Source organism: Daktulosphaira vitifoliae, unplaced genomic scaffold (genome assembly GCF_025091365.1).
Source record: "Daktulosphaira vitifoliae isolate Bord-2020 unplaced genomic scaffold, ASM2509136v1 Scaffold_3, whole genome shotgun sequence".
Classification (NCBI taxonomy): domain Eukaryota; kingdom Metazoa; phylum Arthropoda; class Insecta; order Hemiptera; family Phylloxeridae; genus Daktulosphaira; species Daktulosphaira vitifoliae.
Window position 1 is genome coordinate 1,944,195 of NW_026099574.1, and position 288,358 is coordinate 2,232,552.

Sequence of the window (288,358 nt, forward strand, 5' to 3'; positions counted from 1 at the left end):
TTTGTTTAAGTCTTTGTATTCTTAATTATTACATGAATTCATCAACCGGAAAAATAAGCAATGAGTCCATATAATAAATAATACGACACTGTATTAAAGAAAACCCGTTGTTTTCTTTAAAATTCTTTGCATACTTCCGCTTGGTGTATTTTCCAAAAGATGACATGTTCGTGGGAATCGTTTCAGAATTTATAAATGATTTGTAATTTTTCGTTGAATTATTATTTTTTGTAGAACCAACTGTATTGTTCTTTCGTCTGTCAACTCTTATTAAAAAAATTCTCGACGACAGTGTTTACTATTCGTATACGATTACTATAATATTTATTTGACATACCCATTCTTTGCAATAAATATAATAAACTTTAATTAAAGGTTTTCGATGTCGAAGTATTCTATTAAAAATATATAATACACAATTGCCTCACACTAAACTTATCCATTATAATTAAAATGCAATCGTCATAATCAATTGGTTAACAAACCACCCAGAACGAATGTTTATATAAATGTATTGCTTCGTGGTTTAAAATTAATTCGGATTTACTCTTGAAAACAATTTATGCATGTTGTTTCTTCAGGATAAAATTATATTTTATCATTCTTGATTTATCCTTTTGGCACTGAACAAGTCAGGTTCTACCGCCCACTGATAAATGTGTCCGATTTAAACCAAGTTGTTCATTGTTGACGTACATCATTGTGCAATGATTGTTATTCACACAACACCCGTATGCAATAAACTAATATTTGTGGATTACAGCAGACATAAGGCGCATCTTAAAGGTTCGATTAATTAAATGTTTTATGTGTATTGAGTTATAAAAAATAAAACGTTACATTGAAAACACAGAAGTTAATTAGTTGTGAAAAAATTGTCTGTAATTCTCCTAAAAACCAACTGGTTTAGATTAAACATTTTTGAAATGGTCAAAAAATGTTTTGCACGTGTGTTCTCTTCTTCAAGAAAAATGTCAAGTGTTTTTGTTCTATTCATTGGCGTATCGGTGTAAATCAGACGGCAATGTTCTAAGAATCGAAATGACAAACAATGGATTACAGGGGAAATATTATGCGTTTCAATTCTTAAGTAGGTATATGTAGAATCCTAACCGACAAGTTTTTGATGTCCAACCATGTAATGAGCGCGTTATTTTGAAATACTGGTTTTCATGATCACCGTCTCTATAAGCATTACTAATAACAATGTACTAGTAGAAGTTATTATTGCCGCCACCGATATCTTCACCTGTGATATAATCTCGGTGCCATAGAGGCGCTGAAACCATTCCCGGTCGCCACACGATTTTCCAGTCCTCTTCAAATCGTTATCTCCATCCTTTAGACTACAGCAAATAAGCTTTTGATGGATGACTTATTGGTGTATAAAAAAAATAATGATACATTCAGAAAAACAAATATTATTGAAAATGCATTTCCTAATTTGTTTTTATACAAAAATCTGAGTCCAATGGTATTGATTGTAACTCGACAAATCAAACATTTTTTAAGTGTTTCTGATAACATTTTTATGGACGTTATCAATAGACAGCCGCTTTCATTTTTTTATACAAAATAACCACGTCTGTGATCATGTATAACTAAACGATTATGTATATTATAAAGCACAACCTCTGTCCTCTCAGCTTGTATATTTTGATAATATCAAGTATTAAATTTAACGTTCCTTTAAATGTATTAAAATATTGTAAAAGTAAATAAAGAAACTGTCAATACATTGTCAACTATAGAAAGTATTGTCATATTTTTGGCACATTGAAATTGTTTGTAAATTGATGAAAAAAAAAATCGTTTCGTTTTTTGTATAGCAACGAGGCGAACCATAAAGATAATTTTCTTTGGGTTTTAATATTAAAATACTTAAACGTTTTATCTTACATTGATATTGAAAATAAATGTTGGATATTTACTTTATTTACTTAAAATAAATAAGAATTGTAATGTGTTGTTGATCTTCTTTGTATATATGTAATATTTAAATAAATAAATCAAATAAAAATGTTTATATAGATTTATGTAATTTTTAACACACAACAGCCGATGTTGTTATTTAATAAAATATTTTTCAATATTAAGTTATTTAAAAAATCATTAATTTTTAATGCTTATACATGTAAATATTATAAATGTACGTTGCGTAAAAGAATTTTGAAGTTTGATTTAACTTATTTAATTTAATGAAAATAATTATTAAGAATTCTTCTTAAACTTGAATATATTACAAGTAGCAGTAGTTATTTCCTTATATATATATATATAAGTCAAACATTAAAATTAGAAAAAAATAATCTCTATTATTATATTGATAACTCCAAAGCTGAATAATATACTTGTAAATTGTTGAAATTAGTACCTTTTATTAGGTTTTTAATTTTAATTATCTTATAAAAAAATTATTATAAAACATTTTTTCCTTAAATATTAGGTTATCTTAAGAAACACTCTAGGACTGAAAGTCAGAGATGAAACTGTGAACTTTTTTTCTACGAGATTTGAGTTGGCAAGAGAATAAACCATAAGCCGTATAACTGTCGAGTCTTGATACTTAAAATCTGAGATGGGGTCTGTTAGGTTTATGTAATAAATAAAATTTCAAAATTTCTTCGCCATACTTTTCTAAATAATATATGCAAATATTAATTATATCATGTTAAGTTTGCATTAATCTTAGAAAAAGATTAACTAAACATAGTAGTAGTCTATATTACTTTTAGAAACTTAATGATCTAATAATAAAATCGTTATAACTAAAATAAACTTAGCTGAGTCGATTTAGTTATGGTCTGGTCCACAGTCATAAACACTATATTGTTTATGATTTGACAGTTGCTGTGTTGCAATGTTATAATTACAATATTTACAATTTTTTATACTAGAATACTTTTATTTTTGTTTTAATATAAGAAAAACACGTGTTAAGGGGTGGTGTTATTTGAGTTTTTTCGCGATACTTAAATTGAGATATGTTTTATTTATTGATTGTATCTAATAAAGTATTTAAATCATGAATAATATAACATAAGTGATAAAACTATCCTTTAACGTGATGTTTTCTCACATGTCGTCTTATTGTTAATGTGTGATGTTACTTTATTCAATCTCTAAATGAGCGTACATTGTTGACTGACAGCAAATACATTGTCGTATTAACTGAGTTCTCGGCATTGTTGTATGATTTGGATTTATTGATTTTTTTATTTATTATCATTAATTTACACCAGTAGCTGATATGATCAATTGTAAGGTCATCGGTAGGGACATGTTCGTTAATTAACCGTAGTGGATGGATAGGATAACAAGTATAAGATGCTGTACAGCACCTACAGGAACTATAATAAGTACAATGCATTTTATAATACTATACCATCCAATTTCAGTGTACCGTCAATTATTTTTGTCGATTCTCATGATCCGGAAATTCTAATTGTATGTCTAAGTAACTACCAATTAAATTTAGTAGATTTAATTAAATCCAAATGTGATTAATGTATTTCATATACAATCAATAATAACTCCTTTCAATACGATAATACTACAAGTCTTTTAATTCGTTTTTAATAGTCTTATGGCTCTCATCATCATAACGACGATTGTTATGCAAGTAATAAGCCCAACTGTACGTTTTAAGCGGATTTTAACCTATCAATTGATAATAGTATCATAAAAAACAGTAACATAATCAAAAAAAACAAACAAATATAATAAACGTGATGTTAATTTTGTTGAGAGTGGCCAATATTCGTCATGCCACTGTTAATATTTTATAGTTATGTGTATAAACTGCACTTCTATGTCAATAAAAAACATGGTTTAAGAACCGTAACAGCAAAAAATACCATCACGGATAATCTTAGACTTATAGAGTGTACTTATAAAACTCTTGATAGCTAAGTGTTTATTTAATATATTTATTGTTATTGTTGTTTAATCAAATTTTCTAGAAAATGATATTTATATTCTTAAGCTTTATCGAAGCGATGCTAATCTTGCAAATCCAGAGCCTGGAGAAATAAAAGCTATTAAGACCTGAAAGTTAATTGTTTGGAATTTTAAAGCCTAATGAGTTTATTTATGTTTGCTATGTATCTTAACCCATCTTGCATAATCAAGTTGACATTTTCAATGACGTTAATCGCATCAATAAATTTGTTAGGCCAACGTAAAATATGTTGTTTAAACGCTCATAATTCTTACTCAATAATTTTATCAAAATGTATTTCTGGTTGTTCAACAAATAACTTAACATGACATCAGAACACATCGAAAATTGTATAATCAAATTGTTGCATAGGCGTTGATGATTTTACAATGCTTCTATGTGATAAATTTGCATACAAAAAATTATAAGAGGTCAAAAATTCAATTTTATATGATGTTCTTTTTTTACAGCTTAAGCATGGCGGCCCAAATGATGACACCAGACACGCAGGTGATTTGGGTAACATAGTAGCAGATAACACAGGAATCGCTCAATTCTCATACCAAGACAGCCGGATCTCGCTAGTGGGCGCCCACAACATTTTGGGACGTGCTGTTGTCGTACATGCTGACACTGACGATTTGGGACGTGGTGGATTCCAAGACAGTTTGACCACCGGACACGCCGGCTCTCGATTAGCCTGTGGAGTCATTGGCATCTTGTAGGCACATATACTTAAATAATTAATTAAAAATATTGCTCAGTGGATGTTTTGCTTATTTTTCTTCTATAGTATTACTATTTTTGGTATTTTTGTACTCTTATTACTTGTGTCATTTTCACCTTTTTTTTTCATTTGGCTTAACGACATATTCCGTCAACATAATGTTCCATTCAAACACTTATAATTTTTTAAGTCGTATTAAGTATGATATTATACATTTTTTTTATTTATTTAAATTAAATTTACATTAAAAACAATAAACGCTTGGTTTATTTTCAAAACTTGCTTCATAGTTTATTTATATTTATATAACACTAAGCGTATCCAGCATCCTCAAACTGTATACTTAAATAGTATTGAAAGTGTAATCAAATTTAGTCTTCCTGGTAGCTATCATAATTTAAATGCTTTTCTATGCTAAATTTTATATTGCAATACATTTTTGTTATATTTTTACAAATGTAAATATTTAGTAGTACACGAGTTAAATATGTAAAAGAGACTGTGCAAGAAAAAAAGAAACTGAATTTTGAAATTGATTGAACTGTTGAGGAAACATGTTACTACACATAGCACTTAAACTTTATTGAGTAAAAACATGCATGTTTAACCGGAAATAAAAGAAGGGTTGGTTTTGTAAATAGGTTACATATTATATGAATAACACGCTAGAGTGTCGAAGACGGCAGTTATATTTTTCTGTGATATGTATTTTAGTTTAACATTGTTTAAACAATATAACACATTTTTTTTCTCAACATTGAACCACATGACTAATGCCTTTATTTGTTCATACATTAAACGTGACCTTATACAGAGTAAAAATGAGACAGCTACTAATAATGGAAGAAATAAATATAATCAATACTAAAAAAATATTTATTATTTTAATGGGTTAATATTATTCTATCTAAATAATAAAATGCAGAACCCTATTTGTCACTCAAACGGTTATAAGGATAAGAAGGCATGAAAATATTTGTTTTATTTATCGTTAGTTGTTAAAATAAAATGGTAATTTAATGTTCCCATAATAAAAAGTTATTGATTTTTCGTTATGAAATTTATATATTTAAACCATATTTTATTTATTGATGTACTATAAAAAATTTAAATTTCACAAAAAAAATAATATTATAAACTAGAAATACTAATTATACAGCTTTTATTTGGCCCAATTAACTGATGAAATTTATTTTACAAAATACATTTTCTAAGCTGTAATATATATTTTATTTAATAATTCAGAAAATTAAGAAAAAATAGATTACTAGCACTATTATCATACTTTTTGTTTCATAATTTTTCATACAAAGTATAATGTATTTAAGTGCCTTTAAATTTTTCCAGGTACAGTGCAAAATTATAATAGATAACCTTTTTTCTGATGTAAGTGTAATAATACTTGTGTTCTCATTTTATTTATACTTAGCAAATGTTCATAGAAATTTTAAATATTCTACAATTATTAAATTTTCACGATAGCCCCATATTGTTGAAGATAACAGTGTTAATTTTTATTAATGAGTAACGTTTTCTTATATAATCCAAGAAGGAACATATCTGAAATTAAAAATAATATATGTATTTATAAAATTAAGAAATTAAACATATATTTAGTTCCCTAGGAGCCATAAATCATTTTTCTAACCTCAAAAATTACACCAGAAATATCAAAAAATGAACGAAGATAATTTTTAAAGAAATCAAATTGTGTTAAAAACTGTTGCAGTAAATACCATAGTGAAAATTAGCCAATAGATATCAATTATCATAAAGAAGAGTTGTTTATATAAAACGAAGTAAATTATTTAAAAAAAGAAGATAACTAAATGGCCTTGACCTAATAAAATAAAATAATCCATAACACTTGAATTAATAAAAAACAATGAATAAGAATTTCGAAAATTGCATAAAAAACAATATACAAGGTTTTGTTTGACATTTTGTAGTTGACTAAAACGTTTTATTGATTATTTATTGTTCCACTTTTTGATATAAATAATATAAAGTTATGTTATTGTTATAATTTATACTTTTGGACTATTATCGTTCAATGGATTATGAACACATAATTTCAGCAGATGTCTGATAAGTGTGTAAATTATAGAACCTCCATTGAGATTTACTAATAAACATTTATCTAGAGTGTTGCTAAGTAAAGAATATTTCTAATTTTTTATCAGTGCGATACTTAGTCTTTGTAGATATTTTTATGTATCTTTTTTTATTTACAACATATTGCCAACACTTAAGCGAATTCCAGACAAAATATTAATAATGTCTTACAATTGTTAAGTTAATTGTCATTTTGTTAAAAATTATGACATCTATACTAACAAGATGCCAACCATTTATGCAAGTCATAGTGTATTTTTTTCATTCTAATTATAGTAGTAATACAGATCATAAAGTTCTGCAGACGTTGATAATTTAAATAATAAACATTTTGCAACTTCCATTGATAAATTACTTTTTGCACAATATATTTTTTTGACAAAAAAGAGTTTTTGCTTTTAAAGTTCTAAAAGTAAATGCGGTTATAAAAAAAGACTAAGTATGAACTGAACATTGTTATTGTTTCAAAATCATATAGTGGTACAATATAACTATAAAGTATAATGCAGTTTTTAAAAATAACAACCAGAAGAGAGCACAAAACCAATTTAAAACAGTTCCTACCCTTTAACCACAATATAGTCAAAACGTCAAAGATTTAACATTAATCATACTCGACGTCCCCTAATCTCACAGACACGTAACCACCTTTCTCTATTCCACATCAAAGGTCTAGATTGGTCTCATTAGAGTGAGCCGTTTTCCTCTGTTATATTCTTAGTGTAATCGCTTACATTAGACTATACTACTACTTTAATCTAATGTACACAATAAGGTTGCATAATAGCGTGAATAAAGTTCCTGTAGTGAAACTTTGATAATTATCATCTAACAATAGATGGCATTATACTTAACACTGTTGACCCAAAATTTAGAGAAATTATAAAGTTTCATAGTTTTGACACTTTAAATGGTCTTAAAGTCATTGAAAATAAAAACGATAACTATAAATTATAACAAATGTAAAATCAACTTAAATTTGTTTTATACCATTCGCTTATAAATATATTCTAAATTTACCAAATTCCGTTTTTAATTAAGCTTTTATAAATACTAATTATTTACCTAATTGTTACCTTTATTTAATATTATGAATTTAGTTAGTAAGGATAATTAAAATGTTAACATTTTTTTTTTTAATGTGCTAGTTAAATATTTAAGAATAACTTTTTCCCGTAAAAATGAATATTAAATTAATGAAAAAAGTTGACCACAAGCCCCATAGCGATTAAATTTTCCTTATTTACGAAGATGGATTTCATTACATTTACATTTTTATTAAAGCCTGATTATTTTTTAGCAAAACTAAGTCAGTCATATTTCATAATACCGAAAATGTATAGCAACGTGTATTAATAGCCACTTAGCCAACCAGCTGTGCATGACAGACGCTTAAAATAAAGTTTGTGAAATCAATCAAGGTTTCAAAATAACCGAAAAAAAATATTAAACAAATCTATTTGATTTTTTCCTAAAACGTTTTATTTTATTAAAAATAATCTAATCTAAAATAGTAAATCTGAATATTAAATCTAATATTTAGTGATAAATTAAAATTTAAAACTATCATCGAATCTTTTTGTTAAGCAATTAGATTTTATTAACAATAATAACCAAGAAAGTAGTATTTCTTGATTAAATATTAAAAAAGAAATTGATGTTATATTCGATAGTAAATTTATTTTAGTTGAGTAATTTTTCTCTTTGCCTCAGTCAGAAGTTACACCTAAGCATATTATAACAACTGGTTTAGTTTTAACATTTTACATTTCTCACAATTTATTCAACTTTATTGAGATAGACTTATAATATTATGTTGATATAAAATAAACATAAGCTGTATACTGTTAGTTCATTTATGGTACAAAACCTTAGTGAAAGAAACCTTTAACAGAGTACTTAATTTATTATTTTCACCTTCTTTGAGTGTTCAGATCAAAAGAACCTCATCAACAAAAATAGCTTTTAAATATTATATGCTTATAAAGGCTATTTAATTTTAAAAAGTAGTATAAATTATTATACTCAACTCGTATTTATCTATAAAATGTATCGTACTTTTTTCCTTATTTATATTACTTGCATACGTTTTATAATACAAATACCTTTTAGAATACGCTTGATAAATAAATTAAGTAGCCAAGAGTCAAATTATTGCTGCATTTTTTTAAAAATGAAACATTAGTTTTATACATAATTACATATATAATGTGTTATAATTTATCAAACTGTGTATTATATAGTATAATATTTTACGTTTCTTACTAATACTATTTTAATTAATATTTTATGCGGACTCCTATTTACTAAAATTTTCTCAAGGAAAAACTTAATTTCTTTGTATTGAAACTCTTATTTTTTTTTTTTTATCATATCATTCCAACCTAACCTAAATGTTTGACGACGGTAGTTGTTTTTTTACACTATCCCTTAAATATGAGTCTAGTTTTTTCATTTAATCAATTTTCAGCATATATTTAGTAATGCACTCAATTAAATTTACAGGGAGCCTGTAACACCCTGGGATAAGTCGCAAGGACATAAAAGTTCATCTTCACATATTTTGATATTGACCACAATTGCTGCTGCTACATCTTACACTATGTCATTGACAAACTTCTAAGAACTTTTAAGGTAAACAATATCAGTATCAATCGGCTATGATACTCACTACAATTTTAAAATTTCGAATGACAATTCAACTACAAATAAATTCTAAGTATAATACATAAATAATATTATTTTAAATAGATTAATTGAAAATATCAGGTGCCACTAAATATATCAAAATCTTACTTACCTCTATTAACATTTTTGAAATCTTATAACTTTAAAACAAACAAATATAAATATATAAGAGTAATATTAAGTTTTTAGTCAACATTATTTTTAATTTTATATTCATTTATATGTGATAAATTTATTAGTTTGTAAAATTATTACCTATTACGTATTAACTAATGTAAATAATATACATAATTAAATATTTAAGTATTATATTGTAATTTTAATTTAGCATAGTATTTACTATTTATTTCATTATAATTTATTATATTTGACGATACTCTCAGGACTATTTCATATATGAAATTGATAATTTTTTATGAATTATTTATTTATTTATTTTTTGGATTAATTGTTAGATGTTATACTTTTGATAATTTGTAATGTCTAATGTTAATAATGTCACTTTGTGCGAATTTTACATATAATAATATTAGTATAAGAATGTTTATAAATACGAGGTTTTAACCTAAATACCAAAATTATTGTTAATTATAACTTACTTTTTATTGAATTATTTGTTTAAAGTTTAATTAATTGATTGTGATTTATATATGTCTTTATACTGTGATCATAATTTATAAGTCATATATAATTCATAGTCAATCTTAATAAATACTTAACTTACTTAACATAAACAGATTTAATTATATAATTATCCTGATGCGTATGAAGCAAATATTATGGGGGTATAAAGGGGCGGCAGGAGTTATTTACCACCCCAAGTCTTAAATTAGTCTCCTAATCACTTGAAGCTTTACTAAATATCAAAAATAGTAACTTTGCCATGATAAAAATGAGTTTATTCCATATTATATTTATATAATATACAAATAATTAGATTAAATATTATTTAATTTGCACAATAAGAAATTTTACAAGTATTATATGTTCATTAAGCCCAGCACTTTTTGTAATCGTAACTAAAATATTAGAATAATCATTTCAGATTTAAAACCAAATCTAAATATTTACAAACGCCGTCTTGGGATCAGATTTGAATGTTTCATTGATTTTTGCAATTTGAGTGTAATAATTTTTTTTACATTTTTATCGTTTCTCAACGTTTTTAATTTCTTAAATTATATATATTTCTATGACTCCTATTATTTTTGTTTTTGCAATACTATGCCATCATAATATTAGCTTTAATGCAAAGCTGAGAAGTTAATTAATTTTACTATAATGTCTTTTAGCTTGTGAGAAGAAATTTCTTATTCATATTAAAATTATTTTATGATATGGTTTTTTTTGTGACTATCATTTATTTTCTCAGCTCTGACTTTACTATGATGTGATTTTTTTTTTGTCTGTTCCACTTTTTGTCAGCTCTCAATGAACCGATTTCTTTCAACGATACGTCAAAACACGTAAGTAATACAATATAAATTTGTAACAAAACAATCTCGTAATTGCCAACGACCATACCACGTTGAATACACCAGTTCTCGTCCGATCACTGAAGTTAAGCAACGTCGGGCGTAGTTAGTACTTGGATGGGTGACCGCTTGGGAACACTACGTGCCGTTTGCAATTTTTTAATTATTCGAAAAATGATACTCCTTTTACACTATTTAAGAGATTTAAGTTTAAATCGTGAAATTTAATTCACCAGATATTTAAATTGTTTTTTTTAATTAGGATTTAATATAAATTATTGTGTTCGTAAAAAATATATACTATATTTCAAATCCCTATCTAACTTACTGCATTTTTGAAATTAAGATTCTTTAAAAATTCGATCTAAAAAATAATACCATAATACATTTAACTAATGAATATCTTAGAAAAATTAAGTTTAAATTATTTTTTAAGTTATTAAGAAATAGAAGCAAAAAGTGAAAAAAAAATTTTAAAAATTGCAAACGGCACGTAGTGTTCCCAAGCGGTCACCCATCCAAGTACTAACTACGCCCGACGTTGCTTAACTTCAGTGATCGGACGAGAACTGGTGTATTCAACGTGGTATGGTCGTTGGCAGTTACGAGTTTGTTTTGTTACAAATTTATATTGTATTACTTACGTGATGTATTTACCGTCTCCCTATGAAAAATTTCTATACTGCTAGGGATGTAGGGGTAATTTTCTATTAGGTTGGTTTATGATTTAATTATCTATAAAATAACTTAAGTTTGACCTAAGAGACAAAGAAAATTTTTAGAAAAAACTTATATATTTACACATATGTAAATTTATTATGATAATATAATATTTATATTGCATATTAATACATAACTTATATTATAGAGTGTAAATCTCTTGAACAGTGTTTTTTTCTTCATAAATCTACTAAAAATTTTAATTCTCTATTCATTTCATATTCCGAAATTTGTTTGAATATAAAATATACGAAATGATAAGTAAAGACATCGTGCATCTATAAAAAAAATTTATATTGATTTGATCATTTTCAAAAGTTATGACAGTTTTAAGAAAAAAAATTTTAAAAAACCCAGCACAGGGGGGTCGCGGCACAGTGGTGACGTGGCATAGTTGGATCAAGTATAATGATATCTGACAGTGATTAAAATCACTGTAAAAAAAAAAACGCTTCGATGCAAATCTTTAGATAGTGTTTTATTTTAAAAAATTGGTGGATTATTCCAAAAGCTACATAATCTGCTAGTTCCTTATTTATATCCTGATTAAGATAAAGTATGTCAAATGAAAGATGTATATAAATACTACTTCTCATGAAAAAATTGTATTGATCCATACATTTTTCAAAAAGTTATAGCATAATAAAGTTAAATATGTTAAATACAAAATCGAAAATTTTCACACAAAAATAGCATTAGGTAGCCATTTTCACCGTGAAGGCAAAATAAAGTCCGAAATTTTCTTTTTACATAATAAAGTAGATTACATTAGCTTTAATTTAAGATATATATAAAAGTGTCAGACTTTCCGGAACACTATCAAAAGTCAAATTGAAAAAATTAATTTTTTGTGAAAAAGTTGTCATTTTAAATTCCCCCCTGTGGGCAGGTAAAAGGTCAGATATAAAAAAAAAATATACCAAATGAAAGATAATGATATCATGCATCTATATAAAAAAGTTATAGCAATTTTAAGTAAAAAAAATTGAAAAAATGTTGAAAATTAGCGATTTTTAAATTTGTAATTTTTTGGAGATTTCCCCCATTTACGGGAAAAGAGGGAAATTTTTTCAATTTTTGAGGGTAGTGACTTCGACTAGATACAATTTGTGATCTTTAGACGTATCATTGAAAGAAATCAGTTCGGTGAGAGCTGACAAAAAGTGGTAACAGACACAAAAAAATACACATCATAGTAAAAGCAATACCTTCTCAGCTTCGCATCGAAGCTAAAAGGAATATTTTCAAAATTATTATTAGTTATAAGTTAGTCAAATTTATGTTACCTTTAAAAAAATTTAATTTAATACCATTACAAAATTATGGATGGTTCTAAAAATAGTTTTAAGTTCATAAATCAAGATTTATATATTAATTATGTACAACTAAAAAAAATGAATATATTTGTTATTAATGTCAATATTAAGGAATACCTAAAAAAATGGTAAAACACTGGATTTCAAATCATTAAGTTAAAGGTGTAAGTAATATGTATCCCTCTTATTATTCTTTAACGAAAGGAACATAAGAAGAACTATTTTGAGATACTAATTACTTTTTTTTTACTAGTTTATGTGGCGCATTTATTAACCATTAAGGAACAATATTTACTAGATAGTATTATATCACTTGAAAAATTATTTGCTTTGCAAAAATAATGAGTCACTTATGATACTAGATATACTATATTAAAATTAAATTAAAAATATTAATATGTTAATGACACAAAGAAATTTGAAAAAGTATTGTCATAACAAGCTTGTGTTATTGAAAAATCTTTTTATTACAAAACAAAGCACATATAAATTTTAAAAATTATCACATTAAAAAAAACTTGATTATTAAACAATAATTTACAAACATTTTTCATTTATCTATTAATTTTTTTAAATAATTTACTAGTCATACATTACTAAGCAATTATATGTATAAATGATTATGCAATACACTATAAATAAAAGATATTAGGGAAACAATTCATATAATCTTATTAAGTAATCAGATAAATCTGTTGTTTAGTCTATGAATAATATATACAACAGCTTACACAATGTTTTATTCAATTTAACAATATTTATTTGAATTTTTATAAATCATTCTTCAAAGATAAACTATTTTTAAAAGTACTTATAATGCTGTTATTTGATTGAGTATCTGACCACTGACTTGAACACGAACAGTGGCAACTACTGTTGGAACTTGACGTTGCTTCTATTAATTCATTTTCTTGAATCGATTTATTTGCTCTAGTATCTAACAACATCACATTCATAGTTTCTTCTAAAATACGTGTTTCAGGAAAATCAACCTAAAATCCAAGCAGATTAGAAATAGGTACAATATTTAAAAGTATTTTACCGACTTTTGTATGTTTCTTATCAGTTGCATAAACTATTGAAGTACAACAGACTTCTGCTACTTTTTTCACAGCACCTCCTGGGCCATAAAAAGTCCAGCAACAAATTTCATTAGATCCAATCACGTCCTTAATAAATAAACCACGTTCTCTATGCTTCTCGGCTAATTTATCAAAAAGTTCAATGTTTTTCAATAGGTTATCATCAGAAGCTCTATAATGTTAGTTTAAATAACAGTTAACATTTAACATCTCTAACAATAACAATATATTATATCATAAAATAAAATATTTACCCAGTATAAGAATATTTATTGTTATGTCGATTAATAGCAAATTTCACTACGGGCTGAAACAGAAAAAAACTATTTTCATCTGTCAAATATTTTTAAATAAAGTAATAGCAGTAAGGTAAATGCATATAAAATATAAATTTATAATAACACATATAAATAGGATTATACTAAACTAATTGACTATTATTATATATTAATGTAGTAACATGACTTTTCAGGTATAAATTACAAAAAATATTAATATTCATACATTTTTTACTTTTTAATTTTATGACTCTAAGAATAATCAATATTTTCAATGTAAAAACTAAAAAGTTAGTTAAAATAATTTGTAATTTTTTTGAATGATAAATGCACACAAATATAAAAGAAAGATTTTGAAAAGATATCAACTATCAACATAAGATAATGAATTGTAGAGTTAACTTATATGTAACAATATTCAAAAGTTAATTATATCATTTTTTTAGAAACAAAACATATTTCAGTTTTTTTGTCATAATTATTAAATAAAAAAATATATATATATATCATATTGACAGTTATAGTTAATTTATTTGATTCACATAAAATTCAAATTAATGACAAGAACTCATATAATTGAAATTGACCTATTTCAAATTAAATCAAATATAGTTGAAATACAAATTTGAATACAGTATGAAATATATCAAAAATATTATGCAATCTATTTATATTGTAAGTTATAGCAAAACCTCATAACTCAAAATTTTTATTTACTTATATATTTATTTTAATAAATATATATCATATTTTTATGTCTACTGACCTCTCAAGAAAAAATATTTCATTGTAAATTTATCGTATAAACACTCAAATCTTTTTTGTTATTTACAAAAGCAAATGCATATGCAAAATCAAAAAGATTTTTGCTTCTTCTTTAAAATTCAAAGTTACTTAAAAGGTTTTATTATGTACCTGACAATATATAACTGTAATTGTAAATGTTTTAGTATAGTTAAACTTTTATTAATATTACCTTCGAACTAACAGATATCAATTTTTGAGTTTCATTTTGAGATGTCGTCAACGTAACCCATGTAATATTTGTATTTTTGTTTCTCTTTTTTTGTAAGGCTTGTTCACACGCTTCAGATAGTTCAACTACTCCATAGTATTTTGCTTCAGCTAGTATTTCTGATATTTCAACACAAGATGCTGGAAGAGGAACTGAACCATCTCTCAAGAAATTCAAAATAGTACCAAAATGTTTACCACAACGATCAATGAAAGTCCAACCTAACATTAAAAGTGTAAAGTTTCATTTTTGATTAAATTCTTTAAGAAAATAATGAATATTACCCATCATAAATAAACTTACCTTCTGATTCAGATGATTGTGAAACATTTCCAGAATCTGTTAAAACAAGTTCTCGAAGTTTGGAGTCTAATTTTGTAAGTGTAGTTACAGTTGTATAAAATAGAGAACCACCAATATTTAACTTGACATAATTAGAAACTTCTTGTTTAGTTTCATTTAGTAGACCCATCGAAAAAATAAAATAAGTAAAAAACGTAAATTATAAATCAAATATCAATTTAAAAACATCTCATAATGAAAACTTTTACGTCGCAGTCATAAACATAGAAATACTATAAACATCACAATTTTTACAAATTTATTATCACAAATATATGTTATCATTTATTTATATCATTTCGTTTAAATAACGTAACAAATAGCGTAATATTATTATTCAGTATACCATCTGTACTGAGTAATAGTATTCATTAATATTTAGGTCCAGTCACGTTTTTACTATTACTTAAGAGTATGTTAATAAAAAATAAATGTTTGAAAATATAAGCGAATTAAAATTTTTTTTCAAACATTTGAAGAAGATAAAAAGCTTTGAGGGAAAGTTTAAAAATCAACTACTTGTCAGAACGATTAGAATAGTTTTTAGAGTTGTAATATTTTATTTATCTCTTTGAAGTACTATTAGTAAATACTGGCTTAACTATATTTAATTTTTAGATAAATTTTTACGAAATTAATGTTATTTAAATAATGATGTCAGAAGTATAGAGGTATAAATTATTCATGTGGGGTTATGAAAATAAAAAACACCATTCACTTTTCTGTATAAATTGATTACAAGTGAAAATGTTTAAAGAAAATAATTTTAAATTATAAAAAAAAATAACATTCCCATTTTTAATACAATTGCTCATTAAATTAGAGAATAATACATTCTATAAATAAGTTATTTATATGACAAACACAAATTATCTAATAACTCAGACAAGAATTTTTTATTACTTAAAATGTAGTCCAAATAATAAACTAATCCAATAGAAAATAGGTTAGCAATTTAATGTAAAGATAATAAAATTCCACAAATATTAAAAAACATAATAATTGAACAATATTTTTTTTATAATAATAAAGTATAATTACTTTATATCCAAAATATGAATAATTACATTTTTCTCATTTAAACTTAATTATTTAACAAATATTAAATGTAAAATAAAAAACACTTTTAACAATTTAATAAAAATGAGTAAAGTACTTAAAAATTATTTATATAGATTACATGAAAAATAATACACAGTGGTCCATAATATTTTGACAAATTTAATAATTTTGCTCCAATAAATATGCAATATTTTTTTTTATTGATAATTTTCAGTTTTGAACTATATTAAAATCATATTTTTAATTATGAAATATAAATAATAAAAAATTTAATTTATTTGTAAGTTATTAGATTTGTCAAAATATTCTCGACCACCTGTATATTAGGCATAAAAAAAAAAACACATTCCAATATCACAATATCAATGGACATTTTTTGTTCAATAAAAATTGGTAAAAATTTTTTCAATTAATAATTATTTAAATAAGATAGTAAATTGGTCAAAAATTCTATCAGTATTTTAAGTATTAGATTTATACAAATACATTAGAAGGCTAAATACTATATATTATAAATAATGTAATATAACAAATTAAATAATATAATATTTAAATTAATTATTTATTATTTATAATAATAATAATATTAAAAATATATTAATTGTACTGTTTATAGTAAATTGAGAATTAAGAATAGTTAAATCACCAAATTATGAAAATTCGCAACAAAAGAAAGTATTATTATACTTTTAAGACAACATTTAAAAGAATACAATAATATTCATAATAATTTGCATAAAAAATATCTTTCTTCCAATCACATATAATTTATTAAATGGGTGAAATAAAAAATAAATAATCCTTTGTTTTTATTAAAATCTTGGTAAAGATAATACAGATAATAGTACAATAAAAGAAAAGCATTTAAGTTCAAGAGAAATATAGCTGTGTAATAATAGTTGGACAAATTTAAATTATTTTTATTTACAACTCTTCTTTTAGCAAAGTATATCGATTTTTAGAAGGTGCCAATTTCTTAAATGTTGATTCAGGAGGCCATGTCTTTTGTTCAATTGGTTGATCATTATTTACTAACTCAGTAATTATTATATCTTGAGGACCTAAATGATATTCTCTATGCAATTTGCCAGAATAGAGATCATCAATAAACTGTTTTAAACGGTCATGTTGTGTGTAATCCACATCTTTTGGTAGTTGATACATATGTTTGAAACTATCAATTACTATTACTGGTAAGTCAGATTCTTGTTTTCCTAAATGTTGTAATGGATGAGCAAACTTTAAACCATCAGCTGTCAAAAAATTGACTCTCTCTGAAAATTATGAATGAAACATTTCCTATTAATTAAATATTTTTATGGTAATAATCAAGCTTGTTAAAAAATTTGGACTATTTACGTTTTTCTTCTAAGAGATGAGTGCTTACGATTTCCTTAAATTTTTTAACCGATTCAAGATTATTAGGGTTGTAAAAAAATATAAAGAATGGTAAGCCTTCTTCAGTGATTTCTTCAGCATTTTCAAATGTTATTTCACGAACCATTGGTACACAATTAGAAGTAGCCCAAATATTCAAAGCATCGTAATCTGAGGGTTCACCTTCAAATTTTAAGTGTTCTGATTCTGGAGAAGAATGATCTGGCCTAAATACAACTATAGTGTCATTTGATGTGAGACCATGAGATGCCCCAAATGATACACTAACAAAAGAGATAAATGTACTGAATTATATATCATCATATTTTAAATAAAAATCATTTTAATTGTAAAACATAATTTTTAATTACCCAATCCCAACATAAAAGCCACAATCATCTTTGAGATTTTTAGCAACTTTTTTAAACACATGATAATCCTTGGATTCTTTATTATGAATATAACCAACAATAACCCTTTTTTTTTCCTGTATAATCAAAAAAAAGTTATTTTTTCAACATTTATTCTAATAAATAACTAATACATTATCCGCTACTGAAATTTAATTGGGAGTAATGATTATAATAAATACCGTATTTAAATAAACCAGTTCAGAAATACATCCTATAATACAAATACCAAATACATAAATAAAAATAAATTTTGATGGACATATAATAATGTCATAACCTGTTTTCAATGCTAGATAGCCATAAACATCAAACTTAAAAAAAGTTCTTATAAAGAAAAGACTTTGTGCTTTTCACAGTGCTTTATGGTGGAATAATTCTTTTAAATTACTAAATTAAACATTTTTTTTCCAAAAATAAGCAATCTTCTTACATCGATAGTATCTTTAGAAACAACTAAATTTGATACGTCTTGAACTGGGTCTTCGAGTTGGTTTTGTACATAAGATACAAATGCATCAACTGATCTCTTACCCCTGTATTCTCGTTTAGCAGGTTGACCATTTATCAATACTTTTATAGTAGGATATTTAGTTATTTGAAATCTGGAAGCTACAGCAGCTGAAATACAAATAAAAAATGAATTATAAAACCAATTACTAACACTAAAAGTGTAACTTACTTTCAGTATCACAGTCTACTTTTCCTAGGACAACTTTGCCAGGTTGCTTGTATAATTCAGCAATTTTATTAGCAGCTTCATTAAATATTGGAGTAAGCATACCACTAAATCGACACCAGTCTGCATAAAAGTTAATTATAACAAGCTCATTGGATGCTACAACAAATAACCATAAATCAAATAAGCATTCAAAGAAACTCATAGTACCTAGGTATTCCTATAATTTTTCAATATGTAAGCAGTTAAAAAATAATATTACCATTTAAAAACTTTTAAAATTTATAATACTTAGGAAATTGTAAAATATTTGTAGATATTACATCAAGTCTAGTTAAAGAATCACACTGTATATAATTATTTTACTACAGTTACAATATTTGAAAAATGTTTCTATAATGTGTACATTTTAAAATGCATTTATTTATTTATTTTCTACAAAGAATGAAGAAAACTTTTTTTTAAGATATAATTTCAATTAATGCCATTATTATTTTAGTTCAAATCCAATAAAATCTAATATTTTTATATGAATATATCAAGAAATTAGGTAGAAGAGAAGATTTAACCACATATTTTAATAAAGTGTATAAACTTAAATTATATAACATTTTTTCCTGAGCTGATAAAAAATAAAGTAATAAAAATTATAATATTTATATATTTACTAACAATAAAACTTATATTAATAGACTTTGAATTCAATTTAAATAGATTATTTACTTAACTTTTGAGTATGAAATACTTTTGTAGTGCTTCTCTATATAAATAATATCACAAACATTAATAACTTTAATGACTATTATTTTTAGATAGGTATTTCTTGTAACATAATATTGATACATTAAACAAAATTTTTGGCTCTTTGAATTTTTCCATAACTAATAACCATTTCACTAATATGTTAGAATTAAGAGAAATATTGTAAGCTATGAATTATATATATACAATATAAAACAAAAAAAATAATTATCAAGAAAATTTTTTATAAAAATGATAAAATTACTAAGTAATTAATGTATAATTAAAACTGGATATTAACTTATGTTGATAACAAATTAAAAATTTCTAGTTAATTACACAAAATTGAACTAAAATGTTATTAAGAATAATTTACTATATCAATTCATACCCAAATAGAATTTTTTTTTAATAATATAATATAATGTTGTTTTTATATATATTTTTAACATTATTTTTTAAAAATTAACCCAATTTTGTACATTTATTGGTGGGGTAAAATTTACTATAAGACTTAAAAAATCACCTTTGCCTATGTATATAGTAAAATGTATTACATAAATAATATGTACTATCTAAATACCAATATTTGTTTTTCTATAACCTAATAGCACAATAAAACTATTTAGTAATAATTTTTTAGAATAAAAATTACCTAATGTCATATCAATATTTTTACTATTAAGAGGTAGAGCACCATCCACAATTTTGGTTTCAAGTTGCACATCTTCATCAAAATGTATACTGTTACTTTGTATACTATGGTCTAACCTACTTTTACATTGTATTGAATTTAAATGCAATAAAGCCTATTAGGAAACATATATAATTTATACATATTTAGATTTTAGTAAAAATAACATATTAAACTTACACAAGAGATCAATAATATAAACAGTATATTAATAAACGAAGTCCAGGAATTAAAAATCATGTTTTATAAGTATAATGTAGAAAACATTGGCACGAAAAAAATTCCAATGATATTAATTTATAAATAAATAATTGTCATTCAAATAAATTATAGCACTAACTTTCCGTTTAAAATTTGTAACTATTCATTAACAATTTAGACGTCATCCGGTAAAACGTAACGATGTTAATATCGACTGATAAGGCTAATTAGTACCCCTGAGGATTTCTTAAAAATTTGATAAGAGATATTTGTTATATTTAATTAGGAGTTGACCTTTAATGACGGTGATAAAAATTTATGATTTATAAAAATCAGAACACTAATCTTTTTTAGAAGGGGTGTTGTATACAAATTTGACATTGTAATTGTTCAATACAAGAATGAATTAAGTCAAAAAATATATTATTCTTTTGACTAGTAGACTGTAGCTTACTCAACTGATATAGAATGAAATTATTACCAGATAAAAGAATTTTATCAGTAAAAGTGTCTTGATTATAAAAATTAATTTTTTTTTTTTTTAATAATTAGGTTAATTATTCACTTTATATTTTTTTCAAAAATTAAATTATTATCTAACTTTAAAAGGTATTAAATCCATTTTTCAAGACGGTGTCAATTAAAAAAAGGTCCATAACTGTCTAATCTAAATGACATTAGTTCTTATGGAATAATAAAGGTGCAAATAACTATTTTTTGATTATTTTGTAAAAAACATAATTTAAACAACAAAAATTTAAAAATTGGTAACTATCTAATACAAATTCTGATAGCGAAATTCAAAATTTATTAACATTTGTATCGATTAAAACTGTATTTTATCAGATTTAAACCTGTATTTTTTCTTAAGCCAATAACTGAAACCTTTACCCTATACTGTAATTTTTTTTTTTTTTGGTTTTTTACAGTAGAGTATAAAAAAAATAAAGGCCTTGGTTATAAAAAATTCTGACCTTAAACTGTTCGCTAAAAAAAATGGTTAAACTACATCTGTGTGGAAGCTCCTATTGTAAAATTTAAGAATTCATGAACATATAAGTTCAAATAGTTAAGTTGGTAGCCTTATAAGCAATTAAAGAAACTTCTTTCAAATATTTTTTTTTAATTTAGCAATTAAGTACAAGTTATTTGAGTACACGATATACAGAATGACACTCGCTGACAACTTAAATAACTTTTGATACAATTAATATTTTTTTTAATATTTAATATACTTATGGGCTATAATAATGATGTAATAAATATCATTTTTATAATTAAATAAAAAAAAATATATAATTTTAAAAATTTACGAGAAATGTTTAAAAAAAAATTCAAAATAGCCATTTTTTAGAATCAATTTTAAGAAATAATTTGGGGAAAACATTTCTCGTTAATGTTTTGTAGTTAATTTTCTGTAACATTTTAAATTTGATAAAAATTCGGATTTTTCTTTATTTATTCTACGATATAAAACGCTGGCGGGAGAGCACCTTTGCCACGAATTGATGATGCTCCGACATTTACATACTTCGACATTTGACAAAGTAGTAATTGTTACGAACATCTGGTACTCCGACCATCTGATATCATAGGTTACCAAAATTACGACGGATTTTACTCCGACATTAAATTTAAAAAATGAGACAGTAAAAACTCCGACATTATCGATAGTTTGATTATGCATCGAAAGTTATATTATATTTCGATTGTATTGTTAGTAATAGGGCGCATTGATCGTATATGTTGCAACGTCAGGGTCACGTGGCTACAGAAACACTACATTATTAAATTAATTATATTATTATTAATAATATTGTAAAATTTAAATGTTCTATTCAATTAGCATTTATTTGCTACTATAGTTATTATACAATAATATACATTTTGCTTATTATTTTCTGGTACAATTTCTCACATTTGACATATGTTATTAATGGAACAAATGCATTTTACAGCCCCATCGAGTTTTTTCATTTTTTTTTTGTTTTAAACGTGTATTTTTCAATGCTTTTTTCAAAAGTGTTTGAAAAAATTGTCGGAAAAAATTGGTTCAAAAGTTATAGCTTTTTAAAGTTGAAACGTCAAAAACTAAAAATAGCTCAAAAATTTTTTTTTTTTTTGTTAATTTTTGGGATTTTTTCTCATGATACTATTGTGAAACTATAATGACGTAATTATTACATAATATCCTCATTCTAAAAATCCTAAAACCAAAATTATCTTTAAAAATAAGGATTTTCCAAATTTTTTTTTCAAAACTACGCACATCAAATTTACGCAATACGAAATAAAAATAACAAGAAACTCAATTAATTCAATTTGAGCAAAAAAAAAAAAGACCACGATGTGGTGTTTTACATAGAATTGTTAATTCAACAAAATAAAAATTTTTACTGTTTATTATGTACACCAATTAACACTTGTTGTAAACAAAAAAAAATACTATTACATTAGATATTGTTGATATTAGTTAAGTTGTTGAGGTATCAAAATATACTTACTAATATCTTAATGTTATAATGTTGAGTTATACAAACCCATTTAAATATAAGTTGTGGTCACCTACGCCTGCCGGCTCCGGTGACCGATTCGAGCCCCTTCGGGACTCTCATGGGATGGGGGCTCACGCCCCCAAACCCAACCTATTTAAAACCATTCGACTGAAATTCTCAGTGACCCAACAAGTATAAAACCTTGATGTTAAAATGGTGATATAATATTGAAAAAATAGATCAAAAAAAATTAAATTTATTTACTTCAACACTACCTTAACACGTTTAATGTACTCATAAATACTCTTAAATTTACTATTCCTCGGTAACTACATCATCGAGAATACTTTTTATAGTTAATTAATGAAAATTATCAAAAAAAAACAGCAGTATATAACAAAATTTGTATATGATTATTGAAATCTTTGAAAGCTCATAACTTTTAAACTAGACTTCGCCGACAAAAAATTTTTATATATTCTTAGTCGGTATGAAAAACTAAATTGATTTAAAAAAAAAAATTTGAAAAATCTCGATGGGGTGGTAAAATGCATTTAAGCCGTTATTAATACTCGAATGATAATAGTCATTCATTAAGTTACATAAAATTAATAGTGTTTAATACAAATGTACATTTTTGAAAAAGTTTTCTCTATTGTTAGAATATATATTTATCTTTGAGAATTTTATTTTTTAATTATCCAATAATTACAAAATATTTTCATCAAATCAAAAAACTGTTAGTTAACTGTTTTTTCAGTCGATCCACAAAATTTTATCTAATAGTAACTTATTTTTTAACATCTAAGAGATCCATTTGAAAACTAATTTTACTATAACAAATATGTGTTGTAAAAATTGTCTTGTGCAATTTTATTAGTGATTAATTCCTAAGTGTGTAATATTAAAAAATAATAACTAATATAACACATAAAATTGTTTGTACAATATAAAATCATTCTTGGGTATGTCTGGATTTTTTCCTGTGCTGCATTAGGATATCTAAGTATAAAATAACACAGTATATCCAACTTCAATGCAGTAATTGTTGAACACATTTTTTTTAGTCTTATTACTTTCTGGAAGTTTCTTCCAATAGGTTTTTATAGACTCAGAAGAGTATGATTAATTTTTCTTTCAGCAATTTTAATTGAAAATTAATTACTAAAATTATTTTTAACTTATATTAAAAAAAATTAAAATAGTATTAAACTGTGTAAGTTTTGCTACAAGTCTAATATGAGTTATGCTAAGAATTAGTAAGTTTTGGTTATATATAAGTAGAATTAATTTTTTCTTATTTAAAAATTCTGTGTGTCATCTAAAATTAAAAATATATTAACTCATCGTTAAAAAAATTTAATTTTGTGACATGAGTTTTATAATCAATGTTAAATTATAAGTAAAACCATTATAATCTCCAGTGGTGGTGCTCAAAGAAAAGTTAAAAATATTAAGGAGTAAAAAATTATTTATTTAAAGTTCTTTTTGTTTAAAATCTAATATACATTTATTGAAATCAGTTTAATATTTCCTTGAAAAAAATATCTGAATAGCCTTTCCTTTTTTTAATAATAATTAAATTTGTTGGACAATTTTCTCAGTGGTCCAGTGAGAAAAAAAATCTTAAATTTAATGAGGGCCTTCTGAGCCAGGCCGACACTGCGAAAAGATGATTATTTTGCCAATGTTTTCATCTCGTTAGCTTAACACGTATCCTGCAAATACAAATGTATTGTTTTATAAATACAAAATGAAGTTTTTTTTAAAATTTGAATTAATTTTATATGTACTTTTTAGAATATGAAAGCATATTCCAAAAAAAATAAAAATTAATTTTCAAAATAAAATCACGTAATGTAATGTATTATGTTTTGTAAAAATGTAATTATATATATATATATGTCCTATAAAAAAAGTTGTACAGTTTCAATATTACATTATTATATTTGATTTCCATTTAATGAGAAAAAATGAATAATTGTTTGATTATCAATCATGCTTATAAATTAAAATATTTCACTCTATACGTGTATTTGACAAAACTTCAAATAATCATAATGCAAATGAAAAAAATTGAACTATTATTTAATGAATTAACTGCATATTTTTAATCGAGTTAGTTAAGTTTAAAACCAATTTACTTAACAGAAGATTTTTGTAAGTTTATGATAAATCATAAACTATTGTTCACTATTAACTTATAACTGCCTTGTGTTTACTTAATTTGACTAGAGCGTAGGAGTATTGCAACAAAATATTTGGGAACTCTAATTACATAATTTTTTACCTAATCTAAAAAAATATTTCTATACAACAAGAAATACAAATTAATTCATTTTCGGTATAATCTATGGCAGAATTTTAGGAGACAAAGCCCCCTCAAGTCTCTCCAGATTGCGGTCAAATCCAAACTGGACTAAATTAATTTCGTTACCCACCTTTGAACAATGAAATGATATTAAATCATATTTTTGTTTGATTTCATATGACACTAATTGTAATGACAGTTTTAGAGAATGGGATACCGAATATCTTTATAAACGCATCTGTTTAATAACGAATACTATCATCATAAAAACGTACCTCTATATTTTTTAACTAAACTAATTGAATGTTATAATATTAATGTGCTTACAATGTTATAATAAGCACTAATAAGGAGAGGTAAAAAAGATTTTACGTCTGAAAATTGGAATCGCTCTTCTTTCCCCTCCAAAAAAAAATTTAAGGGCTCACACCAGTTATGTTACCTTTATGTACCTATTTTATCAAAAGTCGGATACATTTCGGGGATCTTTATTGTAATAATTATTCGTTAATAGACAGTAATCAATTATAACGCTATTTTATTATATTAATTAATATTTATTAATTAGTGATAAGGGTTATATTTTTCCATCAGATAATATATTGCTACGATATTCATCTACTCCGAAATTTGATAATTTTTTAATCGATTTCGCGAATAATCGATATTCGGAGCTAATTTCATTCGGAGCAATCAATTAATAGTCCTATTCGGAGTATTCGTCGTCGTAGTAACATCCAAATTTTTGTAACCAGGTATTCGTAGTAATTGTTGTCGGAGTAAATGTATTCGGAGAATTTTTTTACAGTGTCGGAGTAAATGAATGTCGGGGTATCATCAGTTCGTGGCAATCTCCGTAAGCCATCTTTTCACACTAAATTTAATATGTGTATGCATTTTTCCATGAAAATTGTTAACGTCGTAATGACCGGCATTAATTCAAATAAATACACGAACAATACCTATAACTTAATAAGTAGTTTTATCTTTTCAGAGTATGTCTTTAGTAAATAAATCTACTTATATTAACTAAAATTAGAATTTATTTATAACGAGTCAAGATTTATATTATACTAAATATAAGGTCTATTATATTTACAAACTAGGTATTAATACGATGATAAGAAATTTGATAAGGCAATTATTACTAATCACTTCATTCAAAAGCGTAAGTAATTTTCATAGAAAATGTTACACACCTCCTAATTATAGTAATCATGAAAAGATAGTGTTTCTTCTGTCCTTTTCTCAACACGTATTCAATGTTTAATATCGTAAAATAATACATAAAAATTAAAATTTTAAAATGCTACTGAATATTAATAAGATATTTTTTTACCAAAATTTTTCTTAAAATCTACTCTATGAAATAGCTATCTTAAATTTTTTCTTTACATTTCATTTAAAATGTGTAAAATAATTTATATTTTTAATAATATGTAAAAAAATTAATTATAAAGATATAATTATAGACCTAACGTATAACTAATATTTAAAAAAAAATCAGCTAAAAATATTAATTGGATCAAAAGTTATTTAAGTTGTCAGTGAGTGCTGAACCAACCTGTATCTTCTTCTTCTTCCTCGCCTTAATCCCAACTACTTGGGGTTGGCCAACCTTATCTTAAATTTCTACTTGACACGATCTCCCACATCCTCTATGCTCACATCAGATGTCCTCATATCGCATTCAATAACATCTCTCCATCTATTTTTTGGTCTTCCTCTACCTCCTCTTCCTTCAACATTCATTTCTACAACTGTTCTTACGCTTCCGATTCTTCTCTTCTCATAACATGACCAAACCATTTAAGTCTATTTTCTTTCATCTTATCCACGATTGACGCTACACCTATACTCCCTCTTATGTGCTCATTTCTCATCTTATCTTCTCTAGTCACTCCACTCATCCATCTAAGCATTCTCATCTCTGCTACACTCATTTTCTGCTCTACTTTCTTATCAACACTCTGAACCATACATCATAGCTGGTCTCACTACAGTCTTGTAGAATTTACCTTTCAGACTCATTGGAATTCTTTTATCACATAAGACACCAGATGCTTCTCTCCATTACAACCACCCGGACTTAATCCTATGTCTTACATTCTCGTCAATTCCACCACTTTTTTGCACAACTGACCCTAAATACTTAAAACTTTCCACCTCTCTAATCACGTCCTCGCTGAACCAACTTGTATATTAAATAAATTAAATTATCCTTATAAACAATATATACAATATTTGTATTATTTTGAAAATTAAAAAAATTTTTAAATGTTTAATAGAATGCAAAGTTTATTTAAAAATCAAATTCTAAACTTTAATGTTACATCACAATATTTTACTAGTAACAAAACTTATAAACAGTACTATAACGTTTTTACACATAAAAGCGTTTCCAATAGCAGATAGTGTTTAAATCTAAATACAAGATAAGTGAATATATTATTTTAAGTGATACAAGTCTTCAGGTCATTATTCCATTGAAAGAAAAAACATAAAGACATTATTTTTGTTTTGAAAATAAAATAACGACTTAAGATCGCCAAACTTAACTTAAACAATTTCAGGATATATTCTTGTTACATTTTACATTAGTTTCAATTAATAATTTGTTATATACATATATTGTTTTTATAAGCACTTTAAGAAGTTTTTATAATAATAATAATAATTAAACTTACAATTAATAAAGAAAGAAAATATAATATTGCAAGGTGAATAATGGGAAGTATTTTTAAAAATATGAAGATATTTATATAACATAATCTAGTATTATCACCAGATGAAATAAACAAAAATTCAACAAGTTACTTGATGTTTTCTTTTAACAATTATGTAAATACTAATTAATTATTCAATAGTTAAAACAATTATAATTTCTCCAATAGAATAAAATATCGTGTATGAATGATAATATGATCATTACAAATATAACAAAAAGATATGTTATAATACAAAAAAAAGTTTAAGTTATGCCTGTAGCCCTTAAAAGACTAATTTAATAATATATTATTTAAATTTGATATATAAATTAATTCAGTTAATTTTAGCTAAACAAAACATTTATTAAAAAAATAATGTCAAGTTTAGGCTTTTAATACTTAATTAAATAAAATGATTATTAATTACATTATAATATTTTTGCTCTAGTTAGCTATTTATTAATAACAAAATTAATTTGAATAATATTGTAGTATATAAAACAAGTTTATTTATTTTACAACAAATTAAAAATTTGTAGACATTATCAAATATTGTCAATTAATCAATGATTTTACATAAATAAATCTATATTAATTTTCTAAAGTTGATTTAATAAAGCTAAATGAAATTATAAATAAATTAGATAAATATATAATTCACAAAAACATGAATCAAGTGATATATTAAAGATAAAAATGTTTTTGTAAAAAAATACTTATGTTTCAATACAATTCTGATAAACTGATATCACATAATTCTATTTAAAACATAAAAATAAATATAAAAAATATGATTTTCTACAAACTTTTTATGGTAAATTCTTTGGGAGACTAGGTTAAAGATTTTAAGTTTAGTGGCCATAGCTACAATTTGGAAAAACATATATAATACTATCTAATTTATTTATCAGTCTATGATACATTTTATTGTGTGCTATGTGAAATTAACTATAACTCTTCTTTTAATAAAGTATATCGGTTTTTTGATGGAGCTAGTTTCTTAAATGTTGATTCAGGAGGTAATGTCTGTTCAATTAGTTGATTATCATTGATCAGTTCTGTCATTATTATATCTTGAGGACCTAAGTGATACTCTTTATGCAATTTGCCAGAATAGAGATCATCAATAAATTGTTTTAAACGACCAGGTTGAGTGAAATCAGCATCTTTAGGAAATTGATACATATGTTTGAAACTATCAATTACTATAACTGGTAAGTCAGATTCTCGTTTTCCCAAATGTTGTAATGGATGAGCAAATTTTAAACCATCAGCAGTTAAAAAATTAACTCGCTCTATAAAAAATAATTATAATAAGTTATTAAATAGTGCTATATAAAACTGAATATTTTAAAATAAACCTCAAGGATTTTACTTACGTTTTTCTTCTATTAGATATAAACTCACAATATCTTTAAACAATTTAACAGATTCAAGATTTTTAGGATTATAAAAAAATATTAAGAAAGGTAAACCTTCTTCAGTGATTTCTTCAGCATTCTCAAAAGTAATTTCACGTACTAGAGGGACACATTTAGATGTTGTCCATATATTTAGAGCATCATAATCTGATGGTAAATTTTTGAATGTTTGATGTTCAGATTCAGGTGATGAACGATCTGGTCTAAAAACAACTATAGACTCATTGGCTGGATGCATTGCACGGAATTTTTCACTAGAAAAAAATTGAAATAATTATGTCATTCAAATTACATTAGTGTAATAATTACCCAACTCCAGCAAAAAAAGAACAGTCATCTTTGAGATTTGTGGCTACTTTACGGAATACTTCATAATCTTTAGAATCTTTGCTATCGAAGTATCCAATAACAACCCTCATTTTTTCCTAAATTTATACCATATTTAATTTTTATTAAAATATATCTATATCTCATAAATAAATAAATCCATACATCTATAGCATGATTTGAATCAACTAAATTTGATACTTCTTGTACAGGATCTTCAAGTTGCTTTTGTACAAAAGAAACAAATGCTTCAACTGATCGTTTACCCCTATATTCCCGTTTAGCTGGTTGACCATTGATCAATACTTTAATAGTAGGATATTTTGTAATTTGAAATCTGGAAGCCACAGCAGCTAAAGTATAAAAAATTTAATTATTTTTACAATATATCTAAAATAATACTTAATTAAATAAAGTAACTTAATATACTTTTTTTATCAAACATTATCTCAAAATAATTTAAAATGAATAAAAATGCCAGATCATAATGATACTTTAAATTATTTAATATGTAAAACATTTATTTTTTTTAACTCATATAACTTGCTGGCCAAAATTGTTTACTAAATTATTACTTTTAAGTGAATCTATTCTATTCCATAACATGCACATGCCCACATAGTAAAATTTGTAGCATTAATTATGTAAAGAAATGCCAAGAATTTGTTATTATTTACAAATACAGAATGATTAATCAACGACAAGACACTCTTTTTTTCAGAAACTATTGATTAATACAAAAATATCAACAATAATATATAGTGCTTTTTGTTTTCATCCCTCCAGAAAAAAAACTTATTTTCAATATACTTTAATAGTAACCCCTATTTTTGGTTTGGAGTTATATAATAGAAAATAAAGATTCCAAACAATTTTGTTCTTATGTTTTTTTCTATCTGATAAACTATTTTAGATTTAAATATGAATTTAAAATAAAAATTCATTATTAATTTGGTTTACATTATACCAAAGTAAAAAATAATTTGTTTTTTATAAATTATTGTCAGTATTTATTCTTGTTATAGTAAATAACAGACATGATAACAAAAATTGTCAATAAAAACTTGTATATATGACATCATGAAAGAATGACAACTATTGTATGCTAAACAGCAAATTATCAATAGATAGTTGGTCAAAAAATGCTAAACTTTTTCAAGCAATAATAAAATAATGGTTTATTGAATAAAAACTATAAGAAAAATATTGTTTGAAATTTTTTTTTCTATCATATTTTTAAATTAAAAAATGAGTCTCCATAAAAGAAAATTTAAGTTTAGGTTTTTTAATCTTAAATGGACGAAAAAAAAAACTTAATTATATGTTATTGTAGAGTTTCTCAAATCAAACAATTCTTTCCTTTATAAACATTTTAAAATTTTAATAGTTTTTTTTTTTATCTTATCTTTAATTGATCACCCTAGGTATATTTTTATAAATAAAAGTGTTCTACCAAGTTTTAATACCTTTAATAACTTCTAACCCAGCTAATATTTTGGGTTAATTTTATTAAATATAAATGTAACAGTTGGGCTAAGTTAAAAAATATTTTTTATTATTTGTTTCTATAACGACAATATAAAAAATAATTTTTTTTTGTAATTTCTAAATAGAAATTTGTTGTCTTTTATGCAAAACTGAGAAGGTATTAATTTTATTATAATGTATTTATTTTTTTCACAAAAAATTTAGGAGAAGTGCTTAGTGAATTACAAGCATATTAATACATAAAGTGGATATCTAGATAGGTACAGATCAAATTGGTTCATATTTATAATGCATATTTCACTCGCACTGCATACTAACTTCAAAATTTGATGAGACAACCATATATATAGTATGATTCATTCATCATGAGAATTTTAATTAATCAAAAAATAAAAATAATATCGAGATTTTTTTTTGGTTTTTTTAAGTACATGTTTTTGCCAATTTATCAATCATAAACAATCTTCCACTTAATTTATACACACACCAACAGTCTTCATATCCCCACTCTCCAATTACATGCAACCACCTCTTTTTCGGTCTGCTTCTTCCTTCAACATTTATTTCCATAAATGATCTTAATCTCTTCCCTCATGAGTTTACCTCGACATCTTAAGCCTTTGATTAACTTCCTTCCTATTTTCTCTTATTAACACTAATCATGAGTAAACAACATGCACCACAGTACCTTTGTCTTTCCTTGGTAATTTGATCCATTACTACAGAAAATACATAAGGACTTAAAGCAGAACCTTCACACACATCTACTTTTACTTTAAAATCTTCTGTTTTTCCACACACACTGTTTACCCTAGTACAAGTGCCTTCACACATACTCTCTATTACACCAATATATATATTTTTTATTCCTATATTGACTCCTATATTTGATAAAGAACTTAAATAATATTAATACATTCTTTATATATTTATTTTCTAAGGACTTGTCAAACTGTTTAAAATTTCAAATTAATTTATGTTATAATTAATGCTCAGAAGATGATGAACTTTGCATTTTGTTTTTTAAAGGACAAGAAATGAACTAAAGGGTGTTTTAAAAAGAACGCCGAATATGAAAACGTCGCCATTTTATTTGTTTGTTGTTGGCAGCATTGTTTTTGCAATTTTTGATATCTATTATTATTGAGGTTTTGTGTTGTCAAGGAATTTATTTGTTCTTAGTAATTGTGTTACCATAGAAAAGTACACTACAAAACAACAAATTTTGTTCATTCAAACTTATTATAGAATTGGTGAAAATTTTGCAGCCACCATTAGCTGACTACATGCAATGTTTGGCTATCATAATGCTCCAAAAGAATTAACTGTTCGTTGTTTAGTTACAAAATTCGAATCAAGTGGTTCAGTTGAAGATATCAAAAGCCCACAATGTCCTCGAAGTGGTCGGAATGAGGCAAATGTGACTCTTGTGTGTGATTCAGTTGAGTTCGGTACCAAGCAATGCTCACTGATTTCCTATGGTCTCAATTGGATCAAATGAACATCGATAACATTTGATTCCAACAGGATGGTGTAACGTGCCACACTTCAGCAAAAACAATTGTACTCCTTCGTGCGAGATTTTCAGACCGACTAATCTTGTTGCGAGGAGACCAAGTCTATCCACCTCGATCATGTGACTTATTTTTGTGGGGTTACACTAAATCACAAGTCTATGAAAACAAACCTAAAAATGTGACGGAACTGAAGTGTGTAATTTAATGTGTTCTTGGCAAAATCGATGCAGATCTGTGTGATCGGGTGATGGTGAAATTCACGGACAGAGTTATTGTGTGCAGGGCTAGTATGGGAGGGCAGCATATGCCCGATATTGTTTTTCATGTTTAAACCTCAAGATCTTCTGAATCGAATAGTATGATTTTTTTATGAAAATAAATTAATTTTATAGCACTTTCAAATCTGGCGTTCTTTTTGAAACACCCTTAATATCACATATAAATATATATATATATATATTATAATTTAAAAATGGAGTTCAAAATTTTAATTTTTGAACATTTTTTCTTTTATGTTATGATTGCTTTTAATCTTTTCTATTTCACAATTTTTTAGTAGGTCATTAGACAAAATATATATAATCTTTTTGTATTTAAAAATTATGTTTAATCAAAATAGATTTTGAGAAATAATTCTTTGAAATAAAAAAAAATATTTAAACTATTTTTTAATAATTGTAAAAGTTTTTATTTTTTGTTTTTTGAGTCATTTTTGTAACTTTTAGAAGTCATCTTTTAAAGCTTTCACTTTCGAGTTCTAGTTATTAAAAATTATACAACATCCTCAACTAATTTTTCATGATTTCTTGTTCCAGATATAATTTATTGAATCATAAAAATTATGTTGAAACTTGAAAAAAATATGTATTTTTTTAAATGTTTTAAACATGAAGAAAACACATTTTAAACATATTGTTTCATTTGAATTATGTTAACTTTGAGTAATTTAAACAAAATTAAATTAGTAGTTAAAAAATCAAACATTTAAAACTGCAAACTCTGATTGTAATTAATTTGTCGTAACATAACTGAAAACTAATATTTTACCACACTACACCCCATATGTTATAAAATAATATATGTACATATTATTAATATATTTGCTGTATATAGATACTAATTTTTTTTTTCAGTATCTATAATCATAGATAAGAGTAAATAAAAAAATTACAAAACTACACAGTAATAATTAAATAGAGTATTACATTTAAAAAGTATATAATTTACAATAAGGCATCTACTCTGAGGTTAAAAAACTTACTTTCAGAATCGCAGTCTATTTTTCCCATTATAACCTTACCAGGTTGCTTGTATAATTCAGCTACTTTATTGGCAGCTTCATTAAATATTGGTGCAAGCATACCGCTAAATCGACACCAGTCTGCATAAAAGTTAATTATAACCAACTCATTTGATGCTAAAAAAAATTTATTATTACGATTAAAAAAAGATAATAATTGTAATTTTATAATATTAATCATATATCTTGTTACCCTAGTAAAGGAAAACATATAGGAAATAATAAAAAAATTTCAGACTACATTATCAACATTTTTCTTTATTTTTACAATTAATTTTAATACTTTATAATTTTAATTGGTTTGTACAAATTAAAAATTAATTTATTTCTATCAAAATTTAGCAAATTAAAATTTTATGATAAGTAGAATACAAAAGAAAAAACAATTTATTTAAATATAAAAGGCTTATATGTCTTTCTTTATTAATACAGTATTAGGTATATCTATAATGCATTTTTAATTAATACATAAAAATGTAATACCTAATTTTACTGAAAAATATTTTTTGATTCACTGATTTAATCTATAATAATATTGCTACTTATCTTAATCTAAACTTATATAAATGTTAATCTGCGTTGAAATAAAAATTGTATGCTATAACTTCCATATATTTGTTTGTATTAAATAATGTTTTAATATAAATAATATGAATATGAAACAAAGGATGTAAAGAATTAAATGTAAAATGATTTTTAATTTTTAATATTTTTTAAAACATACATTCTTTTAGTAATAGCTCAGTTTCAACTCAATTACCTAAAGTCATGTCAATATTTTTACTATTTAGAGGAACAGCTCCATTCACTTTTTTATCAAATTGTACGGCTCCATTAAAATTAAATGTATCAGCTTGTAAAGCGATATCGCCTGCTATCGGTTCATTAAAAAATAACACCTAAAAAAAATATTACATTTATAACTATTTAAATTTATATATTATTAATACTAATATTCTTACATAATAAAAAAGTAAAATATATAATTTGAAAGTAAATGGTTTCCAATATATGTAAATCATGTTCTAGAACCTAAGAAACAGATACCATTGGTAAGAAATGAATAATAATGTATAATAAAATATATATTAGACCTAAAAGTTGTCGTAGTAATAACGACAACTCATGAGGTTTAAATATATTAACTCTACTGAATTAGTAAATACTCAAATAGGTTTCAAATTAGACCGTCACATTACAAAATATTTACACATAGACGTCATCCGGCAAAATTATTGTGATAACAAGTTACACGATTGAAATAGTGTACGTCATTAAAGTGATAATATGATTATGAGAATAACATGCTTAAAACGATAACAAGTTAAATACATGTTAAAAGTTAATATCAAGCGAAAACTTGTTGAAAAATGAATTTTGTATTGTGATTAGTGCAATTTATTTTTTTTATATTGTCTCATTTGAAATTTATAATATAGAAATAACATCTTTTGATTTTTTTCCCTTGCATACATGGAAACTAATGTGTTATAACCCACATCCACATGGGCAAATTATTACTGTTAATAATAATAAAGCTAAAAAACTCCATAGCCCCCAAGTAAAATCTGGGCTACGCTACTGCCTACTTAAATAAGCATTATACGTGCAATTATCTGGAGAGACACGCTAATTATAGGTCCATATAGCAAACTCCTTTCAAAAATATAAGAAATTAAATATATTGCCGTAGAAATTATTATTAGAAGGAAAACGAGTTATGTGAGTATGTGTCTAGCGTTGATAATGGTCCTGAAATACGAAATCCGCTATGTTTTAGTATTTTTGTAGCTTTTGAGTTAAATATTGTTTATATTTTTAATTTTAAACAGAATTTTACCTTCCAAATATTGTGTTTTAATTGCACTTATGATCCTAACCCAGCTTAATTTCAATTGTTTATATTATACGTATAACGGAGACATTGATTAAGTCTGTAATTGATATAAATTTTATTTTATTTATTCTTAAAATAATTATAAATACTTAATAAAGATTATTTTTACTTAATTTACAAATAATGAATAAATAATTCCAAATTAAAAACTTTTTTATATGAATACTATTTTAATCAATTCTATAGCATAATAGAATATTTATGTTTACCTATCACCTCACACAGGTTCTCACAATTATACATTTAAATTTAAACACAACTTTAGATAATGTAGAACAGATACTAAATGAATAATTATAAAGAGAAAAACAGTAGTAGCAAAATGTGGTCTATCTATAATTAAAAAGTAAACATATTCAACTAGGTATATAACAATTTCAGTTTAGTTAAAATTCTACATTACGAAATTTATTGATAATTCCATCAGTTATTTTTCGATAAAATTATGTTTTTTGCGTCTGGGCGGTAGCGATACACCTGAAATAATATTTAGATTGGAATTAATACTACAAACATTTATACTTATTGAACATCATATTTAATGACAAATAAAAACCAATTGACCAATACATGTTGGAATATTATTTCAAAAGCACAAGTTTAATTAGGATTAAATAACATTTTCGTTACTTTTTTATGGCTCATTAGGGCTTTAACAGCCTTTTGAATAGGTTTCTTAATTATGATTACTCTGGGATGGGTAATTATTCTGTCTCCAGAAAAACTTTCATAACATTTTTAAATAAGTTACTTTCCAAACTAGCTATGAAATAGATATCAATAGATTATAATCTAACTATTGAGGTGTACTTATCTACTAGTAAGATATTACTGTAATTCTACTGTTAATTCAATTGGTCAAATGAATTATATGATACTAGTTTATTTTGTGTTATAAATCTTTATTGTCATTTGTTTAAATAGTATTCAAAGATTTCGATTTGGATACAATTTGTAGGTTAATTGTAAAAAATTAGTAAAATATATAGAAACATATCATGTTTCCTTACATTTTACCAATAACATGATTTGTATAATTGCTTGTATACGATCATTTATACAAATCAAGTTATTGTTTCTGCGCAAAAACAATATACCGCTAATACGATTCTCAAACAATATTCATAAAGCTACAAAACAATGTTATCTCAAAATAAAATATTAATTACATATTATTATAATAAAACTATTTCAAATTCACTTCATAAAATTAATAAAAATACATTTTAATGCTGATAGAATTTTTCAACAACATTGTTACTAAAACTTGAATTTTGTCCTGTTATTTAAAATTATGGACGAGTGCGCAGTAGTGCATCTAGAACTTATTTTACTTTCAAATCATAACTGCACAAACATAAAGTTTGTTTAGTCGGAATTAATGAAGTTAAGAAATATTTATTACATAAGTTTGAAGTAAGAATTCTAATGATATTAATCATAAATCAAATATAGTTATTAGAAACCCAACCCAATCTAACCATCAATTAACTTTTCTGGTGCCCTATAGATTTTACCAAATATCATTTCATTAGAGAGGTTCATTTTTGCAATAACAAGGCAAATTTTTTTAGGTTATTTGAAAAAAATATCTGGAAATACTACACTTGATTATATTAGATATGATTTATAAAAACTTCACATAAAGATAATATATAATTAATACAATAATAATCAATATAGTTTAACATGTTACAAAACCTTTTAAAATAATTTTACATTTTTAATAAAAATAATTTATATTTAAGGCAACCTTAGATATAATAATATAAAATTATTTACATTAAACTTGTGATGCTTACAAAATCTGAAGTCGATAAAAAGATAAATTTTTTAAAACAATATTTTTATACAATAAAAATTGATCACTTGTGGCTAATTATTTAAAATTAAAATTATATTAAAAATATTAACTTAAAACTGAAAAAAAAATTAAATTCAAATAGCCAAAAAAAAAAAAAATTACTAAAATATCACAGATAAGTATTCACATACAATGCTACTATCATCAACGCTAAACACACACTACTGTTAAGCGTTTAACTTTTATAAGGTCCCGCTGAGTTGTACAGGTTTTCTCATTCTCTCTAAATACACTAATAGAAGATTAAAAGAGAAAATAATAAATAGAAATTAAAAAAAAGATGAACTGTGTTAATTTTATTTTAGTATTGTCAAAAAGAAATTAATTATAAACCAATTTTATTTTAACAATCGAGGTAAAAATATAACACCTCAGTTTCTCATCGAAGCTGAAAGCTAAAACTACGGTAATGTCCAAATATAAATATTTAATTAGAGGATAGAGAATGTGGATTATCACCCTTAAAGTTACATAAATACGTAAAAACGTTCAACATAAAAACAAAACATAAAGGTTTGGAAAAATATTATTAGCAGTATAACTAAATAAATATTTATTTATTTTTTATTTAACATCTTTTAAAGCTTTGATAACTAAATATTTTGAAGCTCCCTTAAGTTTTTGTGAAATTGATAACATTTCTATTCTAAATCTTTCTAAATCAATAGCCCCAACAACGAATACTAAAAAAGATGCGAAATCGCGGTTGGTTGAATGATCTAAAGCCGCCGTTTTACATAAAGTAACAAGCTTTTCGCCATCGCTTGAATCCAAGTCTTTCTGACAATTTTTGACTAAAAGTACCAAAACAGGGATTTTATACTGTTCTAAGTGGGTTTGACAACCTTTTATATATTCACTAAAAAAAAACATAAAGTTTTAATTAACTCCTTAACGTTTTAAAAATTTAATTTACTTGCTTTAAAAGAATACGCCAGTACTTTTTATCTAAAGGTTTCATAATTTCAGTGAGCCAATCTAAATATTTTACAAGTAATGAATATTTATTCATTAGTAGTTCAACGAGAAATGACTTGCAAGCGTATTCAGGAAAGTAAACTATTAATTTAGATAAACTTTGGACAAAACCAGTCAAATTGGTTTCACAAGTTTTGAACTGTAAAATGTAAATGTATATTAATATTTTCATCAAACCAATAAAATAATCAATTTTAAGCAAAGAAGTCTCCCTAATCATAATTATGTTACATTAAAACAAGAATTGAAGGGAAAAGGAAGTAGTTTGAATATCGAAATAAATTATGATTTTTTTTCTAGAAATAAAATGGTTGACGCGGTATTGACATGTGAATAATAAGTTCGTAATGGCATTATGCTCAGATTTGTTGTTATAACAATGTGTGGCGGATTTTAATTTCGTATCCTTCATTAGATTTTCGCGCGATTTGTAATGTATTTTCGATGTTAAAACTTTAATTCCAAGTGGCTACGTTAGGGTACATACCCAAGGAATGTAAGCTTTCTGACATATCACTTCAGGCAATTCTTTAATTTTTACTAAAACTTCACAAAATCTGTGACGATTAGTATCAGTAACCATTTCCGGCCAGACCTCATCTAATAAGTCTAATATGTCATTCCTACGGTTTCTCTCGGAGATTAAAAGTTCAGCTAACTCTTCTAAATTCCATTTACCAGCAGTTATCATTTCGATAACTAATTGTGTAGTATTTTTAAAATTTTCTTCTGTAACACAAAAAACTAATTTAGTAAATGAAATTGAACATGCAAACGCCATAAATATAACAAAAATACTATTTCGCATATTGTTTACTCAACAAATATTTATTTTCATGTGCAAATACCCAGATTTTACTAATTAATAATTTTTTAAAATATAAGAGAAGTTGGAAAAAATTGAATTATAAGTTTTAAATAAGTACAAAAATTTGATATAGAAAAGTTTATTTTTACATTTGATAAAATTTTCTTTTAAGATCAGTGTAGTTTTTACTTCTGATAATGATATCGAGAAAAATAATTTAAAAAATATAGTTAGCAATATATTAAAATTAGTATAGGCTAAATAGAATAATAAGCATTTAAAAAATAAATTTATAACGATCTCTTTCAAATATTTTTTCAGATGCATTCCTGGATGTAGTCCAGGTATTATTAATTTTTATTTTATAATACAACTAACACTAATTATCAAAATTTCGTTTTCAAAAATAATTTATCATGTAAAAATCTTCATTGATAACAGTGGTTCCCAAACTTTTTTCTTTTACTGCCCAACTAAAAGAAAAAATATTATAGAAGTTCCTGATTGATATAACTAGAGTAAAAATATCTCAAACAAAATTTATAATTGTATATAACTTTGCACGTTAATCATCAAGAACGGTTTAATTTACATGCAAATAGGCAATTTAAAAAGAAATTCATTTCATTTAACAGCAAATAAAAATTTTTAATTTTATAATTAATAATTAAATTTATTTTAGCTTTTCAAACTTTTTTTAAAATTTATTTTATTAATAGTTTTTTTTTCAAAATAATATTTATTACGACTGTCAATTTTTATACTATTGGTCAACAAAAAAAAAAAAATTATTTATTTCAATGATTTTCATCATAAAATAACACTAGAAATATTTTCTAAACCATAATTTAGTGTTTTAAGTGCATATTTAGTTTTTTTAGAGCTATAAATACTTTACTTAGATATAATATATTGATAATAAAAAAAAATATCCGATACCCTTGGTTATAAAATAGTTAATAATTATTAATGATCTATAAACGAAACATATTTATAACTTTTAAAGTGTATTTAGATAATAATAATAATGGTTTACCTAGGACTACTGTTTGGTCGAACAAAAGGAAATCATTGTTGGAAACATTCTTATTAACTAATAAATTATCAGGTAAACTTGCATCACATATATTATTATCAGGATTTTCTAAACTTGATTCATTAACTGACTCGGTTTTGGTAAACTTGCAAGTTTGTATGGCAGAAAAATCTTTGTCGAGATCAAATTCATCGTCACTACTGGTAAAATTGTCATCTTCGATTTTGTAATTCTATATTAACGATTCTTTTATTAAAAGTTTACTTATAATTATCCATAACAAGCCATGGTTTTAAAAAAGTTAGAGGGTTTGGGACACCCCTTTTCGAAAATGTTAAAAACTATATTATAGCTGTGAGGGTAAACTTGATAGGGCTCTGTAAAGAGGGTAAATTTTTGTTTAGTCTCCCTTAAATTAATTCAAGATAACGTACCTGTAAATAATAGTGTTAGGCAAAAATATCGATTTGGCATTAATATCATGACATAATTATATACTGATTTTGAAATTTAATGGTTTAATACATCATAACATAAAAATTATAATAATATTTTTTTATAATTATTTAAAAGTACAAACTCTGAATGTAAAAAACAAAAATTACTGGTAGTTAACACTTAAAAAAAAAATACATTTTTGGAATAACGATATAGTTATAAAACTATATCGATCACTAAATATGATTTGCAATATTTTTTTAAGTACCTTTGAAGAATCAATAATAGTTGCTAAAGAGAAAAATAAATCGTTACATGATGATGATAAATTATGTTCTTCAGATTTGAATTTTTTTACAACTTCTAATAAAAGCTTTTTATTTTCTTTATTGAATGACCAGCTACTCCAATTTTCCATACCACGATACAAATCTAATTAAAATAAATCACAAAATTAAGAAAGTTCAAACATTTTAAAATGTAACAAAATAATATTTATTGTGAGACAACGTAACTTAGCCTATGAAAATAAGATTACACGGCGTTGTCTACAATAATTAGACAAATTAAAATATTTGATCGGCTAAATATTTCATGTTTTTTTTTTCGTTATTATTTTACTTAAGAGCTATGGAAATATCACGAGAAATAATATTTTTTTTAAATTTATGAAAAAAACCAATATAGCACCTTTTTATAATAGATTTTAAGGAAAAAAATATCTTATTAATGTTCAGTAGTAAATTTTCTACTGTATTTTAAGCTTTGAGAAAATTAAAAAATTTGTTTTAGGGTTTCAAATATTATAATAAATATTGCGAAAGGACAGAAGCATACGTATTCGTTTCGCACTTACAGGTCGGACTATTGATATGTATATTTTTCCATGAAAATTATTATTATTTCAAATATAAAAGCCTTTAAGCTAATATATTTAAACTATAACAATTTTTATTTTCATTGTATTTAATGTGAAAATATGGTTTACTTCAATCCTTTTTATACGTATGTATACTGACTTTTGATACCGTGAAATAAACATAAAAATAAATATTCTAATTTTTACAAAATTTAAATGATAAAAAAATTTCACTGCAAAACATTAAAAGATGATTTTTCAACTAATTTTTTTCTTAAAATTTACTTTGAAATAAGACTATCTTGATCTTTTTTTTAAAATTTTTCAAAAATTAAAAAAAAAATGTTTTTTTTTCTATTAATTTAAGAAATACAAAGATATGATTTAATTAAATTTTAAGATATTTTGATTTGACTCTTATAAATTATCAACATAAAAAGTAATTAATAAGAGTTAATAAGAACTCTCTTATGTAGAAATTCATAGTAGACAAATAAATTATTCCACTTTAAAAATACATGATATTACTTATAATTTTTTTTGTAAGTAATACCCTCATCTCAGCCAAATACTACCTTCACCCTCTCAAAATAGTAACATTGTGACCAAGTTTGCGCTTTTGATCGTTGATAAAATTTAATCTCACTTTTATTAGAAACATTGGCTGTGGTGGCTATGTTTTTAATTGTTGCGCGAGGTTTTCAAAAAAACGTGATTCTCTATCTGAGGACCCCGATCACCCCCTTCAATATTGGGTCTGTTGAGCAGATGGTAAAACCAAATATCTAAAAAAAATTGTGCCCACCACACCTACTATAAAAAATTTCTGCAATCATTTTTGACGACTATATAGTATATTCAAAATTTGATATAGGTAGTTGGTCTCATTTAAACCCTTCTTGTAGTTAAGTTTTCTATTGGATTTTTATTAATTGCATATTAAAATAACGAATGATGTCTTAGGAATACCTAAATACTTCTTTTTCTATTTTCTAAGGTTGTTTAATTTTGCTAGAGATATTTTATATTAATATATGATATATTAATATATCAGTGTAGATAATGTTTAATTCTAAGAAATCGATGAATAATTACAAAAACAACATCAACTATTTCCTAAATTATATCCAGATTAGTAATTCTTAGATTAAATAATATAAAAAACCCAGCACAGGGGGGTCGCGGCACAGTGGTGACGTGGTATAGATGGATCAAGTATAATGATATCTGACAGTGATTAAAATCACTATCAAAAAAAAACGCTTCGATGCAAATCTTTAGATAGTGTTTAATTTTAAAAAATTGGTGGATTATTCCAAAAGCTTCATAAACTGCTAGTTCCTTATTAATATCCTGATTAAGACAAAGTATGTAGAATAAAAAAGAGATTATTAGAAAATAGTATTTCCCATAAAAAAATTATATTGATCAATACACTTTTAAATAAGTCATAGCATTATAATGTTAAAAATGTAAAAAATAAAATTGAGAATTTTCACACAATAATAGCATTTGGTAGCCATTTTCACCTTGAAGATAAAATAAAGTCCGAAATTTTTTTTTTCCATGATAAAGTATATTACATTAGCTTTAATTTAAGATATATATAAAAGTGTCAGACTTTCCGGAACACTTTCAAAATTTAAGTTGAAAAAGTCAATTTTTTGTGAAAAAGTTGTCATTTTGAATCCCCCCCTGTAGGCAGGTAAAAAGTCAGATTTATAAAAAAAATATACCAAATGATAGGTAAAGACATCATGCATCTACAAAAAAAAGAATTATATTGATCCATACATCTTTCGAGAAGTTATAGCATTATAAAGTTAAAAATATAAAAAAGAATTTTTTTACAAAAATCGTATTTTTTTTATTAAGTTTAATGTCTGGGTAGCCATTGAAGATAAAATAAAGTCCGAAATTTTTTTTTTCTATGATAAAGTATATTACATTATGTCGAATGAAAGGTCTATATAAATACTACTTCTCATAAAAAAAATGTAATGATACATACATTTTTCAAAAAGTTATAGCACAATAAAGTTAAAAATGTAAAATACAAAATTGAAAATTTTCACACAAAAATAGCATTCGGTAGCCATTTTCACCATGAAGATAAGATAAAGTCCGAAATTTTTTTTTTTCATGATAAAGCATATTACATTAGCTTTAATTTAAGATATATATAAAAGTGTCAGACCTTCCGGAACATTTTCAAAATTTAAGTTAAAAAAATTAATTTTTTGTGAAAAAGTTGTCATTTTAAATCCCCCCTTGTGGGCAGGTTAAGGGTTAAATTTATGAAAAAAATATACCAAATGAAAGGTAATGATATTATGCATCTATATAAAAAAGAATTATATTGATATGTTTATTTTTGAAAAAGTTATGGCACTTTTAAGTAAAAAAAATTGAAAAAATTTCGAAAATTAGCAATTTTTAAATTTGTAATTTTTTTGGAGGTTTCCCCCTTTTACGGGGAACGAGGGAATTTTTTTCAATTTTTAAGGGTAATGTCTTCNTTTTACGGGGAACGAGGGAATTTTTTTCAATTTTGAAGGGTAATGTCTTCGACTAGATACGATTTGTGATTTTTTGACGTATCATTGAAAGAAATCGGTTCGGTGAGAGCTGAGAAAAAGTGGTAACAGACACAAAAAAAAAAAACACATCTTAGTAAAACCAATACCTTCTCAGCTTCGCATCGAAGCTAAAAATTAATAAATTACAAAGTAAAATTATTTACTTTTGAAGTTGAATACTTTATCATATCAAATCTAATTCGACAATAAATACTTTAAAAATATTAGAAATTAATGATTTTAATTGTTTGTATGGAAAAAGCTCGTTAAGCTACTTTTTAACTGAATAAGGATTTTGTTAAGGGTAATATCTTCAACTAAATACGAATTGTAATCATTAGACGTATTGTTGAAAAAATTAGGTCGAATGAGGGTTGGCAAAATGAATCGTAGCCACAAAAAAAACCACATAATAAAATAATATTAACTTGAATAAGAAATTTCTTCTCACGAGGGTAAACTAAAGTGATGGGATCCTTGATATTTATTGAATCTTAATGAGATAAAAATCAAATGATTTGAAAATATTTTTCTAACTCAAAAAAAATGCAAAATATATATTGCCACAGGAGGATTTGAACCTCGTATTCTAAGCGTGAAAGACACAAGTGTTACCGACACGGCAATTTTTAAGTTGAAAATTTTAACACTAAAATAGCGTTTATTTAACTACGGCAGTCGTTTTTTATATTACATAAAATAATCTTTAATTTGATATATGTTTAAAGGACGCAGTATTTCCGGAACATTTTCAAAAAATGATATCAAATGAAAAGAAAATATCTAAGGTTATAGTACAAAAAAAAACTATGTTGATTTGTTGATTTTTGAAAAAGTTATGGAAGTTTTAAGAAAATGACACAATTTAACAATTTTAAAAATTGTAATTTTTTTGGAGATTTGATGCTTCGCATCAAAGCTAAAACTATGTGTCAAAAAAAAAAAAAAAGAATTTTTTTTTTGAATTTTGAGTGTATTATTTTCAATTGAAACAAATTCAGGTTTTTTGGTATATAATTGGCTAATATTGGTCCAATGGGCCAGCGTACACGAGACAATAAACATAAAACATAGTTTTTACTATATTACGGAACTAAGAAGGTATTATTTTTATAATATGCGTAAAAGCGTATTTTACAATACTTAAGGACGCATCGAAGTTAAAAATAACCAAATCATATAAAGAACAAACATTGATAATATTATATAAATTGATCATTTGTTAATAAAATTGATAACCTTAAATTGATTTGACTATCTTCTTACTAAAACTATCAAAATGAAATGACTCAATTGTGTCAACGCTGTATTGTACTAATTTTTTCAGTTTATTAAAAGTAAGATTATATTATTAGAAAATACGACCAATTATAATATAATAATATAATAAGATATATATTATGTACAAGGGATTGTTACCATACATCCAATAACATTGTACGTTAATGTTTACTACATATTTATTAGTTGTGACCTCCTCAGAAATAAGCAATCAAAACTGCTATGAACAAACAATAAAAAAGTAGAAAATTTTTCAACTATACATAAGCAAGGAAGTTACTTTAATTTTATTGATTATAATTTATATAACAAGGTTCTTTTTTGAATGAATCATATAAAATATTTGATAATATAATTTAATACTAAAATGTTCATATTCGTCATAAAGTTACTTTTAAGTCAAATAAATGCATTTCTATTTTATTAACAGTTTACTTTCACTAATAATAAAAAAGTTAATAAAAATTTAGCAATTACATAATTAATAAATTAACTTAATATAATAAAAGTATTATTAAAAAATTAATTTACATTATTTTTTAGTTTTTTACTTGATACATGTTAACATGATTTATGCCAAGGAGTAATAAAATAATTACACTTTTTATTTTAAAAATTATTTAAATGTTAATACAATCAATTAATAATTATAATTAAATGGATCACTAATAACTATGGAATATGATTTTGAAGTTTTAAAAGATTAGATTTTAAATGTTCTTCAGGATTTAAGTTATTTAAAACAAAACCAATATAAATTTTTAAAAATGTAGCATTAATCACATTACCACGACAATAAATAGCATTTAGAAGTACAGTCCAAAGATCTGATGAAGTAGGATACATATGGATTCCTCTTGAAACATTTTTCAAACACATTTTTAAGTTTCCTTCAAATAGATTACAAATGCTAGTTAATAATAATGCTTGACTAAGTTCCCATTGTTTATTGCTAACAATTGTAGCACATTCAAATAAATGAGGTCCCAAACCTCTTTTATACTTAGATTTATTTGCCATATAATAATATATTAAAATATAACCCAAATTTACCATCAAATGTGGATTATCAGGATAGCTGTGGACATAACGACTGATTATGCGTAGTGAGACAGTTGGTTGTCGATTCATGTAATAGAAATATGCCATAAAGCGAATTATATCTTTCATGTATACAGAATCATCTTTGTATGTATGCAATTCTTGTAAAACAATTTTTGATAAGTTTATATCACGTATTACAATACCAAGAGCAAAAGTTGCAAGAAGAGCTTGTACATTTGCTTTATTATTTTGTATACTTTTCAAAAATAATATTTTAGCTTTTTCAAAGTCTTGATTTATACTAAAAGTAATTGAAGCCATTGCTAAGTATGCAGATGATACAATACCAATATCAATTTTACTATCTGTTAAAGACTCATAAATAGCATATGCCTCTTGAAATTTATTGGTCTTATAAAGTGAAAGAGCCATTCCAGATCTATCATTTACATTCAATTCATCTATTTCATTGTATTTCTGAATAGCTTCTTGATAATAACCAGCTTTAAGAAGACTGAATGCTAAATTCCTTTGAATAATTACTTTATTTTCTGAATCACAACATTCTTCAGCTTTCTTGGCATATTTAATAGCATTTTTATAAAGACCACAATGTTTGAATAACATGGATAATGCATTAAGGCCCCAGCTGTGTTTGGGATTTTTTGATGTAAGCCAAGTTAGTACATCTATACTGTGCAATGTTTGGTAAGATGGTTTCAGTACTTTAGAATTAATATCTATATTTTTGAAGTTTAATTGTATGAAATTACATATGCTCTCTTCATGAATTCCTAAAGTGGTGGAATGATATAATAAATCCAATGATTTTTCTGGGTCATCATATTGGGTAAGTAATCCTTGTAAAATCCAACTATTAATTAAAGTTGGATCAATACATTGACTCAAATTGTATGCCTCTTGTGCTAAATCTACATTATTATGAATAGCACATTTAACAGCTAAATTATTGTAAGCAATAGCATTCAAATCACATTCAAGGGACTTAACAAAGCAAATATAACTAAAGTATTCATTATCAGACTCTTCGATTGTCTCAATTAACCCCAAAGTATTCCAAAAGTCTTTATTTTTACTATCCAATGATAAACATTTCTTAATAGCTTGTTTCGCTTTTAACTTAAATTCCATTTGTTGTAGTTGTTCACTAAATGAGTTCTGTGCATGTTTTAAATAACATTTAGCTAAATCGTACCAAATATACTTTTGGGCTGAATTCAATGAAGATTTTTTAATAGTTATATTTAAAGCCTGAGTATAACACCTACGTGAGTAGGTATATAATTGTAAATCTTTTATTTCATACATTTTTTGACTATTATCAAATACATTCCAAGGTAAAGTTAAGCATGATAATTTTTCTGGCATTGTAACAACTAGCATACATAAATCTCCAAATAGTTTCCAAGTTAATACATGTCGGTTATCTATATGTAATGCTCTATGTAAGTATAAACTTACATTTTTACACAGGTCATAACTTCTATTTACTTGATTATTTGAAATATGTTTAGCATGTTCTAAAAATATTTTAGAAGTTTCTAATAATGCAATTAACTCATTAGGGTATACATTAATAATACTATTGTAAAGTTGAATACTTGAGTCTAATAGTCCAATTTGATATTCAATTTTAGCAACTTGTAATTTTGGGTATAAAAGAGTCGGATTAAGTTCTAAACATTTATTGTAAGTATGTTTTGCAGCAATAAATGATTTACGCCCAAAAAGGGCATCTCCAAGACATTCATAATTAAGTGCATTTTTTGGATCATACTTTGTAGAAAGTTGAAAATTATCCACAGCTTTTTCATAATTTTTCAATTTTAAATAATATAAACCTAATCTAAAAGAAGCCCATTTTACATTAATTGAAGTTTTCAAAAAATGTAATAAATTTTCATGTTCTTCATTTTTAGAAAAAGAAATATAAAGATCAGATAGTGAAATTCCTGTTTCTTCATCATCCGGATTTAACATAATAGATCTTTCATAGCAAGCTATAGCAATAGAAAAATTTTGTATTTGTTTATAAAAATTTCCTAGTTTAGTAATAAGATCACACCTAAATGGTGCACTGTGTGAAGCTTCTAGATAAAGTTTACCAGCTTCTGCAAAACAACCCTTTTCCCAAAATATATTTCCTAATAACAACTTCATGTCAACTGAAGAACTTTCAATAATTTTTAAAGTATTTAAAGCATCATCAAGTTGCCCAAATCGGCTAAAGTAATATCCTTCTAATAATAAATAATAATCATTATTATCACAATTATTTTTTAATATATTTAAATACTTTTTGGCAGTTTCTTGATCTTTAAGATTACAACTGGCAATAATTATACACTTATTTAAATTAATAGAATATTTTTCGGACAACAAATGAATAGCTAGTTGGCGACCATGTAGAAATTGTAAGCAAAAACAATAAGCTTCTATTTCCCATATTACCATTGTTTCATAACAAGAAAAAGTAGGTTTTATAATTTTTTTTGCTTGTTGCACACACCGAACTACATCTTTGTAGAAGTGAATATTGACTTGAATTTCTGTAAGTAAAAACCACGCCTGCCAAGAGCGATTAGTTACTTGTAAAACTTTTTGTAACATTTTTCGACTTTCTTCATATTTTTTTTGAAGAGTCAAAACAATACTTTTAGCTATTAATGAATTTGGATTAGTTGGTTGTGCTAGAAGCAAAACTTCACACCTTTCCCAAACTTTAGTACTCATTTTGTCCACTAATTTTATTAAACTTTCCTCAGGATCTATTACAGTCTTAATGTAATTACTAATGAAAGAATCACAAAAAAAATTAATTGCTATTGCATTATTATTATATAGTGATAACATTTTTTCACAAGTATCAACTATTTCTTGTCTTTTTCCTTTTGATTTTAAAACTGGAATAAGTTTACAGTAGACTTCAAATCTATCATTATAGTTATTATCTTCACACAATGCAGTATAAATTTTTTCTAGGTGTTTATCTAAGGTATTAGTTTCTTCAGTAAATGGAAATTCTGCAAGAACTCTACAAATTGCTAAAATTTGAGGAGTCATTTCTTCAGTTTCTATTTTGGACAATACCATATTAATAAAAAGATTCATGTCCAACTTTGTCTTATAATTTTTCCACAAATCTATAGCTTTTTTTGCTCTAGTAATACACTTGGTTTCATCAGTTTCTAAACATAACAAATTTGCATATGTATAGAAAAGTTGAGGAGATACAACTAGCCTATCGCACTTTTCATAGTATTGTTCAACACCTTGCCAAGCAAACAAATTATTGGGATTTATTTCAATTACTTTTTGAAAATATTGTATGGATTCATCTTTTTTTGATGGTATTTCTAATAAGGTAGCACCATACAAAATCAAGCCAGAAATATTGTTTGGTTCTGAAGCCAACACAGTTTTACATATTTTAGCTACTTCAATAAAATCTTTTTTAATGAACTCTTCTTTAGCACGTTTCAATTGTTGTTTTACATTAATTTTATCCATCTTGTTATATTTTATGTTGATTATATCTAAAAACACATATAATTTAAGTAAAAACGTATACCCATCTAACATTAAATTAAGTGTGTATAAACATATAAAAATATATATTTTTACCAAGGCTTAATTTTTATGTTTTATTTATTTTTTATTATTTGTCAAGTTTTATTTATTAATTTATTTTTTATATTACTACATAAATGTGTTTTAAATTGTATAATGAATTGTTAAAAATAAACAAATATTAAATAAAAATAAATCCTAATATTTTCATGTTATAATAACATTTAATTTAAAGAAATTAATGTTACTATAAATTTTATTACAATGTTTTTTTAATATTATATTACATTTAAAAATAGAAATAATTTAAACATTTAACATTATGCGAAGTGCAATGGCAAAATTTTTATTAATCTGATTTACATTTAACGGTATTTTCTGCTTTTTGATACAATTTTTTTGTTTTTACTGTTAATACTTCAATTTTTATAAAAATTTCAGTACATCATTAGTAAATTTTATACAGTATTGAAGCTAGGACTTTTTCTGAGGAGGACTTTTTGCTTTTACATATAAGTCAGTACCAAGGCAAGGAATTAAATGCATTTATAAATTTTGTTAAGTTATTCTGAACACACCATCAGCCAGTACAAACTTTTATTAATTAGCTTGAAAAATTGATAATTTGTTGTTACTGAAGTTATATCTTTGGTCATGATTAGGTCACCCCCTCTAAAACGAAAAATATTTTTACATTACTATATAATCCCATAACAAAGTTGCACAAACTTGGAACCCATCATAGTGGCTTAAACAAAATTTATAAATGTATTCTTAGTTCTAATTATCATTATATGATATGTAATACACAAAGTGATCAGTTTATTATAAACCATTCGATACTCAAAAGAAATACAATATTGGAAAAATTAATTTTTGATCTCTTCTATATACATACAATTATTGATTGATTAGCTAATAATTATTTTTTAGAATCATCCTTTGTAATGTATTGGGATGTAAAATTATTTTTTTAAATAGCAATATACTTAATTAACTAACTTATTTAATAGATAATGATGTAATTATGAATATAACTGATCAATAAGAACTTTTAGACATGTATTTCAGAAGTTATTAACAATTTAAAATAATGACTGGAGGTGACGATTGGATGCTGCTATTTTTATCACTAGTTATTTTTCAGCGGTACTATTCGTTCTACCTAGGTTAAAAAAGAAGAATAACATCCAATGTACTGGTCCAAAAGATGTTATTGACCAGTCATTTTTTTAATTGAATAATTTCTAATTTTATAAGTTAATTAAATATTAAATATTCTATTTAATAAAATAAAGATGATACTCCAATACATTATAAGGGATGATTCTAAAAAGTAATTATTAGCTGATAAATCAAGAATTATATGTAACTAAAAGTAATCAAAAATTATTTTTCCAATATTGTATTTATTTTGTGATATTAAGCTCTCACAAAATAATCAACTCAATTTTTTGAACCTGGTTGACAAATTATTAAGTTTCATGATAACATATGATCTAATCACAGGTTTTTATGCCAGTTTTGTTTTATTCATACACATTTTTTCACAGTATTACTTTTAAAATAATCTGTTAATAATTGCTGTTAAATGTATTGAAACATTTACTAGACAATAAATTGATACAAATATATCAAACTATATATTGAAATTATAAATTAAAACTTCACAACATATTTTTAATTTTGTAACTAATTTATCCCAGAGAATAACTTTTGAGAGTTTTTTCTACCAACTACAATTTAGAATGGTCTACCATGATTTTGTCGTTGTCTAGCCTGTTAAATCCAGATTTATTTAAAAACAAAGAGTGAGAAGTAGAAGAGCAATCACCTACAAATCTACTTAAAATAAAATCTATTTACAATATCCCCTTTTAAATAGTAATGCAACTAGAGCAAATATCTTAGGTGTTAAAATTATGTAAGACTTGTTGTTATGGTAGCCTAGAAAATGTAATATTTATAATGCTACACTCTACAACTAATAATAATTAATTTTTTAAAAATCCATAGTTAAAACAATATGTATATATTTAAAATACAGAATTACTTTTAGAGTTTTGGGTACCAAAGCACCTTTTAATACCTCCTAAGTTCAGCCACTCGCCCTAAAATTTTTTTTTTTGATATTACATTATTAAAAGATTAATGATCACTTCATTGTTACTTGAATAATACTTTTGTTAATAATGACAGTAGGCATAATAAACATTATAACCATGTTCTAATGAAAATTAATAAAATTATTTTTGTTTGTTTAATTAAGTGCATTTTTAATCTAGGTGACACAATAAAATACAAATATTGCCCAGTAAAATTATTTTATCACCTAGTTAATTACTTTACATTTAATGTTTTTTAATCTACTAGATAGATATATTAACTATAATAATTTTATAATTTGAAATATATATAAATTGTTTCTTTTTACTTAATTACTCTAATACAATAAATACACGAATTACTATATGTAATTTTCATCAAATTGAAAATTATTTTATGTAATTGTAGATTGAGTACTTACCAAAAAATATTTATGAGCGATTCAAGAATTTGTTTCACTTGCATTGAACTAATTTTTAAAGTGTGGTTAATTAAAAATTTTATTGATAATTAATTCCAAAATATCATCAATCTTATGCTTAGAAAAAATATTACAAGTAAAATAACAGAAAACAGAGCTTGGTTACTTAATTTTGTTTTAAATTTAACTAGATATAATAAAATTTGAATTTTTCAAAAAAAAATATTATTTATATAATTTTTTAGGTCCAATTTACTAAAAACATTATGTTAATCAATAACAGAATTATGGTTCATTTATTACTATCACATATGATAACAATGATGGATAATAAGTGTCCAGCTATGCTGAAGTCATTGATCTCTTATGATTTATAAACATTAATTATTTATAAATCTAAATATTTATAAGATCTATGGTTAAAGAACTCTTAATCTAAGATTATGACTTCACTTAAGTACCTTTAGAGATAGGAACATGATAAGATTTAAATTATTAAATTAATAATTTTTTTTTCATAACTTAACCAACTAACCTAGTAAATTTGTTTTTTTCCATTGGTTCTACAGGTAGTGTTTAGCCCTGTTATATAAACCGAAAAGTATAACATTTACTTCCTTTGTAACTGGAGCTCTAAGGGGAGTGATGACATGCCTTTAAAAAAAATAAAAAATTATTCATATATTTTAAATAATCATTTAAATAAATTTTAATAATTAAAGGGACGTAATATTATACCTGAGAAAAATTTTAGCACAGGTTTCAAAATTATAATAAAATAGTAATAATAAAGATAAATTGATTTAACATATAAAACATCAAATTATTTTGCAATAACTTTTTTTAAAATTACTGATCTAAATAAAATTTTAATGAAGTAAATTAAAGACAATAAAGCTTTTTTCTGAAAATCCAATGGAAGGCCGAAGTACAGGAAGGGATTAAAATAAAACACCCACACATGTCAAATTTTAGTTCAAACTCGATTTTTGAAAATATTTTGGAATGCTGGGTTGACAACTTCTAACCTATATCAAACTAAAGCTTTTGAAGTATACTATAATATTAAAAAATTGGAAGGATGAGAAAAATTGGGAAATGAAAATATTAGTATCCACTTCTATAGTAATTATTTTAAATTGTTAATAGCTTATAAAATACTGGTCAAAAAGTTATCGACTAGTTATTTACTTAATTACATTGTTATAAAATAAGCTTGTTAATTACGAATATTGTTATATTAAAAAAATAAAATGACACCCCTATTTATTATAAGGGATCATAAAATTTATTAATCAAAAAATACCAAAGCTTTTTATTAATACTGTACTTATTTTGTGAGTAATCAAGTGTTAATGATAAATTAATCATTCTGTTTATTATAGTTTCAAAAAAAAAAAACAAGGTAAGATGCAAATATATACTTTTTTGGTGATTTAATGATTACTACTTTTTTAAATTCACTAATAAAAAAGCTATACTGTTTCAATAGTTAATAAATAAAACACTTTTTACTTCACTCTCTTATCTTACTACAAAATTAATTTAAAAAATAAATATACAAAAAATCAGTTAATATTCAACTCAGTTATAATGAACTAATTAATAGACCAATAGTAATTAAAATTTACATAAAAGTTTCAGAATAAAAGACAAATATGATAGTATTAGATTTTCATGTTCACCATTTCATATTTCTATAATTTTTATACTAAAACAAGAAAATATAAAATAATTATGCATACCTGTCTAATGATAATTGTCCAACCACATAAAAAAAATATTTACTTTAATTTTTATTACGTTTCCTAATACTAATACCTATGTGTTATGTTAACAAAAGAAAAAATTCATTATAATTACTTTCAAAAAATAAATTACTTCAAATAACAATATAAAAGTTTAATTAAACAATATTTTCTAAACATTGAAATTACAATTTTCTCTCAATTGATGAAACATAACATTTTTAACACACTAAAGAAGATATTTACACATAATATTGTAAATTCATTTTTAAGTAAACTGGTTTCAATCAGAAATCTAAAAAGGAATGGTTTCCTTACAGTCAATTATACACAATTTTTTATACAAAATTAATAATAAATAAAGAATGTACATTACATACTTAGAAATTAGGAGTTGTATGAATCTATAATTTTTATTTTACAAAGTATTAATTAAAACATAAACGATTCTTTAAGATTTCATAACACACTCTGTGTCTTAATTTAGGCATATCTTCTTGAGTGAAATCCAGTTTAGCATCACGAGCTAAAAATTCTGCATTAATACATGCAAACACTCCACAATCATATCCATTACGTTGTTTTGGGCAATCATCAGCATCCATTAGTCGCCAATTACTACAGTCAAGTTCTACATTTTTTTTATTTTTATGTTCTTCTTTTAAATAATATAACATAACATTTAAGCATTTAGGATTTTTTCCTCCTAAACTATCATAGTATTTAATGGTTTTTTCAACAAAATTGATACATATTAGACACCAATGATTGCCTAAATGAATCGGACTGAACATTTTCTTACAAGCAAAAATGTCTTTCCTTCTTGACCAGCGTCTAACAGATTCATAACCTTGTGAACTGAAACAAAAATTATTTATGTTTAAAATAATTAATACAAGGTGTTCTTTAGCAAAACTATCACTATAAACAACATATGACTAACATATTTTCTAAAATTTGTTATTGCCAGTTGGTCAGTTAGTTATCAATTTACAATCTCTTTTAATATAACTTATAACCAGTTGGCAATTTTTTCTCTACAAGGAGAAAATAATTCTCTATGTCTATATCTTACACAAGAAAAATCTTGAGCATATCAAAGACAGTTTTTTTATGAAAGTATATAAACATTATCATTTTGATTCCTTTTTAACAATTTTTTTTATTGTTTAATTTATTGGAAATTTACAAAATAATCACTACTAAGCAATAGACATAAATTATAATTTTTATTTTAATTCATAGAAAAACAGTAAATGATAACTGTCTTTTACAAAACCAAATAACTGCTACCAAAATAGATAACTAATTTAATGTATAACTCATTGTGGTAAATTAACCTGTTATTTTCTTATTTTTATAGTATTTCTTATTGTATGCTGTCATTAAAAAAATTTAATAAATTGTAAAATTCTGAAAACAATAAAAACTTTAATAAAATATTTTTGTAAATATTATAACAAAGTCAAGATATTATGAGGTCTAAGATTCAAAATTTAACGAAGTACTCATATCAAAGACATTACATAAATATTATATTTTATGCTGTGCTAAAAAAAAATTCTGAGACACCTAAACTTTATAGTCCAGGTACCATGGCTCCCTTTCTCAATCTACATCAAGATATAAAATATTTGATTTACATTAAATAATCAATCAGTAAATATTTAATATATTATGAATTTTCAAATCTTTTTAGGATATTTAAAATTAAAACTGCATTAAAAATATTATTAATTTAAAACTAAAAATTATTTAACTCAAAAAACTACAAAAAATGACTAAACATATACTATCAGTGTATGTTTACCGTTAATAATGGTAACATTGTGTTTCGAAATACGTATCTGTGATTTTTTAGAAATTTTTTGTTACTTTTTGTGCTATATATATTTAATTTTAAGTTAATAATATTTTTAATATAGTTTAAATTTAAAAATTATATTAGCCCCAAGTGATCAATATTTATTATATCTTTTAGGATGACTTTGAAAATTAAATTGTTATTACTTTTTATATTTTACTTTATTAGTTATCTTCAAACTTACGATAATTTTGTATAAAAGAAAGTATCAAATGAATGCAATGAATTAGGATCACGTTCCACAATCATATTCATGTAATGGTTAATAACTTCATCATTCAACCATGCTGTTGGAGAATAGATTGTTCTTAAATCACTTTTTTTTATATTTTTGCCTTTAATAATGTATTCATTTTGTGGGCCTGCCATTTTTTGCGCAAGAAAATCTATAACTTCTTTTCCATAACCAGGAAAAATATCACTTTTTTTCTTTGGTTCGACTTTTTCAATCAGTTTATTCATAGATTGTAGTTTTTCTAAAAATACATCATCAGATGTTTTCTTTTTTATATCATTTTGTATGGCAGCAGCTGCTTGCTTTTCTTTAAACTTTCTCATTACACGACTATAGAAATTTTCTTTTTCTAGTATTTTATTTTTATAAAAACTCAGTTCTGGAAAATTTAAATTTTCTTTGCCACAAATTTGAGATGTAACAGGTTGATTTAAAACAGTTTGTTTCCTTGAAATAAGTGGAGATCTTTGACTTGATGCTGATAACACAGAGATTTCTGACTTCGATTTTGGAATAACATAACTGTTTAAAATCATACCTAAAATACGTTCATCACTATTCTTTGAATGGATTCTATCAATGTGCATTGTAGACATACTAGATTCCATACAGCAATTGTTTAATTCTATAAAATGAAATTATCATACTTTAAAAATTAAATTTAAAAAATGATAAATAAATAAACTCTTAAATCATATAATTATTAAAGTTTGAATAATTAAATACATCATTTTAAAACGCAACAATTAAACTTTTACTATAAATGTAAAATAAAAAAATATCAAGTATAGTTGAATCTACATGCGTATACGCTTGAAGATATACGGGTGTATAGTTTAACATCATAAATTATTATTTTTAACTCAAGTGGCTGATTAATGTACATTATATAAGTTTTAATATTATATAGATTTAAAGGATGCAAGTTTGCCACTAATTTTATGTAGGTTTAAAGAAATAAATTTTTTTAGAACATAATTAAATATTGAAAAAAACTATACTTCATACATAGTTATCAAATCAAATCTTAAAAGTATAAAACATACTATAGTATTTTCTTTCAGTAGTTAATAGTATTCTATGTTCTATAATTTTCAAAAAAAAATATTCTCTTCAGTTTAAATTAGTTCAATTTCAGTTTTTTAAATGGAAAAATATATGTTTAATTACCTTGAAAATATAAAATTACTGGTCGATAACTTTGAATCAATATTTTAAAAAATATCAGCACTTTTAAATTAGAGTGGGAGGAGTAGTGTCATTTATATATGTATAGAAATAATAGTAAATAGACCAGCTTTACTCTTCTCACTCTAGTATAATAGTGCTAATGTTTTTAAAAAATAAGTATAATTAAACCATTAGGTCAGAAAAAGCTGCCTCGTTATTTCTTATTAATTGGCAAAAAAATAAGATGTATAATTAATTGCTTATTATAATAGTTTCATTGTTTTTTTATAAATTCTAACATAAATAAAATGGCTTGATAATTATCAGTCCACTATACATTGAGTAAACAGGCTATATCATTTTACCCCATGTTCTTCTTTACTGATTAATAATTTCAGGATAAATCAAAATTAATAATTAGTATAAACCATAGACGTAGCTAAGAAATACAATTTTTTTTATACAAAATTTAGTTTCCTTAGGTTTATTTATCTATTGTTTTGTCATTAATATAATAAGAAAACTAAGTTATATAAAAAAGTTTATACTAATGATCATTAGTATAATTTATACAATAAAAGCAAAGGTATATTTTGTAATTTTTTGAAAAGGCAAATGATATAATTTAATATTTTCCCTTAAAATATGTTTTTATAAAACAATACAAATAGTTTTTTTACGTTTTTGGGGAGTTAACTCTCCAAAACCCCCATCATTTTTTACAAATGACTTAAATTACAACTTCAAATATTTACTTTTACCTTTAACTGATGAAGAAGAAGATAGTAAATATTTATCTTCTATATTAGATTTATTATTAGTATTTGCCATCAATTTATCTTCCCTACTAGATAATCTAGAAGGATTTGATAGACTGTATGATCTTACAACTTTAACTTTCTTTTCCTCATCACTGCTACTGGTAAGATCTATTGTAGTAATGGGTGATAATGTTCTTCTTTGATATCGTACAGTATCAAGATAAACTGGTGGACTAGCTCTTAGGGGTACAGTGGAAGGTCCAGGTTCCATGATTTCAACCTCTTCCGTTTCAGATAGAGACTCATCACTAATTTCAACTATTTCTACAAGGCTGTCATCCATTCGAGCTCTTTTGCTAGCTAATGATTCACGTTCATCATATTTCCGTTTGTTATTTTCTCTTGAGTCAGACAATCCAGTTTTAGTAGCAAACCAATTTTTTATATTTAATAATGAGTTTAAGAGACCCATTACCCAATTTTAACATAGAGAATGATATAAAAAATGACCTGATTATTTACAATTTCTGAAAAAAAAAAAAGAACAATTAATATTTTAAATAAATTTTATTTGTTATATAGTAATAGATTTTTTTTTTAAGCTCAAGTTTTAAAAATATAAATAAATATGTTAGACATCTATAACATACATATAATATATAATCACATATTTTTTAAACACTTAACATATCTTGAGAGTTTCACATTACAAAATAACTAAAGAACAAAGAAAAAACAAATATTTAACATATTAATAATGAAATAATTTATAGATATAACTAGGTAAGTATAATATAAGTGGTTTAACACAAAACAGAAATTAGGGATATTAAATAATATATGGTCAAAATATAAGTGGGTATGCTCTAAAAGTAGAACACTGAATCCTTCTTTATAATTTAATGACAAATAATTAATTACAAAAGTTTAAAATTTTATAATATTTTAAAATTACTTTTTAAAATATTAATAAAAAAATAAACTTTTAATTGAAGCTCCTCAAAATTCTTGACTTTTGTTATATTATTATTTTTATTTAACTTATAGGCAATAGATTAAGAGTATTTTTTATTTTCTCATATTATTGAACACATAAATAAAGTAAAAATGTTTTCTCATTCAATAAAAATAGTGTATTTAACAAAAAAAGGAGTGGATAGGAAAAACCTAAATAGTTTATATAAGTAACTATTTAAAACAATTATAAATTTACATTATAGTGAATTAATGATTTATCATATTATATATATAATAAAGACTTATAAATTAACAAATCGAGAGAAAATTGTATTAAAAATATTGTTAGATTAACTATCATGGAATGATTTCATAGGGAGTTGTGATAATGTCACACTTCCTAAACATTTATTAAAATGATTAGTAGTTGGCATTTTTAGAATATATTGTGAACTTTCTTTACTCAATAAGGTTCATTATTCAGCAAATGTATAACAAACAGTCATCAAAATTCACATCACAAACTCCTAGACATTAACTCTATGATTGATCATTTAATGATACTCAAATTGTTAAAACAAGTATAGTTTAAAAAAAACATTGAACCTTCACAATTTTTAAATGAATTTTATCTCAGTTACTACTTAACAAATTTCAAAAATATATTATTTTTCTCTTACTCAATATTTTGACACGCAAAAAATGTTCGAACAAAATACTATAAAAACAGAATTTAAATGTATACAAATTTTTAATTAGTTTATGATATTATCATAATCTTAATTTTTCAAGTCAACAGTTGTTGGTGGACAAAATTAAGACTAGTAATATCAATATGATATCATCTTCTTTTATAAAAAATTGAAAATAAACAAATCAGTGTAGACAACATATTTCTTATTATCCGTCTACAAAAAAAATTATTAATCTTATTAGTGATAAAAATTTAAATTTAAGTCGAAAATCTTAAATTCTACAATTGTCGACTTATATTGACTTCTACAATTTTCTTGGTTTTCTGAAATTTTCTAAAAAATTACTTCAATACCTAGCCTATCATTTCAAATGTTTGCAATTGTCTTTTTAATATTTTAAGGAGCAAAATACAAGTTTTTCTTGAAAGTATCATTTTTGTAATCTTTTTCCAACTATGGGACAAGATGACAAAAGCGATTCTAAAAGAAATGTGTCTTTGTGACTTATTAGGTATTAAATAGTATTTTTAGAAAATTTAGGTAAGAAATTTGAAAAGTTTTCTTTAATGTTTTGATATTTAAATAATTACATAAAAAAACACGCTAAATATAAATTCTAATCACCACTAAAATTAACATACGTGCATGTATGTTAATAACAAAGTGTACCGTAAGAGGCTTTTTGCTACCTAGAATGTGCTGCTATAAGTAATTGATGTTGAGAAATACTTAATTCGTCATTATACCCTATAGTGTTTTTAGAGTAGGAAGTAGGGAAAAAACAATTATAATTGTACTTTTTATAGTATCCTTAAAGACGTTATTCTAATAGACGCCTATTATTGAAAGCAAATATAATACTATAATATAATACATAATTGTATAATTTGTTTAAATAATAAAGGTAACGCAAAAATATTTGCTAAATCAAAAGTTATTAAAGATGTCAGAACATGGTGAGATAATGTATTATTATTATACAGACCATTAAGAGCCATTCAGGCTCCTTCAAAAGATTATTAACTTTAAATTTACTGTGACAGGTGGTTGTCCCATCACTGAAATTATGGCAACTTAATTACTCTTGTACAATATACAATGTTGCCCTTGACTCAATCTTGAATCTGTCAAATTATGCATAAGTATAGAGTCCAGACAAACTCTTACGAGAATTTGTTCTCTTTTTGTAGAAGTTATGTTATGTCAAAAAGTCTTCATTTTTATACTTAATTTATCAGTTCATATTTCTAATACAATAGTAAACTAATAACAATTTTTATGTATAACAATGTGAAGTAAATTAACAATACAAAGTTTTAAAATGATACTTTATAAATATATCTATCTTTAACTAAGATTAACTGATAAATCTAATTAACTGTTTGCAGGCTAATTGGTCATAAACAAATTTTTTTAATTACTAAATCAATTTTTAAACCCAACCTACCTTTTTCTAAAAATATTTTTTATATTGTATTAACTTAATTTTCATTTTTTTTGGGGGGGTTCTTAACCCTCAAACATTTCTTAACTCTATGCCTATATTTACTAATAACTAGAAAAAATTTCTCTTATTTCATTTTAGACATTTGGTTGCCATATGCATAAGACATTGCTACATTGCTTGTCAGCTACAAAACCCTTATATATAATTACAAAAGATTAATTAGGACATTTTTTATAATTTATAAATTTTTTATTATAATATTTTCTTAGCTAAATATAACTATTTCAAGTTTATGTTTTTGGAACAGGGGGTTGGTAATATTCCTTGATGTTTTCAGGTAATGATTTTATTTCAAAAGCACCAACCTCTTTCAATAGTTGATTTTTTTCATAAAAATATTGTCTAAACCAATTAATATGATCTCTCTTTTCTTCGACAGAAAGATATGGATTTTTAGATAAACCAACACAAACTAATTCCATAAAATGTCGAATCGGGCCTTTATTAGGGCACCAATCTTCAATCAAGGGCTCTAAAAATACATGATCAGCAAAAAATACTTCATTTTCATTTTCCATTCCTTGTTCATTATTTATGGGAAATTTCCATAATTTTCCTTCTTCTGTCCACATTATCATTTGTTCATAAATATTTTTAGGGGGATGTGTTATAGCTAATTTTAATGACTTTTTATGTAAATGATCCCAAGTAGAAAGTGTTATACCATTTTTGTCCAATGTAAGAGGATCCTTGAAAATATTTAAAGGTTCACCTCCAAATATGTCTAAAGGAGTGTAATCTTGCATAGGCTTTCTATAATATTTAAATTTTTCAAAAGATTTTTGGGATTTAGTAAAACGATTTAAAGATTCTCGAACTCGTTGAGCTTTATCAACTTCAGGATACTTATTAGTAGCAGGCTTAGAACAATCAATTTTCATTCCAGAAATAAGTTCACTTAGGTGAACTGATGATTTTGGTTTCTTTTCATTATCAACAATGGTTTCATCACTGTATATCTTTAATAAATTCAATAATTCAGATTCTGTTTGTTTGATATCTCCTCCTATTGATTCAGCAACAGAGTGTGCTGCTTCTACTAACTGATCTTCTAATTGTTTTTCTTCAACCTTAATTTTTTTTTTACCTAATTCTGCTTGTTTTGCTATTTGCCTAGGTTTTGCAAGATCGATTGGTATGGCACTTTTAGGTACATCATTTCCTTTAGCCATAGATTTTAATAGATCATTTAATTTATTTACAGCTTGTGTTTTTTTATTTTTTTCGTCATCTGGAGGTATATTATTGGACTTAAATCTATGAGTGAAGTAATAAATCCTATTTGTTCTTAAATATTTATCACTCTTGATATATGATATACACTTCATAGAAAAGTTTGAATACATATCTAATAGTTAGACATGAACAATTTACCTATGAATAAATGCAATATTAAAAAAATAATTGTTAAATGAAATGACAATAATATTTTGGACAACTTACTTAATAAATATAGGAAGATGAGGGAAAGTTTACTAAAAAAGAGTTTTAATACCTTTTTTGTTACATAAAGTGTAATCAATAAAATCTTTAACCAAAAGTTATTAAGCAATACTATTCTATTGCAAAGAAAAAAGAAACTGTTGTCATTAGTATTAAATTGTATATTCTCTACGCACATGCGCCAATGAAGTATCAATCACTGATATATAATAAAACTAGATAGCCGTCTTCGATATTATCACCATAAAACAGACCACTATATGTTAAGTTGACAACTCAGAAAATAAACATTATCAATCTCTACCTATATACTAATATGTAATTATAATCAATAATCATTGAAAAATTTGTGGATTATTAAAAATTATTTAAAACGAAAATTTATTTGTTGTATTTGTATTTGTTGGATAGAAACAAATCGAACTGGTTTATGAATCATTTAATTTAATAATGTTTTGGATTTGCTTGGGTGTTGTACAACTTGTAAAAAAAAATGTTAAATACAAAATTAGTATAATATTAGTATTAAAGAAATCACAAAGTATAAGTCTGAGTTAATAAACATGTTATTGGTTATAAAAAAAAAAATTGTTATAGTTTTTTTTTGGCGTTTTCATGCTGGATTTAAAAAATCTGATGAAAATTGTTTCTTGTATAAATGTAAACGAATACTTCAATTCTTTTCAAAATTGATGTTAGTAACATTTACTTATGTGGCTTCTCTAAAGTTTCTATATTGTTACATCTTAATTTTTAGAATATTTAAGTATCCAGTGCATTTTTTTAAATATATTATATTTTTATCTAAATTTAGAATATTAATATTACTAAAATAGTTAGTAAAATGTAATAAACTAATTTCTGTTTCTGTAATAATATTGCACACATGATTAGATGTTGTGATTAAACCTCTGATTTTTGGAGTATAAAAATGTTGTGTGTTGAAGTAGTCTGTAATCATGTTCACTTCTTATTTCTGCTAATGATGACAACCAGTAATTGCTATCTATGATTTTACAGACTTTTTAATAACATTTTGTGAAATATAATATGGTATATTTTCCTTAAATATTAAATTATGTATTTTTTAATTTCACACATAAGTAATTGGGGTAAAGTAATCTATGTATATTTTCGAATTTCACATAATATTATCTATGAATAGCAATTTTTATAATTATGAGATTAACCAAAAAATAGTTATAGTAAACAGTTTAGATTATTTTTAGCAGCATTTTATAAAATGCCCATCAAACTAAAACTTAATGATGAATCATAAGTCATTTGATTTTTAAAACAAGATTTATCTATTTTAGCTTCGATGCGAAGCTGAATAGGTATTGGATTTACTATGTGTTTTTTTTTACATTTTTTTTGTGTATCTGTTACCATTTATTCTCAGCTCTCATCGAACGAATTTCTTTCAATGATACGTCAAAAGATCACAAATCGTATCTAGTCGAAGACATTATCCTCAAAAATTGAAAAAATTTCCCTTGTTCCTCGTAAAAAGGGAAATCTCCAAAAAAATTACAATTTTAAAAATCGCTAATTTTCAACATCTTTTCAATTGTTTTTACTTAAGACTGTCATAACTTTTTCAAAAATAACCAAATCAATATTATTTTTATTGTTGCACGATGTCTTTACCTATCATTTGATATATTTTTTTTATAAATCTGACCCTTAACCAGCCCACCCACATGAGGGGATTCAAAATGATAACATTTTCATAAATAATTAACGTAAGGGGAAATACTGACACTTTTATATTACTTTGAATTAAATGTTATGTAATATACTTTTTTATGGAAAAAAAAATTCGGACTTCATTTTGTCTTTACAGTGAAAATGGCTACCGTATGCTATTTTTGTGTTAAAATTCTCGATTTTATATTTTACATTTTTAACTTTAAAATACTATAAATTTTTGAAAAATGTATGGATCAATACAATTTTTTTATGATAAATACTATATAGGATATAAATAAGGAAATAGGAGATCATATAGCTTTTGGAATAATCCATAATTTTTTTTAAATTAAATACTATCTATAGATTTGCATCGAAGCGTTTTTTATGATGGTGATTTTAATCACTGTGAGATATCACTATATTTGACCCAATTATGCCACGTCCCCCACTATGCTTGGTTTTTTTTTAATTTTTCATTATTTATTATTTTAAATTTAAAACTAGCTTTTGAGCCATAATTGTAGAGTAGAAAAACTGACATAGAATTATTAAAGAATTTGAGAGATCGTTTTATACAAATAAAAAACATTTTAAGTGGAAAATATTTTATAATGAAATCTTTTAAGTACTTTTTTGAAAGAAATTTGATTCAAGTGAAATAGGGTAAATGTAAACAAGTTTGGTAATAGTAAATTCATTATTTTTCTTAAAATACTATTTTGAATAAATGGTTATATAATTTATTATAATTAATAATTCAAAATATAAGGATTATTTTCAGTAGATGTATCCACAATTATCATTTTTTTTTATGTTTACCTTACTTGACATTAATTACTTGTGTGAAATTAAAAAATATATGTAAAACTCAAAAATTAAATAAAAAACTACAACATTTATTGAAGTATTTTTTGGTGAGTTTGAAAAAAAAATTCAAGATCCTTGTTCTTTGATGCTGAAAACTGGTATAATTACACGTGGCGAATAACACTATTACTTAATTAATCAACTAATTGTAAAGATAGTCACAAATATTTTGCAAATAATGAATAGTCACACTGTTTGAATGTAAAAAACCAACAAAAATAATTCAATAATTGTCTTACTCCAAATATAATTACACCATTATATACAGCATCAAAAAACACATATGTCTGTTTTGTTTTCAAACTGTAAAATTGAAGTTTTTAAAATTTTTAAGCTTTACATATAAAATTTTAATTTTATACTCAGTTTTTATTAGATTAACCGGGAAATAGTTACAGTATAGTTGGCTTTCGTTTTACCAAAAAAGCCTATCAATTTCAAAATTAAAGGCCTACAAACACGGTTATATTTGACGGATATGGCCCAAATTTTAAACAAATCTTATTTAATATCATCAAATTACATTACAGAATTAAAAAAAGTAAGACAAGTAAAATAAAATGTGAAACATATTAATTTTATTTCTCTCATAAGATAATAACAGATTGTCACAATATAAAACAGCTAACATAAAAAAAACAACTTAGAATCATTCAGTTATATATATATATAAACTAAAATGACAAGATAAATTTAACACTACAAAAAAAATAAAATAAAAATTGACATGAGGAAGTAGTTAAAATATTACCAACTTTGAAAACTGTATTTTAAACTAAATAGAGAACAGTTATTTTTAAAAATAATTTTTACAATGAGTACAAAAAATAGATTAAATTAATTATTATTAAATCTTATAATTTGAAGCAAAAATGTATCTTTTTATTTGTTTAATAAAATAAATAAATGACAACTTCTTCAAATAAAAATTTATTTAATTAGAATTATATTAATACATATGTTTGAAGACTATTCAACTCAATTATCAACATTTTGTAAGTAAGAAAATTAAATTAATGTACTAGAAACTAAAGAGAAATGCAAATATATTATATTACTTTTTAAATACGAGAAATTAAAAAGAAAAAAAATCATTTTATATAAATTGAGAAACATTTTAAATGTTTGTTAAATATAATTTTCATTTATAAAAGATGCCTTGATTAACAAAATATCAAAACATAAAAATATACTAACTTATTATAATAGTATGTATTACTAAACAAACTACTATAATTAGTTAATTTATTAATGAAGTACATTTTTTGTTTTAATTTTATGTAAAAACAATTCAAGTAATGTGGATATATGAACACATTTAACAAAATATTATATTGGTTGAAAAAGCCTCCATTACTAAAATAAAACTTAAATAATTTATTTTTAATCTAAAACTGTAAATGATGCACAATTAAATTAATAAAAAAGATAACAACTACAATAAAAATATAAATAGGCATTATGATGAAGAGATAATTTATCAAGCTGCTAATAACATAAATAGACAGCAAAACTTAAAAAAAAGTGTTAATATCACTAACAAATTCCAAAAATTCACAGTTTCACCTTCGCAATCTTTTTTTTTTTTTATAAAAAAAAAATAATAATAATAATTTGTGTATGTAAAAAAAAAAAAAAAAAAAGTATTAAAATTATCATCACAGAGTTCATCTAATTCATATTTACATTAAGGAGACAGTAAATAGTAAGTTATAACTTTTTTCTTCAAAAGGAAGAATAACGTTGAGATTTATGTCCAACTAACCTCCTTTTATGCAATGTATTTAGCGCAACAGGGGCTCGTTTTGGAATTAGTCCAATTTTTTTAATTGGAGAACATTGAGTAGATTTTGTTGTTGAACAACTAGCTAAATAGTCTCTTTTGTATTGTATTGTTGATAATTCAGCTAGTTCTGTAGCTTTAAAGGTAACATTCTTGAAAACATCAATTGCATTAGGTCGATTTAAGGGTAGTGGATCTATCATATTTGCTAATAACAAACTTAATCTGAAACCATCTATATCAGGAACAAAACCATCTCTCAAATAATGCCATTCGGGTCCATCACTTGGTAATCTAGATCCTGAGATGGCTTCATAGGCTGTCATCCCCAATGAGAAAATATCAACTTTAGTAATTGTTGAACTATCATATTTACCACTGAGCATTTCTTTAGGTAAATACCTTGCATCACCATCTTCGACATCACATAAACTATCTAAATGTGCTACATGGCCTAGATCTCCAATCTTGTATATAATATCTCTATCAACTTTTTCTTCATCTTCTTTCGAATGAGGAAAGTGACTAATCATAATGTTTGCTGGTTTTATGTCTAAATGAACCATTTTTGACATATGCATATAATGAAGACCACTGGCTAAATGAGAAAGTAGTCGCTCTAAAGCGCCATCATTAAATTTGTGGTTTTTGGTGAAAATTAAATCTTCCAAATTACCTCCATCACAATATTCAAATTGAATAAAAACTGAATTACTCTCATTCCAAGCTGAATGATAAGCAACTATATTTGGATGGCTAAACAAAGCTGCATTTGCATATACTTCTTTACGGGCATAATTTTCACGTCTAGTACCAACAACTTTTTTGAGAGTTTTTTTTATAGCATAAGGCATCCCTTCTAATATATTAATACATTTATAGACTTCTCCAAAGTCACCTTTGCCTATAAGCTTGTCAATTTTAAATTCTTTGAAGTATCTTGAAACTTCAAGATCAGAAAGCTCAATATTAGTTAAATCTTTAGCCCAACTATCGGATAGTGATGGCTCATTATTATTATTATAGTTGTTTTTACTACAGTTATTATTGTTCATCCATTTTGAACGCAAATCAGTAGCAGCAGGAGAAAATGGATTTATACTAAACTGTTTTACTTTCGGTAATCCAGAATCATTGAATGAATTGTGAGCAGTTTTGTGTTCATAGATCCTAGAACATTTTAATGAAGTATGAGATCTTTCATAAATTCCTTCTTCCAATTTAAGTAAACAAATTCGTTTAATAGGAGGAGAATATGAGATTTCATCTTTTTGTGGAGAATCAGCTTTAGAAGGAGAAGCTAAATGTTCAGCAAACCTTAATGGAATAGAGGGACGATGTTTTCGGCAAGCAGGTGTCATAGGCGGTATAAGTTGTCCATGATTTGGAGGTGTTTTAGGGGATTCTGGCAAATTTGTATTATTGTGACTTGGAGAGGATTCATTAGAGTCATTAAAATTCAAGCGTCTAGGTAATAATGAAATTTGAATACTTGAACGTTGAATAGCTTCGTCCATGATTTATCAGTGAATTAATTAATTTACAGATAATCAAGTTGTTATCATTCAAAATCAGCATTGTAAATACTTTTCTATCTAATTAAGATCTGTAAAAAAAAAAACATTAATTAAATAAAAATTTAAGAACTGTGAAATAATAATATATAATTAACTCATCAACTTATTTAATATGATAATGATGTAATTAAGAAAATAACTAATCGATAAGAAATTTTTGGGTCAGAATTTCAGAAGTTAGTAACAATTTAAAGTAATGATTAGAAGTAAGGAGTGGTAACTACTCTTCTCCCTCCCCTAATATAAAAATTATAATAACTACCAAAGTATGGGTCCAAAAATTGTTGTTGACCAATCATTTTGTCTTTTATAAGCTAGTTAAATAAATACATATCCATTTAATAATATGGAACAAGGGAAAAATTTTCTTAATTAGATAATTTTTTATTTTATAAGTCAATTAAATATGTGTTGTTATTTAAAAAAAATAAAGCTGACAACTCCTATAAATTATAAGAGATGATTCTAAAAAATAATTATTAGCTGATAAAATAAGAAACAAATTCTTCTTCTTCCTCGCATTAATCCCAATTACTTGGGGTCGGCTACCCTTATCCTAAACTTCCACTTGACACGATCTCCCACATCCTCTACGTTCACATCATATGTCCTCATATCGCATTCAATAACATCTTTTTTTTGGTCTTCCTCTACCTCTTCTTCCTTCAACATTCATTTCTACAACTGTTCTTACGCTTCCGATTCTTCTGTTTTCATAACATGACCAAACCATTTAAGTCTATTTTCTTTCATTTTATCTTCTCTAATCACTCCACTCATACATCTAAGCATTTTCATCTCTGCTACACTCATTTTTTGCTCTACTTTCTCATCAACCGCCCAACATTCTGAACCATACATCATAGCTGGTCTCACTACAGTCTTGTAGAATTTATCTTTCAGCCTCATTGGAATTCTTTTATCGCATAAGACACCAGATGCTTCTCTCCATTTCAACCACCTGGACTTAATCTTATGTCTTACATTCTCGTCAATGCCACCACTTTTTTGCACAACTGACCCTAAATACTTAAAACTTTCCACCTCTCCAATCACGTCCTTCCCTATTGTCACTGGTCTCCTTATTTCACCTACCTCGTGTTCTCCTTTATCAAAACTCGTACTCTATATACTGTCTTTCTCCTACTTATTCTTAAACCCTTTTTTTCAAGAGCTGATCTCCACACCTGTAGCCTTTAAAAACAAATATAAATAAATAAAAAAAAAATACAATTTTTTTCAACAGTATTTATTTTGCATGTAATCGAGTGGCTTATGATAAACCAATAACTCTGTATATATATATATATATAAATATAATACAGACATGATCTTCCTTGAGCAGTTTGTTAAAGTACTCGATAGTGAATTTAAGCTTATTGTATGGACTTAGTACTCATGAAAAAATATATTTTAACATAAGTGACAAGAAAAAAAATCATTAAAATAAATTTGTAGATCCTAGGCACTATACTTTTAATAAATAATATGGTAGCGAGTGATTCACTCAATTTACAAATGATATTTAGATTATTATTTTAATTATGTTTTAAGATTTGTAATGACTGAAAAAAATCTATTAATTATATGGAACTATAAATATTAGAAAAATTCATTATTACTAGCAAACCATCTAAATTCTAAAATATTTATAGAACATGTTTTGATTTCAATTATAAAAGTAAAATTTGATATTGATATTTTTATTTTCATATAGAAAAAATATTTTATGTACATTGTTTAGCAACAAATAAAAATAAAATATACTTATACTCTACATAATGGCAATACTTATTTACATTCAATAGTTGTTTATCTTCATTATATAAATAATAATGATAAAAAACAAAGAAATTGTACCTAAATAATTTTTAGAATGGTATAAGTTGAATAATTTATATTCTGTCATTTCATAATTAAATTAGTCATATAAAATAATTAAAAAATATATAATACATTAAAACTGATACATTTTTCTCTAATCATTTTTCATGAGTCATTATTTTACTATAGTATAGTGAATTAAACTGATTTCTTTATGTCACATTATGTGTCATATTTATTGTTAATTTATGTTAGCAAATTTTTTTTGTTAGTGATGTTGATAAATCGAATTTAAAATTGAATAAAATTAAACTGAACTTTTTCCTAGTAAGTCACAATTTTATACCCTATTTAATTAGATGTTCGTTTTTAATTTAAAATGTAAAGTATAACATATCCAAGATGAATAAGAATCGTAATTGACCTAAATGGGTGGTAATGCACCGACTAAAAAGATTTGGCTTGTTAATAATAATCGAATCTACTAGACGAATACGTAAAACTATTATAAAGGACAAGACTCAAAATATAGAAGGAATCTACTTACGCGGCTCAGAAAACATTCTTAAGAAATTCAACACAAATAATTCACGAAGTATCCAAAAATAAAGTCTTGAGTTATCAACACAAAATTGTTTGGTAAGTAAAACAGATAGACTACAAAATTGAAATAATTAATAAAAAACACTGTTAATAAAAGAACCGCACTAACAATTAACCAGTCTTAACATGAACGTAATGAGTCATACCACGATTATTCAGATCTGCAATCACATGAATCATGATACCTATAAGAAAAATGTATAATAGTATTTGGTATGTTTTCATCTAAATATTTTTGCGATTTCATTGGTCACAAATGATCACATGACTCTAGGTATACCATTGCTTATACAATGTTGCCAACATAAATTTGTTAAGTTGTGTTGTCTTTTTAGAAAGCGCGGGAAAACTATGATACAGAGTTCACCCCTCCACACTACCGCAAATCAAACCAAATAAATCTACAGGCACTCGACAGCTGCAAGTATTATGTGGGTGTCTGTGATTTTTTATTAAATTAAAAAATAAACGCAAAGGGTACTATTTTTATTAATCTTAATGCAAACATATTAATTATTGTTAGGTTGCTTAATAACAAAAATGTATTCCAATTTTTATGAAATATAAATAGTACAGTTTAAGTTTTTATTAGTATTATATTCATTACAATCCCTTAGAGGTGTATTAAAAAAAAAATTGTATGAGGACGATCCTGATAAATAAGAAATGGAGAGATATTGTGAGTTATGGAGAGATTCATTCTTCCACTAGTATGATTGTATGCCTATAAGGAGGATACTTCTGTAAATACATCACAAGCGATCCTAGAATTAATTTTTAGGGGGTAGAGAATGAATGCATCGATTTTTGTTTAAATTGATTGTTTGTTCTTGTTATAAATTTACTAACACGAAATTTGTTTAATGAGAAAAATTATTAATAACATCACCTATTAAAAATGTATTTACAATTACCAGATTTATTTAAATTTATACAACTTGATTCTATTCATAAAAACATGAATAGAATATTGTGTTATCAAATCTTTTTGTTATCAGTTTTTTCTATTTTTTAGCTTAGCTTTTTTAACTTTTTTAAAAGTTTTTTTTATAGCAACATGGCTTGTAGCTTTATATATATATATATACGTAGTATATTTAAATGTATACATATATAGTTTATACGCATATTATATCAAAATATAATATATAGCTGATAATTTTAACAAATTATGAAAACACTAAACGCGTTTTGATGAAGGCCAGTAGTTTATTTATACTATTGAATAATCACATAAGACGACTTTTTTTTATAAAAAACAGATGTCCTTTTACACACTTTGAGTTTCTTAAGTTGGAATTAAACTGAAGCAGATGTACTGGTAAAACCGTTAAAAAACCTACATAAGATCTCACCTGTTCAGGTAGACGAGACACGCATGGTTTGTGGATGGGAACCTTTAACTTGTTCCCACGCATTTTGCACCCCAGTTTAAATATATGTGTGTATTTGACTGTTTTTTAACAAATCCTTCCGGTACTCCATCTTATTATTCAATAAATATCTAATGAATATATAAATTAAGTTAACTAACAATCATTCGTCGGAACGTTGACTTAAAATAATTACAACAAATTAACGTGAAAATAGTACAAAATTATCAAGAATATAACTTTTCTTCGTTATACTAAAAGAAAATATCTAATGATATGTTTAATTGGTAGTAATAGAAAAAGGAAAAGTTTTTTTGTCATAAGCCAATCAAGTAGAACGATTACATGATTAATGTATAAAATTTTGATTTATATTGTCTGCCTCATTAAGTAAAACCAATATACAAATAAATAATTAATGTTTTTATAATAATCTGTCTTTTTTTAGCCGCTAATTATTTTATATTTACTATATATTTATCATAATAGTTAAACTCTTTCAGCCGTGACTTTTATGCCAATAATACTATTTTATTACCATAGCAATAACTTATTTGTTCGTGATAAAATTAGATATTATAAATTAATTTGTAAAAATGTCACAAGTCAGATTTCAGTTTAATTTACTATATTACTAGTTTCTTACTTAAAACAGAATTATAGGCATGCAAATCAGAGATAATGGTATAAATTATTTACAGGGAAGAGTTAAATACATATATTCTCAGTCCAATATTTGTATTAAAATTTGATTTTAAATAAAAAATATTCATAGTGGGAATTTAACTCCTTTTCTCTGATATAAACTAAAATTTTATGATAAAATGTCTTACGTTTACAGGACTCTATAGCTTTCAATCAGTTTATGTATAAACTTAGGTTTTATACTTCGAATTTATGCACATTTTCATTACTTCATTACCTGATATAGTACAAAATAAATTCTATATAAATTAATCATTAGTAGTTTTATCATTGAGGATATCAACATACATATTAAAAATCTCAATTTTAAAGAAAATTCAACTTATTTTTCTTTTATATAGCACAAAAAGCATCTGCAAAATTTTTTCATGAAGGGAGAGGGTAAATATTTTAAATCCAGCATATATGGATGGGTGACTAGAGTCTTCGGCCAAATAACCTCTCTATATGGATGCCTTTTATAATCGTAACAAGAAGGAGCTTAGCAGCCATATTAATTAAAGAATTACCTTCTCGAAAAATTATATGTTGTCATATACCTATAATGTATTTTTCAGGATAAAGAAAAGATATAATTAGCTTCCTCAAAAATGTTATTCTAATAGGTGCCAATAGGCCCATATATATGATCCTAGTAGAAAAAAAAATTAAAAATAATAGACTTTTTGGTAATTGAATGTATTATTTATAAATTAAAAGTCTCTTTAAATTTAATAAATAATTTTATTATTCTATAATAAAACAATGCTCCTTATTCTGGCATTCATAATATAATTTAATATAAATCCATTTTAGCTTCGATGCGAAGCTGAGAAGGTATTGGTTTTACTAAGATGTGTTTATTTTTTTTTTATTTTTATTTTTTTTTTTGTGTCTAATTAAATAGGAGTAATGTTGATAAATTAACAATTAAAAGTCAACAAATAATTTATTTATCTATGCCCAGAAGACAATTTACAGTAAAATAGATTTACGATATATGTATATATAAGTGCAACAACCAAATTATTAGTTACAATACGTATTCATTAACTATTAAAAAACGAAAACAATAAATGATAATAATAAACAATTATGATTAAGAATTTAATTTAAGATTTTTAAATTCTTTAAATAATAATAAAGCTTTATCATAAACTTAATACTATCTAAACTATGAACAAGATATCAACGTTACAATCATTACAACTACTTAACAACATTCGGTTAATTGGCTCATGGAAGCTATAATTTTGACTGTGATGATCAATTAAAATTAAAATTTATGTATAATGATTTATTAAATGAATACATGGTACATTTAGACCATTTTTAAATAGGTATATTAAATATTTATATGAACTAATAAATATGAGGAATCAATATTTCATTTTAACAGATCAAAAATAAATTTTAAGTCGAAGTATCTTCATCGATCAGTTAAGGCAAGTAGATGAAAATAAGAGAGCATACCTTTAAATCTAGGTTGCCACAGTTATCCTTATAAGCTAGTCATGTTATATATTTTTTGCACAATTCAAATTATGGTTACCAGTCCCAATTTTGATGTATTCCATAAAATGCTACCATACTCTAATATAAACAAATCAAAGAATAGAATAAAAATTATATTTTTAATTATCTCCATTTATTTTTAGCTTCTATACACATTGTTCTATTTACGTTGTGCATAAACGTAAATATGATTGACAATTCATATTGGGCGGGAAGACAGTCTGTCTTTTCAATTTACATTTTTTCACAATCAGAAAATCCTTTTGTCTTTGACCCTCGTATTATAATTAAAATTAATATACAATAGAACTTTGATTAGACAAAACTCAAGGGAAATGACTTTTTTTTCGACTTATAGAGATTTCAAGTTATTAAGGTTTTAGGGGAAAAAATTCGACATAATGAGTTTTCAGAACTTATAAGAACATTATTTTTACAACACTTTACCACACAGAAGTAACTAGTTTTCCCATTGTCAGTTTTAAATTTAATGAAGTTATAAAACATTTACTTTTTCGATGCAATAATTAACGCAATAAAAGCAATCAATTCAAATTGCCATAGTTAATTTGTCTAAATATATAGGCAAATCGCTGTAAAAAAACCACAATAATTTATAACTAACTATAAATAATATCTTTGAGTTATCTATAGTTTTTCTTTCAAGTGATCGAGGTTTTTTCAAGGGAATAGAATTTTTTCACCTTAACGAGGATTTCGACTTATCAAGGTTCAACTTATCGAAGTTCTACTGTAAATATATACAGAATTATATAGCATGATCTGATAACTCTTATAACTTTTGATATAACTAACATTTAACTGTAATGTTTATTTTTAATAATTTATGAATTTTTAGATTATGATTAAATCATATTTTTTATTATTTGCATCCAATAAGAAAAAAATATATTTTTTATAATTTGTAATTCTTTGAAAATAGTTAATTTTTAGATTTTTTATTACGAAAAACTTTGATGGATCGATAACAACTTTAGAATAAATACTAATTAAGTTACAATAATTTCGATACATAGATTAGGTATATATTGTGGGTGGAGTATGCATCTTAAGGATATAATGCGTCAGTAAGAGTTGTACCACCGGCGCTATTAACTTAGACTATATGTTAAAATATTTGTAACTCAATAATTATGTATCTTCTGACCGAAAATAATTTACGAAAAGGGCTAAACAATAACTATTTAGAAATTTTGGAAAAATAATATATATGCTGTTTTAGTATTAAAAACAAATAATAAAGAATATAATTTTAACGTAGTCTAAAAATTCATATTTTTTTTTATTTCAATGAAATATTTAATATATCAAAAGTTATTTCTTATAACTTTTATTGTCAGAACATGCTGGTCCATTCTATATATTTTAGTAATACCTAATTAACAATATGATTGAATTTAACTTTCTATTTTTTTACTGTCTCAAAGTATCTCATATTAAAAACCTAAAATACTAGGAAATATTTGATAGGAAATAGTTTGCAGGTATGAAATATAAATTTAATAACTAATATTTTAAAAGTACCTTCTCCAAACATTATAAAGTTAGAAGTAACAAAAATAAAATCTATGACCTTCACCGTCAACTCATTTCAAGGATTTTTGTTTAATAATCAATTGGATGAAGTAACCAAAATTTTCTTATTATGAAGAAAATATTTACATTAAATTTTTTATCAATATGGTATAAATAATTATATAACTATTAATGAATTAAAATTAAATTATGATTTATGGTATTTACCGTTAAAGTTAGTATTTATTTCGTATTCATACTTTTTATTTAAATTTTTTCAACGAATTTTCGGTATTTTTTTTTTTTTTTTTATTATACTAGTTTATTATTCCCTTGACTTATCGGAGTTTACCTTTATATAGGACTAGGACAATTGTAAAGTCCTTACAGAATAATAATTAGAAACAAGTAAATAAAAATATAATAATATTTGATTTTAAACATGTTCTCATAAGTGTTGTGTGATTATTATTATTATACAGCGATTGTTTAAACAGATAGATTAGACATAGCGAATGACCGTCAACGATTTATAATTGATAATTGTTAGAAGACAATAATTTAAATCCGTCATTGCACTGACATGCCATGAATAATACATATTACAATAAAAACATTAACAGTTATCTGTGCTAGACATCAAAGCGGCAGTTATTATATAGCCTTTACAGATTTTTAAATAAACAAATCACTTGGATATTAAGTAATAATTTATAAATTAGTTGTTTCCTTTTCAATTTCATTTGCTATTTTTCAAAAGCTTCTTAATTGTACAACGCAACAAAACTAGTTCCTTAAAGTTGTAGGAAGGCTGTGAATAAGTTAATTACCTATCTGAGGGTCAGGTCTTCGATGTGTCCCACATTTTTATACACGTAGTGCTGTGCACCTACCGCTGAGCACAAGGTCATATCAAGAGTGAACTTACGTGGACTTCAGAATACCACCTAATTTACATTAGGGAAATATTTTAGGTTTAAAAATTATCTTCAATAGCGATTTCGCTGATTAAGTGCATAATCATTGTCGCTCTCGGGAAACACCGGACATGTTAAATTCAAGGTCAAAGTGTTATAATCATCTTTCCGAAGATACGAATAAAGCTACAACTGTTCTCATTGTTCTTTTGACTCGAGTAAACGATTATGTTTTAATTTACTGGCAAATTTTTTTATTAACTTTTATTGGACTATAATGTACAAAAGCGTGTTAATTATTAAATATTGCGCGTCAGTTAGAGGGGAAGTGGATAATTTTGAAAATCAATCGCTGTCTTTAACCTTCACCGGTTGGGCTCACCTATAAAACGGCGGGCCGTATCTTAACGCTGGTCCAGTCACTCCCAAACGTTAAAACAGGGCGGCCGAATCACAAATTACTGCAGCACAGCCATCGTAGTATTGCGACTGTAGGTAGTACATTGTAGTGTTATAGCCGCCAAGTAAAGGATTTTTGTTCAAATATGCCCGCCGCGGCCGCCGAATACATGCCAGTGGCTGCTGAACTAATGCAGGTTTTAAATGCCGCTAATAAAACTCAATATTTGGATGACGGTGTTCAGAAAGTTTGTAATGATATCACAAATACCACTACCACCGAAGCTGAATGCGATTATAAGAGTGCACCAGATAGAGCAAAACACGAAGCTTTTGTTCAAGATGCAGTGCGCGTGATGCTGGAACAGGCCGTCTTTCGAGGTACTGATCGTCGGCGTCCGGTACTTGAATGGAAGAGTCCAGATGAACTACGCAAAGTATATGATTTCCGTTTACAACGAGTCGGTACCACTCATGACCATTTATTACGTCTCATTGAGGGTGCTATCGAGCACAGTGTTAAAACTGGTCATCCATATTTCATCAATCAGTTATTTTCTAGGTAAGTAAATTTATCAAACATCATTGTTGAATTAGGGTATAAATATTGCACAATAAGTACTGATTTACGGTATCAATTTTTAGTGTCGATCCATATGGCTTGGTAGGTCAGTGGCTTACAGATGCTTTGAACCCAAGTGTATATACTTTTGAAGTAGCACCAGTAATGACTATCATGGAAGAAACAGTACTGTTGGAAATGAGGAAATTTCTTGGATATCCGGATGGTAAGGGCGATGGTATATTCTGTCCTGGTGGTTCTATTGCTAACGGATACGCCATCAACTGCGCCAGATTTCACGCTTTTCCTGAAGTTAAGGTTAAAAAACTTTATTTTGATTCTGATTTATAGTAAAAATATAATAATATTTCTTCTATTGTGGGATTTTAGTCAAAAGGTATGCATGGATTGCCCAGATTAGTAGTTTATACTTCGACAGATGCTCATTATTCCATAAAAAAATTATGTGCCTTTGAAGGTATCGGTTCAGAAAATGTGTATGGAATTAAGACGGACGCTAAAGGTAAAATGGACGTTAGTCACTTAAAACAACAAATTCAAAAAACATTACAAGAAAATGCCGTTCCTTTAATGGTATCAGCTACAGCAGGTAAATTGTAAAGCATTTTGTTTTAAACTTAAATTCGGTGTAAAACACAGGACAAATTTGAAGAGTACAAAATTTTAAACAAAGTTAATGTAAAAATAATTTTTGCACAACATATTCATTGTTATTTTTGATTAACAAGTCTTATAACAATAAAAATCAAATAAAATACTAATACTTCAAGTAATTTGAATATTAATGATAACGTATAAGTAACATAGTAAAAGTTCAGTATAATATCTATTACGCGTTTATGATACGATATAAGAGAAAGTAACAACGGAAGACCTCATAACTTCTATTGCACCAATAAACATTATAACTAATCAACCGTCATATCATTAATGATAATTGTTATTACAACGATATTAAAATGGTTTGTTTTTAATAAACTAGTGAATAACTTTCTATGATTAGTGTTTTCATTTATAAACACGTTGTAAGTTTTTTGAAGTAAAACATATTTATTTGTTATACAATAGGTACAACAGTATTGGGAGCTTTCGATCCAATAGCAGAAATAGCTGATGTTTGTCACGAGTACGGTATTTGGTTACATGTAGACGCAGCTTGGGGAGGTGGGGCCCTAGTGTCCAAGAGACACAGGCAACTTTTGAGTGGTATTCATAGGTAATTTGACATACATGGATAAATTCATAAATCGTGAAATATAAATAGCAATACATTAAATTGTTAATAGAGCCGATTCCGTCACTTGGAATCCGCATAAAATGTTGACCGCACCTCAACAGTGTTCGACTTTCTTAACTAAACACGAACGAGTACTGACTGATAGCAACTCCAGTTGTGCTCAGTATTTATTCCAAAAGGATAAATTTTATGATACTTCTTATGATACTGGTGATAAACATATTCAATGTGGACGTCGTGCAGATGTGTTCAAATTTTGGTTTATGTGGAAAGCAAAGGTAAATAACTACAACGTTGTTATTGTAAATATTTTTGTGTTTGTTTTGACTACATTTGCTGTAATAACTTTTAGGGTACGGATGGCTTAGAAGCGCATGTTAATAAGAACTTTGAAAACGCCAAATACTTTACAGATAAAATTAGGAACAGGCCAGGATTCCAACTAGTGTTGGATGAGCCCGAGTATACCAACGTGACGTTCTGGTACGTTCCACCTAGTCTGAGACAGTCTCATGATAACGATGCAAATTTTAACAGTAAATTGCACCAAGTGGCACCTAAGATCAAAGAAAGAATGATGAAGGAAGGCTCTATGATGATCACTTATCAACCTATCAATGATTTGCCAAATTTCTTCCGGTTGGTATTACAAAACTCATCATTGACTCAGGAGGATATGAACTTTTTCATCTCTGAAATTGAACGTCTCGGTTCGGATTTATAAAAGGCTTTCACGGTTTGTTCCTATTTTATTTCACTGTTTTGTATATCATTTTGTAGTATTCAGTATTTTATTTTAGATAAGTAACATAAAAATTAAATGAGTTTAAAAAAGCTTGGAATTATGTATAGTAAATTATAATAATTTTATTATAGTAAATTTTATTTAAGCGAGCTAAAATAATGTCATGAACATAATAATAGTTATTATTTAATTATATCAATAAATACTTTTCTGTATATATTGTATAATTTATATTTGCACGAAAGAATTAATAAATTATAATATATTTTGTTTTTATATTGTATGTTTTATTCTTTTAATTTGTTTCTACATATATATGAAATAAATTTTTAGTATTGCATAATCCATTATTATAATTTGTACTATGATGTCATATAAAATATAATAAAACCAAGGTCTTAATATCTAATTGTAATATTTAAAATAACCATATCATATATGCAAGGTTTTATTTTTTTCTAGAGCATTTTATTTTATTTTCCTAAGAGGAACGATTTAATAATTAGTTCAAATTCCATTTTACTTTCATAAATACACCTCATAAGCTTTATAAACTTTTAAAATAATTCTTACAGAATTTGATATATTTGATTACAAATATTTCTAGGCATACAATCTGTTACTATTTAATAGTATTTAACATTTTAAAACGTTAGTTTATGTAAAGATTCTAATACTAAATATTTTGTATTTCCTTATATGATTAAATTAACCTTGTTCTTATTTAATGATTCAATTACTCCCGAATGTGTTAATTCGACCATCTGAAAGTGATAAATAAAATCATTCAACTTTTCATTTTATATATTTCAATATACATATTATTAGTAGTTAAGTTTGGACGACTTGTAAAAATTGAATTATTACATCATTATTTAGTGGATAGAGTACGTTTTAATTATTTTTGTAGTTACAATGAAACCCGGTAGAATAGTTTAAAACAACTAGTAACATTTTTTAAAGCCAAATTTCCGGAATTTTTTTAAATAGTTTTCTATATTATTTCTTATCATTATAGTTTGGTGCAATAGAGTAGCATTCATGTTCTCTTAGTTGGTCTGCTAAAATCTTTACGACTCTTTTATAAGTTAAGATATTTCTATATCACAATGATTTTTAGGAAACAATAATTTAGGATAATATTATAAATTTTATTTCTATTTGTATTGTGTTCATGAAAATAAATGAGCATTATTTAAATTATTTAAAAAAAAAATGTGCTATAGTAAAGTTATTATTTAAACTTATTGAGAACAATGACATTATTTTTCAAGGAAATTAAGTACAATGATTTTTATCATGTTTCTTCAGCTCGTTATAAAACAGTTGTCTTAATATAATTTTACTTAAATCGAAATCCAAACTTTAATGATTATACTTACTAATAGTTACGTATCTAGGAATTTATCTTGGGTGTTTTACTTAAGAAAAATTTTTTCATTCACTTTAAATAATATCTAAGTCACATAGTATTGTAAGAATTTAAGGTGTATGAACCCGGATTTTCCCTTTTTTTGGTAAGTACATCTTTGTTTATTTACATGTATGACAGTATGTTAAATAGGATACATTCAATAGGTTTTCATGATTGAGCTAATCCGATCTCCTGTTTTTTCTTCTTACTGTTTAGTGAGCAGTGGCATTATCAGAAAAGTTGTTAGGGTTTGTAGTTCTCCTTCCGAAAAGCGAGCAATTCTTAAACTACAGTCGTTATTGACCTTCTCTTTTTGTTTATTAAGTTCATTTTAGGTACGTTTAACAATTCCTAAAATTACATAATAAGAAATACATAATAAGAAATTAATAATATAATCAATAAATTAAAAAATAAAATGAATACTCTTACAGAAAAATTTGTCTGGTTATATTACTGATAGCGTTCAGCTCCATTTTAAGTATATTTCAAAATATATTAAATGATTTTACTTTTTAATTGAATTTTATACAAATGTATGCGATATTCTAAAAATAAATTTTTTATAAATGATAGTAGTATTGTGATATAATTTGTGTTACTAATTTATTGGTTAAATAAGAGATATATTTTCAACTTTTTTACATTGACAACTTTAAAAAAAATCATATCGAGGAGTTTTTGCCTTTAGTAAACATACTTTAGTAAATAAAAATTTAAATTTTATGTTTTCCTTGATGTAAAGTATAAAAATCTTTCATTGTAATTGTTCCTTGACACCTAAGCCATATGACGGCCGCTCGTGTACTACGGTTCCGGTTATGTGCATACGTTCGTTGTACAGCTGGTCGGCCTCATTGAGAAAAAATTTTTGAATTCTTTAACACTATAAAAAAGATTATTTATTTGATATCTGTTCTTAAGGCATCTCTTTAAAATTAATGATATGATTACTTATTAAAGTATTTCAATACTTTCTAGATTAATTCTGAATTAACACACGAAAAGTGTATTACGTGATAAATAATTTTTTTTTAGCTTCTCTATACATGTGTACATAATTATTTCTATTGCTAAACTTCTGTAGAAAGAATTCGGTAAAAATTTTATACAATAACACATATTTTTAATTTTGGTACAATTAAAAAGAGGAAATTATTTAGTACTTAATAGAATTATTTTGCTAGGTCAATACTTTTAAATAATCAGTGACACATTTATCATTACATTTCTTCGATTAATTTTTTAATTATTATTATTATTACTTGAAAAATTCACAGAAATATTGTAGTAAAACTTAATTTGACCTTATAGTTACATTTTAATTTAAATACATAGTATAAAACACAAAAAAAAAGTAAAAGTAAACGAAATTTATTAATGACTTGTTAAAATTGTTAAATAATTTATATTTCCTAATAAATTAGGAAATAGCATTTAATATTAATAAATATGAAATTCCTACGACAATGGCATAACAATGTAGCTTTAAATAAAAAAAATTGATTTATTTACAATTTAATCATTTTGTACTGGGAGGGAGAAATTATCATTCTCACTTTCTTTAATTTCACTCACGCGATTACATTTTATTGAACACAAATATAATCATAATAAAATACAATTAAAAAAAAAATCCTAACCAAGTTTAGATATAAATTAATTAAATATATATATATTTTTTAATTTTCACACGATATGCCTTATTAAAACATATAATACATATAGGATTTTAGGAAGCAATTGAACGATCAGTGTAACTAGACAATATTTAAGAGAATAGTAAACATTTTACTAAACGTGATCCTTTTAGATTAAGAATTTTTTTTTACATGCTTAACACATCATTGCTAAGTCAAAGCTTTTCTAAAAATGAGAAATGAGTAAAATAAAAGGCATTTTCTAGTTAACTGTATATTTTTTTTTTAGTTTTTTAGTGTCTAGATTTATAGACGAATTATAAAATTTAATACTTCATATATCGATATAATAATACTTATAAGTATAATAAATTTATCTTTTTTTTTTTTTAATAATATTTTAAAATTACTTCAAATATACCCTAATTATCTGCTAATATGCTTTGAAAACTTCACAAATTTTAACACTTCTATTTGGTAAATAGGTCAACCCATTGGCGTTAGGTATAAGTAGGGGATTTACTAGATATTTAGCAAAATTAAATGCAAATTTTATATAAAAATTTGATCACTTTGTACTTATGAATGTACCAGATAAAAGTATTTTGATAAAAATTCCATCCAAAAATATCTTATTATGAGTTATTCAATTTACAACAACTAAACAAAAATTTAATTAATTAAGACTGGAAAGATTAAAACAGAACAAAATATTAGTTTTTTTTTTAAATTTGAACACTTTAAAGATTATGGAATAGGATAATATAAATATAGATTTAGTTAGGTATTGATAAAATACTGCATTTATATTTTTATTGTTATATATATATATATATATTAAATTTTACAACCAACAGTATCTATAGGTATAAAATATTCACAAAAGAGATACAACACCAATTATTAATAATAATTTATGCATCTTCAAAATATTTTGCCTACACTTAATTCTAATACTTTTAAGAATCTATTATTCACGGTAAATAATGTCTTTCTGTATCTCTACGTGTTTAAAAATAGTTATTTGCAAATATAACATTTATAATATACACTCAATTCATATAATTATGGTAGGGAAACATACATTTTGTTACAGATGTCAAAAAAAATACACATTTTCAGTCTTTGATTATATACATAGCTGATTTTCATGTTCAATAAGAATAAATCTATAAATATACATTTCACAAAAGAAAAATATGATCTATTTTTATCAATAAAAATAGACAAACCTAAATGATTAAAAATTTAGAATTCAGTAATGAAAACTAATTTATTTGGTTAGTGGTAACAATCATTATTTAAATATATTGCAATATTTAATTAAGATAAATTGTTTTGGATATTATATGAATCATAGGATTGTTGTTCGCTTTTATTGATATACATAAATGTTAACATATTCTTAATTAAACTCTTATAATAAACAAAAATACTGTTTCTATTAAAATACTCCATAATAAAAAAAAATTGATTGCATGTGACATTAAAAATGAACTAGTAATCATATACAACTTTATCAATCGCAAATTGCATACAACAGTTATACTATGGCATAATCAATTTATTATTGGAAGCTAATCAGTATTATGTTCTTTAAATATAATAATAAATACTGATTTACTTGATGAGTAAACAAACATTGAAAATATAAGGGATCAAAGTAGTGTTTAGAAAAAAAAAAAATCATGCGATAAATTTAAAATAAATATTATTATTTATCGAGTAACTTGATAATTTTTAAAGTTTTTTTTTCAAAGAGAGCAATATTTATCAAAGGTTCCATAAACCGTTTCTAAGTATACGGTTTTATAAGTTCAAAATGTGTTGATTATTATTTTGTCTCTTTGATCCCTTTCGAATGAGGAGCTTTTTAAGTTTAATTACTTGTATACTAATATTTTATTTATTAAAACAAATATATTTTAAGTATAAATATGAAATTATAATTCTGAATAGGAGTAACTGGTCCAGTTATTAAAAAATGAAGGATTCGTTTATTTTTAATTTTAATTAATAATTTATTTTACCTAGTTAAATTGTTTAATTAATTTATAGAAACAGTAATTGCATATTATTAAATTTGTTTGATTTTCAACAACATTAAATAAAAAATTAATCTCTTAGATTAATTTGATTGAAAAAAACTAAATATATGATTTAATTGAAAGATACTTTATTTTCATAATTAGCTTTAGTAAGCTGGAAAGTCAAAAATTAAACAATATGGGAAGTGTTTATTTATTATTAAGTTTATGCAACTGGATCAGTTATTCTAAGTAAAATATTTTCAATGTTTAAACTGAAATATATTAGTTTTAATATTGGTATAACTTAATTTTAAATTTGCTACAGTAAATATATATTTTAAATCTCTAGAGTACTTATAGATCTTTTCTAGCAAATTCGTCACAACTACAAAACTAATATAATACAGTCATTGCATTTACTTCAATATTCATATTCCATAAATATCAATATATTCTATAATAATATATTTCATATTATTCTATATGAAATATAATGTCTAAAAATGTTTATATTGTTTTAAGGTAAAATAATTTCTAAAAATTAAATTCTTTCCGAGGTAAAATTTTTTATTTTTTAAATCATTGTATTGGTAAATTATACTGCACAACATCCAAATTTATAAGAGTCAATTTTATTGATAATTTTTTTGTTTTTATTTAAAGAATACTTAAATAAGAAAATATTATTATTTTAGAGTGTCATTGAAACTAAACGAAGACAAAGGACCAAGATCTAATAGGTAACATATGTTTTTAAATTACACATACTAACACAACTCTATAGGTTTGTGTTATTATGTGTAATTACAATATATTGTAATTCAAGAAAAGTTCAAACAAATAATTCTAAAATAATTAAAATCACCACTTACATTAAAGCCAAATTCTTTAATTAGATTTATTTTTAAATATTTATATAATTATTGATTAGTGATACACAACCTTGATAGTAAAATAAAAATGTATTTTTAGGATATATGATATGTGTATGGGCGTAACATTCGATTAATGCCAACACGAAACTTCTATAAACCATATATCACATAAATTAAAAATTGAACATGATAAAAAAATGGAAAATAAAAATTCACAAATTTTCCATTATTGTCACACGTTTTAAATCATAATGGATCATCTATCTAACAATTAAGCATGATGATAAATGTTCTCGTAGGTACTCCAACAGTTCAGGAGAAGCTCCTGCGCAATTTGTAAGTTCGAGTTCTTCTAAATTTCGCATTTGTATTAAACTTGATAAGCCACTAGATGTTAGTAAATGACATCCTAAAAAAAAGTAATTGTAATCAAATGACATCAACCATTTTTATATGCTAATGCTTACCGGCCAAGGATAGTATTCTTAAATGTCGCATACCGCATAAATGTTGAATACTGAAATTCCTTAACTGAGAACACCAACGTAGAAATAGGGCTTGTAGGCATATCATTGTCGATATGTATCCAATGCCAATATCAGTTATGTGTATACATCTAAAAATAAGTGTCGCAAACTTTATATTTTTTAGTAATGTGTAGGGCAGCCGATATTTTCGATATCCAAAAAAATAAAGAATACATTTAAAATACTAATTTAAACTAAAAAATCGTGTATACGTATTTCGAGAAGTATGTTACCATTGTCAACACAAAATACATACGGATACCGCGACCAAAATATACACCTCTATGTACCCCTATTGAATTTATCACCATGTAATCACATTTTACCAGTTTACATAAGTTCAATAATGATTTTTGCAGTGGGCCTAGATCCCAATTAATTAAATTATTCTTCTTTTTAAATATTTTTATTGCCTGTTTTATATTAAGTTCTTTGTAATAATTTACGTTTTTAGTAATATTTATGTTTTAATGGAATAAGTTTTGATAAAACTAATAAGAAAGAAGAAAAGGCGGAGGAAGAACATAAAAGAGAAGGAGGGATGTTGTTGGGTGTGATATGGGGACGACTGATGCAAGCGTGGATGATGTGGGAGATCGTGTCAAGTTTGAGTTTGGGATGGGGGTGGCCGGCCCCAAGTACTTGGGATTAAGGCGATGAATAATATTAGTTTTAATATACTTTCAAATTGGAGGTTAATTAAAATTTTTAAGAATTTTGGAATTAATTTTGTTACATCACAGAATAATAAGAGATTTATTAGGAAACCTCAAGATAAAATGGAAGAAGGAGAGAAAATTAGGCACTTATAAATTACAATATAAAATTTCTGATAAATGTTACATAGAACATGCAAAAATCAACATAAGGTTCAGGTTTAAAGAACACCTAGGAAAAATTAAGAATTCGATGAAACATCCGTGACTGAACATTTTCAAGCTTGGATAAGATTTAAAAATTTAAAAATATTTTATCAGTACTTTATTTTAAAAATGAGAAAAGTATAATTTACTGCCAGTATAGTGTTTAGACTGGGTAAAATCTTATTACCCACTTTTTCAGAGCTAGTTTTAGCACAATAAAAATTTTTACTTTCAAATTATGACAAAAAAAATTCATAAAATTGTTCAAAAAAAGGCCAATTTCCGCTAATGTAGGTCGTCCAAATTATAACCGGATCTATTCTGAATTTTAGTCCTGAGTATGTCTTTGATTACGTTTAATTTAGTTTGTTTATTCATGAATAAATAAACTAACTATAGGTTTTATTATTCATGACTTCCATTTTATTTTAGTCAATAAGTCTTCAGAGATCACATTAAATAATAAAAATATTTTTTGAAAATTATTAATAAACTTTGAAAGTAAAACTAGATATAATTTATTACTAAAAATGTTTAACTAATAATATTTAAATACCTATTTATTTTAATTTTACATATCTACTATATCTGTTAAGGAGTGGTTCAATGCATTTAGTAAATATATTTGTTTACCTGTCTAAAACTAGTTGCTCCAAGCCGACTAAGTCACACGCAATATACTCCAGTGCTGCATCGGTAACTCTAGGACACCATGACAAGTCCAGAATTTGTAATTTCGGAAGATTTTCTGCAATGAGCTCTATGCCGTCATCGGTAATTTTACTGCAACCCGAAAGACTCAATACTGTGAGATTGGGAAGAGAATGAACTGAAAGAATCCATAGTTATGAGAACGATTTTTAATTTATTTATTGTAACTTCGATATAAAGCTGAGAAGGTATTAATTTTACTATATTTTTATTCATTTGTTTTGTGTGTCTATCACTACTTTTTCTCAGCTCTCACAAGACCGATTTTTTTCAACAAAATGTTTAGATCACAAATCGTATCCTGTTGAAGACATTCTGCGTCAAAAATTGCAAAAATAAAAGTGGGGGTAACTTTTACAAAAAATTACGATTTTTAAAATCGGTAAATTTTGATATTTTTAAATGTTTGTTTTCTCAGAACTGTAATAACTTTTTAAAAATAAATTAATCAAAGGGAATTTCTTTATAAATACATGAGGAATTTTTTTTTCGTTAAATAATTTTTTTGAAAATTTTTCAAACCCTATACCATTTACAAGGAAGATTCAAATTAGTAACTTTGGCATTAAAAGTTAACTTTTTTAACCATTTTAAATTTCTGAATATTTTTAGGAAGTATTCGAACTTTAATCATATATTAAATTAAAGCTTAATACAAGTATTTATTAGTGTTTTATACTTATTAATAATAAAAATTATAATCAAAATATGATTAACAAAATATGTAGGAGTACATGTTGTTTTTGGAATAATCCTACAATTCTGTCGAAAAATTTAAAACTATCTATAGTTTTGATTCTNTGTTTTTGGAATAATCCTACAATTCTGTCGAAAAATTTAAAACTATCTATAGTTTTGATTCTAGGGATTTTTATGATAGTGATTTAAATCACTGATAGATGTCATCTTAACTTGACCCAACTATATCACGTCTTTACTGTGCTAAATTGTTTTGTTTTGTGTCTCTTGCCACTTTTTCCTATATTTCATTGGATTGATATTAAATGATACATCAGAAGATCACAAATCCTATTAAGTTGAAAACGTAACCATTCAAAATTTAAAAAATTCCCACGTTCCCTGTAAATGGAGGAAATCCCACCAAAAATTATGATTTTTTAAATCGGTAAATTATTATTTATCATTTTATTTATAAAATGCTGTAAACGTTTGTCAAATTGGGACAATTACGATAAAATTTGTCAAATATATAATTATATTATTTTCATTTTTTTTAATTTATTAATTTTGTAAAAGATCCATTCGTTTTTATTCAAGAGTCCTTCATGAACTTAATTACTAAAGAAATGTCAAGTACCCAATCAAAACCTTGATACCTCAGTAAAAACTATTCTTACAATTTATTTAAATAAAATGAACCATTGTCATACTAAAACATAACCACATATTGCTAATAATAATAACTATGGCCATAATAATTTCATCTTATATTCAAGGTATGTGTAAATCACATACAAATCAAGTTAATAATGATCATTCAGTTTGGAAAAGACATATAAAATTTTAGTTACAGTAAGTTTCATGGTAGTGAAATACTATAACGAACATTATTATTAAGTAATAAATAATAATTATTCATTTACAATTATTGAAAAAGGTAAAACTAAAAATAAAAATTTGTGTGCACTAAGTTATTTAACTTATATATCAAAATATTTTAGCACCCGAGTACATATTTATTCAATATTATTACTTTTTAAAATAACCTTTTAAATATTCTATATGATTATTTAATATAATTTTTTAATGAACAATGTTTAATGAACTATTTTAAATCCCTCTAGTGAGCAGAATAAGTGTTAGATTTTCAAAAAAAATTATATCAAATGAAAGGGAAATATCTAAGGTTTCAATACAAAAAAAATTATTTTTATTTGTTCATTTTTGAAAACGTTATGGCAGGTTTAAGTACAAAAAACATCCCGATAAAAGGTGATTTTTATCGCAAACATTACATTTTTTTTTAATTTTCAACAGCCATTTGCACATAGAAGATAAGATGTCGGGACAAATTTTTTTTTTTCATTTGATAGTATATAACATAACCTTTGATTTGATATATGTTTAAAGGACGCAGTATTTCCGGAACATTTTCAAAAGTTCAGTTGAAAAAGATCTATGTTTTTTACAATATTTCAAGTTTTGAACGCCCCTATATAAGGGAAATTTGTCCAATTTTAATAAAAAGTATGTCAAATGAAAGATGTACTTATAATGTATTTAGAAAAAAAAAATTTGTGCTGATATATACATTTTTCAAAAAGTTATAGCATTTTTAAGTTGAAAATTTAAAATCGAAAATTTTAACAAAAAATAGTGTTTTTTTTAACTACGGCAGCCGTTTAAATGTAGAAGATAAAGTGTTGGGACAAATTTTTTTTTTCATTTTATAGTACATAAAATAAGCTTTAATTTGATATATGTTTAAAGAACGCAGTATTTCCGGAACATTTTCAAAAATTAAATTGAAACAGTTAATTTTTGTAAAAAAGTTGCTATTTTAAATCCCCCCCAATGAGCAGGTTAAGTGTTAGATTTTCAAAAAAATGATATCAAATGAAAGGAAAATATCTAAGGTTTTAGTATAAAAAAAAGTTTTGTTGATTTGTTTATTTTTCAAAAAGTTATGGAAGGTTTAAGAAAAAAAAGTGAAAAAAATGACAAAATTTACCGATTTTTAAATTTGTAATTTTTTTGGATATTTCCCCCATTTTCTGGGAACGAGGGAATTTTTTTCAATTTTTAAGGGTAATGTCTTCAACTAGATACGATTTGTGATCTTTTAATGTATTGTTAAAAGAAATCGGTCCAGTAAGAGCTAAGAAAGGTGGCAACAGACATAAAAAAAAAAAAAAAAACACATCATAGTAAAATCAATACCTTCTCAGCTTCGCATCGAAGCTAATATTTTTTAATAGCAGCAAATTTTTTGATTTTCATACATCAATTTAAATGAAATTATTATGTGATATTATTATGTGAATATTTCCATATAATAATATATTAAACATTTTTAATTAAAATAATTTTTATGTTTCAAAAAAAAATCACCTGTCTATTTTTAATTCATTTGCGCTAACTGATTTTATGTATTTTGTGTATTGATATGGCAAATTTCATTGCACGCGCTCTGCTTTACTGTATTGAAATGTTTGGGGTAGTGATTACTTTGCAAAGTTGAATCACGTGTCCCTGCCAACGTTCGTAAATGTACACAAAGAGATATAAAATGCAAAGAATGATTGTGCCTGCAATGAGGGGATAAATGCATTGGGTGCCACCCTTCACAATATTTTTTAATGTAAAAGGGCGAACTAGGTGGTTACCACTGTGTAGAGTCTTATACAACTGCACCAAATACAAATAGTGCAGATGGTGCATATACATATATAATACCAGTGTCAAATAGCATCGGCACGCTTCGAGTAAGAATTATTCACCAAATTACTACGTATAAAAAAATTCCAAGCGACTAGTATAGTTTAAATCAATGTATTTGTATGTTTATATAGAAAAACACACACAAACATATATATATATATATATATAGAGAGAGAGAGTGATTCTTGTAATAATTACCACTTGATTTCTCTTAAAACAATAATATTCTTTTTCGCTTTTGTTAGTGACGCATGCATTTATATGCTATACAATATTTTTTATATTTATTTCATAGGTCTTTTAGATGTCCACTTAATTTTTTTAAAGGGCAACTTATTTATTTAACTAACTTATAAAATAATATAATAACTGTCGATGATAAATTTTGAACCATTATTTCAGAAGTTATTAACAATTTAAAGTAATGACTGTAGGTGTAAAGTGGGTGCTGCAATTTTTATCTTTAGTCATTTTCTAGCCGTACTTTACATCGCGTTTAGGTATACAAATAAAAATAACATACTAAGTACTGGTCCAAAAGTTGTTATCGGCCAGGCATGTATTTTATTACATGTTATATTCATTATATAATGTTTACACCCTTATAAGTCACAAGAGACAATCATTTTCACAATTTTTTATAATAGATAAATGGAAATATAAAATAAGTATCTTTTAAAATACAAATAATAGTTACATATTATATAACTAATAATAGTAAAAAAAAAAAAGAATTATTTAAAAAAAATCAAGTGACTAGCGTTAAAAAAGAATCTTGTATGTTATACCCCAGAGTAGGGTATTATTTGGATAATTTTTTTTTAATTTCGAATAAAAATGTAGTATTATTATTAGTATTATATATATATATATATACACGTATATTTAAGTATATAAGTTGTTAATCTCTATTAAGTAAAAACAAAATATTTAAAATATATATTATAATATAAATATTCTATTTTTTAAAAGTTTTTTAAACTTGATGACTCTTAAAAAATTAGTTTCCAATATAAATTTTCTTTTAATTAAATAAGATGTAATTTTATATTCTTTGTTTATGATCAAAGTTTCAAAATTAATAGTTTTTATAATTTTAAGTTTTTGAGATATTTTTTATAAATTTAAGCAAAATTTTCAAATTTCAAAGAATATCTTCTACAAGTTATGATTAGTATCAATAGGAACAGAGTTTAGTCAGATAAAAAGTAAAAGAACATAAATAATTAATACTTTCTAAGTTTTACACTAAACAAAAACATCACGCATAGCTAAAATCCCCACGGAGGTTTTTCCGTACCACGGGCGGGATAGGCGCCTCAGATGATGGCCTAGTCATCGTCTGCCTTCCCGACACTCGTTATCAGACCGGCATGTCACTCGTATATCAGTGGGGCATGGATCTGTGGTGGCTGGTGTGACTTTGTGGTTTACGGCCGAATGCTGGTCTCAGGGAAAGCAGCTGAGAGACGGGTCCACAGACTCGTCCTTGGCACCTACCGGCCTTTCTCAGCGGGGAAATACACTGGAGGTAGCGTATACCACAATCTGTAGTGGCTTGGATAGTATCCGCGGCCCTACCGGGGTGCCCGAGTTTGGTGCAAACCAGAGGCGAACGGTATGGGTTACCTATCCTGGCGCTGGTGCTCCGTTGAAGACACGGTGACCGTGGACCCACTGGTCGCTCCTAGCTCACTGATCCTCCGTGCTCGGTAAATAGCGCCTAGTGCTATCGCTGATCACGGTTGTAGGTGAATCTCTTTGGAGTGAAACCCACAAAGACAATAAACTAAAACTCTTTTTTGAAACTAACTTTACTTCTTGTGAAAACAATAAAATTTGTACGTGTTTTACTAAAAAGTTGCTTCATAATTGTAAAATATTATATCATAATAAAAATTGTACAAAAAAAATTGCTCACATACGAATATACGTATATACGTATATCACCATCTCATTAAATCTAATTTAGTATAGAGTTCCGTATATATTTTTATGATTTACAACATTTTGAAGTAAATTATGCACCAAATGAATAATGATGAAAAATACTGATTATTAAATTTAAATACTATTTTTTATATTAAAAAAAATAAAGAAATTGAAGAATCTAGAAAATTTATAGACTGTTCTATAAAAAAAATTAATTCATTTCCGTTTCCGTTGCATCTGCTTAAATGAAGTAATAAATGAGTTTGTAGTTAGTTGAGTTTAAGTAAGAAAATCCTGTTTACGAGATAAATTGTGTTACTTTGATTTATTAAATTTTTCTTTTAATTACGGAAAGTCGAATAAATTATACTTGTATAATATAAAAGATTGACTGATAGCGTGTACTATTTATACTATTTAAAGTGCTTTAAAAATACTAACTTGACAAATAAATCATATTTTATAAAAAACAAATACTTATGATTGTTTTTGATATTTCAATTATTAAATGTTTTTTTGAAAAACATCAGAAATATAGTATCTAATACGATACTTTCATTTTTCCTATAAATTTTATCGACATATTTATTTGGGTACTTCTAATTAACGCCTTAAATGTCAATTTTTTTTTTAATATACTACTAGCCAGCTATCTTTTATAACATAATATATATATATATTTTCTTTTTTAAAAACTTATTTTTATAGGATAACACACGAATACATTTACTATGTTTACCATTATAAAATTAAATAATAATCTATGAACAATCATTAATTGTTATAAATTTAAGACCATGATAATATTAATTATCAATAGTTTATTTATTAATATGATTCAAAATAATAATAATTATTATATTTACTTATATTTACTTATATGATTAAACAAATAAGGATTCTTAAAGTATTAGTTTAACTCATATAAATAAAATACAGTGCTGTTATTTCTAGAAACCTTTAAATATTTCAACCTATAATCGTTGTAATACATTTCTCTAATACCATTACTTAGTAAAACGTTAATAATTACACAATAAAAATACATTTTATAATTAGCTTAAATAATAACTGTGAACTGTTCTAATATATCCGTAGAAACAAAAACAACTTGTCAACAACTCTCGTATATGTTTTAATTTCAAAATTTGTCAGTTCGTTTCTTAAGCTCAACATTTTTGTGTCAAATTGTGAATTCCTATATTAAAATCGCTATAATGGGAAACATTTTTTCTTTTGAATCTATTAATTCAGAACAAAAAAAACTCGATGATAGTGAAACTTGCTCTATTTTAAACAAAAAGAAGAATCTAAATTGGTTTTCTAGTTGGTTTGTTCAATGGAGCAATAAACTTGGTTGTAAAAAGAATATCATAAATACAGAAATGGATCAAGAAATTCTTCCATTACTCATACAACCAACTCCAGTGTTCGTTATAAAAACTCGTGTGAGCGACGTTTACGCAAAATCCCATGGAAGAGTTTTTATAAACGTTTGTTATAGTAATGAAATTGAAAAAACATCATGTTTTTTTGATATTAATGAAAACAATTGGCGTATTCCAAATTGCATTTCACCAGGCCGATATGTAAGCGATTCAAAAAATAATCTGAATTACATTTTCGACGTAGTTTTTCACACCGATTTTGTACTTTCGACTGTCCTGAATGATAACTTTAAAGACTTTGTCAAAGATGCAGCTCTAAAGTTTGTTGAAAATAGTTATAGTATTATTTTAGATAGAGGCATTGTTAAGTACTCTAAGAAGAGTGTATTTGGTGAGGTTAAGCCGATTAAAATTAAACCATTATATAATATGCAGAACGTTAGTTCTTTTATTTCTATTCTTCAAGATAGTTCTACACAGACACTTGATGATTTGGCTGATCTTGGAGTAACACTTTCTTTTATTACACCATTGTATACAATCAAATATCGCTCAGGTGCTAATATTCTTGATATCAATGATGAAATGTATAACTCAATGCCAATTTCGAATTTTAAAGAAATTATTATTGAAATTTACTTGCCACTATTAGAAGATTCTAAAAACATTGATCTAAATATATTTAACAGTATTTTAAAATTAGTTTCTACAAGTCCTGCATGTTATAAACTAAATATTAATTTACCAAGCTTCGTTTCAGTAGATAAGGTTATTAGCGCATTTGATACTGACGAGAAAAGGCTAACCGTGTGTCTTCCTATTTTAATAGACACTACATTCAATAATGGCGCCGAAACTAAAGGTGTAATAGATTATTTAGGTAAAGAACCTACAATAGAAAATATTGAAGATATTTACAACGATACTTGCAATTTTGAGAGTTTAGTTGCATCATCTTCAGACAAATTATTGTTTAAAAATACGCATGATGAAAATATTAACTCATTCGTTGTAACAACCGACTGCAAAGGAAATAATGTTTCTAAAAATGATATTTGTCTTCACAAAACTAATATGAAATTAACTGAAAATAGAACCTTCTTTTCCGAAAATATTTCTGTAAAAGATGGTGATAAAAATGCAAAATCTGAAATTCAGAGTATTGTTTCTGTTAAGCCTAACACAGATGAATTACTATTGAATAATACGGAATGTCATGAAACTAATCCACACGGTATGACTGTAAGCAATTACAAAGAAAATAATGTTTCTAATGATACTCATCTTAGCAAAACTGATATGAAATATATTGAGAGTGACACACTCTTGTTTAATCGTAAAGCCAAAAAAGTATTTTACAAAAATACCCAATCTAAAGTTCAATATATTCCTTCTGCTGATTATTACAATACAGCCAGCATAGTAAGCTTTTGCAACGAATAAAATACTTTGAATTTAATCAGATAACATATTTTCTTTATTTCATTATATACATGTATTACTAACTATATATTAAATTAATTCTTTGTAGAGAGGAATCTTGAAAAAAAATACTTCAGACTGTAAAATCAATTCATCAAATAATATAAACAATAACAGATCTTATGATTCTTATCAAAAAAATTCTGTTCGATTTCATAAAAAAGCTATCGTTAAAGAGTTTAAGTATGCTTTATTAAATCATATATACATAGAATAATAAAAATTGTAATTTTTAATGGGGTGTAAGTTATTTCATAAAAAAATAGTTTTAACTTTAAATTAATACTTTTTTTTTCACAATAATTATGGATTATGAATTTTGAACTTCATTGTATTTTTTTAGCGGTAATTTGAGTTTGACAAAGCAAGTCACAAAATATCAATGGCGTCAAGAATACAAACGTTGGACAAAATATTAAATAATCTTTTATGTAAATTATATTTTTTATTTTCATTTGTTATTTTTATTTAAAAAGAAGTTTAATTTATTTTATTTATATTGTTAAGTTTTGTTCTAATAAAAATTATTTTTGTTATAAAAAATTCATTCGGAAATATTCTATAGAAAAAATTTAGTAGTTCCGACTTGTAACAACGTAAATGTTAACATTTCTGATGAGATATTATTAAAAATAAAACATATCGCAGTCGCGTAATTAATTCACTATATGATTGTATACAAATAGAATAATAATAAAATAGTGGTTCTATAAAGACATATTTTATTAACAATGTATGAAGCGTGAACTAATCATTTGTCTTTTCATTGTTTTTATACGATATATTTTAAGCACGGCATTTTTATTGTTTTTTTCAATAAGACGGATAGGTACATTTTTAAGAACAGAGATATTTTTATTATCGAGTAAAAATATTACACTAAAACGGTAGCACAGTGAGTTCGTGGCATAGATGGGACAAGTGTAGATGATATCTGACAGTGATTAAAATCACTCTCATGAGAAACGTTTCAATAAAAATTTTAAAAAATTCTAATTTTTAAAGTTTTACCTCCCGTCTATAAATAGAAAAAGTCCGATTCAAAAAAAATTTATGCCGGATGAAATATTTGTACATAAAATGTTTTTTTTTTAAATTGTTTATATATTTTTCAAAAAGTTATAGAAATATAAATATAATATATATTTTATATTAAAAATATAAAATGGAGAATTTTTACACTAAAATAAAATAATTTTGAATACGGTAGCCATTTTTACCATAATGACAATCTAAAGTTCGAAATTTTTTTTTATATAATAAAGTATATTACATTCGCTTTGATTTAAGATATGCATATATATATATATATATATATATATTAGTATTTCCGAAATATTTTCAAAAGTTCAGTTAATAAAGTGAATATTTTTGAGGAAAAGTTATCATTTTGAAACCCTCCGTGGGCAGGTGAAGAGACAGATTTTCAAAAAATATATACCAAATGATATGTAAATACCTAATGTATCTATAAAAAAATTTTTTCTATTCATCTATTTTTCAAAAAGTTATGAAACTTTTAAGTAATAAAAATGTCGAAAATTACCAATTTTTTAAGTTTTTGGAGTATTTTCTCCATTTACGGGGAACGAGGAAAATTTGTTCAATTTTTGAGGGTAATGTCGTCGACAAAATACGATTTGTGATCTTTTGACATATTGTTCATCAAAATAGGTCCAGTGAGAGCTAATAACAAGTAGTAATAGACAAAAAAAAAAAAAATAAACACATCATAGTAAAAGTAATACCTTCTCAGATTCACATCGAAGCTAATAATCACATAAATATGATTAATTATTGAAATATTTATTTATTTTTTATCCTTTGATGTTATTATTTATTTTTATTAACTATAAACGCTTCGTCAACTATAAAGTAAGTAGTCAGAGACAACCATTGTACGCCCTATTGTGGCCCAAGAGCAAAGTAAACAATTTTCTTTTCTATATTGCTTGTCATTTGGGTAAAGTTAAGAAAAAGTTAATTTATGTAAATTTTCTGAAAGACGGCCAGCCAACATATATTAATCTGGTCATGTAGGTTTCGATTTTTGATTTGTCAAAAATTAAAAACTAATAACTCCTGTGCATTGCATAATACCAAATTTTCTGGCAATGACTGAAAACGACTTACCTATATTTACAATACCATGATTGGTCAACTCCCAACACGATTGAAGTCTGAGAGCTGATAAACTATTTGACTGCCTCGAAGAGAAAAATCCTAGGGCGGCATCAGTGACATGGTATGCTTGAAGTGTAAACTCGTTCAGAGCAGGTAACATTTGAGCTACAGCTCCGACTGCATCATCAGCCACATTTATACAATCGCTTAGGGTAAGCGACACTATCCGTGGTGTCAAACAAGCCCACAGACCAGCTTCTGTGATTTCATTACATCCGATTAATTCCAACTGCCAAACACCCTAAAAGTAAAATTTACATTATTGTAGCACACAATTATTAGTTTAATACCACAGCTATCTACTCGAGTATCTACGGAGTAGACAACCGTGTTTCAACTACGTTTGGACAGTGGTGTTTTGGATGATATAAGGCGTATACTCGCTAATAAATTTTGTAATTAACGTATTCCCTAGAAAAATACTACTCATGTGTTATTTACATTGAAAGGTATGCGCTCACAGATCAGTGTATATCCTAAAAAGAAAAGGGTATTTTGTACCACTGCGTTTAGAAAAAATCAATGATATTATCATTATTTGTGTAAAGGGGTAGATTTGTTTTATTTTTACAAATTATTTTGAATAAATCATCAATAACTTCTATAAAATACGAGCAATTTTTAAACTTGGTTAGTTCGATAGCTTGTACTGACACTACTTGATAGGTATCATAAGGGAGACCCTTCAACTTGGCTCTTTTTTTATAGTGTTTTTTATTTTCTAAATATAAATATATACGTTTTAGATAAATAATGAGTTAAAATCAAAGTACTAAAACATATAATTAAAAAAAATTCAACTTAAAATCTTAGATTATCTACATTGATTATGTTTTTAAAATATAAGTAGAATACTATTTATTTAGAAACTACACTATTTTAATGATTGCTATATTAATTTCATATTTAATTTGATTTTTACGACAATTTTCCTTGAAGTATTTTCCACATGTTCCACATGGTTATTTGCCATGCACTTTCTCAAAAAAACTTGTCTTCTAAAGCATATAAATTATTGTTTGTATCTTACTTATTATTTAATTTAAACGTTTATGAAACTAAAATTATTACACTGCATCGAGAGACTAATTCAATTTGGTATCTTTTCAATTAACAATAAACTAATCTTATAAGAAATAAGTACACCAGAAAAAATTAAAAATTGTGTTCACTCTCTGCCATTTAAAGAAATTGGTACTTATTTTTTTAAATGATTTAGAACATATATTACCTAATACAATTAATTTTCAAGTGTGTTTCAAAACGATTTATAATTAATGTATCACAATATATAATATGTTGACAAAACTGGCACCGGATAAAGTAACAGTAATAAACCGTGTAATGGTAATTTTTTAGCCTAAAAGTATTTTGTAGTCATATAAGTATTTTGAAATCTCGTAATACTGAAGAGTGTCTTAAGCACAAAGAATCGCAGCGTTAAGTATTTCATGAGTGGCCCTCTAGAGAATTCTAACGAACGTGATCTTCGTCTATATTCGATTAAATTTAAAGAGAATATAAGAAAGAATTTGATGGCTCAATCATTTTAAAATGTAATTTTGTTAAGTATAAACTTCACGTATAAGCTTTGATTTTTAGACAATGTATAATTAAAATGTAATTGTCTGTAAGTTGAGTTATAGTATAGTTGAAAACTAAATGATCTTAAAAACCTTTTTAGTATTTAAAATAAAAATTGACATTATTAATAAAATTATTTCCTTTAAATTTTAAATATGAAGGGAGGTAAATAAGTAGGATTCTACTTTTAGAGACAGTCTTAGAAGAACAATACTGATTAGTGTATTAAATAAATTGATAAGGCTTAGCGTAAGCTTTTGATAGTATAAAGATTAAAGAATTCATATATTATAAATAAAATATAATTTAAAATTAAAAATTTATTAAACTAGCTATTATTTTTGAATACTATGCTTTTGATAAGTGCTATAGTAATATCAATAATTTTTTAACATTCCAAGTCTATTTTAATTTAATAATTTTTTTATTTTAAATTATGGGTATTTATAATTATATCCATAATTAGTCTTGGTCTCTCTCTTAACGTCACCACGTGTAATGTTATTTATTTTTCTAAATCTGGCACACATATTTTTAATTATAACTTTTTAAATGACACTTCGTTTCAGCGATTATCTATTGTCAAAGATCTTGGTATCTATTACTCCTCTTCATTTTTTTTTTTTTGATTACCACATTGACATCGCTGTTGGTAGAGTTTTTAAAGGCCTTGGTTTTATAAAACGAAATGTAAAATTTTTTAAGTCTATAGCATGCTTGTGTTTTATATTTATTTTGTTCGTCCTCTGCTAGAAAATGCATATTCAAGCAAGGAATGAACAAGAGTGACGATAACACCATGGAGTTGTCTGGTAACTGTATCTTGCTAAAGATCAGCTGCGTCTGTAGCGTGTTCAAAATAGATTTTTATCCTTTGCCGTTTTTAAACTTAAACTATCCAAACCAGACCATGACTATACTTAGCCGCAGCACACTTTAAATATCAACACTCTTCAGCCAGTCTGATATTGACGCTCATCTCATTGATTTAGTGATCTATCAATGCACCTGATCTTCTAACATATATTGTTTTCCTAGTCTCTTATAATGTTTGTAATCAATGTCCTTTTTATATTTCTGGCCATGTTATTTCCTGTGGTCGCTCAATCATCTTTAAAGTTTTTTAAATAGTCTACTTTATACGTTAATGAATTTTTTTGTAATATTTTATTTTTACAATTGTGTTTTTATTTTTGTACAATTTGTCTATGTTTTTCACCTTCTAGTTTTGATTGTATGTGTGCCATATTGCCATTTTTTGTATTTTTATTACTATTTTATTTTATCATTCTTATTTAATTGCGATCATATAAATATAAATCTACTTTTTGCGTTGTTTATTCCATCTTATTGCTGTTATATTATTATTTAAATAAGTTTTAACTAAAAAAACCATTTGGCGTTAATTGTTTTAAATAAATATATTTTATTTAAAACTTACTGAACGATATTTAAAGCTAGAACTGAAAATGTTTCTATGAATAATTAAATTTGATTTGTATCTTCATTAAAAAGATGACTTCTGCAATAATATTTTATTTTGTTTTAAAAATATTTAACGAATTACATATTTATAATATATAGAACTTTTATGTAAGAACATATTATAAATCAGTAACCTTCAGAATTTTGTAAATCGAGTTCTGTCTGAGAAGACTTGTACTGTTTTGTATGTGTATCACAAGATGCATATAAATGAAAGTAAACCTCTGTAGAAAACTTAAATTGTCCGATGTGGGAGTTTGTTTTTGCTCGTTTTAACCATTATCTTAGACATGGGCTGTGTGTGTAACACTTGGTACACAAATATACCATTGTTTCTTTTATGTATCTACAATGGTTAAGGTATCATATGTCTATACGGTATGAAACAATATTTAAGAGACGACAAAGCTCACCTTGCATACATTTTATAATTCGAGATAACCATTGGAACACTCAAATTATGATCAGAGTTACAAGTCCGTAACCATTTCGAATATTTATGAGCCAATGAATTTATCGTGATCTTAGTATTAAATTATGAATCTAAAAACTACCAAAAAAAGTAATTCTAGTTTCTGAATTTTCCAAACAAAACCGTTAGTAACTCAAAACGAGGTAACTAATATTGTGTAAAATTATTCCACAAAGGCCAAAGTAATTTCTCTATTTTAATAGGTATTATCATACAGAAAACGCGCATACGTTATAAATACAAAAGAATAATAAAATATTTCTCTTATGACAGCCTGAATCTTTGGGGACATAAAATCATTGGGTTATATAGATAAAACGGATGGCTGAATACTATTTTTTTACATTTCCCTACAGAGTGAAATAAATGGTTTGAATAGTTTCATCGTTCAATCCAAAAACACCCATACAGAATTAACGAATTTGAAGTGAAAAACAACTGTAAAAATAATTGTATGTGGACTTATAGTTAATCTATGGACAAAAGAGTCAACTAAAAAACTGATGATTACTGTATACAAAACTCTTTATTTTTATATTTAATCCTAATGTTGTTTTTCAGCAATTCTCCATTATTCCTCACCATTCGTCTTTCATTTTATTCCTTCATATAAATTGCATCTTTAATTTTGTACTATTAGTTCGAAATACTCTAAGTCAGTCACTTGCTTTTTTATTGAACTTGTCTTTTTATAAATACTAGTTTTGTAAATTGTCAAAAAATAAAGTTAGGACTTTTGATAAATTGAAAAAAAATTAGCTTTTTTTGACTAGTGTAAGGGATTTTGCTCCTTTAGTTACAATTTTTCATAATTACAAGTCCATAAAATATATATTTAAAACAGAAAACAAGGAAATATAATAACTAGCATTATAATCAATAATCATACGTATCTTACATTAATTCAATAAATTAAAAAATTATCATCACAAGCAATGCGTAATATACATTATATTTAATGAAGGATGCTTATTATGCACCTGCCTTAAATAACAAGTACGCTAAAAATTAAAAAAAAATATTCAGCTACCCATTAAAACACCATCTACAATAATAGATCCTAGTAGTCTATCCCTAAAAAAAAAAAACGTAGAATAAAACAACCTTAAATAAACATTTCCTTAAATCAATAAAATATGTTGTAATATAATCAAAAAAACATTTTATTGATATTAATTTTTATAGAATGTTATCTGATATGGCATGTATTCTATGCCTAGTGTATTTATTAAATCTTTTTCAATTTTTTTAAACTTTATTTATTATTTTCATTATTCTTCCATAATACTAAATTTCAAAAGCTCCTATTTTCCTTAAAATAATTATTTATGTACAGGTGTAAAAAAAGTTTTTTTTAAAAAACAATTTTTTAATTCAAATATTAGACTTGAGAACATATTTCCTTGGCTATAGGCTAATATATTATTAAATATTAGATTTATTATTAATTAGGTTTCTTTTGTATATACTTTTGTATAACTCAGACTGGTATATTATTTTTGTAATTTATTATGTAATTTTTTTCATATTAGGCCAAGTTTTGGTTTTTGATCATTTCTTAACAAGGCTTGAAAAGTTTATGGTTAGTATTCTTTTAACAAAATAAGATTATTTACATAATTATTTGTGTTAACAATAATTTGTTTATATAACTACTATCTAATAAAATCAAGAAAGAAGATTATTCAATGGTTTCATGACTTCTCCATTCTAAGCACATTTGTTATGATAAATTAGTACAATTTCGTTTGTGTCTATTGGTATTACTTTTCATTTATGAACACTTTCCTTATGTTTATTTAATATTGCGTGGTTGTATGTTTGTATATGCATATAACGTTTCACTAATTCAATTCAAAGTTGTTTTTGTTTCTTAACAATGATCATTCATATATCAAAAGTTAAGGTCAGTATTTGCGTGGGGTAATCTTTTTGGGTATTTTACTTACAGCCAAAAAATAAACAACAGTGGGCAACATATTCTAAATAATTTTTGAACTCAAAAAGCTAATCACTTAAAATATTTTATTGTACACATTATTAATGGACAATTTTGAGTCACAAAAATTTAGAAACAAGAAACACAAGATTGCGATTGTTTATGTAATTATATATAGTTATTTATTTTAATTTTTTAAGGTCTCTCTTAAAACCTATTCTTTCAGATTTTGAAGCTGACGATTTTTTTTAATGTTCTTTATAATAATAACGAAATCTAATTTCAATGTAACAGACAGAATTTAATTTTTTTAAATTATAAGTGTCAAGTTAAAATATTATCTTTAAATCTCTTACAAGTCGACAAAATTCAAACAAAAGTCAGCTCAGATTAATTTGTTTATCATTTAAGACAATTAAATACCTATAATTAAACTACTATATGAGGACAACGATTGGAGGATATTAAAATATTTTATATTCATCTGTCGTTTATAAATAAGGCTGAATAAAGAGTACAGGTCGCAATGAAAATAATTTCATCGATCGTTGACGTAAAGTAATTAAAATTCATCTAGTGCTCTTGATACTTCTTAAATCTAAATTTTCATGTTGACCTCTGAAATAAATATTCCATACTGATTATTTCGTTTATTTGTATAAATCTAATGCCATTCGCAATTAAAAGTCACAAAGAAAATGAAAACTCGCATAAACTTTCTGAAAATTTAAGTCCAGCTTATTAATATAGGAAAAACTTTTCTCATGGTACACTGCAATGCGAAGATTATTATTAATCTTTCTACATATTCGAATAAGTCATATATATTTAATTTGTTTCGGTTAAATTACTACCATAATTCAACGTTTTTTCAGGGCCAATAATATATAACTTGACTGTAAATATTTGAGACGTTTTTATGTCTTCGACATGAGCTCGCTACTAACTGACAGGCAGACGCCGTTAATTAATATATCCTACCAAAAACAATTACTTACCTAGGCTACACAAAGTTTCATTACACCGAGTCAACTATCCAGATCGCCTCGTTTGACAATTATCATTTTTTAGAATATTCGATGACGTCCAGAACGTCCTATCATATCTCAGATTAATTAAATATAATGCCAGCTAGCTGTACGTAATTATTAAACGTGCAAAGATTTCTAGGTAAAAATTCAATAGTAATTTTACAATTTATTATGTTCCAAAGTGTACATGTAAAAAATTTGGCTAATAATATTTAAAATTTATGAATGATAATTTTCAATCTATATAGGCATTCATTTATTATTTTTTTTTTTGTGCTCTACTATTATCCTATTTTTTGACATGACGTTTCTTAAATTACCTAACATTGCCTATTTTTTGTAGCTTGGCAACGACATGATAAGTGACGAACTACGAACGTTTGGTTACTTAGCACTTAAAAAATATAAAATCATAATAGTAAATTGAATACAATACTATAATCTAATATTTTAGTCAAAGAAATCTTGCTTAGCTTTTAATAGAAATATCGAACAATTGATTGTATTTATAATATTTTATATTGTAGAAGACACTTATTGTGAAGCATTAATAAATATCTTTAACATACTTTTGTTACCTTTATTCACTCGTGAATGTTTGTAAGTAAATAACAGAAATAAGTATAGTTAAAACATTATACATAATTTTTGGAATATTAAACATTAGGCAATGTTGTTGAAATCAAAGTTGGGCGCATAAAATAAAAAATTGAATATATCTATATTATGGAGTATATTAGCAAAAATAAAATGATTAACTTATGACATAACGTCTTAACATTTCTTACTTGTATAGTATAAAATATTCAAGCAGAATTTGTTAGATTACATTTGTTTTATTGTATTAAGAGGAACTTTATTCTTTGTGATTTATTATTTCTTCAAAGTTTATTATTATTTATTAAATATTTATCATTTATAACTTAAACGGTTTAAATTTGATAAAACATTTGTTTTAATACTATCTAAATTAGTATTATAATTTATTTTATCATTTGACCACGTTGAACGTCTTCTCTTAAAGTTATTGCTTGTGCCAGAGAGGACGGGAAAACCCAAAAGAGGCCAGGCAATGGAATCGAACTCTTGTATCTACGCTCCAAAGCATAACGCGTTACCGACTGAGATAGGTAGGCCGCCTAATTAATAATTGATTAAACATTGGCATGCATTTAGTTAAAAACTTGGGGTCCTAAATAATTGATTCCAAAGTAACCCTTAAGGAGCGAACCACTATATACAGGGTGTTCAGTAAGTCAGGAAACGGGTTTCTATTGTTCTCATTGTTTGTAACAATGAGAACAATAGAAACCCGTTTCCTGACTTACTGAACACCCTGTATATCCCTTTCCTTATATAACATAGTAGACTTGAGTTCACAATAATTGTGAAACTTTTTGTTTATAATATTGTTATTAGTTAATTATTAACTAATAACAATACTAAAAACATTTGAAATAATAATATATCAATAATATCGCAGTTTATTTTTATAAAAAAATCAAAATTAAATTAACGGAATAAACACATTTACATAATCGCAAAATAACCTCTTTTTAAAATTTGGTGTAGCTAAAAATGATTGAAGGTGCTAAGTGCCCCTGTATTGCGTCAATGGATCCAAACTATGTCGTGAATTATACCCCCTAAAATTCACATATTACTCATTGACTACATCTCTAGTCATTATTTGAAATATATTTAAATCATTAGATCATCTAAACATATTTGAGTAAATTAAAATAAAGTAAATAAACTCTATAAACTAAGTCATTTTTACATAAATTTTCAACTTGATTATGAATACAATTTTGATTTAAAATAACTTAAACTTGTATAAATATAGTCAGGAAATGGCGTAGCTGGGATCTTTAATGGTGGGAGACTTAGTCAAAAAATGCTCATATTATATCGAACCCTTTTTTCGTTGATCACTTAATTTTGGAAAAACATATTATGGCTAATGGAAACGTAAAATGTATGCCTTTGTGATACCTATCTACGGCACTGTATTCAGTGAAACATTAAAAACGTTTTCTTATTCGGATGTTTTTAAATGTATTCTTATAAATATATTTAATTTGACTATTGACACATATTTATTTTTAAAGCACTAATTTTTTGTTAACATTTTTTCAACCATCTTATTTCAGCCTGTAAATAATGCATTGTTTTAAATAATACCCACTAATTTGGCGGTGCCCGCGGGCAATCAAAGATTCTATTTTATATAAGATAGATTAAAATAATCTCAGGGGTTCTTGCGCTGAATAAATGATAACTTTTACAAATACTTTTTACCGAGCAAGATATTAAATACTTATTGATAAAAACTTCTAATGATATAAATATTCACTTAATAATATAACTTACTTGTAAATGATCTAAGAAGGATTCCAATCCTCTATCAGTGACACTTGACGATTGGAGACACAGTGATAAGATGTTTTTGCTGGGAAACGGGTACGTGTTGACAAATTCTACTGTGTCCTGATCTTGGGCACCGTAAATAGTCACAGCCGTTATTTCTCTAGCTGCGAATGACTTGAAAATAGCCGCCTTGTCCGCATAGTTGTATGCTCGGAGTTGTTTGCATCTGATTACCGGTCGAACGTTGTACCAAAACTTAGGTGATCTATACAATACATCACGCCACCGTGAACAGACGCGAGTCAAAGGAATACGTTCCGAAGCCGAAAAATATAAGAAAAATCCATTGAGAAACTGTTCATCGCGCATTAATTCTGACCACGTGACCGGACGTTTGATGCGATAAGCTGCGGCACGATTTCTGACCGGTGTCCGGCCACGGAACCGTGGGTATTGAACACTAGCACTAGTGCCACACAATACATTAGTGACGCGCTCCATCACACTAGTTCCGGTCCGAGCAGTTCGAGAAGGCGAACAGGTCGCAGCTGCTGTAGCTGCGGCCGAAGACGGCTTGTTAGCCGCTCGTAACGTTAGGCCGTTGATGCGCTTGGACAACTCGGCGCTGGCACGTTCTACGACGCCCTGGCTGCTCATGGTCGACGGGACCCGTAGTGCCTGCGCCAGACGTTCCGTCAACACTGAGCCGAACTTTTGCCAACGCCGACTATAGCGCGGCATTATCTTGCACCCCCTCCTTTGACCATCGCACGCGCTGCCGATTTCCTCGGCCCTGGACCGATCAATAATATATACATAGTGGTATGATGTTCACGTATTTACCGCGCAGAACTATAATAATACATAATGACAACAATGTACATTTTATAGTTCTCTAATTTACTCAATGAGTTATATCACTATTACAGATATTATGTAATACAATTGTTGTCAACTCTTTTAAAAATCGAATCATTTCGTTCGCATTCGGTTATTGTCCGATTCGTAAAACTACAATTTTGATTCCTACATAATAAACCCTCCTAAAACTTAATTGTCTCTGCAACGGTGTAACGATACATTAAATTTTTTTCTATTTAAAATTATAATTTAGTAAAATGCGCCTTCAAATTCTAGATGTTTAATTACATAATGTCAATAGGAAACGTTGCTTATAAAAACGCTTAAAAAAATAATTACTTAAATGACGTTTAGATCTTGTGTAATTTTCTTCAATAATACAATATTTCTGTACCCAGAGGTTAAGGACACCATATCCACTTTTCGTAAAATAAAATTAGTCTTGTAGTTTATTGTACAAGGTGAATGATTAACTATGCCACACGCAATACCTTTAAAAGTATAAATCATATGATCATTTTTTTTTCTTTTTAGAAGTTAATTGTAATTTTATATTAGAGCGAGGAGTGTAGTGTGGTTTATAAATACCCAAAGATAAAAATAAACAAACCTGCGTTTCACCTCCAAACATTATCGGAAAATGTAAATAATTTCCAAAACACTGGTTCAATAGTTATTAACCATCGGTTATTTTTTCAGTTAAAATCATTTCCTTGTTTTTAAACTAATTAATCATATATATTTTCGATTTAAAAATTAAGTTGATAATAATTTAAAGAGAGGAGTAGAGCCAATTATTTTTTTAATTATATGACATTGTATACTGTTAACTCTTAAAAAGAATTAATATTCTTTTACTATATTTAATTTACTATTAATGTACTAATTACATTCTATTATATACTCTTGCCTCCAAATTGCATCTTTAATACATAATTATTTGCATTATACGGCGTTAAAACCTATTTTTCCCCATTGACACGTCATTGACAGTAATTTTTACCCGTACATAATCTGTTCACAACATTATGGATGAACATTTGAGACATTTGTACTGAACTCAGTCGAAAGAGGGGTATATAACCTGGCAAAAATTTAATTTTATACATAGTTGATGGTCTTTATTGCTTTCTACAGTTAAATTCAAATTTTAACTCCTTAAGTTCTTTTATGAGCCAAATATTTTAAATTGTACCGAGCTCACAAATGGGTAAATCATTGCCTGTGGTGCACATTAAACATCAATCAATGATAAATTATTGACGGTCGTCGGTCAAATCTCAAAAACAAAAATGGTCTACAAAAGATTAAAGTTTTACGACCTAATTAAACTAATATAATTCTTTAGCCAAACTCGGATGAATAGCAATTAAATGCGTATATTATTTCAACCATAATCTAGCCAGTATAATTTTTATTACAAATGTCGGCGTTTAATAATATGTAGATTCTAAATATATATATTTTTTGCACATTTCTAAATTATTACTAAGTAATTTGTATTTTTAGTAGTATTTAAGTCATTTTTTTTAAATTTTGCACTTAGTTACAAAGTTAAAAAAATTCATCTAAATATTGTATAAATCAAATAATTTTTCATTACTTGAAACGCTCAAAAGCCAAGCCGATTAACCTCACTTTTTTCAAATAATTTTTTTTCAAAATTATCAACGTTTATAATACAACCATACCTACGGAAGAGGACTACTAAAGAAGAAAGATGTGATAAAAGTTACTACAAACCAATCTCAGTATTGAAAACAAAAAACAATTCAATCATTTTATTATTATAAATAATAATAATAAAAATTTTATTATTTGTTATTATTGCTTCTCTTAAAGCAGTAGAGTTAATTAGCTAAGCATCTAAGCGGCATATTTTCGTCTTGTATGATTGTTATTATAGATATTTTTCGTTAAGTTAAAATTTAATGGTATTTTTGTAAAAAATTATAGATTATACAATATATTAGAAATTTGTGAGACCCAAATCGAAAATGTATACGACTTTTTTCATTCAGTTTATATATTGTAAAGGAATGGGTGTTCATATAAATGATATACAAAATATGTCATCATCGCCCTCTCTCCCCAATCAAAGAGTACACCATTGTTGTAATAAGTTGATGAAAATAAAATAATACCATTTTTAGAGGTTTAAAACAATCTGTGATCATTAGTATTATAACATTTTGGTATAACCGCTTTAGCATACTACGCTTTACTAATCAACTTACTCCATTAAGTAAAACCATTTACAATTATTTTTAAAGTAAAAGTAGATTCCTTGAAAAATTAAAAACTAATATCACACACTTAGGAAAATAATGTCATAGAAATTCTTATCTAGAAATTTAGTCGAAAATCGCAAAATTTTACTGTGACCGTAAACGGAAAAATAGTCGTTATATTTTAAATAATGATAATCATGTTATGCAATCAGTGCCTTACCCAGTGTTTTAGTTTAGAAGAAATTCGGGTGAAAGGTATTACTCTATGGCCTGTGTTTTCCAAAAAAACCCTTTTTTTAGGGTCTACACTGACAAATCAACGTATTCCTTCAATATAATTAGAACATTAGTGTTATTTTTCTAGGATATATGTTAATAAAAAAAAAACCATAGTGCATTCCCCAGAACCTTTACTAGTTAAACGCAATCTATAATTTAATTTGAAGAAAGGGGTGTAGGCCCCTAGATTTATCTTTTATTACATATCAGTAACAATTACAAAAATTTGCATTATATATTTAATTTATTATTATTAAAAGTTATATGTAAGGTTTTTTTTTATATATATATAAGTTTTGTTATGGCTATAAAATGATGAGTGAAAAACTCACATTAGAACCTCTTAAAAATTATAGGAGATTTTAAACTAGAAATATTTTTTAGACAATTAAAATTCTAAGGTTATAAGTAATAATAAAATTTTAAAATAATTTAGTTTGATTTTAGATAGATAGATAGTTAGATTTCGAACCGTCTCTTGTAAAATTATCGACTATTTTTTAACAAAGAATTAAAGATAATAAACAAGTGTCAAAAAATCTCTTGTGTAGAAATTAATAACAAAAAATTTAGCACTCCTCTTTACAAATACATGATATTACTTATAATGTTTTAAGTTATTAACCTTAAAAAAAACTTAAATGTGAAAAAGAGCTTTTTATTAAAACCTACCTATCAAAATAGTAATGTAAACGTTTAATTCGACTTTGCTCTTATTTTTTTTTAAAAAAGTTTTTTTCAAAGGGGAAAGTTTTAAAATTAAATTTAAAATATACAAAGGATATTTTCTAAAAAATAATCAATATTGGTATATTTTAAAAATACATTTTATTTGAAATAATTTTTAAATGTTTAAAAAAATTTTCTTGCTACTTTGGAGGTGATAACAATATTTATAATAAAATGCAAAGAAGTTATCATCCTAATGTCCGTGATTTGTTTTAAACTTTAAAGGGGAAACCGAATTTGAAATGTTATCATTTTCCAAATAAACTTCTATTCAACGAGATGCTTCTATTTGAAACTTTGTTGAAATTGATAACTATTATCTATAGAAATAATCATGGATTGCCTCTACATTCATTGTTGTGCAATTATTGATTATTGAAACTTCGTTTCAAATTTCAACGTAGATTAATTTAAAATAATATCAAACAATAAATACATAAACAGGACTTGAGCAATGGATTAACACATTTTGTGGTCCGGTGACAAAATTAATATGAGGCACTTTTGTACATTTAAAAAAACCATAATTCATATTGATGAAAAATGCAATAAGACTCAAAATTATAAACAATTTGAGGTCTTACCCTCCTTTAATACAGATTGTATTTGTATTTGGATCAAAATTTATGAATTTCATTTTTAAACATAACAAAAAAATATCGCCAGTCCTCGAAAAAAGAAATATTGTAAAATGAGTGACATCCTAGCAGTCATTTTATAATTAAAAATTTACTTTAATAAACACTATAACATTATTATAGACTGTAGTGTAAAATGTATAATTATTGTCACATTTTTAACTATTTTATAAGAGGTGTGTTTGTTTTTGAAATTAATTAATTTTTTTAATAATAAGTTTTATAATTCACATTATTTCTTTGCCAAAAACTAAATTTTTACTCGACTGTGAAAATTACTATTATCAATTTAAAAGGGTTTTAATAAAAACAGAACCACTGACTGTCTGTTTCGAATAATATTAGTTTTTATGGAAAAATAACTGCATGGAAGCAATAACTGTATGTTATAAACATTTATTAAAAATGTATTATACTTACACAAATTCTGAATGTTTTATTTTTATTTTTCGAAAATTCGAATTCTAATAAAAAATGTTAACTTATAAAATTTTACAAGTTTAACATTTTATTTTCTTCTAAAATTAGTAAGAGAAATTCAAACTAAATAAAATAAATAAATATACTGCTTAAAACCTAGTTAATTTCTTTAAGTTATCCATAACTATGCACTTTATATAGTGACCTTAGAGGGATTCATCCAAGTTCTATATCCAGGATTATCAAGAGAATTTTTAGAAAAATGAGAGATTATATAAATTTTTCCAAATAGAAATTGAGTAATACAAAAATTCTATAATACCTTTATAATGCCTTGTGTTGATGTATGGCTGAACTCATATAAAAAATACAAAACATAGGAGGTCTTAATGGAAGTTTTAGAAATCGTTAAGATGGTTCTCACTAAATGTCCAAGGTATATTCTCACTATATTATCTCATATAATTTAGTTAGGTTTTGGAATTTTTAAACTTAGACATAAGTTGAGTTTTAAAACAATTTCCTCTCCAACAAAATTAAAAAAATTACAGACAATGTTACCAGAGGTCCCTCGCTTTAAAAATAATTTTATTCTCATACAACTTCCTATAAATATTGAGCACATAAATTTGAACTTTGCAAAGTAAAATTTTATGTAACCCACAAGTTATTTATGAGTAACATTAATCATTTATGAATTACATTACAATGTAACTCAAAAGTTTTTTATATCTTTCATTTAAGTATTCTGTATATTTATATATATATTTTATACTATTATTTTATATATATATTAAATAATACAATAATATAGTTCTGTTCAATAACATTGTAAGTCTACTTTTAGACATTTTACAGATTGAGCTACATACTGAAATATTTGTTATTAATAGTAAATGTTGAAGTATTTTTCTCTGTTAAGTATATCCATTAATTATAAAAATCCATTGTTACAATGAAATACAAAGAAAAATCCTATTTATTCATAACTATTAAATATTTTTTTAAAAATTGGACTTGCCAAATTATTGTGCTAGATTATAAATTTTAAGGATCCAGCTAAAAATTGAAGTTATAACTATTATAAGCTATGTTTAGAGTTAAAAACAACTTATTGTCACTCATTGATTTAGTTTTTAAATATAAATCTAAAATAGTTGCATACAAGGTATTTAAATAAAATAATGAAATTTAACACTTGAAAATTTTTGTTTTGTCCTGGTTACATTTTGTACAATAAAAACTAAACATAATTAAATTAATTATATATTTTTATTGTAAATAAATTATAACTAAGCATAGCTATATTTAATTTATTACTCACTTCGATCTTCAGATTTTAAAAACTAAAAAAGATTGAGATTTTATTACTTAAAAGTAATTTAAAAAAAATATATATATAGTATGATCTATAACAAACAAAGTATTTGATTCTAATTTGTAGGAACATCTTGAAAATTTTTCAAAACAGAATATAGGGTATTTCCTATGCCTTTTGAGCAACAAAAACTAATTAAATAAAAATTATTTTATTATCACAGATATTATTTAAATCTAAAAGTAATAAATGATAATCTAATACATAAATAAAATTTCTATTAATGGACAAACTTCATGTTATTACATTTGAAATATAACCAACATATAACAGTTAAACAAAATAATAATTTAACAAACAAGAACACTAGATAAATTGGTAATGTTTAATATCAGAGGAAAATAAATAAAAAAATTATAAACATTTGAAGTATGTTAGACATACTTAAATAATAGAAATTATTTCGAATTTTCAAGCATATAAACAAATTAAAAATAAAACTTTGTAAGATAGCATATGTAAAAAAATTAATTATCCAGTTTTGTTTCTTTTTAATAAATCGTCAATCTATTAAAAATATAATTAAAATTAATATATATTAACTATGAAACAATTAAAATGTATTTACCTGAGCTTTGTACATTTCTTTCACATCTTGAAGGTCTAGCTTTAATTCTTCACTTTCTTCGATTTTTTCACCATACATTTGCAATAAAGCATCATATCTCTTTTGTAAATTTGCTAATTCTACTAAAGATAAAGATTGTTCTTCTACTTTGGTAGTTAGAGAAGCCAATTCTGTTGTTAATTGATCTCTTTCGTGTTCCCTCCGAGACAATTCCCATTGCAACTGTTGAGCTTCTCCTAGAAAATAAAGTAAATAATAAAAATTAGAAGTAAATAGCTAAAAAAAAAATTAACCTTCTTTTAATTTTATTTGAGCTTGTAAATTCTCTAAAATAGTAGTTGTATTACTGAAAGATGGTCTCATAGAATCATAAACACTAACAGTTCTTTCGGTAATTGAGCTTCTGTCATCTTCTACAAACTTAACAAACAAATATAATAAATATTCATTAAACTTATGCATATGTATAACAAAGTATTAAACAAACCATTTACTCAGCCATAACCAAGAGGCTCAACTTTCCCACATTATAACCCATAAAAAATAAAAAATAAATATTTATCATTCTATTAAATATTCTTTTTAACATAGGGGAATAAGTTAAGTTCTCTTTCAATTTTTTTTTAAATTTTAGTAGTGTTCATGATGTAAATATGTTCATTACTTAAAGTAATATTTGAGCATTACGCATATTACATTTACACAAGCCAAATAATAATATAATGTGTATTATATAATATATATACAAGATGTCCCATCATGCGTTTATTAAGTTTATTTTATTTATTCCGAGTCTATCAATAGATAATTGTTTTTGTTTTTCTTAAACCTAATCAATGTATATTAATTAAGTTTTTAGATTTGAGGGCATTGGTAGATAATTCCTTATAGAATAAAAAAAAATTATATGATATTATTGAGTGTCTTGGAAATGGTCCGAATAAGTTTTATAAATGCTTTAAGTTCTAAACTCTAGTTATAATCATAGGATTCTTATAATTTACTTTATAAAATGGCTACCTTAATTTTTTTAAACACAGCTAATAATTTTTAAAATATTTTTTTTTATATAATATAGTCCTAAGTTTTAACAAATAAAAAAATAGTGGTACACCTGTACATAGAAGAATGAGTCACAAATATATGACAAATCCAATAACCTATGATCAAACAGTCATTTGTTAAATTTTTTTTTTTTTAATAATTTTGGCATTCTTAGACTATGCTAACAGCTTATTTGTCTTTAGTATAGAAAAAAATAAATATTTTTGAAATTTTAAAATAGCTTATTAAGTTACAATCATTTTAATACATAGAGGGGATGGTGTATACATACACCAGAATGAGCTGTACCTACATGATTTTAATAACAGTATAAAAATCCAAAAGTTGTTAAAAGGAAAAATTATAGAAAAATGATTATTTAGTTAAAATTTACGGGATTTGTTATATGTTTGTGAATCGCTTGTATATACATATTTACACACACACACACTTAGAAGAAAATAAATAACTAGAAAAGTTTTTACAGAAGGCCAAAATGAAGATTCTTCAAATGATGGTACACCAACACTAGTTGTAGGAGATGAGTGATGAGATACTTGTGAATTAATTATTTGTTGAGCTTGAATATCATTCTAAAAAATATATATATATATATATATTAAATAAAAAAGTGTTTAGTTAAATTCACAAAGATATTTACCTGAAGTTTTTTTCTTTTTTCAAACTCGATGTTACATTTTTCTTTTTCAAGTTTAACTTCATTTTCAAGATTATGTATTTTTAATAAAGCCTCAGCTAATTGTTTTCTTGTTAACACAAATTCATTTTCAAGCTTATTGAAACTATAATAATATAAATATGAAGTCTGTAGAATAACACAATATCACTTATACTAAAAACTTGATGTTTTATACCCTTCTAGTTTTAATTTTAAAATTTCATTTTCTTCTTTTAAATTTTTATGTTCAACTTGTAACTGCTTTTCACTTTTTAAAAGATCATCTATTTGATCTCCGAGTTTTTTCCTAGATGTGTTGACTTCATTAATTTTAGCATCCATCATTAAAATTTTATGTTCAGTATTATTTAATGTTGTTTTCAGGTTTTCTAACAGATGTGATAAATTAATTATAATTATTTCAATATTAATTTAAATATATACCAATTGTTTTAAGATGCAATTGCTCTCGTTCTTCAATATCATTTTCTAATATTTTCAATTTATTTGATTTTTCTTCAAGTTCTTTGACAAGAGGTTGGGTCGCTTTTATGGTTTCTTGTAATGAGTTTTGCTGTTTTCTATTGGATTCTTCTAGTCTTTTAATTAATGATATGTTTTCTTTTTTTAATTCACTTATCTCTCTAAAAATAAGTATTAACATTATATAAAATAATGTACTATAAGTTAATACATTTTTAGATGTCTGTAATTTATAAAATTTTCATTTTCTTGTTTTTTTAATTTTTATCACCACTAGAGTAAATTTAATAAGAAATTGGTATACAAATACTAATTAACTTTTGTATATTATATGTATTATTATGATAAGTAAAACAAAAGATAAAGGTTCTTCTCTAAAGATATTTTAATATTTTTCTTTATTCACTCCTACGTTTCTTTTCACCCAATTCAATGATAAACTTATTTTTTGAATAGTATTATTTTTTAAATTTGAATTAATTGATTTAAAAAAGGTCAAAAAGTGAAATTTAAAACTAATATTTTAGGATATATGTACTTAAGAAACTGCACTATTTAATTTAAAAAAAATTAGAATTTAATATTTTAGTGTTTTTTAATTTTAAAAAAAAATTTATTTATTTTAATACTAAAACCAATTAGTTAAAAAAAAATTACATGTGGTGGTTTTCTTCAATTTTACATAAATTTGCTTTTAAACTAGTTATAACAGCTTCTATTTGTTTACAGTGTTTGTTTTTTTCAGTTAATTTATTTTCAATATCTACTAAATTTTCTTTCATAGCTTGAAATTCTATTGAATCTTTTTGTAATTCTTCTATAAAATTTTCTTTATCTTGAATGTTCCTGCAAAAATCAAACAATTATTTAAGTCACAGATAATTTTAAAAGAATTATTTAATTAATATACTTCTGTAAAGATATTAAAGTTGAAGTTAGATTATCAACTTGACTTTGTAAACTTATATTTTCTTTTTCTAAACTTTGATTAGTTTTAGTTAATTGATGAATAGCTTCAATTTGACTTCTTTCCATTTCTTCTTTTGCAACTAATGATTTTTTTATTCTTTCTAGTTCTTGATTTAATTTTTCTTGTTGATCTCTAAACAATTAAGAGTGTAGATTAATAATAGTATAAAATATTCACTTAACTATACAGGCTTTATACATTAATTAGATTAAAAATCTGAATAAAGAATATTTATTAACTAATAAATAATAAGTTAATATTAATTATTCAATTTACTTGTATTTATTTAGAGATTTTAGGGATTCTTTTTCAGCAGCTCTAAGTTTTTTGATTATGTTGTTCAAATTTAGGTGCTGTTTACTCAATTTTTCACCTTCGTCTCGTAATTCTTTAATAAGCAAGTCTTTTTCTTCAATTATATTTTTTAACTGTGCTGCATTTTTATTTTGCTACAATAAATTTATAAAAGTTAGTAAAAAATATTAAAACTGATTTTAACAAATTATTTAAGCATTAAATAATCAAATTTAATTAATTTAATAGTTTAATACTCCAAACCGATAATCTAATATAGTGATTGAATACAAAACAGTACAATTTGTTTCCCCAATTTGTATAATTTTATTTAATTATAATATTCGAAAACATCTTAATATACAATTGCTATGATATATATATATATATATTATTTTATATAATTCAACAGGCTGGGCCCTTTTTCAAATAGTTATGTACAATTTATTCAAGAACTACAATTTTTAAGTACAAAAAAATAAAAAATCCACAATAACTTACAAAGTAACAAAAATTTTAGATATTTAATATTTTTAGAACTAAGTGTTAAATAACGAATTAGTGAAATGAATATCCTTATTGGCAAAAGACATTAAACGCCTTAATGGCTCATTCACTAAATAATTGGTGGAAGCATACGGGATAAAAAAGGGAGTATAAGTTTGGGTAGAACATTGTGGAACCTTGAAATAAATTAGTGAAAGAAGTTCAGAGGACTCAACATTACCATTAACTAATCCTTCTAAGAACCTGATACCTGCAGCATATCGCTGTTCATCCAGAGAAGGTAGGCCTAGCTTATTGGCTATCGGAGAATAGTAGTGAGGTGGACATGGAACTTTTAGTAGGAAACAAGCAAAACGCAAAAATTTATGCTGAACACGCTCAATCTGCAACAAACTATTTACTGCATGGGGATTCCAAACAACACAACCAATACTGTATTGATCATACAAGAGCACAGTATACATATTTAAAAGCAATGTTTAGCTGAGTCTTTGCCAGTCTAAATAATAAACCATGTGCTTTAAACGCCTTACAGCATATATAATTAATATGTGGGTTAGAGTCAAGGTTAAAACTTAACGTTAAACCAAGGTCCACGACAAAATCAGTTTGACATCGGATATTATTTGTGTCAAGGCTATAAGAAAACACTAATGGAGATTTTATCCTATGAAATTTGAAAACATGACATTTGGAGATATTGAGTGTTAATCCTAATGTACTAAGCAATTTAGAAAAGAACTCAAAATCAGCTTGTTACTTTGGGCAATCGTCAATTGTAGATACTCGCATATATAACTTGATGTCATCAGCAAATATATATATATATATACTAATATAAATAAACATAGATTATTAAAAAATAAATGAGATTGATCTCTAAAAATCAGGTTTATTATTTAGGATAAATAATATGAATAATTATTTTTTAATTACATTTGTGTAACTCTTCTGAGCATGTTTTTTATAGGAGATGTTTGAGAACCCTTTGATGTTGTGTTAACTTTTAATAATTAATTAAAATTTGATTTATCATGTACAAGGAATAATTATTAGTCATATAGTGCATTATTATGTAAATAAAAGGGCTCAGGTTTATTTCAAATCACTCATATATTATACATATATTTTAACACAAAAATTTGAACTTTAAAGTATTATATATAATAAACAGATAAAATTATGTTAAAAATTTAAACACCATTTACTATTAAAAAAAAACTTTTTTTAAGTTTTATACATTTTATTAAATTGAAAATGTGTTTCCATTTGAAAAAAAATTAATTTGCCACTCATACAGGGCATACAAGGGTAGAACTTAAAAAGTATTACATAGATAATAATTCAAGGATAATATAATTGAATAAACCAAAAAAAAAAAAAATTCAAAAAATTATTTTTATTCTTTGAGTAATTGGATGGTTAATGATACAAAATCACTCTGTATAAATCAGGTTTTATTTAAATGTCTCCAAAAAACGTATCAAATATTTAACTAGGTATTTAGGCTTATTTATTTAATTTTTAATACTCTATAATCTAGTATGATCACCAAAAGCTTAGGTAGTGTAAGTTTAAAAAAAAAATCTATATCATTCTTTTTTAAACACACTTTTTATATGAGGACCATAGAGTAAAATAGGTAAATTTATAACTTAATAAAATTAAAAATATTAGATTAATTCAAAGTTAAAAATTAAATAACTTTTGAAGCATTATTTCAAAAGTTATTAATACTTTAAAATACTGGTTGGAGATAAGGTGCAGGTTATGTTATGTTTTATCATCACACATCACTTTACCAAGCTCCTCAACTCAGGTAGAAAAATATTTTTAACTTGAAATTTAACAGAAATACTTGTTCAAAAAAAGTTATCGATCAGTAATTTTTATAGTTGTATCATTTTCTGGACTGAATTACACTTATCATATCTGTATACTGTATAGCTTACTTCAAGTTGTTTCTGCAATTGATTTTTCTCTCTAATAGCTTGTTGAAATTTATTTTCCATATTTGCTAACCTTTGTGTATATTCTTCATTTAAATTACTAGAGTTTAAATAATCCAATTGACTAAAAAAAATTTGTTATTAAAAGTTATTATAAATTAACTGCAACATATAACATTTTTCTTTTGCTTTGTGCAGAAAATGCGAATGTAAAAACACACTTATTATTTAAATTTTCAAATGACCTTAGCAAAAAAAATCATTTGACTGTCAATATGATTAGTTTCTAAAAAAAAAAAGACAAGTTCTTTCAAACTCTAAGCATATTGTCAGCATACATTGTTTTTATACCACAGTCATTTGAATATTAAAAAATAATACTATTTTTGACGTTGATCTTTTTACATCAAACCACAGATTTAAACAAAAAAAAATGATGTTTAGTCAAATTGAGATAAACATATCATTTTTAGATAAAACTGTTGCTTACATTTTACTGAATATATTAATATTATTTCACTTAAAATAATATTAAGATAGTTCAAATAATTAACAAAATAAATAAATATTTTCCTGTAATATGTGTAGGAAGTATAAGACATTTATTTTTTTGGAAACTATTAAACATGTTAAATTTTTGTAGAAGAAAATATTGTTTGACTCAAAAAACAATAATAATATGTAATTAAATTGTTTTTTTTTTTCATCCTTTTAAGAATAGAAAAATCATTACATTAATTTTCTTAATTGAAAACCCCTATTTTTATTAAGGTAGTATAATAGGAAAAAAATTTACAAACAATTTTATTCTTATTATTTTCTTTATCTGATCAACTGTTCATCTGTTTCAGAATGTTACAGTTAAGTGTTTTTAAACAAAATTTCTATATTTATTCTTATGTTTTGTTTGCAGAAGTAATTGATGACTATTAATAATTTAATACAATGTTGCTTGAAGTGCATGAGGATATATCCATGTGTACAGTTGAGTTCTGACGTTTCGGACTCATTGCAGAGTCCATCTTCAGAGTGATGGTTGCTAGTCGGTGGCTGCAACTATACTTTTAACACATTCATAATTTAATACAAATTTTAAACTATTTAAAAAAATGAACAGTTCATAAGATAAAAAAAATTATAAGAACAACATTGTTTGTAAATTATGTTTCTTTTCTTATTAACTACATATTATTGTAATTTTTTGAATCAAATAATTTTTTCTTCTACAAAAATTTTAATTTGTCAATGATTTTCGAGAAAATGAGTATTATATCCTAAATGTATCACTCTGTATATATATGTATATGAATATTAATTAGCATACCTTTTCATATCAGAGTTACTAGCAGCTAATTCAGCATTTTTTTTACTTAAATCTATAAGTTTGGATTCCCGAGCCTTTACTATAGAATTTAGTTCCACAATTTTCTATAAAATAAAATTTTTTTGTAATATATTATTATAATTCTGTTTTTATAAATAACATTTTCTCTTAAAAACTACGCCTATGTCAAAAAGGACAGGCAAAAACGCATAGCTCAATACAACAAAATCAAATTCAGTATCTATGTACTGATTCACATTGCATTCTTGACTTAGATAAATAGGCCACCTAATTATACATACATGGTGATCGGTTTATCATAAGCTACTCAATAACTCTCAAAATAAATGCAATATTGAAAAAAAATTTGTTGGTTTTTTTAGTTATATATTTTTTTGATTTATTAGCTATTAATTACTTTTTAAGATCATCCCTTATAATATATAAGGTTAACTTAAATTTTTTAAATGGTAACACACATATTTAATTTACTTATAAAATAGAAAATTATCTAATTAAGAAATTATTAACATGGACCAGTCATTTTGACTAGTTAATAACAACTTCTGGATCAATACTTTAGATGTTATTCTCCTTTTTATATCTAAGTGGGACGAAAAGTACAGGTTGAAAATAACTAGAGATATAAATAGCAACACCCACTTTTCACATCCAATCATTACTTTAAATTATTAATAATTTCTGAAATAATGGTCCAAAAGTTGTTATTGACCAGTCATTTTCTTAATTAGATTATTTTCTATTTTATAAGCTAGTCAAATATATATGTTTTCATTTAATGAAATTTTAAACATTTTCAATAACTTTAAATATAAAAATATTCAATAATTTATGTACATCTTTTATAATATAGCTTTGTTCATACTTTTTGGAGATCTTCAACTCCTTGATGACCTATAAAATAATGAAAAATATTTTTCGTATTCAGAATTGACTATTTAATTATTTTAGTAATGTTACCTAATATTATTGATGGTAAATTATAATGATGGTATTTAACTGGACTATGACGATGAGATGCATTACTTTCACTATCTTCATTAGTTGCAGGACTTGATATAACTTCTATATCAGAGGAAGTCCATGTTTCAAGTTCATCGCAAGAGTTAGTTCCACTTGATCCAATTTTTACAAAGTCTGATTGACTGATTCAAAAAAAATATATATAATAAATATTATTTAAATTTTTTTATATTTAATTAAAATATTTGTCATTAAATTAAAACAGGTAATTATATACTTGTATAATTTTGTTATTATCAATTCAATACACTAATAGTCTTTAACAATAAGAAAATCCTCTATAAAGATGGGATCTTAACACATAGGGCATGGAATATAAACCATCTGACTAGAAAAGGAGGGTTTGTAATTTATACAGATAACTCCAAGAAATCAAGAAAAGTAGGTGCTGGCATTTGGGGATTAGAGCCTTGCATAAATATCACGATGGGCACAATACCCTTTGTGTTCCAAGCAGAGGTAATGGAAATACTAGTAGAGACCCAAAACCTGCTGGTATTCTAGAAAAGAAACATAACTATCCTAAATCAAACTGCTGTGAAGACATTTAACCATAGCCAGAAAACTTTAAAATCACTAGCAAGGTTCAATAAAGTTACATTAGTATGGGTACCAGGACATAGCAGTGTGACTGGTAATGAAAAAGCAGACTTTCTAGCGAAGAAAGGCGCAAAAAACACCTATGTTGGATCAGAACCAGTGGTAAAACTCAAGAGCAATACCTCAAAGTAAAACCCAAAAATTGGTATAGGAACAACACAGGAAAATATGGTGTTATCTGTGGTACCTAGACAATCAAAAATGTTTATCAGATTCCCCGTCTACTACTGAGGGATCTTAATTACATGTATGGATATCAAATAATCACTTTGACTGGATTATTGACAGGACACGATCATCTGCTTAAATATCTTTACACAATGGGAGTGACAGAATCACCACTGTATAGGAAGTGTGGAACAGAAGAGGAAGATTTATTTTAAATTATGCGTGAATGTGATACCCTGGCCACATTAAGATCTAAACATTTGGGAAAATCTATTCCTAAAAAAAGGAGATAATAAAAATATATAACTCGATAGGAGGTGGGCACAATGTACTTATAGGTCTGAGTGCATGGGCAGTTCTTGCCCACCTCTATAACAACTAAAACTAAAATTGATCTGTTTCATTACTAAATGAGCACCTATATATGATTGTGTGTGTAGATTAAAAATTAATCATAAAATATTATATGCTGCATTCTTACCTATTGTACCTGATTACTTATAGCAGTTATAATTACTAGGAAATGGGCCAACTTGAGGTAGTGTTTAAATTTGGGGAAATTAAATTTTACCTTAATTACCATTTTAGTTGTATCAATCTACATCAGTAGTAAAATGTTTACAATTTTATAGTTAAAAAAACACAAAATATTGATTTAAAAATTAATGTAGAATATTTTATTAATTTATTTTTATTAATTTACTTGTCGATTGAAACACGTGGTGACTGTTCCCGATTATCATCTTCAGAACAATTCTCTACTTCTTCTAGTAAACTTCCCACCATGGTTTCTAATAAAATAATAAAAATATAATAAATAAACAAACACAGTATGTTAGAACTTTATAAAAGCTCTCCTAGAACTTTTTTTTAATTTAGATTTTATTAATATTAATTTCAATGGCGGTCAAATGATTTAACTATAGGAGGGGATAAAAAACTTTTATGATAAAAAAAGTTGTATGCACTATAATAATTTTGTATCTTAGAGCTTTTTTATTTGTATTAACTATATTAGGATATTATTGTGGACTAATGAATATACTTAAATGGGTTTCTTCTTATTAAGTTTTCAATATATGAAATATGAAATTTATGCAAAAATGTCAATTAGAGTATGTCAATGGGAGATCTATCTCACAAATCCCTTATATTTGATTTAATTTAATACTTACCATCATCACAACTACTATTTTCTAAAGTAGTATTTGATTTTTTTAAAAAATCAGTTGATAAATTGCTAGAATTTAAAGAACATTGCATATTTTTAAAGTCTTCATGACATTTTATGGAAATATTTGTTTGAGGACTATAATTTTGCTTAATAAGATTCATAGATTCTTCTCTCGAAATATCTAATACACCAGAATTCTAAAAAAAAATTTTATTTTAAATAATTTATTAATAATATATTTGACGGATTTAGCATTTATTTATCTTTCTCTAAGGTGGGTAAAAGACTTTTGATTAGAAAAAGATAATATAAGGGGCACACGCCTTTATCATCACTCTTTTCTAAAGAATGATTTTTTTGTCTACTATAGCGAAAAAGAAAATAATGTAAGATCCACCAGTGAATATACTACTTTATAAATCTTATTTTATAGAGTAAAGTCAAATCAGCAAGAGAGACATTCGTAGATGATGCAGTTAATTTTACCACTGATGTTTCAGAATTATTTTGTACTGGAATGTCTTCATTAGGTATGCATGTTAAATTATCTGAAGTAGAACAAGTTAGACTGTCTTCATCTTCAATTAATTCAGGTATTGGTTCAATACTATCAGGAGAATACTGCTTATCATTTATCCTATTTAAAACATCAATATTATACTTTTTTTTTGTGAATATTTCCTTAAATCCAAAAGCCATTAGCTGATTAATGTGTACAAATTTTTACTTATATCTAGTTATTTAAATGAATATAAAATGAAATCTAAAATTCTTTACTTGTTATATTCTGTTGTAACAGCATGAATTTCAGTAGAACTAGGAGTAATTATTTCTACAGATGACTTAGAAGTAGTAACAGAAGTAGATCCAAGTATATCTACACGATCAGAAGAAAGTGTAAATTTTTGGTCACTATCAGAGCATATCGAAAGATGATTTCTATTGTTACAATTTGTATAATCTGTTCTATGAGAAACATCTAAATTTGTATCAGAATCAATTTCAATTACATTAAATTGTTCACATGATTTTGAAGTTTGACTAGAAGATCGAACTGGTTGATTAGCAACAATTGTATCACTTTTGATGGTTGAGTTGGATAATTCTAATGACATGCTTTGATTTGTAGCTAACAAGTAAATAAATTAATTAATTACATTAAAAAATAAAAAAATAACATAGAACATAGAACAAAAGAAAAACGTCCATTTTATTTACAATAATATTAGACGATTCATTTATCATGCACTATGCAATTATTTGAAAAATAATAATTTTTTTTTTAGTTTGTTAATTACACAATAAACTTTGAAATTATCAAACGAAAAACATCCAAGTTTATACAAAATGAGAACTAAGTTCATTTTCAAGTCTATTTTCTAAAATTTGAATGTGTTCATGTATAGTTTATATAAAATGAATACATTCATTATGAATGATTTCAATCTCATCACTGATGATAACATACATTTTTAACTGACTTTAATAATAAAGAAAAATCAGGTTAAAAAAAAAAATTTTTAATAATAACTTTTAAATTAGTACTATTAGTACCTAAAATTTTAAATAATAGTTTAAGGATGAAGCTTAGATCATAGTCATTTTTGTCATTAGGAACTTTTCAAGAATGTTCCTCCTACTATCAAATATAATATTTAGGAAGTATTCACATTCTAAATTTTAAAAAAATCACTTTTAATATAAGTAGAATGATTTTTATTATTAATAATAAAATTAGCAACAACTACATTTTAACTCCAGACATTATTTTAAAATACTAATGACTTCCAAATGATTGGTCCAAAAGTTGTTGTTGAATAGTCATTATTTTAATTAGACCATTTTCTATTTTATATCCTAGTTAAATATGTAAAAATAACATACTTATAAATTATGAGGGATGATTATAAAAAGTAATTAATAGCTGACAATTTAAAAAAAACCCAACACAGTAGGGTCGCGGCACAGTGAGGACATGGCATAGTTGGGACCAGTATAGATTTAATCTGACAGTGATTCATCAAAAATGCTTCGATGCAAATCTGTACATAGTGTTTTATTTTAAAAAATTGAAGGATTATTCCAAAAGCAACATGATCTCCTAAAGCTTCCAAAAGCAAAATAAACTTCTATTTCCTTATTTATATCTTGATTACAATATTTATGATTTATAAGTGTAATATATGTATAAATATTTATTATAAAAATTAAATATAGTATGAAGTTAATATTTAATAATTTAGTATTGTAATTTTTACAGAGAAATTATAAAAAATTATAAAGTAGTTATTATTTTTATGGCAAACATATATAAAATTTAAAGGTCTTGATGCAATAGTTAATAAAAAAAATTGTTTGTTATTTATAAATACGATTTGTGATCTTTTGACGTATCATTGAACAAAATTGGTTAAGTGAGAGCTGAGAAAAAGTGGTAACAGATAAAGAAAAAACCCAACCTTCTCAGTTAAATATACTCGAGTTGGTTCACTAGAACCAGAACTATAAGTGACTCTTTAATTTAAGAATATGTAATATTATATAATATTTGTTTGCTAAATGCATATTATTATGAAAAATTTAACTTGAATACAAAATTGACAAGATAGAGATCTCCAAATTTACAATCTTAATTGTAGGTACTTTCTATTTGAGCACTTTTCTTTTATTAATTGTTGACAAAACAACATTATTTTAGAGAATTGTATAGCCTAATATGCAAACTTTTTAACTATTCTTGACCAACACTTTATTTTTAGATATTCGTAATTATCATGAAAAACAAATTAATTAAAAAAAAAAATCATGTAGGTGCTGAATTGCAATTGTTTTGAAAATTAATTGTATAAATACTTTAAATATTACATTTAAAAAAAAATGTCTATTTACCATTTTGTTTATCTAATGGATCACATTCGTTTTCAAACACTGAACTTGTAAATGAGCTCCATAAACTCGAACTCAATTTGGATATATTTTGGTGAGAATCTTTTTCGAATAAAACTTTTGATGCTTCTTCTTCAGATACTTCTTCATCTTCTTCTTTGATATCCAATGCTTTATCAATAGTCTTTTGTGCTTCTTTTAAAGCAGTTTTTGCTAAATTTGCAAATCCTGATGCATCGAACTGATTAAACCAACTCATTATGAATTAATACTGTCAATACTATAATTGTATCAATAAAAAAATTAAACAATTGTTAAAGTTGTACATTTTAAATTAATTATACTACAAATTATACCAAAAAATTTAAAAACTATGAAAAAACATTAAAACCTATGTATTAATATTCAGGTAAAAAAGTAGAGAAATATATTGAAATATTGAGAAATAATATTATTTAGAATTAAATTTTTGGTATTTTTTCATATAAATTGAGCTAATAATTTTCTAGTGATGTGTTAATTTCACTTTAGTTGGAGATAAAAATTATTTTGTTATCATTAAAAATGATAATAGACCAGAATATCAACTTGAAGAATTGAATAATGTATTTAGACAGACACTTACAAATCAGGAATATATTTTATAGGAATGATTTTATTTTTGGTAAAATATTTATCATTACAGAAATATTGATAGGAACAAAAATAGGAAACGTACTTTAGAGGGATGAGATTATGTGGGACAGTATTACTTCGAAATTTACTTATGATAGAATATATTACCGTAAAAAATATTCTTTAGGAAAAGTATAACATATAAATATAGAATATATTATTAAGGAAAACATTTCTTTAAAAAATTATTTTCGTGTATTATATAACGGAATATATCATCAAGGATAACATTACCAAGAAAATTACTTTTCCCGAGTTATAATCACTAGGATTATCATTGTAAAATACTATAATATATTACTATAAAAATTTTAATTATAAATTATAATTCATATAAATAAAATTAAAATTTAGGGATCACCTTGTAAATTACTTACTAATTTAATAATTAGCGAATGGGAGTGTTTTACCCTTCTGCTTCAACACAAATAAATTCGGACATAGATAGGATCTAAATATTTAAGTGTAGGTACACAAAAAAATATATATTATATTATTACACCACAGCTATGCTCAGTATCGTATTTTAAAATATGAATTACGGACCATTAGGATATGCTGCTTCCCATTTAACTATTTTTCACTTTATTAACTATTAGTAATTATAAATTCAGTTCATTATAGTGGACTAATAATTTTAGTTCACTATAAAGGACTAACATTTTTATAATGAACTGATATGATATCTTTAGCTGGGAAACTGTTCGCCAACCTTTTTCATGAACTACTCCTGAACATAAAAAAAATTGTTCAAGGATCTCCTAAATAAAAAACAATTTTCAATGTTACTTTGAAGATAGTTCTAAATAATTTTATTTCTATGAAAAAAAATTAAATAAAACAAATTAATAATTTATTTAAATTGAGCATAACAAATATAATATATGTTTGATACAATTTTAGCTTCGATGCGAAGCTGAGAAGGTATTAATTTTACTATGATGTGTTTTAATTTTTTTTTATTTTTTATTTTTTTTTTTGTGTCTGTGAACGCTCAATCTCAGCTCTCGCTGGACCGATTTTGATGAACAATATGTCAAAAGATCACAAATCGTATCTAGTCGAAGACATTACCCTCAAAAATTGAAAAAAATTCCCTCGTTCCCCGTAAACGGGGGAAATCCCCCAAAAAATTACAAATTTAAAAATCGCTAATTTTCGATATTTTTTCAATTTTTTTTACTTAAAATTGCCATAACTTTTTTAAAAATGACCGAATCAATATAATTTTTTTTTTTATAGATACCTTAGATAATTACCTATCATTTTATATATTTTTGTGAACATTTGACCCTTTAACAGCCCAAAGGATGGGGTTTCAAAATGGTAACTTTTTTACAAAAAATTAACTTTTTCAACTTAACTTTTGAAAATGTTCCGGAAAGACTGACAATTTTATATATACCTTAAATTAAAGCTAATGTAATATACTTTAATTTGAAAAAAAAAAATTTGACCTCTGGACTTGTCTTCATGGTGAAAATGACTACCGTATGCAAAAATATGCTATTTTTGTGAAAAAATTCTTGATATTATATTTTACATTTTTTAACATTATGTTGCTATAACTTTTTAAAAAATGCATGAATCAACTTTATTCTTTAATGATAAATACTTTATATATACTTCTTTCATTCGACATACTTTTTTTTAAAATCGGACCATTTCCCTTTATACAGGGGGGGTGCAAACCTTTTAAAATGCGTATAGAAAGTAGAACTTTTTCAACTTAACTTTTGAAAATGTTCCGGAAAGACTGACACTTTTATATATATCTTAAATTAAAGCTTATGTAATATACTTTAATTTGAAAAAAAAAAATTTGACCTCTGGACTTGTCTTCGTGGTGAAAACGGACATCAAAGTTAAAGAAAAACGTACGATTTCCGTGAAAAAAATCTCGATTTTATATGTTATATTATTTAATTTATATTTTATATAACTTTTGGAAAAATGTATGGATCAATATTATTATTTTTTTATAATAAATATTTATATACTCCTTTCATCTACACGCTTTTTTTGTAAATCGGATCATACCCCTTTAACAAGGGGGGTCAAAACTTTAATCATGCGTATTGTTACTATGATATTTTCAATTTAATTTTTGAAAGTATTCCGGAAATACTGACACTTTTATATATATCTTAAATTAAAGCTTATATAATATACTTTAATTTAAAAAAAAAAATGTGACCTCTGGATTTGTCTTCACGGTAAAAATGACTACCGTATTCAAAAATTTGCTATTTTTGTGTTAAAATTCTGGGTTTTGTATTTTATTTTATTTTAAAATACCTGACAAGGGGACTACAGATTTTCATAAATATTATATAAATAAAAAATTAATATAGCATAGAAAGTTAAACTTATTTAAATTTGTTTGCTTCTTTTAAGTCGAGAAAAATAACTTTGAAATTTGAACTAGCTTAAATAGCCTATTTTTTCACCCGACGGTAGCGACGTACGGTTGCCGAGTTGGTAAAATTTATGTTTTACACGCTTGGGGTACGAGGTTCCAACCCGCGTATGGCAATGAATTTTTTGCATTTTTTCTTAATTCTTTTTAAGTTAGTATAAATTTTTAACTCGTTTGATTTTTATCACATTTAGATTCAATAACTTCAATAAAGATCAAGGATCCCATCACTTTAGTCGCCCCTTGCAAGAAGAAATTTCTTATTCGTATTAAAATTATTTTACTATATTTTAAGTTTTCGCTTCGATGCAAAGCTGAGAAGATATTTTTTTGTGACTATCATTTATTTTCTCTGCTCTAACTTGACCTACTTTTTTCAACAATACGTCAAATTACTACAATTCGTATTTATTTATTGGTTATTTTAGTTAAAGTAAAACATTAAAATTAATTCAGTTCATATTTTAATTGTAGTATCTTCTTAAACACCAAAAGATACTACGAAATGATTACTATTATTTCTATTTAAGTTATCTATTACGATAAAAATGCAAAAAAATATTGAGTTACTCTGATAAATTTACTATAAATAGTAATTATAAAATTTCCTGACTGCATATTTTTAACATATTAAAAATCAAATCAGTAATAATTTGAAAAAAAATTTTTTTTTTTTTTAATTATTATTTCATATGTAATTAGTATAATATAAAAATGTATAACTGATAGAAAAAGTCTAATTGCAGATTTGAAAACAACGCGAGAAGTTGATTTAGAAAAGTAAATTTTTGCTTCTGATGAAAGTTTCTTGTAGTCCAGTGTATTTATTCATAAGTAACAAATTTTTTATTTATTTTTTTCAACGATACGTCAAATGACTACAATTCGTATCTAGGTTGAAGATATTACCCTCAAAAATTGAAAAAAAATTTTAATTTATCAATTAAACAGTTAGTTATTCCATTTCCTCCATACAAACAATTAAAATCATTAATTTCTAATGTTTCAAAGTATTTATTGACGAATCAAGTTTGATATGATAGGTTTCAACTACAAAATTAAATCATTTTACTTTGTAATTTAATAATTTTTTTACTCTATTTGTGTGTGCTACTACTAGACTATCATATTACAATTTTTTTTTGTAACATGTTGCTATATAAATCATTTCTAAAAAAAATGATTGTTTTTTCTCCTGAATTAACAATTGATTTTTACAAATATAATCAAATTGTATTATACGTTCTATTTTTTATATGTAAATACTCATTTTTTACTAGTTAGTAATAATATCAAAAATTAGAAGTGATAGAAAAAGTCTAATTTTAGATTTGAAAACGGCGCGAAAAGTTGATTTAAAAAAGTATATTTTTGATACTGATGAATGTTTCTTGTAGTCCAGTATATTTATTCATAAGTGACAAAAAATTCATTAATTTGTTAAAATTAAATATTATCTACAAATTTTTTTATATGCAAATACTATTTTTTAATAATATTAAAACATAGAAGTGATAGAAAAAGTCTAATTGCACATTTGAAAACATTGCGAAAAGTTGATTTTGAATAGTATATTTTTGTTTCTGATGAAAGTTCCTTGTAGTCCAGTGTATAAAACTTATAACTTTGTTAACTGTTATAACTTTAACAAAAATGACCAAATCAGTATAATTTTTTTTTTATTTAGATGCATGTCTTTACTTATCATTTGTTTTTTTTATAAATCTAACTCTTTACCTGCCCACAAGTGGGATTCAAAATTATAACTTTCTTTTTTTTTAGCTAAAGTAAATCATTAAAATTAATTCAGTTCTGGATATTTCAATTGTAGAATCTTTTTAAATACTAAAAATTACTTAGAAATGATTACTATGATTTCTATTTAGGTGTTCTATTACGATAAAAATACAAAAAAATAATGAGTTTTTCTGATAAATATACTGTAAATAGTAATTATAAAATTTCCTGACTGCATATTAGTCTTAAAAATAGCATAGTTTTAATTCTCATAAAATTTTCTATTTAATGATTCATTCTAGTCAACGAAGGATTAATTTTGGAGAATAGCAGAAAAAATTCTCAACCAATTTTTTTTTCTTTGTTTTAATTAGGCAATTGGTGGATTATTCTAAAAGCAACATCAACTCTTATTTCTTTAATTATATCCTGATTAGTAGTTCTTTGATTTTAAAATATAATATATGAATAAATACTAATTATAATTATTAAATTTAGTATGAAATTGATATTCAATAATTTAATATTGTAATTTAAACGGAGAAATTATAAAAATAATAAAGAAGTTGTATTTTGCTTTATTTTTACGTGTATAAAAATTTAAAGGGCTTAATACAATAATTTTCAATAAAAACTGTTTGTTACTATAAATGAATGCACTGTACTTCAAGGAACTTTCATCAGAAACAAAAATATACTTTTTTAAATCAAAGTTTCGCGTTGTTTTCAAATCTGCAATTAGACTTTATCTATCAGTTCTTTATTTTTTTTATATTATTACTAATTACATATAAAAATAATTAAAAGAAAAAAAGAATTGTTTTCAATTTATTACTGATTTGATTTTTAATATGTTAAAAATGATCAATCCAAATTTTCATTTTTAACCTATTTTTTTGGTTCTTTAAAATTTATGAACAATTTTTGATAAAGATTTATGAAAGTTTATAGCAAAAAAAATTGAATATATTACCATAACTTTTAGCTCAATTACAAATTTAAAATTGACATCTAGGCCAGTCAACAAAGGAAAAATTTCTTAAAAAATTCCCAACCAAATTTTGTTTTATTAATAGTTGAATTAAAATATGTATAATGACATACTAATAGTCTTCATTGATTGAAATTGAGCTTTTTTTTACAGCCTCGCAAAAGTTCAAAAATATGAGCTTTTTTAATTTTCTCAAAAAATATTTAACTTACAAAAAAAAGTTTCGTACAAAAGTTGTTTAAAAGACAATTATAAACAAAAAAATTATCTTATATTTTTTCATTTAAACAAACATTTTTCGAGTTACATTACATTTAATGTGAGTACTAAAATTTATATTCCATTTTTTTCATATTACGGTTGCTTTTTATAGATCATAGCTGGCCTCACAATTTCATACTGAATTTAAAAACTATAATTAGTTTTTATAATTAGTTAGTATTTATTCATATATTATATTTTAAAATCAAAGAACTGCTAATCAGGATATAATTAAAGAAATAAGAGTTGATGTTCCTTTTGGAATAATCCACCAATTTCTCTAAATGAAACACTATCTACAGATTTGCATCGAAGCGTTTCTTATGATAGTGATTTTAATCACTGTCAGATATCATCTATACTTATCTCATCTATGCCACGTCTATACTGTGCCTCGACCCCACTGTGCTACCGTTTTTTTTAAATGATCTTAATGCGAACAATGTGTTTTGCATTAATTAAGCGAAGGAGCCAAAGAAAAATTTTAAATTAAATGATATTTCGACAGTTAAAATCAGAATTTATGAATAACACTTTATCATACATAAGTCATTACTAATTTAGGAGACATATTATAGGTCCTGTCTGAATCTATTATAGTATAGTCACTTTAATTGTTAACAATAAAAGTACTTATTTTTAAAAATTATTTATTTAATTTCTGTTTAAACTACGAATAAACATTATTTGGGGACTGTAGAAAATATAAAATGATTTTCTAAACAACTTTTTAAACTTTTAATAATTGATAAAAACTGAACTATAAAATTTAGTCATCTTTGTTTGTATTCTTAAAAAAAACAAATAATGAATTTTTTTTAATACATAGGCGTAACTAGAAATTTGTGTCCGCCGGGGTTGAAGTACGACCACTTTTTGATACCTAATAATATTACACAAAGTTTTAACTTTGTTAAACTAAATTAATACTGATTAAATAAAAAAGAAAGTCGATTTTATTTTTTGCAATTGTGGTAATTGTCTTTACTTGTAGTATAGTTAATACTTGTTATAGTTATTGCAGGGAAAACCAAAAATAAGTATTAGGGAGATATAGTTTCTCCAAAATAATTTCTTAAAAAATATTTTCCTCTGAAATATTAGTCTTTAAAATACTGTTCCCGAGGATATTTCTTGAAGTAATAAGGTTCTGAAAAATACCGTTCCTATCATTTTTGATTCCTTTTAAATAATAATCTTTAAAATACCAATCCTGTTCTGTCAGAAAGTATTTATCATGAATCAATATCTGTATTGATCCATGATAAACTAATCCATACAATTAAACTCCTGATAAGTATTTCCCTAATGCGTATAACCCCCAGATCCAAACATAATAATAATATAATAGACAAAGGAAGGTAACGGTGATGAGATTACCGATTTTTAAAACCGTTATACGAATCTAATCTAAATTGATTATATAGTTAAACTTATTTTGAATTTTTACACTCCACTTAGATGGAGAAAAACGACTTGAAAATTTGAACAAGCTCAACAAGCTATTTCTATTCTTACAACCTATTGTCAAATTGGTACCACGCGTCTCTCAAACACTAGAGATATGAGGTNGCGTAGTGACCTATTGTCAAATTGGTACCACGCGTCTCTCAAACACTAGAGATATGAGGTTCATTCAATTATGTAATTCAGAAATTCAATGTAAATTAGATTCGTATAACATTTTTGAAAGAGTTAATTGTCTATATGTATTAAATGAATCGTTTGCTAAATACAAATATTCTATATAAATAAATTATCGTAGAGAAGCTATGAACGTATAATAAATTAATGTCTAGTATTTTGCTTAAAGCTGCTTCCGTCACACTAGTTAAAAACTAATTATAAAATTATTTGACATAATTTTTAATATCAATGTAACAATTTTCTAAAACAAAATGTAAAGAACCCCACAAATATAATAACTTAATAAAGATAATAAGATAATAAGATAATAACATTAGTTTAGTAATAATAATATTTAACTAGGAAAATTAATATCGATTGAATTATTTTTATAATATTAGTCTGAATATTTTCACTATAACGGTGTGGCTGTATAGATAACGCGACAGTGCTTGACGCGCTCTGCTTCAGATTCAAAACTTGATTCGAACTCGGTCACGGCTTTATTTGCTGAGCGAGCAAATCAGTTCTGTAATAATTACAATTATTGTAGTCGCCATCCGTCTCTCCGGCGAAGAATTAATCACCCGTTCTGGAATATCAACGATTAACAAACCTCCTTTGGAGGAGGACACTAGCCCTTAATAAACTTATAAAGCAATTAAAAAAAAAAATTTCACTATAATTTTTTTGGGAGAAGCACCATTATAAAAATATAATAGAAAAAACTGTGCCCTATTGCCTTACATACTCACAATATGTATTAAAATACCGTTAACTCAATACTTATCTTTATGTTGTTTTCAACTTTTAATATTTTTAGAAGAAAAAGGCTATAAAATGGCTGTTTTGAAATTTCAAAAAATTAAGAAATGAAAATTTTTTTCTTATTAGAGAAAAATAATACAAATATGCTTTTAACATGGTTTAAGATTTAAAAAAAATAATAACAGAGAAATATTAATTGTATCAAAAGTTATAGTTTGTATGTTAGATCTATTCTACCTATATATATACAAGGTGTTCAGTAAATAAAGGAATAGGTCAGTTGTTACAATGAGAATAATAGAAACCAGTTTCCTCACTTACTAAACACCTATATATATCTATACAAACAGTAAGTTTGAGTGTTTACAAACTGAAAAAAGAAAAAATACATGAAATTATAGTTAATATAGTTTTTTTATTTTATGTATAGGAACTATCCCTTTTATAATTTTTAGGTTAAAATTATTTTACAAAATTAAATTACTGTTTAAACACTATAGTCTTCCAATAAATCTAACATTTGATCTATAATCTTCATAAGTTCTAGACAATACCATTAAACAAGGTCCTTTGACAGTAGCCAATAGTTGTGCCATTTCAAGTCGCCCACAAACATCCATTAAATTAAATATTATATTGTAATAGTATCTCTAATAATTAAAAAAAAAAAGTTGTAAAAATGTTCAAATTTAAAATATATTAATTACCATAAATCCTTGTGGTAGGTGCTTATGTAAGGTAAGAAGCTCAATTAAATGTCCAATTATGTACTGTATTGTATCACTAAAGTCTGACTTATTTATTTTAAATAAGCTAGAACACCTAAAAAGTAAATATTATATTTATTAAGTCAATAATGCCAAAATTTAAGTGAAAACATGTTACTTGTCAAGTTTGTGAAAGGGCTTAAGTAAATATTTATCATTTTTAGAATTAATATCACTTTTTTCCATTAAATACAGCCAACATCGTTTTACTATATTAGCGAATGTAATCATATATAAGCTCAAGTATGGTTTTATAGCATTATTGGAACATTTATACAAAACAATTAACAGTTCAGTTATTTCTGTCAAAACTTCTTCATTTAAAGATGAATTTTGTTCTACCAGAGTTATTACACGTAACGAGGAATTTATTATTATAGGTTTGTTTACCTAAAAATAATAATAGATATAGAAATAATGATTTACAGTTTAAAATAAAAATAGTGATTATTTTTCTTAGGTTCATATGAATTTTAGTCATTTTATAAGAGAGAAAAAATTAATTAAAAATTTTAAAGGTGTCTTACTGAATTATTTTTATAACGTAAAAAACAATACTTTTCAATAACTCGTAATTTTTATTGCACACAATAAATATCATATATATTATAAAAAACTTAAAAACTAATTTTGTAGATTTATTAATAAATAGTTTACTACATAATGGCCCCATACAAAAATGTCTACAAAAATAATGTCTAATATTTTTGTAGTAAACTAATGTAAGGTCTACTATTTCGTATAGTCTATATTTTTATTTTTAACCAGTAGCGGCTCGTGGGTGCTAGTGGTGGGGGTGCGACTTTAAATATAATACCGCTAATTATAGGTATAAAAAATTGTTTAATTAAATATAATAAAATAAAACACATTACACATATTATTTTAAAGGTCATAGTAGAAAATAATAATAATAGTGATTATACTATTATAGGAATCGATAACGACGAGCGTTAAGGTATTAATTCTAAAAATAAATCACCTAATATAGTAATACATAATTATTTTACAATATGGATGATGCTGCCGGCCGTCCAAAACCCATACATAAGATTGCAGCTTACCCATACCCGCAAGCACACAATTGGACGCCTTGTTTATAATATACGTTTCAAAATATTATTCGGACGACGCTGTTCTTCGTCCAAATACTGCTCGTGTATGCATGTACCTGCATATACCGAGGGAAACAACTTTAATGTTCGCACACGACAAATGTATTATAACTATTTTACTATTTAAAAATTTGCAATTTTAATAAAAATGTAGAATTAAGAATATACAATTCATTTTCTTCTTTTAATTAATTTTAGTAGAGGGTGCAAATGTCCCGTCGTCCAAGCCACGAGCCACCACTGTTTTTAACTATTGGCTACCTAATTGTATACTTACAATTTGTTAGTTACTATATATAAAAAAAAACTATTTGTTTATCATGAATAATACAACACTTACTCAAATAATATTTAGTTAATTTGTAGAAATTATATCTATTAACATATATAAGAAGAGCTGTAGTATATTTTTGTTAAACTCTTGAAATGTTTATAAATCTGCCATTGCTAATTTATTAAGAAAAACCAATAATATTGAATTATAGCAATCAAAATTTCAGAAAATGATAATCAATAATTATACATTTATATGGAAATTCTTGAAAACATTAAAAAATATGAAAAAGTCAATTAGCTTCTGATTTAAACAATTAAAAAACATGATTTTTACTATTATACATATAAAGAACATAACTCATTAGATGTTCATCTAATAGGTATTAGCTATGAAATTAAATTATACTTAAAGAATGATGAATGATTCAAAATTTTCTTTAATTATTATTATAGTTTATAAATGATTATATATTATTTTATTTTTAATTGTTCTATATTTTCAAATAAATAAATATTATAGTTAAAATGTCAGACATTTTATAAACTTAAAACCAATAGACATTTTTCAAAATAAACATATTAAAAAGTTGACCATTTAACTGACAAATATTAGTCCTGAAACCTTTTTAGATGAACAAGCTTTTGAACAAAAGCTACAAAATAAAATGAAATTTTCTTACCCACTGAACTTTAAGCATTAAAGAAAGTATTTTCATGAGTAAAATAAATCCTTGATTTGTATGTTTCTTTTTTAAATTGAACATATAGTATTTATTCAAAATAAATCCAAAATGATTTACAGAATCTCTGCGGATTTTTCTTTTTTTGTTCAAATATTGCATATTCAACAAGCATGACCATAATTGATATATAAACAAATAATAATTTTTTTCTGATGATTTATCCTTTTCAATTGTTTTTAACTGTTAAGTTATAAGTTATTTATTAGAAACAGAATATAATACTTAGTTAGTTGTCTATGACATATTTTTTATAAGCCAAATAAAAATAGTTCATTTTCCAAATAAGAAAAATAACCAATAAGTGAAAAAAAATCACTTAAACAAACTCAATTAACAGTATATAAGATAATATAATACCCAATTTTACAAAATTTAAACTTTTTGAAAATATGTCATAGAAATATTACTTTAATAGAATAATTCAATTCTTAAAATAAAAACGAGATTAGTAATATTGTACCGTTTCAGTTTTTAAAATTTCAATGAACTCATTCAAAACTTTGGCAGAACACATTTGAAGTAATGTTTTGGCTATATTAAGACCTAATGTGTCAGGATATAAAACATTTTTCCAACAATTAATTAAAAAGCTTTTAGGCAAACAATTAGAAATTTCATTGTAATGTTTTAATAACTTGCTAGTTAAATATTTCTTATCATCCATATGACTTAATTGATTTTTATCAAACTAAAAATTAAAAAAAAATATTTACAATAATTAAGATTTAACCATTTTTAATACCTGATGTATAAGTGATTCTCAACCTTTTATATATAAATTTAATTATATATAAAAACACAGGACAGTCATTTTGCTATCTATAATATTTAGGTTAAGATCCATTTACACTGTAAATAATTTTGATNATCTATAATATTTAGGTTAAGATCCATTTACACTGTAAATAATTTTGATATTAATTCCAAATCTAGCTTTAGATTTTTTCAACCACATCTAGTTTTCGATATAATTACTAATTAGTAATATAGCAATAATTAAATAACATAGTTATTATAATCAACTGTAAATTTATACATACATAAGTATAAATTAATGAATGTATTTATATGTAATGAATACTTACCATTAAGAAAAATTTCTATAACAAAACAGTAACCAAAATTTCTTATTGGGTAAGATATATACACATTTAAGATTGAAAAAATAAAAACTACCCACATATTTGACTTTATTATTATAAAATAAATTTATTTTTGGAGAATAATTATTTCTGCTCTTCTATGTTATTAAATTATATAATATTTAAGTTTTCTTATTATAACTAATAAATAGTCATTATTTTTTTTATAATTTAGATGGTATTTTCATATTTAATTCAAGTAACCCATCATAATTTTCTTGAAAATTAGATGAATTACTGAGCAACCAAGTGTCATGTGGCAAATTTAATTACTAAAAAATTTAAAAGGCTATACTATTTTTCAACACACATAAAAATGTACAAAAAAAAAAAAAAATTTGTAAAAACACAAAAATGCAATATTTTCAAAATTTTTAAATTTTATTTTTTCATATGAATGCTTGTCATTTTCCATGCAAAATACAAAAAATATATATAATTTTTCACTACTCACAAAATCATCTATTTACTGATTGAAATTTCATTAATAAGAGTCAATGAGTAAAAATATTTACAGTGGAAAGATTAAACTTTTTTTCTAATAAAAGGTACCATTACATTCAAATTTAAAGGTCTATAAGAATGGTTAAACTTGGTGAATATGTTTCAAATTTTGCATAACTCTTTTAATGTCATTACATTATACTAGGAAAGTATAATAAAAAAGTATTTTTAGTTTTTGTAATAATTTAATCGTCTACAAAATGCTTAATTAATAACTAGTATTTACCTCACACACTAGATGTAATGTAAATAATTTGAAGCCATATTTGGAATTAGCATCAAAATTCCATACAAAATTCACCTAAATATTGTAGACAACAGACAATTTTTTATTTTTAGCTGTTCTGCGTTATCATCTACACATCTAAAACTTTTTTTGAATTTCTTCACCTATTCAAGAGCATGTCATAACTACTTTCTCTGAGAATAGTAAAAATATATTTAAATAAAAATATATCCTCCCATGAAAATACCGAGTAGGTTACTGTTTTTAATAATTTTACTTACAAATATTGTAAATGTTATTTTACATGTTAACACGACCGCCGGGGATTGATGGGTGGTTATAGAAAGTGTACCGGAAATCAAGTGAAAAAAAGAGGCACAGTACGGGATTAGAACCTGCGACCCAAGGCGTCGTAAAGACAAACCTTACCACTAGGCCACCGTGCACTTATGATTCAGATCCCGATACACTTTCATTTAGGTTGATAACGTGATGTGCGGCTGAGGGAAACACGGTACCGTGTCAATGTGTAGAAAATTTAAATAGTAACATATAAAGATACAAAAATATTTGGTTTAATATGAACCATATATTCAATATTAAACATAAAAAAAAGGATATTTTTTATTTACATACTTGTTACTGTACACATGTCATAGGTTGAGAAACACAGTCCTAAATTATTAATTCTTACCAAAATGTCAATATATTTTTCTAAGACAGCAAAATTATTATAAATGAAATCTTCATTTTTTGTTGTAATAGAAAAGTGAAGGGATAAACTGTAAGGTAAAATAAGTTGACATGTTAATGATTCGTTTGAATTAAAAATTATACTTTCATTTAACTTTTGAAGAAGAGCATTTACATTTTTATCTTTTTTTGCATTTGTATCCTAAAAAATTAAAATTTTAAATAAACATTAACATTAAGTAATTGATTATTATACTTTTTCTCATTATATTTTAAAGATTATTACAATCATAATAAATATTAAATACTTACATTAATATTACACAAAAAATGAGATACAATAAAACATTTGTCAATTAAGTCATTATTATTATCAAATACTTCCATTAGATCATTGCTAATATTATAATCTAATTTATGTAATCCCATACTTTCTGACAGTACTTTACATAATAATTTAACTAGAGCTTCCATCTCATGATCTGATTTGATTTTTTGATAAATTATGAGTGTGTAATTTGCTGCTTTAAAATTAGATGGAAGTTTACATGTTTTTAAGTAATCTAAAATATATATATGTAAAATTAATATATATAAACAGTATGATTTTTGAAAGGAAGATCCATCAACTTTTGATCTAGTAAACAGGATAACTCATTTAATATTACTCTCGGTTTTTTTTACTTTGTCTAACTATTTAATAATTATCTTAAAAATTAGAAATCATCAATGTAATTAAAAGCATACTTTTATTTACAAGAAATTAAAGCCAAAATACTAAACATTAAAAATTATTTTATGTCATACCTATTAATAGATTCATTAATGATATGATTACTGATTTTTTTAAATCTGTATTTAAAACAAGTTCATATATCATTGATAAGATTACTATTGTAAAAGAACATCTATAATTACGAAATTGGTGATCACTATAAATGTCATGTAATGATTGTAAAATATTAACATAACTAAAAAATAAAACAAAAAAAATATATAAAGAAAATTAAAAACTATGTAATATTTAATACTTTTTTATTTCATAGGAAGATATTGGTGAAACTTTATCGTATTTTTTAAATATAAATAACTCTACTGCTTCAAAACATATATCATCAACAGTTGAATCAGGCATTTCAGATTCAAGTAAGGAAATAATATTATCTAAGTTTAACTTTGCGAAGATGCTTGATGTTTGATTCATTTTTTTATTAGTAAAATGTTCACAGTAGTTTTTTAAAGTGTAATAAGTCATTATGCATGCTTCCAATCTAGAAATAAACAAATCACTATCATTACATCACTAATAAACAGATCATTACATAATTATATGATAAAAATAACTTTTTTTTTTTACATCTATATAGTGTAATAAAAATGTAATTTGAAAAAAAATGTATTGTTTAAATTGAATATTTCTTTTATTAATAAAATAAAAAAAATTATTTTCAACTGCCATTCAAAGTTAAAAGATAATTAAACAATAAATGGATCAAAAGTTGTTACTTAGATCTATACAACTAAGTATATTAACTATGTATATATTTTTTTACAAGTAATACTTAGTGTTGACACTTAACAGTTTATTTGAATACTAACTAAAAAAATTAATTTATTTCTATATGAGTAGCATATTTTAATTTTGGAAGTCTCTAATATTTTTCAAATATTCATATCATTTTAAACAAATTTTTATTTCAAATTGTTCAATTCGGGATGTAATTAATATTAATGTGATCAATTTGTCTTGTAATCAATCTACAGCTCAGGCTTTTGGAAATTATGATATCTCAAAACAATTTTTTATTTTTAACACTATTCTTTTTTTATTGTGATACAACCTACTTAGTAAAGCTTTTCTAGGAGTTAATTATTAAAATACACACAAATAAATTGTATATTTTAAACATTTAACTTACTGTAATATTTTATTATCTATAATTTTTACTTTTACATATATTTTATTTATACATAAAAAAAAACAGTAAAATAGAAACCATTCATAGTAATTACTATTACTACCATAAAATGCTTATATAACAAAAATTGATAACTTTTGGCTAATATTGTTTAAAATTAAAACTATATTAAAATATAGTTAATTTAAAATACTAAATTCAAAAATCCACAAAAAATTCCTGAACACATGTTGTCAGTATATGTTTAGTGTTGATAATGATAAAATTGTTTCCGAAATGCGTATCCACAATTTTTTAGTAATATTTAGTGGTTTTTTGAGTTTTATATTTTTCAATTTTAAATTAATAAAATTTTTAATATAGTTTTAATTTTAAATAAAATGATTAATTGTGAATATATTAAAAGAAAATAGTTTTGTCATATTTTTAGAGAAAAATCTATTAATTACTATAGGCACTATTTTGAAAAAATATTGATAGAGTCAATAATTAATATTTTTCAATAATTTTACGTTTTGACTTTGATGGCTAATTACTTATAAAATATTGTTGGAACAAATCTTTAAATTAATCATTAAGTGCAAATAAAAATTTTTAAATTAAATTAGCTTTAAATAGCATGATTTTACTTGAACATTGTCGAAAATTGAAATGAAAAAAAAAATATATATATATTTTTATACTTCATGGTAATGTAAAATATTTTGTACTTCAATAGATATTGACAAGATTTTCAAAAAAAATATATCAAAAGAAAAATAAGTGTCTGTAATATTATCATTTTAAGTTTTGTACAAATCATTTTGTATAAATAAGTTCTATAATTTTTAATTTAGATATTTTACACCATTTAAAAATGAGAACATTTTTACATACACACACACAAACAAAAAAAGTAATGTTTCAAGCAAATTGGAGTTCTCTTGGTGTATATTTGAGCAATATTGGTTATGTTAGAAGTAGTCTGCATAAGTGATAAAAAAAACTATTTAAACTTTATATTGAAGCTAAGATAAGATGAAAAAAAATGAGCTATAATTACAATAGTATTTAAATAAATATAATCTTACTTATAATCTTTATTTAAGTCCACAATAAATTTGCAATCTTCCAGACTAAAATGATTTTCAATGCTAAAATTGATTAACTTTTGTAAAAATACTACTTTTTTACTTGAGGGAATCAAATGACAATAATTATGTAAGTTGTTTAGAAGAAGATTATAGTCTGCAACTTCTAAAAGCAACTTAATATTCTTCTTAAGAATTTTATTTTCACTTAATTTTGATAAAAATTTAATATATTCTATCAGGAATAGACTCTAAAAAATTATATACATAAATATTAAAAAAAAAAAATTGTCAAGATGTAAAAAATTCAACCTTTGATCTAATTAATATTTAATAATACACTTTTTTTTTTTTTAATAAATGTTAGAATTTTATTTTACAACTTTAACATTATAAATACTTTTTAAATTTATTAAAAAAAATAAAAACTTTCAAATTTACACAAATATTTAAAAAAAATTGGTATCAAAATCTCTTATTTTTTTATGTATATTTCAAAGCACCAGACAATAGTAATGTTACGAAAAAAAAAATATAAATATATGTAACTTTATCAAGTAAAACGTTAGCTGAAGTCTTAAATATTTTTGATTAAAATTATCATTATTTGAATAAGTCCTTATATATAAAGTGAAAAAAAAATTATGAAAAGTATGTTTTATAAAGCGTCAAATTAGCAATCTGGTGTATCTATATCTGCGAATATTAAAAAATTTTAATTTTTAAAAACTTTAAAATATTTAACAATTAAATTTTTTTACTTAAATTAAAAACATATTATTAATTACACTAAAATTGTTGACTAAGAGTCTAACGATTATTCAATTAACATAAAATATTCAGTAGATAATAATGCTAATATATGTTATATCTTTATAGCTCTTCTTATATATTAGTTTATTATACAAAGTGATTTTTTATCATAACCAACTCAATTACTTACAGAATAAATACAATATGTTTAAGTTTTTAATTAAATAGTAAATGGCATTTGAATTTTTAATATAACTTTATTCATTTAATAGATATAAATTTTAAAGTTTCAAATTTTTAAGTTAATATACATGTATAATACAAAGGGTATACAAATACAGGTAGCTAAGTGGTTTTTAATAATGTCACTGTCACATTCATAGAGTGTTTTTTGTCAATTATGACTATCAATAGATATACTTTCTGTATTATCAGTTAGTGCATTTATAAATTCACAACAATGTGCTTTACTACCAATGATTATAAATGCTGCGTAACTGCAAATATCTATGTCATAAAAACTAGTTATCTAACTGTATTTGTAATCTCTTGTGTGTTATATATTTATATTACTCAAAAATTTAAATAAATAAACTTTAAATGTTTATACCTAATATACGAATTAAGTTGTATATTAAAATTCAAATCCCATCTACTATTTAATTAAAAACTCAAACATATTAAATTCAAAATATGTGTTCCCATTTAAATAAATAAAGTTGACACCCTTACAAGCCATTAGGGATGAACTTAAAAAGTATTAAATAGTTAATAATTCAAGAATAATGTATAACTAAACATAACCAAAAAAAAATGTTTAAATGATATTTATTCTGTAAGTAATTGAGTGTCTTATGATAAAAAAATAACCCTGTATATAAAAGAATATTTCAACTTTTTAACTTAATTCAAATAGTTTAGAGAATTTTACTATTAAATATTTAATAGCTCTTACAAAAGCCTCTTTAATTGGTTGTACATCTTTTTCAGTTAAATTGTTTTCAAAAGTTTCAAACTTAGATTTAAATGATTCACATAAATACTGTTCTTTTGAAATATCTTGGATTGATTTATCTTCAATTTCTTTAACATAAACTAATTCTGAAAGTATCACACTTTTTAACCGTGATATTGTACAACTCAATTCCATGTAAACAATAAACGCTTTTTCGTTAAGCTGCAAATTTTTATTTTTTATAATAATAAATATTATTAAAACTTAAAAACCTAGCAATGCGAACACAATTTATTTGGGACAAGTGTAGATGATATCTAAAAGTCAATAAAATCACCATCATAAAAAATACTTCAATGTAAAACTGTAGAAAGTATTAAATTTTTTAGAAGATATTGTTGGATTTTTCCAAAAGCAACATCAACTTCTTTATCCTTAATTATATATTGTTTACTAGTTTTATGATATAGAAGTATAATAAATGAATAAATAATTTTTACAGAAGTTAATAGTATGCGTATAGTGCTGATGATGGTAACATTGTTCCCAAAATACATATACACGATTTTTTAGTAATTAGTATGTTAAATATTTTAGCTCCGATGCAAAACTGAGAAGGTATTGATTTTACAATGATGTGTCTATTTTTTTTTTGTGTCTGTTACCATTTTTTCTCAGCTCTCAACGAACGGATTTCTTTCAATGATATGTCAAAAGATCACAAATTGTATCTAGTCAAAGACATTACCCTCAAAAATTGAAAAAATTTCACTCGTTCCCCGTAAATGGGGAAACCTCCAAAAAAATTACAAATTTAAAAATCGCTAATTTTCGAAATTTTTTTTACTAAAAACTGCCATAACTTTTTCAAAAATGAACATATCAATATAATTTCTTTTTTTTATAGATGCTTGATGTCTTTACCTATCATTTCGTATATTTTTTTCATAAATTTAACCCTTTACCTGCCCACAGGGGGGATTTAAAATGACTTTGAAAGTGTTCCGGAAGGTCTGAAACTTTTATATATATCTTAAATTAAAGCTAATGTAATGTACTTTATTATGGAAAAAAAAATTTTGATCTCTGGACTTGTATTCGTGGTGAAAATGGCTACCAAATGCTATTTTCGTGTGAAAATTCTTGATTTTTTTTTTTTATTTTTAACTTTATAATGCTATAACTTATTGAAAAGTGTATGGATCAACACAATTTTTTTATGAGAAATAATATTTTTTAATAATCCCTTTTTCATTCAAAATATTAATAAGAAAATAGCAGATCATGTAGCTTTTGGAATAATTTATCAATTTTTTAAAATTAAACACTATTTAAAGATTTGCATCAAAGCGTTTTTTTTTAAAGTGATTTTAATCACTGTCAGATATCATTATACCTGATCCAACTATGCCACGTCACCACTGTGCCGCGACCCCCTTGTGCTGGTTTTTTATTTTTTTTTTTGTGTCTATTATCACTTTTACTCAGCTCATACCGAACCAATTGTTCAACGATACATCAAACGATCACAAATTGTATCTAGTCAAAGTCATTATTGTCAAAAATTGAAAAAATTTCCCACATTACCCGTAAATGGGGGAAATCTCCAAAAAAATTACAAATTTAAAAATCGTTAATTTTTGACATTTTTAAAAATTTTTTATTCTTAAAACTGCCATAACTTTTTGAAAAATGTATGGATTAATACAAATTTTTTTTATAGATACATGAGGTAATTACCTATCATATTGTATTATTTTTTTTATAAATCTGACCTTTACCTGCCCACAGGAGAGGATTCAAAATAACAACTTTTTCAATTTGACTTTTAAAGTATTTCAGAAATATTGACACTTATATATATTAATTAAAGCTTATGTAAAGTACTTTAATATTGAAAAAAAAAATGTCGAATTTTATTTTGTTTTTGAGGTGAAAATGGTTATCATATTCAAATATGATTTCTATTTAAGTGATCTATTACAATAAAAATGCAAAAAAAATATTGAGCTTTTCTAGTTAAAATTTCTATTAAATAGTAATTATACAATTTCTTGGTTGCATATTGTTAAGAGTAACAGAGTAATTAGTAGTTAAAATAACAAACACTTTAAATTTTTCTTCATTGTAATTTTGGTTTTTCCTTCATATAGCTGTATGCCAGAGGTGCAAGCATTACCCTTATCTTATTTAATTTGGATAGCGCCACATTGCGCACATTTGTTAATAGGTTGTTTATTGAATAAGGCACATGTTGTGTTTTTTTCTGTTATTATATATAATGTGATAATTCAACATCTAGTAAGTTCCTTGTAATAGTCATGCCCTTGTGGTGGGATCACTTAATGATATAGTTAAGTATATTGTTGTATAATGAAGGACACCAGAGGTGAGTGAAACTAGCTATCCAACAGGGCCTAGGTAATTTAGTATTTAAGCATTAGTAATAAGATTATTACAAATAGAAATTAAATTAAGCACAATTTCTCCTTTTATTATTGATAACAATTTTATCATTGTTTTATATGAGAAATATACTTGAGTTAAATTAAAATTTCTCATTATACAAAAAAATATTATTTTATTTTTATTTAATTATATTCCTTCCTCTTTAAAAAATTGCAGATTAAGCAATATGGTAATATTCTTTTATGTTATACAAAACAGGCCTATGCAGCAACAGTATTATTAAAAAAAAAAATAGGTCTAGTGAGAGCTAAGAAAAAGAGTCATCAACACAAAAAATAAACACATGGTAATACCTTCTCTGCCTTGTATCTAAGTTAGACATTTTTAAAATATATTTTTAAATTTAATATATTATTAGATATAATAAATAATTATAAAAACTAAGTTTACTAGAAGAAAAATAAAAATCTTAAATGAATAATCAAGTTAAATTATTTATAATACATAGTTAAGTATTCTTCATTTAACTAAATAATAATTAGAATGAACAAAAAGAAAATGAAGATTTGAAAGTAATATATTTTTTATATATAAATTATAAGAGAAAAATTTTACCGGTTGAAGTAAATCTGCTTTTTGTATGTATAACATAATACTTGAAGCACAATTTAAAATTGTAAAAATAGCCGAGTCAACTGATAAACGGGAATATGATAATTCAAAGCTTAATAAACCATAATTAATTAACTTCACCGCCTAAAATTCCAAAAATAAAAGGTAAATAAACAAATATATAGCTAAATTTATAAAATATAATATTTCTAATGTTAAAATTAAATAAAACTATTAAAAACTTTATTTAAAAATATTTATTTATTTAAATTTATAAAATTATATGATTTGTGAAGTAAATATATCTTTAATTTTATTATTAATAAGATGTTTATATTTAATATTCATTTTTAAATATAATGGCTTGATGACAAGAAAAATTACAAAAACATTCATATTTACACAAAAAGACGCAACATATTACCAATCAAGCAATTAAGCAAATGTTGACCGACAAAAAAAAATAACTTTCAAAAATTTATCATAATATTTTTTTCAAATATAAAGTTACTGAAACTGTAGTAACACATATTTTAGGTAGTGATTAGTTATAGATTTTATTAAAACACAAAAATTATTTCATAAAATACCAAATTTTAACTATTACTAAATATATCTTTAAATAAATTATACTTGAAATACACTTACATCCATAAAAAAATCATTGCATTGAACTGGTTCAGGATGTTTTTCTATGAAAGCTTCTAGTTCCTTTTTAAATTTTTCAATACGATTAGCCATAATTTAAAATTTAAAGACGAAAAAAGGTTTAAAAAAAAAAAAAAAAAGAATATTAGTAAAATATTTTTCAGTATAAAATTTTAAATCTAAAAAAAAATATTTAATCTTGAATTATTGAAAATTAGAATTAAATTTGCTAATTTTTCTAACGAGATTTCTTCATTTATTTTTACATAATATTGCTTTCCACAATCATTTAGCCCACATGGTAGGTATTAATCAAAATGATGCTCTTATCAGTTATCATTGTTATCATTAAGATTATTGATATCATGGTCGTGGTTATGTCTAAATATTTTGCATTAAACTATGGAATAATTGTTACCAATTATCAGTGTTTCTACTTTTGAAAGTAAAAATTACCTTCAATAATTTGGAAACTTGGTATTAGTATACTATGCTAGTTTTACTAAAACAGGATATACTAAATCACAGAATAAAGTATTTTCTATGGTACTGACACTGTATAAACTCAACGTCATTAATCATTACTAAAAATTGTTTTTATGTCGAAATAAGAGATTCAGTTCTAAGGTGAATGATATAGTTCATTAAAACGGTATTATTACGTTTTCTAGTTAATTTTTACGGGTATTAAAAATGTTGTTATTTTTTGCTAACGAATGTTATGTTAAACTTTATGTAATTTTAACCTTTTAGTGACGATTTTTTTTCATATTTTCTTTTATCAGTATTGCTAAATTATTATCTTTTAAATCTAATGTTTCATAGTTTTTTATAAGTAATTTTAAGAATTATTATTGTATTATTGTTAATTTTGTGCATTCAAGTGCTTAAATTTACTCATCGTTTGTCAATGCCAATTCTAATTATAAATTAATTCCTAATATCAAAATCATATGGTAAGTAAATTGATAGTTCATTAAAATAACTTAGTGTCATTACTTGACTAAGTGACCTATATTAAAATGAAAAGTAATTTTTCATATTGAAGGTCAGTGTTTCAATTTTAATAATATTAATTCTAAATAGATAAAAATATGAATTAATAATGGTTGTTTTTAATGATCGGGTAATAATTTAGGGTTTAAAATCAAAAGTGATTATTACAAAAAATTGTACCTAGGTCAAAAACTTTTGTCAAACTTGTTACACAAAAACAATGTTTAGTTTAGTTGTGAAGAAAGTCAGTACTAGGTTTTTGGTGTCCTAAATATATTTTAAGTTTACAAAATATTCAATTATTTTCTAAAAATTTTATACTAAAAACTTGACCTTAACTCGGAGATATAGGGTTTGAGGAATATACGACCTACTAATTGAACCCCTGAATTGTTTTTATTATTGTTGTATTAATGTAAGGAACACTGGTTAATTTACTTAAATTATTTTAGTCTATCTTTTTCATTTACCAATTATCCATCTATGGATTCATTATGTTAGTGTGAATAAATACACTTTTTTCAAATCAATCAAATGCTAATATAATAAAAAAAAAAAGTTAATTTGTTAATAATTATGGATACAGAACATTTTTGTAATAATGTAGATGATTGTCTTCATTTTAGTTATAAGTAAAATATCATTGGCCCAATGTGTTTTAGTACAACAGCACATTCTGTATAATTTTTCTCAGACTGAAATAGAATATCTAATATTTTTTATTTTTAATAATTTACTTTTATTTAGAGTTAATAAATGTTTATTGAAAGTTTTCTAAATATATTTCAAAAAGAATTGAACTGTTATATTATTATAGAATAGTTCTGCTTTAATCAAAATTATAGAATTATACTAAATGTTTTTTTCTTTATTAGAAAGTTTGTAAAATTATATTTCTAAAATAAAATAACTTTTACAATCCCAGAAACTATATTACGTTTTTTTTTTTTTAAATAATTTTTAAGTTTTATGAATGATAAAACTGTACAAATCAACTTAAAAAAAATACATATATATATATTTCAACCATTTAATGAAATACAAAATATGTGTTCTCATTTGAAATTTGATAGCTTTACTAGATATAAGGGATCAGCTTAAAAATATATTATAGCTAATAATTTGTGGATAGTATAACAACCAAAAAGATTAAAAATTTTTTTTTTCAAAATTGATTTACTTTGCTAGTAATTAAGTGGATTGTGATAAAAAAATTACTCTGTATAAAAAATGGTCGTCAATGTTTTAAGAAATCTCATTACTTTTTATCATATAAATATTTTGCATTACTTAAAAAAAATTAATTATGCATTTTTAAATTAACTTTTTAATAGATAAATAATTACTACAAGTTTTATGATTTATAAGTATAGCACATGAATAAACTTCTTCTAGATTTTTAAAATTGTTTATGCCTATCTTTCAGATCAAATAGTACAGTCACATAAGAGGAAGACAAAAACACCCTTTTTAAAATATAATAATAATTACAAATATTTAAGTGTTAGTTATAAATAATTTCAGAAGATTTTTTGCAGCTTTTTATGTCAATTCAATAAATATGTTTTAAAAGGTCAAAGGTTGCCAATTTCAATAAAAATGTTGTAACTACCAATAAATTATGATAAACTACAATTTTACTTTTATAACTGAAATAATAGTTAGCTAACAAAGGTCAGAATAATCAAATTAAGATTGTGATATATGTTGTTTGCTGTTGTTAGTAAAAGAAAATAGGGAGGAAATTAATCAAAAACAAGAGATGTGGAGATCAGATTTTGAAGGAAAGATATTAAGAATAAGTAGGAGTAAGACAAAGTATACAGAGTAAGAATTTGACAAAGGAGAACATGAAAGTATAATAATGTTAATAACTTCAGAAATACTGGTCTAATATTTTTAACTACCAGTCATTTGCGTAATTGAATTATTATTTTATAAGCTAGTTAAATATGTATGTTACCATTTAAAAAAATAATGTTAACACATTTATAGGGAATTAATGTAAACACTTTATCATTGAAAAATAGTTAACTCAAATCTTAGCGAAATCAATATCTTGCCAATTCCTTTAATTTTGGATGGTTAAATTTTAAATTCTGCTTGTAGAATTTTCAATTCAGCTTATTCCATAAATATATATAAATTGTCATTATCATTTTATGATAATTTATAATATGTTTGTTCTAAATTATTATGTAATCCATAAAATCCTTACAAATATATTCAAACTTAACATTTATTTTATAAAAAAAAAATCATTAACATGTTTCATACTATTAATATTTTAGAGATGGCTGATCCAGATCAAAGTCAAACCAATTTAGGAACTACAACCACTTATCAGAATTGGCAACATATTAATTGGAATTATGCCAGGTAAACATTCTAATGAAATTGAGTAATACATTTTTTCTCAAGGATTATTCTTATATTATTTAATATTATATTATTCAATAAAACTTTAGTTAGTTTAGTATCTTGGGAAAAACAGGGTATTTAAAAAATTTAAACTTACTATATCTGATAATTCTAAAATAATTTAATTTAAAAATTAAAATTTATCTATAAGAAATTGTACTTAACAAACATTTTTATTTAGTTTTGTCAAAATATCAATTGAAAAAAAATTAGATATATGATGTTGAAGTATAAAGTTATTTGTTTAACCTAGTATTTTTTTTTACAGCTATAACACTGCACAACCTATGTATAATATGAATAATTATTATCCTCAATGTTTTAATCAGGTAATATATATAGAGATTGTCCTATCAGGTATAGACATCTTTAATAACTTTTGATCTAATAAATATTCAAACAATTTTTTTAAAAATTTCAAAATAGCCCTTTATGGCCCTTATCTTATAAAAAATTTTGATGGGTTAATAACAATTTTAATACAAGTTCTTATGGAGTTACAATCATTTTAATATGTATATAGGGTATAAGTTCAGCTCGTACTGGTGATGCATTCTCCATCCATGTCACATACCTATTATATATAATTCAGTTAATTTTGCCAAAAATGATATGATTTTTGACTTTAATATCACTAACTTCTAGAAATTAAGATTTTAGAATAGTTTTTCTATTTTTATCTTTAATTACTTAATTTTGTGACTTCTTTACATATCTCTGAACAAAATTGGTCTAGTAGGAGCATGAGATTGGTTTTCTAAAAATAAAACAAATAGCGTCTTAGTTTTGAGCTAAAATAGCTATTTTGACATTTTAATATAAATTATTGATAAATAATAAAAAAAATATATGCCTTGATAGTAGTTTAAGAAGGCAATAATTATTAAAAAAAAGCAAAATAATTATATTTATATTAAAAGTTATTAGTGTTGTTCAATTAGTTCTAATACACTTGTACATTAATAGTCTAAATATTTATTTTGATTATTATTTAGCCACAATACCAAAGCTTTCCGAGTCAATCATTGAGTTATAACTTTAAACCATTTATAAATGGAGGTATGAAAAAAGGTTTTATTCGTTTTTACTGTTCATTAATCATAGTAAAATATTGTCTTTAAGGAGCATTAGAAACTTCAAATTTTGCCCAAAAGATAAATATAACAGAAAATCCACCACCTTTACCAAGTGAACCAGCTCCAACTAAACCATCTGCACCTCAGTTTAGTGTTGATGATATTGATAAACTACCACCATTACCACCTGGATCACCTCCTCCAATTTCTAAAATTTGTGATGTACCACTTCGTAAGTTAAAAATTTTACTTATACATTTATTCATCTTGTTATGAATGTTATAGTTACCTTAGGGTGATGTAAAATAATTGTAAATGCTTTCTTTAGATGAATGCATAAGTTTTTATTTCAAACTTATATTTAATATAATAAAAACATATAATGACTAAAATTTGCTAAATATTTGAAGAGAAAAAATTGCAATTACTCCATTTATTTCCATTTACCTCATTTCACCCTATATTATTAGATGAGTAAAGATTTAATTCTGAACATTATAAGGGCTAATAGAAAAATCTACTTAACAGTTGAACATTTTTCAAAATAATTTAAAAGCATTAATTAATGATTTTTTTTGTAATATCTGGTATTTTATAGCATCTGCATCAAGTATTCCAGTATCCAATTTCAATTTACCTCAGATGCCTCAATCTAAAAGTGGCCGTAAAAAATGGAGGAAAAAACAGCGAAACTTAATGGAAGCCATAGCAGCTAATAATCAACCAAATATTAATAATATAAATACTCATAATTTTTTACCAATAAATTTTATCCCTTCTCTACAAACCAATCCTCCCAGCTCAAAATCATTAAATAATAGTATTACTTATCCATTTACTCCTATTGTACCTGTCAAGCCACCAATACCATCTCTACCTGCACCTGTGGTATCACCAGTAATAAAAAAACCTAATGGTTTTGATTTGCCTGAAAATTGTCCTAACAGCTTAAGGTAATTTTTTAAATAAAATTCTATATGCATTTATAAAATAGTAAATACAATAAACTCAATGATTTTAAAAGCAACACAAATTATATGAAGTTTTGAGTAATTGATAAAAAATAAATAGCATGTACAGTATTGAAATAAAATGTATTTAAAGAGTAATCTATTATTGAGTATTAGAATCAATGACTTATGTATTAAAAAGATTATAAATATAGGTAGTTTACATTCTGAAAAAAAAAGATACTAATAATTAAACATCGTTTAAATAAAAGTTACTTAGTATGTTTTTATAATTGTTGATTCAAATATACTATAGCACAATATTACAAGGTATTTCATTTTTTAATTACTAAACGAAATCTCATTTTATATATAGAGAGTACATCACAAAATGTCAAGAAAAATGTGTTAATAAATTGGACCGAGATAGAATGGATATCATTTTAAAAGGAAAAATAACCAATGCCAATCATGATGGATCATTATGGATCAAAGATTGGTCAAAAGAACCAATGCCTATGTATGTGTTAAAAATATTTATACTTGTCAAATAAATAATGAAGTAAAGTTACTTCAAACCCAACCCTTATATAATAGGTCATTAAATAGTCAATTGAAGATATGGTGTTAAACTTTTGTTATTAGTAGCGATGTTTCAGGTAATAAATCTATGTACAAGCTGAGTACTTAGTAAAGGTTGGATAAAAAATTCTTACTGAGTACTGGGTAATGCTTGAGTCCTAAAAAGGTCAGGTATCTAAAACATCTCTATTAGTTAGTAGCAGAGTCAATTTTTTAAAAGACCTTTAGCAATTACTTGTTTTATTTTTTTAATTAAACATTTTATTAACTCTCAATGGGTACTTTGACAATCTACTCAGCTCAATTGGTATATCAGTATTGGGGTTCAATTCCATTGCTATAGGCTATGTAGGTTTTCTCATTCTCTCTAACACAAGCATAGCTTTTCAGAGAGGACATTGTTAAACATAAAAGGAGTAATAATAAAATAAATGAAATTAAAAACATTTTTTATAATTTACTTTATTATTGCCCCATCCTATTAATATTTTTTATATGGGTCAGAGGTTCCTTTTATATCTATACTTACTTTAAATATATCTTGAAATGTTTATATACTATTTTATTGTATAATTCAGGTTATTAAGTGAAAATATTTCAGTAAGTCCAAATCAAGAAAACAACAAGAATAAAAATTCAATTATTAAAATGCAATTTAAAAAGTCAACAAACAATTTTGTCAATTGTTACTTTACTTCTAAATTTAAATCAAATTTGTCTCAGTCTTCAAATAATGTTGAGTAAGTTTAATTCAAGTTATTAAAAAATAAGATTGGTATGGTATTGTGTTTCCTTACACATCATATTATCAACCTATATAGTAGTATATTGGGATCTGAATTATAATTTTCGTTTTAAATTAAATTAAATTTTTTTTTTTTTTTAATAATTATCACCCATTTTTTTTAGATCTAATATCGATTCTAGTAAAAAAAGTAGTCCTTTACAAGAGAATAAGAGGCAAAACAGTGATGATTTTATACCATTAGTTCTTGAAAATGATGATAATAATAAGAAAACTAAATATAATAATAAAAAAAAAAAGTAATTAGGAAGCAAATTAATGTTATTATTTGATTAAATACTTGCAATTTTTATTACTAAAATAATTAATAACTTGTGTAAATTTTTTAGATTATACAATGAAGATGCTCATATGTATCAACAATATGGATCTATAGATAATAAAATTAGTTGTGATAAAAATTTACTTAATAAGCGAGCAGCACGATTTTCATCACAAAGCAGTCCAAAAAAAAAACCTCGTCAATTATCTAAAAGTGATTTTAATACACAAAAAATGTTTTCATTGGATGATGATGAATTTAGTATTGACTCATGCCATATTGTTGGTACTTGCACAGATCTAGAAAAAAGATACTTGAGATTAACTGCGGTTAGTTAAAATATAATTTGTATAGTATATTTGAAGCTCGCATAGATTGCTGTATATTTAAAATATTTTCAGACGTATCTAAGTGTTGAGTTGAGTGCTGACATTTCTTTGCAGCAATAGTTACAAATTCGAAGTTGTAAAAACATATAACCTTGTACATCCAACAACTAAGGACAACTATTGCTATGATGATAAACTCTGAAATGAGTTCAAAATAAAAGTACTCAACTGAACACATGGATACATCTAAAAATATTTTTAGTAAATAAAAAAAAATTTTCAAATTAAGTCTCGTTATTAAGGGTTTTTGATCAATACATTTAGATTAAATTGTTATATTTTTCACAACATAGTTATTTTAGTAAATTATCAGTGAAACAAATAAAGGTAATTTTTTACAATTTATCAATTACATTTTATAAAATTATTTTTTACAAGGTGATTGTTATAATGTTAGCCACTCGATTTTACTTAAAATAATAGCTTTTATAGGTTTTTGTTAGTTACTTAATTATCTCCATTTATCTGTTATAAAATATTTTTTATGTCCATCCCTTATATTATATAAAGGTGTCGACTTAATTTTTTTAATTGGCACATATTTAATTAACTTATAAAATAGAAAATGATGTAATTAAGAAAATTACAGGTCAAACAATTTTTTGACTAGTATTTTAGAAAATATTAACAATTTAAAATAATGACTGAAATTGAGGAGTATTTGCTGTTATTTTAAAAAATTTATAATAACACTTAAATTAAAATACATATGTAACTAAAAAAGCCAAAAAATTAATTTATAAAAAAAGTTATTATTTTAAGATAAATTGAATGACTTGCATTATAAGAATCACTCTGTATATTAATAATTTGTATGAGAGTTTTGATGTTTAGTTAAAATTAATCAATATCATTACTGAAAAAATATTTTTGTGTTTAATCTATTTTTCGATAAGATGTAATTTTAAAGTTATAATTATACAGTGTAATTTTTAATAGTAAAAAAAAAATTATTTTTTTAAATGTAGACCAAAAAAATAATTCTTACAAAGAAAAATGTTTTAATTTTGTAATTATCTTATGACTTATTACTCATTTATTAATTGTCATTAGGCACCAGATTCTGATGCTGTTAGACCTTTACATATTTTAAAAAAATCTTTACAAAATGTCAAATCTAAATGGATGATTAATGCAGATTATCATTATACTTGTGATCAGTTAAAATCTATTAGACAAGATTTAACAGTAAGAATGATCTTCTTTTATTTATTAATTTTTCACTAATTTAATGTGTTGTCTTTTTAGGTTCAAGGAATAAGAGATCCTTTTACAGTTGAAGTATATGAGACTCATGCTAGAATAGCTTTAGAAAAAAGTGATATGGGCGAATTCAATCAGTGTCAAACACAGTTATGTGATTTATATAAAGAACTAAAAGAAAGTAGTACAGCTCAGAAGAATCGTAATGAATTCCTTTGTTACAGCATACTATATTGTATTTATACACGAGCATTAAGTGGTAAATTTGTAATAACTAATGTAATTGATTGGTACTCTAGTGAATTAAAAAAATCCTAATTTGTTTATTAATCTTGTATTGAATATATTTAAAAATTTTTTTATTAATTTTTACTTATAGAATTGAATGAAATACTTCTGACTATAAAAGAATCAAATATTAAAGATGAATGTATTGAATTTGCATTAAAAACTAAAAATGCTTGGTGGTTAAGTAATCATATTCAGTTGTTTTCTTTATATAAAGTTGCACCAAAAATGGCTTCTTATTTGATGGACATGTTTTTAGCGAGAGAGCGAAAAAACTTCTATTTGGCTATTGCCAAATCGTATGTATACAATTCATTTATAATTGCTATAAATAACTATTTTTCAGGACATAACATTATTAAAGTTTTTACAGGTATTTAATTTTGATATTACTTTAAACCACTACCAGTTCATTTTAATATAATTTTTAAAAATATCTTTATTCACTATGCTCTATTAAATTTAAGAGTATATTAGTTTAAGAGTAGATACACCTAAACCCATTTTTAAGGCGAGAAGATTTCAAAAATTTTAGTAGCATAAAATAATCTGAGCATAAAATTTTAAAATGTTAAGCTATTTTTTTTTAATACTTACATATAAAATAATATAAATATAATTTATTATGATACAAATTTAGTACAAAATGTATTAACTGTGAACCAATGGCCTGTGATGCTACGGTTTTTATTATATATATATATAAAAAAAAAAATTTGGAAAAAAAGTAAGCCGTTAATATGTGTTAAATTAATAATTAAAATTTGATTGCATCCTGCAAAATATTTTTATTTATCAAATTTCAGATTTGCCTAGGATATTATAATGTTTAATTATCTCCTTAGTTTTCTATGTATGAAAATTAAAGATATGTTTCATGAAATGCTATATTAGTTTTATAAACATAATTTTATTATGATAAACAGTTACCGTCCAACTATACCAATATCGACTATTCAAGATCAAATGGCTTTCAATAAGCGAGAGGATTGCCTAGCTTTTCTTAAAGATACTGGTGCTGTAATTTCTACTGATAACGAGAACATCGACTGCAAAGCAAGCTGCGGTACAACCGAAGCTTGACTTTCAGAATGGTTTCGTTCATAAACCTTCATAATTATATTAAATGTAAATAACAAGTCTTCGATGATTTGTCATCATAGAAAATTACCACAGTGAACCAAAACTTTGAATTCTACTTCTATGCTATTTCTGGCTACATCACTACACTTAATCTGAGGGCTAAAAAATTATTTTAACATGCTAATTACAAACATATAGGTATTATGTATTTTGGAAAATCTTCACATTAAGGAATAAATTATTTGATGAGGTTTTCCTTTTGTTAAGTCAATGATGTAACATCCCCCATCATTATTTTACTGATCATAAACAGTTACTGATTAAGAATCTAGTTGTTTTAAATATTGTCAAAATGTATCAAAGAAAATAACAATTTGACTTATTTTATCTACTATCGGAAAATTTTATTTAACTACAACTCACCACACTAGCTGTAAATGGACTTAATTGTCAAAGAAAATTTAATCAATCAAGATCAACTGTTAAGACCTAAAGTTATTTCGTTTTTATTTCGAAAATTTAATTAGGTAAGTAAAGGTTAACTGGTTATTCAGTCAAGATTCTTCAAAAATATCCTTGAAAATTGGAAGAAAAGTGTAGTCAGTTATGCAATATTATTGACTGTTGATTCATATTGCTTTTTTCTGTGTATAATGTGTACACAGGAATAACAACAACTTATCTGTTTTTTTCCTACATCCAGTAACTCAATAATAATCATTCTAACATGTTAAAATCTTTATTATTGGAATTTAAATCAAGGTCTTTAAAAACAATTCGACAATGGATAATATTGAAATTTAAGTGAGTTTACTAGTTCAAAATTTATGTGTTTAATAACTCATGTGTTTAATAACCCATTGATGTTTTAGGATTATTAAATTTGACTATATTTCAGTGTTCCCCTTCATATGACCTCCAAAAAGTAATGTAATGTAATCAGTGGTACAATATATCTGTATAATTTAGTCAATATGATTATCTGTATGATTTTTATTTAATTACAGGTAAGAATAATTGTTCTTTAATTGATGTAAATATATTAAATCTTTAGCTGTATGACTAAGACTCACAAAAAATTTTAATGCAAAAAATTTTTTATTTAATTTTAATGTAAGAATAACATTTTTTGAGAAAAATGGAAAAATAACTCCTTGAATCAATTTTTAATCATCATATATCATGTGTTAGAGTTAATAAATCTTGATTAAAGTTTGTAAGACTTTCTTTTTCATATTTGAACAATATGAGAGATTATTATCTACAACTTTTTGAAAATCATACAGGGGAGAATAACTTAATTTCATGAAATTTTTTTTTTTTAAATAGAGCCACCTTAATATGAAATATAATTTTTATTCTAGGAGTATATTATTGCCCTAGTTCAGAACTACAAAAATTAAAAAACTAAAAATTTTATTATAATCATTTAAAATTAAATTTTTTAATACCGTTCGTGTAAAAGTTAAAAACCCCCTCTTTTGAAAAATAATCAAGTTATATTAAATTAGGTTAATGAGCTCTTAATGTTGAATAAATAACAACTTTAAGTTCAAAACTCAAAAAAAATTTTTAAGTTTTGCAATTCTGAACTGGAAATCAAAATTATCTTTCTTAAAAAAAAAAAAAAAAAGTATAGAATTTAAATTATTAATGATAATATTTTTATCTGTTTACAGGAACATTAAAGAGGTAATTGTGTGACAAAAATATTTTTATAACAATATTTAAATGATCGTACTGAATAGTTTTTAATTTAGTCTTTTAAAGTAGGATAAATATTCAGATTATTTAGTTTGTGGTTCTTTTACATGTAATTTTCGAAGACTTTTTCAATTAATATTTATTAAAATTTTAATATAAATAAGTAGTATATTAATTTTAGTATTGTTTTGTAAATATTATTGAAATAAATGTTTACAAAAATTTATTCTTATTTATAAACATTTTTAAATGTGTGGTTTTATTCTAGAGTACTTCTAGTGTTATAATTCTATCAATTATTCTCTAAAATGATTTTTATTATAAAATAATATTTTTTTCTGAAAATTCTCATTAAAATGAAAAAAGAGATTATACTATACTATTAAAAAAAATCTTATCTTAATACCTTCCTGTTAAAAAAATAATAATTTTTAACGGATGACAAAATTTTAGTTGTATCTAAGTAACAAATCGATTCCAAAATATAAAATCTTATAATATAAAATTTAAAATATAAAAACATTTTTCTGTATATTGTTTACTGCGAATAGTTGAAACCACTTATTACTAAATACATTCGAAAAATCAACTCTTCTATTAAGTTCTGTTTAAAATATCGACTTATGAAGTAAATTTTTTTTAGTATTTTAATAAATTGATAAGTGAATAGTTGTTTATGACTCGATGAGGAAACTCGTTTACTGATGTGCGTTAAATAGATAATTAGATTCATTAATATGGATTAATAACCCCACTCCTTTTTATATTAACACATTTTAATTTTAGCTGGGAAGTACTAAAACCTCAAAAGACTAAACGAAAAAGTTTTAGAAGGCCCATTTATTAATTTAAGTCTTTTTTTTAGTTATTAGTTCAACAAAAACAAACAAATAAATGTATCATTAAAATTTTCGTTAATTAAAAATAAAACCAAACCATAATAACCAACAGTGACATATACAAGGAAAGGCTAAAGGGACTCTGTTCCCCTCATTAGCCAGTTATAACTACAGTATATGACTAGCACTAATAAGAGAATGTGATAAACAAAAGAAATATTGCATACGCCAAAATAAAAATCCACAATGGATTTATATTTAACATTAGAAAAATTGTTCTTTCTAATAAAATCTAAATAAATGCAAATATTTTAGTATTAAAGGAACTTAATCCAAAACTAAAACAAATAAGTGATTATAAAAAAATACTTTTAAAAAGAATTTGGGCGTTCATCGTTTCCGGCATACCAATAGTTTATGCCTGGCTATAAATAGAAGCTGAGAATCACTAGTTAAAATATTTGCCAAATTTACCCGATAATGATTATTCACTTTTTATTTTAATCGAACTTTTCCTATTCTATTATTGTCCGTTTTATAGCAATTGATAATCAGTAATATAAGAATAAATATTTTGTCATGCGTTCTTTTATTTTACTTTTTTATTCATGTTATATGCGAACAACATGCATCACGGTACCTCTCCTTGTATTTCTCTAGTGATTTCATCCATCAATATAGAAAATAAGTAAGGGCTTGAAACAGAACCTTTGTGCATTCCTACTTTCACCCTAAAACTTTCTGTTACTCCTACGTTTTTTACCCTGGTATAAGATGTGTATGAATATTCTATTATATTAAAGTACCTTTTCTCATTAATGCGCACGTTAAAACCTCTCGGTACTTTATCATACACTTTCTCTAAATTTATAAATACCCTACACAACTTTTTCTTCTTTTCCCTAAACTTTTCTATTAGTTGCCTCGCACAAATTAATGGCCCGTCGTTGACGTACTAGGCATAAATTCAAACTGGTTTTTAGATACCGATGTCTCATTTCTTATTCTCTTATTTATTATCTTTTATCAAATGTTCATAATATGACTCATAAGAGCTTTATGCTATAATATCTACACTCCTGTATGTCACCTTTACCTTTTAATATCGGCACCACAATACTAATCCTCCATTTAGAATTTTCTCTTCTAATAAAATTTTATTTAATAGATCCTTTGACCACCGCCTAATAGTTTTCATACTTCTACGGGCACTTCATCTAGTCCTACTGCTTTTTTTTTTTTATTAATGCCACAGCCTCCCATACCTCTTTCTCATTAAAAAAAATGAGTATCTACGTATAAAAAAAAATCCAGCACAGAGGATCGCGGCACAGTGGTGACGTGCATAGTTAGGTCGAGTATAATGATATCTGACAGTGATTAATATCACTATTTGTAGATAGTGTTTAATTTTAAAAAAATGGTGGATTATTCCAAAAGCTACATGATCTCCTATTTGCTTATTTATATCTTGATTACAAATTTTATGATGTATAACTATTATGTATGAATATATATATATATATATATATAAAAGGAATGGTATTATTTAAAAAAAAAAGTATGTTGAATTAAAAATGTATATAAATACTACTTCTCATAAAAAAATTGTATTGATCCATACAATTTTCAAAAAGTTATAGCATGATTAATTTCAAAATGTAAAATATAAAATGGAGAATTTTCACACAAAAATAGCATTCGGTAGCCATTTTCACCGAGAAGACAAAATATAGTCCCAAGTTTTTTTTCTATAATAAAGTATATTACATTAGCTTTAATTTAATATATATATAAAAGTGTCAGACTTTCCGGAACACTTTCAAAAGTTAATTTTTTCCAACCCGTCCAAATGATAGGTAAAGACATCATGCATCTATAAAAAAATTATATTGATTTGGTCATTTTTTAAAAATTTATGAAGATTTAAAGTAAAAAAAAATTAATGAATTTAAAAAATTTTTTGGGAATTTATGGGAAACGAAGGTAATTCATTCAATTTTAGAGGGAATGTCTTCAACTTTATATAACTTCGGATATTTTGTTGTATCGTTGAAATAAAATGGTCCAGTGAGAGTTCGGAAAAAGTGATGATAGACACAAAAATTCACATAATAGTAAAATTATTAATTTCATATTTTCGCATTGAAGCTAAAATTTTACTATTTATAACAATTGTTAAAAACTAATTAATTAGTTAATAAAAAACATGAAAAATGTTTGTGCATTAACCCTTAGCCTCAAAAAGTAAAAAAAGTTGTTAAGAGTTACATAAATTTTCTTTCCATTTCAAAGAATTTTTTATTAAAGTAGTATAATTTTGTACTAGCGGTATATTGAGGATTTTTTACCGTGTGATGGCTAATAACAGTATAGTGACTATTTTTTTAAATGTTGGTTTAGTTTGGATAATGAGGGTTTAGCCCTTTTAATGCTTTTCTAAATAAGCCATTAGTTTTATTAAAAATTATAAGGATGCCAAGCAAACCCTTATTTGCGCCTAAATTGGTAAACGTTCATTTTTTCTTATGGTGATATAAGAAAAAATGAAATTCACTCATTAAAAAATAAATGCTTTTAAAAAAAAATCTGTGTAGTAAGCCATTAAATATGTTTGAAACTGTTAGTCGACTCTACTCTAAAAAAAAAAAAGAGTTTAATCAAACAACGTCAACATTTATGTTACAATATTTTTGAATGTAAAAGAAATCAAACAATCTTAGAGGACATATGTGCACATTAAATAATGATATTACGTCAAAGAACAGCTGATCAAGGAAATCCCTTCCCACTTCATCGTAATATTTTGATTTTTTGTACTAGTTGACCATGTTATCATTATTATCAGAACCATTTATTAACAATTTGTAACTGCGACAAAACTAAAAAGCAAGAATAAAAATTTAGTGGATGCACTTCGACGCCTATTATTAATTAGTTATTGTTTTCAAAAGATTTGCAATATAAAATATTTCGTGAGTGTAATTTAAACGAATCTTAATAATAAGCGCTAACTCTTCATCAAGTTTTATTTCTGATTAATTAGTATTCAATGTCAAGTCTGATAGATGTTTGTGCTGATCATTTTAATCTATTATAGTATATAAAGTAATCAATTTATTACTACCAAAACTGTGTTAGTTGGAATTTTTTATTGCATGCAAAATGGGAGCAAAGGCCAGTACGGCCAATGGTGATGAAAGTGGTGGAAGTCATGCTGATAGGTCATTCACAACAGGCAGTGGCCCAAATACTATGCATACTGCTGGAAATCCTGGATTTAGTATATTACGTTCCTTACCTAGTGCTGTTGCAAATGATAGACAACGTGCCAGATCATTATCAAGTGTGCCAGATGGTCACGATACTAATAGCAATTCAACGAGTTCTCGGTTTGAAATTAGTGATGTTTTAGAAGCAGATAGTAGCTCAAATGATGATCAAAATATGGATAGTCCTACTGTTACTGCTAATATAAGTCTAGGACGTGTATACTCAGCACATTCATTGCCAGGCCACATATGGTCTTTTAATGGTAAATATATAATAAATAATTCTATGTATATTATAGAGTAATTGTTTTATCTTAAACCACTTGATTACTTGCAAAATAAATACAACAATAGGGAAAACAATTTTGTTTATTTATTTACATATACTTTTTAATTTATCAGCTCTAAGTTACTTTTTAGAATCTTGTAGGTTATTTTATAGGTCTTTATAACTTATAGTTGTATCAGCTTTATTCTATAAAATGACAATGTACATAATTTATTAGCTTATTTAATAGATAATGAAGTAATTAAGAAAATGACTGGTCGATAACAACTTTGTTAGAAGTTAGTATTTCAGAAGTTATTAACAATTTAAAGTTAGATTGAAGATGAGGAGTGGGTGCAGCTATATTTATCACCAGTCATACTCTTCTAGTCGTTTTGGTAAAAATATGAGAATAACTTCCAAAGTACTAAAAGTTGTTATGCAAATTTTATATTATATATTTTAAAACTAAAAAATAGTTAATCAATATATTTTTAAGTGAAAAAAATGTACAATATAATGAAAACACAAATTGTCACATTGAAGAGTAGGCATATAATACAAATTTATAAATTTACAAAAATGTCATGTCTGGATATACAGGGTAATTGGCTAACTATGCCTCACATAATATCTTTAAAGATACAAGTGTTATAAACAATGTTTTTTTTAAATCATTATGGATCTTTGATGAGATGTTTCACAAAAAAATTTTAATTTCCATCATCATTCCTTATGCTTATAACTTGTATCAGCTTCAGATTTTAAATGGCAACCCTATTTTTTTTTGCACCATTAGATTTAATGTAATAAAAAAAAAATATTTTATTTTATTTAATATTAAGCACTCCATGGCTTTCCAAAGTTTGGAGTTTATTAAGTAAAAATCATAACAAACTCTAATCGTATAAGCACTGCTACCAGTTTTAAGTAATAGACTACCTGCGTTGTTGAAGTAAATCGGTAACTCTTATCACTACATAAAATAATAATGTACCGTCGTGTTGGAAAAACTACTGAATTTTTTCTTCAAATATTGTATATTTTGAAGTAGCCTATCTTGTTTAAAATTCATAATTTTTAATTTTTTTTTTTTTGCTAAACACTTTTTTTATTATAACGAACAAAAATATATAAAAATAATATGGGGTTGTCATTTAAAAATCTGAAGTTAATACAAGTTCTAAGTATAAGGGATGGTGATAGAAATTTAATTTTTGTTGTGAAACGGCTCATCAAAGATCCATAATGATTAAAAAAAATTGTTTATAACACTTGTATCTTTAAAGATATTACGTGAGGCATAGTTAGCCAATCACTCTGTACTATAATTTGTTATTTTTTTAGCTTCTGTATGAATTTGAACTTGTTTATTTATTTTTTTTCCTTAGAGTTAGTAAATGTCTTTTTTGTAGAATTATAAATAAGCTAACTTAATTATTACCAAATTTTGGGTTATGCAGTTATTAGACATATTATAGTTTTGGCTAATCTATATTTATTAAACAGTTGATTCTTTTAATTATTTATACTATTCAAATATAAGCAGAACATTAACATTAGTAATTTTTGTTGAATATTAGGTTTAAAAAAATGATGAAAAATAGTAATTATTTATATTTGATATTCTTTATAATGATTCTTAGAGGAATCTGTTTTTTAATTTTAAAACTTTTGTAAAATTTTAACATTTAAACTTTTTCATTTAGTATCTTTTGGTGTTGGAGTATTGCTTTAAAATATGCTTAAAACTAGGGTTGCAAATTAAAAAATTATAATAATAATGAGTTTAAAATAGTGTATTGAGACCCTGTAAACGTTAAAATTACAATTTTCATTTGATAACTCTTTTATCAATGTATAATATATTTATATTTATAATTAAAAAAAAGATTTATACACTTTGTTAAAGCCATTTTAAAAGCAATTTTGTACAAATTTGTTGTTGGAATATACAGTATTGTAGAAATATTCTTTGATTTAGAGTGAATAAATCCAATGGTTTATCCTTTAGCCAACCCCAAGTAGTTGGGATAAAACCCACATTATGCCCCAAACACTACTACATGTGGTAGAACATTACTTAGGTTTTAGAAGTTTTCAAGCATATTAATACAAATTTGTTCTGGGTAATAATGTTTTTGGAATAATTTAATATAATTTATAAATGCATATAAATCTGGACTCTAATTGTAATTATTAATTAAATCAACTGAATTAAATAAAAAAACCCAGCACAGTGGCATAGTTGGGTCACGTATAATGATATCTGACAGTGATTAAAATCACTATCTGTAGATAGCGATTTTTAAATTTGTAATTTTTTTGGAGATTTTACCCATTTACGGAAAATGAGGGAAATTTGTTCAAGTTTTGAGGGTAATGTCTTCTACTAGATACAATTTGTAACCTATTGACATATCGTTGAAAGAAATCGGTTTGATGAGAGACGAGAAAAAGTCGTAACAGATACAAAAAACACATCATAGTAAAACTAATATCTTCTCAGCTTTGCATCAAAGCTAATATAAATTTATATTTTTCTGAAATTATTATAAAAACTGTTTTACTATTTAATAAAATATTTCTGTTTATATTATTTTCATTTATCATCTCAATTTGCCTTTGCTTAAAATAATTTATTGTTTTAAACATAAAGCATTTCTTTAGAAATTAGATTATTTAATACTATTTATAACCTCTAAATTATGTTTAACTTAATATTTTTAAGTTTCTGTAATATTCAATATTAAAGAATATTAGTTTTGGTTAATTTTATACTTGGAGAATTTTTTATTAATTTCAATATTAGTTGTTATTGATTGAACGTACAATAATAATATACTACAAAATTAGTTATCAACCAGTCAAAATTTTATTTGAACTATTATTCATTTAATAGTATTACATACTTATAATTTTTTCATACAATAAAATTTATATTTACTTTGGTTTATAAAATATATCAAATTTTAATTTGTACACTTTTATAAAAAAACATTATTTAATGAAAACTGAAGGGNTTTATAAAATATATCAAATTTTAATTTGTACACTTTTATAAAAAAACATTATTTAATGAAAACTGAAGGGTATCATTCTTAATAAAACACTATATACAGGGTGGTTCATTAAAGATACGACACTCTATATATATATAAGATGATTAGTTTATCATAAACCATTTTATCACTCAAAATAAATTACAATGTTAAAAAAAGAAATTTTTAGTTATTGTATTACTTAATTTATCAGTTAAAATATACTTTTTAAAATCATCCTTTATTATTTAAAGAGGTATCAACTTTACTTTTTTAATGAAAATATATATTCTTAACTAGATTATAAAATAGAAAATAATCTAATTAAGAAAATGACTGGTCGATAACAACTTTTGGCCCTGTACTTTGAAAGTTTTTTTTCATTTTTATATTTAGACGGGATAAAAAGAAATGAAGTGAAAAAAAAAGAAAGTGGAATTCTGAAGAAAAATATACTTAAAACTCAAAATTTTGAAAAATCGAAAATTCTTTTTTATGTTTTTTTTTAGTACAGTTTTTTTGAGGTTTAAAAAAATAAAGTTAACAGCTTTATGTATGTTTTGGTACTTTAAACAATGGCGTAATTAGATTTGGTGTTTGGCACTTGGTTACTCAACTAATTGTTAAGAAAAATTTACATATATTTGCAAGTTTATTCAGTTAAGAATAAAAAAAAAATTAAATAATGAAATAATGGTCATACACCATAATCTGAACTTCAATATTGTAGTTAAGAGAATATCTTTAGATTACTTGTTCTCTTGTGTTACAGTAACACAAAAAGTAATATTTAAAGCAGTTATTGAACAGTTAATATTTTATTTATTTCATTTTCATATAATTGTTAAAAATAATTTTACAAGTTGTCCTTAAAATTTCTTTTAAGAATAATTTTTTTAAAATTAATTTGAAATTGATCATACTTAAATTAAATAAATCATTCAAGGGACTCTTCACAAAATCAGTATTCAACAAAAAATTGAAGGTAGTATTCTTTAATACATATAAAAGTGTAATTTATATTAACTACTTAATTGGAAAATATAAATAAGATTGAGAATATTTTTTTTAGAGTAATTTAGAATATAATTTTATATTAGTTCCCCCAAAGTCTTGATAAGTTAAGCTTAAATAAAGGCAATGTTCCAGTATTAGGCTTATATTTTTTTCATGCACTATTAGAAATTAAAGTCTTAAGATGCCAATGATTTGTAAATTAAAGATTATAAATTTGGTGCTAGAAATGCAAATATATTAAATATATACACTGTTTGGTATAGAATGCCTTTAGCAAAGATCTAGTAGACCAGTTGTTACAAACATGGTTGATTATATTATATCGTGTGACAGCTGATCTCCAACATCTTGTTTCACTCACCCCTTTACCCACCCAGCACAGCAAATCGATGACCTCTGTGTCAATTGTCATCCGTGTGCAGTTTATTGTCGTAAGTCAGATAGTCAATTTTGTTTTTATGTGTTATTCTCTTCTGTAGCAAGCGTCTTTGCTTGATTGGTATATTGTTCAGCTGTTGTACGCCGTTATTCTTTTATTTGTTTATTGCACCCTTGGGCTCAAAGTTTTCGTGCCCTTACACGCTACTAGTGATTAGGCCCAGACCATCACTAAATATCTTCATTGTCATAGTCGCTTTTTCGCCGTCTGTTCTCATCTGCCATTACATGCCTGGATCTATACTCTGACTTGTCATACTCAGATGTTCGACACCATTACCACAAGATCTCATACAGTCTACTCATTACCATCAACAACTTTATCTGTTCAGCAGAGTTTTATATTATTTTTAATGTTATTTATTGTTTGTTTTAATTGAGATGAACTATTTTGTTTTATGCCGCTTCTCTGGCCATTATTATTTAAAGGCCCCCATTACCTCTTAAATTTGAAAATAATATCTGAAGAATTTCTAATATATGTGGTTATTTGTTATGTAATTATTGTCTACTCTCATTACTTATTGGATGTACAGTTAGCCGTCATCCCACAGATGACCTATTCCCGCTTCAATAATAGCGATTTAAACAAGCTTAAGGTAAAATGGCATTCTAGTGTGGTGCACAACTAGACGTCCTACAGTCTAGCTGCCTTGTACAAAACTTATACATAGTAATTTTAATATCATGAATCACTTAATAAATCAAAAATTAAAAGTAATATTGATTATAGGTACAACCTTTTGCACACACCTATGTTTCCAACAAGAATTTAGATTTAGAAACTGCATATTGTAATTACTGTTATCTGTTATAAATTTATTTATTTGATTTGAAATTATATTTCAACCCATTTTCTTAAACCAAATTACTCTATTAGTTTAAGTTTTTATATAAATATAATTAATTTTTATAATTTTAGTAATATAATATATTAAAATCTATACTGTTATTTAATATATAATGTGTTTTCTTACAGGAATTAAGTGTCCTGTTTGTTCAAAATTTGTATTGCCGGATGAGATTGAAATACATCTTGTCATGTGTCTGACAAAACCTAGACTGATATACAATGGTAATATATTACATACTTACAATTTAATGCCACTAAGGGTTTTTTTTTTAAATAATTCTTTTATTATTATATTTTAGAAGACGTTTTAAAAGATGATAAAGGCGAATGTGTAATATGTTTGGAAGAACTTACTCAAGGAGATACAATTGCTAGGCTTCCATGCCTCTGCATATATCACAAAACGTAATTAAATAAAATTATTATTTTTCAATTAGATTTCATAGTAATACTTTATATTATGGTTAAGTTACTCTTAGTAACTCTTATTTTTGTTTACAAAAATTTTATATTAATTCAAAATACTTACCAAATAAAATTAAAAAAAAGTAATTTTATAAATACTAAGCTATTTTATTTTAGATTAGGAGAATTTTTTCAATATTTCTAACTTTCTTTTTTTATAGTTATTTCTTAGTTATTATCACTTATAAAAAGACAGACATGGGTCTCTTTATTTTTATCATTATGCATCACTCTTCCTCCCACCCAAGTATAAAAATGCTCATGAAATACTGTTTTAAAAATTGTTATGGATCCGCTTTTTTCTTAGTTTTTTAATTTTTTTAATATTTAAACTTGTAAAATATGTATGTTGTTATTTAAAAAGTAAATTTGGTATTCTTATAAAAGATAAGGAATGGGTCTAAAAAATATTTAACATATTTTAAATAGAGAAATAAATACTATTTAAATAAGCAGAAAAAAAATAGTTTCTTAAAATTATTTAAAAAAAAAATCTAGTAATGAATAAAAGATCAATCATCCTATATCTTAGTAATTATTACTTCTTGTATAGTTTAAGATTTACTTAATTCATCTTGTTAGACATTTTATCCTCCAAAAAATTTTAGTTTGGTACCTCTGTTAGCATATATAAGTGACTACTAAGAGAACTAATTGTATATTTAGATTTATGTATTTAAAAACTGTAAAGTTAATTCATAAAAAGTTTTAAAAATCTTTTTAATTAGTCAGGTGTATTATTTAAATATTTTAAGTTATTACATTAAATAATTTTAAAAAAGTTGCGAATTTTATTTTTAAATAATAATTCACTGTCTCAAAAAAATAAAAAATTTCAGCTGTATTGATCGATGGTTTGATGTAAATAGATCATGCCCAGAACACCCAGGAGATTAATCTTTGGAAAGAACTTCTTTGAACAAAGCTGAATTTTAAGTTTTAATTTGTAACGATTACCATGTTATAAAATACTGAAATAGTATCAATTTTAAGATTTAAATTATATAATAAGCTCGAAAATGGTTATCACTCTCAAGTCTCTCCTTTTAAAAATTGGTTTATTGATGCTAGTATCAAATATGAATAGTTCACACTCAATCAATCAATCAGTTTACAAATTTTATTCATTGAACCTAATAACATTCAAATTTTATGAAGGTGTAATTCAATCAACTCTTGTTTTTTTTACTTTTATTTCTATTGTCTTATAAATTTTATGAAAACTTTATTAGTATAAACTTCCGCAATATATTATAAAAGTATCAAAAATAATTATATAGTTATATGTTTGACATGTTACAAAATAATTACAGTTGTACATATCATTTTTATTTACCTGCTTATATGTGAAATATTTTTTATTTTCTTGTTAATTTTTAAATTTTATAATAAACAGATATTAAATTGTATACTTTCTTCCTTAAAAGTGATAATATTGAAATTTAATTTTTGTTTATGTCTTTTATTTAACTAAAATAAAACATGTCTTGTATTAATGAAATTTCAATTTATGCACTTATTGATACTATTAATAATTTTACCAAACGTTTATTTAAATATTTCTTAAAATTATTTTGTCCATTGTTTGTTAGTTAATTTTCGTCTTATCTTAAACAGAGATAGACTCAATGTTTTGTTTATATAAAAACATGATTTGATACATTGTAACTTGTTTTGTTTTGTTTTATAAATTATTGTTAATTTTTTTTATACATAATATAAATTTTATAAACTCAAAGAAAATGTATTCTGAAATATTATTTCTTATTATTATTATTATTTTTTTTTTTTGAAAGTCTCTAGAGTCATTGTGCATTTATTGGTGGTCATGATATTAATCTTGTACTAAGTATACATGTACTTTGTTAATTTGAGGTTCATTGAAACATTTTGTTGCTCTTATACAGATCAAAGTTTTTAACGAAAGTTTAAATTTACCTTGCTTCTCTTATGATGCTCAATTTTCTCTAATTGATATTATACGAGTTTATGTCATTAAAATATTGCAACACTTGCATACCACAAAATAAAAAAGACTTATATTTTTCGAAAAGTTTAAGTATGTGAGTTTTAATGTTTGCACAAATTGAAATAGTTTTAACATACAAAATAAGGTTAATATTTGTTTTTAATTAATTTTTAAGTGTAAAATAGTATATATAATAAACTGTAAGAAACAATTTTAATTTACTGTAATAATAGTTTAAAAATTGACATGTGCAAGACCCATTCTAATCTGTTGTATTGTGATATATATCTTAAATATAATGTATTATAATATATTTGTAAGATAAAAATAAATATAACATCATTTATAAGTTCATCATTTTTTTTAGCTTCGATGCGAAGTTTTTCCTTATAGAAATTATAATAATACTCAGATTTTTATACTTCTTTTTTAAAAATAGCATGATAGTAAGAGTATAGGATTTTTATTAAGGATAAATAAATAGAGAAAAATTGTTTAATTATGTATAGAACTTATAAAAAACATATATATTTTTAATTTTTAATATTTGGGTGTTTACGCTTAAATACTATGTTTCAATAAAATCAAGATGTAATTATAATGATAAATTATTATAAAATTTTTAATTAAATGTTTAACAGTTAAAAATGATCACAATCTATGTTCATGGCTCTCAGTTGGTCACTTATTTACTAATTTTATATAAGGACTTTTTATGTTTATTGAAAACATGGGAGTAGCTTAAAAACATTTCCTAAGGGACTTCACATCTTCTGTACAAACTACACTAATGATTGGATGAATATTGATGCTAACACTCGAGATTGATGACCGGTTATAGAAAGAGTACCGGAAACTAAAAAAGGCTTAGAACTATTTCTAAATAGGATTAGATCAAGTGACCTAAGTCGTCATAGAGACAAACATTATCACTAGGCCACCGTGCTTTTGTGATATATATGAGCGGCTGAGGGAAACAGGCTACAGTCTCAATGCATAAAAAATGTTTTTGTTTCTCGTACAATCTAAATAAAAATATAACTTGAACAAGGACTTACCTTCATAGTGAGGGCTCCCTTACATCACGTTCAAGATAAAAGTTGAGAAAGTAATTAGATTCATTTAAAACTATTATAGTGGCTACAACAATTAAAAAATCCTCCGCAAATTATCAGAAACTTCACGAATACAAGTCAGTGAACTATTTAATAAATATTAGTTAGGATAATAGGATAATATACTCTAATATTTGTACTTTCAGATAATTTCAAATTTTTATTTATACACAAATCACAATTACAAGGGTGATGTTTGATAACAAAATTAATTTTATTTTAAATATATGGATTGATTTTTCCTATTGTTACAAATAGTAATTGTAAAAAACATATTTTTGAGTATACTAAAAATTTATAAAAATGCCTATTGGCATATCATAAATTTGAGTATTAAATTTTAATGTAGTTTAAATATTTGTTAAAAGTTGAATTAAATCTCCCCTTTTGTTACTGCTTTTTTTATGAAAAAACTTTTTTAACGAATCTACCTTTTCTAAAAAAAAAAACTGAATTTAGAAAAGCGTAGTGGGGTATCTTATGAGATTAATAGAGCTAAGGCGCTTTTTATTGTCAGGCTAAATCAGTATTTAAATTTAAAAATGATCTCAAAAAGATTATTCAATTTTTTTTAGGATCAGATCCCCAATTTAGTAAATCCTGAGTATGCTGCTGACAATGATTTATCATAATTTTAGTATCTTGACTAAAATTACAATTACCCGGTGGTCTTTTCTTATTACACTAAATTACTGTAAACTTAGCGCAATTAAAATAAAAATAAAGTTACTCTAACAATTATTTTGTCACTGAGTACAAAATATTTTCATGATTCTTTTTCTAATTTGATTTTAAGGCTAAAATGTAACTATAATTTTTAAGCTATATATTTAAAATTCGCAGAATTTCCAGAATATTTTTAAAACTTAAGTTAAAAAAAAAAACCCAGCACAGGGGGGTCGCGGCACAGTGGTGACGTAGCATAGTTGGATCAAGTATAATGATATCTTACAGTGATTAAAATCACTATAAAAAAAAAACGCTTCGATGCAAATCTTTAGATAGTGTTTAATTTTAAAAAATTGGTGGATTATTCCAAAAGCTTCATAAACTGCTAGTTCCTTATTAATATCCTGATTAAGATAAAGTATGTCGAATGAAAAAGGGATTATTAAAAAATAGTATTTCCCATAAAAAAATTATATTGATCAATACACTTTTCAATAAGTTATAGCATTATAAAGTTAAAAATGTAAAAAATAAAATTGAGAATTTTCACACAATAATAGCCATTTGGTAGCCATTTTCACCGTGAAGACAAAATAAAGTCCAAAATTTTTTTTTACATAAAGTAGGTTACATTAGCTTTAATTTAAGATATATATATATAAGTGTCAGTTTTTCCGGAACACTTTCAAAATTTAAGTTGAAAAAGTCAATTTTTTGTGAAAAAGTTGTCATTTTGAATCCCCCCCTGTAGGCAGGTAAAAAGTCAGATTTATAAAAAAAATATACCAAATGATAGGTAAAGACATCATGCATCTACAAAAAAAAGAATTATATTGATCCATACATCTTTCGAGAAGTTATAGCATTATAAAGTTAAAAATATAAAAAAGAATTTTTTTACAAAAATCGTATTTTTTTTATTAAGTTTAATGTCTGTTTTCACCATGAAGATAAAATAAAGTCCGAAATTTTTTTTTACCATAATAAAGTATATTACATTAGCTTTAATTTAAGATATATATAAAAGTGTCAGACCTTCCGGAACACTTTCAAAAGTTACGTTGAAAAAGTTCTACTTTCTATATGCATTTTTATGTTTTGAATCCCCCCTGTATTTAGGGAAATGGTCCGATTTAAAAAAACAGTATGTCGAATGAAAGATCTATATAAATACTACTTCTCATAAAAAAATTGTAATGATCCATACATTTTTCAAAAAGTTATAGCATAATAAAGTTAAAAATGTAAAATACAAAATCGAAAATTTTCACACAAAAATAGCATTCGGTAGCCATTTTCACCATGAAGATAAAATAAAGTCCGAAATTTTTTTTTTTCATAATAAAGTATATTACATTAGCTTTAATTTAAGATATATATAAAAGTGTCAGACCTTCCGGAACATTTTCAAAAGTTAAGTTGAAAAAGTTAATTTTTTGTGAAAAAGTTGTCATTTTAAATCCCCCCTTGTGGGCAGGTTAAGGGTTAAATTTATGAAAAAAATATACCAAATGAAAGGTAATGATATTATAAATCTATAAAAAAAAATTATATTGATATGTTGATCTTTTGACGTATCATTGAAAGAAATCGGTTCGGTGAGAGCTGAGAAAAAGTGGTAACAGACAAAAAAAAAAAAAACACATCTTAGTAAAACCAATACCTTCTCAGCTTCGCATCGAAGCTAAAAATTCTACTTTTTATATGTATGATTTATGCGTTTTGAACATAATGCGTCTTATATGAAGGATAATAGTTTGATATTTTAAAAAAGTATGTTGGATGGAAGTGATATGTATAAAATATTTGTGTAATAACAATTGTATTAAAATTTGTATATAAATATGTAGTGTATAATTTACACGATATTATTTAACTATGCATCAAGTGAAATATATTATAATTAATGTGTTAAAGTACTCTATAGTCTAGCGAAGGGATTGAAAGAATAATTCTACCGTAAAATATCTGACAAAACTGATTACTACAATTCAGTTGTAGTAACCACACATTATTTAAGATTAATAAAGTTTTGTCATGTCCTTATTTAATAAGAAACAACGATAAATTAAGTTTAATTCTATATTAGTGGTGTTTATTTAATAATAGGGTGTGCCATTATTTTTATTTGTTTATTCGCCAATATTTATTTTTATTTATTATTCGTTACATGATAATTTTTAAATCAGAGATTATTTTAATCAACAAACTAAGAGACAAAAAGTCACCTACTAAAAAATCGTCGTCTAACATTTGATATATTTAGCATCTAAGTAACATTTTAACTCAGATTAATAACATTTAAAAAAAAAAAATGTTTAATATATTTAAATCTCAATTGTAAAAAATGCTTCGATGCAAATTTGTAAATTGTGCATAATTTTTTAAACACTATTTTTTTTAAATTAATTATTGTTCTTGTTTCTATGTTATTTAGTTTTATAAGTAAAAAATAATTTATATAAATAATAATAATCAGTAATTAAATATATTTAACATGTACTAAATAATTTAATTTCAAATAATTTTAATTGTGCATAAAAAAATTTTATATCCAACTGTTAGTGGATATAACATTTTCCAGGTAAAGTACGATTACGGTGAAAAGTACGTATTTTAAACGTTGAATCCGCTATTTTGATATGCGACTTGCACATATTTAGATAAAGACCGTACGTAAAATGTTAATTTTACCTAATTTTAAAAAACATAGATTTGTTCGAAACATTGTGCCAGATGGCATTATAGATGATTATATATTTTATACTATAGCACTTGAGAGTAATACAGCAGATGGCTTAACGCGGCGGCGATGTCGCCGTCAATTACATTAATTGTTAATATACCAGTTTTAAGCTGAGCTTGACCGTTATTCGTATAGTGAATAATAAATCAGTATTTTTTATCGACAATATATAATAATAATAATGACGACAGTTCAAGTTTTCTTATTATGAGATGTTTAGCAAAACACATTCTTAAATTTACACTACTACCGCCGACGACGACGACGATAATCACTGGAATTATATATTCTAATGTTTATAATATTATTATAATCTACATAACTGTAATACATTTATCGATTAATGTCATATATATTTTGTCTAAATTATTACTCGCATCCCTCTCAATGTTATCAATAATTACTGTATGTAACTAATATAACTATAATTATATAATAATTAAAACGTATGTGAATTAGACGTGTAGACTTATTAAATTATACACATCTAGAATAATCAGATGAGTATGCCGCTGACAATGATTAGTCATAATTTTAGCATCTTGACTGAAATTACAATTACCCGATGGTCATTTATTATAACACTAAATTAACAATGTAGCGCATAATACAGTAACAAAGCTGACCGTATTTATAAAGATTTTATTTACTCTTTGACTAAGCATTATTAACGGCTCGCTAATTCAGTGTATGGATATATTTCATCGATAACGGAACATTTAAACGAAATACTACTTTTGCAAGATAAATACATTAAGGTGATCCTGACGCAATGAAGGCTAACCCGAGAAGATACATTACTGTTTCAGTCGACACGCGATGACAGCCATGTATTTTCGATGAAAAATACTGAATTTGCGCTTAAACTTCATTAAACATAGTTATTTGAGAAAATACATCAACAATTGTTTCATATACGTCCGCGTATCGTACATGAAATGAAGGTTATACTTCAGTCTTTAATTGATCGTATGGTGGTCGAAAAGAAACCGATAATTTTTCCTCAAATTAAAACGGTTAAGCTCCAACTTGGTTGTGTGTAAAGTGTGAACCTTATGCTCGAAAGAACGAATTGACACGTTCTGCCGGTACGGAGTGTAAGGTAGTGATAATGTCGGTGGAGATTCACCATCACGTACGGCTCGGATGACTACACGGGCATTCTCTCCGGCCTACGTTCGTTTTGATGCATCGTCTTCAAACAAATATCGTTTGTAATTGTCCAAAGACTGGTGGTTACGGACGACTTGTCCGCGGATCCCTCTAGACTTGATGAGTTCGCTGCCTTCCATGTCAAATGCATAGTACTTTGAACGAAGTGCAGCGATCTCAAAGAGGATGAGGCTGTCGGTCTTGTCTGAAAACAGATCAGGCGTCTTCTTCCTCAAGGTCAAGTAACAAGGATGATCCTTGGGCAGGCTAAATGCGTCCACATGTACCAGTAAATCCGAGCTATCGGCTAAATCCTGCTAGAAGTCGCTGACTCTAAGCAGTTATAAAAAGGAGTCTGAAAAAAATTAAAAATATATAAATATTGTAAAAATATTTCTACTGAACGGTTGTACACGCCAGTACCCATGTAAACCAGGCTAATTGCGTCATCATAATGAGGTTTTAATACGTCGTAGTAGTCAAGCACTGCTAAACCGACGTATATAGGTTTGATAAATTTGATAATCTTTGTGTTCATTATGACGGCGCACAATCTTTCACCGTATTCGATACAGTCGTTGAAGGTTGGTTGGTTTACGAGCTTGCTTAGACGTTTGGAACTGGAGATTAGCTCAATGCGAATGCGTTTCCGGATGTTCTCCATGGTTTTCCCAATAAATTTAAATATTTATCGAATAATCAATTATAGCTTTAGCATTGAGTGTGCACTTATCAATGACGGCATTATTCATTAATTTGAAAAATGCTATTTCAAAAGCATTTTCCGCCTGTTTCCGCATTTCAGTGTTCAACTCAATGTAAAGTTTCAACCAAACACTTTGTTGAAACTCTAAAACGCTAATAGCTTTAGGTAAGATGTATATACTTTATCGACTTCCAGTCCGTGTGCGAACACCTGTTTCAAGTTGACAGGCAAGAACGGCATGCTCATCATGCAGTTCTTCTGGATACTATACGTCCACTTCAAATATACGCCAGAGGATCTGCTCCTTCATATTAGCCGAAACGGTTCCTCACCTCCGCGGCGTGTCTATAGTCGTCGTCATCGATATTCGACTCATTCAACTGATTATAGAAAGCGTCGCGGGGTAGTAGTTCCGTTTTGTCCAATTTAGCCCAACTATCAGTGTATTCGTAGGGGTAGTATACACCCTTACACGTGACTAACGGTATGTCTTCGGGGCGGAACATCTTGACTGTCTTCCGGAATTTAACGAAATCGGGCGTCATTAGGTTACCGGCCAAGATGGACAGGGAGGAGGCCATGAACCGGAAGGTGTCAATGAACCGTATGGAGAAGTTATTGGTCACGTTTCTCGTGACCAAAATACACTTCTCCTTGGAATTTGGTATGACCGATATCTTTTGGTTATTTTACTCCAATTCAGTGACGATGAAATGCGCGTCGTAACCTGAAAGATTATGCAAGAAGCACGGCACAAAGTTGATCGTCTTTACTTTCAGGTTACACGCATTGCACAACGTCTGTCTGAATAGGCCCGTTAGATGGCAGTAGTCTGCAACTTTGGGGTTGGAATCCTTGAATGCCATGCGGCACAAGTCTCATACCACATTCTGCCCATGACTGCGCACATCATCGATAGACATTTGGATGGGAACGTTAGTCTTACGCAAAAATTTGGAAATGTTGCATGTCACTTCCGTTACAGCAATTATGAGTGCCTTGGCGACCTCTTCGCGATCCTCAGACCCACGGTATATCACTGGTGATTGTGGTATACCGTAGCGTTCGAGGAGCTCGGAGGAGAACGTCCGATGTTTTTACCATGAACCCGTAGCTCATGGGATGGTGTGTGTGAACAGTCCTAGAATAGGCACCCATACGATCGTTTGTATGCTCCAGAAAGGCCTCAAAATCAGCGTAGATATCGAACGCTAACCATTGTGTTTTAACTCATGAGTCAAAAGCAACCTTGCTGCCTTCTACCGGCATACCGGGTAAAATCGGTCTATTTTTGCCGCATATCAACTTGAGTTTATTGGCTGCGTACGAGCCTCGAAAAATCTAAAATGTACGCGTAATGATACTTGTCAGAGTCGCCGATTATACAACAGGTCAAAATGATTTTGTTGTTCTTTGTCAACGACTATTAGAGGATACACCGATCACTTCATCTTAACGTCGTCCCATTCCAAGCCGCACACGAATTTGGGACACAGGTGTGGGGAACGTCAACCCCGTGAAATCATACCTATGTTAAAATATTTTTGATTAACACGCGTATTATTATTAACCCCAACGTGTCTCGCCAAAATAAACCACATGACACAAGACTGATCGATGTTTTGTAGGTTGATAATAGCCTTTCTATGGAAAATTTCAGGTGGAACCGAAATATATGATGAGCTGGCGAGAGGCGTTAATTGTATACACTGAGCATGAGTCCGTCGATATGCGCTAGCGTGAATCCGCTACCCCTACCCAAGTACACATCTTCCTCAGCGAGCATAATCATGAAATCAGCATTGATCGCATCGACAATGTCCGTGTCGGACAACAACACCCTAACCCGTGTCTTGAAGGCACGGTCCTTAGGCGGTGCTTCCGATCGCAATATATGGTATGAGGCCTCCAATTTAAGATTATATTTAATCGGCCGAACAGCTGCAATTTCACCGAATTTGGCAACCAGCTCGGATTTAACAGCACGCAGAAAATCTCGATAGCTCGAGAAATTTTCCACGTTTTTCTAATAAAACTAAACGGCTCCCCGCTCCAATGCGGAATCAATCTCGATGAAAATTTTCGCGTCTGGTAATTGTATACGCAGCCTTTTCGATTTTACCCTACTGTTGTTAGCCCTACATTTAACCAAATGATCGTGTGGAAGAGGTAGCCATGAAAAAATGTGTACAAAACAATTTTTGAAATAAGTGTCGAAAATATCGAAATATTCAATCAACAATATAAAAAACTTTCCTTGCGTAGCACCAGTAAAATGTACATTAGCCATTGTTATTTAATTTTAAATTTCAATAAAAAATAAACAATTACTAGTACTTGAGTACTTTTAACCAAATATTTTTAAACAATGTATTAGCTAGCCGTTAATAATGCTTAGTCAAAGAGTAAATAAATTCTTTATTGACGTCTTTATCAATACGGTCAGCTTTGTTACTGTATTATGTGTTACATTGTTAATTTAGTGTAATAAGAAATGACCACCGGGTAATTGTAATTTCAGTCAAGATACTAAAATTATGACAAATCATTGTCAGCGGCATACTTATCTGATTATTCTAGAAGTGTATAATTTAATACGTTTACACGTCTAATTTCATATCCTCTACGCTCATATCAGCTGTCCTCATAACGCATTCAATATCGCCGGTCAGCCATCTTTTTATTTTCGGTATCTTAATTGTCCAGTATGTATAGGCTCAAGAGCAACATTTTTATCTCTTAAATATGCTATGAATTAGTTTATACGTATTTTTTATATTATTTAAATTATGTAAAAAAGCCATTTTATAGATAAGATTTAAAGAAAACTTTTGATACCAAAAACTCTTATTTAAATTCAGTAGTTGCATTTATACAGAATTTTGAAGTTGGTTAAATTTTGGTTTTATTATGGTTTTCTAATGGTATTCAGTGTTAGTCTATATTATGTAAAAGACAGAAGTAAACATTACCTTTTTACGTTATTTCACATGAAAATTATTAACACTTGACTAAGCATTTGTAATTAACATGAAAGAGCAAGTAGTAGTAATATTAAGTTTATTAAAAAAAATTATAAACATATTATCTAAAACATGTTACAATTAGTGATGGGTCGTTCACGAACGAACGGGTCTTTTTAAACGGGTCATATCAGTGAACGAGTTGATCCGGATCGCAAAAAAAATAGATATCGTTCATTCGTTCATACGTTCGTTCGTTCGTTCGTTTCACGCAATATATCGGACACACTGTTTCATGATTCGTTCATTTACTGAACGTTTACCTGCACTTCGGTTAAAACCTATGCCTAACCTTATATTCTTATAATATAAAAATTTAAAAAAAAAACGTAGAATATATTCTTTATAAGTATATACTTATAATGTTTTCTTAAAAAATTAAATAAAAAAATACATATTACCAATGAGAGTTTAAAAGCAACACTATTTGGTTTGTGGTAAAAACATTTTTATTGTAGGTCTGCAGACTAAATTTTCAAAGTTGTGACATGTTTCTACTAACATAATCATGCAGGTCTAATACAGTTAGATTATTTCAAGTATCCTACTATATTGTTCATTTGAAGAACAATTTTTATTATCAATATATAGCTATTTATTTCATAAACATTACATTCATTTAATTATTTATAAGCGAAAATAGGTCTATGAATTAGTGAATTTAGCAACTAGGACAAAATTTGACTATTAGACTAATATAGCTGTTATGAGAGGTATTAAACCACCTCACTCTTCTATAATCTGGTCATAGCTGCTGTAAATTGTAATATCTGATTTAGGTGAATTAATTTCTCTATAAAACTCCTTTTATGAAAACAAATAATTTAAATGATTTCGCTTATTATAGAAACAAATTCTATGGATTTATGTACCGCAACTCATCCGCTAGTATAAATTATTTGTTTTTATTCTATACAAAAATATTCGTGTATAACAGCATATTATGTTATTTCAAGTAATTTGTATTTGAAAAAATAATATATAACCTGATTATACAAGTGTATTATCAGTAAAAATTTTGATATCACGGTAATGTTACATGGTGAAAATGCGAATTTGAACGACTCGTTCAGGAAAACCATAGTAAGGAGTAATTGATAAGAACCGTGACCGATCGTAAGAAATGAACGAAAGAACGAGTTATATGAACGGGTCATTTGAACGATCCGATCCAAATGATCCGGATCGTTCGATCGACCCGAAATTCCCATCACTAGTTACAATAAGTGATAGTAAACATAATAGTGAATACGTGCATTTATTATCAAATCTACTAACAAGGAATATCCTATAACAATATGATGTCACTGATAGAATCACACCAATTAATAACTATTATCACTCTTAACTTGGATAACCGTCGAACACTTGAGGATGCTATACGATAATGTTTCTAACATTTTGTAATAAAGATTAGAGATAATAATTTCTGTAAAAAACTGGTTCAGACGTAATTATTATCCATGGAAAAGAAATCACATTCTGTTACCATTAAATAATGTAAAAAGATAATGTGTACTTCCGTCTTTTACATAATATGGACTAACATTTGATACCATGTGAAAATCGTAAAAAAGTCAAAATTTAACAAACTTCAAAATTCTGTAAAAACGTAACTACTGAATTAAAAAAAGAGCTTTTGAGTATCACAATGCTTCTTTAAAACTTATCTATAAAATGGCTATCTACAAATCTTAAAAAAAATCTAATATAAAAATATTTTTTGTAATTGTGAAATATTCACATAAAACATATTTTAAATATAACTCCGACTGGGAGTTGTGGCGTGCTCTTGTAATCCAGCTGCTTTGGAGGTCGGATTGCGTGGATGATTTGAAGTGGGGGCAACTGTGGCAAGTCGGTCTGCGTAGAACGGACGTCCGCGCTAAGCTTGTCGTCAATATGGACCCCACGGGGTAGCCCATGGGGCCCAGGTTAGCTAAGGAGAGGCGAATCGGGCCAGGGGGGAAACNGCTAAGGAGAGGCGAATCGAGCCAGGGGGGAAACCCAGCAGCCAAAAGTCTCCGCGGTGAGCATTAGTGGGATAGCGTCTGCGAGTGGAGCGCTCATTTACAGCCCTGCTAATAAAACCAGACCGCAATCTACATTTTTTTACAATTTGTTTTATTGAGTACTTAGTATTAAGATATTTTTATTAACTATTTTTAGTTGTGTTATCGATGTAGATAAATAAAAAAAAAAAAAATACAGTCCTTTTTTGTAAAAATTTATTAAAAAAAAAAGAAGTATAAAATATTATGTGAATCATAAGTTATATGAGTTGTCAGTGAGATCTGCTGTATATATATCAAATGGTATAGAGTAAAAAAACTATAGTCTAAAATGATAGTAGGTAATAGATTGTTTATACATTTCACTAGTAATACTCTCCTAAAAGTTTCGTAAATAATATTTTTGTAAAACATATAACAACACATAATTCTTTAAAATAAAGGATTTCCTAGCATTATATTTCAATAATGAAGTACGAATTGAATGTTAAATCTTATAAACCTTATCTTTGAAAATAAGAAAACTCATATGACAGCATTACGCATAGTATAAAAGTCTTAAGTCTTGATGCCGTTATTTGGTTTAGACCTTTAAAGCTTTCAAAATTTTTTATCCATTTTATAATTAAAATATAGTTTTTAAATACCCATTCTTTTAACACCATTTTTTTATATGATAGGGATTTTTTCATTGTCTAAAAACGTAAAACTAAGTTTTTTTTGTAAATTTAGTTCATAAAATTTAAGTTAGGTACATCTATAGATCGTAGGACGTGCGTTTTCTTAGCCCTTCCTTAAATTTAGACCAGCAGAAGGCAGATTTATTTTTTTTTCTAAAACAGATAATTTTGAAAATCAAGTAAATATATAACCTATTCATCAGTAATACTCTAACTTACATGATAATCCTGAATTATGAATGAAGGTATGATTCAATTAGAATCAGTAATATTATGTAACATACTTTTCCATTAGGTCTTAATAGTTAGCTATGCTAATCCTTAATGGGGCTACATTGGCCTTACATAATTTATATTCATCTGGAAGGGCAGTTAGTGGTTTTGTGACCAATAAAATATAGACTATCAATTAAAAACAATAATAAGTTTTTATTCTTATAAACATATTACGTATGATTATAATCTGACTGGATCTCAAGAGATGTCTGGATAATCCAAATGAAGTTAGTTAACGGCGACGAGAGTATAAAATCTGTATTAATAATAATAATATTTATAATAAAGAGTAACGATAGATCATTAAACTTATGTATGAAAATGTGTTGTCTCGAAAGTAATAAAATGTTGACTGACTTCGATATGTTTTAATTAATTTAAAAAAGCGTATAATGTTCTGTTAATAGCCACACGCCTCATACTCATAATTAGATAGTAGGGACGTTTATGCTGATCAGGTACTAGTGTAATGTTGAAGTCTTAATATTGATTTATAATTATAAAAATGAATAGATTTAAATAAAATTATAATATAAAATATATGTAGCAATTTATTTTCGGATAAATTTAAGTATTATTCTTTAAATGTATTAATTTATTTAATCTAACATATAATTTAATTACACAAATTCTAAAAAAAATGTATGTACAATTGCATATATGTTAAATTAAAAATTATTAGTACACTTTAAACAATAATACTTAAATTTTCGAAAATAAAGTGCTACGTATATTTTATATTATAATTTTATTTTATTTATTTTTATATTATTAATTAATATAATAATTAATTAAATACGATGTTAATTTAAAATTAGATTTTAGGTCAGTATGTTTATCTAAAAGGTAGATATATGGGTCAAACATTTCTATTGTTTTAAATGACTATCCGTTCGACCCACCGTTTGCTATCAGATGGTTCTTATCATCCGTTGTGAACAAACGTTTTCTATTGTTTTAAACGGTCGTCCGTTTGATATTTCATACGTTTCGAATATGTTCATGGACACGTTCTTATAGCTTCCGTTTCCTCTCTCCTCATAACGTGACCATGGGGTTTTATTTTTGAATCGTCCGTTCACGAATGTAATCGTTTAGATTTTATTTGATATAGGTTTATATAATGAACGTTGATTGGGTAATAGAGGTTAAGTATGATGGCACTTGTACTAGGGTGAAAAATGTGGCTGGAGTAACAGAAGATTTTAGTGTAAGAGTAGGAGTGTACTAAGGTTCTGCTTTAAGCCCTTAATTGTTTTCTATAGTGGTGGATGAAGTTACTAGACAAATACAAGGAGAATAACCGTGGTGCATGGAGTTTATAGACAATTTAGAGTTAATAGGGGAAAATTGGGAAGAAATTTATAAAATAAATTTATCAACAGGTGTGGAGATAAGCTTCGAAAGAAATGAAAAATAAGGTGAAATGAGAAAATCAGTGACAATACGCGATGGCGTGATAGGAGAGGTGGAAAGTTTTAAGTATTTAAGATCAGTCATGCAGAAAAACGGAGGTATTGATTATTATGTGAGATACGGGATTAAGTGTGGGTAGGTGTGTTATGCTATAAGATAAACTTAGATAATTTGTACATTTTATGAGGAGAGAGGAATCGAAAGCTGTGAGAACAGTTATAGAAATGAATGTTGAGAGAAGAAGAGGCAGAGAAAAACCAAAAAAGAGATGGAGGGATGTTATTTAATGCATATGAACGGCTGATGTGTGCGTAGATAATGTGAGAGATCGTTTGGAAATTTCAGATAAGGGTGGCTGGCATCAAGTAGTTTGGATAAAGACGAAGAAAATAAGAACAAGAAATATGTGTGTTAGGTGGTGTATTTAGATTATTAATATTCATATGTTTGTTGCAAAAGTTAAAAATTTATGTAAATATGTGACGTCACAAATTCGAAGGTGGACCGTTTATGATTTTTTTGTTATCTCTACTTATTTATTTTATAGCGCGAAAGAACCTTTTCCTGACACAACGGTATCGACCACTCATTATTTTGCCGCTGACCGCTAGATAAGGCGATAAAAGAGAAATACTTAAAATATAATTAAAGTATAATTAAAATCAAATTGTTTATCAGTATTGATTCCTTCCAAAAATACTAGCCGTTATCGATTTGAAATTGCTGTTAGATCGGTGTTGGCTCTTCTCCATTCTTTCTGCTGTCATTGACCGTGCTAGAGTGCATACGTTTATTGTTTTATTGTCATTTTTTTTCAATGATGGAGTAGAGACGCCAACGGCGAACGGCCAGGTCTTTTCGGCGAAGCATCCAGACCATCGGATGGGTATATTCGGAGACCAGGTATCGTTTTCTTTTATATATTATATTTATGTAATGAACTATATTTTATTAATTATTTTATTTTATTTTTATTTTATCGTAAATTAACTTAATTTTATTTATGTGTGTAGAGCACGTGTTTCCCTTTTCTTCTAGCCAACGCTAAGGAGCGAGTGTCCAGACCGCTCATGGTGTTCTTCATTAATTTCCGATTAACATTAACGGATGTGTTCCAATACCGTCCGTGATGTTTGTAATTTGTTTTTTTTTTGTTTAAATATTTTATTTTATTTTTGTTGCCTTTATTTGAATACATGGTTCTTGATACATTCACATTTTTGTCCATGTTTAACTTAATTTTCTTTTTTTTAACAATTAAATTAAATTTCCTTATTAATTTCAACTGTAATAATTATTTTATTGCGCGAGTAACTTAATTACTCGCATGTATTTTATCCCTGTTCCTTAATCTAGACACGGGCTACGGTATGTTTTACATATCAACCACATACAAATTTGATTGTCATAATTGTGTTTAATAAACCACGAGGTATTATAATAATTTATACATATAATGACATATTAACTTAGATTATACTTTTAATTAACTTAAAATTAAATTCCACCTATGGTCCGGTAATCATATCTGATAGGTGTGACACCTCGCCTAGGTGGTGGCGACCCTTGCTACTATAGCTAGTCTTTATGTAAGTGGCAAACCATGTGTTGTTACAGGCCAAATTAAAAACTCCCCTTGCAAACAAAAATGTAAAACTAACTTTCAATAACATTTTTTTAGAAGTTCTTGAAAGTTATTTTTTTATCATATTAAATATACCTTAATATGTTTTGAATTCTTTAATTATTAAATATACTTAAAGTCTACATTTAAAATATTGATATCGCTGATTTTTAATGATTGATGCTACATATGTTTTCCAATAAAATATAATTTCAGTGTGTCACGAATATGCGTTGTTCTTTGTAAAGGCACTGAGAGTAACGCGATTTTTAAATATTTTCTTAAATACATAATGTTTAATATATTTAAAAAGTATATTTTCAAATCCCTTTTACTTATATAATTTTTTGTACGTCAGAGATAAACTATAACAGATCAACTTTTTTTTGAATAGAGACTATTTATCTGATTATCAAATAAGCATTTAAAAAATAGTCTGAATTAATTTTCGAAAAAAGTGGACTTATGATAACATACATTTGGCGTACTGATTGTTTTGTCTTCTTTCCTGTTCTCACTAAAAATTCAGTTTATAGGAGCTATGAATGTAATATATTAATAAATAATTTATATCTTTAGAAGCTTCTACCTATTTTAATGTGCATAACTTTACGAACAATTTTTTTCTATACACAAAAAAAAGACCATTATCAATCAATAAAATATTGGGTATTTGTTGATAATATGATTTAAACGTTTTAACAATTTAGAAAGGATCGTTTTTGTAGTGCTTTATGTGTACAAGTTAATTTTCAATAAGCAGCAAAAACTAATTTCGTAATTACTTAACAATGTTAATTTACATCCTTATAAATAGGACACGAAACTTTAAGAATATCTTTCGCGTTTACATAAAAATAAAATACATATAATATAAGATGAACTAAAAAATATAGCTTTATATTATAATGATTCTACATATTTTTTTAAATTATTGTGATTTATGTCTTTTAGCATTTTTGGTGCTATTTGATTACTCATGAGAGACCTTCAAAACTGTTTCTCAAACTATTAAATTGTATTTTTAATTAGCTCGTTGCTAGTAAACTAAATGTATAAATTGATTAATGAATTATTAGCTAATTATTGGTAGTCTGCATTGCTTATTTGGAAACTACGGCGCGCAAGCATTATATTTTGCTTTTGTTTCATCGATCGGTATGATTACTTCAGTTCTTTTTAACATATAGACAGAGTTACATATTAGATAAAGTACGAAGAAAAGAGATTTGTTTAATTCTCTAGGTAAACGCAACATATTACTACACTAGTATAGACAATGTCTATTAGACATATTCATAGCATATAGACTGCTGTTTAGACATAAACGAATAAATGTTTCTTTTTAGCAAATTTAGTTTATTTAAAAATAAGTTGTTATTAGTTATAATAATTAGTTTGTAATAGATTAAAATAAAAATACCAATAGCTTGTTATTTAAACATTTTAACATAAATGATTGCTTAATGTGATAATGAATTTAATTCATATTTTAGTAAAAATTATTGTTCTAGCTGCTATAAAATATATATTTAATTTAATTGTTAACTTTTAATTAACTGACTGCGTACTCTTAATAATAATTTAAGTGACTTTTTATATACGTATATTTAAGTGTATCGTGTTTCTAATGTATATTTTTCAATGGGTATTCTTCTTTTTTTGTTGTTGTTATTGAGAATTCAAGTTAATTATTTAAAGCATAAATAGAAATAGAATTTATTTATAGTATATTATAATAATTGCTAACATTAAAGTAAAAAATTATTGTTGACTAGGCTTCGTCTAGCTGGGGCTCCACTCAGACCCAGGGCCCTACGAGCCTTGCGCGCCTTTGGCACGTTAGCCTCTTCGGGTCGTCATTATAAGTAGGCCACTGATTCCGGTAGGAGGACCCAGCTACGACGGGCACGATAAGTGTTTTGCAGAAAAAATATTACATCAGAATCAGTATAACAAAAGTATATTAAAAATATAATGATTAAAATCAGGAAAATTCAAAAAGAGAATATAGTAAAAAGTATTAGGTATAAGGTTGACGTTTGTTAATGAGGTATTCCTCTTAGGCATCTTCAGAAATTATTTTAGGAGGGTATTTAATACTTTTTTACTTTGTTAAACATGCTATAGAATTTTTTTGCTAAATATCAAAGTGATAATCAAAAAATATAAGGTCATTAGGTCCTTAGTTATTAGAAGTTGCCTAAAAAAATATTGATAGCGCTGGTTTAAAAAAAATTTGATTCGTTATTATAAGTGGGGAGATGTAAAAAATGTAATTTTGATAAAAATATTGGTAACCGTGATTTGACGTAGACACTGTCTACTAGACAGCATAGTTATCATAGATGGATACCAATTTCTACGATTAACTCATAGACTTATACATCATATATGAGAAAAATAAAATTATAAATACTGTACTGCTCTGATAGTGAAAACGCCGCCTCAATCCAGCGGATGGGGGTCGTTAAGAATATTTTGCAGTGCCCCGAGCTAGTCGTAAAAGGCGACCAAATTGGGCGGCGGAGTCTCCGGTAAACCAGGGTGGCAACCAATAGCTTCAACTTATGACGGGTAGGCAATTGCTGAGACGTAAGTTGATGACGCATAGTTGAAAACCTCACGGAGGTTTAAAACCTGTACCACGGACGGGACGGGCTGATGATGGCTTAGTCATCGTTTGCCGTCCCGACACTCTTTATCAGACCGGCTTGCCGCTCTGGTATCAGTGGGGCTTGGATCCGTGGTGACTGTCACTTTGTGGTTTACGGCTGAATGCTAGCCTCAGGTGAAGCAGCTGAGCGATGGGTCTTTAGACTCGTCCTTGGCGCCAACCGGCCTTTCCCAGTGGGGAGATGCACTGGAGGTTACGTATACCATAATACATAGCGGCTTGGATAATGGCCGCGGTCCGACCAGGGTGCCCGAGGTTGATGCAAACCAGAGGCGAATGGTACGGATGACTTAATTATCCGGCGCTGGTGTTCCGTTTGAAGACACTTTAACTGTGGACCGACCTAGGTCGTTCCTCGCTCACTGATCCTCCGTGCCTGGCAAATAGCACTTAGTGTTAACGCCGGTCGCGGGGTTGTAGGTGAATCTCTTCGGAGTGAAACTCGCATAGACTGTAAAGACTATACTGCTCTGATAATGAATGTACAAAGTTATATAATTTTAACGGTCTTGAAATTTATATATAACATATAACATTCCATAATAAAATATAGTGCTATGTCTAAATGCAAAATAGTGTCCTAATATAAACTCTGCATGGACATAAAAAAAAAGTTCAAAGCGAAAATAGTATAATTGAGCAATAAGCTCACTATAAATCAAAAGATATATATAACAATAAACATGATTAAATATATCAATAAATTTGTATTATAAACAAATTTAAAAGAAATCGACAGAAAGTATCTCAATAAAAGTATGTTTAATAAACTAAATATAATATAAAAAAAAAAAGGTAGTTAGTAACTAATACAATCAATTAATAACAATAACATATGGTATTAATAACATCGTATATTAATTATGAATTGAAAAGAAAATTAAATCGTCATAATAATACCTACTTTACGAATTAAGATTTACATTAATCATATGGGCAGAAATGAGTAAATGTTCCTATTAAAATCATACGCGTGGACTTAAAAAAAATAGCTCGTAAAATGGTGAAAAATGAACGGATTGAATTGATTTTTTTATTATATCTCAGAAATTTCATTGGGCGGGTTTTGTGAAAATTTCAAACCTTAAGTCGTAAAACGCTGGTGTGCAGCGATCATTTTTCTCAAAAACGAGTACTTTCGTTTGAAAAAAAAATTTTTGAAAATCGATAAGTAATTTTCCCAGAAAAGCGTTCCTTGTTCTATTATATAATAAGATTCTACTAATAGAATGACTTATGGTTACGATAATATAATCTTATATTTAATAAGACTATATTTAGTTTAATTCTCAGAGGTGCAAAAATTACAATTATTGCCGACCATGGGGATAAATATTTATTGCTCGTTACCTATAAGAAACCGGGAGAGCTAATTTATGATTTCGAGGTGTTGAGATTCTCTCCAATAATCTGTATTTGTGCCTATAATCATTACTTTTGTATTTTAATAAAAAAATGTCAAAATAAGTCAATTTTATGCATTCAACTAATAATTTCTAGTTAATGCATCATTAGGAGTTTATTTCCATATAAAATGGTTCATTCATTTAATATTGTACTTTAAAACCAGAGAATTCAAGTTTCTGATAATATCCTTCTAAAAAAAGTAAAAATTAGACATTTTTTTTCTAATCTTTAAAAATTAATAAGTCATTTTGTTAATGAATAATGCGAAAAAAACGTTTAAACTTTATAGTCGTATTACACTTATAAGAAGAAAAAATACCACATTTCTTTGAGATAAAGAGTTTATTATTGTACTAAGTTGTATCATCATTAGGGAATAAAGTTTAACTGTTAATAACTAAAATAGTTTTAAACTCTTATTTACAAAGTGAGACTAGTCAACAAAAATATTATGAATCTATATTAAATGATGTTTTATAATCCTTAACTTTTAGAAGTTCTTTTTAAATATTTCATAATGTATTTATCTACAATTTATAGTAATAATTGTTTTGTGTTCTTTTTTATAGTATTTATACTAGAAATTAAATATTATTTTATTTTTCATTAAAAATAATATTATTTATTGTCGTGAAATTTGTGTTAAATTATAAAAAAAATTCAGCAGGATAAAACACTCAACATTTAAACAATATCACGTTCGATTTTACATAATATAAAAAACAGATAATTTATTACCAAAAACAGTTGATCCTTGAACAAATCAAAATTTAACAGTGATTAAATTCATTGCATACAACCTTTTTAATATAGTTGGACTTTTGAATTAGAAGCCATTAATAATTTCTGTCAGTTAAAAATATAATTTAATATATAGGCAAAATAAGACTTCATCATAATACGAATTAAATTTAAGAGTACCATATTATATTTAATGCTAAGTTAATTATGCTAACATATATGGTAAACCAAATTTGTTCAATTTCTATAAAAAAATGAGGATATTATATATTTGTTATACTTCTAAATTTATTATAGTTAAGATAGCCTATAGTTAAGATTTTTACTAAGCTATACAATTTTTAGTTTCGATGCAAAGCTGAGAAGGTATTAATTTTACAATGATGTTTTTTTTTTTTTATTTTTGTGTCTGTTACCCCTTTTCTCAGAAACCGATTTCTTTCAATGATACGTCAAAAGATCACAAATCATATCTAGTCGAAGACATTACCCTCAAATATTGAAAAAATTTCCCTCGTTCCCCTTAAATGGGGGAAATCTAAAAAAAATTACATTTTAAAAATCGCTCATTTTTGACATTTTAAAATTTTTTTTATACTAGTAGATGCATGATGTTCTTAACTTTCATTTGGTATATTTTTTTATAAATTTGACCTATGACCTGACCACGAATGGGGATTCAAAATGATAACTTTTTCAATTTAACTTTTGAATGTGTTCCGGAAATACTGACACTTTTATAGAAATCTTAAATTAAAGCTAATGTAATATACTTTATTATGGAAAAAAAATGTTCAGACATTATTTTGTCTTCACGATGAAAATGACTACCGTATGCTATTTCTGTGTTAAAATTTTCGATTTTTAAAAAAATTTATGGATCGTTACAATTTTTTTTTAAGTACTATTTATATACTCCTTTTATGTGACATACTTTTTTTTTAAATCTGACCATTTTCCTTTATACAAGGTGTGTTAAAAACTTAAAATGCATATCGGAAGTAGAACATTATCAATTCAATTTTGGTAAGTGTTCCGGAAATACTGACACCTTTATATATATTAAATTATAGTTTATGCCATGTACTTTCATATGATAAATAAAATTTTGGAATTTATTTTGTTTTTATGGTGAAACGGACATTAAAGTTGATAATTAATAATATGATTTTATATTATACATATATTGGTCTTTTAAATCATAAAATTTGTAATCATGTTGATTTTGGAATAATCCACCAATTTTTTAATATTAAACACTATCTTCAGATTTGCATCGAAGCGTTTTTAATGATAGTGATTTTAATCACTGTCAGATATCATCTATACATGTCCCAAATATGCCACGTCCAAAATGTGCCGCGACCCCCTTTTGTTATAATTTTTGTCTAGGTTGTAATATGAAACATTTTAAATACTTATTCTATTGTATATATATATATATATAGTATTACATATTATTTGTAATTAATACCTATTGATTCTCTATTTATATAACTCCTACTTGCCATATTTTATACACGATACCTAATTTAACTGTAAAAACAGAGATAGAGTATTGAATGAGAGAATTTGTTTCAGGTTGAAAAGAGACATTTATAAATATATATATATTTTATTCAATTTTAAAATCAAAACAATGTAAATTTACACAAAAAAAATATTAATAACATTAATTTATTTATTAAATTATCTATCAATTAAAATTTTCTATTAAAATTAATATACTATTACAATAAAAAAATATAGACTGAGGTATACTGTTTAATGATAAACTCTTAATTGGATATGAATTTTATTTAACTATATATATGACCTAATGTAAGTTAAACTACTCGTATTAGTGAAACTATACATTTATATTTGTATTCATGGCATTCTCATTTTTATTATTCCATTAAATATATTTCATCTTAAGTAAATGTTTTATTATATTTTTAATTAATTTTTTAAGGCTTCGATTATTTTAGCTTAAGTTAAATGGACCTTTATCGTCAGCACATATAAATATAAATACTCTGGTATATCCAAAAAACAATTTTATTTATAAAAAAACTAGTAATAATCGTCTGAAATATCTTGGACATTTATATCTAAATCATCATAAGTAACATCATTATAGTCTGAAATATCCTCAATCTCAGTATGTTCATAATCATCGTATAAAGATGATTTTCTATTTGGTTCAATACATGTCAAGTTTATAATTGTACATCCCTTGTAGACGTAGTCATAAATAGGCTTATTGCGTGATGCTTTTCCAATTGATATAATATTATCTTGATTATAAGATTGCCAAGGCTTAATAATTGGTGTTTCTGTACCTGGTTTAGGAACCCAGATATCATAATCACTGAATCTAAACTGTTCAACGGATGAGTAATTAGACTTGGTTGGGAATATGCCGAAAAAATCCAAATGAATTATACATGATATCATTGTTAAAAGAACCTGAGATCAAAATAAAATAAGACAAATTTTTATATTATTTGTCAATAAATTATGAATACAATTCTATTGTGCTTGTACATTATTAATGTAAAAAAATAGAAAATAAGTTGTCTTTAAAGAGATTAGTTAAGATTGTGTTAGAAATTTAAGAAATGAGTCAAAATTATACTGATAGACTTATATTCAAATAAAACATATTACGTTTTTTCTTTTATGAAACAATAACTATTTCTTACGACCGAAAGTTTAGTACTTAATATACTTAACATAAAGAAAAGTTGGTGACAAATCTATTATGTACAAAAGTATTAATTTCATGAAGTTTTGGTAAATAATTAAGATGCACAACTTAAATTTTTAATAACGTTTAAGCGCTATTTTAGTAAAAATCAAAATTAATAATGTTAAATTGATAATTTATTTTGAATATTTCAATAAATATTTTAAAGAACCTTTTATTTTTTATAAGCTTAAAAGTGTCATAAAATCAAATGATTTATTACACAACTATAAATTAAAAATCATTTTTGGAAATGTATTAAAATATCTAATTAAGAAAGTTATATGTAAGAAAAAGCCTTAAATAGATCTTTACTATCAGCTTAAATTAAAGTATACATGTGAATCAAAATTTACATAATTGAAAACTCTACTTTGGTATTTGTAAATTAATATAATATAGATTTCAATTTTGTTAATTGTTCATTTTGAAATTAACTGCCGATATTAATCAAACGATCATTTACCTATGGGTTAACTATCTCCAAAACTATTTTTGGTACCATATAATATAATCTTTAAAGATGATAAATTTTTTGTAAATATTCTCAATACTTTAGACACCCAAAATTTATTACTAGTCGGAACAAGTATTAAATTTAAGGAGGCGGGACTTTTTACGGATTTATTTGATATAATTGTTTTAATCCCTTCCTAGAAAAAAAATTAATTAAGTCTATGACCAGTTTACTTATTTCGTTATTTTGATTCACCTCACAAAATTATTTTACTTTCATAATTTTCATAAAATAATATATTTTTTAAGCTTAAACGACTTATCTAAAGGTATTTCATTCAAAGAGAAGAACTTTTAACCGTTACCGTAGTAGCACTAGGTAGACCCGGGAAGGATTTTGAAATACTCGAATGGTTGTTAGGCAGTTAATCGAAGTTTCAAACTAATCCCCGTGAATCCTTTTTGTGTCAAATATCTAAGGAAGAGCAGTTTCGGTAAAAACTTGTTTGTTTTTTTCCATTTAACTACCTTTAGAGAAATATTGTAATTATTTTTGTATGACTGATAGTTCTCTATTTAATTAATTTCAGTACAAGGTTCCTAAGGCAGTCCAATGCAGTTAGAGTTATATTTTTGAACTAATTATTAGTATATAACCAAATAGATGGATGGTGACTAACTATTGTGGTAATATCCATAATTATATTGCAATATCTTACATATATTCAAACAATTACTACACCTCAATTTTTAAAAATGTTTAAAATTCTACACTTTTTTTTGTATTTATTTTATTGTATAAAAACTATGTAATAATATTTTTTGTTTATATGAGCTTCATTTAATTTTTTAATCCCTAAATTCATCATTGTGCACCACCAAAATTAGTATCTAGTTACAATATATTTTTACCTTATACTCTAGGTTTCGTTTGGTTTTATAATATTTTAATATATTAATTATTTACATAAATCAACGAAAATTTTATAATCTATTACTTGTACAAACTAATCAATAATTTATTAGTTATACGATGCTGAATTCAAAACTCTCTTCTAAAGAGCGCTATATGCTTGGTGTGATTAGAAAAATTTTTTTTGCCATATTGTCATAAAATTAGTATTAAACAAAAATCGTTTTTAACTCAATATTTTGTCAATTTTTGAAAATAGTTATATTATCATGTCACTGTGAGATAGTTGGTAGTTCTGTCAAAATGCAAGGGGAGCTCCAGTCCCCCTTCTTTAACTTAATTAATTCGATAATCTCCTATTTTATAAGCTAGTTCAACATGTAGATACCACACCTGTAGATAAATTTATTTTATAAATTTCTTCCCAATATTTTCCTATTAACACTACATTGTCTGTGAACAACATGCACCATAACACCTCTCCATATATTTATCTAGTAATTTCATTCACCACTATCGAAAATAAGTAAGGTCCTAAAGCAGAACCTTGATGCACTCCTATTCTATTTCACATAGAAATTATAAAAAATTATAAAGAAGTTTTACTATTCTTTCTTTTTAGGAAAAACGTGTATTTAAAAAAAAAAATGAAACATTCCTAATTTAATTATTTTAAATTTCGTTAATTAATTATTATTTCAGTAATGAAATTAAAACTGTAGTTTATCATAATTTATGGGTAGTTAAAAAATTTTTTTAGAATAGGTAGTCTTGTTTTTTAACATACTTATTGAATAACATTAAAAGCTGTGAAATTCTTATGAAAATATTTACTTATATTAACTCACACTTAAATATTTGTTATTATAATAATTTTTTTAAAAGGGTGTTTAATAAAAATTATGTGACTATACTACTTAATCTGAAATAGGAAGAGGCATTATCAATTGTAAAATTGTTAAAATTCTTTTATATTTATAAATTATTTTAAAAAAAATTGTATTAGCTTCGATGCGAAGCTGAGAAGGTATTAATTTTACCATGATGTGTTTATTTTTTTTTTTNGGTTTTTATCCTTAAATCTATCAAAAAATGATAGCAATTTAAACTTAAAAATATAACATTGATAACTTTAACATAAAAATAGCATATTATTTAATTGCGATAGTTTTTCGCATATAAAATATAAGTCATCAGAATAATTTTTTTTTATAGTACGTCACATATTTTTTTATTTACATATGTAAAAAGGCACAGTTTTTCCGGAAAATTTACAAAACTTAAGTTGAAAAATTTAACTTATCGTATAAAAGTTGCTGTTTTAAATTGCTTCTTGTGGGCAAGTAAATGGTCAGATTTTCAAAAAATGTATAACAAATATAAAGGATATACTTATGGAATTTATTAAAAAAAATTGTTTTATATCATTTATTTTCAAAATATGATGACACTTTTACGTAAAAATGTCAAAATTAAATGATCTCAAGAATTGTCATTTTTGTTAGACTTAAAGTACAAAAAAGTAACAAAATATTCGCAGGATAAAAAGTTATTAAAGATGTCAGAACATGATGGGTTATTGTATATTTGATTATGTTTATAAAATAGTAGTTTGTTTGGTATTAAGTCAATAATACACAAAATATAATATAGTACCGGTAGTTACAGAATATCTAAAAAGAGTAATTCGAATAAATAATTACATTTATATTATGTACAATACGTAGGTGGGTTACAGAGATATGTTTATCATGATAATCTTTTAAAAAAGTTTTGAAAAAAAATTAACAATTTATTTATGCTACAAATTAAAAAAAAAACAATAATGATTTTCAGTTTGATTAAGTAATTCTTGTATTTAATATATTGTAGATAAATTTAGTATTAAGTCGATATATGGAGTCCCCGATGGAAAATTCACGTTGTACCCTTTTAACGCAGTGGACTTTCTACTCACATTTCACAGTGTTATATTGTCTGTATTGAGGGTTAAATTTGTACTGTACATTACTATATAAAATCATCATATCACATATCATTTTTAACATTGCACCTACACATTACATTATAAAAAAAGGAGTAATAAACATTTCTCAGTTTACTTTAACAAAACATTTAAAAACACAACACTTAATTTTAAATAAAAATGATTTATTAGTAAATTACCTATGATTTGTTATAAAACTTATAAATAAAGCAAATAAACATAGGATTACACTTTCAAAGTAGTGTATGTAACTATAAGTTTATTAACTAAAAGAAGAGCACACATGGTCATGAAATAGATATTACAATTTTGATAAACAATTTTTTTTTGAAGGGGGAATTGGAATTTTTTGTAGCTAGTTTTTTGTTGATATCATTCTTTTTTGCTAGATTAAGCTAGTAAAATACATTATTTTTATGAGCCATTAAAAATCAGAATAGGTGACTGCTTGTCCTGCAGCTCTCAAATGACTCTCCAGTCTATAAGACCGTTTATTTTGAGAAAATAACAATTTATCGATTTTTCCATTCACTTGTATAAGACCTACTTTTGTGTTACATTTCACGTCTCTACCTATATGAGAAGTACCTTATAATTTTAATGATAAGCTGTAGGTAAGTAACAAAAATCACGCCTTAAAATGGCTTAACCTTAAGGGATAAATTTCTTAATATTCTTAAGTTAATAATGTCTAATTTATGTTTCAAGGGTAAAAAGAAAAATTGGGTGAATTGTTTCGTGAAAAGATACACTAACATTGTTAAAACAATCTTACGCGTAGAATGATTTAATTTCAATATGTTAGATATCCTGGAATATTTTTATAAATTGAAAAAAAAAATTTTTAGCTTTGATACAAAGCTCAAAAGATATTAAAATATATGAGGTATTTTTTTTATGTCTGATGCCACTTTTTCAGATCTCACCAGACTGATTTCTTTTAATGATGCATCAAAATATGTCAAATCGTATCTAGTTAAAGACATTGCTCTTAAAAATTTAAAAAGTTTCCCTCGTTCCCTGTAAATGAAAGAAATTCCCCAAAAAATTAGAATTTTTAAAACTGTTAAATTTTGAGATATTTTTCATTTTTTTTTTTCTTAAACTGCCATAAAATTCTGAAATATAAACGTAACAAAATATTTTTTTTTATATAGATATCTTAATTATTTCCCTTTTTTTAATATAATTATTTTGAAAATCAGACCCTTTACTTGCCCATAAGGCGATTTAAAACAAAAACTTTTGCACGAAATGTTAACTTTTACAACTTTACTTTTAAAAATGTCCTTAGATTTCACTTGACCAATTTTTTTCAATGAAACATTAATTAATCGTAGTATTTAGTTAACTTTATTACTCTAAATAGTTGAAAAAATTTCCTCTTTATTAAATGAAAAGTTTCTCCATATAAACAATTAAAATCATTTATTAGTTATGTTTTTAAAGTATATGTCCAAATAGGTTTGATATGATATTAGGTTTCAACTACAAAGTTGAATAATTTTACTTTGTTATTCATTAATTTTATAATTCTATTTGTGTGTTCTACTACTATTCTATAATATTCCAAATTTTTTAGTAATATACTTCTATATAAATAATTTCTAAAAAAATTATTTTTAGTTTCACATAAATTTAACTATATACAGGGTGGCCCACCACTCACTGACAACTTAAATAACTTTTGATCCAGTTAATATTTTTAGTTGATTTTTTTTTAAAATATTAGTTAGACGTTAGGTCTATAGCTATATCTCAATAATTAATTTTTTTACATTTTATTAAAAATATTAATTATTTTTAAATTTTAAATAAAATGTAAAAAAAAAATCTAAGATAGCTATTTTGTAGAGTAGAATTTAAGAAAAATTTTAGTAAAAAAATATCTTATTAATATTCAGTAGTAAATATTCTGTAGCGTTTTGAAGTTTGTGAAAATTTGAATTTTCATGTACTATTTTACGGTATTAAACATTGAAATACGTATTGAGAAAAGGACAGAAGAAAACGCTATCTTTTCAATATACTTTTGAATGAGAGTGATAAGTAATAATTGCCTTATCTAATTTCTTATCATGGTATTTATGCCAAGTTTGTAATGTATACACACTATCATCATATGTATACACAGTAATCATGAAAAGATAGCGTTTTCTTCTGTCCTTTTCTCAATACGTATTTCAATGTTTATAACCGTAAAATAGTACATGAAAATTCAAATTTTTACAAACTTCAAAACGCTACAGAATATTTACTACTGAATATTAATAAGATATTTTTTTACTAAAATTTTTCTTAAATTCTACTCTACAAAATAGCTATCTTAGATTTTTTTTTTACATTTTATTTAAAATTTAAAAATAATTAATATTTTTAATAAAATGTAAAAAAAATAATTATTGAGATATAGCTATAGACCTAACGTCTAACTAATATTTAAAAAAAAAATCAACTAAAAATATTAACTGGATCAAAAGTTATTTAAGTTGTCAGTGAGTGGTGGGCCACCCTGTATATTCGCAATTTTAATAAATTTCATAATACGCTCAATTCAGTAGATTTATTTAACAATTTTTTAATAAACTGTCATTTTTAGTTTCGATGCGAAACATAGAAAGTTGCGATTTTTATTTCTGTCCATATAAATTTTCAGCTTTAACTGGACCAAGTTTAATAATCAATACGTAAAAATTTTTTTTTTAATCTAATTAAACTTATAATCTCCAAACATTGGTAAAAAAAAACATGTAATTTTAGAAATTTATATAAATATCTCAAAATTACGCTATTATAATAAATGTCAACTTCAAAAAAAAATTGTAATTAAATATTTTCACAAATAATAGGTGTATAAAGTTTTTTTTTTACTGAATTACACAGTAAATTCATATCTCTAAAATGAAACAAATTTGAAAGATACATTATTTACAACAATTCTGAAATTAAATTTTCCCTATCACCTCTTTTTTATAATTTTACTAACTAAATTTAAACATGAGAAAATTTATTAAAAACAAAAAAAACATTTTATTAAGTGTTTGTTGTTTTTTAATATGTTAAAAATAATTCATGAAAAATTTCGATTCAAAATGTCATGTTTAACTTTGGTCCTTTTGATTTTTATGAAAGTTTATATTGAAAATGTATAACTTTTAAACACTATTTTAGCTTAACTTCTCACTTGCAAGTTTAGAATTGATATCATTAAATAGAAAATTTAATGAGAATTTAAAAATCGTATTTTTTAGATTTACTTGTGATCAGGAACTTATATAATTACTATTAATAGTAAATTTATGAGAAAAGCTCAAAATTTCGTTAAAATTACTATTTTTAACTTCGATGCGAAGCTGAGAAGGTATTAATTTTACTATGATGTGTTTTTTGTACTAATATCGATATAAATATCATAGTATTCATTTCTATGTAATTCTCGGTGTTTAAATAGACGCTACAATTGAAATATTAAGAATATAATTAATTTATTAAGTATAATATATTATATTAAGTATATATTATTGATATTGATATATACAAAGAATAAATTCGGCTTGTTACGTATTTCTTTAATTAAAATATATTTATTGATTATTCCTACGCAAATTAATAATCAAACATAAATATTTGTTATATTAATTAGAAGGATTTTTTTATTATTTAGCCCATATGCGAAAATCTACCTTTGTGTTATACCAATCCAAAAATAATTAGATTGAGTTTTCAATGAGGTGTTTTTGATCTATTGAAACAGGGATCTTAGTCTACCAGTTAGAAGAAGGTATTAAAAAGATAAATTAAATTAGAGTTTTTTCTATTTAGCTGTCTTGCTATTCGAAAATCGAAAGTATTTATTAATTATTATTTATCGCACTTTGATTGACTAATTTTAGTATTAGTTTATATAGTTTACTGCAATTTTAAAAATGTGAGTTGTTTTTAAAAATCTTCCTGTATTTAGGTTTTCAATTGGATTTATACAAAAGACATATTAAAAGAAAGTTGATTACACTTAGTACTTTCAATATAATATACATAATATAGTAGATAATTTACATTTCATTAATACCAATCTTCTAAAAAAAAAAAGTTTTAAAATGCTGATAAATAATTTTTGTAAAATATCTTTTTTATAATACTGTAGTAATTTTTGAATAATTTTCTTTATATCTAATGTTGGGATTTTTCAATATTTAAGGCTGATTAGTTCAATTAAATTAAAATAAGGTTATTATAAACAATATTATTAAAATTGGCAGAATAAAAGATACGTATTTTTATGGAAAAACACACAAATTAAAAATAGTTTTATTTTCATTTAAAAATTTTATATACTGATTATCTATTAGCCTTTAAATGTTTTTTTCGAAATATAAAAGTTTTAAATTATATTGTTATTATACTATTTTTACAATAAAAAAGTAGAACTGATTATATTTATTTTTTTATTTGGCTAACAAATTATCGCTTTAAAAATACTTGGTTATGATTAAATTTTAATAAAATTATGATTGTCCTAAAAAATCTAACATTATTTTTATGAGTACAAAAATTATTTTATTTGATACTTCTCTTACTTTGTATATAGTAGAAGATGTCTTTGTTGATAATGTTATAAAATTTTTTTTATTTAAATTCACAATTATTAACTGATAATTTAATAACTCTTACAAAAGTTAACTTTTAATAAATTGTTTATAAATAATGAATATTGTGTTTTTAATTAAACATATTGCCCTAATTATCATTCTAGAATTAAAAAATGATAACATATGGTACGCGGCACATTTTATTTATGTAGTTTTTTCATAAATATGTTTTTTATTTGAATAGTATGTAAAATTACCTATTGTCGTTTTGACACCTACATCGGGTCTGTATAACTCATAATGTATTAGTCAACTAATATAAAACTAAAACAATATACGAATGCGAAGTTTTGCTTACAAATATAATTGTATTATGTCTATAGATACCTATACTACTATCGACTATCGTCATGAATGCTACAAAAAGTTTTGTTACATAAAATATTTGTATGACAGAATAATTTAATTTCGCTATAAACACGATACGTGTTAACCAAATAAATAACAAAATCCATTCAATTATATTTATGTACTATTTGATAAACAAGCACGGAAAGTATTTGAAAAGGATTTTAAGGGTAAATTGTTTTTCATTTTTTATTAAAACTTAAAAGAAAGATTCATTAATAAAAAATTTAAATTAATATATGTGATTTTAAGTAGGTAATCGTTGTTCGTGCGAGTTAAATTTGTTAATTGTATGTGTTTAAATATTATTTTAAAATGTATTACTTTAATTATCTTTTAGGTTTACAAAATATATTATAGAAATTATTTTATTATACGTTCTAAAATTAACCATAGCAACAATTTAATTATTTATCAGTTAATAGTATTTCTCTTTTAATGTCGTAGATTACTTATAAATAATGAATAATTATGAAATTATGAAAAATGATATATTTTTACATAAAATAATTAATTATGAAAAATTAAAATCATACCGACAATAATCCAATAGCCAACATAATTGAGAAAATAGGCTTTAATTTTCATACACTTTCAATGCTGATCTTGAGAATACAAGTGAATTTTATTTTGCAAAAAATAAATCTACCTCTTCTATTTAAAATGTATTTGTTTAGGTGTCGAGCCATCAGTGTTTTTGTTATTTTTTATAGATTTCTCAGTATACGCTACAACAAAATATTTTGCAGACTCATAATAAATAATAATAATAATAATAGAAATAATATTAAATATATTATATAAATAAATAAATGCCTGCAATTCCTAATTTCTTATTTTTCATATGTGATTAATTACTTAAATAAAAACCCAGCACAGTGGGGTCGCGGCATAGTGTGGACGTGTCATAATTGAGTCTTATATAGATTAAAATCACAATCATAAAAAGTGCTTCGATGCCAATATGTAGATAATGTTTAATTTTGAAAAATTAATGGATTATTCCAAAAACTACATGATCTCCTATTTCTTTATTTATATTCTGATTATAAATTGTATTAATTTTTTAGTTTTGACCCCCCCCCAGTATATAGGTAAATGGTCCGATTTTTAAAAAAAAAGTATGTCGAATAAAAGATGTACATAAATACTACTTCTCATGAAAAAATTGTACTGATTCATACATTTTTCAAAAAGTTATAGCATAGTAAATTTAAAAATGTAAAATATAAAATCGAGAATTTTAGTACAATAGTTTTAATATGAATAAGAAATTTCATCAAACGAGGGGAAATTATAGTGATAGGGTCCTTGATATTCATTGAAGTTATTCAATCTAAATGAGATAAAAATCTAATAAGAATTAATATCTTTTGTAAGGTATTTTAAAATAATAGCAAATACAAAATCGAGTATTTTAACACAAAAATAGCATTTTGTAGCCATTTTCACCGTGAAGACAAAATAAAGTCCGAAAATTTTTTTTATCATAATAAAGTATATTACATAAGCTTTAGTTTAAGATATATATATAAAAGTCTCAGACTTTCCGGAACATTTTAAAAAGTTAAGTTGAGAAAATTAATTTTTTGTGAAAAAACATATCATAGTACAACTAATACCTTCTCAGCTTTGCATTGAAGCTAAACAATTTTTAATTTTAATCCAGTAAGAAAATAGTTATTAAAAAAATAAAAATTCATTAACATGATAATTAGATCAAAAATTATTAGATTTGTAATATCTTTGTGACTTGCCCTGTATATATAATATGATTTGTTTATCATAAACTACTTAATTATTTGCAAAATAAACAAAATTAAAAAAAAAACTTTGATCTTTTTTTATTTTTAAGATTTTATTGATTTATTAATTATTAATTTATTTTTAGCATCATCCCTTATTATTTATAGGGGTATTAACTTAAATAGTGGTATTGATGAGTATGTAGGCGTCTTGTGTGTTATGCAATAAAATAATTCCAATGAGGCTGAAAGATAAGTGTTATAAGACTATAGTGAGACCAGCTATGCTATATGATTCAAAGTGTTGGCGGTTAACAAAAGAATAGAACAGAGAATGAAAGTAGCAGACATAAATGATGGATCAGTGGAGTGACTAAAGATGATAGAATAAGGTACGAACATATAAAAAGGAGTATAGGTGTAGCGTAAATCGTGGATAATATGAGAGATAAATGACTTAGATAGTTTGGTCATATCATAAGGAGAGAGGAATCGGAAGCTATAAGAACACTTATAGAAATGAATGTTGAAGGAAGAAGAGGTAGAGGAAGACCAAAAAAGAGATGGAGGGATGCTATTGAATGCGATATGAGGACTGCTGAAGTGTGCGTAGATGATATGGAGAATTGTGTCAAGTGGTATTTTAGGATAACCGAACCCAAGTAGTTGGGATTAAGGCAAAGAAAAATATGTGAGTACACATTTTTAAAAAATTAGTTATAATATCAAAACTTAGAAGTGATAGAAAAAAGTCTAATTTCAGATTTGAAAACAGTGCAAATAGTTTAGAAAAATACATTTTTGATTCCGATGAAAGTTCCTTATAGACCAATATATTTATTCATAAGTGAAAAAAAAATTTTTATTAAGTAATGTATCAAGTCTTTTATTTTTATTCATGTTTGTCACAGAAGTAACGAAATATATCACTTTATAATTTTTTTATTATTACTCTGTAAAAATTACAATATTAAATTATTAAATATTAATTTCATACTATATTTAACTGAAGTAAAAAATATTATTTATAAATCATTCTTTTAAATTTAAGAACTACTAATCAGGATATAATTAAGGAAATAGAAGTTGAAGTTTCTTTTATAATTATGCATCAATTTCTCAGGATTAAATACTATCCACAGATTTGCATCGAAGCGTTTCTTAGACAGAGATTAAAATCACTGTCAGATATCATCTATACTTGTCTCAACTATCCATACTGCACTACGATCCCAATATACTATAATTTTTATTTATTTAAATGTTACGGTAGCGTTTCTAAAATTTTAAAAATTTTATGAACTAAAACTGTCTTTAAAATTATTTAAAATTAAATTCCACCTCAAAAAAAAAAATAATTACTAGTTGCTATGTTGGTGCTATACTGAATATATTTTTTTTTCTGCTCTTGGCTCTAGAAGGGTTTATCTGAGAACGCCATAATGCACCTCTGGTCGCAAATATTAATAAAATTCTAAGAAAATCTGCTAAAATTAAATATGCTTGGTTTCTTGTTTTCAAAAATTGATTTTTTATCTGTTTATCTACTAAAAAAATCCAAACACATCAAATTTTATTATTATCAAGTCATCGACGATGCAGAATTACTGAAACGTGTTATAGCAGTTGACGAAACATGGATTTATAGATACGACGTCGAAACTAAGTCCCAGTGGAGGCATTCTTAATCGCCAAGACCGAAAATGGCTGGACAAGTGCGATCTAACGTGAAGGTTATGCTTACTGTGTTCTTCTATTTTAATGGCATAGTGCATCATGAATTCTTGTCACTAGGTCAAACAATCAATAAAGAGTACTACCTACAAGTTCAACGCTATTTGCATGAAGCTATCCAAAAAATGCCCGGATTTTGACAAAAAAAATTATAGCATTTGTACCTGCTCACATTTAATTGCTTGTTCATCATGAAACAAATGTTGCTTTGGCCAAAAACTGTAACGATGCCCAAGCCTTCAAATTTGCCAAACATGACTCTATGTGACTATTTTCTTTTTCTAAAAGTAATGAGATCCTTAAAAGTCTGTTGTTTTACAAGCATAGATAATATTAAAAGTGCATCGCTGAATGAGCCGAAGGCTATCCCAAAGATCGAGTTTGAGAAGAGTTTCCATGATTGGAAGAAGCGTTGGCACACGTGCATAATATTTAATGGAGACTTTTTTGAAGATGACACAGTAATGTATACGAATAAATAATTATTTTTTTCAAAAACGAAAATTCCCGTTATTTTTTTAATACACTTCGTATTTCTAGTAGAACTCAAGTAAGCTTAAATTTTTTTTTATGCAGTTTGGCTGAAATTTATTTATATTATAAGTAGAAAAAAAAATTATTTATTTATCTAAAAATTGAAAAATATATAATGATCATCTGTCATTTAACATTTTTTTTCAAGAATATCATATATTTTAGCTTATATTTTATTTTTAAAAAAAGTATAAGTTTTTAAGATTAGTAAATAATTTTTTTTCTACTTATAATATAAATATCAACCAAACTGCATAAAAAAAAATGTTAAGCATACATGAGACAAACAAGAAATATGCCATATAATGACGCTAATTATGATATCAATTCTTGGCAAAAAATTTGTATTCTATAGTAATAATCAAACTATTGGATATACTAATCACAATATTAGACCGAATAACAAAAGCTGTTTTTTGTTTTTTGGGGTATTTTTGGTTAAAATACTTTGACCGTCCAGTAAAATTTTTTTTAAAAATCTCGAATCTTCATAATATGCCAATTGTAACGTATATAATAAAATTTAAATGTTTCTCATTAAAATGTCAACATTTTTTGATCCACCCTAATATATATATATATAATAAAATCAAAAGCAATTTTTGATGACAATTATATTTTAATTATTTATTTTAACAAGTTTATAGAGAGCAGTGTCTTCGGAATCATTGACTACTACTCAATGGACCGCGGCTACACTAGGGACTAAGTCTACTAATGATATCTTATTTTACAAAAAAAAAATGAAAAAGAAGATTTTTTTAATTAACATATTTTATTATCTCTGTTTATTAATTAAACATGTACAGTACTGCTTGTGTTTATTTATTAATCAGTGTTATTAGTTTGTACTTAGTATCATAGATTAATAATAATGTGTTTGTATATAAATATGTTCCTATATATTTATTGAATTATTTTTTAAAAAAGGAGAGTAAAACAATGTAATTTGGTAATAAACATATTTTACAAGCCAAACACTACATATTAGTTAAAATGTAAAACTGATTAAGTCTTATAACTACCTCTTATGAGGTGAATTATAAGTTATAGTTCATTTAAATATCAAATCATAATTTTGTTTCCAGTAATGAAATAATTCCAACATAAAATCAATTAGGTATCAAGGAAAAACGAACACATTAATTAAGCATTAAAGAGTAAGCTCTTACCATTAAGCCAATCCCATAGATTAGTAAAAAATAGTTTTAAGAGCGGATTATTTATGCATCTTAGGCACAACAAGTTAGAAAACAAATTAATATTAAAAGTCTAACCATTAAAGTAGTTAACTCAGAATTTTATCAAAATATAATAAAATGAACAGTTTATGGTAAATTTGATATTTATTTTGATGGAGTATACATAAAATTAAATTAAAAACACCCTTATTAGGGATTCTATACTGTAAAACTGTACTTCAAAAATGGTACTTAAAAAAATTGAATATAAGTAATATTCTTGTAGGTTCATTTAATAAATCTCATAATATGTATTACAATAAATTATTATAAAAATTTTGTTCGACTAGTATAGGTACGAAAATTACATATGCTATAATAACTATAGCCTAAAAGACATAATTATTATGCATTTTATTCAATATTTGTCTTTTTTTGCTTATTTTATAGCATATTACAAAAGCCAACTTATTATTATCTGAAGTTTTATAATAGAATTTTTATATATGTACTGCACAGTACAGTGTGAACTCAATTAAAAGAATATATATAGTATTAGCTATTTAAACAAAATATTTAATATAAAATATTGACAAAATATTTTACTGGAGGAATCAGGAAATTTTACACTTTCTGAACTAGAATAATATCGTGACTATTATTATTTTTTTATTCTGTTTAGTTAAGTTTTGAATTTCAAGTTCCTTCATGCTTAATATTTTTAAATTAAATTAGTGTTTAATTATCAAATGAAAGTGCTGTTGAATAAAATAGGATAATTATTCCACAAAGTATTAATAAATTTATTTTTAATTGATTTTTTTTTTAAATTAAAACAATTTCTAATGATAATGTACTTGCTATTTGTATACTGTGTCATAATGAACAAACTGTTTATCTGGTTTCATTTTTTTAAACATTTTTGTTTTTGAACAAGTGTTAAAGTAAATATGATATATCATATACTATATCAATATGCATTTTTTTTAATCCGATGAAAAGTGCACTCCTTAGTATTTTAAATCAGACGCTTTATAAAATCACCTACTCAATAATCAAATTTTAATGGATTATGATATAATAAGTGATGGATTAAATATAATAGTCATTTACTTGTTTGTCTTTAAAGTAAGACCCAAATGGTCTTACTTTAATTAATTAAATTAAATTCAATAATTAGATAGATATTAAATTCTCTTGGAGAGTCAATAAGTCATCTCTGATGTTAATTATCCTATGTATTTTTAAACCACCAATAAACGAAAAGAAATTACTGTAAAAAAAGTTCTATATTTGATCATCATTTACAAATTCTAAAAAAAATAGTAGTGATAACTGTACCTCCTTGAGGTACACCAGATGTTACTTTATTGATTTTTGACAACTTATTATTTAATTTGACTTGATGCATGCGAAGAGTAATATATGATCTTATCCAAGATTGCGAAGTATTACATAATCTAAACATAGAAAATCCTATAGTAAAACTGGGTATTTAAAAATAATGATAAGTCTGTTATACGAGGTAAGATTCGAAAATTTTACTAGAATGTAATTTTTTATTTAAAAAAGTTCATTTTCATTGTAAGACTATTTTTAAAATCACAAATTTGAATTGTTATTAATGTTTCATTTTATATGTTGTATTATTTCAATGGCCTTTATGCTGTGTGAACTTGTATATTGTTTGTAAACAATTTTTTACAAGTTGTATATATATTTTAAGCTATTATCTCAAATTCGAGTTAAAACAAAATAAGATCTTATAAAATGTTCCCAGTACTCTCTTTAATACTTAATGTTTTCTATTTTGCATAATAATATTATTAACAGAATCCCATAACACTCAGATACGGTTTTATACCTGCCTCATTATTCTTTATTGTTTTGCAAAAATTAGTTTTTTTCAATGTTAGTTAAAATATTTTTTATTTTTATATTAAATAATGTCCGTTGAAATTTTTGGTTATATGTTTATTACGTTGTTTCTTTAATAATTCATTGTCAAAACTGTTAAATTAAAAAACGCACTTAAGTGTACCCTACAAATGATAATTTGTTGGCGTAGCTAAGGTGTTAAATCTCCAAAATTCATTATTTTGTTATTTAGATGCGATAATTTTCTTATTAATTCATAATGTGTATCTATCACTTCATGGCTTATAACTAATCAGCCAGCATAGTGAGTTCTTTATGAGAAAAACAATGAAATAATCTGGACTTTCNTTGGCGTAGCTAAGGTGTTAAATCTCCAAAATTCATTATTTTGTTATTTAGATGCGATAATTTTCTTATTATTTCATAATGTTTATCTATCACTTCATGGCTTATAACTAATCAGCCAGCATAGTGAGTTCTTTATGAGAAAAACAATGAAATAATCTGGACTTTCAAGACGATGTTCTCTTTTTTATAAATGAAATGGAGGGAGAGAACAACTTTACGAGAATTCCAAAAATCGTTTCTCGTAAAGTTAAAAATGTTAAATATAAAATTAAATATAAAGAATTAATACCTTTTGTAAGGTATTTTAAAATAAAATCAAATACAAAATCGAGAATTTTAACACAAAAATAGCATTCTGTAGCTATTTTCACCATGAAGACAAAATCAATTCCGAAAATTTTTTTTCCATAATAAAGTATATTACATTAGCTTTAGTTTAAGATATATATATATAAAAGTCTCAGACTTTCCGGAACATTTTTAAAAGTTAAGTTGAAAAAATAAAGTTTTTGTGAAAAAGTTTTATTTTAAATCCCCCCTGTGGGCAGGTAAAGGGTCAGATTTATAAAAAAAATATACCAAATGAAAGTTAAAGACATCATGCATTTATAAAAAAAAATTATATTGATTTGATTTTTTTTATTAAAGTTATGGCAGTTTTAAGTAAAAAAATTCAAAGAATGTCAAAAATTAGCGATTTTTAAATTTATAATTTTTTTGGGGATTTTCCCCATTTACGGAGAACGAGTGAAATTTTTTCAATTTTTGAGGGTAATGTCTTCGACTAGATACAATTTGTAATCTTTTGGCATATTTTTGAAAGAAATCGGTTTGGTGAGAGCTGAGAAAAAGTCGTAACAGACACACAAAAAAAAACACATCATAGTAAAACTAATACCTTCTCGCATCGAAGCTAAAATACGATTTTTGTAAAAAAATTCTTTTTTATATTTTTAACTTTATAATGCTATAACTTATTGAAAAGTTATATCTATCTAACAAGTTATATCACTATCTAAAGATTTGCATGGAAGCATTTTTATGATAGTGATTTTAATCACTGTCAGATATCATTGTACTTGACCCAACTATTGCTATGTCACCACTATGCCGGGTCCGCTTTGTGTTGGGTTTTTTTTTATATAGAGTGTTCATGATATAAGGAAACTGTCTTCTATTGTTCTCATTATTTATAATAATTGACCTGTTACTATTGTATTTACATAGGTTGATTCTTTTAACGTTAGCCATCCAATTTCTTTAAAAATAATAAGATGTTTAAGCATATTTTTGGATTATTTTAATTACATTCGTTTGTTATTAAATAATTTTCAAGTCTATCCCTTGTATCTTATAGGAATGTAAACTTTATTTTAATGGCAACATATACAGAGTGACTTGTTAAAGTTAAATGATTTTTGACTAAATTTCTATTATTATTTTACTGTTTTGAAAACTTTAACAAGCTGTAACAGACGAACGGTTGATCGAAAAAAAATAATTATAAGTTGTTTGTATTTTTATTTTAAATCATAATAAAAAATTCAAAATAGGGGTACTCAATTAAAACTAATTAAAATTTTTAAATAGTTACCGAGAAAATGACTGTTTTATCCTTAATGAATCACTCTGTATATTACACTAGCTTATAAATAAAATAATAAAAAATAATTAAATTAAGAAAATTACTAATAGATAACAACTTTTGGACCAGTATTTAGGAAATAATTATCATTTTAAAATATAGACTGGAGGTGAAGCGCGAATACTGCTATTTTATCATTAATCATTTTTCAGTCGCACTCCTTCTCCCATCGAGATACAAAAATGTGAATATCTTCCGAAGAACTGATTCAAAAGTTGTCATCAACCAGTCATTTTCTTAATCAGATTATTTTTTATTATGTAAGCTATTTTAATATATATGTTGCCATTTGAAAAATAAAATAGTAAACGAGTAAATTAATAAAGTTTAAATCCCTATAAGATACATAGGATGGAACAAAAATTATTTTATAAATAGAAATACTTATGTAATTAACATAATACAAAAAAAAATGTATGTGTATATATTTATATAATATAATATCATATTTAAATGTTGACCATTTTACAAGGATTTCGAATTCTTCATTTAAAGAAGAACCTAAATTGAAACAACTTAATATTTAAGATAAATAAAATTAATTCACCATCAAAAATATCATTTAGAAAATTACGGAGACAATATTTCATTACCAGCTTTGAACGATACCTTTTGATATAAAAAACATCTATTTGTTGATATTAGAATTATCTATTTGATGCTGATGATAAAAACATCGTTCTTGAAATTGTGTACCCCTAGTTTTTTCACGTGTTTTTATGGTTTAGAGTTAATTTTATTTATTTATAATTAATTAGTCTCAAGTAATCAATTTAGATTTTTTAGGGTTTAACTTAATTATTATTTAATTTTAATATTTTAAATACCAAATAATAATAATATATTTCATTTGTTAAAGTAAATAAATAATATTAAGCTAATTTAAATTCCATATTTTTATTTAAGTAGAAATATTTTCTTATTTTTATAAATGAATAGAAAAGATAGTGTAGTTTATATTTAAAGGAAAATATGTAACTAGTACTTTGTATTATTAGCATGATTTCATTTAATATAATAGTATATAGTAGAAAATAACATTAACAATCAAATAAATAGTAAGACATTAAAAAGATGAATGATTCATTTCGTGTAATTTGAAGAGTAATTGTAATAAATAATACCTCAAACATTAAGGATCACAAAACATTTCCTGCACACTATCCGAAAAATGTGTTGTTAGGTTTACTAGAGATTTTAAAGTTATTTCGAACATCTTAAATAATTTTTCAATTTATAAATAATGGTGGTCGAATGGAAAAGGATTAGGGGGATAGATCCTCCATTGAAAACCCTTTTCATATAGTAGTTTATATAGTAGTCTATAATAATACCTTGATGTACTAATACAAATAAAAAAAGCTCTAGGGATGTGTCCTATGATGATATTTTCATAAAGGTTTTTACACCCCCCATGGCAAAATCATTTAACTATCACTATCTAGATCATTATTATTATTTTTTTTTATTATACCTTAATTTTGTAATTATACAATCATATTTATAATAAATAATCAATAAAAAATAACATAATTCAAATTAAAGTAATAATTTCAATGATTAGTGATAATCAAATGTATTGCAGAGAAAACAATTAAAAATGGGTGTTTATATATATAAATAAACTCATTTAATAATAAGTTTTTTTTTAAAGTTGCTTATACAATTATTTTTTTTAATATATTAANCATTTAATAATAAGTTTTTTTTTAAAGTTGCTTATACAATTATTTTTTTTAATATATTAAAATATTGACTTGAAAATTGAAAAAAGATGATAAGACTTCTATGTAAACATTGATGACTATTCGGTAAAATGGTAGATGGATTTTTACTTCATGTGTTTAAATAAATAAACAAAAGTTGAAAAATATTGATTTAAAATAATCATAAAATGCGTGTTATAACAGTGTAAATCAACGAGCCATCTCAGAGTAACGTCTCAATACTATTTACTGACAAGAGAACAGAAACACTTTTTTCGGAAAAAATACGAATAGATTAAAGTTATTTAAAGTCAACCTAGTATGTATAGCCTAACCCAATATGTGTTTAGAGAATGAACTCTTTATATCCACTATTTCAAACGTCCAAAATATTTGCATTAATAATAACCAAAACTCCTAAAAACAAGATCGAAAGTGATCATTAATATTAATGATATTTTATTGATATGAAACTTTTTTACACTCGTATCAGTTTGACTTAACGGAATTATAGGCGTTATAAGTAATCTTATCTTTCAAGTTTATTTTATTTGATTATTGAAGAATTTACCATACTTGAAATTACTATCCGTTTGGCAACCTCATTGGTTTATTTCAATACAGTCAAACGTATATACAAAAGAGGTTGTTGAGATATGACAGTGTAACTACATTAAATTATTATTTTTTAAGTATTTCATAGAACCAATGTTTTTTTGTTTGTTAATTTTTTTAAGATATAAATATTAATAACATGAAGTAAAAAAAATTATCAAACATTTTATTAGGACTTCTATGAGATTTTTAAATATATTTTAACATACTTCTTTTTATACATACATAAATAAAAAAAAAAAAAAATTCGCAAATGTTCAGTTAAATATTTAGACATTATAGTAAAAAAAATTAACTGTTAATGAATTAGTGAAGGAATGCTTAAAATAAAAATATTTTAATTATGATAGATATGAACAAAGTATTGTTGAAAAATGTAGTGTCTTTAGAATTTAAATTTCATTACAACTATCTTATTTATTAATTAATGATTTATTTTGTAAAAGGATTTATACTGAATGAATTAATGATATTCATTAATTAGCTAATGTATTGTGGCTTAAGTTTTTAGTTAAATTGTTACAAAAGCTGATTTTGATACTATTTTTTTTAAATTAGTAAAGATTCACACTAACAATATTGTGATTATCATGTTCCATTTACTTTAATTAAGTTATAAGAAAATGTTCGCTTTATCCATCCAATTGTTAACAGTTTTATTGGATTTCATTCTTATAACCATTAAGTTATGTAATGTTCGGAGTATTATTTATAATACACAGATGACTAATCAAGATAATTACATAATTTTATTATTAAAAGAAATATACAATATATTATAATTTAAGTTAGCGAAACTGACTTAGACAACATGAATAAATTGCGTATTTTTTGGTTTATTTATTATTATTGTTCGCCATTAATCGGTTGCAGTAGTTCCTCCACAGAAATTTGACCATCGCGGTTTGTGTCTATAAAGTTTTCTACTAGAGCCTTCGCTAAATATTGGTCATTGGACAGTTTTCTTGAAACCCAATCAATTGGAATACTGTGAAAAAAAAAGATTTTATAACACAACAGTTATATTTTAATCGACAACCCAATTGTAAGAGTCTTACATTTGTGTACAGCATTAAATCAAAATAAATTTACACTAATTCGATGCTGCATCATCTTATACTACTCAAACAACAGTGTCCGGCTTATTTATGCGAGCAACTCGGCAACAAAATACACTACATGGTTTGAAGAGTTATCTAGAAACAAAAACTTTCGACATCAACATCACGCACGCCTTACTCACGTCAAGATTCTCGATTAAAATACGACGAATAACAATATTTGACGCGCCACTTTCTACAGTTATAATCCAGAAACATCATTTTTAATTGCCGTCCAAAAATTGTCGTTCTTTTGGAGTAGTATCGGAAATTGTTCCCTTTGACAGGCCTCCTTGAACTCACTGTCTTTCGAACTCTCCCATAACCTCTTGTACTAATCGAAAATTCAATTTCATCACATTGTGTCCACTTCGAAGACTTTCTAAAGCATTTAAATCGTATCCACTCCATTTTCATCCAGTTAGGTATAAAACTCAATTGCGTAATGCTACTTTAATTTTTGTGTCATTTTTTTTTTTGCAAATGGAAGCATTCTAAAACTAAGACCCCCGCAACTTTTCTTTCAAAAGCCGCGCAGTTCTAGTGTACATGATCAGCTGTGGAAACTAACTACCGGAATTTTTGGCACAAAAACTTTGCTATAATTTATTTATTTTATACACCATTAGCAATTAGTTATATTAAATATTTCATCTTATTTATATTCGAAATAAACAAATATATAAATTGTAATATTTATTTATTATCAATAAAATTCTTATCAATTTGATGTGTAATGTTTTTAATTATGTTGTATAAATTGAACATCAAAAAGCACTTGACAACATAAAAACAAAATTGCTCTCTTTGTACGAGAATTTATAGAAAATAAAATAATTTATACAATGTTCTGTCCCTACGCAGTATTTTAACTAAATTTTTTCTTATACTAATAAACTTTGATCTAACATATTAAACAAAGAATAATTGCCCTACATTTCATTTCCTCTAGGTAAAATTCACTGTAGGACCTTTTCATACATGTTTAGAAGCCATGCCAATTAACTCTACTTTTTATTTCCAACTATGCTATTTTTATTAAAAAAAGTGTCAATAGCGTAAGATTTCATAATTAGGTTAAAACAAAGAATAATTTTGAAGGAAGTAATTTGGAAAAAAAAGGAGTTAATGGTTTAGATTTTCAGTGCCTCACATAAGATCTAATATTCGTTGTTACCAAAAATAAACACATTTTTTGTATTTATTGCAACATGCTATTGTACTTATTCAGGAGTCTGGTATTTATTTAGGATCCATCTTCTTCTCCCTCGCCTTTATCCTATCTATTTGAGACTGGCTAACTATATCCTAAACCTTCACTTAACATGATCTCCCACATCATTTATACACACACTAGCAGCTCTCATATCACCCTCCTTTATTACATATAACCTCATAGTTTTCAGTATTCCACTTCTTCTTTCAAATTTCATTTCAATAATTATTCTGGTGTAAAATTGATATTTTATTATCAATATTATCATCTTAAGTTACTAATATAATCATCCTTTGTTGATAATACATTTTTTTTTAATACAAGTAGTCCAATCTATTAAACAGATATCAAATATTTTTCTTCTGTTAAAAGCCAAAAATCATGGATGTTACTAAGTGACCAATAGATTGCTGCGCTTACTAGAAGATAAAAAGGGCTATTTAAGCTATTTCAAACTTTCAGTCGTTATTCTCTGTTTAAGTAGGGTATTGGCAAAAAAATTAAAGTAAGTGCAATTATGTATTAAATGTAGATTAGATTCATATAACTTTTTTGAAAATCGATGATCCATCACTGTGACCTCCCATTGTAAGTATAATTTTGATATGCAAATTTTTATTGGATGATCCATAGTTTAAATGGAATTACCAGTTTGTTATAAAATACACATTGTATGGTAGTCAAAATAGCGCATTAATAGATTGCATACGAATAATTTATTAGGTACTTAAGTAATATACTATCTTTTAATTTGTGTAATAATGTCACTTATAACCTTTGCATTTTCGGCGTTTCATTAAAAATGATTGCAACTTACTTCTGTTTTAAATTATCTTCTTTAAAATCTCCTGAAGTTTCTGATGGCAAAAGATTTAACAGCAAGTTTTCTGTTCTTTTACCAAACCCCCTAGCCGTTGCCAAATCCATGTTTTTGAAGCCTCTTATGGTTCTTACTTTATCTCTATTTTTGTTTTTGAATTCATTTACATTATTTTCAAATGTTGGATATGGCGTGACAATTGTTAACATCAAAAATATAATCGTCAGTACAAATAATTGAACCATAACTGTTTTTACGACCATGGTTTTTATTAAATATTACTTCACCTAAAAAAATTATACAAAAAAAATTATTTTTTTTAATTAAAATTTTATATAATGTATTTTCATTCTTAAATATAAATAAGCATTAATAAATAGAGATGAATTTAACTCTAATTTTTATTATTAGAATTTATTGAAATTTAAAAATAAAATTTAAAAAAATTTAGTTTTTTCAATACACACAATGAAAAAAAGACACAATCAAATGAAAAAACATAAATAAGGCATTAAGGAAAACTGATAGAAGAAAAAAAAATAAGTAACAACTCAGATGAAACTAAGAAAGATTATAAAAAATTAACACTAATATTTCCGTACATACAAGGAATTACAGATAGCATCTAAAGAATCACTAATAAATTCAAATTAAGAGCGATCTTCAAATCAATACAGTGATGTTTTCTTTTTCAGTATTTTGACTTTAAGACGTACACTACATGAACGATGTATTTAACAGATTCGCATTGGAGTATTCTTTTATGATAGTGATATCATCAATGTCAACTATTTGTCTATTATTTGTCTCAACTATACCACGTCCCAACTGAATTGGTTGTTTTTTTAATATCAATTATAGAGCGTCTCCTGTGAAAAAATGGCTCCCTTTCAAGATTCTCATATTGACTTTGGTCTAACCTTGAGTAAATGTATTTAGATATAGACAATATAAATTGAAAAATGTTCAGAAAAATATAATAGAGAAGAAAACAGATGGAAAATTAGCAAGATTTGGTTACTTATTATACAGGGTGATTTTTTTATCATAACCCACTCAATTACTTACAGAATAATAATAATTTAAACATTTTTTTTTATTATTATCTTTAGTTACACATTATTCTTGAATTATTAACTATGAAATACTTTTTAAGTTCATCCCTTATGCCTGGTAAGGGTGTCAACTTTGTTTTTTTAAATGGTAACTCATATTTTTAATTTAATAAAATGTTTGAGTTTTTAATTCAATAGTAAATGGCATTTGAATTTTTAATAAAACTTAATTTGTTTATTAGATATAAACATTTAAAGTTTAAAATTTTTGAGTTAATATATAGGTATAATACACAAGGGATTACAAATACAGGTAGCTAATTGGTTTTTTATGACATCGATATTAGCAGGTACACAGCATTGTTATTAACAATGATAGTAAGGTACATTGTTGCGAGTTTATAAATACACTAACTGACAATACAAAAAGTATATCTATTGATAGTCATAATTGATAATAAACAATTCGTGACTGTTGCCAGTTGCCAGTGAATTCAAAAAGTTTTTGAAATAATGCTTAATCAGTTAACTCATAATAAGTCATCAGGAAAATTTGCTATAGCTGAACAATACATAGAGGAATCTACAGAGGAAGAAATTTAACTTGTGATGAATATGCTTAAGAACGGGAAAGCACCAGATGCAATTGCAACAGAACTGTTGAAAAAAAGAAAAAATGCCCCAACAACTAAATTAAAGCTATTGATTGAAAAAATATGGAATGATGAGGCGATACTATCAGTATAAAACATGTTACTATATATCCGATATAAAAGAGCAGATGCTATGAGTCACTAGAACTATAATTTAAAGAAAATAAAGAAGATTACTAAGCGGGGTTCGCACAATGTAAATTAACTGTAGACCAAATACACTCAATTAAACAATAATAGAATAAGAAAAAATTCAATCAACGTATAAAATTACTATTTGTAAATTTCACATAAGCCTACGACTCTATCGAGAAAATTAGTCTTTGGCAGGTGATGATTGAACTCAGAATACCAGCAAAACTTATGAAATCAGTGAAGGTTTGTATTCAAGGGGATGCATTATCCCCCATATTACGTATTGATAAATATTACATAAATAAGTTATGAGGATTGTCTAGTGACGAGTGCGATCACTGACACATACAATAAATAATATATTGTATTTTAATAAAGACTTATTTTCTAACTTCAACATTGCCCGTGAATCAGAAGTAAGGAAAGTGCAAAAAGACTTCAAGGTCTAAAAATTAGAAAACAAAATATAGTGATGGCAACGTACGTAGATTATATAATTATAATGGGTGAAACAATATATCGAGTATATCTAGAATAAATAAGAAACGCAAAAACAAACTAATAGAAGGAAAAAGTGTAGAACTAAACATCAATGAAGACAAGAAAAAGTACCTAATTGTATCACGAAGGAAACATCATTATAATTCAACTTCAACGGGACATATGACATTTGAAAAGGTACCTAACTTTAAAATCTTATAGTAGACGTAAATCAAAGGGCAAATAACCATGAGGAAATCAACCGTAAAATAATAAGTGCTATTTCTCACTAGTACCGCTATTTAAGTCTAAACTACCATCAAGGACAACAAAAATTAGACTATACAAAGCCCTGGTCAGACCTATTATACTATATATTTGCGAAATGTGGTCATCGACCAAGACAGATAAGAAAAAGTTAATGACATTTGAGAGGAAATATTAAGGAGAATTCAGCTCTAAAATGAATAACGAACGAAGGATAAATGCAGGATTAAAGAAATTGTTTAATGAAACCGATGATATAGTAGGAGTTTTAAAAAGTCGACCAAGTAAAGAAAGATCTGAAATTCCTAGGAATTAAAGATGGAAAAAGGTTAGTATTGGATAGAAAGGCAGGGACAGACATAGTGGAAACGGCAATTGATCTAAACGTTATCGAATGAATCATAGAAAAAATATATTTATGTATAATTATTATTTTAAGAGTAATTGAGTGGCTAATATTAATATAATCACTCTGCATACAACATCTTTGTATACAATTTCTTACAATTTCTCAATATAGCAATTCAATGATATGCAAGGGCATATGAAAAAAATCGTTTAAAGGTTCATGTCAACAAAGCTGCAGCTCAACTTCTTAATCATTATCAAAATGTCAGAAGATTAAAATGGATTAGACCGTATTACTTATTGTGAAAATATATATTGATTAATGTAAAATTTACAAGTATATAATTTTGGAGACTCTTCATAAAAAATTTTCCTCTGTCATTGTGTCTTATAATACCTTAAATATGCATTTTATGTAATTTAAGATGTTATATAATCACTGCAAAGATTAATTATGTAATTTTATTTATATACATTTAATATATGCATTTACATTTAAGTATAGGATATCAAAGTAATTAATTGATAATAATAATTTTAAAAAATAAAATACTTATTTACAAATATATTGAAAAAAACATTTTAATTATTTTTAACCCTAAATAATTAAATACTGTTTTCCTATTTTGTATAACATAATATGCTTTATTTATAGAAATTATGAGATATCCAATGATAAATATTACAAAATGTAATTATTGAAAAAAATGTTGCAGTATAATTATACTACATTTATTATTTTATATTTGCATACCATCAACTAGAACTATAAAAATTAACATTATTTCAATACTTTATTGTTACTTTTTAATACATTTTTTTTTATTTCAGAATATAGTTTTCATTATTTTAGTACGATGTCAAATAATATATATATATATATATATATATATATTTAAGGGATTCTTAAGACATTTTCTGGCTACTAAAAATGATTCATTTATCATTAAGCACTTAATTTTTTAATTAAGTTTCTTTAAAGTACATGTTTTTCTCAATTTATTAATCATAAAGTATTTTTCATCTTTATCCCTTATACAATACAAGGCTAACAAGTTTACTTTTTTAAATGCTCTTCCTTCCACCTAGTTATAAAATTCTCAATAACTTCCGAAATACTGGTCCAAAAGTTATTATCGACAAGTAATTTTCTTAATTAGATCATTATTTATTGTTATAAACTAATTAATTAAGTATATGTCATTTTAAAAAATAAAGTGGACAGTTTTATAAGGTATAGGGGAGACTGGGGAAACTAATGTCACCTTAGCAAAAATTGTTGTATCTCTGGTTCTAAGACTCTAAATGTTATGCTATTACAATAAATGGATGCATAAACATATTGACTACATTATGTCAAAGTCTTAGATTTTTTAAATATAATCTTATATATATATATATATATATATTAATGCAAATGAACGATATTCCCCTACCCTGGGGTAATATCGGCCATACATAAATACATGCAAAAAGATAGGAATACAATCATTTAAAAAAAAATCACTGAAATATAGTTCATATATAATAATTTGCTTCCCATAAATTAAATTTCTTAAAAAAATTTTTTTAGATAAATAAACGAAAACTATTTTCACATATTTAAACGTGAAAACGTTTTTTGATAACATCGTTCTAATAAGAATAAGGTCATTTTATCATTCTTAATTTATACATATGGTCAACATAATTTTAGATGCATGGGTTTATTAGATAATGAGGTCACCGGTATTACTCACTAACCATAGTTCCTCCAGTCTCCCCTAAGGGATAAACATAAAAAATATTTTATAATTAATAAATTGAGAAAAATATGTATCTATAAGAAACTTAACAAAAAAAACTCAATATTATTTATATTTTCGATTATATAAGTGGTACTCAATAAATTATTAGTACTACATAATTTAATGTCATATTACTGTGAACACTACATTACAATAAGCTTTGTAGTTCCATCGTTTGACACGTTTTTACTTTTATCAAGTGTCAATTTATGATAAAAAAATTGAAATAGATAGGAAAAATCTAAAAAATATTATAAAGACAGAATCGAAAAATCGTTCATTAAAAAGTCCTTTAATCATATCAAATGTTTTTGTAAAGTTATCTTTTATAATTAAAAATTAAATTAATATTAAAAATGCCATCGACTAATAAAATGAATGAGTGACATTAATAAAGCATCAAATAAATTATTACGTTATAACTAAAACAAAATTTTATTTTAATGGTACATCCTTAAAGGTCTGACAAATGAAAAAGATGTCTCAAAATAATTTAAAACCTATTCCATCATTCCCATACGAAATTTCCTGTAATTGAATTTAGAAATTAACTACCCTAAATATCTAGACATGTTAGAATATTTTAAATTCACATATTTATAAATAAATGCATTTTTATAGCTAAGAAAATAATTTTTTTCGTATGTATTTTATATTATTTTCTATTTTTTCTACAAATTAATTGAAAATTCTCCAACAAGTTTGAACATTTATCTGGTTTATGTATTTAATTTTTGATAGCTTTATTTTATATTCTAGGCCTTATGTAAAAAAAAACTGTACATATAAAATAAATATTTATTTTTGAATTTACGCAATGAATGTTCTTATTTAAATTGTTTTTGTAGATATATTTTTATTAACACATTTAGAAAAAAATAAAATAATAAAATATTTTTTTAGAAAATTCAGTGTTGACTTAAAACTACACTTCCAAAATATATCAATTAATAATGTTTTGAGTAAAAACTTCTAGTTGAAGATTTTTTTTTTATCATGTTATAAATGTTATATATGATTTTTAACAAATTTTGAATCTAATCGAAAATCTTATGTTAATTAAATAAATATTAGTAAATATACCTTTAAATAGATTAACTTTCATATTTTTATTTAAAAAATAAATAATTATGATTCACCTAAAATCTATATTTTACGAGCCATAATTGTTGATTGAAATGTGTTTTATTATATTTGTTTTGTGCTAGATAAAATGGAATTTCCTTCTCATAGAATAAAACATTTTTCGTACTCCTCGTTCATATTAACGTATAATTTCTGTTATTTGGACAAAAACAAAAAAGAAAATTATTATAAGCTTACCGTTTAAATGTTAGCCTCAGGCGCGTGTTACACGTAGGTGACGGGTAGCAACAAACGAAATGAGGATATCGTTAATGCTACAGCACAATATGTACCTCTGTGAACGTCAAACCATTCAACTTCGTTATATGCGCCCCCTGACGACCCTCTTATGTCTAGTGATCTGGACCGCGCAACCTGTTGGCATTAGGAAGTGTTTTAATATTGAATTTTATTTTAATTAAAATTAGAATATATTATATCATATTTAAAAGACATATTTATTATTAATAGAACAATTAAGTATACTTAATTGTTCTATTCATAGTAATTTCATACGAAAAAACTATAACATCGATCCATTTAGCTTGTTCCATTTAATTGATTTTTTTCAATTATTTATGCCTATACTTTAGGTCAAGTATAATTAGACTGTAGTAGACTTTAGTCAATATAGTTATACAGGAGAAGTAGATAAGTACCTCCTAAACACCCATTTTACATAAAAAAAATAAGTACGTTTAAATTATTTCCAGGAAGAATTTTTCAGCTTTTCTTTTCATAAATCAATAATGTCAATTATAATACACGTTTGCCATAGATTTAACGAAATATACAACTACTTTTTAAATTTTTATAATTTTCTGTTATAATTAAAATATTAAATTATTGAATATCAATTTCATATTAAATTTAATTATTATAATAAATTTATTAATGTTTAATTAAAAATCATAAAACTTATATTCAAGATATAAATAATGAAATATTGATGTTACTATTGGAATAATCTAACAATTTTTTAAAAACATTAAACACTATATGTAAATTTGCATCCAAGAGTTTTTTATGGTTATATTAATCACTGTAAAATATCATCTATACTTGTTCCGTTTATGTCATGTGTATACTGTACCTAAACCTGACTGTGTTGGGTTTTTTAGGTATATTCTTATTAAAAAAAGTTTGAGTAAAAGAAAAAAACAAAAGAAATAATTCTTTTTGAACTTAAATTAATTTTATACTTAGAAAAGAATACATGAAATCTTGTAGAAAAAAAAAAATAAAAACATGAAATGAGTAATTTCCATTTTTTTGGTTGTTAATAGATACGTAATAAATTTTTGTAGCATAAATATATTTAGTTATTTTTAATAAAAATCACAGGAAGTAGACCATGTTGCAAACATTATTATCCTATATGGAAACAAAAAGTCTCATTTTCATGGAACCGTTCTAATAATGTCAACAAAATTATTAATTTTATACAAATAGTATATTTTAAGTAATCATTTTTATACAAATATAAACTGTTCTGGGTTTAACTAAAAACAAAATTTTCCACAGAACTTTGGCGAGTCATAGCTTATTTAATTTTTTAATGAATTCCACTTAAAATTACCACTTTGATTAACATTATTCCATTTTTGATCTAACGATATAAAAATTCAGTCTTTTATTTTAGCTTTGATACCTGAGAAGGTATTGGTTTTGTGATGGGACATGCTTGTTATTGTTTGTTCATGAAAATTCTCAGCTTTCACTGAACCAATAATTAATAATAAATATGTCAAAGAATTCAAATTTAATATAGATAAACTTAATATCGCCAAAAATTTATAAAAAAAAAAAAAAACTATCATTTTTAGAAATTTAAAAAAATTTCAAAATCACCCTACCGAAAAAAATAGCATTGTCCACAATATTTTTTGCAACTTAAAACTAATATAACTTTTCTTAAAATACTGATGAACAACGAGATATTAATAGAGTGTATTAGAAATAATAAGCTTTTTTTGGTATTCTTCTTCAAAAAATTTTAAGTACAGAAAGGAACAGTTAAATAATAGTTTTACTAGTATTTTAGAATCTAAAATTTAGGTGACCCATTTTAACGGTACTTAAACTAATAAAACAAAATAATCAATTGTAATGATAACTTTTTTGAAAAATCAAAACTTGCGCTGAAATACCGAAAAAGCCACATATTCTTATATTTTCTCTAAACTTTGAGCTTAGAGCGTGCATTATTAATCATGTCATATAAAGCTCAATTGAAGATATTTTTTTTAGACCATATGAGAAAATACTCAAAAATATCAGTCATCCTAGTGTGCAGGGTGATTCTTTAATGCTAGCTAGTTGAATTCTCTTTTAAGATAATCACTACGATCAGAAATATATTTTTGGTATTTTTTAGTCTCATATATTTCTGAATTTCTCAGTTATTAATTATTATTAAATCAGTGAGGTATGATTCATTAAAGTTTAGAGGATGTGAGTATTTCTTATATAGATTTATAAAAGACGCGCAAATTTTAAGTCGCGATACAATACATTGGTAGTTCTTATTTGTACACTAAGTATGAATGTTACTGTATTTATCCGACTACTGTTTTATTTTTTAAATCCCCTAAACTTTAAATAGTGATATCTCGTTTAGAATTTATTAAAATTGATTTTTTTTTTTTTGAGAGAATGTTTTTATGCTAAACAAGATTAATAAAAAAAAAAACTAAGTTGCTATTTGAAAAACTAAAGTCGATATTGATTTGAGGGTTAAGGGATGAAGATGGAATCTTTATTTTTCTTGTTAAATAGCTCAAAAAAGATTTATAACAAATAAAATAATTATATATATGATAACACTAATATTTTTAAAGAAAATTCATGTGGCATTGTTAGTCAATCACCCTGTAAATATTACTATTATTTAGAAAAAAAAATTAATTTTGGTAAAACTGAATCTATATAGGAAAGAATTCGTTTGAACTATCTTTTTAACCCTAGATTTTTGATAATTTCAGTATATTTATATACATATGTTGTAGTAGTTTCTTAAATATTGAATTAAAAAAAGAAACTCTCAAATGATTACTGACCCCAGTATTAAAATTGTATTGAATTAAAAATAAATTATTAACACAATATTGAATAGAAAATTCGTCTAATCAAAAACACCATAGAAACAATCTACTGAGGATTAATTAATTCATTAGTTCATAGCTCATCCAATAAAACAAATATCCAGAAAAATTAATATTATCAATACCCTTTTTATTATATTTTAAGTTACAACAATGTAGTTGCACTGTTGTAACTTAAAATATAATTGTACCGCCTTTCTATTAGCCTGTCAATAATACTAATTTAAAAAATATCTCATCTTTACTTAGCTGGTTCTCGATTGTACTTTAATTTATTTATCAATGAAATTCTTTTGAACCCTTAAAATAATTTACATTACAATCACGTATTATTCTCTAGAGCTTGTACATAGTAAAAAAACAGATCTACAAGCAACTTTTTTATTTGCATTATGATAGGTTAACGTCGTTGACGTTATCTAACGGCACCACTGTAGGAAAAAAGATTAATTAAATAATAATGCTTAACACGATTTCATATCCAAATGAATAATTTAATAAATAAATAAATAAAAATATTTTATTATTTTATTTTACCCGTAGTTAGTCTAGTTAATTAAATGTTTAGTAAGTTATTAACACATTAATCTTAGAAATATCTCTTGAGATATGTAAGAAGATAAACAATATTTTTATTTTAAATTACTATACAGTACATAATATACATTGAATATGTATTTAAAATATACTATACTTAAAGCAAAATAATTATATTATGGATCATATATATTTATGAAAAATATAATAAGTAAATATTATAAAGTAAAAAAATGTGATGATCTTATACTTATTTTTACAAATTATTAAATAAATCAAGCATTTTTTTTAAATTGATAGATTTTTTATATGGTTTTTTAATGATTATTAAAGAGACTACTCAATTACAACTTGAACATTCCATGAGTTTTAGATTACACCTTAACTCATTAAAACCTTTGCTTATTAAATAAAAAATAAATCATACCTCATAAATGTTTCATTAAAAAGAGTTGCGTAAAATACATATGATTAAAATATTTAAAATTAATTTAATTTTGTTTATTATTCAAAAAAGTTCCGTGTTTAAAATAAACAAATAAATCATTAAGGTTATTTTAGATAATCATATATAAAATCATATTAATAGCATTTTAATTTAAGATTCAAGTAATGAAGAATTTTATAAATTTATTTTATAATACATCTAATATTTATTTAATTACAGTAAATTTTTTAATGATAAGTCTTAATATAGAACATTTTCAATACACATGTAATGGTAATTTCAAAATATCCAATTTTTAATATCCAACCAAATCAATATAAAAATTCAGTGAATAGATACAATAATAGAACAAAATACTTAACGGAAAAAAATATTTATTAGATGACAGGCACTTATCCAGAAGAATCTAGTTCTAGATATTACCCTCAAAAATTAAATATTTTTCCTTCGCTCTATGTAAACAATGAAAATCGCTCCAAAAAAATGGCTATTTTCAAATAAAAAAAATATTGACATTCTTTAAACTTTTTTTACTTAAAACTGTCATAAAATTTTTTTTTTTAATTTATGAATAAAAATCTTTTTTTATTAAAATACCTTACGTATTTCACATTTCATTTAATAAAAAATGTTCGAAAATCTAACCCTTTACCTGCGGATAATTTGAAATGGCAAATTTTACAAAAAAAGTTAATCTATTCAACATCACTTTTGTAGTTGTTCAAAAAATAATTCGAGCTTCTAAAACATATGTTATATAAAAGCATATATTATGTATTATAAGTTAAAAAAAATTTGTCCCAATGACTTATCTTCTATGTGCAAATGGCTGCCGTAGCTTAAAAAATGCTACTTTAATTTTAAATTTTCGATTTTATATTATAATTTTCAACCTTAATTGCTATAGATTTTTGAAAAATGTATGGATAAAAACAAATTTTTTTTTATAAATATCTTATATATACCTCTTTCATCTGACACACTTTTCCTCTTATATGGAAAGTTCATAACTTAAAACATACGTAGGAAAAGTAAAACTTTTTCAATTTTCTTTTAAGAATATACCGGAAATACTCCGAGCTTCATATCTTTGTTAAATTAAGCTTATGTTGTGTACTATAATTTAAAAAAAAATAATTTTCTATTTCATTTTTTTTTTTTTTCATTTAATTTGTCTATTAATTATTAGTCAATTAATTTATGTCAAACGATATATTCTTATAAGAGATAAGGGATAATTACCTCATTAAATCTCTTTTTATAAAAAAAAAACTTTTAATGTTAATATATATATTAGGGTGTCCCTTATTTTGAAAATTTTGGAAATTCTTCGGGCTCACCCCCCAAACTTGTGTGTATACATATAAAAAGTGGCTACAAAAAATTTCAGGCCGATCAGATAAGTTTAACCCGTGCCGACTTGGGGTTGAAAATCGGCCAAAAGGAGTACTTTTTTAGTTTTTAGCAATTAACTTGTAAATTAGCACTCTCACAAAAAAAAATATTAAAACTAAATTGTAGATCTAATTGTTTTGTATAAATTAAGTCCTTACAGTTTTTCTTTTAAATCCATTAGTTTTCTAGAAAAATGTCAAAATACATAATATTTCGTAAAATTGCCGAAATTAGCATATTTACGAATATTTTATCATATATGACGAACCATATGTGATACGACCTAATGTTTCATACAAAAATTGTTTAAAATTAAATTTTGCGAAATAAAAGTATTAAGTACAAATTTCATTGAACCGATCGTTTTATTGCTATAGCTGAATTAACTCGATCATATTACGATTTTTACTAAATATATGAATTTTAATGCTAGATTCTGTTAGTTATCATCTGGTTTATTACAACACTTATCGTACAAGTACGGCGATAATACTATGGTATGACTGAATTAATGTATTGTTATTATTTTTAAATTATAAATAACTCTGGAAATCGTAAATTTATTACAAATCGCAGCAATAGATGTAGTGAACTTATACTTATACCACTTTAGTCGCTCACATCGCGTATTAAGTTGAACTGCTTCCTATTGTGTTTTTCTTTTAGTTTACGTAAAAATGTCCGTAGTATTAAGAAATGACAATAAAATATTTTTAATAGGGTCTTTGACTACTCAAATTTTAGGTTCAAAACTTCCATCCATTGGACAAGTTCTAAAAGTTTTTTTTTATAACCTAAGAATTGTTAATCTTACTATAAGAGCAAAAGCAGTATTGACTATTCGCGAGTGTAATATTTTCTGGGAAATGGACGATTCCATTTCAACCGAAATAAAAAAATTAATGGTTGTATCCCTTAATAATGAGTCAATAATAAACCCTAGTAAACGTTTTATTCTTTCATCGAGTCATATTGACAAATCATTTTCAGGTATAATAATTTTTGATATCTTTATTTTTTGATGACTATTGAGTGATTGATATTTTTTTTTAGGAAAAACTGTAGCTTCTTTTTTGTCAAAAAGCAGTATGAAATTTTTCAAACGATTCGATATCAATACTAATTTTTTAAATTTGGATCCAAGTAATTGGAATACTGATAATTTTTATTTACACGAAAAAGAAATTGTATGTTCACTTAAAGTAGTAAATGACTCTGCAGATAAAGCGGTTAAGGTAATGGAAGATTTTCATGAAAGTTTAACTGTAAACGATGAAAAAGCTGAGTTACTTTTACACTGTGTGTTCAAGAGCATAGAATATTATATCCTAATTGCAACAAAAAAACATTAAAACATAGTTTTTAATGTATATTTTTGTTATAATTTGTGAATTATTTTGAATTTAACATTTTGTATTTTATATAGTAACTTTTTTTTAATTTATACAATAATATTGAGAAGTAAGTATCATTATGAGTTTAAGTCAAACAAATACATCACTTTACAATATAAAGGAAATATATTTAAATTAAGCAATAAAATTCATATATTTAGTAAAAATCGTAATATGATCGAGTTAATTCAGCTATAGCAATAAAACGATCGGTTCAATGAAATTTGTACTTAATACTTTTATTTCGCAAAATTTAATTTTAAACAATTTTTGTATGAAACATTAGGTCGTATCACATATGGTTCGTCATATATGATAAAATATTCGTAAATATGCTAATTTCGGCAATTTTACGAAATATTATGTATTTTGACATTTTTCTAGAAAACTAATGGATTTAAAAGAAAAACTGTAAGGACTTAATTTATACAAAACAATTAGATCTACAATTTAGTTTTAATATTTTTTTTGTGAGAGTGCTAATTTACGAGTTAATTGCTAAAAACTAAAAAAGTACTCCTTTTGGCCGATTTTCAACCCCAAGTCGGCACGGGTTAAACTTATCTGATCGGCCTGAAATTTTTTGTAGCCACTTTTTATATGTATACACACAAGTTTGGGGGGTGAGCCCGAAGAATTTCCAAAATTTTCAAAATAAGGGACACCCTAATATATATATCTGTTTCTTCCTCTCCACTATCGTTGCTACTTCATTTCTGATATTTGGGGAGCAATCCCACTTAAAATCTGTGTTTTTTCTACAGTTATGGGTTTCAGACATCCAGTAAATATTCTATTTGTGTTATTCAAGGCTACGTCTACTTTCTTGGTGTGTGCTGAAAGACGCCATATTGAACTGGCATAATTTCTGAATAACAAAGGACTAGACCGAAAATTCGAAGTACCTTAGGACAAGCGCCCCATTTTTCCCTGCTAATTTTTGGAGTATATTATTTTTTATTGCAACTTTTTTCCCAGTATCTTAGCAATGTACTTTATATGTTAGAATACGGTCTAATTTAACTCCTAAGTATTTAGGGTTGTTCACATGGTATATTTTAACTCCTTGCTATTCAATGTTCAATTTCCTCTTTGCTTCATGATTCCTAAAATGATAAGCGCACACTTGTGTCTTGTGGGGATTAAATTAAAAACGAAATTAAATAATTTCGTTCATAGTATTCAGCTAATATCATTAATGATTACTTGATTGTTTCCTCTATTTCTTCGAAATAACCTCCTTGTGCTGCTAATCGCAAGGTCGTCAGCATACAGAAAATGTCACGTTGTGGGACTCCTCGGCTGATAATTTGTATAAATATTAAAAAGTTACGGAGCCAGAAAGCTCCCTTGAGGTAGGCCGTTGTATTGTTTTTTCCACATGCTTTTTTTCCCCTGTAGTATAACATAGAACATACGGTCTTTTAGTAGTGCTCCAATTATTTTTGTAAATTTATAGTATTTCATAAGTTCATAAACCTTTTTTCTGAGCAACCGGTGATTAATGATATCATACGCAGCGCTAAGGTCTGTGAATACAACGCCAGTGATTAGCTTTCCCTCATAACCATTCTCGATACGGTTTAGCAGATTCAATACTTGGCCCGTGCAGCTCTTCCTGGGCGGATGCCCGCCTGTTCCTTAATTAGTTTGCCATCTATCGCTAGTGCAACTCTATTTAAAATTATTCTTTCGAATAATTTATACATATGGCACAACAATGACACTGGTCGGAAATCACTTGCATCATTACTTGTTTTTCCTGGTTTGAGGAGTGCAACTACTTTGCTTTAAGCCATATCTTTGTAACTCTTTCCATATCTATGCAATCATTAAATATTGCCAGAGCCCAAAGTTTAGTTATTGGTCCAAATTTCTTTATTTCTTCTACCCATATTCCTTCTATTCCTATAGCTTATTTACATTTCATACCGTCAATAGTCTTTTTGTAGCTCGTCCAATGTGACTGGGTTTTTTAAATTTTCCACTTCTCCTTCATTTATTCTATTAATTTTAGTGTCGCATTTCCTTTTTCTTTGTTTGCCGTTTACTATAAGATTATGTGTTATTTGACTCGGAGTGATATTAAGGTGTTTTTTTCACTTGCGTCTTCTAATTATTCGAGTGGTTTAATAGCTTCCAGGCTTTACTACTATTTTATGCCATATCTAATATCTAATATATAATATATTATTATCAATGTAGGATAACTTTTTTTGTATAAAATAATTTTAAAAAGATATCTATAATTGAATAGGCCGAAAGAAATGAATTCTATTACATATTTTACAATTATTTGGCCCATATCGATTAATTTCTGTTTTGTCCAATATGTCACACTATCTGAGTTTTCTAAAGATGCAACTTGAATTAAGGTTAAAAAGTTGAGAATGAGATTAGCTATTAGTCAAAACGAAGCCACTATTACAATCATTATGTATGCTAAAACATTCTTAGAATTAAAATATATTTAAATACATATTATATTGTTAAACGGATACAATCAGAGTAATTCACTATAAGTGGAGTGAATCAAAGTAGATTTAATTCCATTTCTTGATTATTATTTATTTTTATAATATTATTTTTGTTGCTGGGGATTTGTTGGGTCATTATATCGTAAAACTACATATTTTTCTATCCTTAAGATCACTATATATGTTAAATAGATTAGTAGTAGTATAATCGTTTTCATCGACTGGAGGATTGCAACTAACGATATTATTATTAAACTGTATTTTATAACAATGTATAATTATGTAATATTTTAATTATTCTTTAATACCAAAATTAATAATCTTACAGTCTTCTAATAAATTTTTAGCATTATTTATTTCACCATTTTCATTTTAAAGAGTCAGAATTGTTATTTAAGTACATATTTATTATGATCAAATTAAAAGGAAATATATATGCAATACTGTTTATGAAGTCACCCAAAATTATCATAATTACTTTACTGTGTGTGTTTGAAGTGCCATAATAGTGCCTATAAAGTGCCATTGATCATAAGATTATCAATAATGATATAATCTTTATTTTTTTCGATTTCTCATAAAATCTTTCATTATCATTAAAAAAGTTTAGAAAATAACGAGAAACTGTAAATATTTTATATAATAATTTAAGCTTACTTTTTATAGCATCATTAATATGAAAAGTAAACATTTTTTCATTGCTACTTATTTGTGTTAAGTTATTCCCTAATGATTATAACTTAAAAAAATGTAGAATATTATTTTTATTTAAGAATTGATAACTAACATAATAATTTAATTGTTTAGTTGCTATAATTATTAGAACTATGTACTAAAAGTTAAACTAAAATACTAAATCGATATTTTTAGCGTTCTTATTGCGCTAGGATTTTTTAAGCTTTTTTTACTTAAAACTACCATAACTCTATAACAATACCACGTCAAAATAAAATTATTTTTAATCAATTTTTTCACATTTAATGAAAACCAATATAATAAAAACAGTAGCAATAACGATAACAAAAATAGTGATAACGATAAAAATAAATCAACAAAAATGACAGCAATAAAAAAAATAACAAAACAAATAGAAAACAAGCCAAGTCGGCAGTATAGTTCCAACTTCGAACCTGTAACCTGTTATTGTTCCGGAGATAAACTCTACGACAAATTAATATACATGTAAAATATATTACCGATAATATTCTAAATAGCTAATACATAATTTTATCATAAATTAAAATTTGAACTATCATTCAATATAACACATAAAACGATTTTTTCATTTTATTTTTTCTTTATTAGATGGCTTCAACCATTATATTGGCCATTAATCTACTTTTATTTTTACAATTCATGAATTTTGATAATTATTTTTATAATTTTATGTGAATATATTTTATTTACAATTATTTACCTAAATTAATTCTACTTTTGTCCGTAAGTGTTTTTTCGAGAGATAATTTTCTAGAATTGCCTCTTTTTTATTGATAAATAAATCTTATATAACATAATATTTTAGAGTATCATTTAATGTAAGTGTGTTACAAATAGTTAGTGTACATGAAACTCAAAAATGTGAGATTTCTAATGTTTATAAATAAGTTTATTGGTTAGACAACTGCAAAGTCAAAATGCTGATAAGTTCTTATTTTTTTTAGAAGAAAATTTAAAAGTATTTTCTAGTCAAAATACCTTGTACTCGTGGTTGAAGTTTGTTACAAAAAATATCTTTATACATACTATTATTTAACTTCTTAGTGATTGAGATTATAACTTATAAGTGATAATTCTTACTAAAACAAATAGTCTCTAATATAATATGTTAAGTAAAATACAGGTGCTACTTTGTCAAGTATAGTTATTCTTAATCCATATTCTTGTAAAGTCACCATCAACATCTATTAATATTTTCTACGCTTAAAAGTTACTTTCCTTTTAACAAGATATTAAAAAGTTAAAACACTTTATAGAGAAAGGCAAAATAAGAAGTCTTAACCTTAAAATATGTCACCAACAGGTTTATTTTACATTACTTTAACTCTAATATTGTGAGCTTTACAGTTTCTATATGCAAATTGATGATTAATCATAATAAAATTCACGGCTCTTTTAAAAATTGACAACAATACTTTTTAAATACAAAACTCGATTATTAATTTATAAAAACTAACATAAGTGCATAAATAGATGTCAACCACAAAACGGTGTTTATATTTGTTTGAGTATAATACTAAAATATTTAATATTTATTTGATTCAAGTAAGTTTTACAAAAGTATTTTTTATATTAATGACTCAATGTAATACATCAAAGATAAATTTATATTTTAATGTCTGAAGATATTTATTTTTTAATAGTAAGTCATTTTATGTCTATTAGTTCAAAATATTCGCTCCCAATGTATCGATTAAACTTATCGATATGTTTCAAATTAAAAATTAAAACTATTTACTATCATGAATCTATTAACGCTTCCATGAATTGTAGTATTATTTATAATATTTAATGCAACTTTAGAATACACTGACTTCAACAAGGAAGACATTTTATACACTATTGAACTCCAAGACATATTGTTTGTCCATTTTTAAAAAGAGGGGTGATGAATTTTTTTTTTACTAAGCAAATATTACCGAATATCGAGCGAATAATATGCATAAATTTCTTATTGACATGGATACAATATTCCTTTAAAATACTAAACAAAAATGCTTCAATAACTCACAAAAACTTCAATTTTATATAATAAAACAATAATAGTTATTTTTACTCTTAATAGTTTTTATAATAATTTACAATAATAATTTTCATGTAGAAGTAAGATCTTTAAATAAAATTTTAACATTTGCAGTTAAATTAGTAAATTTAAATAGTATTTACCCAAATACAATATTTAATCTTAAATTATTACTTTTAATTAACTTAGATAATAAAAAATCAATTATGTTACTTATTTTAAATAAGTATAATTTATCTAGGTTTCTTTTTTATAATAAAATGCAAATTAAAATAAAATAAGTGCTTATTTCATATTTTAATAAATATATTTAAAAAAGTGGTTATAAAGTCACATAGAATATGTAGCGTTACAAGATATTTGTAAAGAAGGTATTCAAAATAATATTACCAAAAAAATTAATTAAGTAATTATTAAATCATATATTTTTACCTTTACATATTTTATGAGAAGTTAATTTTGTGTATTACTTAAAGAAATTTACATATTTCTTAGAAACTAATAATTTTCAGAGTACAATGTATTTATATTTTTTCAAAAAAAAAAAAAAATTAATAAGTTAACAGAGTGTGAAAAACATTATATATTAACACATTAAAAAATATAATTATTATTATTACATTCACATTTAATAAGTCTGGATGGTTTGTAATAAATATAATATATTTCAAATTATAAAAATTTAAATCGAATACGAAGCTTTTAATAACTAATGTTTAGTTTCAATGTGAAGCTGAGAACATATTTTAACAACAAGTTTATATCGTAGTATTTAGTAGTAATTCATTTGTAAAACTCACTTGAAGATATTTCTATAATTAGACTCATGGTAATTTGATTTTATATATACAAAAAAGTACTGGTTATCGTTTTTTTTTTTTTTTTTTTATTAATTTTCTCAAGTATTCCGTAAATGTATTTAAAAAATAAATGTAATAAAATATTAGAATTTCTTTGTCGTAATTCATAATATTTTATTTATTAATTTAAAATCTCTCTTATAAATTAATTATTTTATTAGAGAATATTCTTTACGTATTTTAGTTTAAACAATCAAAAATAAAATTTTTTGGATAATTGAAAATTGAACTATTTTGGATAATTTATACCACAATAATAGTTATACTTAGTAGTTACAAAGTTTGAGTAATTTAATAAAGGATTGTTGCTTTAATATATTTTTCTTTTATATTTTAATTAAACAATTTAAAAATAAGTTCCAACCAGGAATAATTTTAAAAAAATGGCATGAGCAGAATATACTGAAAACCTACGATGCAAATTTTAGAAATAAGTTTTAATAAGAGTTGTCTATTTAACTAATTCAAGCAAAAAACATATAAGAGTTGCCAATTTATTCTTATTTACAAGTAATGAAAGTATCGCACACTTCTATAACCATTTACCGACACGATTTGTTGTAATTCGTTTAACAAGTAAATTCAAACTTATCTTAACGTTATATGAGCAACATAAAAATTTTTATAGTAAAGGTATTACTAGCAGTAATTCTTTGTGAAATCTCTTATTGAAAGAATCTTATATTTTCTTCTTTTAATGAAACCGTTTAGTAACGTCAAATTTATTGCTTGAATTTCATTAGACTACCTCATATATTCTTGAACTAAAGACACCTTCATACATAGAAAAAATTTCATTTATTATACCACAACATGAAACACTTTTCGTTTTCAAATGTTTAATTAACAGTTTCAAGTATAAAGTCTTAAACTATTCCTGTTTTATAACACGAATCTACTATTGAAATGAATACAAAATAAGATAAAATGTTATATATGGTCCAAGTAAAAGTTTCCTAAAGTATTTCCTTAATATTTTTAGTTTCAAGACTGTGACATTTGCTTTTGAAACACTAAAAATATGTATGATTTACACTCAAAAGTGTTTGGCATGTCAATAACAATAGGAGTATATGTCAAGAATTGTTACTCGATATTATCAAAGGTGTCACATATTATAATGTCTTGCTAATTCTGAACATCAAAATTATTATGAAAATTTTTTGCATGAAAAATGTTTAAACATATTTAATGTTTTAAAAAGTTTTGAGGGAAATATTTTTGTTTCTAAATTATTTATTTAAAAAAAGTCTTTGTGTTATTTTTCCAGCAAAAAATTCATTTTTTTAAGGAAGAAGGAATTTATTTATGACAAACGCGAGACGTTTTATGAAGGTTGCCAAAAGTTTTTATGATTGTTACGTTTTGACAAATTATTTTTAAGTTTGATATAAGACATATAGTGTACAAAAAACAAGGACGTATAAAAGATCTCAACTAATTTTATTTATTTCCTGTGACTTGTACGTTATAATTTTCTACCAAAGCTCCCACAAAGTTCAAATTATATACTCGTGAATTTAACTTATATGAACGCTTCTTTAATTTATTCTTAATGTTTAAATTTAAACGGGGATAAATAAAAAAAAAAAAATCTTTAAATTTATTAATCTTAACTAACAATGTAAATACTTTATTTTTATTGTGAGGGGTTTCCAATGTGAACTAATTATTCATTCTATTCAAGTGATCAATTACTTTAACAAATTTACTTATTCTATAGATTCTAAATATACAGTTAAAGAGAATATTAAAAAAAAAATTAAATGCATAGTTCATTTATTTTATAAACATAATTTTTATTTACTGTACTTATTTTATTTCATATAAAATTTAATTAATCCCATATTGATAAATTTAATGATTTTTAATCTTTTTAAACCATTGTACTTATTTCAAGAGAATTTTTAAAATTATTTCTCAAAAAAAATTACTTAAATAATTTACATAGTAAATATATTTAGGCTATAATAGAATGTTTTAGGACTTAATTATCAATATATATTTAACTTAAAATTTAAGAATTACCACTGTGAGTTTTGTTTAATAAAATAAAAAACAACTCATTTAAAATAAATAATACTTAAAGCCGTTTTTATTTGATGTTATGATGAAACAAGTAGGTTAATATTTTATTTATTCGATTTTCATAATGATCATTTTTATTAAAATTAGAATTTTAACAATTAACTGTTCGATCTACAGAATAATTACAAATTTGACATTATTTGTGTATTATTTATAGTCATAATATTTTTATAATTTATAATAAAATATTTTGTATTAAATTTCTTATTTTTATTCCTGACTATTTTATTCGAAATGTAATCATTATAAAATAATTAAATGAGAAGCATTTGTAAAAACCCATCTTACTCAAAAAAAAATAACAGAGAAAAATGCTATTAACTTGCAAACTTTAAAAATACTGTTAGTTTGATACTGTAAATTTCATTATGAAAAATAAAATTGTTTATTTTAAAACGTACGAGGAAAATATTTTTTCTTCAATTAAATTGTCAATTATTTTTATATTACGAGATACTAGATAATAAAAAATATATTTACCTAAAAAAAAAAGACACAAAAATAAATAAACTTGCATAACATAGGGTTTTTAATAATTTTAAATAAATTCAACCAAACGTTACAAAACGCTCTCTAGAGATTAGACATATGATTTGAAGTACGTAGAAAAGTGTAACTAATAAAACCGATCCCATTTTGTCAATTCAAACGGTATTGATCAACGTAAAAGGATACTAAATGACTAAGACAAACACATAAGGAATAGCTCAGGATAATGTACATATTTGCAATGATTAGATAAACGTGAAATAAAAAAGCGAAAAAACAAACAAGTCATTTTTAAAACAAATCTAATCCAATCTTGTTGACTAACATTTCATATTTCACTCTATATTGAAAAAACAATAGCGTTAACCAAAACAAAAAACATTGTTCCTCTCTAATGAAAACGAGATAAATGAAACTTTTGTATTAGTCATTTATTAGTCACAATTTAAATGCATTGATTTTACGACCACACTCTAACAAATAGATATAACTAGTCCATATTTAATTACTTTATTCAATGAAGTTAATTTTAACACGAATGAGATAATTAGTCTAGTTGTTTTCATTATTTAACTAGCTAGCACTAGCTTATTATTTAAAAACCGTAGCTAAAGTTGTTTTTCCTCAGATTAGTTATAGTATGGTACACATTACTAGTTTAAAATAAATCGCTGCAATAATTATAACGAATAACGCATATTTGTTTTAATTTAGATGAAAATAACACAATTATGGTTAAAGGTAATACAGTAAAAACAACGACAATTCTACTTTCTATAAGTATTTTTTGCTCAATTAAATGATTGGTTTTGATTTAATAAACAAATTAATTTAATACATTTAAAAAAAATTAGGAAGGAGTAAAAATATATTTTAAGCTTTTGAGAGAAGCAGAGAAGATTGAACTTACCTTCATTATGTAAATATCCAATAAGTTAAACAAAATATTATTTTTTCATGTAAAAATCGCTGGTTTAAATAATACTAAACATATAACGGTGTTGTTAAATATAAATATTTTTAAGATGTGTTTTCTTATATTAATAAGCGTCCAAGAAACATTTAAAAAAAATGCTAAGAGGATTACCTTCCTTTCAAACAAATTTTATTTAGCTGCTAATAACTTATAATAAATTAGAATTGCATTTCGTACTATATATTGTCACGAATTTTAGAAGACCAGACTCCTTCAATTTTGCGATCAATCATAAGATCGAATTCAGACTGGATTAAATTAATTTCATTGACTTATCCACCTTTACACAATGAAATAATATTAAGTTTTATATTTTTGTTTGATTTAATACAGAACTAATTGAAATTACAGTTTTAGAGAATGGGATACTGAATACTCTTATAAAACATCTGTTTAATGCAGAATCCTATCATTTAGTGACACATATTTTATATTTATATTATTTACCCTCTATATTTTTTTTATCAATTAATAAATGTGAAACGATAACTAATAAAACTTTAGAAGTTATAATAATAGGCGCTAATAAGGAGAGACAAAAAAGACGAAAATTTGAATCACTATCCTCTCCCCTTTTAAAAAAAATAACTTTTTGAGGGCTCACACCAATTATATAATTGGGTTGTTTTAGTTTGAAGTTCTCTTTCTTACTCTAAAATATCTATTGTTTCGAAAGTCGGATACACTTCGACTATTAACAATTATTTGTTAATAGATAGCAAACAATTTTAACACAATTTTACGTTAATTATTTATATTGATACGATATATATCTACTCCCAAATTTCATAATTTTATTAATAAATTTCACGATTAATCGATATTTGGTGTAAATTTTATTCGGAGCAATGAATTAATTGTTTTATTCGGATATAATTATCGTCGTAGTACAATCCAAATTTTTGTAACTAGGTATTCGCAGTAATTTTTGTTTGAGTAAATGTATTTGGATGATTGTTTTACAATGTCATAGTATATGAATACCGGACACATTTATCAGTTTGTGGCAATCCCCATATCCTGGTTATCCTCCTTTTAAATAGTTTTTTTTTTCAAATATAGCGTTATAAAGAATATTTTTTGATTTAATATTAATAATTTTAGTCTCAGTGTAAATTAATGTACACAAATTATAATTTTGGTTGAATGTCCTGTAAACAGAAGTAATACATAATGCTGTATTCAATTCAAGTAATTTGAAATACTTCACAACTAAACCCTTAAATAACTGAGCCATTGCAAAAATAAGCTTATAATAACTAGTTTATAGACAATTGGAAAAGTGTTTTTAAAATCGTATGTACTTTAAAAAATAATAAATCGCATGTCATAGAACTTAATTGAAAACCTTTGCTATTAGACCAACCCATACAATAACAATTTTGGTAAAATAGTTACAATTTAATTTAATTTTACTTTATTTTTTGTTTGAGATAATCTTAATAAAGAACTACTTAAAACAGATATAGATAAAAATAAAAATAATATTTGTATTTTATTTTTTAATAGCATAATGCGTCATCAAAAATAAAAATTGTTTATTTAATATTTAGAATAAAATTGAAAATAAGGTAAGGGCGGCCGTCATTATACATTAACCAATTTGTGGAAATTATGTTTGATAAATAATCTGTTAAAATTAACGAAAATAAATTTATCTGTATTTAAATTAACTCTAAACATTATTAAAGTAATTAAAACATACTTTCCAGAATCTTAAAAAAACCATGACATGTCAAACATAAAAATTTAAAAAAAAAAAAAGATAAACTAATTTTTTTTTTTATATAATTTCACTTTTTTTTAATTACTTATAATATACTTGGTGTATAATTTTAATTTTTGAACAGAAATAATAAACTAATCATGTTTGAAGACTATGACCACAACAAATTTCACAGCACTTTCATCCAAATTAGGGATGCTTTAAGTTACTATACTTAACAAGCAAACTAAAATATTAATTTTGTTTATCAATAATCAACGTTTTTTATAAAAAATGATATCGTTTCAATAAAATGTTGAATTTAAACTTTGTAGAGATGTATGAAAAAGTATACATATTGAAAAAAGTTTATATATTTAGTATTAAAATATTTATTTTAAAAATGTGTAGTTGAGTGATATTTTTTTGCTCAAATAAGGATCATTTTTAACTTTATGAATAAAAAAAAACACATCTTAAAGGAAACATTTTTATTTTTTAGAAGAAATGGTGAAATATAAAACTAAACAAACATATAAAAATAGTTCAATATTTTTAGTAAACTTATGAAAAAATAAAATTGGCTCATTTACAAATATTATTATTGAAAGTATAATTTTAGCTAATATAAAGCTGTTGTAATAACAAAAAATACTATAAATATTTAAAATATATGATTAACTACATCATCGCACATTTACAATAAAATAATTAAAATATTTACTTTAAAATATTTCTGGCGTGATGAATTTAAAATGACACATTGTTATACATGCTTTACTACAGTATTATACTGTAAGAATAACTTTTAAAATATATCTAAAAATAAATTGAAAACTGATTTAAAAAATTACATCATTGTTAATATGATGTATGGAATGCAAAAATTGTTATATGTATATTTAAAATCTATTCTACATTAAAGTATATACTTAAATTTAGTAATAAAGTATATCATTCTTCTTTTAGTATCTCCTAATACAAATAAAAACCAACAGAAAAAATAAAATAAGTTATTGCTGCTTTTTAAAATATTCACAATAATAATCGTATTGGTAATTATTCCCATATTGACTAAGATAAGTTAACACTGATTAAATTACACAAGAAAAATCACATTTTTAAAAATTACTTATGATACTTTAAACTTCAATGATATATAACTTTCATTTAATTATATATTTTACATATAGTATACTAATATTAAAACAATAAAATTTCACAAAATAACCTTTGGAAAATACTTAAATAGCAGATTTCATTTAAGTTAGCTTTAATCATTTTTCTTGTTTTCGGTTTCTTTATATGGTGGAGGGAGTTCCTGTAACGTTAAAAACATTTATTGAAAATTAAAAAATTAGAAAACATTTTTACTAAAATAAATAAGTAAATGAACCAAAACAATTTTTTTTATAATTAATTCATGTTAAAAAGTCTATGTAGTTCAGTCAAATAAGTGTTATGCAATAATATGCAAGTAACAAGGTTTGAATTTGTTACGTTGGGATAAGTAGATTTTTATTGAAAAAGCTTAATGGTTAATTAGATATCTATGGCTTGTATAAAAAAACTAATATCAAAAATGGGGTTTGAGATTAACACATTTACAGACGAAAATGCATTCATTCAAATTCCAAAAAATTACAATTTAACTTTAATAAGGAAGTTGATTTTTTACATTTTAAAAATATCAATTTGCATAATACACTATTGAAATTTTTTTATTTTTTTTATTATCCTGAAAAATGACAAACATTGACATATCAGCATTTTGAAATTGATATAATTTAAATACATAATTTTTTTAATTAATTGAACGTACATAATATGAAGGTGGTGGAACATATGCCATTTGTGGTCTGTTGGGATCAAAATAGGCACTTTGAGCTGCTTCAGCTGCTTTTAAATCTGTAAATATTATGCATCTGTTACTTTTAAACAAACAATTAAATATATATATTACTTTTCATATCATTAAATGTAATGTAACTTTATGATTATTATTCAGTAATGTATGTCAACAAATTTTATTTTACAAATAACAAAGTAGTATTGAATTAATAGAGGGTTATTTTTTCTCCACTCATTTTATTTTTATTCAAATATTTTTGATAGAAGATAGATCAAAAATCTATTTTTTAAAGACTTTTTTTAAATAAATACTGAGTGGGAAATTTTAGCAGAATATTGCCAGTTGGCTGGGATCTATAGTCTAAATAAGAATTAGTTGTTCAAAATGAAGAAATCAAAATCTTAAATTTAATTTCTTACTTTACTAAGCATAATAAAAATAGAAAATTGATTCAGATAGACATAAAATACACTCTATTCAGTTTTTTTAATTTTCCTCTATAAATGTATTTTTTTAAGTATATTGTTTTTATTAATTTCAATAAAATACTAATTAATTTTTTTATATAAAAACAAATATTGGTTTATACCTTGTCCATTCAATTGTTGTGGCTGAGGAGCTGATTGTGCTGGTGGGGCACTAGCATATCCTGGATTATTTGAAAATCCTATAATACCTGGATATGGAGGAGGCATATCTGTTCTGTATACAGATTGTGCTAGATATAAAAAAAAATACTTATTAGCTTAAACAAACAAAATATTGATTTGGTCTTAAATAAAATATTATTTGGAAAATATCATAAATAAATAAACCATTATTTTAATAGCCATAACCCTACTTTTAATATGTAAAGAAAATATGACTTTTCAGGAAATTAAAAAACGTTAGTTATGTTCAATTTATAAACATTTTAATTAACAATACGCTTTATGTAGTTAATTGCCTATAATTTTATTTATGACCTCGATTGAAAAAAAAATTGATTTCAAGAGATCATGAGAAGTTTATATCTTTTGATTCTATTAGTTGTGTTATTAAAAACTACATATATTTGTTGTAACTTGCAATAAATAGGTTTGAAGCAAATGATTACTTAATTATGGATTAAATAGATATTATAATTTTATGCTTTGTATAAATTAGATTAAATTTAAATTAACTGATTCAATAATAATTTTTTACAATACATATAGATATTAAAAGATGATGATAATGGATATATTAAATGATGATAATGAAAATTTTGTAATTTTTTTTTAATAAGGTATAGTACATAAATATGCAAAATACTTACGTGGTGGTGCATCTGGAAAAGCTGCAGTAGAAGGCATCCATCCATAGTAACCAGGAGGAGGTACACCATAAGGTACATCAGCCATGTAATATGGCCCTTGTGGTGGAACATATGGTGGTGGATTATCCGTTTGAGGAAAATTACTGCTCGCTACACAAATAAATGATAACTATTCAATAAATATACTTATTATAATATATAATATATATTTAAACAGAAAAAATTAACACACAGAAATTAAACAAGCACTATTGAGCACATTGAGTGTTTTACACTCAATTTTTAGAGACTATTGGAAGATTGGTCTTCATAATTATTACATAATATACAGTTTAAGATAACAATTAAATTCCATACCCATAGATGCAGCTCTTAACATTGCCTGTCCAAAATCAATAGCACCACCTTTTTTAAAAACTAGTTTGAATTTTGCTTCACCAACCCAGTTTCCATTCGGTTGAGCTCGGACTTTACCTTTTATATAGTTCGAACCAAAAACAGGTTGTTCTAACTCCACCTAAAATAAATAAATGTTCAACAATTAATTAATGTACAACAAATAATCACAAATTACTTTATATTACATCTTTAAGAGTGACAAAAGGCATACTGAATGATAATAACTCATCCTTGTCTGATTTGTTAATAAAAATCAAACGGTGAGTGGTAAGAAAGACTTTTCCGATTTTTGAACCATGAAATGCTCTTCCATCTTGGCCATGAAAGTCTATTGTTACTGCATCAGTAAATAAAATAATGCTGAAAACAACAAACAATTGAATATCAGATATTTTGTTAATAAATACAATTTAATATACAAGGGATAAATAGAATTAAAAGTTCATATTAACTGTATTAATTGTATAAAATAGTAGAAATTATTTGTACAACAAGTGACGTATCCAGGATTTATCAATAGGGAGGGAAAATTAGTTTCAAAGAGATAGTCAGCTTTTATTAGATGACATTTTATCTAAAATATGGCCAATGAAGGCGGTTTTAGCTCTTTTAGCTACTGCTGGAAAAATCACTGTGCACAATGATTTTAACATGCAAGGATGTTTTAAATTATAGAAATGTCTCTTTTCATTATATTTTAGGTTGAATTGAGATCTTTATTGTAAATTTCTATTTGAAATATGTAAAAAAACTCAAAAAATTAAAATACAAAACAAACAGTATGATTTAATTTGTTTTTATATTTGCTACCTTACTTAATTAATCAATATTTAATTTAAGAATTGTCAATTTATACAACTATAAAAAAATTATGAATAATACCTATGATTAATTAATACTTAATATAAATTGTTTAATGTTTATGTTTATAGAGTATTCAAAATATAATGAGTATAAAACTCAGGTCTCCAAGGTAACAAAATATAAATATAATATATTTACGTTTTCATATAATTTTAATTTTACATATAACTATTAATTAGAAAAAAGTAAAAAATACAAACAAAAGTCATAAAAATTGTAGATATTAAAAATAGAAATCAATAATTTAAATAACAGAAGTTACATTTTTATATTAATACACACTATGAATAAGATTCTTAAGAAAAATTTTTTTTAATGAAATTTATATTATATAAGTACCTAAGAAGAGATAAACAAAGCCCTAAACATTTTTAAAATTATTGATTATTATGGAATGATCTAGAATATTCTATATTAGTAACTTCTACCTAATAACCAACAGTAAAGTTCAGTTTGATACATTTCACTCTCTGGACTACATGAAACTAAAATTTGTTAATGACAAAAGTTGAAGTTTGATATTAATATCTACAATTATGATACTATGATAATAAGAAACTTTCGAACCCACCATTCACCAGCATGAATTAAACAGCTTCCTCCTTGTACGTGTGCCGTGTTCAGCGACATAATTCGTTCTTCTTCTGTATGTATATAACAATGCGATTATATAACTTTATAGATTAACTTTCACTTGAAAAAATCCAATAATGTCATAAAATACTAAGAAATTCTATGCTAATTGCATAATTCAATTTAATTGTTTGTTAATAGCTGAGAACGCAATAGATGGATCAATATTAATCACTTTAATGCTGGTATACTAACGTGAATAACAATATTGACGTCTGTTCTTCCGTTCGATGGTATATTATCAGCAAATACGCTCTCTACAGCAATCATCGGGATGCGCCACACAAACATTTTAAAAAACAGCTGATTCGATAACATTTGTTGCACACCCAAGGTTAAAATTAATATTACTGATATATGAATATAACTTATTAGTTAAATATACGGTTAATATATTATTATGAGCACTATCGAATAGTTTTAACTACTGAGTATATCTTCGATTGCTATTATCCACAACTGATACTTGATTTTATTGATAAATAATTTTAGACATCGAACTACCCAATTTTATCTGGTAGCTCGATAGTCTTTTCATTAAAAACTACCGTATACTTTACTTGGTAGTTCGATAGGCAAAAGTAATCACTCATGCAATTTTTCATTCAAATAACAAGTTTATTTAGTGCTCTTAACTCGCATAATATACTGAATGGTTAATTATCATATCATTCATGGTAACAACTCGACAATCGTTTATTATATCTTCTTCTTCCTTACCTTAATCCCAACTACTTGGGGTCGACCACCCTTATCCTAAACTTCCACTTGACACGATCTCCCGCATCATTTATGCTCACATCAGCTGTCCTCAAATCGCATTCAATAGCATCCCTCCATCTCTTTTTTGATCTTCCTCTACCTCTTCTTCCTTCAACATTCATTTCTTTAACTGTTCTTACAGCTTTCGATTCTTCTCTCCTCATAACATGACCAAACCATCTAAGTCTATTTTCTTTCATCTTATCCACGATTAACGCTATACTTATACTCCATCTTATATGCTCGTTCCTTATTCTATCTTTTCTAGTCACTCCACTCATCCATCTAAGCATTCTCATCTCTGCTACACTCATTCTCTGCTCTACTTTTTTATCAACCGCCCAATACTATGAACCATACATCATATCTGGCCTTATTACAGTCTTGTAGAATTTACCTTTCAATCGTTTACTAAATCTATAACTAATTTAGTGGTGGGTCGTTTACGAACGAATCGTTCTTTTGGTACGAACACTAATATTATTTTCATATAGATTGGAACGACTCATACTGTGCGAGTTCGTAGGAGTAATGTATCGTAACGATTCCCTACGTAAGTTTCTCGATAGTTTTATTGTTCTAAAATACTATTTGCAAGTCACAAAATATACTGACAATTGGCGATACCTTAATCCATAGAAAAATATACTTAATACACCTTATCAATTGATTACAATATAACGGTATTAACCCTGAATAGATAAATTGCTGATAAAATGTTTAACTTTTTTTTATAATGAGGGACTATAATTACTATAATTACTGTCATAATGAAAAGAACCAAAAAAAAAAAAGATTCCATATTCAGCACTGTTTACTTGCACAAAGTTATAAAATGATTTGTTTTTTATGTTAATTTAATCAGTAGATTTGGTGATGTAATAAAAGAAAATTTAGCTTTATCCAAAGCGATGTTCTTAGATCCTAGGTTAAAAAACTCAGCACAGTGGGGTCGCGGCATAGTGGAGACGTTGCATAGTTGGGTCCAGTATAGATTTAATCTGACAGTGATTAAAATCACTATCATAAAAAACGCTTCGATGCAAATCTGTAGATAGTGTTTAATTTTAAAAAATTGATGGATAATTGCAAAAGCAACATCAACTTCTATTACCTTAATTATACCCAGATTAGTAATTCTTTTAATTATATATTATATAATTTTTAAAATTAATTGTGTTTCAAATTATTATTAATTTTGATTTTTAATATGTTAAAAGTAATCATTTTGAACCTACTTTTTATTGTCATTTAAAGTGAAAGTTTTAATAAAAAAAATAAATAAATCGTAGCCACAAAAAGAACCACATAGTAAAATAATATTAACATGAATATAAATTTCTTCTCACGAGGGGAGACTATAGTGATAGGATCCTTTATATTTATTGAAGTTATTGAATCTAAATGAGATAAATATCAAATGATTTGAACATTTTATTCTAACTCAAAAAAAATGCAAAATATTGATTTGATCGGAGGGGGATTTAAACCTCGTACCGTTAACATGAAAGACACAAGTGTTACCAACTTTTTAAAAGTTTTTTTACTTAAAACTGCCATAACTTTTTAAAAATAACCAAATCAATATAATTTTTTTAGATTCGTGAGGTATTTACCTATCATTTTATATATTTTTTTATAAATCTGACCCTTCACCTACCAACAAGGGGAGATTCAAAATGATAACTTTATTTTTGAAAGTGTTCCAGAAATACGAACACTTTTTTATAAATCTTAAATTAAAGCTTATGTAATATAATTTAATATTAAAAAACAAATTTCGGACTTTGTTTTGTTTTTATGGTGAAAATGGACATCAAAGTTAATAAAAAAATACGATTTTTGTAAAAAATTACAATATTAAATTATTATATATCAATTTTATACTATATTTTATTTCTATAATAAATATTTATTCATATATTACACTTATAAATCATATAACTTGTAATCAGGATATAAATAAAAAAATAGGATATGATGTTGCTTTTGGAATAATCCACCAATTTTTAAAATTAAACTCTATCTTCAGATTTGCATCGAAGAGTTTGTTATGATAGTGATTTTAATCAGTGCTAGATATCATCTATACTGGACCCAACTATGCTACGTTCCTATTGAGCTGAGTTTTTTTTTAGCTTCGATGCGAAGTTGAGAAGGTATTAATTTTACCATGATGTGCGTTTTTCTTTTTTTTTTATGTCTGTTGCCACTTTTTCTCAGCTCTCACTAGACCGATTTCTTTCAACAATACGTCAAAAGATCACAAATCGTATCTAGTTGAAGACATTACCCTTAAAAATTGAAAAATTTTCCCTCGTTCCCCGCAAATAGGGGAAATGTCCAAAAAAATTACAAATTTAATAATTGATAAATTATGTCATTTTTTTCACTTTTTTTTCTTAAAACTTCCATAACTTTTTCAAAAATCTACAAATCTACATAATTTTTTTTTATACTAAAACCTTAGATATTTCCCTTTCATTTGATATCATTTTTTTTGAAAATCTAACACTTATTCTGCTCACAAAGGGGATTAAAAATAAAAAACTTTTTTACAAAAACTAACTTTTTCAACTTAATTTTTGAAAATTTTCCCGAAATACTGCGTCCTTTAAACATATGTAAAATTAAAGCTTATGTCATGTACTATAAAATTAAAAACAAAAATTTGTCACGACGATCTATCTTCTATGCGCAAATGGCTATCGTATTCAAAAATATGCTATTTTTTTATTAAAATTCTGGGTTTTGTATTTTATTTTATTTTAAAATATCTTATTAGGGGAATAAACTGACTTTCATGAATATTATATAATATCATTGACATAGAATAAAGTTCATAAGACATATGAAATTATACTTATTAAAATTTTTTTACTTTTTTATAGTCGAAAAAGTAATTTTTAAATTTGAGTTAGCTTAAATAGCCAATTTTATCATGCAACAAAAATCAACGAATAGTTGCCGAATGGGTAACACCTTGATCTTTAACGTTAGGGTACGAGGTGCAAATCCGTTTGTGGCTTATAAAATTTTGCATTTTTTTTTTTGAGTTAAAATAGAATTTTCAAATCATTTGATATTTATCTCATTTAGATTCAATAATTTCAATAAATATAAAGGATCTTATCACTATAGTCTCCCCTCGTGAGAAGAAATTGATATTCATGTTAATATTATTTTACTATGTGGTTCTTTTTCTGGCTACGATTTATTTTGCCAACCCTCACTAGACCTACTTTTTTCAACGATACGTCAAATGATTCATTTAAGTTTATGATATTTAAGTTAATGATTAGTTTAAGTTATTACTCTTAAAAATCAAAAAAATATTCCTTATTCAAATAAAAAGTAGCTTAACTAGATTTGTCCATACAAACAATTAAAATCATTAATTTTTAATATTCTTAAATTATTTATTGTCGAATTAAATTTGATATGATAAAAGTATTCAACTACAAAAGTAAATAATTTTACTTTATAATTTATTAATTTTTTAACTCTATTTCTGTGTGCTACTACCAGTCTATAATATGCCAAATTTTTTAGTAATATGTTGCTATATAAATCATAAATTTAAAAAAAAAATGATTTTTAGTTTCACCTGAAGTTAACGATGGAGTTTTACAATTATAATTATATTTTTGATAATATGCTCAATTGAGTAAATCTTTTTAACTACTTTGGTTTGATTGGTTCATTTAATTAAAGTAAATTATTAAAATTAATTAAGTTCTGAATATTTCAATTGCAGAATTTTTTTAAACACCAAAAGTTATTAGGATATGATTACTATTCTTTCTATTTCAGTTATCTATTACGATAAAAATGTAAAAAAATCGAATTTTTCTGACAAATGTACTGTAATTAGTAATTATAAAATTTCCAGATTGCATATTAATCTTAAAAATTTCATTTTTTTCAATTTAATAATGTCAATTTCAAACTTGCAAGTTGAACTATAAGTTATGGTAACAAATTCATTTTTTAGCTTCGATGCGAAGCTGAGAAGGTATTTTTCATTAAAACTTTCACTTTAAAAGACAATAAAAAATAGGTTCAAAATGATTACCTTTAACATATTAAAAATCAAAATCAGTATTAATTTAATACAATTTTTTTTGTTCTTAATTATTTTTTTTTATATGTAAATACTTATTTTTTAATAATAAGTAATAATATTAAAACTTAGAAGTAATAGAAAAAGTTTAATTGCACATTTGAAAACATCACGAAAAGTTTATTTAGAAAAGTATATTTTTTTTCTGATGAAAGTTCCTTTTGTTTAGTGTATTTATTCATAAGTAACAAAATTTTTTTATTAAAAAGTATTGCATAAATTCCTTTAAATTTGTATACGCATTAAAAGTATATGAATATACAACTCCTTTTTATTTTTATAATATCTCCGTAAAAATTACAATATTATATTATTGAATACCACTTTCATACTCAATTTAATTACTGTAATTATTATGTATTCATATATTATAGTTATAAATCGGGGTAAAATTAAGGGAATAAGTGTTATTGTTGTTTTTGAAATAATCTACCAATTTCATTTTTTTCTATTTAATAATATCTATTTCAAACTTGCAAGTTGAGTTAAAAGTTATGGTAATAAATTCATTTTTTTTTTTATTAAAACTTTCACTTTAAAGGACAAAAAGAAGTTGGTTCAAAATGATTACTTTTAACATATTAAAAATCGATAATAATTTGAAAATAATTAATTATAAAAATTATATAATATATAATTAAACGAATTACTAATCTGGATATAATTAAGGAAATAGGAGTTGATGTTGGGTTGGGTTGGTTACATTTTTAACTTTATAATGCTACAACTCATTGAAAAGTGTATGAATCAACACAATTTTTTTATGAGAAATAATATTTTTTAATAATCCCTTTTTCATTCGACATACTTTATCTTAATCAGGGTATTAATAAGGAACTAGCAGATCATGCAGCTTTTGTAATTATCCACCAATTTCTTAGAATTAAACACTATCTACTGATTTGCATCGAAGCGTTTCTTATGATAGTGATTTTAATCACTGTCAGATTAAATCTATACTGGATCCAACTATGCAACGTCCCCACTATGCCGCGACTCCACTGTGCTGGGTTTTTTTATTTTTACTTATTATGACAGTTATACATATCTATTGTTTAATAAGTGAATACGTTAAATTTGAGGTATTAACTCTATAATTTTTAGATCTTTTGATCAACTTTTTTTTGATTAGTTATTTTAGTTAAAGTAAATCATTAAAATTAATTCAGTTCATATTTCAATTGTAGAATCTTTTGAAACGCCACAAGTTACTAGGAAATGATTACTATTATTTCTATTTAAGTTATCTATTACGATAAAAATGAAAAAATCTATTGAGCTTTTCTTAAATTTACTATAAATAGTTATAATAAAATTTCCTATTTAATGATGTCAATTTCAAACTTGCAAATTGAGCTAAAAGTTATTGTAATAAATAAATTTTTTTTAATTATAAACTTTCACAAAAATCCACTTTAAAGGATAAAAAAAATAGGTTAAATATGTCGTTTTTCTTAGTTTTAATACATTAATAATCAAAATCAGTATTAATTTAAAAGAATTTTTTTTTGTTCTTAATTATTTTTTTATATTTGAATACTTATTTTTAATAATATTATTAATATTAAAACTTAAAAATGATAGAAAAAGTCTAATTGAAAACAATTTGAATTTGAAAACATCGTAAAAAGTTGATTTAGAAAAATATATTTTTGTTTCTAAAGAAAGTTCCTTGTAGTCCAGTGTATATAACTTATAACCTTGTTATAAATAACAAACATTTTTTATTGAAAAGTTCATACATCAAGCCCTTTAAATTTTTATACGCGTTAAATGTAAAGAAAGATACAGCTACTTTATTATTTTTATAATATCTCCATAAAAATTACAATATTAAATTATTGAATATCAATTTCATACTAAATTTAATTACTATATTATTATTTATTTATATATTATAATTATAAATCAAATAACTAACTCCACTGTGCTACAGTTTTTTTTAATCCTTTAAAGTTGATTTTTGTGAAAATTTATAACAAAAAAATTAATTTATTACCATAACTTTTATATAGTGTAGACTGCTGTTTTATCGTAATAAAAAATGAAAAATGTTTTGTAACATTGATACTATATACCCGCCATCGATTTGCCGCCAAGTAACGTTCATGCGCGTCCAAAATCGGTAGCGATACTGCATTACGCAGGTCAATATTTTTGTTGTTGACCGATAGGATGTGATATGTGAATAGTTAATCTTAATATTTTAAAATGTATTAGGTTTTTAAATACATTATTAAAATTTAATATTTTTTAGTTTTTGTAAAATTATCCGGATTAAAAGAAGCAATAATGGATGAAAATTTAAGCAGAGGATATGTGGCTCTTACTAAACGTACTAACGTTTGTCCTTTAGCTACACCTCCCATAGATTACAAGGGTCGAGTATATTCTGCAATGGCGTTGGCCGGTGCTGGTTTTTTATTTCCCTATAACAGGTATTTTTAATATTTCTATTAAAAAGTTATACCTAAAAGTTAAAATTAAAACTCTATATTAGATTTGTTAGAAAGTGTATTATACAGAGTGATCGGTTTATCATAAACAACTTGATTACTTGTAAAATAAATACAAATTTGAAAAAAAAAAATTTGGTTTTTTATTATTATTATTAGTTACTAATAATAATAATTTAGTAATATATTTATATTCATCATCTGTTAATAACTTATTAAAATCATTCTTTATAACTTATAGAAGTGTCAACTTAATTTTTTTTTGAATTGTAATATATTTATATATATTGAACCCTAATTTTCATAAACGTCGTGTATTATAAAATTTTGCAAATTCATTTTTTATAATTGAAGCATAAAAACAAGTTTTATTTTTACTAAATTATATTATGAATACTAGGATTAAAAGTATTGTTTTTTATAGATTAATAACATGTAGATTTGGTTTTTATTTATTCAATTTTAGACACTTAATTAAATAAAATAAATAATATTTAAAACTATCAAAAAATCTATTATGTTAAATTTATTTCTGTGAAGCCTATAGGCACCTATTAGAATAACATATTTGGGGTGCTTATTGTATTTTCTTCCTACCGTAAAAAAAATATATACGATTAGTTATCTAAGGAGGCTAAGCTATGGCAAGGCCACCAAAAATGTGTTGTTAACGAGGACCTCAATCATCCTCCTTCAACGCTGGATGGGTCTATTAAACGGACACTGTATCCAAATATTTGCCCTTTCTCATGAATAATTTCTGCGGACGAACTAAATTTTTCAATACCACGATTATGACTAGAACGCAGAATTATAAATTTATAAATTATAAATTATAAATTTTTTTAATGACTGATATTTGACTGAAGGGTCGAATAACTTTACAAAATTTATAAATGTTTATAACTTTGTCTCTAATTATTATGACTAAATATATATTCTATTTATTATGAATTGTATATCTTCCTAAATTACAATACTGATTGAAATACAAACCTATATAAGGAATTTTCGAGAAACGTTTATCTAAATCGATTAGTTATCTTAATTGCAACTTTTTTACTTAGTTTCGTCATGGCTGTGGATTACTTTCAAGTAAAATATCCATCTTCAATGGTCGTTTTTGACATGACGTTAGTTTATATTGTTATGGCGTTTTTTGCGGTACTTGCAAACAATTTACTGGTTGACACGTTATCCTTTACATGCCGTATTAATATTGGTAAATATTTATTTAATTGTATGTATTCATGTAATTTAGATTCAAAATATAATTTTGCTTTAAATAACTTAGTAATTTTACTAACTGCGTTTAGGTTATGCATTAACTATTTCTACACTTTTATTTGTGGGCGCCGTTGAAATATTATGGTCAGAGTTATTTTCGATAAACACATCTTACTGCATAAATTTGGTTGCCATTGCAATTATTGCGTGGGGTGCGACAAGTAAGTTTTTATTTCTTTAATGACTACGCATCATTTTCTTTTTTAGAATAAATCATAAATTGACTTTTTTAGTTCAACAATCAAGTTTTTATGGTTACACCAGCATCCTACCCACTAAATACACACAAGCTGTCATGATAGGAGAAAGTTCGTAATGTCAAAATATGATAATGTTTTTTATAATATACTTAATTACAATATAACTTAAGAATTTTTGTGCTTATAACATAATATTTTAGCTTCGATACGAAGCCGAGAAGATATTGGTTTTACCATGAAGTGGATTTTTTTTTTGTGATTTTCCATAAAATTATCAACTCGCATTTGACCGATTTTGATGATCTATACGCCAGAGAAACCAAAATTTGATATCTTTATATATGTATATATATATATATATATATATATCACTTTCAGAAATAAAAAAAATCTCAGTTTTAGAAATTTAGACAATTATTTCAAAATTACGCTAACTAAAAATGACATTTTTTTCTGCAATTTAAAACTGCCATAATTTTTTTGAGTTCCTTAATACAATTCCAATAGAAAATACTAGTTAAACTTGACAATAAGTTTTCTATAGTTGTATTTCTGAAATTTCAATTAAAAAACCTAAGTACAATAAGGGTTTAAAAGAGACCACCCACGCGTGTAAATTGTTTTTTCATTTTAATTTTTGAAAATGTTCCGAAACGTTCTTCAAATCTATACTAAATTAGTACTTTAAAATGAAAGTAAGAAAAACTTCCTGAAGTCTGCGTTCTTCAAACACAAAATATTTTTTTTAACTCAATTTTTGGAAATATTTAAGAACGACTGACAATTTTCAACCTGTAGCAAATTAAAACGTTTAATGTGAATTAAATTAAAATTAACACTAAATTTAATTTTTTTAATCGCACGTTATTGTTGAAAAATGAAAACAGTTTTAATGATTTATCTACTATGAGAAAATTATCACTGAAGCTAAAATTTCCATAAGTTATTTTTGTAGAAAGTTCCAAGTTAGCTTTATTTAACATGATATTTACGATTTTTATTTTATAATTTAAATTAGTACACAATACATTTATTTATTATTATTTCAGGTGCTGCTGGATTGTGGGTGTCTATTGATCGTATCACGACAAAAATGTTAACAGATGATTTACGACTAAGCACATTTTGTTTTTTCGTATTCAGCCATGGCGTTGTAATGGCATCATGCGTTTTCTTTCAAATAATACAAAACACCGATTTCATTAAATTTTACATAGACCGTAGCGAAGACTCAAAAAAAAAGATATCGCTGGAACCAACTGAAGAATATGTAAATACTCTTTGGTGTAAATTTCAAATACTATTATAATCTTTCAGCGCTGATACAAATTATTTATCTTTCTTTTAATGTTAATGTCTAACTCCCAAATTTATATAATGCATATTATCGACATAAACAGGGCATAGGTCAGTGTTTTTATTAACAAAAAACTTTTTATTCAAAAAATTGCGTATCTGATAATTCTTTTATTAAACAATAACCAATAATAATAATATAATTTTTAAATTTAGTTTTATAAAAACACAAAAGTATTTATAACAATATATATTTTATCTTCTAAACAATTAATTATAGATCCTTTTCTAATTAAGAATATTATATCGTTTGCAGGCAATTAGCCAGCATATGTGTAACCAATGGGTCTAGGACACTAACCTTCCCAGTTATCGACTAACTCCTTAAAAATAACGAATACAATTACGCAATACTAACAAGTTTGACCTCATAACTTAAATGTAATTTTGAAAATGTTTGTAAATGGAGTCGAGTTACTCAGTAACTGTCCGAATATACTCCTAACCGATCAAAATTTTGATTAGCTTATAAAAAAAAGTTCGAAAAGAGGATATTTAAAAGGATTAAAAGTCCCAAATATGTTATTGTCAGCCATTTTGTCATAGCCATTACATTTTCAAAAAATTTATTTATATTGAAATATGAAAATATTTTTTTAGGAAAGGAAATTTATAAATCTAAATTAAATTTAGAGCATATTTATCTTTTTTCAAAGAAGTAAAATTTATTCATTTTCCACTTATAAATTTTAGACTGCGTTTTAAAATTAATAAATTAGAAATTATTTATAACTTTAATTTTTGTCTACTGAAGTATGTAGTATACATAATGTTCAATAATTTAGAAACCAGGTTGATTGTTACAGTAAACAGAAATGATAAAAACACTTTTCCATACTTTTTGAATATTCTGTACACAATGTATTATTTTACTATAAATGTAACTATCGTTAAAAAAAAAACATTCCTGTCAAAACATAATTACCTATTTTGAATATATAATAAAAAATTATATTATAAATGTTATGTATTTGTTTTAGGTAGATCCAGACCTAAATCAATCTGAAACGTTTGCAGAGACTAGTCTTAGTACAGGAAAAATATTTTCTAATGACGATACTTCATTAAGTTTTGCTAATCCTATGTATGATCCTAATGCTAATTTTCCTACTTATAAAGTCGAAGACGTTATGGTTCACATAGAAACAAGCAATTCATTCAAAATTCGAAAATCGACAATTTTTAAAATGTGGGATAAAGTAAAAAGTAAGTGAAGCCATTAATATTAAATTAACATAGTAAATCAATTAGATATATTCTATAATATGTATTAATAATGATTATTGCAGGTAAATTATTTTTTATTTATTTGGTGCTAGTTTTGATCTCGAGATCTCAGTTATATTAAGTTATTTTGTTGTTAAAATGTTAGCTTCGGTGGGAAGCTGAAAAGGTATTGGTTTTTTTGATAGTGTGTAATTTTTTATGTTTGTCCATCAATTTTCAGCTTTCACGGAACCGATTTTAATGAATAACACACTAAAATTAAACCCGATTTAAATCTAGTTGAACCAATAGAGATAAAAAATTTGAAAAACATTTTTTTGAAGTTCAAAAAAATATCTCAAATTTACGCTAACGTAAAAAATTATTTTGTGCATTTTAAAATAGATGTAACTTTTCTTTTAAACACTGATCTAAATGAGATTTTAACAGAGTATACTAGAGATAATTAGTTTTCTTTTAGTACGATTTTTTGAAAAATTTAACCCGAACTTAATTAAAAGCTGTGTCATAATACGGCCTCCCCTGGCGTTTGGCCGATTTCCTTACGGTTCATGGCCGTTTTGCCGAAGACCTAGATCATAGACCACGCCTCCCGATTTATTACATCTGGTGCACCATAGACCCGACGACGAATGTGGACCCTAAACGTAATTCTAATGCATCCCGTTCATGGGTCCACGTCTCGCACTGGGTGTGCAGGTAATTGTCTACCTCTCTCAGACATTCGTACAATAGTCACACGACAGCGTCTTTACTTTACGAATACCGCGGAAGTACTCGCTTAAGCAGCCGTGGCCGAACATCACCTGCGTGAGACGATAATGAATCATCTCATCGTGTGTGCGATCTACGCACTTATCCAGGCGGACGGGTCCAACGAAGGATCTGGTCTACTAGCTTCTCGACTCCTCCGAGGGTGGGCTTGTTGTTCGTCGAAGTTCTAGCCGGTCGCGCTCTTAGTGAAGTTTGTGTTCGATGGCTCGCTCCTTCGCTAGTAGATCAGCGGGCGACAGTGACAACAGAATGCCTGTTGTCAATCTGGGCACGGTTCAGATCATTCTGCGAGGTACACAAATCCTGTATGGTGAATTCTTCCACCAACACGTCGTCCCCCGATCGCTAAGAGAGTTAGCTGCAAATGCGTTAGGAATAGTTCTCCGCCATTCGCTCCAATGCATCTGCCCCCAGCTGAACCGAAATCGGTGGCCTGCGTAGTTTCCATATTGTGACTCGATAGGGTTTCTCCCACGGGTTGTCGTACACCAACTTCACAAGCTCACGAATCTGAGGACTCCGAGGCCCGAGACCAACGGTTGAAGCGCTTCATGAAGTGCCTAATCCTGACGCACTCCACTCGTCTGGCCACCTTCTCCTCCACTCCATTAGTGGACTAGCGGTCTTTGAGTCAGCCGCCTCGAGAAAGCTCAGTGTCAGGACAGTTCCTTGGCAGGTGCCCGTACTCTAGGTACCTATTGTATCTTTGACCCTTATCGCCAAGGATCCTCGTCTACAGCCTGTCCATCCAATACGGACACTGGTCAGACCTGCGAGTCGGAGGAACAGCCCTACCGAAACCTCCACGTCTTTTGCCTCCTGTATTAATTTGGTGACGACTTGCCCGATATCCACCGACACTTTGTCCTCTGGACGATGGAGGGTGTTTTACAGAGCTTTACGCACTTCGCCCGCCCTCCTCTCTTATAATTGAAAAGTCATAAGTAGAGCATAACTTACTGGTGATGTACCACTGATTAAAGATAATATATTTACTATGGATCAAACTATGATTATCTTATAGATGGATACTTGTTACGAGTTGAAGTTTCAAAACTCATATGGAAACAAATGTTGTCAATTTTCTTATGTTATTTTGTAACTTTAAGCATATATCCTGGAGTTTTATCAGATTTGATGAGTCCAAGATTTGGAACATGGATGTCGGTGCTTGTGATGACAGTATTTAATGTTTTCGATCTTATGGGAAAGGTGTAGTACATTTTTTTAAAGTAGTTTCATTTAATAACATTTATAATAATGTTAAACTATTATAGATTTTGAGCGCTTATTTTTACCAGTGTTGGGATGATAAGATTTTAAGAAATACCAAAACTCGTCTTCTCATGATTCCAAGTATTTTATTGATAGTTATTGTTCAGCATCCATTTCACACGAAGATTGTAAGTGAATTTTTAATTTTCATGCAAACTGCTGTGCTTGGTGTAACTAATGGAATCACTGGTAGTGTCCCAATGATATTTGCATCAGCTAAAGTTAACGATGGACATCGTGAACTTGCTGGTAAGTTTTTTATCATAAATGACAAATACTCTCTTTTTTTTATTGACGCTTAAAAATAAGTGTCTTAAAATCTTAATTGGAAAATTACGGTCAATCTGAATATACCATATTCAAACTCTTATTTAGGGAGCCAGAAAGACCATACTAACCAGGTCACTAAATTGTGGTACCTCTAAACTTATTATTAAAATACAAAGCTTAAATGGTGTCTATGATATAGATGTCTTATTTAAATTTTAGACCTCGAGCTTCACTATGCGTTCAACCAAGCTTATATATACAAATAAAAAAATTATATATATTTTATAAATATATAAATGAGTTTTTGACGCAATATCGCGTTAAAAACTCATTACACAAACAATTTGTTTTTAATTTATAGGTAATATCATGACATTATCGTACATTACTGGAACAACTGCTGGAAGTATTTTTGCTTACATTTTAGACAAGGTAATACACATGGAAATTGAATATCCATTCAGCATTAACAGTATTAATCATCATAAAATAGAAAATTCTCTCTTACAATTTAACAATAATAATAATGGATTTACAAATAATAGTTTTATTGAATTTAATAATTCTGCAGTTTCTACTATGATATCATCTCATATTAATTCCAGTTCTTTATTTCCTGGATAATTATTAGTTATAGAAAAATAATTTTAAGAAACAACATAATTTACCAATAGAGATGCTTTATATCTAAAAATAAAGAGTTAATTAATTGTAATATTTTATGTATTATAATATTAAGTAATAACATCATACTATTGTACAAAATATAGATTATAATTTATATTTTCGAGTTTTCGTTTTTCTATTTTAAGGAAATATTGAAATAAAAATTTACAAGACATCAAATACATTAAACAATTCTGTATTTTAATGTGTCTTGTAGCAGATTCTGTTTGGTTTAGGACTATAATTTAGGTTTTGACGTACCAATATTTATTACTTTTTCAAATAAAACTGCAAAAATTTGAAGTACTAGAAATAAAAAAGAAAAGTAATTTATTTATATTATACAGCTTTTAATGATCGTATAAAAAAATATTGATGGGACGTAAATAATTTATTTATATAGAAAACATGTTATGGAATACTAGATTCTGTAAAAAAGCTTAATAGCTGTATTTATCTGGCGAGGACAAAGAAATTGTGATGATGTACCCAGGCACATTCAAAGATTTGCAAATTAAATTGTAGACTAAAAAAATTTGTTTTTTGAAGGAGACCTTGTGATATTTAGCGACGGTTCTTCTGAATTATCATTATGTTAATTTAAGCACAACTAATTTGCAACCGTATTTAGGTGATTTTTGATAAATGTTATTATTTATTTACTAAATCTATATTTTAGTTTTTTAATTATATTATGTAAAACAAAGAAAAATTAATATTCTACGTAAACAATACACTAAGATACAGTTTTTAGACACCAATTGTAACTTTATGGAGAGGACAAATAAATAACAGATTAGTAATACTAGAATATATTAATCAAATATACTTTATTTCTAATATTTACATAAATAGCATTCAATTTAAAATAGTATAATACTACATAATTTAGAAGACTAATAATTAATACATTTGTTATTTACAACAATTATTCTTAATACATAATACATTCAATTTATGATACAAAGTTTTTTAATAAAATAAATTTGACAATGGCATTCAAAATGAGTGAATATATATTTAAGTAGTATAAAAAATTAATGTTTATCAATATTCACATAGAGCAATAACATTATACAATAATTAAGCAGAGAGGCATTTTGTATTTACACATTGCATGCACATTAAATGTAACATTTACATTGATTGGTAAATACAACATCTACTTATACACAAAGAAATACCTAAATCCAAAGCTTTACCTATAAAAAACTTTTCTTAGTAGGTAATCAAAAGGATAAATAATGAAAAAAAAAAAAAAAATTTAGTTGTCATGAAGGTAGGAAATTTTTTGAAAACCCTAATCTAATATAAATAAAAATTATACGCTAGTGTGAAATCAAATTGATTAAAAAATTTTCGAACTAATAAGTTATACTAAAATTAAGATATTACAAAAAAAATGTTATCTCAAAAAAACTAAAATATTTTTGGTATTAAGTTCCATTTAGTTGCATACTGATGATCCCAGGCATATCCATATTGCAATTGACAATACTCTGAAACTTTAATACTTCTAAATACTAAGGTTACAATGTAATACAATGGGTAAAGTAAAACAGGCCACAACATTTGTAAACTACTTAAAGTAGGATCAAATACAGGTAAGATAATAGCCAAATGGACTAGAATACATCCCAAGTAATTAGGAAATCTAATTAAGGACCAAAATCCACCAACAATTATAGTTTTTCCATTCATAGTAATAACTGTTTTTAAACCTACAAAAATAAATAGATAATATAAAACAAATTCATATGATTAGGCTACAACTTGATAACTTACCAGCTGGATTTCTAGCTTGTGCAGTGTTGGTTTTATACTTGTATTTTATATAGTCACTATAGCGCTGAAGGATTAATCCAAATAAGTAGACAACAGATACAATACCAAGTAGTATAAAATTGACAGGTCTAAACAATATTTAAATACATTTTACATGATGTATTCTAATTAGATACTCATTAGTAGTACTTACATATTTTTAGATAATAAAATTTGTATTGGTAAAAAATTAATAGCTGGAAGTAAAAATTGTTGCAAGATAGATAATAATCCAACATTTTCTCTTTGTAAATAAAATGAAGATAATAGATTAAATTCAAATAACAGTTTATCTATTGCATATAATATTTGCATTCCAGATAGAACAATAAGATATATATTGATTGAATTTTTAAGAGATTCCAAAATCACCAATGAGTTGTACAAAACCTGTCAAAAAATTAATATAATATTTAAAGTTCAAAATTAGTACTTCTTAAACTAGAAATACAAAGAAATAATATAATTACTTACAGTCAATAGTATTGAATATCTGTACAAAGTCAGTTTAACATTCAAAGGGCCAACAGTAGGGTTATTACTATTTCCATTCAAAAACTTAGATAGAAAACTTTTAGAACCAACTTTTTGTTCCTTTATATATATAATTATTGACACGACAAGTGCAATTAAAGTTGATGCAACAACATGAGGTACAGTTTTCTTTGAAACAATATCCAAAATAACATTTAAAGGACAATTGAAATAAATCATTCCAATTACAATTAAAGTCCCAAAAATTAAATTAACAAATCCTAAAAGAATAAAAAATTCTTTAAAGTTCTTTAAGGATTTATCCTATTAACATACCTGTAAATCTATAAAACCTTGGTACAAATTCATCTTTCAATCCTTCTGTTTTTTTAGATAATGGTATAAATGATATTAAGATTTGAATACAAACAATAACAGCTGTCCACAAAAATGCTTGTTCATCATAGTAGTTACCTAGTCTTAAGTAGCCTCGAGGAAATGGAATTAAGTCCCCTTTCTAATATTAATATTACAATAAGTTTTCATTAAATTTTTTTTTCATTTAAAAAACTTAGCTTACCGCTTTTAGGGCAATTTTTGCAAGAATCACTATTGCTGGTAGAAATAATGTTAGCACAACATTGCCTAATACACCATCAAATATAATTTTTGGAAACTGAGTTCCACCCGATGTTTTGTATTTTCCATTGTAATCTTCATCATCATTATATGACCTTAATCTAGATTGTCTACCAGATTTCTAAAAAAAATAAAATATAAAACTTTTATTAGCTTATTATACATGTAAATTAAAATGATCATTGATATATTAATTTTCAAAATTCAATTTACACACACCAAAAAACTGTTAGACGACATGAAAAAATAAGCTGTACAAAATTTAGTCTGAATAAGTCGACATTAACACATGGGGCAATGGGAGTTGAAAATTCGATCGTAAAAGTAGTTTTTCAGTTATTGTGTTTTATCTCAAAATGTATAATATTTACATATAGTTTATAATAAATTATGTGTCATAATTTCACATAAAAATGGTACTTAGTGAATAAGTCATAAGTCAAAATTTACCCTTCAAAAGTCAAAAGTTCCACAAAATATTATGTTAATTAGTAAAATTTATATATTTCAGCAATTTAAATTTATATATACTACAAATCATTCAAGTTATAACAAAATAATTTCATGTAAAAGTGGTTTGAAATTTAATTTTCAATAAATTTTTAAGAAAAAATTATTTTATACGTTTTTTAATGAGACAATAAAAAAAAAAAACATCATAGCTGGGTTAAAAATCCTGATTTTTAAAAAGATTTGAAAGTTTTGTCTAATCGTCTTGTGACAAACGATATATAGCAGAGACATAAAACTTATGCAAGATTACAATAAAATATTAACTCATGATGAAGAAAAACAGTTTCTATTACAAACCATCAATAATTACAGACTACAATATGAACATATATTGATGGAGAATAAATAACTTCATTAAAGAGAAATTTTTTTATTTTTATTAGATAAAATGTTATTTTATCTTTTTAAAAGTTGTTATTATGATATGCACTTTAATCAACATAAAAATGTATAATTATATTCCCCTTTGTTTTCCTAAATTTGAAATAAACATGAGTTCTTTAATGGAGAAATGCATGTTTAATTATATTGAAAAAATTATATTTCATCTTATACTTTTAAAGATATTGCACGAGAAATATGTAGTTTATATAGGTTAACACAATTGAACAACACATTACCAGACTTTCATTTGATTTGTTGGCATACGGGCTAACACTTTGTCTTTTGTCATTAACTTCAGTTACCGGAGTAGGACTTTTTTTAAACTTCGGCGACTCGGCTGATTTTTTCCCTATTAATCATGAATTTTAGTTTTATCAAATATGTAATTTTTATAATAAATAATAAGTATATATTTTTACGTTTAGGTCTATCTGAATTTTTAACATCACTGACATCAACTTTTTCTAATATCAGTCTTGGAATACTGGTATTTTTTTTGCTTGCAGATCTTGATCGAGTTCTAGCTTTTCTTTCAACAGATTTACTTTTTCCACGAGCTGGAGTGGTTTTTTTAGCTTTGGAAGGAGATTTTGAAAGAACATCAGTTTTCTTTTTTGGGCTTTGAGGTGAAGTGGGTGCTTCTTTACGAGATCTCCTAGTTAGCATGGTAAACTTAAAAAAAAAAATTTATTTTTAATAATTAATACTAATTACATGTGTACAAGGGTGATCGGTTTATCATAAATCACTTGATTACTCAAAAATAAGTACAATATTAAAAAAAAATGTTTAGTTTTATTAGTTGTATTTTTAGTTACTATTTAAAATCATCTTCATATAACTAATAGGGGTATCAATTTTAGTTTTTTAAATGGTAACATACATAACAAGTTTGAAAAACAAAAAATGACTGATCTATAATGACTTTTGGACCAGTACCTCAGATATAATTTTCATTTTTATAACTAGACTGAAAGAAGAGTACAGATAGAAATTGTTTGTGTTATTGGCACAAATAAGCGTTATGAAAATTAGATAAAAAGTACGAGTTGATAAGAGCAGATTGAAAATAATTGCAAAAAGAAAAAGAAAACATAGATTGATTTAAAAACATATATGGAATTTTCAAAATATTCTAGGAACAATATTAGTTATCATTAAAAAAAAAAAAATTAGCTAATAACATTATCTAAAGAAAATTAGTTTTATGTAAACATTGATGATGTTAACTATTATATTATAATATAATTATTGTATAACATTTTTTACCAATAAAAATAGTTAATGAATTTATATGTTAAACAAGTAACACCTATGGCGATTGGAAACAAAACCCCGCCATTTTAATGTATAACTGATAGGTAAAAACAGTATAACAAGCAAACAATTTAATATTTGAAATAAATCATCATTGTAATAAGTAGTATTTAAAAAATTAAAATATTTATTCCGTGCAGATAAATAAAATTTAATACAATAATTTGTGAATGAAATGTATAACTAGTTTACGTTATTAAATGAACGGTTTCACCTAATGCATTAAAAAAAATTGCTTAACTTAAAATGATTAATTACCTTTAAATATTTCGACGTCCAGACTTCAAGTAAGTTAATACGTGGCAGTTGAAAATTATATTTGAAAATTGATCGAAGAGTGCCACAAATTTATTGCTAAGCAAAAACGAGGGAATTTCAACTGTTTATCATCAAAACACCGCAAAGCAAATAAACAATGATGTTTACACTGAGGACGCTCTATGTAAGTACCCGATTGGTTAGTATTTGAATATTTTGTATACTCTGTCGTTTTTATCTTCCATGAGCTATGACGTTGTCCTCGTGGCGAATATCCTTAAAAACTTGTTGTAACGGTCTTCGTATGAAAGCAAATCATTGGTTCATTATACTCATAGTACAATGAATATCCATTTTGATATGATTATACTGACGGTAATTTGTTATAATTTTAAATAGTAACTGCTAATGCTAATGTTATTAAAATTTAGCAGATATTGACACAGTAAAATAAATAATGTATTAATTTTTCTATGACTACATCATTATTTATATTGATATCTTAACGGTCTCTCCAGTTTTTAACTGTATAGTAATATATTAGCATAGTACTGTTATTTTTTTCATCATTAATCTGGACTTCGTTAGCTTGAAACAAGTCTATCTAAGAATGTGTTTATTATAATATATAAATTAATTATATTCATATAATTAATCATTTATTTATTTTTAATAATAAATAAATTTATTTATTTTTATTTGTTATTTTGTACAGCTGATGTTTGAATTAGCCGTGTGAGAAACAACAAACAACCTATAATACAAATTTAAGCAATCACTGCTGATATCCCTATTAAATAGCAGTATGTTTTTTGTATATTATTATTAAATAGCTGTTACTGCTATTTGTTATCATCGCTAGCTCATAAATATAAGGAACTAATACTTATTATATATAACCAACATATATTAGTTTTAAATAACAGCTAATTTTTTCTTTTTATTAATAAAAAGGCCCCGTTTGGTCTACATGATAAATAATTATTTAGGTTAGTGGCACAATTACTGGGGGACTATAGAGTGCTTCAACACTCACAGGCTCTAGTTCCTTCCCCGAGTTTTAATTCTTATACATACCTATAGAAGATATAGGTCCAAATTTAAATAAGGCTCTTTTGTCATAAGTATCATTCAATTGAATGATAAAATATGAACCTTAAGCTTCATATTTTGTATGCTTTAACAAAATATTGTGACGTGGAAAGGGAAGAGGATATTCCTTAAATGCTTAGAGGTAACAACTTAATACGATAATAAATATCAATACGAAAGCGCGTGTACGTCGTACACTCTGAAAAAATATTCAAAATGAAAGACAAATCACCTATGATGATTTGATACTTATTAATTTGAATTATTTAATTAAGAATTATCCTTTTAATCATAATGCAACACATTATCAATCATTTAATTGATTTTAAACATTTTTATTTAAAATATTGAAGTTTAAGTAAGAATCATGATAATAATAATTTCTTGTTTTTAATTGTCATAATCTGAATTCTTTAACTAGCTAAAGAATTGTAGTCTCTATAAACTCAAGTTGAGACGTATTATTTACATTTTTATTGGTACTTAAAAGCGATTACTCTATAATTTTCAAAGAATTAAAATTTATAATACTTTTCTTAAGCTTAATGAATAGGACATGTTAAAAAAAGTTGGCATAATAGGATTAAGTGCTAAAGACTAAAATAACAAAATTGTATTTAATTAATGATTTAATGATCTCTATTCCATTTTAAGTGTTCCATTTATCCAAATAATTACTAATATTTCTAATAAGTATTAATAGTAACGCTTGTTAAGTGTTGTCAAGATAGTAGGACGATGGGTCTTCTTTGGACTTCTTACTTTAATACATTTAATTGTAACATAACTTAATTTATTTAAAATTTAGGTTTAAAACTAAAATAGAAATGTTCAATATTTTCTATGTCAATACTCTAATCACGCGATTAAGTATGAGAATTATAGACATCAGAATACTATTCCGTCTTAGAGCTTATCATTTCAATATTTATGTCTTCGTATAATTGTTAAACCTCTTAATATTATTAAAGGTCTTTGAATTATAATCATAAATTTAGAAGTGATAAGAAATTTATGTTAGCTGAACAAAAGTTTTTTTGAAATTCTTTTATATTTATTAATTCAAAATATTGATGGAATATTGCATTTTACAACAAAAATAAAAAAAAGTTTAATTTATATTTCAAATTTTAATGGTTACCTACTTACTTTTATAAAAATATGTAAGTATTAAGACATTTATTAAATGTTTATTTAAATATAAAAGAGTTTAAATAGAAGTATTACAGTAAAATACATCATTAAAATTTAGAATTTGTATTATGTAATAGATACTTTTAATAATATTAATAAATAAACAAATTTTTTTTTTATTATTTCAATGGTTTTAAGTTTTAATACCTTTTGACTATCCCATAAGATTTTATCTTAGATCTAGTATTATTAAAGAATTATTTTTGAATGAATCAGAATACTTGAGTGATATTTAAATGTCTTATCTGCTTTGAATTGAAGCTGAAAAATGTTACCTAAATGAAGAAAGAAATATTTTTATCTTATAACAAATATTATTAATAAATAGAATTGATGGATTTTTTACATTTATATCATCTTAAGTTTAAAAATTTAGGGTACAATGTTAAGAATCTTTCTCTGTAATAATAAATTATTCTATAATCCCATATTTAAGTGATGATTAAATTCTTGAAACTATATATTTTATTTAGTTTTATTAACATTAAAATATTACAATTAAAATACTTTGGCTATCTTTAACTGTTTAAAATTTAGATTACTGACATAACTTAAGTAATTGTTTTAATAAATAAATATATAATGTGTGGAGGAACACATTTAACTGACAACTCATTACTTTTAATAAAAAAAAAATTTGTTGTGATTTTTGTGTTATTAAACTATATAAAAAGTATAAATTGTATTAATTTTTAACTAGTAATACTTCTTAAGAAAAATCTGATTTATTCTGCCTTTCCAAAAAAATTTGTTTTTCGAGTTATTTTCAATTATTACATTTTTATTAATTAATATTTTAGCTATTTTGTGGAACGTACATTTATGAAAATTCACTGTTAATAGGTATATTTTTATTATTATAAATATTTAATTAATATTTTAAGTTGTCTGTGATGTGAACTTTTGATTCTTAACACTTTCATTTTACTTTACTGTATAAATTGTAAGTTTTCATTATTAAAATAAAGTTTAATTTATGTATATTAGGCCAGTCAACGAAGGAAAAATGGCGGAAAAAATTCCCAACCAAATTTTTTTTTTTTTTTAAAGTTGAATTAAGATATTTATTATGACATACTAAAAGTCCTCATCGATTTGACTTAAGCTTTTTTTTTTACAGCCTTGTAAAAGTTAAAAAATATGAGCTTTTTTAATTTTCTCAAAAAATATTTAACTTACAAAAAAAAGTTTCGTACAAAAGTTGTGTTAAAAGACAATTTTAAACAAAAAAAGTATCTTATATTTTTCCATTTAAACAAATATTTTTCGAGTTTATTTATTTATAGTATCATTAAAGTGTAATGTATATTAAGATACAATCGATAGAGTAGGTAATTGATTTGACGCTATATTGTTTAAACCCAACTAAACGCTAAATTGTACATTCTCAAACAACAATTTAATTATGTCAATTGCCACCGGAATTTCTGCTAATAATAGATAATTGTCATAAAATGGCCTTTAGTCAGGTGCTGGAGCTGGTAAAAATTGTGGCTGCCGAAAAACAGGGCTTAAATGTTCTATTATATGTGAACATTGTAAAGGTAAATGGCGTACAAATTCAATAGAAATAAAGATTGAAGATTAAGAAAATTGTACTTTTGTTGAAGATATATTCTATCAAATTTAGAATGGGAAAATGAATAAGAAAATGAAAAAAAAATTTTTTGATACATTTGTCAAATAATTTTATAGTGGAGAAATCCTCCATTGATTACATACTTTGTACTAGTTATGCATATAACTTGTATTTAGGATATAAATAAGGAAATAGGAAATCATGTAGCTTTTATATTAATCCGTTAAAATTTTAAAATTAAACACTATCTACAGATTTGCATCAAGGCGTTGTTTTTTGATAATGACTTTAATCACTGTCACATATTATCTATTCTGCAACTAATTATACACACTGTGCCGGGACACTGCTGGTTTTTTTTTAAATAGCGATTAGTTGAAGTAGTAGCAATGGGTTTACTTTAATTATTTCATTATTAATTTTAACAATAGAAGTTATTGAAGATACAGTTATAATTTTATTTAACCTTTTAAGATTTATATCATGAAAGTTATTATCCACCATTGAGTTTACTAGAACAAGACCAATTTTAGACACTTTATGACAATTAATTTTATCATTACCAGAAATTCTGGCTAAGTTGACAAAAGAGAACATGAAGTAGATGAAATGAAGAGATCAGTGACAATAGGCGAGAGTGTGAATGGGGAGGTATAAAGTTTTAAGTATTTAGGATCAGTAGTACAAATGAGCAGTGGTATTAACGAGATTTTAAGACACAGGATTAAGTGCGGGTGGTTGAAGTAGAGAGAAGCGTCTGGTATCTTATGCGATAAAAGAATTCCAATGAGGCTAAAAGGTAAATTCTACAACAATGTAGTGAGACCAGCTATGATGTATGGTTCAGAGTGTTAGGCGGTTAATAAGAAAGTAGAGCAGAGAATGAGTGTAGCAGAGATGAAAATTCTTAGTTGGATGAGTGGAGTGACTTGAAAAGATAGAATAAGGAACGAGCATATAAGAGGGAGTATAAGTGTAGCGTCAATCGTGGATAAGATGAGAAAAAATAGACTTAGATGATTTAGTCATGTTATGAGGAGAGAAGAATCGGAATCTGTAAGGACAGTTTTAGAAATGAATGTTGAAGAAAGAATAGGTAGAGGAAGGCCAAAAAAGAGATTGAGGGATGTTATTGAATGCGATATGAGAACAGCTGATGTGAGCGTAGAAGATGTGGGAGATTGTGTTAAGTGGGAGTTTAGGATGAGGGTGGCCGACCCCAAGTAGTTGGAATTAAGGCAAAGAAAAAGAAAAATATTACCAGAAATTCCGGTTTTAAACAATATAGCGTCAAATCAATTACCTACTCTATCGATTGTATCTTAATATACATTACACTTTAATGATACTATAAATAAATAAACTCACACATACACACACATGCATTTATAACATTGTGTCTAATGTAAGTGTAACATGATAAAAAGTAACCGTAAAATGACAAAAATTGGAAAATAAATTTTAGTACTCATATTAAATGTAATGTAACTCGAAAAATATTTGTTTAAATGGAAAAATATAAGATACTTTTTTTGTTTAAAATTGTCTTTTAACACAACTTTTGTACGAATTTTTTGTAAGTTAAATATTTTTTGAGAAAATTAAAAAAGCTCATATTTTTTAACTTTTACAAGGCTGTAAAAAAAAAAGCTCAAGTCCAATCGATGAGGACTTTTAGTATGTCATTATATATATCTTAATTCAACTTTAAAAAAAAAAAAATTTGGTTGGGAATTTTTTCAGCCATTCGCTAAAATTACTCCTTCGTTGACTGGCCTATATAGGGTACTTTTTTTACGTTTTAATTAATATCTCCTGAAAAAATAACAATATTAAGAGTTAGCTTTTTAGCTTTTTTTAATTTCATGCTTTTCTTAATTTACTAATAAATAAGTATTTTTATAAGTCTATTCCTTATGATAGACATCAATTTTCAAATGAAAACATAAATATTTAACCAGCTTTTTAGAAAATATTTTAATAAAAAAAAAAATGACTATTCAAAATCAATTTTTAAACTAGTATTTAAGGAGTGATTATCATTTATGTATCTAGGATAGAAAAACGCGGTTGAAAAATACTTAAACAATACTTCTATATTGATAAATCGAGAAATATTAGTTACTGAAAAAACCAGAATTGATAATTTTAGGAGATATTACAAGGCTAACACTAATATAATCACACTTTATAAAAAAAGTTTTACTAACAGAATTAATCTAGAATATTGATGAATTCAAATTAATTTAAATTATAGTTTGTAACAATGATATATTTTCTTATAGAATGAACAAAAATGCAAGTAAACAGATTAATAAAAGCCGATTTGGTAGAGTATCCACTAAGCGCAAATTTAGTGAACAATTTATATCCTCTTCAACTTGTATTCCTAAAGATAATTATATTATAAAAAAAAAGAAAAAACAAATTTGTTCATCAAAAAGTGGTCAATTTAGTGATAAAAATCATTTACTCTTAAGTAATTATTGTATTGGTGATATTGTTTGGGCTAAAATGGGTAAATATCCAGTATGGCCTGGGATTATAGTCAACGATCCTGATGAAAACATTTTTTTTAAAAGTATGTAGAATCATGTGATTTTTTTTTGTTCACATATTTATTAAATTCTCTCACTTTATATGTTAACTAATATATTTTTTAGAAGAAAATAGTACACTTATGTTACATTTATACTTTTGTAACGACTTGCAAAAGAGAAGTTGGATAAAAGAAAATCAAATATTTGAATTTGCTGGAAGAAAAAAAGTAGTAACTCAATTTCCTAAATTAATTGTAAGTAAACCTATTATTTTTATAGATTTAATATATTGACTAAGATTAAAATATTTTAAAAGTCTTTCATATTTTGAAAAAATTGTTATAAAATTTTTAAGAAGTTTTATTACTATTAGCTTCGATGCGAAGCTGAGAAGGTATTAATTTTACCATAATGTGCGTTTTTTTTTTTTTTTTTTTTTTTTTTCGATAAAAAGTTTCGCCGTTCCTCGTCGTCGTCGTCGTCATTTTTATAACGAAATGGAAATACGTTTTACCGTAAATGGGGTGGTGGTGGTCGTCGTCGTCGTCGTCGTCGTCGTCGTCGTCGTGCGACTACGATGAAAANCGTATCTAGTTGAAGACATTACTCTTAAAAAATTGTAAAATTTTTCCTCGTTCCCCGTAAATAAGGAAAATCTCCAAAAAAATTACAATTTTTAAAATTGTTAAATTTTGTCATTTTCTTAAAACTTCCATAACTTTTTAAAAATCAACAAATCAACATATTTTTTTTATACTAAAACCTTAGATATTTTCTTTTCATTTGATATCATTTTTTTGAAAATCTAACACTTATTCTGCTCACAGGTTGGGTTGGGTAAAATAGCAACTTTTTTACAAAAACTAAATTTTTCAACTTCATTTTTGAAAATGTTCCGGAAATACTGCATCCTTTAAACATATATTAAATTAAAGCTTATTTTATGTAATATAAAAAACGACTGCCGTAGTTAAATAAACTTTATTTTAGTGTTAAAATTTTCGATTTTAAATTTTCAAATTAAAAATGCTATAAATTTTCAAAAAATGTGTGTATCAGCACAAATTTTTGTTTCTAAATACATTATAAGTACATCTTTTATTTGACATACTATTTATTAAAATTGGACAATTTTCCCATATATAGGGGGCGTTCAAAACTTGAAAAATTGTATAAAAAATAGAACTTTTTCAATTTAACTTTTGAAAATGTTTCGGAAATACTNTTTAACTTTTGTATGTGTTCCGGAAATACTGTGTCCTTTAAACATATGTCAAATTAAAGCTTATATCATGTACTATAAAATTAAAAAAAAAAATTTGTCCCGACAACCTATCTTCTGTGCGCCAATGGCTAGCGTATTAAAAAATATGCTATTTTTGTGTTAAAATCCTGGGTTTTGTATTTTATTTTATTTTAAAATATATTATAAGGGCAATACACTGCCCTTTTTTTTTATAATTATTATTTTTATAATAGGCTAAATTGAATAACTTTTTTTTTATTGGTTTTTTTAGATATATAATCATTAAAATTAATTAAATTCTGAATATTTCCATTGTAGAATCTTTTTAAACGCCAAAAGTTAATTAGAAATGNAATTGCAGAATCTATTTCAACACCAAAAGTTATTGGGAAATGATTACTATTATTTCTGTTTCAATTATCTATTACGATAAAAATGTAAAAAAAAATTGAACTTTTCTGATAAATGTACTGTAAATAGTAATTATAAAATTCCCTGATTGCATATTAATCTTAACAATTTCATTTTTATCTATTTAATTATGTTAATTTCAAACTTGCAAATTGAGCTACTTGTTATGGTAATAAATTCATTTTTTTTTTTAATAAAACTTTCACTTTAAAGGATAATAAAAAGTAGGTTCAAAATTATTACTTCTAACATATTAAAAATCAAAATCAATAATAATTTGAAAACAATTAATTTAACAAATTATATAATTTATAATTAAAAGAATTACTAATCTGGGTATAATTAAGGAAATAGAAGTTGATGTTGCTTTGGTAATTATCCATCAATTTTTTAAAATTAAACACTATCTACAGATTTGCATCGAAGCGTTTTTTATGATAGTGATTTTAATCACTGTCAGATTNGAAGCGTTTTTTATGATAGTGATTTTAATCACTCTCAGTTTAAATCTATACTGGACCCAACTATGCAACGTCTCCACTATGCCGCAAACCCACTGTGCTGTGTTTTTTTTACTTAATTTTAGTGTTTTCTCTGAGTTTGTTAATTTTTATTGTTATGATAAGATTAAGTAAAAAATATATACAAGAATAAATATATATAAATTAAATTTAAGTGTTAAAATGAGACAAAATAAGTTACAAAATTATCTTTAGAAATTTATGTTTGGTCTATGTGAAATTTAAAAAAAATGAAAAAATCTGGTTTAATAACTTAGGCGTTCTAATAATTTAAATCAAATAAATAAAATGAGTAAAATAGAACTTTATCATATAATTATAAATAGGTAATATGATTATTAAAGTGTTTGTTTTATTTGGTGTTAAAAATATAATAAATAAATTTCTACATTTTAAATTATGATTCTATTTTTTTTTTTTTTTAATGTTTAGACACAAATTAGTCGTAGTAAACTTAAGATTAAGTGGAATAAAGCTGTCGATGAAGCTGAAAGTTTGGCTGTAATAACTAAGTATGATTTATAGGCTTTAAGTAGAATAGATATTACATTAAATTAGTATGTTTTAAAATATTGGGAAAAATAATACAGCAAAGAAATAACATGTGATTTAATAGTTTTAGAAGTATACATAAAAATTAAATAATTAATGAGTTTCAGAGAAATTTGATGTTTGGATAATTTAATAATATTTTTTTAATAAATTAAAACGTCTTAACATTGTATTGTTTCCTTGTGCTATTTTATATTATATTATGTATTAAAAAAATTAATATTACGAGATATAAATATATGTCTTAGATGTGTGTCTATATAAGTATTTATTAAAAAACTAGGATTTTTTCTACGCCTGTCCAATAATCCAACTTATATATTAACAAATTCTGACAAAAGGTTGTAAACAAAATTTTACAGGACAGCTAATAAAAAAATTATGAATATTAATGAATGGCATTTACACATAAACTATAAATTTAGTTGATTGTAAAAACATTGAAGAAATATGATAATAGGATCTATTGATAAAGAATTTTAGCATGAACAAAAGAAGTACAATATTTAAAATATTGTAAAATTTCTTGATTTATCTACTGATACATCTACTGATTACTTATAGAATATAACTGATAACTTATATAATAGATATCAATTTTATTTTAGCTTCAATTCGAAGCTGAGATGATATGAGATGTGTTTTTTTTTGTGTTGTTACCACTTTTTCTCAGTTCTCACCGAACCAATGTCTTTCTTTTTTCACAAAAATTAACTTTTTCAATTTAACTTTTGAAAGTGAAATACTGACACTTTTATATATATCTTAAATTAAAGGTAATGTAATATACTTTATTATGGAAAAAAAAAAAATTTCTGACTTTATTTTGTCTTCATGGTTAAAATAGTTAACAAATGCTATTTTTGTGTGAAAATTCTGGATTTTATTTTTTACATTTTTAATTTTATAATGCTTTAACTTATTAAAAATTGTATGGATCAATACAATTTTTTCATGAAAGTAGTATTTATATACATCTTTCATTCGACATACTTTATATTAATCAGGATACAAATAAGTAAATACAAATCATGTAGCTTTTGTAATAATCCACTAATTTTTTAAAATTAAACAAATTATCTACAGATTTGCATCGAAGTGTTTTTTATGATAATGATTTTAATCGCTGTCAGATATCATTATACTTGACCCAACTATTCCACGTCACCACTGTGTCGCGAGCCCCCTGTGCTGAGTTTTTTTAAAATGGCAGCATACATAACTAACAATCTTAAAAAAATAGAAAATGACTGATCGATAACAAATTATGGACAAGTACCTTTGAAATAATTCTTATATTTATACTTAGGCGGAAGAAAGCCAGGAAATTATTAACGATAAAAATAAAACACCCGCATCTTAACTTCAGTCACCATAATAAAATACAATTATATGGTTAAATAAAAATAATTTATTTAATATTGTTCCAATTCAAAAATTCAAAAGATAAACCAGTATGATGAATATGATAAAATATTTTTCATTTATGATTATTATTTTTTTGAATGTTATATTACTTTATAAACATTTTTTATTGCATTATAAATTAATTTAATTCATTTGTGATTCTTTTTTCAGAAATGATCGAATTAAAGCTTATTTTGACAATACAATTTTACCTATGAATAGCGATAAGACTACAAAGAAATTACAGGTTTATTTATTTTTCATTATTTTTCAATTTAATTTAATTTTCTTAATTGAATCAATTTATGTATGATTAGCATACAATATAATATAAAATTTATAAAGACAAAATGATTTCTTCATGTATTATAAAAATTAAATATTAAGTAAATGTAGATATTAATTAATTATATTTCTAGAGTAATTTAAAAATATTTTTTTGTTTATGTAGTATTTTTTTTCCAGAAAAAAAATCGGGAGTTGAAAAATTCTCCAAAAACTCAAAGGACTAAAATATGCAGCTTTCATATCCAGGTACTTTTTTATTTAGTTAAAATTATTTATAGACATTTAAAAAAACATTAAATCTTAAATAAAATATAATTTATTTTGCTAAAATTAAGTTAAATATATTACACAAAGATAATAATTATGTAGTAAAAATTCATTACTTGTGGCTAATATTATTTAAATCAAATGTTTTAATTTTAAAAGAAACTCTAAGTAAATGTTTTTTGAGCTGAATATTTTTTAGTTTTAATTAATATTTTATTAAAATATGTAGTAAAATATATATATGTATAATTTTTTATTTTAAATAATAGTGCTTGTGATTACCTAATTATTTAAGTTAACTTATATTAAAAAAAAAAAATTGTATCTAATTATTTACTCTTGAGCTAATTATGTCCTTTACTGTTAACAAGTAAAAAAAAAAATGTGAGAGTTTGTTGATAATAATGTTTATTTTCAATGTAGATTAATCCACTTCATAATTTTAAATTGTTATTAGTATGATAGAGATAGTATATACAGTATATATATAGATAGTATTAATGGATGGAATATTATCTATTTTTACAAGAATTTGAAAATGTAGGCATTGTGATAAGATACCACAATTAAATGCAATTAGTATTATTTAATATTTTTATAGGTGATTTTGTTCATTGTCCATTTTTTTAAAAGTTGCTAAATTGAGTAATATTTTTGATAATTAATAACAAATTATCAATTGTAGATCATGTCTTTAGTATGTATATAATATTATTTTTTAACTAGCTAAATAATTTTAACTATACATTTTTTATATATGTATTGTTAAATACTTTATATAATAAAATAAAACTTTTTTTTTAATTTTGATGTTTACCAGGTGAAGTTTCAAAAGGTGGTTGCACTTATTGCCTATTTATAAATTATGTATATATATATATATATATATATATACATTATTAAACCACACCTCTCATGAATACATGCTGGATCCACTAGGATTTAGTGACCTTCTAAAGTGTTAATGGAGTTTTTTATTATACCAAACATTTTAAAATATTTTATTTGAAATTTGCTAATTTATGTGTCAGTTAATGTAAATTCACAGGCGTATCTACAAATACCTATAATATAGACACAATTAAAATAAAGAAATTCTGAGGAGATACTTAATTCACTTTTCTTTAAAAAATATTTTTTATAATGATAAATATAACTTTTAAATTATTTATGTATGACGATGAGAAATGGANATTTTTTATAATGATAAATATAACTTTTAAATTATTTATGTATGACGATGAGAAATGGAAAGGCATTAAAACCCCTTACTTCTATATGCCCTTTGGGTATGACATGTGAAAAGTTCTAAATACACTTGTGTGTGAATATGTGGCATAATATCTAGCAGAAAGCTAGAGGATTAAGTTCTCCCATTAGTCACTCTTTGCCAATATTTTGGATAATATTCATTTATTAGCATTTTTTTTTTTTTTTGATATCAGCCTCATGGAAAAATTGTGGTTATACCTCTGATTTGAATTATCATATTTAATAAAAAAATAGGTTATATAAAGTTTTAAATAAAATTAATTATTTTTATGTACTTCAGAAAAATAATGAAAATGAACATCCTCGAATACTAATACCTGAATTATGCAAACAATTTTACATAAGTGGGTGGGTTACTGGAACAGGCGGAGGTATCAGTATAAAATATAAGTATGTATTTAATTTTTTTAAAGTTACTTTAGAAATATATTACAAAATTTTAACTTTTATTACTCACTCACTTATAAAGGAGAAAAACCTCAAAAAAAAAAAAATTTTCCTAGGATTTATTGAACATTGTAGTTCAGTCTATTATAGTTATCAATTAGCTAAGTGTTAAGATGATACAAGTAAAATAACAGTGTTTATAGGAATATATATAAAGTGAGTTTATAAATTAAAGAAAGAACAGTCATGGACACAATGTAAATATCACTAGTTTAACAGACAAACTTTTTTATTAGTAAGGGTTATTCTAGAACTTGAAATTTTTTTACAGTTATTTTTCTGTAGGGATTTGTATTACCCAATAAATTCACAATTTGAAGTTTGATATTTCTTAATGATAGTTTATGAGCTTTAAATATACTTAGTAATACCTAAGTAGTTTTATAGCTGGTTATTAGTTACATAATTTTTTCGCTTTTTAGCTTCAATATCAAGCTGAGAAGATATTAATTTTACTATGATGTGTTTTTTTTTGTGTCTGTTATCAATTTTTCTCAGTTCTCACCAAACCCATTTCTTTAACGATACGTCAAAAGATCACAAATTGTATCTAGTCGAAGACATTACCCTCAAAAATTGACAAAATTTCCCTCGTTCTCCGTAAATGGGAGAAATCTATAAAAAATTTACAAATTTAAAAATTGCTAATTTTTTCAATTTTTTTTTTTTATAGATAAATGATGTCTTTACCTATCATTTGATATATTTTTTTTATAAAAAATTATTATAAATCTAACTCTCTACCTGCCCACAGGGGGTATTCAAAATGACAACTTTTTCAACTTAACTTTTGAAAGTGAAATACTGACACTTTTATATATATCTTAAATTAAAGGTAATGTAATATACTTTATTATGGAAAAAAAAAAAATTTCTGACTTTATTTTGTCTTCATGGTTAAAATAGTTATCAAATGCTATATTTGTGTGAAAATTCTGGATTTTATTTTTTACATTTTTAATTTTATAATGCTTTAACTTATTAAAAATTGTATGGATCAATACAATTTTTTCATGAAAGTAGTATTTATATACATCTTTCATTCGACATACTTTATATTAATCAGGATACAAATAAGTAAATACAAATCATGTAGCTTTTGTAATAATCCACTAATTTTTTAAAATTAAACAAATTATCTACAGATTTGCATTGAAGCGTTTTTTATGATAGTGATTTTAATCATCTTTACTGTATCCAACTATGCCACGTCTCCAATATGATGGGTCTTTTTTTTAAATTAAGATTGATAATTTAATATAGTGTTTTACAAAATGTGTATTAGGTCAGATAATAAAAAAAGCTAGTAGGGTGAGTGAAAAAAACTAAATTTTTTAGTTGAAACCTATTACATTATCCTTGATATTCGTTGAAGTTATTTGAATCTAAATGAGATAAAAAACCCAGCACAGGGGGTCGCGGCACAGTGGTGACGTGGCATAGATGGATCAAGTATAATGATATCTGACAGTGATTAAAATCACTATCAAAAAAAAACGCTTCGATGCAAATCTTTAGATATTGTTTAATTTTAAAAAATTGGTGGATTATTCCAAAAGCTACATGATCTGCTAGTTCATTATTAATATCCTAATTAAGATAAAGTATGACGAATGAAAAAGGGATTATTAAAAAATATTATTTCTTATAAAAAAATAATGTTGATCCATACACTTTTAAATATGTCATAGCATTATAAAGTTAAAAATGTAAAAAATAAAATCGAGAATTTTCACATAATAATAGCATTTGGTAGCCATTTTCACCGTGAAGATAAAATAAAGTCCGAAATTTTTTTTTCGCATAATAAAGTAGATTACATNTATAAAATAAAGTCCAAAATTTTTTTTTCGCATAATAAAGTAGATTACATTAACTTTAATTTAAGATTTGTGATCTTTTGACGTATCATTGAAAGAAATCGGTTCGGTGAGATCTGAGAAAAAGTGGTAACAGACACAAAAAAAAACACATCTTAGTAAAACCAATACCTTCTCAGCTTCGCATCGAAGCTAAAAGATTCAAAAATCTCAACTTTTTACAGTCCTCTTCCCTTTTAGGTATAGAAATATTCATAACTTCCAAAATTTACTTTTTAAAGTATCTGTGTTTGGTATAACAACTTCATTTTATTATTTAACTATAAATTTTATTCCTTAGTAGTACATAAATATTTATAATTATTGTTATAAATAAAGTTATATTTATTTTTTTCAATCATATATCTTTATTACAGTGGCCATATTTATATTGCACCATCTGGAGTTCAAAAAGAACGGATACAATCTGAAGATATTTTTGTTCAAGATATGAATGGAATAGATTTAGAAGTACCACCAAAAGAAAAGCTTTTGAATAAAAGCCAATGTACTCCTATTTTTATATGTGTCTACAATGGTAAATACACAATAAATTAGGTAATTATTATTTTAATAGATTTTTATTATTTTAGAACGTAATGCAGGTGCAGTGATTCATACACATTCTCCAGAGGTGGTAAAACTATCTTTATTAAATCCTGAAAATGAAGTTAGAATAAAAGGCCTTGAAATGATCAAAGTAAAATAATTTTAATTTAAAATTTTTTTGAATGGTTTTTTAAAATTTTTTATAGTTGAATGTTACAAAATTTTCCAATTAGGCATTTATTTACTAATCGTATTGAATTTTGGTTTATAAGTTAATGTTAATTACTAAATATTGATATGTCCAAATTAATCTTTTTGAAGGTCCTAGGCATTAATTAAAAAACAATAATGTATTATATTTTTGTACTTTATTATGGCTGGACGTAGGTGAAAAAGTTGTCTATAACTTTTTCCGATACACAATATTTTAATATTAATTATATAGAAGTATTTAAAACTTAGATTATAATAAATTTTACACTTTTAAATAGAATTATATATTAAATATTGTGTAATTAAATAAAGCAATATCATATTAACAAGTAGTTGGGATTAAGGCAAGGAAGAAGAAGACATTAATGAGTAAACTAAGGAATATTAAAAAGAGATTATGTAGTAAAATATATACTATCTTAACTCTTTACATACCATACTAAAATATTGTTTTTTTATGGCTGATTTAAGTAGTATTTATTTCTCGATTTTCAAGTGTTTTAAATTTTTTTATCTATTCCTTATTCCTTTTGTTAAGGTACTAGCTCTATTTTTTTTAATGGCAACATACAGTAACCTTGTATTTATATATAATAGTCTGTTGTATTAAAGTTATGTTCTATATACCTAAAAATATTTATTAATTATAAATTGTTTAAACACTCAACTACATGCATTTTTGTTGTAAAAGTGTTATTTTTTCTTTTTTGTTCTAAAAATTACTAGAAATTTAAGATTTACTATTCATTTCTGGGAGGATGGTAAAGTAAGAAAAAATTGTATTCTCGTCAATCAAAATGTTCATTCAATAATAAAACAATTATGATGTATAATTTTTTTTCTTATTTTTTAACATTTTTGAATAGTTTTTCAATTTTAAGTTAACTAAGCTATATTGTGCGTTTACTACTTAAACTTTTAATTTTAAACCATAATATTTTTTGATGATTATTTTTTAGGGTATATTTAATGATGAACTCGATCGATTTTATAATAATGATGAAGATGTTATAGTACCAATTATTGAAAATTCAAAATTTGAACGGGATTTAGTTCACACATTTCATAAAACTTTAAAAAAATACCCAGCTTCTTCAGCCATTCTTGTTCGTAATCATGGTATGTATGTTTGGGGAAAAGATTGGAAGTCTGCTAAAACTCAGTGAGTATTATTGTTAATCTAATATTTAAATTGATTAATCAATTAATATTATAGTAAAAATTATTGTATAAATCTAAGTATTTTTAGTCGCGTACAATTATTTTTTTTGAGACAAGCTTAATTCAAAAATGGTTATCTCTCTAATATTTTATTCAAATAATGTCTAGAATTAAGATATTTTATTTTTAAAAACATGTAAGATCTTTAATAAAAATGTTTAATTTACTTAGTAAATTCATTCTTCTTTTAATAATGCCATTAAGTAGAAAAAATGTAATCTAATTTGGTGATGTTAAAAGTATCTCTATTCTTATTTTTTTCAGTTTAAAACATAATTTTGTGTATTTGAAGTATTAGTATGCTAATAATAATACTATGTATCTATAATTTTACCAACTTTTCAGGAGAGAGAAAAACTGAAAATACTCGCAACAGTTTTTGCCCAATTTTAATTCTTATATGTAGGATTTGGTTATGTTATATTGATACATTATACTTGTTAATTATTGAAAAGACTACTGTAATATATTTACTGTAACTAGTTATATATTATTAAAATTTAAAATACTTTTTCTGCTTTCCACCTTCGAAATGTATTATGGTAAAATAAAGCATTTTATAAAATTTTTAAGACGGTTTTTAAGATTGGGTTTTGTTATATGATAAACATGTAAACATTGTATCTATTATACTATAAAATTGGCCATGCACACAATTTTTAATATAGTATATCATAATTAGAATTATTTTAAAGTTAAATTATTTTTTACTATTATATAGAAAACATTTTTATCAAAAGATTATTTTCATTGATAAAAGTTTGCAAAAGTTAATAAGCGTCAAATCTATTTATACACAATTAGATCATAAATAATTTGGAATAAAAATCTCATTTATCTTTTAAATAATTTACTATTTAAATTTTAGATATGTGGTATATCTATACCACATGTTAGTATAGTCATACTCAACATATATCTATACTCAATGATGTAACAATACGTTTGTATGAACCTATGAAACTCAGTATTGCCAATTAATGATTTTAGTCATGATTCAAATTAAGGAGAGATTATTCAATAAAAATTAATAAAGTTGGGTGTTAGGAAAAATTGGTTTACTAGCAATTTGGGAGTATTCTGCATAGTTTGTAATATAATGATAAAAAATTGGAATGGCAGAGCTGGACTATTGTAGTCAGACACTAATCAATAGTTTTTAGTCTTATTGTAGTTTTTGTATACATTTTTATAGTTTTTAAATTCCTTCTTGCTGTTAATCTACTATCTAGGATATATATAAATTCAGAGAAATTTAAAGCAATTAATTTCAATGTTATAATTTGAAATAATATTGTAATATATTTTTAGCATGAAGTTTCATTTTTTGTGCCTTATTATTATTATTTTCTCTTAATTTAAAATTAATTTTGATTAAATATTTTATGTTTTCAGATGTGAATGTTATGATTACTGTTTCAATATACTGATATTTCAAAAAACTCATTTAATTCAGATTTCTGAACACAACAAGTAATTTATTAAACTATGCAATTTAAATAATTTTATTAAAATATTACAGAAATATATTAACAATTTACATATTAATTTTGTATGTAACATTTTATTTCTATTTCTACTTTTTAAAAGGTTTTAAAATGTCAAAACAATTTTTTAAAATACATATTATCATAATTAAATAAATAAATCTACATCATTTATGTACTAGATTTTTTAATGTATTGCTTTTATTTTGATTACTAATAAATTATAAAAAATTTAACAAAAACTCAACAAGGTACAAAGTATTCCATATAGATTAGTATTAATACACATAAAAAAAGTGCATAAGAAAAGAAATATAGTACTAATAGTATGCAATAAAGCCAATACTGATCACCAATAAGAACTAGGAATTATGAAAATTATGGTAAACCTCTCCTTTTGATTATTTTATAGCTAAAACAAAAAATTAACTCAAAAGTTTAGCTTCAATTATTCATTTGGATTTATAGTAATTAATCAAATGGTAATGGAATACTAGTATATTGCATTATAGGGCTAATCATTTCTACTTGCAATGCAGTTGTCATACTGTCAGTGGCACTTTCAGTTTCTCCTAAGCTTTCTAATACTTTTCCAAGATTATACCTATAACATTTA

At 25.1% G+C, this 288,358-nt stretch overlaps 22 protein-coding genes, 3 long non-coding RNA genes and 2 other non-coding genes across 46 annotated transcripts in view; 8 read left to right on the forward strand and 19 right to left on the reverse strand.

Annotated features, from left to right (window-relative positions):
- The first annotated feature begins 10,980 nt into the window (after positions 1-10,980).
- LOC126903384 (5S ribosomal RNA) lies at positions 10,981-11,099 on the forward strand. The gene has a single exon (XR_007703482.1). It is a non-coding gene; the product is annotated as a 5S ribosomal RNA (ribosomal RNA).
- Positions 11,100-11,426: 327 nt separating this feature from the next.
- On the reverse strand, positions 11,427-11,545 carry LOC126903385 (5S ribosomal RNA). Its single transcript, XR_007703483.1, has one exon. It is a non-coding gene; the product is annotated as a 5S ribosomal RNA (ribosomal RNA).
- A 2,010-nt stretch (positions 11,546-13,555) lies between these two features.
- LOC126901363 (BTB/POZ domain-containing adapter for CUL3-mediated RhoA degradation protein 3-like) lies at positions 13,556-15,956 on the reverse strand. The gene is made up of 5 exons (XM_050677770.1): positions 15,660-15,956; positions 15,318-15,577; positions 14,318-14,370; positions 14,028-14,235; positions 13,556-13,973 (listed from the first exon to the last, which is right to left on the reverse strand). Exons 1-5 carry the CDS (start codon positions 15,826-15,828, stop codon positions 13,752-13,754), a joined length of 912 nt encoding a protein of 303 aa, XP_050533727.1. The 5' UTR covers positions 15,829-15,956; the 3' UTR covers positions 13,556-13,751.
- A 1,589-nt stretch (positions 15,957-17,545) lies between these two features.
- On the reverse strand, positions 17,546-21,072 carry LOC126901164 (endoplasmic reticulum resident protein 44-like). The gene is made up of 7 exons (XM_050677458.1): positions 20,842-21,072; positions 20,623-20,776; positions 19,230-19,385; positions 18,981-19,168; positions 18,509-18,624; positions 18,120-18,421; positions 17,546-18,034 (listed from the first exon to the last, which is right to left on the reverse strand). The coding sequence occupies exons 1-7, from the start codon at positions 20,899-20,901 to the stop codon at positions 17,685-17,687; spliced, it is 1,326 nt and encodes a 441-aa protein (XP_050533415.1). The 5' UTR covers positions 20,902-21,072; the 3' UTR covers positions 17,546-17,684.
- Positions 18,729-18,974, reverse strand: LOC126901165 (uncharacterized). The gene is made up of 2 exons (XR_007702987.1): positions 18,828-18,974; positions 18,729-18,761 (listed from the first exon to the last, which is right to left on the reverse strand). It is a non-coding gene; the product is annotated as an uncharacterized LOC126901165 (long non-coding RNA).
- Positions 21,073-27,946: 6,874 nt separating the features above from the next.
- On the reverse strand, positions 27,947-38,601 carry LOC126901285 (endoplasmic reticulum resident protein 44-like). 5 transcript variants are annotated; one of them, XM_050677677.1, is made up of 10 exons: positions 38,129-38,601; positions 36,730-36,803; positions 36,270-36,363; positions 35,392-35,461; positions 35,190-35,328; positions 34,391-34,546; positions 30,290-30,477; positions 30,107-30,222; positions 29,756-30,051; positions 27,947-29,671 (listed from the first exon to the last, which is right to left on the reverse strand). In XM_050677677.1, the coding sequence occupies exons 4-10, from the start codon at positions 35,449-35,451 to the stop codon at positions 29,325-29,327; spliced, it is 1,302 nt and encodes a 433-aa protein (XP_050533634.1). In that variant the 5' UTR covers positions 35,452-35,461; positions 36,270-36,363; positions 36,730-36,803; positions 38,129-38,601; the 3' UTR covers positions 27,947-29,324. The 5 variants fall into 5 exon arrangements, with proteins under 5 accessions (XP_050533634.1, XP_050533632.1, XP_050533636.1 ...); XM_050677675.1 differs by having other exon boundaries at positions 38,109-38,601; XM_050677679.1 differs by lacking the exon at positions 36,270-36,363.
- A 127-nt stretch (positions 38,602-38,728) lies between these two features.
- On the reverse strand, positions 38,729-41,155 carry LOC126901288 (uncharacterized). The gene is made up of 4 exons (XM_050677683.1): positions 41,013-41,155; positions 39,656-39,897; positions 39,111-39,307; positions 38,729-39,049 (listed from the first exon to the last, which is right to left on the reverse strand). Exons 2-4 carry the CDS (start codon positions 39,857-39,859, stop codon positions 38,755-38,757), a joined length of 696 nt encoding a protein of 231 aa, XP_050533640.1. The 5' UTR covers positions 39,860-39,897; positions 41,013-41,155; the 3' UTR covers positions 38,729-38,754.
- Positions 41,013-53,777, reverse strand: LOC126901277 (tetratricopeptide repeat protein 37). 4 transcript variants are annotated; one of them, XR_007703007.1, is made up of 4 exons: positions 53,332-53,776; positions 47,223-50,770; positions 41,719-41,882; positions 41,013-41,244 (listed from the first exon to the last, which is right to left on the reverse strand). XR_007703007.1 is itself a non-coding variant. In XM_050677664.1 (4 exons), exons 2-3 carry the CDS (start codon positions 50,742-50,744, stop codon positions 41,814-41,816), a joined length of 3,591 nt encoding a protein of 1,196 aa, XP_050533621.1. In that variant the 5' UTR covers positions 50,745-50,770; positions 53,332-53,777; the 3' UTR covers positions 41,111-41,244; positions 41,766-41,813. The 4 variants fall into 4 exon arrangements, 3 of the variants coding, with proteins under 3 accessions (XP_050533621.1, XP_050533620.1, XP_050533622.1); XM_050677664.1 differs by having other exon boundaries at positions 41,111-41,244; positions 41,766-41,882; positions 53,332-53,777; XM_050677665.1 differs by lacking the exons at positions 41,013-41,244; positions 41,719-41,882 and adding an exon at positions 46,942-47,059.
- A 1,126-nt stretch (positions 53,778-54,903) lies between these two features.
- Positions 54,904-60,890, reverse strand: LOC126901283 (sentrin-specific protease 1-like). Of its 2 annotated transcripts, none has more exons than XM_050677672.1 (4): positions 60,747-60,890; positions 59,110-59,636; positions 57,128-57,803; positions 54,904-55,937 (listed from the first exon to the last, which is right to left on the reverse strand). In XM_050677672.1, exons 2-4 carry the CDS (start codon positions 59,579-59,581, stop codon positions 55,508-55,510), a joined length of 1,578 nt encoding a protein of 525 aa, XP_050533629.1. In that variant the 5' UTR covers positions 59,582-59,636; positions 60,747-60,890; the 3' UTR covers positions 54,904-55,507. The 2 variants fall into 2 exon arrangements, with proteins under 2 accessions (XP_050533629.1, XP_050533630.1); XM_050677673.1 differs by lacking the exon at positions 60,747-60,890 and adding an exon at positions 59,760-59,826.
- A 727-nt stretch (positions 60,891-61,617) lies between these two features.
- On the reverse strand, positions 61,618-63,920 carry LOC126901287 (28S ribosomal protein S31, mitochondrial). Its single transcript, XM_050677682.1, has 2 exons — positions 63,712-63,920; positions 61,618-63,642 (listed from the first exon to the last, which is right to left on the reverse strand). Exon 2 carries the CDS (start codon positions 63,612-63,614, stop codon positions 62,499-62,501), a length of 1,116 nt encoding a protein of 371 aa, XP_050533639.1. The 5' UTR covers positions 63,615-63,642; positions 63,712-63,920; the 3' UTR covers positions 61,618-62,498.
- A 3,534-nt stretch (positions 63,921-67,454) lies between these two features.
- On the reverse strand, positions 67,455-72,208 carry LOC126901284 (wee1-like protein kinase). The gene is made up of 2 exons (XM_050677674.1): positions 72,005-72,208; positions 67,455-69,662 (listed from the first exon to the last, which is right to left on the reverse strand). The coding sequence occupies exon 2, from the start codon at positions 69,571-69,573 to the stop codon at positions 67,999-68,001; it is 1,575 nt and encodes a 524-aa protein (XP_050533631.1). The 5' UTR covers positions 69,574-69,662; positions 72,005-72,208; the 3' UTR covers positions 67,455-67,998.
- A 3,107-nt stretch (positions 72,209-75,315) lies between these two features.
- LOC126901292 (uncharacterized) lies at positions 75,316-83,362 on the reverse strand. Of its 3 annotated transcripts, none has more exons than XR_007703012.1 (3): positions 82,896-83,362; positions 82,432-82,814; positions 75,316-75,710 (listed from the first exon to the last, which is right to left on the reverse strand). It is a non-coding gene; the product is annotated as an uncharacterized LOC126901292 (long non-coding RNA). The 3 variants fall into 3 exon arrangements; XR_007703010.1 differs by lacking the exon at positions 75,316-75,710 and adding an exon at positions 81,665-81,813; XR_007703011.1 differs by lacking the exon at positions 75,316-75,710 and having other exon boundaries at positions 81,821-82,814; positions 82,896-83,011; positions 83,164-83,362.
- On the forward strand, positions 78,482-81,325 carry LOC126901282 (cysteine sulfinic acid decarboxylase). The gene is made up of 6 exons (XM_050677670.1): positions 78,482-79,046; positions 79,130-79,364; positions 79,437-79,656; positions 80,136-80,283; positions 80,354-80,582; positions 80,657-81,325. The coding sequence occupies exons 1-6, from the start codon at positions 78,631-78,633 to the stop codon at positions 81,026-81,028; spliced, it is 1,620 nt and encodes a 539-aa protein (XP_050533627.1). The 5' UTR covers positions 78,482-78,630; the 3' UTR covers positions 81,029-81,325.
- Positions 83,363-84,890: 1,528 nt separating the features above from the next.
- On the reverse strand, positions 84,891-129,096 carry LOC126901278 (TATA element modulatory factor-like). The gene is made up of 22 exons (XM_050677666.1): positions 128,608-129,096; positions 126,496-126,847; positions 126,205-126,355; positions 125,720-125,915; positions 125,248-125,335; positions 123,714-123,898; positions 123,619-123,647; positions 122,733-122,836; positions 121,412-121,532; positions 118,935-119,107; positions 118,599-118,790; positions 118,346-118,534; positions 117,650-117,849; positions 117,402-117,594; positions 117,188-117,329; positions 117,012-117,119; positions 115,776-115,902; positions 115,483-115,718; positions 114,861-114,882; positions 89,032-89,227; positions 87,476-87,624; positions 84,891-87,417 (listed from the first exon to the last, which is right to left on the reverse strand). Exons 1-22 carry the CDS (start codon positions 128,861-128,863, stop codon positions 87,269-87,271), a joined length of 3,558 nt encoding a protein of 1,185 aa, XP_050533623.1. The 5' UTR covers positions 128,864-129,096; the 3' UTR covers positions 84,891-87,268.
- Positions 91,164-109,730, reverse strand: LOC126901286 (F-box/LRR-repeat protein 16-like). The gene is made up of 3 exons (XM_050677680.1): positions 108,382-109,730; positions 99,447-99,738; positions 91,164-92,322 (listed from the first exon to the last, which is right to left on the reverse strand). Exons 1-3 carry the CDS (start codon positions 109,117-109,119, stop codon positions 92,216-92,218), a joined length of 1,137 nt encoding a protein of 378 aa, XP_050533637.1. The 5' UTR covers positions 109,120-109,730; the 3' UTR covers positions 91,164-92,215.
- An 8,082-nt stretch (positions 129,097-137,178) lies between the features above and the next one.
- Positions 137,179-151,199, reverse strand: LOC126901279 (uncharacterized). Its single transcript, XM_050677667.1, has 13 exons — positions 150,914-151,199; positions 150,269-150,409; positions 147,245-147,466; positions 145,537-145,787; positions 143,579-143,818; positions 143,355-143,518; positions 142,860-143,110; positions 142,549-142,749; positions 140,443-140,670; positions 139,920-140,162; positions 137,967-138,238; positions 137,789-137,903; positions 137,179-137,731 (listed from the first exon to the last, which is right to left on the reverse strand). Exons 1-13 carry the CDS (start codon positions 151,004-151,006, stop codon positions 137,576-137,578), a joined length of 2,577 nt encoding a protein of 858 aa, XP_050533624.1. The 5' UTR covers positions 151,007-151,199; the 3' UTR covers positions 137,179-137,575.
- Positions 151,200-151,547: 348 nt separating this feature from the next.
- Positions 151,548-162,819, forward strand: LOC126901281 (leukocyte receptor cluster member 8 homolog). 2 transcript variants are annotated; one of them, XM_050677668.1, is made up of 16 exons: positions 151,548-151,869; positions 154,201-154,288; positions 154,599-154,659; positions 155,326-155,389; positions 155,453-155,638; positions 156,005-156,359; positions 156,733-156,876; positions 157,517-157,678; positions 157,848-157,982; positions 158,073-158,334; positions 159,448-159,582; positions 159,643-159,856; positions 159,977-160,184; positions 160,812-161,772; positions 161,841-161,975; positions 162,648-162,819. In XM_050677668.1, the coding sequence occupies exons 2-14, from the start codon at positions 154,203-154,205 to the stop codon at positions 160,966-160,968; spliced, it is 2,169 nt and encodes a 722-aa protein (XP_050533625.1). In that variant the 5' UTR covers positions 151,548-151,869; positions 154,201-154,202; the 3' UTR covers positions 160,969-161,772; positions 161,841-161,975; positions 162,648-162,819. The 2 variants fall into 2 exon arrangements, with proteins under 2 accessions (XP_050533625.1, XP_050533626.1); XM_050677669.1 differs by lacking the exon at positions 157,848-157,982.
- Positions 162,820-166,213: 3,394 nt separating this feature from the next.
- Positions 166,214-174,566, forward strand: LOC126901289 (E3 ubiquitin-protein ligase ZNRF2). Its single transcript, XM_050677684.1, has 5 exons — positions 166,214-166,486; positions 166,558-167,046; positions 172,527-172,622; positions 172,700-172,805; positions 173,705-174,566. The coding sequence occupies exons 2-5, from the start codon at positions 166,677-166,679 to the stop codon at positions 173,760-173,762; spliced, it is 630 nt and encodes a 209-aa protein (XP_050533641.1). The 5' UTR covers positions 166,214-166,486; positions 166,558-166,676; the 3' UTR covers positions 173,763-174,566.
- A 22,238-nt stretch (positions 174,567-196,804) lies between these two features.
- Positions 196,805-206,831, reverse strand: LOC126901290 (uncharacterized). The gene is made up of 2 exons (XM_050677685.1): positions 206,699-206,831; positions 196,805-197,529 (listed from the first exon to the last, which is right to left on the reverse strand). Exons 1-2 carry the CDS (start codon positions 206,720-206,722, stop codon positions 197,134-197,136), a joined length of 420 nt encoding a protein of 139 aa, XP_050533642.1. The 5' UTR covers positions 206,723-206,831; the 3' UTR covers positions 196,805-197,133.
- LOC126901291 (uncharacterized) lies at positions 205,865-211,033 on the forward strand. Of its 2 annotated transcripts, none has more exons than XR_007703009.1 (3): positions 205,865-206,332; positions 209,326-210,107; positions 210,816-211,033. It is a non-coding gene; the product is annotated as an uncharacterized LOC126901291 (long non-coding RNA). The 2 variants fall into 2 exon arrangements; XR_007703008.1 differs by having other exon boundaries at positions 209,326-210,102.
- A 7,242-nt stretch (positions 211,034-218,275) lies between these two features.
- On the reverse strand, positions 218,276-226,874 carry LOC126901592 (allatotropins-like). Its single transcript, XM_050678175.1, has 3 exons — positions 226,733-226,874; positions 220,682-220,971; positions 218,276-218,536 (listed from the first exon to the last, which is right to left on the reverse strand). The coding sequence occupies exons 2-3, from the start codon at positions 220,945-220,947 to the stop codon at positions 218,395-218,397; spliced, it is 408 nt and encodes a 135-aa protein (XP_050534132.1). The 5' UTR covers positions 220,948-220,971; positions 226,733-226,874; the 3' UTR covers positions 218,276-218,394.
- A 5,667-nt stretch (positions 226,875-232,541) lies between these two features.
- LOC126900667 (uncharacterized) lies at positions 232,542-233,957 on the forward strand. The gene is made up of 2 exons (XM_050676554.1): positions 232,542-233,008; positions 233,072-233,957. Exons 1-2 carry the CDS (start codon positions 232,696-232,698, stop codon positions 233,368-233,370), a joined length of 612 nt encoding a protein of 203 aa, XP_050532511.1. The 5' UTR covers positions 232,542-232,695; the 3' UTR covers positions 233,371-233,957.
- An 11,266-nt stretch (positions 233,958-245,223) lies between these two features.
- Positions 245,224-250,032, reverse strand: LOC126901120 (WW domain-binding protein 2). Of its 3 annotated transcripts, none has more exons than XM_050677363.1 (7): positions 249,731-250,032; positions 248,481-248,655; positions 248,254-248,413; positions 247,897-248,046; positions 247,189-247,317; positions 246,570-246,646; positions 245,224-246,068 (listed from the first exon to the last, which is right to left on the reverse strand). In XM_050677363.1, the coding sequence occupies exons 1-7, from the start codon at positions 249,787-249,789 to the stop codon at positions 246,021-246,023; spliced, it is 798 nt and encodes a 265-aa protein (XP_050533320.1). In that variant the 5' UTR covers positions 249,790-250,032; the 3' UTR covers positions 245,224-246,020. The 3 variants fall into 3 exon arrangements, with proteins under 3 accessions (XP_050533320.1, XP_050533321.1, XP_050533318.1); XM_050677364.1 differs by having other exon boundaries at positions 246,570-246,643; positions 249,731-250,031; XM_050677361.1 differs by having other exon boundaries at positions 246,570-246,655; positions 249,731-250,031.
- A 6,795-nt stretch (positions 250,033-256,827) lies between these two features.
- On the forward strand, positions 256,828-264,220 carry LOC126900997 (equilibrative nucleoside transporter 4). Of its 2 annotated transcripts, none has more exons than XM_050677079.1 (9): positions 256,828-257,115; positions 258,201-258,355; positions 258,450-258,581; positions 258,654-258,728; positions 259,670-259,906; positions 260,961-261,182; positions 263,002-263,189; positions 263,255-263,501; positions 263,884-264,220. In XM_050677079.1, the coding sequence occupies exons 1-9, from the start codon at positions 256,970-256,972 to the stop codon at positions 264,144-264,146; spliced, it is 1,665 nt and encodes a 554-aa protein (XP_050533036.1). In that variant the 5' UTR covers positions 256,828-256,969; the 3' UTR covers positions 264,147-264,220. The 2 variants fall into 2 exon arrangements, with proteins under 2 accessions (XP_050533036.1, XP_050533038.1); XM_050677081.1 differs by having other exon boundaries at positions 259,670-259,890; positions 260,957-261,182; positions 263,884-264,218.
- Positions 264,221-264,988: 768 nt separating this feature from the next.
- On the reverse strand, positions 264,989-269,764 carry LOC126901980 (delta(14)-sterol reductase TM7SF2-like). The gene is made up of 9 exons (XM_050678976.1): positions 269,598-269,764; positions 268,442-268,694; positions 268,259-268,371; positions 267,067-267,246; positions 266,823-267,003; positions 266,487-266,767; positions 266,167-266,402; positions 265,974-266,101; positions 264,989-265,909 (listed from the first exon to the last, which is right to left on the reverse strand). Exons 2-9 carry the CDS (start codon positions 268,686-268,688, stop codon positions 265,608-265,610), a joined length of 1,668 nt encoding a protein of 555 aa, XP_050534933.1. The 5' UTR covers positions 268,689-268,694; positions 269,598-269,764; the 3' UTR covers positions 264,989-265,607.
- A 1,933-nt stretch (positions 269,765-271,697) lies between these two features.
- Positions 271,698-287,916, forward strand: LOC126901982 (probable methylthioribulose-1-phosphate dehydratase). Of its 5 annotated transcripts, none has more exons than XM_050678982.1 (12): positions 271,698-271,852; positions 272,684-272,726; positions 275,748-276,043; positions 276,129-276,256; positions 278,613-278,692; positions 280,311-280,386; positions 280,605-280,673; positions 282,247-282,356; positions 284,650-284,810; positions 284,866-284,972; positions 285,994-286,196; positions 287,651-287,916. In XM_050678982.1, exons 3-12 carry the CDS (start codon positions 275,749-275,751, stop codon positions 287,730-287,732), a joined length of 1,311 nt encoding a protein of 436 aa, XP_050534939.1. In that variant the 5' UTR covers positions 271,698-271,852; positions 272,684-272,726; position 275,748; the 3' UTR covers positions 287,733-287,916. The 5 variants fall into 5 exon arrangements, with proteins under 5 accessions (XP_050534939.1, XP_050534937.1, XP_050534938.1 ...); XM_050678980.1 differs by having other exon boundaries at positions 271,699-271,852; positions 276,126-276,256; XM_050678981.1 differs by lacking the exon at positions 272,684-272,726 and having other exon boundaries at positions 271,711-271,852; positions 276,126-276,256.
- A 102-nt stretch (positions 287,917-288,018) lies between these two features.
- The window catches only part of LOC126901978 (tetratricopeptide repeat protein 7B), a 6,209-nt gene continuing 5,869 nt past the window's right edge, over positions 288,019-288,358 (reverse strand). The window contains exon 16 of the mRNA XM_050678974.1: positions 288,019-288,346. Within this exon, the coding sequence (XP_050534931.1) occupies positions 288,214-288,346 (133 nt within the window). The 3' untranslated portion in view covers positions 288,019-288,213. The remainder of the gene's footprint in view (positions 288,347-288,358) is intronic.

Bases quoted from the DNA above. Each gene is read 5' to 3' on its own strand.
- LOC126901363 (XM_050677770.1), bottom strand. From the start codon at position 15,828: ATGGGTCTACTAAATGAAACTAAACAAGAAGTTTCTAATTATGTCAAG. The intron at 15,578-15,659 runs GTAAGTTTATTT...TTTTAATGTTAG, and splicing joins ACAATCATCTGAATCAGAAG to GTTGGACTTTCATTGATCGT. The intron at 13,974-14,027 runs GTCGGTAAAATA...CTTGGATTTTAG, and splicing joins CTGATAAGAAACATACAAAA to GTTGATTTTCCTGAAACACG.
- LOC126901164 (XM_050677458.1), bottom strand. From the start codon at position 20,901: ATGATTTTTAATTCCTGGACTTCGTTTATTAATATACTGTTTATATTA. The intron at 18,625-18,980 runs GTAAGAAGATTG...TTGATTATACAG, and splicing joins TTTCTAAAGATACTATCGAT to GAAAAAAAAAGGGTTATTGT. The intron at 18,035-18,119 runs GTAAATAGTCCA...CATAATTTTCAG, and splicing joins TCATCTCTTAGAAGAAAAAC to AGAGAGTCAATTTTTTGACA.
- LOC126901285 (XM_050677679.1), bottom strand. From the start codon at position 35,451: ATGATTTACATATATTGGAAACCATTTACTTTCAAATTATATATTTTA. The intron at 35,329-35,391 runs GTAAGAATATTA...TATTTTTTTTAG, and splicing joins ATATTTTACTTTTTTATTAT to GTGTTATTTTTTAATGAACC. The intron at 30,478-34,390 runs GTAAGTTTTTTA...TTTATACTTTAG, and splicing joins AATAGACTGCGATTCTGAAA to CTGCTGTGGCTTCCAGATTT.
- LOC126901288 (XM_050677683.1), bottom strand. From the start codon at position 39,859: ATGATAACTGCTGGTAAATGGAATTTAGAAGAGTTAGCTGAACTTTTA. The intron at 39,308-39,655 runs GTATGTACCCTA...TACATTTTACAG, and splicing joins AGAAAGCTTACATTCCTTGG to TTCAAAACTTGTGAAACCAA. The intron at 39,050-39,110 runs GCAAGTAAATTA...GTTTTTTTTTAG, and splicing joins TACTGGCGTATTCTTTTAAA to TGAATATATAAAAGGTTGTC.
- LOC126901277 (XM_050677663.1), bottom strand. From the start codon at position 50,744: ATGGATAAAATTAATGTAAAACAACAATTGAAACGTGCTAAAGAAGAG.
- LOC126901283 (XM_050677672.1), bottom strand. From the start codon at position 59,581: ATGGGTCTCTTAAACTCATTATTAAATATAAAAAATTGGTTTGCTACT. The intron at 57,804-59,109 runs GTAAAAGTAAAT...TTCATTTTATAG, and splicing joins TTCTTCTTCATCAGTTAAAG to AATTAAACAATTGCTGTATG. The intron at 55,938-57,127 runs GTAAGTTTGAAG...TTTTTGTTTCAG, and splicing joins TTCTTTTATACAAAATTATC to TTCACAAGGTTATGAATCTG.
- LOC126901287 (XM_050677682.1), bottom strand. From the start codon at position 63,614: ATGTATTCAAACTTTTCTATGAAGTGTATATCATATATCAAGAGTGAT.
- LOC126901284 (XM_050677674.1), bottom strand. From the start codon at position 69,573: ATGGACGAAGCTATTCAACGTTCAAGTATTCAAATTTCATTATTACCT.
- LOC126901282 (XM_050677670.1), top strand. From the start codon at position 78,631: ATGCCCGCCGCGGCCGCCGAATACATGCCAGTGGCTGCTGAACTAATG. The intron at 79,657-80,135 runs GTAAATTGTAAA...GTTATACAATAG, and splicing joins AATGGTATCAGCTACAGCAG to GTACAACAGTATTGGGAGCT. The intron at 80,583-80,656 runs GTAAATAACTAC...AATAACTTTTAG, and splicing joins GGTTTATGTGGAAAGCAAAG to GGTACGGATGGCTTAGAAGC.
- LOC126901286 (XM_050677680.1), bottom strand. From the start codon at position 109,119: ATGCCGCGCTATAGTCGGCGTTGGCAAAAGTTCGGCTCAGTGTTGACG. The intron at 99,739-108,381 runs GTAAGTTATATT...TTTTACTTTTAG, and splicing joins CCTTCTTAGATCATTTACAA to GGTGTTTGGCAGTTGGAATT. The intron at 92,323-99,446 runs GTAAGTCGTTTT...GAACGTTGGCAG, and splicing joins TCATGGTATTGTAAATATAG to GGACACGTGATTCAACTTTG.
- LOC126901278 (XM_050677666.1), bottom strand. From the start codon at position 128,863: ATGAGTTGGTTTAATCAGTTCGATGCATCAGGATTTGCAAATTTAGCA. The intron at 126,848-128,607 runs GTAAATAGACAT...TTTACTTGTTAG, and splicing joins TCCATTAGATAAACAAAATG to CTACAAATCAAAGCATGTCA. The intron at 123,899-125,247 runs GTAAATTAATAA...TTTTTGAATCAG, and splicing joins CCACGTGTTTCAATCGACAA to TCAATCAGACTTTGTAAAAA.
- LOC126901279 (XM_050677667.1), bottom strand. From the start codon at position 151,006: ATGGCTAATCGTATTGAAAAATTTAAAAAGGAACTAGAAGCTTTCATA. The intron at 145,788-147,244 runs GTAAGAGCTATT...ATAATTTTTTAG, and splicing joins AACCAATTAAAGAGGCTTTT to AGTCTATTCCTGATAGAATA. The intron at 143,519-143,578 runs GTATTAAATATT...TTTATTTTTTAG, and splicing joins TCTTCCTATGAAATAAAAAA to TTATGTTAATATTTTACAAT.
- LOC126901281 (XM_050677668.1), top strand. From the start codon at position 154,203: ATGGCTGATCCAGATCAAAGTCAAACCAATTTAGGAACTACAACCACT. The intron at 159,583-159,642 runs GTAAGAATGATC...TTGTCTTTTTAG, and splicing joins CTATTAGACAAGATTTAACA to GTTCAAGGAATAAGAGATCC. The intron at 160,185-160,811 runs GTATGTATACAA...TATGATAAACAG, and splicing joins TATTTGGCTATTGCCAAATC to TTACCGTCCAACTATACCAA.
- LOC126901289 (XM_050677684.1), top strand. From the start codon at position 166,677: ATGGGAGCAAAGGCCAGTACGGCCAATGGTGATGAAAGTGGTGGAAGT. The intron at 172,623-172,699 runs GTAATATATTAC...ATTATATTTTAG, and splicing joins ACCTAGACTGATATACAATG to AAGACGTTTTAAAAGATGAT. The intron at 172,806-173,704 runs GTAATTAAATAA...AAAAAATTTCAG, and splicing joins CTCTGCATATATCACAAAAC to CTGTATTGATCGATGGTTTG.
- LOC126901290 (XM_050677685.1), bottom strand. From the start codon at position 206,722: ATGTTGGCTATTGGATTATTGTCG. The intron at 197,530-206,698 runs GTATGATTTTAA...TTTTGATCTCAG, and splicing joins TGGCTATTGGATTATTGTCG to GTTCTTTTAACAATGATATC.
- LOC126901592 (XM_050678175.1), bottom strand. From the start codon at position 220,947: ATGGTCGTAAAAACAGTTATGGTTCAATTATTTGTACTGACGATTATA. The intron at 218,537-220,681 runs GTAAGTTGCAAT...TTTTTTTCACAG, and splicing joins GAAGATAATTTAAAACAGAA to TATTCCAATTGATTGGGTTT.
- LOC126900667 (XM_050676554.1), top strand. From the start codon at position 232,696: ATGTCCGTAGTATTAAGAAATGACAATAAAATATTTTTAATAGGGTCT. The intron at 233,009-233,071 runs GTATAATAATTT...ATTTTTTTTTAG, and splicing joins TATTGACAAATCATTTTCAG to GAAAAACTGTAGCTTCTTTT.
- LOC126901120 (XM_050677361.1), bottom strand. From the start codon at position 249,789: ATGTCGCTGAACACGGCACACGTACAAGGAGGAAGCTGTTTAATTCAT. The intron at 248,656-249,730 runs GTGGGTTCGAAA...TGTTGTTTTCAG, and splicing joins TTAATTCATGCTGGTGAATG to CATTATTTTATTTACTGATG. The intron at 247,318-247,896 runs GTAAGTATTTTG...TTTTATATCTAG, and splicing joins TTTTCCAGATGCACCACCAC to CACAATCTGTATACAGAACA.
- LOC126900997 (XM_050677079.1), top strand. From the start codon at position 256,970: ATGGATGAAAATTTAAGCAGAGGATATGTGGCTCTTACTAAACGTACT. The intron at 259,907-260,960 runs GTAAATTTCAAA...TGTTTTAGGTAG, and splicing joins ATATGTAAATACTCTTTGGT to ATCCAGACCTAAATCAATCT. The intron at 263,190-263,254 runs GTGTAGTACATT...AAACTATTATAG, and splicing joins TTTTCGATCTTATGGGAAAG to ATTTTGAGCGCTTATTTTTA.
- LOC126901980 (XM_050678976.1), bottom strand. From the start codon at position 268,688: ATGCTAACTAGGAGATCTCGTAAAGAAGCACCCACTTCACCTCAAAGC. The intron at 266,403-266,486 runs GTAAGTAATTAT...ATTTTTTGACAG, and splicing joins GATATTCAATACTATTGACT to GTTTTGTACAACTCATTGGT. The intron at 265,910-265,973 runs GTAAGTTATCAA...TTATTTTTGTAG, and splicing joins ACAAGCTAGAAATCCAGCTG to GTTTAAAAACAGTTATTACT.
- LOC126901982 (XM_050678980.1), top strand. From the start codon at position 275,749: ATGAACAAAAATGCAAGTAAACAGATTAATAAAAGCCGATTTGGTAGA. The intron at 276,257-278,612 runs GTAAGTAAACCT...TTTAATGTTTAG, and splicing joins CTCAATTTCCTAAATTAATT to ACACAAATTAGTCGTAGTAA. The intron at 278,693-280,310 runs GTATGATTTATA...TTCTTTTTTCAG, and splicing joins AGTTTGGCTGTAATAACTAA to AAATGATCGAATTAAAGCTT.